At 44.0% G+C, this 288358-nt stretch overlaps 6 protein-coding genes across 19 annotated transcripts in view; 2 read left to right on the forward strand and 4 right to left on the reverse strand.

Annotated features, from left to right (window-relative positions):
- Positions 1–12754: 12754 nt before the first annotated feature.
- On the forward strand, positions 12755–37091 carry LOC132393833 (POU domain, class 5, transcription factor 3-like). 2 transcript variants are annotated; one of them, XM_059969224.1, is made up of 6 exons: positions 12755–13362; positions 21135–21246; positions 23478–23608; positions 27399–27563; positions 30381–30492; positions 36890–37091. In XM_059969224.1, the coding sequence occupies exons 1-6, from the start codon at positions 12820–12822 to the stop codon at positions 36946–36948; spliced, it is 1122 nt and encodes a 373-aa protein (XP_059825207.1). In that variant the 5' UTR covers positions 12755–12819; the 3' UTR covers positions 36949–37091. The 2 variants fall into 2 exon arrangements, with proteins under 2 accessions (XP_059825207.1, XP_059825208.1); XM_059969225.1 differs by lacking the exon at positions 30381–30492.
- Positions 37092–43782: 6691 nt separating this feature from the next.
- tcf19l (transcription factor 19 (SC1), like) lies at positions 43783–55842 on the reverse strand. 2 transcript variants are annotated; one of them, XM_059970976.1, is made up of 4 exons: positions 55701–55718; positions 55026–55448; positions 53342–54116; positions 43783–44221 (listed from the first exon to the last, which is right to left on the reverse strand). In XM_059970976.1, exons 2-4 carry the CDS (start codon positions 55303–55305, stop codon positions 43966–43968), a joined length of 1311 nt encoding a protein of 436 aa, XP_059826959.1. In that variant the 5' UTR covers positions 55306–55448; positions 55701–55718; the 3' UTR covers positions 43783–43965. The 2 variants fall into 2 exon arrangements, with proteins under 2 accessions (XP_059826959.1, XP_059826958.1); XM_059970975.1 differs by having other exon boundaries at positions 55026–55842.
- A 4048-nt stretch (positions 55843–59890) lies between these two features.
- Positions 59891–106427, forward strand: cchcr1 (coiled-coil alpha-helical rod protein 1). 3 transcript variants are annotated; one of them, XM_059970982.1, is made up of 17 exons: positions 59893–60136; positions 62666–62873; positions 64561–64957; positions 69070–69245; positions 71158–71293; positions 75035–75145; positions 82223–82366; positions 86844–86954; positions 88786–88892; positions 93688–93800; positions 95778–95856; positions 97532–97656; positions 98240–98428; positions 100894–100995; positions 102659–102810; positions 103057–103210; positions 105819–106427. In XM_059970982.1, the coding sequence occupies exons 1-17, from the start codon at positions 60079–60081 to the stop codon at positions 105923–105925; spliced, it is 2469 nt and encodes an 822-aa protein (XP_059826965.1). In that variant the 5' UTR covers positions 59893–60078; the 3' UTR covers positions 105926–106427. The 3 variants fall into 3 exon arrangements, with proteins under 3 accessions (XP_059826967.1, XP_059826965.1, XP_059826966.1); XM_059970983.1 differs by having other exon boundaries at positions 62666–62783; XM_059970984.1 differs by lacking the exons at positions 103057–103210; positions 105819–106427 and having other exon boundaries at positions 59891–60136; positions 100894–100991; positions 102659–102795.
- Positions 106428–108051: 1624 nt separating this feature from the next.
- On the reverse strand, positions 108052–202967 carry mdc1 (mediator of DNA damage checkpoint 1). Of its 5 annotated transcripts, none has more exons than XM_059970980.1 (19): positions 202718–202966; positions 192111–192635; positions 188427–188505; positions 182225–182829; positions 179620–179721; positions 174791–174865; positions 172400–172492; positions 161237–161335; positions 148421–148471; positions 138288–139177; positions 137100–137288; positions 134730–134918; positions 131692–131880; positions 129322–129510; positions 126008–126196; positions 122370–122552; positions 120513–120638; positions 117113–117223; positions 108052–109543 (listed from the first exon to the last, which is right to left on the reverse strand). In XM_059970980.1, the coding sequence occupies exons 1-19, from the start codon at positions 202836–202838 to the stop codon at positions 109514–109516; spliced, it is 4035 nt and encodes a 1344-aa protein (XP_059826963.1). In that variant the 5' UTR covers positions 202839–202966; the 3' UTR covers positions 108052–109513. The 5 variants fall into 5 exon arrangements, 4 of the variants coding, with proteins under 4 accessions (XP_059826963.1, XP_059826960.1, XP_059826962.1 ...); XM_059970977.1 differs by lacking the exon at positions 108052–109543 and adding an exon at positions 116304–116723; XM_059970979.1 differs by lacking the exons at positions 108052–109543; positions 202718–202966 and adding exons at positions 116304–116723; positions 202540–202640.
- Positions 202968–208947: 5980 nt separating this feature from the next.
- On the reverse strand, positions 208948–247668 carry LOC132394634 (serine protease FAM111A-like). 5 transcript variants are annotated; one of them, XM_059970985.1, is made up of 6 exons: positions 247599–247640; positions 246477–246575; positions 244124–244206; positions 239723–239786; positions 217979–218028; positions 208948–212328 (listed from the first exon to the last, which is right to left on the reverse strand). In XM_059970985.1, exons 3-6 carry the CDS (start codon positions 244157–244159, stop codon positions 210451–210453), a joined length of 2028 nt encoding a protein of 675 aa, XP_059826968.1. In that variant the 5' UTR covers positions 244160–244206; positions 246477–246575; positions 247599–247640; the 3' UTR covers positions 208948–210450. The 5 variants fall into 5 exon arrangements, with proteins under 5 accessions (XP_059826968.1, XP_059826969.1, XP_059826970.1 ...); XM_059970986.1 differs by lacking the exon at positions 246477–246575 and having other exon boundaries at positions 247599–247668; XM_059970987.1 differs by lacking the exons at positions 246477–246575; positions 247599–247640 and adding an exon at positions 246681–247444.
- Positions 247669–280134: 32466 nt separating this feature from the next.
- LOC132394635 (tubulin beta chain) overlaps positions 280135–288358 on the reverse strand; it is a 16429-nt gene continuing 8205 nt past the window's right edge. For both annotated transcript variants that reach the window (XM_059970990.1, XM_059970991.1), the window contains 3 exons: positions 287804–287912; positions 286771–286881; positions 280135–285372 (listed from right to left, as the gene is read on the reverse strand). In XM_059970990.1, the coding sequence (XP_059826973.1) occupies positions 284312–285372; positions 286771–286881; positions 287804–287912 (1281 nt within the window). In that variant the 3' untranslated portion in view covers positions 280135–284311. The remainder of the gene's footprint in view (positions 285373–286770; positions 286882–287803; positions 287913–288358) is intronic.

Here is a 288358-nt window from a genome sequence, read left to right on the forward strand (position 1 = left end):
TCAGGAGCTGAGCCCCATTGTCTCTTTGAAGGTGTTCATACGCTTATCTGAGCTACAACATCAAGAGCTGCCAATCACTCCTCTGTCACGTATCCTGGGACTTGAAGCCTGCATGACAATGGCGGACTTGCCAAGGGCATTTTCAACTGAGTTTTGAGAAAATCTGCATCCCAAGAGCTTAATTCCAGCATTCCTCCACAACAAAGGCGTCCCCTGAATTCACCGTGGATCCAAAATACCTGTGCACATGCTTGTGTGTATGTGTATGTGTGCAAGTGTGTGAGGGGTCTCAAAGTATGTCTAAATGTATGTGTGTGTTCAAAGTTCAAAGTAAATTTATTATCAAAGTGCATATACTGTATGTCACCATATACAATATTGAGATTCATTTTCTTTGTGGGCATACTCAATAAGTCCAATAACCATAATAGAATCGATGAAAGACACACCAGCTGGTGGACAACCAGTGTGCAAAAGACAACAAACTGTGCAAATATAAACATAAGTCATAATAATAAAATATATTATCTTATATATATTAAGAAATAAATATCAAGAACATGCAGTGTCCATGAAAGTGAGCCCATAGGTTACACAGTCAAATCAAGTTTTATTCACTGATTCAAGAGCCTGCTGTTTGAGGGCTAGTAACTCTTAATGAATGATTTTAACTAAAGAGTGGGAGCTTCCTAAAGTGCAAGCAGTTTTCAGGAAAGGAAGGGGAACAAGAGACATCTTTGCAGATGTGAGATGGATTCCTGAGGAGGCAAAGGAATAGCAGAATGACATCCATATGTGCTTTATTGACTACAGCAAAGCATTCGACTGTCGATCATGAAAAACTATGGATCATATTAAGACATGATTAGACCAGAACATTTGATCGTCTTTATTCACAATTTGGATGTCAATCAAGAAGCAGCAGTTCGAACGGAACAAGGAGAAACAGAATGATTCAGCTTCTGTAAAGGGGTATGACAAGGCTGTATTCTGTCCCCCTGCCTGTTTAATTTGTACACTGAATAAATCTTCAGAGAAGCAGGAGTATATGAGGAGGACGGAGGAGTGAACAGTGGCAGAATCACCAATAACCCTCATTATGCTGATGACACGACGATACTGCTGAAAGTGAAGAAGACCTGAAGCGACTGCAAAACAACTTCAAGGAACATAGCTTCAAGATGGGTCTGCCCCATAACTGAAAAAGACTAAGATTATGGCTAAAGGCAGCACAATCAATTTCAACTTAATGGAGAGGAAATTGAAGTGGTTGACAGTGTCAGCTTACTTGGATCAATGATAAACACCAAAGTGGTAAGCAGTCGAGAAATCCAATGAAGAATCACCCTTGGCAGAGCAGCCATGAAGGATTTAGAGAAGATCCTCAGGAACAGGAATCCATCTCTACATACAAAGATTCAACTTGTACAGATGAAGACATTGGTGTTTCCTTACCTGTCTTTGATGCAGCCAGTCAATATTCTCTCTCACAGCACATCTATAAAAGTTTATCAAAGTTTTAGATGTCATGCCAAATCTTTGCAACTCCTAAGGAAGTAGAGGCATTGCCATGCCTTCTTCATGATTGCACTTAAGTGCTGCACCCAGGACAGGTCCTCTGAAGTGATAACACTGAAGAATTTAAAATTGCTGACACTCTCCAACCCTGATCCTCCAATGAGGACTGGCTCATAGACCTCTGGTTTCCTCCTCCTGAAGTCAGTAATCAGCTCCTTGGTCTTGCTGACATTGAGTGAGTGAGTGAGAGGTTGTTGTTATGACATCACTCAGACAGATTTTCAACCTCCCTCCTGCATCCTGATTTGACACTATCTTTGATTTAGGCTGCAATAGTGATGTCGTCAACAAACTTGAATATGGCATTAGGGCTGTGCTTTGTTTCACAGTCATAGGTGTAAAGTGAATAGAGCAGGGGGCTAAGCACACACCCTTGTACCTGTGCTGATGGTGACTGTGGAGGAGATGTTGTTGCCAATCCATAATAACTGGGGTCTGCAAGTGAGTAAATTGAGGATGCATTACTCAAAACAGGTATTGAGGCCAAGGACTTTAAGCTTGATGATTAGATTTGCCAAATTGTAATTGATAAAAAGCAACTTTGCTGTCCAGATGTTCCAGGGTTGAGTGAAAATCCAATGAGGTGGCATGTGCTATGAACCTGTTGTCACGGTAGGCAAATTGGAGCTAAATAAGTCTCTTCTGAGGCAAGAGATCATATGTTTTGTTACCAACCCCTCAAAACACTTTGTCACAGTGCTTCTGGGCAATATTTATTGAGGCAGGTACCATATTCCTTTTAGGCACTGGTGTAAGTCAAGTCTGCATGAAACTGGTGGGGACCTCAGACTGCTGAAGCCAGAGGTTAAAGATCTCAGTGAACTCTCTGGCCAGTTGATCAGCACAGGTCCAGGTACCCATGCTGGACTGCATGTTTTCCGTGGTTTCACCCTCCTGAAGGATGCTCGGAGACTGAAATCACAGGATCACTGGGGGCTGTGGGAGGTCGTGATGGTTCCTCCATGCTTTTGACTCTGTGTGTGTGTGTGCGTGCATGTGCATGTGTGTGTGTGTGTGTGTATGTGTGTGTGTGTGTGTGTGTGTGTGTGTGTGTGTGTGTGTGTGTGTGTGTGTGTGAAAGATCAATCAAACCCTTCCCTCGCACATAGCCCTCCATGTTTCTATATCCCTAATGTATCTGCCTTTACCACCACGTTTGCTAGGGTGCTCTGTGTTAAAACAAGTCGATGACATCCTCCACACTATGTTTTCCAGCAATCACATTTAAAATTATGACCCCTTACATTAGCCATTGCAGCCAAGGGGAGAAGTTAGTGGCTCTTCGGGTGAGAGGGGGAACAGTTGAAATAGATGTACGAGGTAAGATTTTTACACAGAGAAACTGGTGGGTTGGTAACGAGCTGACGGGGGTGGTGGTGAAAACAGATATGAGAGTGGCTTTTAAGAGGATGTCAGATAGACATATGAATATTGAAAGTCTCAAAGAATATATATTATCATAGAACGTATGAATTATACAGTCTTGAGTTTTGTCTGCTTACAGGCAGCTGCAAAGCAAGAATCCTGAAAGAACCCGATTGAAAAAAAGACCAACACCCAATGCACAGAGAAACAGGAAAAAAGAGACAAATCATTGCAGGGAATGGAAGTGAGCAACAGGATTCTGAACCAAATGGAGTCCTGAGACCCAAATCCCCTGAGCAGCCTGGAGCAACTCAGGCCTCGGTCTCAGTCCATCATGTTAGTGGGGCAAATCGCCGCGAAGCTCCGAGGGAATATGCAGGGAACTGAGGGATATCAATCACTTTCAGACAGAAGAGAGTTGGTTTATTTCAGCATTGTGTTTGGTATAGACATTGTGGGCCGAAGGGCCTCATTTGCTGTTCTTTGATAATTTGAGAGGGAGCCTTTCCTCTGTTGACTCAGCAGTAAGAAGGGGTGGTAACTCATGGGAACAGGCACATCATCTCCGAATTGCTGTCCCTTTGCAGAATATGACTCAGCACCATTCATTCAGGGAGGCAATCTGGACTGGACGGATGGCAATCTCTTTCAGTAGACTTTCATAAGCAAGTTATACCAGAAATTAAATCACAGGAGCCTCTCTGTGCAGCCCGGTATTGTGTCCGGGTGATAACAGTGTTGATAAAACAGGCACAGAGATATATTACAGTCAGATAAATCCCAGTTATCAGACTTGAAGCCAGATATACTGAATGACCCAGTTAATGAGTCAATGATTTTCGGAATAGGCAAGGCAGCAGCTATCTTTCACTAGGAGTTTGAGGAGATTTGGTTTGTCACCTAAAACGCTCGAAGACTTCCTCAGATTTTCCGTCCAGAGCAGCCTGACTGGCTGCCTCACCGTCTGGTAATGGGGTGGGGGGGGGGGCTACAGCACAGGATTGAAGTATATTGCAGAAAATTCTATAAATTAGTGGCTCCATCATGGGCACTAGCCTCCATAGTATCCAAGACATCTTCAAGGAGCGTGTGTCACAGGAAGACACCGTCCAACATTAAGGACCCCTAACACCCATAACACGCCCTCTTCTCACTGTTACCATCAGAAAGGAGGTACAGAAGCTGAAGGCATACACTCAATGATTCAGGAACAGCTTCTTCCCCTCTGCCATCTGATTTCTAAATGGACATTGAACCTGTGAACACTACCTCACTAGTTATTTTAATTTAACTATTGTGTGTGTGTGTGTGTGTGTGTGTGTGTGTGTGTGTGTGTGTGTGTGTGTGTGTACTTACTGTAATTCAATGTCTCAAAATTATGTATTGCATTTTACTGCTGCCGCAAAGTTAACAGATTTCATGACATATGCTGGTGATATTAAACCTGATTCCCATTCTTATTTCCAGAATATCCCTTCATTTTAGACTTAAGAACTGCAGAGAGTAATGGCACATCCTTCTCCACCAAGGGCTCCCTACCTCTTTTAAGCCATGCACCCTTACCATTAACCGAGGGGTCTGTGGACAACAGCTGGAACCCCTGTGAGTCTCCGCCATCAGGACTGTCTACACAATGCGCTGACTCAAGAAGGCAATGTCCATCTCCACAGTCCGGGCCAAGCCATTTTCCCACAGTGCCATCAGGTCAGAAGTGCAGAAGCCTGAAGTCCTACACCACCAGGTTCAAGAATAGCTATTTCCCTTCAACCATTCGGCTCTTGAACCAACCGACACTATCCTAAACAGAATCAGAATTATCGCCACAGACCCATTGTGACGTAAGTTGTTTTGCATCAGCAGTACGATGCGAGACAACAAATTACTATGAGATAAGAAATATAAAGAATAAATAAATAGTGGGGAAAAAAGGAGAGTTTTGCAGTCCGGGACATGCCATCAGGGAGGAGCTACAGGAGCTTGAAGACCCACACTCGATATTTTAGGAACAGCTTCTTCCCCTCTGCCATCAGATTTTTGTCAGTCAATGAACCCGTGAACACTTCCTCGCCGTTTTCACTATTTTGATAGTAATTCTTTTTGTATTGCTCTGTACTGCTGCTGTAAAACAAATGTCACGATATACATCCGTGATAATAAACCTGATTTTGATTCTGATTCCATGAGCACATTGATCACATTGAACAAAAATGATATATATTTTTTTGTTCTATTAGTGTTCTTTCTTGCAAAAAACAGTGTTTAGTTTAGGTTTTCCTTGTGAATGCCTCATACCTGTGGTACTGCTGCAGGTGAGATTTTCCTGCACCTGTTCACACAGGTACCTGTGCATTTGACAGTAAACTTCACCTTGACTTTGACTTTGGAGAAGGTATGGGGCAAGGAGCACGGTGTAGGAGATTATTTGACCATCATTGCCCTCCCTGGTGGGAGTCCTACTGCAGATACCCGAAAGATTATGTTGCAGGTTCAGAGGGTAATAAAGAAAGCAAATGCAATGTTAGCATTCATGTCCAGACGACTAAAATATAAAAGCAAGCATTTAATGCTGAAGTTTTATGAGGCATTGGTCAGATTGGATTTGGAATATTGTGAGCAGTTTCGGGCCACTTATCCAAGAAAAGATGAGCTACCATTGGAGTGGATCCAGAGGAGGTTCACGAGAATGATCCTGGGAGTGAAAGGTTTAAGTGTTAAACCATTAAGCATTGGATGATTCTGGGCCTGTACTCATTGGGGTTTAGAAGAATGAGGGGGATATAACTGAAACCTACCAAATATTGAAATGCCTGGATAGAGTGGATATGGAAAGGATGTTTACAATAGTGAGAGAATCTAGAATCAGGGGGCACAGCCTTAAAATAGGACATCCCTTTAGAACAGAGATGAGGAGAAATTTCTTTAGCCAGAGAGAAGTGAATTTGTGAAATATCTTGTTACGAATTTCTTGTGTAAGCCAAATCATTGGGTATGTTAAAAGCTAAGGGTGATAGGTTCTTGCTTAGAAAGTACATAAAATGTTATGAGAAGAAGGCAAGAGATGGAGTTGACAGGGAGATGAAATCAGCCATGATCAAGCGGTGGAGCAAATGGCCTAATTCTGTTCCTATGTCTTATGGTCTTCCCTCTTCAAGACTCTCTACATCCCACTCTGCAATGAGACCATTCAAAGCTCAGGTTATGGGAAACCTCTTTGCAAAGAAAGACATAACATTAAAGTGTAGTTAATATTTTTTTCTAATGAGTCCAGTAATGATGGAAGGTGGGCAGAGGGGTGGTCAGCCTGAGAAGATGATGCAGGTAGCTTAGTGATAGCTTTCTTTGAGGTATGCGGGGCAGAAATAAGTTGAATGTACATGGTCTTTTTCCCATAAACAATAAGACAAAGGAGCAGAATCAGGCTATCAAGTCTGCTCCACCATTTGATCAAGGCTGATTTATTTTCCCTCTCAACCCCATTCTCCTGCCTTCTCTCTGTAACCTTTATGACGCTAACCTCTGAGCCATTTTCTCTAACTCCTGGAAATCTGTTGTCATGACAGAGCATTGTAAAGAGAGCAAAGAAGCTCACTTGAACTCAGCAAATCACAACAAGGAGTAATGAGCATTTAAATCAGAAACACAAGATTCTGCAGACGTTGGAAATCTTGAGCAAGATGCACATAATGTTGAAAGAACTCAGCTTCGTCCGTTACAAAATGCAGGTGATCCCAGTGTGGCCTCCTCTGCATCGGCGGGACACAACCCAGATTGGAGGACTGCTTTCTCGAGCACCTTTTTTCTATCCATGATGAAATGTCGGATTTCCTGATGGCTACCCATTTCAATTCTGTTAACCAATTCCATTCTGACATGACCGTGCATGATAACTCATGACATCCTCAAACTCAGGATGGAGGACCAACACCTCACACCCTGCCTAGGTAACCTCCAACCTGATGGCATGAATCGATTTTACCTTCCCGTAATTACTCCCACCTTCCCCTTTCTCTCATTTTCCATTCAACATTCCAATTACCCTCTCATCTCTTCTCTTTTCCTCACCTGCCCATCACCTCCCTCTGGTGCCATTCATCCTTCCTTCTCCCATGGTCCACTGTCCTCCCCTATCAGATTCCTTCTACAGCCTTTACCTCTTCTAAGTATTGCCTCTCAGCTTCTCACTTCATCATCCTCTCCCACCCACTCAGCATCCCCTTCACCTGGTCTCACCTTTCACCTGTCAGTTTGGACTTCTTCCCCACCCCCACCTTCTCAGTCTGACTTCTGCCTTTTCCTTTCCAGTCCTGACAAACGGTCTGAGCCTGAAACAGAGACTCTTTATGCGCTTCCATTGATGCTGGCTGACCTGCTGAGTTCCTCCAACACTTTGTGTGTGTTGCTCAAATTTTCTATTATCTCCAGAACTCTTGTGTTTTGATTTTTAGCAATTAGGATAGATACTTTAACAGCTGGATATCTCCAGGGCTGGAACCTTTAGTGCTACATTTTGCTTTTTGTTTGCAAAAATTGACATTTTTAATTATTAAAAAAAACTAGCAAAGCACATCGACTTTCAATCTGTATAACAAATTATGATTAAACTTGTAAGGGTTTTACAAAAGGGAGAGTCAAATCACCGCTTGGGTTTTTGATGTTTGAGGATTTTATTTTCCGTATATACATCAGAATCAGGTTTATTATCACTGACATATTGTGAAATTCGTTGTTTTGTGGCAGCAGTACATTGCATTAAAAATTATAGGTTTCAATAAGAAATACAAACATAAATAAATATTGCAAAAAGAGAGAAAAATAGTGAGGTAGTGTTGGGGGGGTTCATGAACAGTTCAGAAATCTGATGGCGGAGGGGTAGAAGCTGCTCCTAAAACATTGAGTGTGGGTCTTCAGTCTCCTGTACCTCCTCTGATGGTAGTAATGAAAGAGGACATGTTCTGCATGGAGAGAGTCCTTCATGATAGATGCTGCATTTGTTGAGGCATCACCTTTTGAAGTCAAGTCAAGTCACTTTTTATTGTCATTTCGACCATAACTGCTGGTACAGTACACAGTAAAAATGAGACAATGTTTTTCAGGACCATGGTGCTACATGAAAAACAGTACAAAATCTACACTGAACTACGTGAAAGCAACACAGAAAAAGAAGAAACTACACTAGACTACAGACCTACCCAGGACTGCATAAAGTGCACAAAACAATGCAGACATTACAAGGTGTCCTTGATGGTGGGAGGCTAGTGCTCATGATAGAGTTGGTCTGAGTTTACAGCCCTCCAAAGCCTCTTACAGTTCTGTGCATTGGAGCCTCCATACCAGTCCCAGTGCTTGCCAGGGTACATTTGTAGAGAGTCGCCAGACTCTTTGGTGACATGTCAAATCACTTCAAGCACCTAATGAAGTAGAGCCGCAGTCATGCGTTCTTCGTGATAGCATTGATATGCTGGGCAGAGATTTTGACACCCAGGAACTGCTTTCCACTGCTGACTCCTCGATGTGCGTTCCCGCAGCTTCCCCTTACTGAGTGTAGTGTGGTATACTTCACCTCATGCTCACAATGGACGATAATCTATCAACTATATCTGCTTTTTGAAAGGCGTATCCTTAAATCAGGATGTGTGATTGACATTGCATGATATATTACCAAAGTGTCAAACTGTTCAACGTAAGGAGTTTTTAAGATCTTTGGAACTGTATTTTTTTCTGTTCTGTGGTCTAAAACTGATAAATATAAGCTCTAAATATCTAAAACACAAGAGATATTGCAGATGCTGCAAATCCAGTGTCACACTTACAAAATGTTGGAGGAAATCAGCATCTGTGGAAGGCATGAATAGTTGACGTTTCAGGCTGAGACCTTTCATCAGGACTGGCTCTAAATATCTCTCCATTCCAAAGGAAAGGTAAGGAATTTGGGCCTCAGTGTTAATTATTGTATAGGGCAGTTTTCTCTGTTTATGCAGTGATAAAAGGGTAAACAGGCTCCAACACCCTCCTGCTCAAGGCATGGAGTCATCCAACATAGAAACTGGTCCTTTGGCCTACCATGTGTGTGTAGACTATCTGTGCAAATCCTATTTACCAGCACTCAAATTTCATAAAGTTCAAAGTAAATTTATTATCTAAGTACATATATGTGATTATATAGTACCATGAGGTTCATTTTCTTATTCACAGCAAAACAAAGGAATCTAATAGAATTAATGAAAAACTACACACAAGCAAGGATGGAAGAAACAATTAATCTGCAGAAAAGGCAGGGTTCAAAGTTCAGAGTAAATTCATTCTCAAAGTACGTATATGCCAGCATATGCTGCTTTGAGAATTATTTTCTTGCAGGCATTCACAGTAGAACAAAAATACAATAGAATCAAACTGTGCAATCACACACACACACACACACACACACACTATATATATATAAATTTACTTTTAACCTCCTCAACCCTGTACAAATAAATTAAATTAGTTTATCATTGTCACATGGACATCTTATGGACTCACTTTCAAGGACTCTTTTTCAGGGACTCTGGAATCCTTGAAAGTGAGTCCATGAGATGTTCATGTGACAATAATAAACTCATTTAATTTATCTGTGCAGGGCTGAGGAGGTGCCACCCTGTTAATAGTTACAAACAAGAGAAAATCTGCAGATGCTGGAAATCCGAGCAACACAAACAAAATACTGGAGGAACTCAGCAGGTCAGGCAGCATCTATGAAAAAAAAACGTACAGTGCAGTTGACTCGATTTGCTGCTTTTATCTGACATTAAACCATCAGGATCTACTTCATCTGCAACTACACAACCCCCATCCCAATTTAAACAGCACCTTAATCTTCCCATATCCCACAGGAGATTATATTGTCATTGTCACAACACTATGAGTGATTTAATTTTGTGGAACTCAACGGACTCAACATTGAGAATGACTGCAGATGGTGTAAGGTGCTATGTAAATCTACCTTCCTTAATTTGCTAGACAATATGAGAAATGCTCTGTACACACCCACCAATCTGAAATACAAAAGAAGGTTTAAGATAGTCCTGCAGCAAGTAAGACTAGGATTGCAGTGAGCACAAGATTTAAAGGAAAGAGAAATTCTCCTCTCAAAGACCTGTGAATCTTCCGAATTCTCCAGTGAGTTTATGGGGTCTGTGAGGGTCAAGGCAAGGCAATGGAGATGAGGTCAATGATTAAATCAGCCAAGATCTTAGTCATTCACCATGGAAACAGGTCCTTTGGCCCAACTGGTCCATGTTGACAAAAGTTTTTAAACTAGTCCTGTTCCTCAAAGCCTTTCCTATCCATGTACCTATAGAAGAGAATAAATAGTCAATGTTTTGAGCCAAGGCCCTTCATCACTCCTGATGTATGATCTCAACCTGAAATGTTGACTGTTTACCTCTCTCCACAGTCACCTGACCTGCTGATTTCCTCCATTATTTTGTGTGGGTTGCTCAAGATTTCCAGCACCTGCAGAATCTCTTGTGTCTCCATGTACTTGTTGAGTACCCTTTAAATATTAATGTACCTGACTCAACCACTACATCTGCCTTCTCTTTCCACAGACCAGCCACTCTCAGGTGCATAAAAATGCCTCTCTGGTTCCTATCAAACCTATCCCCTCTTACCTTAAATCTAATTATTGATTCCCCAACCCTGAAAATTGAACCTATCAGTGCACCTACCTGTCGTGATTTATATGCCTTTCATTCTCCTGCACTTCAATGAAAGATGTTCCAACCTGCTCAAACTCTCTCGAAAACTCAGTCCCTCAAGTTTTACTGAAGAATCACTGGCTGATACAAGAGGGCATCAGCTAAGGTATTTGAATGACTGTATTCAATTAAACACTTTCAAATTCAGAGATTTAGTAGATTTTAAAATGATACAAATTATGTATAAAGTAAAAAGTGGACAGTTACCACAAAGTATCCAAAGATTATTTAAGAGAGAAAAAGATGAGAGAAAGCCAACATGATTTGAGAGGAACATGTATATTTCTAAAACAAAGGATAAGAACAAATGTAAAAAAATCATTGTATTTCAGTCAGATGGGTGAATCTATGGAACAGCTGTCGTGAGAATTTTAAAATATGCACCACACATAACAAGTTTTAAAAAAAATTAAGAATAGTTTAATGAACAAATATAAAATACATAATTTAAAATGAAAGGGAGTAATGTAAATAAATGATACTTGGAATTGGATTTTCTGTTAAAAGATTATGAAATTTTTTGTTTTATGCTATGATTGACGCCAAATATGTTTTTGTATAAGTAAGTGGGTAGGCGTAATAAGCTGTAGCTTCAGCCTACACCCTTTCGGTCTGTTTTAACGATTTTTATTATTTAATTTTGTTTTATGAAATCAATGTTATGAAATCATCATTGAAAATGATGTTTTTGTTATGTTTGTACTGATTGAAATAAAATTTCGTTTCATTTCATTACAGTATAGAGGAGAGGTAGTATTTTTATACAGTGAGTAGTGGGTGCGGGGTGGTGGTACAGCCAAATACATTACTGACATTTAAGGACAAATAGAGGAAATTTAAGTCTCTTAGATAGGCGCATGGAGGAAAGAAAAATGGAGGGCTTTGTGGGAGGCAATGGTTGGATTGATCTCGGAGTAGGTTAAAGGGTCAGCGCAACATCATGGGTCGATGGGTCTGTGCTGTGCTGTACCGTTCCATGTTCTTAGCCACTCTCCCGCTCTGTAAGTGTCTCCAAGCGCGACATGAACTATTGCACATTTGCCCGATCTCTCAACGGCCCCATCTGATGTTGCTACAAATATGGACAATTCCTCACCCCACCCCACAGATGCTGCTGGATGCACTGAGTTGAAATATGAATTACTTTATCGGAGCAAACAATCCCGGGTTGTTTGAGATCGCATGGTCCTCCACCCAGCTGCACCTGAGGCTCCCATGTTGACTTCATGACGTACATCGAGGAAGTCAGTCACCCTCCACCCTGAGGGATTTTAAGAGTGCCTTCGTGGGAGGAACCATAAGAGAGATGAATTTGCTGCTGCTTTACCTCCAGATAACTAAATCCACAATCTTGTGGGGGTCATTGACTGCCTCCCCTGAAACTGCGGGAGTCCAGGAGGTGAGAAATATTTCTGTTTGTTCAGACGTGAAAAGTGTGAAGAACTTATCGGAAGTTGATCTCCGGGAGCCCATTGGAGCCCAGCCAGAGAGTCTGGCCGAGGGAAGTATTAACATTGTTGACTGATCATTTAGCAAGATAATGGCGCTGGTGGGTCTTTGATACATTGTGGGGAGGTCCTGCTGGAATTCTCTCCTGGTTTCATGGAAGTTAGATGTTAAAGGCTCCGATTTGGAAGGGGGATCGGTGGGTGTGTTAATGGCATTTTCCCGCCTCCACTTTGAATTTAGTTTCTAACGGGACACCAAAGAGTTTGGGTTTTAATTTCGGCAGGTAGGATGAAGAACCCTGCAATAAATCACCTGGAGGTGTAGTGCTGGGGGAGGTAAGATTAGCATCTTTAAGAGGAAAGGGAGCGTATCTGCCTCAGCTACTAACCCGGGGGAGGGACAGAGAGGAGGCTACCTTTCTGATCCCAGATCATCTGATCTGTCTGTTTAATCAAAGGATGGCGTGAATCGACCAAGTTCAGTGATTGGGAGTGAACTCTTGCGACAGTCCAAAAGCTTGGCTATTTGCATAGAGTCGTTTTCCTGTGCAGTCTGGAATTTATTTACTCCCGAAGCTTTCATCCCCACCCCCTCTTTTTCTTTAAGAAATACTATGACCAGCCGCATTCACCATGAAGCCCAGAAGTCTTTTCCCTCGCTCTTCAATGAACCCCGACAGCAGAATCAGGAGATGGGGTCTCCATTCACCCAGGACCGATCCACCACCGTTCCAGAACGACAGTGTGGCCCCGGCTCATTTAAGGTGGATTACCATGGTCACCCGATCCCGGATTGTCGTCTTGGAGAGCAAATCAGGCCAGGGGTTTCACAAAGTCTCTCCAGACCTTGGTACTCCTTCCCAGCTCCGGAAGCTTGGCCTCAGGGGTCGCTTGTGACTCGTCACGCCCACGCCCTGCCGGAGAGCACCCGCGACTCGAGCAGGGAAGAGAGCGGCAGGGGTACTGAGGACAAATACTTGCCGGCCGTGCCACCATTCTACAGCTCCCCCTGGAACTCCTGCTGCCTGCCCCAGCCCTCCTCAGCTCCCAGCCCGCCTGCCGATCGGACTTCGGCCGGACCGGGGCCTGCCACTCTGCCGAACCACCGCCAGAACCTCCCTGGGGAGCACCGGAGTCAACCATCCAGCCCCCAAATCCCGGGGGAAGACCACAGAGCCGGCAGTCCCGGGCAAGAAGACGGAACCAGATGGATACCTCCAGACGGCGGCAATGAAGTGAGTAACCCTTGGGCAGAAGAGGCCGTTCAGCCCATCAAATCTGGTTTATTGTTGGGTAATCGCGTTTATTTCCTTCCCTTAGAAGTATAAAGTGATTGTTTCTAACGAAGGGCTTGATTGTGTTCAGTTCTCACAGATCGTGTTCCGGATCATCCCTTACCCCCGTCACTTTTAACCTCTCCCTCCTGTGACTCATTCAAAAATTTGAAGAGCTTTTCCTAGCTCACTCTCAATGCATTTGTCGCAGAGGTATCGAACCCGGTGGGCTGCTTTTGCAAAGTACACCTGGAGGAGTACCTACTAATTTCCCAATCCACCCACCGCGATCCCTAACTCGTAAGGGACCAGTGTTCTCTCTGCTGGTCTTTCTTTCCCACGGTAACGAGCCTTTGAGAATGAAGATACAAGTAACTGCGGGTGCTGGAATTTGGTGCAGCACACAGTCTGCTGGAGGTCCTGATGAAGCGTCCCGGTCCGAAACATGGACGGTTTACTCTTTCCCACAGATGCTACCTGGCCTGCTGAGTTCCTCCAGCATATTGTTTGTGTGTGTGTGTGTGTGTGTGTGTGTGTGTGTGTGTGTGTGTGTGTGTGTGTGTGTGTGTGTGTGTGTGTGTGTGTGTGTGTGTGTGTCTGTCTGTCTGTCTGTCTGTCTGTCTCTGCTGGAAGAACTCAGCGGGTGGAGCGTAGAGCCAAGATGTCGACCGGTTTTTTTCCTCCCACAGACGCGGCTGGACTTGCCGCGCCGAGTTCCTACATCAGACTGCGTCGTGCTCCGAAATAATAAGTCCTTTACATTTCTTTTCTATAAACTAAGGTCGGTACAGATAGGGGCTTGGAAGCGGCTTCTGAGATTGGCAGGGACTGTTGTATTTGGGGGTTTGTGTTAAACTGGAAATCCGCTTTCCATCTTTACGATATTCCATCGAATCCACGCTGTTCCCGAGCCACGCCACCCGCCTCAGACACCTGATTTGCCCCGATTACTCTCCATCCACCTGAACTGCTAAGGGTTTCGGGGAGGATGTAATTTACAGTTGACCACTGGGACGTGGGAGGAAACCGAGGTACCCAGGGGAAACTCGCGTGGCACAGGAGGGCGTAAAAAACGACGCGGATAGGACCCCAGGGTGAAGATCGAACCTCTGCCTTGCCGCTCTCATTCCAAGTCCCTAGTTATAGCGGTTTAACACTCCCGCAGGCACAAAAGGTGATCAAGTGTCTCGAAATATGTTGGTAGCGCATACATTAGTCAGTCATTGCGTTTGCAAGTGCTACACGGGGAGGTTTAAACTATTGTTGCCGGAGAATGGGAACCAGAACGCCAGAACAGATCGTGGAGTGAGTGAGTGGTTGGGGAGAAAGATGTTGTCACACACAAAGTCAGGAATCAAAAGATCGGGCGTGGTGGGACTAATATTCTAAGCTGTGTATATTTCAATGGAAAGGCGGACGGGTTTATGACATGGATCAACAGGTGGAATTCGGAAATTGTAGCCATTAGTGAGACTTGGTTGCAGGCGGCGCGGGGCTGGCAGCTCAGTGTTCGGGGCTCTGTTGTTTTAGAGGGGACAATATCACCGCAGTGCTCAGTCAGGACAGACTGGAGAGCTGGTCTAGCGAGACTTTCTGCTTAGAAATGAGGAATAAGAAAGGGATGATCACGTTAATGGGCTTTTATTATGGACCATCCAACAGTCTGTGGGATTTGGAGGAGCAAATTTGTAGAGATCGCAGACTGTTGCACAGAACATAAGGTTCTTATAGTACGTATGTGGGAAATTAAATTTACCTATTGACTGGGACTCCCATACTGTAAAAGGGCTGGATGGGAAAGTGTTTATCAAATGTGTTCAGGAAAGTTTCCTTAATCAGTACGTAGAAGTCTCAACTAGAGGGAGCGCAATACTGGATCTGCTATAAGGGAATGAGACAGGGTAGGTGACAGAAGTTTGTGTAGGGGAACACTTTGCACTCAGTGATCATAATGCCATTGGTTTCAAGGTAATTATGGAAAAGGATAGGTCTGGTCCTAGGCTTGGGATCCTAAACTGGAGAAAGGCCAATTTTTATGGTATCAGAAAGGATCTAGCAAACGTGTGTAGGAGCAGGTTGTTTTGTGGCAAAGGTGTACTTTGTAAGTAGGAGGCCTTCAAAAGTGAAATTTTGAGATTACAGAGTTTGTACGTTTCTGTCAGAGTAAAAGACAAGGATACCAGGTTTAGCGAACCTTGGTTGTCGAGAGATTCCAAGATCCTGGATAAGAGAGAGAAGCACGTGCACAGCAGGTAAAGGCAGGCAGGAACGAGTGAGGTTCTTGAGGAGTACCAGAAATGCAAGAGAGCACTTAAAAGGAAATCAGGAGGGCTAAAAGAAGACATGAGGTGCTCTAGCAGACAAGGGGAAGGAGAATCCTGAGGGCATTGACAAGTGTATTAAGAGCAGAAGGATAACAAGGGACAAAATTCATACTCTGGAGGATCAGATCAATCAATGTGTGAAACTGAGAGAGATGGGGAGATGCGTCTATATCCTACTCTAGAGACAGAAACAGAGTCTATAGGTGTGAGGTGATGCAACATGTTACAGACAAGGAAGTGTTTGCTATCTTGAGGGAAATTAAGTGAATAAATCCTCAGGGCCTGACAATTTGTTCCTTCCGACCCTGTGGGAGCCTAATACATAAATTGCTGGGGAATCAGAGATACTTAAAATATTCTGAGCCACGGGTGAGGTGCCGGAGCATTGGAGGATAGCTAATATTATTTCATTTTTTAAGAAAGGCTCTTAAGATAACCCAGACGATTATAGGCTGATGAACTGGACACCAGTAGTGGCAATGTTAATGAAAGGTGTTCTAAGGAACCAGATACAGCATCTATAAAAAGTACTTCATCCTCCTTGGAAGTTTTCATATTTTATTGTTTTCAACATTGAGTCACAGTGGATTTAATTTGGCTTTTTTTGATACTGAACAACAGAAAAAGTCTCCCCTCTTTATTCTAAACTCCAGTGAATACAGACCCAAGGCCATCAAATGTTCCTTACATATTAACCCCTTTCACTCCTGGGATCATTCTTATGAACCTCCTCTAGACTCTCTGCAATGCCAGCACATCTTTTCTTTGATGAGCACCCCAAGTGACTCCAAATGAGATCTAACCTCATAAAGCCTTGGGTCCTTTTCTCTGGTGAATCGATTATCTGTGGATGGGGTGGGCTGGGCTGAAGCAAAGTGAGCATTGTCCTTGGTGCACTGAGTCAGAAAGATTATAAGTTTAGTCAAGTGCGTCATTGTGGAAAATCTTGAGACCAGAGAGGGGGGATGTTATTGACATGCATAAAGTAGAGAGCTCTGCAGAGGGTGACCAAATCCTGTTTGCAGAAAGGGATTTAACAAATAGATTACAATGTACTTTGAGTGAAGGTTTATTTTTTATTGAGATACAGCATAGAATAAGCCCTTTGAGCCACGCTTCCCCTGATTAATCCTAGCCTAATCACAGGACAATTTACAATGACCAACCTTCACAGTCTTTGTGACTGTGAGAGGAAAATGGAGGAAGCCCACATGGTCACAAGGAGAAGGTGTAGACTTCTTACAGGCAGCGGTGGGAATTGAACCTGGGTCACTGACACTGTAAAGCTTTGTGATAGCCACTGCACTACACTGCTGCCCAAGGTCAGAGGAGACTTGATGTATTTTCACCCAGAGTGGAGGTGGTCTGAAACTCACTGCCAAGAAAGTGGCAGAGGCAGAAATCCTGCAAATTTAAACTGCAAATAAAGATGAAGTACTGGCAGCAGGTTGGGCAATATTTGAAATGAGAAGCGACATGTCAGGTCAACAACTTGTCGAACAGGATGTCCAGAAAGGGTTATGAACATAAAATCTACATCTTGCCCTGGTTTCTCCCCCATTTGGCAGGTCGTTCCACACCACCAGCTACTTCCCTTCAACCATTTTGTTCTTGAATCAATCAACACAACCCTAATCACTAACAAGAAGAAATCTGCAGATGCTGGAAATCCAAACAACACATGCAAAATGCTGGAGGACCTCGCCAGGCTAGGCAGTATCTACAGAAAAAAAGTACAGTCGACATTTTAGCCAAGATCTTCAGCAGGGCTGGAGAGAAAAAGCTGAGGAGTAGATTTAAAAGGGGGGGGGGGTGGGAGAGAGAAACACAAGGTGATAGATGAAACTTGGAGGGGGAGGAATGAAGTAAAGAGCTGGGAAGTTGATTGGTAAAAGAGATACAGGGCTGGAGAAGGGGGAGTCTGATAGGAGAGGAAGATGGAAGAAGGAAAAAGAGAGAGGAGCACCAGAGGGAGGCAATAGACAGGCAAGAAGATAAGGGAAAAAGGGGATGGGGAGTGGTGAAGGGGGAACATTACTGGAAGTTCGAGAAATCGACGTTCATGTAATCAATCAGGTTGGAGATTACCCAGATGGTATATAAGGTGTTGTTCCTCCAACCTGAGTGTGGCCTCATCACAACAATAGGGGATGTCATGGATTGACGTATTGGGATGGGAAGGGGAACTAAAATGAGTTGCCACTGGGAGATCCCACTTCTGGCGGGTGGAGCACAGGTGCTTGGCGAAACGGTCTTCAAATCTACGTCAGGTCTCATCGATATACAAGAGGCCACACCGGGAGCACCGGACATAGTATACGATTCTAACGGACTCCAGGGGAAGAGTCTGTTTGGAGACTGTTTGGAGACTGTTTGGAGCCATGGATGGTAGTGAGCACAATGACCACTTAGAACTAGGGCAGACTTATTTTAGTTCTGATTATGTTTTGTTGTCCAGATTGTGTATAGTTTGCTTTTCTTGTGAATATTGTTGTGTATCTGATGGTACCTGCCTGTGATGCTGCTGCAATTAAGTTTTCCCATTGCCACCTGTGCAGACATGTACTTAGAAATACAACAATTAACAATGCTTTGATCTAAATATGTGTGGCCTGACCCGAGGAGCATTTTCGGCACTCCTTTTTTGGTTTGATCTTAAGATGCACCTAGATGAGGAAAGATTATTGTTACATGTACTGAGATATAGCGGAAAACTGTTTTGGATGCCATCCACACTGGTAACTTCATCACATCAGTGTACTGAGTGTCAGTGTACATTGGAAAAGCAATAGAGAATAGGGAATAGTGGTACAGGGAGGGCAGAGTAGGGTACTAGGGCATCACGAGTTAGATTGAGGCCATGTCCAAGGACTGTTCAGTAGTCATAACTACAGGATAGAAGATGCTCAAGTGGTGTGTGTGTTCTCAGGCTTCTACCCTATCGGAGGTGGGAGAAGAGAGAATGTTTGGGGTCGGTTGGGTCTTTGATAATGTTGACTGCTTTACTGAGGTAGCGAGATATGAAGGCAGATTCCATGGAGTTATGTCCACAAGTTTCCTGTGACCTTGACAGGACAGTTGCCATACCAAACTGTGATGCATTTGGATAGGATGCTTTCTTCGGAAGTTGCTGAGGGGCAATAGCGGGCCATGTCAGATTTCTTTAGTCTCCTGAGGAAGTAAAGGCACTGGGCTGCTTTCTTGGCTGTGGAGTCTGTATGGTTTGATCGGGACATGCCTTTGATGATGTTGGCTCCGAGGCTGTTTTAGCTCTAAAATTGTAAAGAATTTGTCACTGAATTGGATCATGAAATGTAAAGTAGGGTTACATTTTTGTAGATGTAGAAAGAAGCTATTTGACCCATAGAATCAATACTAGCTCTTGGATAAATCCCTTTGATTACATACCTGCAACTATTGTCTATTCCCTCATGCCTATCAACTCTTTTCTTTCACTATCTACATTAAGGAATGGTTTACAAGGCCAGTTAACCTACCAGCCTTTGTGTTGTGGTGGGGAAGCAGAGCACCTGGAGAAATGCATACATTGCCGGGAGAACATGAAAACTCCCCATGGTCAGCTCCAAAAATCAGGAACAAACCTGGGTACCTGCAGCCATGAGGCAGCAGCCCAACATTTCCATGTACTGAAAACAAATGGAACAGACTGAGTCAAATTGCCTGCTGTCCTGCAAATTTCTAACATTCTAAGGTGGTTAGAACATAGAGCATAGAACATAGAACAGTACAGCATAGGACAGGCCCTTCGGCCCACAATGTTGTGGGCCCTTTAGCCTACTTTAGATCAATCTAACCCAGATTGATAAATCCAGAGTAACACACACAAAATGCTTTTGGAACTCAGCGGGTCAGGCAGCATCTATGGAGTCAACGTTTCAGGCTGAGACCCTACAAACCAACGCCTGTTTATTCCTCTCCAGAGGTGCTGCCAAACCTGCTAAGTTCCTCCAGCAGTTTGTGTGTTCCTCTGGACCATGGACGATCCCTGTGATTCTTTGAGGCCGTCATGAGTGTAATGCAATCTACCCGGCGATTCCGAAGCTGGAGTGAAGGAACCTCAGGCTCATCCACTGTCATGGAGAGAGAAGGTGAATTTCAAGTATGTTACTTTTCTGAAATGCTGTCCTTGTTGTCTGGCAGAGTGCCTTTCTTTGGAGTTTGATTTGAAAGGAGCTGAATGGAATTGGAATTGGTTCATTATTGACACACATTCTGAGATACAGTGAAAAGCTTTTTTTTGCAAACTGTCAGTTCATTACACACTGCACTGAGTTAGAACCAGAACAATACTGAATAAAGTGTAACAGCTGAATGCGTAATACCTAAGTTATAGGAAAAGGTTGGGATCCTATTTCCTGGCGTGCAGGAGAATGATGGAAGATTTGATAGAGGTATACAAAATGGTTGGTAGTATAGATAGGGTTAATGCCAGCAGCCTTTTTCCATTGAGCTTGAACGAGAATAGAACTAGATGTCACAGACTAAGTGTGAAAGGTGAAGTATTTAAGGAGAGACAGGGAATTCCTTCACTTAGAGGGTGGTGTGAGTATGGAACTGCTAGCAGAAGTGGTGGGTGTAGTTTTGACTGCAAGTTTTAGAGAAGTTGGATAAGTACGTGGATGGGAGGGTTAAGTGCTACCGTCCAGGTGCAGGTCAATAGGGCAAGGCAGAATAATAGTTTGGCACAGACTAGGTGGGTCAAAGGGCCTGTTTCTGTGCTGTGGTGGTCTCTGACTCCAGGACTATGCTGGACAAGAAACCACTATAAGACCATAAGCCATAGGAGCAGAATTAGGCCATTCAGCCCATGGAGTCTGCTCTGCCATTCCATCATGGCTGATCCTACTCAACCCCATACACCTGCCTTCTCACCATATCCTTTGATCAGGAAACAATGAACTTCATCCTTAAATACAACCATGAACTTGGTCTCTACCTCAGTCTGTGGTAGAGGATTCCGCAGATTCACTACTCTCTGGCTAAAAAAATTCCTCCTTACCTCTGTTCTAAAAAGTGGCCCCCCTTTTGAGAAAGTGCAATCTAGTTCTGGATACCCCACCATAGGAAAATTCTCTCCATATCTAGTCCTTTCAACATTCGGCATTCGGTAGGTTTCAATGAGATTCCCGCCCCCCCACCACTTCTAAATTTCAGTGAGTACAGGCTCAAAGCTCCTCATATGTTAACCCCTTCATTCCCAGAATCATCCTCATGAACCTCCTCTGGACTCTCTCCAATGACAACACATCTGCACATCTGCTTTCTTAGATAAGGGGCCCAAAACTGCTCAGAATATTTCAAATGTCTGGCCAACACCATGTAAGCTTTACCTTAGTTGTTGTACTCAAGTTTCTGTAACTAGTGACTTGCTGTTCATTAACCATATAGGATTCTCCCACTTCGGAGGACTTGGAGCAGTTTGCAAAAGAGCTGAAGAAGAAGCGCATCACAATGGGCTTCACACAGGCTGAGGTGGGCTTGGCCCTTGGGGCCTTATATGGTGAGTATGAAGACTTGATCGAGGGAGGGCGATGGCTCTTTTCCTTTCTGAAAAGACAAATCTTGATTACCCCAAGATCATCATCTGTGGTACATCATTATTTGAACTATAGTGTCAATTATGGGCCCACAGGTACTACTTTTGCCTCTCAATGGGAGGAGATTTGATACGTATACAAAATTATGAGTTATGCAGGCTTTTTCCATTGGAGCAAGAACTAGTCACAGGTTTAGGGTGAAAGGTGAAATATTTCAGAGGAACCAGAGTGGGATCTCCTTCACTCAGAGGGTGGCAGGGTAGCATAGTGGTCAGCACTATACTTTACAGTACAGGCGACCTGGGTTCGATTCCCACCACTACCTGTAAGGAGTTTGCATATTCTCCCCTTGACTGCGTGGATATCCTCCGGGTGCTCTCATTTCCTCCCACAGTCCACAGTCCGGTTGGTAGGTTAATAGGTCATTGTAAATTGTGCTGTGATTAGGCCTGGATAAAATTGGGGTTTTTGCTGGGCAATATGGCTCAAAGGAGAGAAAAGGCCTATCCACACTGTATCTCAATAGATAAATAAATATATGAATAAAGGTGGTATGAGCTGCCAGCAGAATTGGTGGATGCAGGTTCACGTGCAAAGTTTATGGGAAGTTAGATAGTACATGGATGGGAGGGCTATGTCCAGCTGTAGGTCAAAGGGACTAGGCAGAATAGTGGTTTGGCATGGACTAGATGGGCTGAAGGATCTGTTACTGTACCATAATGCTCTATGGCTATGACGCTCCACCACACAAAATCAGACTTAGTCTGGAATTGCACTAGGTTCCAAGTGTTGGATGAGATGTTAAACTTGAGGCCTGTTTGTCTCTTCCTTTCTTGTTCTTATTTTGTTCTTTCTATTCGCCATGTTGTTAAGCATGTTTGAGAACTGTGCCAGCTTCTTCTACTTGCATTTCCTTGTTCACAGACACTACTTGATGGAAAACAGTCCATCATTTTTGTGCGGAAGTAGCGTCCATAAACAGAAAAGGGATAACAACCTGTTTTGGAGATATTTGTACAGCAAATCAACATTGGTTAGGACACAAGGGAAAACTCCCACTCCGCTTTCCGCAGAGATTGCTCCCTCTGTGATCCCCTTGTCCATTTGTCCTTGATCTCATTGTTATCTACTGAGTATTGAAAAGCCTAGGTAAGGTGGATGTGGAGAGGATGTTTCTGATAGGGGAGAGTCTAGGCCCAAAGGGCAGAGCCTCGAAGGACAGAGATGATGAGGAATTTCTTTAGCCAGAGGTGGTGAATCTGTGGAATTCATTGCCACAAAAGTTGTGGGTATACCAAGTCAGTGGGTAAATTTAAAGTGGAGATTGATAGGTTCTTGATTAGTCAGAGTATCAAAGGGTGCGGGGAAAAGGCGGAAGAATGGTGATGCGAGGGATAATTAATCTGCCATGATTGTATTGCAGAGCAGAGTCGACGGGCTGAATGGTCTAATTTTGCTCCTATGTCTTATGGTCTTATGTTCTGTTTGTTGTCCCAGTCCCTAGCTGAACCTGACAGGGAAGAGCTCTAGAACATTCCGAGCATGGAAAGAGTTTTTTTTAAAGTTGTGCAAGGAATGGAAACGGTGGAGTGAGTGAGGGGTGGAAGGTGGTAAGAGGATCTGAGGCACAGGAAATATTTAATGCAACGGCGCTGGATAATCAGTGCTGAACTGAGAGTGCAGACATGGGTTTACCAAGACATAGAGCAGTAGAGCTCAGTACAGACCCTTCGGCCCACAATGTTGTGCCAACCCAGTAACTTACACTAAGATGGTCCCCCATTTTTTTGTATCATACATGTGCCAATCTTAAGAGTTTCTTAAATGCCCCAACTGTATCTGCCTCTCCCACCACCCCAGCAGTACAATACGTTCCATGACATCCTCCACTCTCTGTATGGAACTATGCAGAGGAAGAATTCACTGCTGTGCACTTCACATACTCCGGATTTGTCAGATTTAACTTCACATACTGTGTATCTCCAGTTTTGGAGATCTCACTTCAATTTCCAAAGTGGGACCTTCAAGACCAGAAATATACATGAAGCCAGGGCGGGTTACAGAGATGCAGATAGTTGGCGCCCACCCATACAAATGATACATCCTGGTGGCAGTCTGCACCTGCTCTTGGCTTGTCATTGTGCGTAGGCTTGGCTTTGCAAGAAGGAGTTTGTAAACCTCCGTTTCTCTCCAGGGAAGATGTTCAGCCAGACGACCATCTGTCGTTTTGAGGCGCTGCAGCTGAGCTACAAGAACATGTGCAAGCTGAAGCCCCTGCTGCAGCGGTGGCTACAAGAGGCCAAGGACAACGACAACTTCCAGGAGGTTAGTGCAGAGGGAATGATGGTCAGTGATGGTCAGTGGAACAGGGTGAGAGGCAGAGTAATCCGCGCATGCACATCCTCTGGGATATGCACTCCCTCCAGTGCCATTGGTGCTTGCAAAATCTGCCGGAGATATTGTTTGTCTGGGGTGAGAGTGCAGATGCTGTGCTCCTGCAGCTGGTGTTCATGTGGAAGAGGGTCAAAACCCTCCCAAATGTTGCTCCTCTATTTCCCAGGCATTCTCTGGGAAGATGCTGTAAAAAGAATATCCCTGAGCCTGTTTCTTTGTCTGCCTGGAAACAGACTAGGTTGACCGAGCAACGCTTGAAGAGTGTGCTTGCTTTGACAGCCTGGTGTCAGCCAAGCAGATGATATGGCTTGCCCACTGGAGTTGACTGAGCATAGAGTGTTTACGCTGGGGATATTGGCCTGGAATTGGGTGCTGGTGAAAACTTGCATATGCTGCCAGTGCTTTTGGAGGGGTTTGAGGGCATCTTAAAAGTTTCTTCTCCCAGATAGAAAATCTGATTAACAATTCTAGTTAGTCGCCCCCAACTTCTACTATCGCTACATTTAAATATGTAGACTCCCACCCCACTACCTGTTAACCCCATAACTGCACCTCACTGTAAACACTTTCAACCACTTTTTATAATGCTATTTATGCATGTCGGTATTTATGTTTTATACACATTTTATTCCATATCTGTACTTTAATATTTAACTTCATTCTTTATTCTTTAGAACTGTTGAATGTTCTTTCTTTCTGTTGCATTTTGCGCCAGTACACCACAGCAAGTTCCTAACACATGTAAATGTCAATGGGGAATAAATTTGACCCTTGACATGCTGTTGGTGGTGCATATCCTGTGTTTTGAGATGTCCCACTGTAGGTTCTGAAGCTCCCATGCTGTACTCTTCTGTGGTCTGAGGCTCTTTGACCAGCACAGGGCTGAACTCAGTCACACTTTTATCTTTTCTTGTGTGAGCTGCCATTAATGGCAGGTGTTGTCACTAAAGTGTAGTAAAAGGGACAAGTCTTGCCCAAAACATCAAGAAGACAAAAGTCCCTTTCAAACCCACCCTGACCAAATCTCAGTAGCTCCATTACGATCCTGGAAAATGAGGGTCACTTTCCAAATTTTGATGGAGAAAGTGAAGAAAAATTGAAGAACAAAGCCTCCAACCTGGGATGAAGCTGATGTAAGACTCTTCAGAAACCTCCCACGTAGCCTGTTTCTGGACAAAGTTGTGCTGGCATTATACTCTACTCTTCCCTCCTACACAGCCCTCCATTTTCTATCACCCTTGTCCTTATCTAGGAGTTTCTTAGATGTTTCTAATCTATCTGCCTCTACCACCACCCCGGCAGTGCATTCCATGTACCCACCATTAACGGTGTAAACAAAATCTTATCTTTGACACCACCGTATACTTTACCCCAATCACCTTAATTAGATTATGAGGACACTCAGGCCTTGCTTGTTGTCATTTAGTAATGCATGCATTAAGAAATGATACAATGTTCCTCCAGTATGATATCACAGAAACACAAGACAGATCAAGACTAACTGACAAAAACCACATAATTATAACACATAGTTACAACAGTGCAAAGCAATACTGTAATTTGATAAAGAGTAGACCATGGCACGGTAAAAACAAAGTCTCAAAGTCCCGGATAGCCCATCATCACGCAGACGGTAGTAGGAAGAAAAACGCTTCCTGCCATGAACCTCCAGTGCTGCAAATTGCTGATGCAACACTCTGGAAGCACCCAACCACAGCCAACTCTGAGTCCGTCTGAAAACTTCGAGCCTCCGACCAGCCCTCCGACACCGAGCACCATCTCTGCCGAGCGCTTCAACCCTGGCCCCGGCTGCCAAGCAACAGGCAAAGCCGAGGATTCAGGGCCTTCAGAGATTTTTCAATCGCACAGTAGCAGCGGCAGCAAAAGAGGCATTTTGGAAGTTTCACCAGATGTTCCTCCGTGCTTCTCACACCCGTCTCCATCGAATCAGGATTGTACACGGCATCCTACTTAACAGATAACAGATAGTCATTCCAGAGTGGCTGCTGCGCGCTGTGTCACGCTGCCATCTTCTCTTCTCTCTATGCCTTGTATTAGTCATTTCCTCCCTGGGAAAATGTCTCTGGCTGCCCACTCAAACTATGCCTCTTGCACCTGTACATTTCTATCAGGTAACCTCTCATCCTCTTTTGCTCCAAAGCGAAAAGCCCCAGCTTGTTCAACCTATGACATGGTCTCTAATCTAGGTAGCATCATGGTAAATCTCCTCTGCACCATCCTTAAAGCTTCCACATACTTTCTATAAGAGGTGACCAGAACTGAACACAATGGTCCAAGTATGGCTTTTACTGAGCTGCAATAACATTACTTCACAGCTCTTTAACTCAATTCCCAGACTAAGGAAGGGCAAAACCTTCCCCCCACCTTAAACCCCATCAGCTTCCAGTTTACGATGAATCTCAGCGACTTCTGTCTAGTGGCTAATGAAACAAGGAAAACAACTAAATACTTTCTTAATCACACTTTTCCTGGCAAATGATCATTGTAAGCAATAGTCTGTAACTTCCCTTTGAACTCAGAGTCAATTCGATGTGGCGGAACTGAGGCGAGGCAAGGCTATGGGCCTATTGCCGAGAGTGAGGATGAGCTGAGCTTTGATGGTTTTAAGGCCAAATTGAGGCAGCAAGGTCCGGCCATCATAGCGTACTGATTTGACTGAACTTGATGTTTGAACGGAGACTTAAGTGCCATGCCAAATCGAGGTGGCAAGGCCTGGGCACCAGAGCATGTTGTGGTGATTGAACCCGATATTTGGACGGAGACTTAAGCGCAGGGCTGTATCGGAAAGGATGGTTACAGGCTGAAGTGAGGCAGTGAGGTCCAGGCCCCAGCGACTGAACCCGATATTTGTACATCAATTTAGGTGTCGGGCCAGATTGAAAAAGTCAGGTTGTCGGGTCCAAGGGAAGGGATGGGGCAGTTCAGATCACTGCTCCACAACTGGGTTCTGTGCTAAATTATGCTGAACAATGGGACTCTCTTTGTGGACACAGTTCAGAATGCTATTTGCTTACAATTACTGTCTGTATAATGTGCTTCTTTTCTCTCTGCACATTGGGAGTACGACAGTCTTTTTTAAAAATGGTTTCTTCTGGTTTTCTGTTTTGTGCCTGCCTATCAGAAGACAAATCTCAAGGTTGTATAATGTATACATACTTTGATAATAAATGTACTTTGAACTTTAAACGTACAAACTTTGAGGGATCTATGGAGGTTCCTTCACATTGCTAAGAATCCTGTCATTATCCATGTATTCAGCCTTCAAATTTAATCCACGCATTAATCATGCTAACCCTAACCCTAATGCATTGTCCCATTGTAATCTACAACAACCTTCTACACAATGCACAACACCGCCAACCTTTGTGTCAGCTGCTAACTTATGTTCACAAATCATTCAATGCCTACACTAATGCTGACGTAAAGTAAGTCACCCCTAACCCAACACCTCATGTGTGGCTACAGCAGCAACATTGGGAGGTAATAAACCAGAAAGAACATTTTGTGCAACTTCAACCATGGTTTATATTCTTGCAAAACAGAGAAGGGAGGGGCCTGCTTCTCTGATGCCTGCTGTAGTCAAATATGGTTCACCTGTGAACAACTGTCAAGCAGAGATAGCAGGTCAATTATTTTTTGCTTGTGGGAGGGAAGCATTGTACATGAACCTCTGTCACCATTAAGTCAATATTTAAACCAGCTGTGCAGCATCGACCAAACACTGACTCCATCCCGCAAGCGGAAACGGCGTACCAGCATCGATAACAACGTGAAGGAGGCGCTGGAGAATTTCTTCGTCATGTGTCCGAAGCCAACGACTCAAGAGATCTCGAAGATTGCTGATGACCTCAACCTGGAAAAGGATGTAAGTTGTGGGTTGAAATTGAAGGTCTGTAAGGAATAGGGAAATGAAGTTGGAGAAGCCCCTGGAAAGTTTTGATAATTTTTCCTGGGATGGGGACTACAACCTCACAGACGGGAGAGTGTTCTTTGGAGGAGAGAGACAGAGGGGGATAGAAAATAATCTGAATAGAGTGAAACATGGATGGCTGTTTCCTTTTGATAGAGGGATCAAAGACTGGAGCTAATGGGCATAAATTGAAAGGAAAAAGAATTAGACCGTAAGTCCATAAGACCTAGGAGTGGAAATGGGCCATTCAGCCCATCGACACTGCAGCTCCATTCGATTATCAAGTTCAAAGTAAATTTATATCAAAGTACTTATATGTCACCATATACTATCCTGAGATTTATTTTCTTGCCAGCATTCACATAGAACAGAGAAATACGATAGAATCAATGAAAAACTACACACTGTGGCAAACAACCAGTGTGCAAAACAAGACAAACTGTGCAAATAAAAAATAAAATTTAAAAAAATAAATAAATAATGTTGAGAACATGAGTTGTAGAGACATTGAAAGTGAGTCCATAGATTGTGGAATCAGATCAGAGTTGAGGTGAGTGAAGTCAGTGACAGATTCATGATCACTCTCAACCCCGTAACCTTTGACACCCTTACTAAATCAAAAATATATCAACCTCAGCTTTAAATTTACCCAGTAACGTGGCCGCCATGGCTGTATATGGGAATGAATTCCATAGACTCAATATCTTTGATTGTGTTCTGTGGCTGCGCCCCTCGTCCTAGACTCTCCCATTATTGGAAACATGCTCTCCACACCTATTCTATCTTGACTTTTCAATATTCAGTAGGTTTCAACAAGATTCGCTCTCAATTCTTCTAAGCTCCAGTGAGAAGATGCCCAGATCTACCAAATGCTTCTCATACATTCTTTCTTTCCTGGGATCATTCTCGTAAACTTCCTCTAGACCCTCTCCAATGACAGCACATCCTTCCTTAGCTGAAGGGCCCAAATCTGCTCACACTGTAATTTGACCTGTGGGGAAATGCAAGTGATAGGTAGGACAAATGGTTGGAGTCTGGAATCGTACTCGGATGTGTTGGAGGTGAGTTCCAATGTGGATTTCAAAAGGGAAATGGAAAAAAGCAGAGAAAAATTTGGAAAGGCTCTCTAGTAGGTCGGATGATTTGCTTAAGTGAAGAGCTGGTGAACACATGATGGGTCACAAACACGAGGAAATCTGCAGATGCTGGAACTCAAGCAACACACACAAAATGCTGGTGGAACACAGCAGGCCAGGCAGCATCTATAGGGAGAAGCACTGTCGACGTTTCGGGCTGAGACCCTTCATCAGGACTAACTGAAAGGAAAGATAATAAGAGATTTGAAAGTAGGAGGGGGAGGGTGAAATGAAAAAAGATAGGAGAAGACAGAAGGGGGTGGGGTGAAGCTGAAAGCTAGAAAGGTGATTGGCAAAAGAGCTGGAGAAGGGAAAGGATCATGGGACGGGAGGCCTAGGGAAAAAGAAAGGGGGAGGGGAGCACCTGAGGGAGATGGAGGACAGGCAAAGTGATGGGCAGAGAGAGAACAAAAAAGGGGACAGGGAAATAAATAAATCAGGGATGGGGTAAGAGGGGGTAGGAAATCATAAACTTGAGAAATTCTGCAGATGCTGAAAATCCAAATCAACAGATCAGGCAACATCTGCAGAAATGAATAAACAGTCAAATTTCGGGCTCAGACTCTTCTTCAGAGCTGGAAAGGAAGGGGGAAGACGCCAGAATAAAAAAGGTGGGCAAGGGGAAGGAGGATGGCTAGAAGGTGATTAGTGAAGCCAGGTGGGTAGGAAAGGTAAAAGGCTGGAGAAGAAGGAATCTAATGGGAGAGGAGAGAGGGCCATAGGAGAAAGGGAAGAAGGAGAGGACACGGGGGGAGGTGACAGGCGACCGAGAAGAGGTAAGAGGACAGATTGGGATTAGAAAGAGGGAGGGGGAGGGTATGTTTTTTCCAAGAAGAAGAAATTGATATGTCATCAAATTGGTGGCTACCCAGATGGAATATAAGGTGTTGCTCCTCCACCCTGTGGATAGCATCATTGTGGCAAAGGAGGAAGACATGGACTGACATGTCAGAACGGGAGTAGGAATCAAAATTAAAATGTTTAGCCACTGGAAGGTTCTGCTTTTGGCAGATGGGTTAAAGGGCCGTTTTATGTGCTATATTTGCTTAATTAAATTTGAGTTTTCAGAGTACACAAAGCCTTTAAGTTTGCTTCACAGATGTGGGAATCAAATAATAATAGGCATTGGTATAGTGAATAGCTAGTGCAATTTTCCCAGGGCGGAAATGGCTAAAACAAAGGAGCATACTTGTAAGGTGATCGGAGGAATCAGGTGGGATATCAGAGACATTTTTTTTTTTAACACAGAGTGGTGGGTGCATATAATGTGCTGCTAAAGTAGAGGTAGATATATATTGAGGACATTTAAGATACTCTTAGATAGGCGCATGGAGGCAGAAAACTGGATGGCTATGTGAGAGGGAATGGTCTTAGAGTAGATTAAAAGGTTGGCACATCATGGGCCGATGGTCCTGTAGTGTTCTGTGTAACAGAAACATTTGGTGTGTTTCTGCCTGCTGGCCGATGGCAAGGTTCCATATCTGACCCTGACCTGAAAGCTTGTGGTTTTGAGGGTTGGTATCATAAACTTTATAACCATTGACTTTGTTCAATCAAAGTGCAATCGTCAAGGAGTCCATGGCTCTTCCAGCCAAGTGTCTAGCACACTAACTCTGTCTGTGCCTGTCCTCGGCAGGTCGTCCGAGTCTGGTTCTGCAATCGCCGCCAGAAGGGGAAGCGGGCTGCATTCCAGTTTGGGGAAGAGTTTGAGGGGTTACCCGAGTATGGAGTGTCCACGTTCCAGTCAGGTGGGTTCGGTGCACAAGGCTACAACGGGGCAGGCATCTCTGCTGCCACCATCTACATACCCCAGCTCCACCAGGGGGACTCATATCACAACAGTGTGTCAGCACAGGGGCCTCCAGGGCCTAGGACAATGCACTCGAGTTAGGGATGAGTGAACACGAGGAAACCAAGTGTCCCAGATTGGCAGCACTGGATATCCGTGCAGAGTCCAATCTCGATGGATGGCGGAAGGACAACCAATCTGAAGACAGTGCGTGGTCTGGCGTTGATGCAAACTTTGTACTTTCTTGTACCTTTTATTATAATTTTGAACAAGGGGAGGTTGTGATTGGCTAGCAATCATGATCCCCCACCCATTAAGGAAGCACGAGAAACACTCAGCAAAGGGGTCAGGCAGCACCTACAGAAAGAGAAATGGAGTTAATATTTTGGGTTGATAACCCTTTGATCAGAGCTCCATTCACATGTTTTCATTGGCTGCCTTCTTCATACAGACTAATTTGGAAAGTGCTGAGTTCCTCCAGCATTTTATGTGTGTTGCTTGGAAACTTTACGAGCCACTTGTGGAGTCAGCTATTCCTAGCCTGCATCCACCTTTAAGAACTGTCACTTAAATAACTTAAATACAAGGGGTTATGACTCGGTGTCGGCAAGAAGTGTTCTGATGGAGTCGTCCGCCGGAAACTTTAACTTTGTTTCTCTTTCCACAGCTCTTGTCTGATCTGCTGAGTCCATATAACCATATAACAATTACAGCATGGAAACAGGCCATCTCGGCCCTTATAGTCCATGCCGAACGCTTACTCTCCCCATGTCCCACTGACCTGCACTCAGCCCAGAACCCTCCATTCCTTTCCTGTCCATATACCTGTCCAATTTTACTTTAAATGACAACATAGAACCTGCCTCTACCACTTCTACTGGAAACTCGTTCCACACATCTACCACTCTCTGAGTAAAGAAATTCCCTCATGTTACCCCTAAACTTTTGCCCCCTAACTCTCAACTCATGTCCTCTTGTTTGAATCTCCCCTACTCTCAATGAAAAAAGCCTATCCATGTCAACTCTGTCTATCCCCCTCATAATTTTAAATACCTCTATCAAGTCTCCCCTCAACCTTCTACACTCCAAATAATAAAGACCTAACTTGTTCAACCTTTCTCTGTAATTTAGGTGCTGAAACCCAAGTAACATTCTAGTAAATCTTCTCTGTACTTTCTCTATTTTGTTGACATCTTTCCTATAATTCAGTGACCAGAACTGTACACAATACTCCAAATTTGGCCTTACAAATGCCTTGCACAATTTTAACATTACATCCCAACTCCTATACTCAATGCTCTGATTTATAAAGGCCAGCATACCAAAAGCTTTCTTCACCACCATATCCACATGAGATTCCACCTTCAGGGAACTATGCACCATTATTCCTAGAACACTCTGTTCTACTGCATTCTTCAATGCCCTACCATTAGCAGTTTTAATTCTGACTCTAGTATCTGCAATTTTTGATATTTTTTAATATCTAGATTGCTGTTTTATTGATACCAAGCTGAGCCATTGCTCCCTTTCCACTTTAATTTAGCTTTTATTGATTTCCATAATTTTATATAACCATATAACAATCACAGCACGGAAACAGGCCATCTCGGCCCTCCTAGTCCGTGCCAAACTCTTAATCTCACCTAGTCCCACCTACCCGCACTCAGCCCATAACCCTCCACTCCATTCCTGTCCATATACCTATCCAATTTTACCTTAAATGACACAACTGAACTGGCCTCTGCTACTTCTACAGGAAGCTCATTCCACACATCTATCACTCTCTGAGTAAAGAAATACCCCCTCGTGTTTCCCTTAAACTTTTGCCCCCTAACTCTCAAATCATGTCCTCTCGTTTGAATCTCTCCTACTCTCAATGGAAACAGCCTATTCACGTCAACTCTATCTATCCCTCTCAAAATTTTAAATACCTCGATCAAATCCCCCCCTGAACATTCTACGCTCCAATGAATAGAGACCTAACTTGTTCAACCTTTCTCTGAAACTTAAGTGCTGAAACCCAGGTAACATCCTAGTAAATAGTCTCTGCACTCTCTTTAATTTATTGATATCTTTCCTATAATTCGGTGACCAGAACTGTACACAATATTCCAAATTTGGACTTACCAATGCCTTGTACAATTTTAACATTACATCCCAACTTCTGTACTCATTGCTCTGATTTATAAAGGCCAGCGTTCCAAAAGCCTTCTTCACCACCCTATCTACATGAGACTCCACCTTCAGGGAACTATGCACTGCTATTCCTAGATCTCTGTTCCACTGCATTCCTCAATGCCCTACCATTTACCCTGTATGTTCTATTTGGATTATTCCTGCCAAAATGTAGAACCTCACACCTCTCAGCATTAAACTCCATCTGCCAACGTTCAGGCCATTCTTCTAACCAGCATAAATCTCCCTGCAAGCTTTGAAAACCCACCTCATTATCCACAGCACCTCCTACCTTAGTATCATCGGCATACTTACTAATCCAATTTACCACCCCATCATCCAGATCATTTATGTACATTACAAACAACATTGGGCCCAAAACAGATCCCTGAGGCACCCCGCTAGTCACCGGCCTCCATCCCGATAAACAATTATCCACCACTACTCTCTGGCATTTCTCATCTAGCCACTGTTGAATCCATTTTATTACTCCAGCATTAATACCTAACGACTGAACCTTCTTAACTAACCTTCCATGTGGAACTTTGTCAAAGGCCTTGCTGAAGTCCATATAGACTACATCCACTGCCTTACCATCGTCAACATTCCTCGTAACTTCTTCAAAAAATTCAATAAGATTTGTCAAACATGACCTTCCACGCACAAATCCATGCTGGCTACTCCTAATCAGATCCTGTCTGTCCAGATAATTATAAATACTATCTATAAGAATACTTTCCATTAATTTACCCACCACTGATTTCAAACTGACGGGTCTATAATTGCTAGGCTTACTTCTAGAACCCTTTTTAAACAATGGAACCATTTTTTGATGTATTTTGTTCAATGGATATGTCAGATACCCCATGTTTTGTTATTTCTTTGCCTCAAAACCTCCCTCAGACTTTGTAGGTTCATAGTAAAGTTTTTTTCCTACAGTTGGAATCAGAATTATTGCCACTACACACCTAAAAGACAGTTGCCTGTCCTTGTCATAACCCATAGAAAGGATAGGGGAAGAGTGTGTGACGATGCAGCTTGATAACTTGAGAATGTTTTGTGAAATGTTTATGTACTATTGCTCTTTAGGCATTGTTTGTAAAACAAATATATTTAAGCCATCTTCAAAAGCTGTATCCATTCTTATGAGTAATTGATCTTGCATTGTAGAGGAATGAATGGTCATCATTAACTGGGTGTTATGCACCGAAGTGTAGTCAGTGGAATTGGATGAAAGACCAGACCAGCTTTATTGATGGAGACGAATTTATAACCCTCTGGTGGTGCAATATTTGTGACTCATCCTTACTTGCTAAATGTCTATGCTTAATTTACTCGGCTCTGCTGCTGAACAGCTAGAAAACCTCTACTTCAAACCATTTCTTAAGAATTATGTGGCAGCAGCTATTATTCTTGGCCTTGTTGCTTAGGAATGATGTGCAATCACTTGAGTCGACTATGATGTTCTCCCAAGGTGTTATTCCTTTAACAGAGAATGCCTGTGCTTGACTTGGGGAATTTTATGCATAGGTAGCCACCACATGGTTCTTGACGGATTGGGGTCAAGGTCCAGGTGGCATGAATGGGGACTCTTCAATGCTGCAGCCTTCCTGCCACTGTGGTGTGATTATCCTCTGCCTGCTCCACCACTGAGGGCTTGGTTGGATCACTCTTTGTCTGGAACCTCCCCCTTGACCTTACCACCACGGGCGTCCTTACCAAGAGCCAAGCTTCAGACGGTATCAATCACAGGAAGTCACAAGCCTCTCCACCACAACGAGGTGATCCTTAGAGAAAGCTTATAACTGATGCTGTTGGAGCCCTCCGTCCCTTATAAAATCAATTGGATTTTTATATATTTTAGTACAAGCAACAATAAATGCTTCATTGCTGTCTGTAGAATACTTTTGTGTAAAATCTGCAAGTTACATTTAGTAGGTCGCATGTAGCTGCTTTTGGGACGTGCATGTGACAAAATAATGAAGGATATAAAATAATTCCTGGTTGTCAAATAGCCCACCGGTGCTTGAAAGAATGGTGCATCAGACCTTAAGACATATATTAGGCTGGGAGCAGGATTTAAATATCTCCTTATCTGAGGAGAGCTGGGATTCAGTTCTCAAATCGGTTAACTCAACCTCTCTTTGTGCTCGCCACTGCCTTTTACAGTTTAAGATTGTTCATAGAGCCCATATGTCTAAATCTAAACTATCTCAATTCTACCCTAGCGTTAGTCCGCTCTGTGATAAATGCAAGAGGGGCGTGGCCTCTCTCATCCATATGTACTGGTTCTGTCCAAGCTTGGAGAGATTCTGGAAAGATGTCTTCACTATGTTATCGTGTATTCTGAATCAGCACCTAGAACCAAACCCCTTAATTGCTCTGTTCGGTTTTTGGGGCGAGACAGATTTATGTCTGGGTCCGACCAAATGCCGAATATTATCCTTTGCCTCTCTTCTGGCTAGACACTTGATCCTCCTCTGATGGAGAGATGCTGCCCCGCCCACTCATGCTCAATGGCTTAACGACATCATGGCCTGTTTGGACCTCGAAAAAATTCATTATTCAGTTCTCAATTCGGATCTAAAGTTCCATAAGGTCTGGGGACCTTTTATCGAGTACTTTCATAACCTTTTTTTTCTTTTCGGTCCCTTGCTTTCAGCTCCTTTTTTTTTCTGGTAGAAGGCATTATTATCCTCTGTTGCTGAGTGTATCACAGTCTGGGAGCTTGGCTGTCCTGACTTATACTCTCTATATTGTGTTGTTGTTGGTCTGGAGTTGCTGTTGTTTTTTCTTGTGTTGTGGGGCTTGGGGAGGACACTAAGCTTACTTGTCTTTAATTTAGGTGCTTTTTTTTGCTAAATTCTCTTCCTTTGTAACATATTGTTATTGTATGCTTAATTTTGCACTGTTTTAATGTTCCTCATTGGGATTTGGGGTTTTTAATTTGTAAAATGTTTTGAAAAACTAATAAAAAAAATAAAAAAAAAGACATATATTAGGAGCAGAATTAGACCAGTCAGCCCATTGAGTCTGCTCCACTGTTTTCATCAGGACTGATTTACTATTCCTCCCAACCCAATTCTCCTACCTTCTCCTTTTGACACCCCTTACTAATCAAAAACATATCAACTTCTTTAAATATACCAGACCGTTAGACATAGGAGCAGAATTAGGCATTCAGCCCATCGAGTCTGCTCCACCATTCAATCATGGGTGATTTATTATCCCTCTCAACCCCATTCTCCTACCTTCTCTCCATAATATTTGATGCCCTAACCGAGAACCGACCACTCTCTGCTTTGGTAATAAATTCCTTGTTATCAACATAGCCAATGGCTATTTGGAAATTCTACTGGGACATGCATTAATGCTGGTGAGACTTACACTGAAGAGAACTGATTTGTGGGTGATGGTGGTGTGGAAGAATGTCAAACACGTGGAAAGAAATTGTCACCCAGATTGTAATTGTTTTGTAGAAGGTAGACTTGTGTCTAACTTGAAGTATAATAATGGTATCTGAAAGTAGCAATACCTTTGGGAACAGGTTGAAGTTTTTTTTAGAGGGAATGAGTTGGATAATTTGGAAACTGGCATCCAGTCCTTTGCATTTGCTCCATCTATAAGCCTTTAGGCACAATTTAAGGATGATTTTGGAGGTGGTTCAACTGTTCTGTAATGTCAAGACATTAACCCAAAACCCAGTTATGAAATTTTCAGAGTTTAATGACTAACCCTGGACTGTTCTCATTAAATTCTGGAGTGCAAGCAAATGGTGACTGCCATCTGCTGGCAGAAATAATTTACATCCAAGAATTTTTTTTGTAGGGTGGAATTAAGGCTAGGACATGCTCTTTGCTTTTAAAGATGTTCATTCAAATAACCATGCTCTGAGCTTGTCGGTTTTAGGAGCATTTGCAACACTCCTTTAAAATAAGGCTAACCTGCAATCTGGTATTTTAGCAATTGCAGGTGAGTAGCTTAACTTTCATACTTGACACTGCACATCTGCTTTAAAGCAGTGGAACTATAATTTAGAACAAAATCTATCTTCTAAATTTGAGTTTTTGGATTTACTCATAACTCCATCTTTAAAGAGAAAGTTTTATCAAAGTATTTTAATGTATTTACTTTATCCACCCCCTTTGTGCATTCTAATTATGCAATTTTTAATACCCAAGACCCTGGTTTGTTATATGGTCGATTGAAATCGATCTCTGAAGACCCAGTTCGGACTTGAACACATATTACATGGACAAGGCTGGCTTGAGGGTATTGCAGCTCTGCTGAGCTGCCACCTTTAAGATGAACCATCAAGAAACTCACCCTTTTGCTCAAGTGGATGTGAAGCACACCTGAATGACTTTTGCAGAGAGCTATCGATCTGACCAGTGTTTATCAACAGATCAGAAAGCAGTGGATCTAACTGGTTACCTCAGTGTCTTTCAGTTCTTACTGTTATTTTGACAGAAACTCCACTTCAAAATACTTCATGGGAAGTCTAATCGCATTGCAGAGTTTAAAAAAAATAAACTTGTATCACTACTTAAAGAGTCCAGCTTGTTGTTAACTTTATTTTGCCAATATCTGGGAACTGGACAAATGTCAATTGTTAATTAATTAACCTAAAGCATTAAAGTTTAAAATGGAATCTAATGTATCACTTAAGATTTCCTCGTACATCTCAAAGGAGCTGGTTCAACTGTTCTGTAATTTTAAGACATTACTGGCTGGCAGGCAAAATTAATGTGGAGCTGATCAAGTAAGATGGGTTTGGCATTACTGAGAACCAGCAGTATCAATAGGTTCAGGGAACTTCACCTTCGAATGGACCATGATAAATTGCCTGTTACACAGATTTCATTGTAAGCTTCAATGCAAGTTTCATTGTAAGTATATGATTTTGGTAAGATGGACACAGGAGCTAACGTCTGATGTAGTCAAGCCCTTAAGTCCTACTGATTAACAATAACTGATGAATTTGGCAGTCAGCTGAGTAGCATAATTCAAGGTGTACAGGGTCATAGACAAGTTTACTTATGACAAGCTATTCTTGCTAGATGGTTTATTGATTAGCGTGCAAAAAATGTGAAGGCTAAACAAAACTTCAATCAGTATTGGTGTTATGGAACTTGATTGTGGAATCAATTTCAAAAGTAAATCAATAGCATGCTAGGATAATATTTGCTGCATGGAAAACTGCAGAACAGGACCGAAGATTGATTTAGTGAACCAACACACTGACTGACCTCCTATGCTCTTAACAACCGCATGAGTAGTATACATGGGGCAAGCAGATCCAAACTGAGGGAACTACTCTTATGGGCCAATCAAAAAGGAATGAATACATGCTAGATCATTCAGTATGTTTGATTATATCTAAAACTGTGCTATTCACTGATCATCTAGAAAATACACTACAAGTTTTTTACCAGGTTTTAAATCTCTAATTTTGGAATTCCCAAGCCCATTAGCATTGTTAGTATACCTTCATCATAGAAACTACACTGTTCAAATAAGTAACTCATTGCTTCTTTGAGGGTAAAAAACTGTTGGGTATTGAGCAGCCGTGGTCAAAATACCCAAAATGTAATTATGCAAAATAAAAGATCACCATTTTCCAAATATGCCTTTCACTTAATGCATGTGACTAATTGACAGCTTGATATCAGCCACCATTTATTTTAGTCTGCATAAATAAAGTCCAAATTTCTTGGTATTTGGACAGCGAGACATGTCCTTTTCTGAACATGCAAATACAGACTAAGTGACAGAAGTTGCTTAGTCTTTGAATGACAGTGAGACAAAGCCATGATTCTGCACAGGCCTCATTTGTGCCTTTTCAGCAGGGGTCAGAAGAATACATTGCTTCTTTCCAACAAAAGGGGTATTGAAGCCAATCTGCAAAGCAAGATACCTCACTAGTGCCTTGCACTTTTGTAGGGCAGGAAAAAAAATCTGATTACATACATGATCATCAGTACTGCTTCAGATGTGTCATACACAACAAAGACAAAGCTCTTTGCAATTTAATTTATTCAATACTGGCAGTGACATTGGCAAGATTTTTTCCTACAATTAGAGAAACAAGCAATAAGGCAGTTGTAATAAATTGTTTCTTAAATGCAAAAAGTCCATAACCAAATCAATTTGGACAGTACAAATCCAGTGCAAGTTACAGAATGCATGTCTAATAAAATATGCTTTATGCTGATTATTTGATATGTAGCTGATTTTTTTGGTTATATCCTGACTGTGCACAGACATAATTGTACAAACAAAACCACCCAACACACATACCATTGTTCCCTCTCAGACAGATCAAATAGAAAACAATAAAAGCAAGACTCCCTCTAACAGATTTGAGCCCAAAGGGGTCGACATGACCGTGGCATTAAGATTTGCACAAAGCTGATCTGATATTGTAATTGCTGCTCATGACACTGTACAGGGCTTGCATCAGTCCAGATCACACATACATAGTCTAAACCTGGGACTTCTTGTAAAGGTACAAATCTTATCAGGTACTCTGTCCACTGGGTGCTGTTTAATGCACACAAATCCTGGAGCTCAGCAGATCACGCAAATGGATAAAAGTCGACAAAGGGTCTTGGCTCGAAATGTTGACTGTTTAGTCATTTCCACAGACAATGCCTGCCTGACCTGCTGAGTTTGTCCAGCATATTGCCTTGGATTTTCAACATCAGCAGAATCACTCATTTTTATGAGCTACTGGGTCCTGCTGCCAGGCTTTGATCATAATCACCATTCTGCTTCAGCAGAAAAATGGCAAGATTCAGGATTTAACCATTACCCACTTGGAATGTGCGGTAGAAAATTGTGCCAATAGATTAACACCCTTTGCCTGTTAGCTACTACTGGCAAGGTGGTTGATCAGTCAGGGTAGATTGCCATTCCACTTGATCTTTATGGCAACAGGAGTCAGCAGCAAGAAACTCATTAAATGCTGTCATAGCCAGAGTTGCACCTCTTATCACCATTCCAGCTAGAGTAGCCATAAAAGTACAGATGAAGAGTCCAATCAAAGTTCTGGGGAAAGTGCTTATGTTGTAATTTCACTTTGACAAGTGGAAGTGATCTGCATACAGTTGGATGACTTTACACCCAATGTAATCCTGATCAGATTAATCATGTCATGTTCCAATGAAGTATTGCATTTGGGCCTTACTGCAGTACTTTTATAACGCCGAAGAACAGATGAATTGTTTCCCCGTGCCCTCATTAATCATTTTATTATGTCATTTGTAATAAAAGCAAACTCATCAGCTACACGCTGACAGATGAATGTGCAAATCACACAAACAGCAGACTGTAGTGTTCATATGTCCCATATTTGACTTACTATTAATCAGAGTTTAAAAACCTGTGGATTCAACACTGACCCGTGATCCTTTTTTTTTAAAAAAAAAGCACAGACAAATTCAACATTTAGTTCATAAAGTCTTTCCTTCAGTTGGCTTCCTGATTGCAAATAAGCTCAAAGCAGTACCATACAGAAGCGGGACAGCAATGAGAAATCAACCATGCCACAACAGGAGGACAAAAAGGGCAACAAGGTAGATTGACCTACTCTACCTCATGGAAGTCAGCTGCCTACCCACCCTGCAGTCTCTCTAACAAAAGACAGAAAAGTATTAATGCATTCTTAAGATTCTGTACAGTTGCCTCTTTTTTTGAAAAATGTTGGTAGATGAAGGAAAATTTGCATCAATGCAATCTATAATCTAATGTGAATTCTCGTTAGCTTGCTTGCCAATTTGCTGTGATGCAATTCCCCAATCGAAAGTATTTAATACCCGATTAAAAAAAAACAGGGATTGACATCAATATAGAGAAAAAGAAACAAAAACAAATTGATGAATGTGGTAACATTCTGCTAGGTTTCATTAAAATAAATAATTTAACAAGATGTATCATTAAGTGCTTCAGACTTGGACAAGGAATATAGAATGAGAAAGTGATATTTAAACACTGCTAGCTTAAAAACGGTAGATAGCCATTATATAATAGGTGGTTATAATTTATCCCATTTTATCTGCCAGCTCATCAATAGAGCTTCCAATTAGATTGACTGCCCTGGTCTATCCTTACAGCTTTGCATTTTCCTAATTCACGTTAGATAAACATCCAACAGTAAAACACAAAGTGCTGGAGGAACTCAGCAAGTCAGGCAAGCATACATGGAATAAACGGTCAACATTTCAGGCTGAAGACCTTAATTAGGATTAGAAAGGAAGGGGGCTGAAGTCAGTATAAGTTGGGGGGGGGGGAGGGGAAGAAGTGTAAGTCAGTTGGCAAGTGAAGGGGAAAGGTGGGTAGGGAAGGGAAGGGGTTTATCCAATTAGCTTCATAAGATTACAAAGGAATACAAGACCACCACCTTTAGGGTTAACCCTAAACTTTTATCAGTCAGTGCATTTCAGATCACAACAAACCATTAAAAACAAAACACATCTGTTTTGTTTTCTAGTTTACTCAAATCTGTTTCATGTGACTACATTTCTGAAATACCTCATTAACTGTAAGGTGCTTTGAGACAATCAGAGGGCATGGAATTTGATTGAATTGCAATCCAATCTTGCTTGAAATTTTTTCCCCTACATACACTGTCTCCATTTATAAATCCATTGATTTATTTTGGAAATAGGCCAAATTAATGCTTTTCATGCCAAACTAAATCAGAATCTAGTTTAAGTTTGCTCTTACAAATCAGTTATGTTTTAGTAGCTCCCTCCTCTGCCCACTAAGGGCAACTCTATCATTATGATATTAACTTTTCATGGACACAACGATGTCACAAAGTGAAGGAAAATAGATAAGGAGTGGACAGTGGGGCCAACACAAATAAGACAACAGACAAATAAAATTTCCATTTTCTAAACTTTTAGAGATCCATACTAGTTGGGAAGTTGAAATAAAACCAAGAGTAGCTTGAATTCAGTGATTAGGTTACTTTTTCAGCTTTCTTTTGCTTTGATAATATTTACTAAGATTGGAATTATATTTACTGATGTATTAGGAAAAATAACCTGGTTCATGGTAGGCAAGGTCAACAGTATGAAGGAAATGAATCAAAGGTACATGATATATTCATTTGATACAGAGAAAGTGAATCAACTGGAGTCATTCATTTACTTGTAAGAAACTGAAGAAATATATTAATGAACACTCTCTGGTGAAACCTGATCAGTGCCAGAAAAAGGTTCACAGAATAATCATCAGCATGTCAAGATCAAACTTCCACAAACTTGAAATGTTCAGCACTATTTTAAGTAATCCATACACCTATCATAACTATTTTTACGGATTGTATGATTTACATCCAGAAGCAATGGCTTAAGTAGCTGCAAAAATGGTCGTTTCAACCTTAAATTCTAGATCCATCACATGATCACACTCACTTATTTAAACCAGATACAGAACCATTGTAAAGGCTGTACTTACCGTAAATCAAAAACAGACTGGTCAGGAGCTTATTTCTTGTTTAAATGCAGCGCCTAGCTCTGCAACAGATGGGTCTCAAACCCAGCTGCAAAAGGAGGGTTGAGCATGGGTCTAGGGACCTCATCCCATAAAAACCCAGAGCTACAGGAACACCAACAGAAGCTCCAAAGACCTCATTACTGGGAAGAGGAAGGACCAGGATGGCTATACATAGGGACAACTTGAAAGACTGGCCCAAGACAGAGGACTCTGGTGAGCTGCTATCCATAGCTTATGCCCCAGTTGAGGTGATATGGTTAAAAAAAAACAAGAATGCAGTGCTTAGGTCTTAGATGCTGGAGGATCTGCCTCGCAATACTTAATTTTATTGCTGCTGCTGCTATAATAATTTTACTGCCCCAAGCCATTTTGAAATAATGCCTTGCATAAAAATAGCCCATTGGATTCTGATATTGAAAGTCCAAAGGAAGAATGCATTTTTTATTAATTTTTTTTTGAGGTTAGCTAACGTCATCAGCTTCTGCCATAGTCTCCCACCATTCTTTCCAGTACTCAATGCAGATTTCTAATTATTATTCAATCAACCAGAGCAAAGAACTGGTACACACCACATATTCAACTGTCCAAAACGTTACCTTTCTGTAATAAACAAATCAGATGACAGTCAAGTCGAAAATGCGGAATCAGTTGACAGATATAATGAACGCAATTGCTTGGATCAGGGATCAGAAAACACACATAAACACAACTTTCTTTCCTAAGGGGAGGGCGTGGTGGGAAGGAGTACCTGGTCTGCAAGGAGTAACAAGCCTCCACTGAACTGATACATGAAACTAAGCTATTCCTGCTCAATTCAGTGGTGACAACTATCTATTCCTTTACCTCCCTGAGCACACCCTTAATACCCAAGTACAACCAGAAAAATACTTCTTCAATAAGCACCTCTTACAAGACAGACCCAGCAGTTTGATGTTAAACTATCTAATCCTGACTAAAAGATTCACCCAATGGTTGTCAGACCAAGACAGGAACAGTTCCACAAATACAAGGTGTCAAATGCAGCTTCACACAACAACCAGAGTTTACGGGCATTTCTGCACTAGGAATTTCAGCAGTATAGATCCATTTTCACACACACCTACATGATAATTGCCAACATTAAAAGTACTGGACAACAATCAGCAAAAGTAATCCAAATGGATTTTCCCCTGATATCAATGCAGAGACACTGTGCTGCAGTTAGCTAAATTGTCAAGCTGTTTAGAGATTGTTGAAGTCTCCACAGTTCTTCCCTCTATTGATGAAAGCCAAGGATTTCTCTTTCGTGGTCCAAAAACAATAAAAATAAGTCCTGCTCCCTCACTTATTGTGAAGTATTCAGAAGGTTAATCTCAGAGTTTTACAGGTGGTATGAAAATAGAATTTTGCAAAGTGAAAAATGGAAAGTTGAGACGATATAGAAATAACCAGATGTTCAGGTATTTTGCAGAAGTTCATACTGCTGCAACACTGGTTTTGTACATTGAGAAAGAGAAATAATCAGTAATAATATTCCCTTCAGTGAAACTGAAATTATAATGTAATTTTCATTCACCTGATTAGTCCAACTTATTAGTTGCCATACTTCCAGCACTTCACAAATGAAGTAATTTAAAAGGAAGAATATGCAGCCTTTTAAAGTCTGAAGTTCAGTCAAATCTGATAGACAAGTAGCCAGTAGACTCCTCAGATCACAACATCTTCTCTCCAGCTTAGGCAAACCCTAACCGGAAGACTGATTATAAAGTGACAGTTACGTGCAGCCACAATGGAACTCCGCTGATGCTTCTTTCATAGCGATGTAGTTGCACCCAACACAGGCAATGTGATACCATGCATCACAATCATCACACTGCACCCACTCAACAGTATCTTCCTGTGGCAACTGGCACTGCTCAGCTGCACACTGTTCAGCAGCATATAGTGTATGGGTGAAGACCTTGCATGTAACTTTTGAACCAAGTGGAATGCTGCCTAAAGGATGCTTCCGGGGACGCCCTCGCTTCTTTCTGAAAGGCAAAAAGTACAACAGTTTAAAAAAAATCCTACTGCTGTACAATACAACATAGCATGATTTGTTGCATTGTCTCAATCCTTCAATTTTTCACATAAACACAAGAAAATCTGGGAGATCCAGAGACAGACACACAAAATGTGCTGGAGGAACTCAGCAGGTCTGGCAGCATCTGTGGAAAGGCATAAGCAGTTGACACTTTGGGCTGACACCGTTAATCAGGACTGGAAAGGAAGGGGGAAGAAGCCAGAATAAGGTGGTGGGAGGAGAAGGAAGGTGAAGCCAAGTGGGTGGCGAGGAAATAAACAGCAAGGAAATGACAGGTGTAAAAGGAGGAATCTGATAGGAGAGGAGAGTGGACCATAGGAGACAGGGAAGGAGGCGCACCGAGTGAGATGATAGGCAAGTGAGGAAAGAGAAGAGGTGAGAGGGGAGCCAGAGTGTGGGATGGAAGAAGACGAAAGCTGAAGCAGGAAAAGATTACCAGAAGGTTTGAGAGATCAATGCTTATGTCATTTGGTTGGAGGCTACCCAGACAAAATTGCTCCTCCAATCCGAGAGTAACGTCGTCATGGCAGTACAGAAGGCCATGGACCAACATGTTGGAATAGGAACAGAGATTGGAATACCCATTCAAAGCAATGGCGGAACTCAGCAGATAAGGCAGCATCTATGGAAAGGAATAATGAGTCAAAGTTTTGGGGTGAGGAGGAGTAAGTTTTTCCAAGCTCCATTAAAGAGGCTTCATAACAAGCATTTGGGCTTTTCTGAAGACAGGAAAAGGGAATGACAGGGAAATGAGAGCCAGTTTGCTGCAGGAGTGCACTACTGATGCAAGAGTTCCACTGACCAGCATCAGATCAGCTCCAAAAGAACAGAGCTGAAACATTTTCATAGATCATATCCTCTTCACATTTAGGATGAATTGTTTTTTTAAAAAACCTTTTCTGTTTTAATGCCAACTGAATTTCTGCTCTGTGGATCAAAACTGAAGAGTGTTCTGTAGGAGCGAATCCAAGGCAAAGTTGTAGCACAATTCTTGTAGTAATCAGCAGGAACTTACGGCCATTGGGTTCCCCAGTTCATTGTTTTCCTCATACGGGAAATTTCAGAAGGAAGTTAATAATCAGCCTTGTTCATTATGTTGTTTGACTGTATCCAATTATATTATCGTGTAACTGTTTTAATAGGCTAAATGTACAAACGTATTTGAAGCATCACATCATACACCATCTTGACAGATGCTGTCCACCAGGAGAATCATACACAGGAATTAAACATCAAATCTCCACTGCTTTTGGCAATACAGTCCAAAGAACCATTGCCTAGTTTTTCCAAGCCATTCAATTTCATCTCTGAAATTGAAAGGCTCAGACCGGTGACCAATCTGAAGTTGAGGAGGTAATTTCAATCAGGTCCACTGACCAAGCAGAAAAAGGCAGCAGCGTAACTGAGCTCTGAATACCAACCAATCAGCGTTTGGGATTGATTAGCAAGAGCAAACTAAAGGAAGGCAGAGACAAGAACAGCAGCCATTGCCAGAGTGGACAGAGTTAGAGTGTGATCTTGAGGCTTTAGCTCTGAGACTTCAGTCAGAGAAGGCAAATCAAAAACTCAACAAAAAAAAAACACAAAGAAAACCCCTAGTTAAAGTGTCCCCCCCCCCACTTCCATTCTTTATATCTGCTCAGCTAGGACAGTAGAAATGCCTTCAAAAAAGGAAAAATTGAGAGTACAGTCGGCCCTCTGTATCCGCGGATTGAAAATATTTGAAAAAAAATTCCAGGAAGTTCCAAAAAGTAAAACCTGAATTTGCTGCGTGCCGAGCACTATGCTGAATCCACGCAAATTAAGTGATGTGTAGACATACCCTCCTGTAGCCTCCCGCCATCTCACAGATCCTCAGTCTTTCTCCAGCACTCATAGTTTGAGCATTGTTCGTTCGCTACTTGTTGTGAGTGACAGGAAGGAGTTTAAGGCTAGTAAGGGATGGCTAGCTCGCTACGTAAAGTGCTACAGCCTCAAGAACTTAAAGATCACGAGAGAATTGGCATCGGCTGATGCTGGGGCAGCATCAGCGTTCCCAGAAGAGCTACGATGGTTGCGTCTGTACTGAACATGTACAGACTTTTTTTCTTGTCATTATTCCCTGAACAATACAGTATAACAACCATTTACATAGCATTTATATTGTATTAGGTATTATAAGTAATCTAGAGTCGATTTAAAGTGTACGGGAGGATGTGCGTAGGTTATATGCAAATACTACGCCATTTTATATAAGGGACAAGCATCAGCAGATTTTGATACCCGTGAGGGGCCCTGGAACCAGTCCCCCGTGGATACCATGGGACGACTGCACAATGCTTGAATGCGCTTGTCAGAATAAAAGGTAGAGATAACAAGTTTAGTGAACCTTGGTTTTTCAAGAGATATTGAGGCCCTGGCTAAGAGAAAAAAAGGAGGTGCATAGCAGGTATAGGCAAGTAGGAACAAATGAGCTGCTTATGGAGTACAGGAAATGCAAGAGAACACTTAAGGAGAAAATTGGGAGGGCTAAAAGAAGGCATGAAATAGCTCTTGCAGACAAAGTGAAAGAGAATCCTAAGGGATTCTACAGATATGTTAAAAGCGAAATGATTCCAAGGGACAAAATTGGTCCTCTGGAAGATCACAATGGTAATCCATGTGTGGAGCCAAAATATATGGAAGGAGATCTTAGATGAACTTTTTGCATCTGTGTTTACTCAGGAGACAGAGACAGAATCTGTAGAAGTGAGGCAAAGCAGCATCAACTTCATAGACATTGCACAGATTAGAGGATGAGGAGTTTGCCACCCTGAGGCAAGTCAGGCTGGATAAATCCCCAAGGCCCGACAAGGTGCTCCCCCAGACACAATGGGAGACAAGTGCAGACATTACCAGGACCTTAGCAGAGATATTTAAAACATTCTTAATGATAGGAAAGCTACCAGAGAATTGGAGGAGAGCCAATGTCAACCTACTGAGACTAATAAACAAGGAAATTATAGGCCAGTGAGTCTGACACTGGGAAAGTTTTTGGAAGGTATTTTAAGGGAGCAAATATAAGTATTTGGATAGATATGGGCTGATTAAGGATAGTCAGCATGGCTTTGTGTTTAGTAGGTCATGTCTAACCAGAGTTTTTCGAAGTTACCTGGATGAAGACAAAGCAGTGGATGTTGACTACATGGACATTACAAGGCATTTGACTACGTTCCACATGGGAGGCTGGTCAGGAAGGTTCAGTCACTTGGCATTCAGGATGAGGTAGTAAATTGGATTATACTGGCTTTGTGGGAGAAGCCAGAGAGTGAAGATAGAGGGTTGCCTCTCTGACTCAAACTTGCTGATCCAATTTCCCACATTATCATCCATATCATCGATATAGATGACAAACAGCAATGGACCCAGCACTGATCCCTGCAACACACCATCAGGAAAGGGGAGTGTTACCTGAATTCTCTGTTTCAGGAGGTAGTCACACCCATTTGATTAGCTGCCTCAAATTCAGTTTGTGGTCAGGGACAAGATGATGTGACTGCGAGTGAGGTGGGTAGTGGGATCCAAGAGACAGTGTTGGAGGGACCTCAGCCCTTGAGCTTGTCCAACAGGTCTGAGATTCTTGACCCCTATGTGGATGAGAGTGGGGGCTTTAGGAAGGATGGGTAACCTGACTGTGGCACCATAGTACAGAGTCATTCAAGAGGGGGGAAAGAAGAGAAATGTAAAGGGAATTGGGGATAGTATAGTCAGGGAAATAGATAGAGTTCTCTGTCACGAGGATAGAGCACCCCATAGGCTGTCTTACCAGCCTGGTGCCCCGGTCTGGGACATCTTATCTGACCTGCAGAGGAATTTGCAGTGGGAGGGGAAAGATCCAGTTGTCGTGGTCCATGTGGGTACCAACGACATAGCTAGGAGGAGGAAAGAGGTTCTGCTGAGGGAATTTGAGCAGCTACGGACTAAATTAAAAGCAGAACCAAAAAGGTAGTAATCTCTAGATTACTACCTAAACCACATGCAAACTGGCATAAGGTCAAGAAAATTAGAGGGTTAAATGTATGACTCAAGGATTGGTGTGGGAGAAGTGGGTTTGAATTCATGGGAAATTGGCACCGGTATTGGGGAAGGAGGGAGCTGTACAAATGGGACCTGGATCCAACCAAATCGTATAACTAGGGCTGTGGATAGGGCTTTAAACTAAATAGAAGAGGGGTGGATTCAACAGACTGGAAAAGTATGAATAAAGTAAAAGAGAAGCATGTAGATAAAGATAAAGAAAAGCAAAAGAGAAAAAAAGAGAAAAGTAAGACTGGGGTGAAGATAAGTCAACTACAAAAGAATAAAAGATTACAAGATTTTAAAAGCACAATGAGTATAAAGGCACTTTATTTGAATGCCCATAGTATTCAAAACAAGGACAGTGAACTCGTGCCACAAATCTGTACAAAGCGGTATAACTTAATGGCCATTATTGAGACGTGGTTGCAGGGTGGAGAGGATCATGAATTTAATATCCAAGGATATCAGATAATGTGGAAGGATAGGCAGGAAGGGAAGGGAGGTGTGGTAGTGCTCTTAGTTAAAAATAAGATCAGGGTGATAGTGAGAGACAATACAAGATCTAAGGAGCAGAATGTTGAGTCTGTCTGGGTAGAGATTAGGAATAGTAAAGCGAAAAATAAAATCACCTGTGCGAGTTGTCCATCAGCCACTGAATAACAACATTATAGTGGCACAGGCAATAAACAGAAATAACTGAGGCATGTAAGAATGGAGTTATCGTGGGGGATTTTAACTTGCACATAGATTGGGTGAATCAGCAGAGGACTTCATAGAATGTATCCATGATGGCTCTCTTCAACAGCACATCACTGAACCTACAAGGGAAAATGCCATCTTGGATCTGGCCCTGTGCAATGAGACAGGCAAAATTAGCAATCTTGTAGTTAGGGATCCTCTTGGAAAGAGTGATCACAGTATGAATGAGATTCTTATACAAACAGTGGGTGCAATAGTTCGCTCTAAAACTAGTGTAGTATGCATAAACAAAGGAGACTACAATGGGATGAGGGAGAATTTGCCTAGACTGGGAACACAGGCTATATGGTGGGATGGTTGAGGAACAGTGGAAGAGTTTCGAAGAGATTTTTCACAGTGCTCAACAAAAGTATATTCCAGTTAAAAGCAAGGGCAGTAAGGGTGGGGAGAACCAGCTTTGGATAACTAAAAGCTCAAGTGAACAACATTGCCAAGAGTAGTGGGAAACTAAAGATTGGGGAAACTTTAAAAAGCAACAAAGAATCACTAAGTGAGCAATTAAAAAAAAGGGAGGCTAGATTATGAAACTAAACTAGCACAAGACATACATATTTTTATAAGTATATTAAGTGGAAAAGGGTGGCTAAAGTGAACATAAGTCCCTTGGCGGATGAGAAGGAGGAATTAATATTGGGTAATGAGGAAATGGCAGAGGCTTTGAATGACTATTTTGTGTCGATCTTCACGGTGGAGGACACGTCAAACATGCCAAAGAGAGCTATTATGGATGCGATGGGAGGTGAGGACCTCAATATAATAGCTATCACTAAAGAGGTAGTGCTGAGCAAACTTGTGGGCCTGAAGATAGACAAGTCCCCTAGCCCTGATGGAATGCATCCCAGGATACTTAAGGAAATGGCAGAAGTTATCGTGGAGGCTTTGGTGATAATTCTCTGGACTCTGGGCAGGTCCTGGCAGATTGGAAGATGGCTAATGTCATGCCGCTGTTCAAAAAAGGATTTAGGTAAAGAGCAGGTAACTTTAGTCCAGTTAATCTGTAGTTGGGAAAATGCTTGAAGCAATCATTAAAAGAAATAATGAGGCATCTGGAAAAAATTGACCCATCAGGCAGACGCAGCATGGATTTAGCCAAGGGAGGTCCTGTTTGACAAACTTACTGGAGTTCTTAGAGGATAGAACAAGCACAGTGGACAGAGGGGAGTTATTTCCTTGGATTTCCAGAAGGCACTCAATAAGGTGCCATATAAAAGACTTATCCATAAGATATGGATGCATATAGGTGGGGTGATATATTAGCATGGACAGAGGATTGGTTAACTAGTAGAAAGCAGAGAGTTAGGATACACGGATATTACTCTGGTTGAATTGAACGGAATTGACTTTATTACTTACATCCTTCATATACAAGTAAAAAATCTTTACGTTACACCTCCATCTAAAGCAATGTGTAATTTTTTATTAATTTACAATAAATAGCATGTACCAATAATCAGTGGTGAGCGGTGTGCTGCAGGGGTTGGTGCTGGGCCCGTATACACTGTTCACAATATACATTAATGATCGAGAAGAGGGGACCAAGTGAGTGAAAAAGCAAATTGTGCAGAAGATATGGAGGGTCTGCAGAGAGATATAGATAGGTTGATCAAGTGTCCAAGAGTCTGGCAGATGGAGTACAATGTTGGTAAATGGAAGGTAATCACTTTGGAAGGAAAAATGAAAGAGATTATTATTTAAATAGTAAAAAGAATTGCAGCTGGCTGTGGTGCAGAGAAACGTAGGAGTGCTTGTGCATGAATCATAAAAGGTTGGTTTGCAGGTGCAGCAGGCTACCAAGAAGGCAGATGGAATGTTGGCCTGCATTGCTAGAGGGATTGAATTTAAGAACAGGGAGGATATGCTGCAACTGTATGGGGTACTGGTGAGGCCGCACCTGGAGGACTGTGTGCAATTCTGGTCTCCATACTTGAGGAAGGATACACTGGCTTTGGAGGCGATACAGTGGAGGTTCACCAGGTTGATTCCGGAGATGAGGTGGTGAGACCACGTGAAGAGATTGAGTCGCATAGGACTGTATTGCTGGTATTCAGAAGAATGAGAGAAGATCTTATAGAAACATAAAATTATGAAAGGGATAGATAAGATAGAGGCAGGAATGTTGTTTCCAAGGGACATTACCTCAGGATTCGGGGAGTAGATTTAGGATGGAGTTGAGATATATCTGTTTTTCCCCAGTGGGTGATGAATCTGTAGAATTCTCTGCCCAACAAAGCAGTGGAAGCAACTCAGTAAGTATATTTAAGACAAGGTTTGATAGATTTTTGTATAGTCGGGGAATTAAGAGTTATGGGGAAAAGGCAGGGAGGTGGAGATGAACCCATGGCCAGATCAGCCATGATCTTATTGAATGGTGAAACAGGCTCCACAGGTCAGATGGCCTACTCCTGCTCCTATTTCTTCACTTGGAGGGTCACAATAGTGTGGAATGAGCCAATTGTGAGAATGCAAGGTTAATTTCAACATTTAAGAGAAGTTTGGATAGGTGCATGGATGGTAGGAGTATGGAGGGTATGGTCCCGGTACAGGTCAATGGGGGTAGGCAGTTTAACTGGTTTCCACATGGACTACATGTTTCTGTGCTGTACCTTTCCATGACCATAGGCAGGATTTGCTCTGCCAGGACCATGCATTGTGTCGTAGAATTGAGACAGCTAGGGGTACAATGTGGCAACACAGGTAGATAGGGTGATGAGATGATGTTTGGCACACCCACCATCATTCAAGGCACTGACCTCAAGAAAATGAGAAAATCTGTAGAAATCCAAAAGCAACACACACAAAATGCATGAGGAACTCAGCAGGTCAGGTAGCGTTTATGGGAAAGATTGAACAGTTGATGTTTCGGGCTGAGACCCTTCATCGGGACAGAATTGAGCATAAGAATCGGGATCTCATTGCTAAAAATGCACTAGGAGAACCTTGTGCAGTTCTGGATGCCTACCTCCAGGAAGGATGTTATTAATCTGGAAAGGGAGCAGAAAATTACAAGGATATCGCCCAGATGAGAGAGCATGAGTTGTAAGGAGACATTGTGGCTGTTTTCTCTGGAGGCTAGGAGTGATCTTACACAGGTATGTAAAATCATGAAGGGCATAGATAGGGTGAATGGTCTCAGTCTTGTTCTGAAGAGTAAATATAGAGGAGATAGATTTAAAGTTGGAGGGAAAGATTTAACAGGGATCCGAGATATATGTTTTTTGACACAAGCAGCAGTGGGTATGTGGACTGAGCTGCCAAACGAAGTGGTGAAGGCAGAAACCATCACAATATTGGAAAGACATTTAGACAAGTACATGGATGGAAAAAGTCTGAGGGAATATAGGTGGGAGAAATAAAGGGTCGAGGAAGGAATTAAATAGGAGAGCAGTGGACATTGGAAGAAATGGGAAGGGAGCCAGAATAGGGAATGGAAAAAGGAATAGGAAGGAGGAGGGGGAGAAATTACCAGAAGTTGTTAAAATCAATGTGCACGCCATCAGGTTGGAGGCAACCCAGACAGAAAATGAGGTGTTGCTCCTCCAGCTTGAGTTTGGTCGCATTGCAGCAGTAGAGGCCATGGTCAGACAAAATAGAATAACAACGGAATATTGAACTGAAATGGGGAACCACTGGGAGATCCTGCCTTTTGCGGCAGAGTAAAGATGCTCGACAAAGTGGTCATCCCATCTGCATTGGGTCTCAACAATGTACAGGAGGTTGCTGGAGCAGAGACTCACAAGTTAAGTTTCACCTTACCTGGAAGGACATTTTGGGGCCCTGAATGTTGGCGAGGGAGGAGATACAAGGACATTCGTAGCATTTGAGCACTTGTCCTGGTAAGTGCCAGGAGAAAGATAAGTGGAGGGATGGTTGACTCACAAAATGAGTAATCCCTATAGAAAGTGGGTGACTGGGGAGCAGGGAGGAAGATGTGGATAGTGGTGGAATCCCTTTGGCGGTGGATATTATGGGTCTAGCTCAAAGTTAGCACATTTCTAATCTCTTTACCCCTATATATTAAAACAAGCAGCAGGGCCACATTAGTCTAGAACTACAGTGGAGTATGGGAAAGATGAGTTTTGGTTTTGATCTGAACTGCACAGCCCTCAAGGATTTGATTCATACGATTCACTTGACTGGTACATCAAAAAATAAAGCTAATTTTTAATCTTTAATCACTTATTTGTGGCACACTTCCGACTTCAGGGAGCATTAGACAGGTAGGTACAGATTCTCCATCCAAAAAGTGGAAGATGGAAATTTGAGAACTTACCCAGTGGGAGTGATGTGAGTATTCTCCATTGAATTTTGGAGAACAGGAGTGTTGTGCTCCAATTTATGCTTTTTGAAAGTCGGCTTTGGTTCTGGCGACAGTTCCCGAACACCCAGAGTCAACTGTCGGTACAGATCTGGGTCAACGTCAGACTCAGACTTACAGTGCCGACGGCTGTTGGCACTTTGTTGCACCTCTACTGAGAACCGTTGTAATTCCTCCTCGAGCTCCAGATCAGGAAGAACAGTGTGGACGGTCTTCCGCCGTTGCTTGGTTACGGGCCTCTTCTGGGCTGGAGCAGCAACTGCATTGTTACTGGGACGGCAGCCATTCAGAGAGAACTGCTGAAACTTTCCAAGAACTCCCTTCGTATCATTGCACTGGCTTCTACCTCCCCGAACAGTCTGAAATGCAGATAGTTGTGACTTCAGCTTGCTGATACTTCCTATGGAGTTCAGAATCAATGTTGCTCGGGAAGCAGCTGGAGTTTCAGTGAAGCTCCGTATCCTGGCCCCTTGGGGAGAGATGCACTTGTCTGTAGAACAAACAGGTCGGAATCCACATTGCTCCTGAACCTTGGGGATCGTTATGGCATCAAAGTCCGCTGGACGGACGCTGACCTTTTGGAACAGGAAATAGAATTCGGAGTCCTGCTGACTTGCCAAACAACCTTCTGGGATATTCACAGCATCTGGGTGGCCAAAAGTGACAGTATCTCCATCTGCAAGCTCTGTCCTTTGGCCTTTGGGTATGCGAACATCATTCACAAAGGTACCTAGAGAAAAACAACAGAGCCATCAGCATGCCTTCCTTTGATGAAAGACGTTAATCAGCTTGCAAGCATTCACTCTTGCAACTCAGAAACACTCATTAGTGCAAACTTGCTGATGCTGGAGTCTGGTTCTTTTTCTCCCAGTAGTATCTAACAAAATTACAAACACCACTATGTCGTGCCAGTTGAGAGCACATCACAAATGTTATTGAATGTCAAACAGATATTAATGGGCCATCTGTCACAGGAATTATAGGAACAGATCAGGCATCTCAATTTACCATTTTAGCCATTAGCAAACAAAAGAAAATGCCTTGTATTATATTCCATCTGCACTACACAATTAGGACTGTGACAGACAAGACAGTGAGGGTGCAATGATTTTGTTAATGAAACTTCAAATCCACTCTTGCTCCTCTAATTTTTAAACCGTCCCTCGTCCTTGATCACTCCAATAAACCCTTCCCCATTCGAAAAAACGCCCTTAAATTAGCATTCCCAATTTTCCTTTAGTCCTGTACGCCTTACTCTGTTTGGGTCTAAAATCTCCCTATAAACTCCGATTTATGATCATAAATTTGTTGATTTAATCCCTCTCCTTAAACCAACCCCTTTTCCCCTCACACCACCGTAGCAGCCCCCCCCCCCCACACTCTCCACCTCTCTGCTCAAGGCTCCAGCCCATAACCAGACGCCCAGCCCACCCGACGCTGATTAATACGACCCAGTAAACATATAAATCTATAGCACATTATAGGCCCTTCGGCCCACAATGTTGTACACATCCCGTACCCCACTCATACCCCAACCATATCCAGTACACCGCCCTATTTAGTATATATGCCCCACCCCTACTAGTAACGCCCCAACCCCTTCCCAATACCCAAACTCACCCATTGCCCCCATCCTCACCATTAGTGCTCCTGTCCACGATGTGCACCTTCCAGTCGCCCGCCGAGCCCCTCTCGGCCTGCAGCTCGGCGTGCACCCGCGAAATGAGTTCGTCAGCCCGGCCCGAGCTCAGGCGCAGGTCGGTCAAGTCAGCCTGGCGGCCCAGGCGAAAAGTACAGCGCTGACCGGCCGGCAGGAAGGTGTAGAGATCCCGCGGCGCCGCCGGGCCGGATTCGGGGCTCGGCTGAGGAGCAGTGCCGATGCGCAGCAGCTGCAGGCACGGTTGCACCTCCGACAGCATCGTCGCTCTGACCGGCGGGGGATCGGCCCTTGGAGCACCGGGGCTCGCGCTCCGGCACGGGAGCCTTCACGTCATCAAATCTGGGGCGACGGGTTGGGTGGTGGGAGATGATGCTACGTCATCGGGGCCCCGAGCTCCTTCCACTGCATTGACAGCAAAGCGCTCGTCAGGGTGCGGGGTGAGGCACCGATTGTCACGTCATCAAGGGACTCGAACTTCGTCCGCGAGGGGAAAGAGGTGCGCGCGATCGTTATGTCACCCAGGCGGCCGCGAGCCGACAAGGAGGAGAGAGGGAGCGAGGGTCGGGGCTGGTGGGGTCAAGTCGCGCGCTCGATACGCGGGCCGCCACCAATAGGATGAGAGGGTGGAGGGGAAGGGCGCGAGAGCTCGGGTACCGGGTCTGCCGATGGTCCTGTCATCGCGCGGAGTCGGCGGTGACTGCAGAGGCGTCCGTTTGGTGGCCTCGAGGAAAGGGGCAGGTGTGATTGTGGGGGTAAACACCCCCACAATAAGCTGCAATCACCAGCTGCCCTTGGCTTGTTTCTCTTTCTTCTCCTCTGTTTACAGGAAGCGACTTTGAAAATTGGCGCGCTGGAGCAACGGCGGCCAACCCCGCGAGACTTCATCTTAAGGCGGATCCCGCCCCTGCTGCGCGTGCGCATTTGGGGACAACAGACGGGTTGTCGCCATATTTCATACAGGCGGGCGTGATCATTTGGAGAGCGGCGCCAAGCAGATCTGTCAGACCTTTCGCAGATATTTCAGTGAAAAATTCTTCGTGACGTTGAGCTGCAATGAACGGAGTATCAATTGCAGTAACAATGAATGTTGTACGCGTCAAATTCAGTCTACTGGTTTATGATATTAAACACAGTTTAGGAAATAAAAGTATTCTGGCGATTCTGACTCCCGTGTTTGTTCCGCTATTGAATAATTCAGTCACCACTCTCCTGCAATAGTCCCTTATGCATCCATTCCCTTGATAGCTATACATATGTCGCTCTTTTGATTTAACAAACGATGATGGCAATGAATGAAGCCAGGGATTCCACTGTTTACAGAACCATGTGGTTGCTAGATTAATGTGAGCACTGAAACATTAATGGAGTTTCGCTTTAACAGCTATAAGTTTCCACAACATTGTTTTGTTCTTAAATTTCAGTCATTTCCTAATTTAAAGGAACTTGCATCTTAGTGATCGACAATTCCCGCACCTGTCACAGAAAAGGAGATTCCTCCCTTCAAATAATTTTTATCTTAGCCAGAGGGACTATTGTATAATGAAGGATATTTTAATAATTGTTTCGCCATCAGAATTGATCTGTTTAATTTTCATTGGCATTTGAATACGGGCAACAGCCTAACTATATAAAATTATGATTGAAAAGCAAACAGACATGTTGTTACAAACCAGAAGGAGAAAATGCTGGAAATAGACAGCCTACCAGGCAGCATCTTTGGAGGTAAAATATAATTAAACTGTAAATAGACTAAAATGGTTTAGAAGATTGTGCACACAAAGAAACAGAATCAGGTGTCATAACACTGGCATATGTCATAAAATTAGTTGATTGCAGCAACAGTAATCTCTACATAATAATGAAAACTATAAAATACAATAAAGAGTGTATAGAAAAATAAAATTAAATAAATAGTTCAGAGGTGAGAAAAATAGGTCGCGTTCATGGTTCACTGTCCATTCAGAAGTAGGATGGCAGAGCAGAAATAGCTGTTGAGTGTGCGTATTCAGGTTTCTGTACCTCCTTGATGGTAGCAATGAGAACAGGGCATGTCGTGGATAATGGTGGTATTTAATGACAAACCTGACTGTCCAGGTAAGGTGTTTGTCCCTGCCTGATCCAGCTCCACTGAACTCATCTTCTCATACCTTGACTTCATTCCATCCCACTTGATTCAGTCCCTTTCATAGAACCATAGAAAATAGGTGCAGGTGTAGGCCCTTCGGCCCTTCGAGCCTGCACTGCCATTCAGTATGATCATGGCTGATCATCCAACTCAGAACCCTGTACCTGCTTTCTCTCCATACCCTCTGATCCCTTTAGCCACAAGGGCCATATCTAACTTCCTCTTAAATATGGCCAATGAACCGGCCTCAACTGTTTCCTATGGCAGAGAATTCCACAGATTCACCACTCTCTGTGTGAAGAAGTTTTTCCTCATCTCGGTTCTAAAAGGCTTCCCCTTTATCCTTGAACTGTGACCCCTCGTTCTGGACTTCCCCAACATCGGAAACAATCTTCCTGCATCTAGCCTGTCCAATCCCTTTAGAATTTTATACGTTTCAATAAGATCCCCCCTCAATCTTCTAAATTCCAGTGAGTATAAGCCTAGTCGATCCTTTCCACCTACATCCAATACATTTCCGAAGCTCTTGATCTCCTCACTAACTTTCAATTCCATGGTCCTGACCACCTCATTTTCACTATGGATGTCCAGTCCCTATACACTTCTATCCCTCATCAAGAAGGCCTTAAGGTTCCCTGCTTCCTCAATATAGCAGTTGACTATTGTCCCTCCACCCCCATCCTGGCAGAACTGATCCTCATCTCAACAATTTCTCCTTTGGTACCTCCCACTTTCTCCAGACTTACGGGATAGCCATGGGCACCTGCATGTGTCCCTACTATGCCTGGATGTTGGTTGCATAGAACAGTCTATGTTCCAAGCCTTCCCTGGCAACGTGCCCCAACTCTTCCTCCTCTACATTGACGACTGCTATAGTGCTGCTTCATGCACCCATGCTGAGCTTGTCGATTTCATTGACTTTGACTCTAACTTCCATCCTGTCCTTAAAATCACTTGATCCATCACTGACACCTCCCTTCTCTTTCTCAATCTCTCTGTCTTCATCTCTGGAGACAAACTCCCAGGTTGAGGCTTTCCTTCCCAGGACTTAAAAACTGTCCTCCATCTTCACCTGGATTTCCTCCATTTCCCAGATATCTCCATCTTCCCATTGTCTTAACAGTGACAGAATTCCTCCTGTCCTTATCTACCCCCCTATGAGTGTCTGCATCCAACACATCATTCTCCACAACTTCCGCCATCTCCAATGGGATCCAACCTTGAAACACATCTTTACCCCTTCCCTTTTTCTGAAGGGATCGTTCCCTCCATGATACCCTGTCCATTTGTCTCTCCCCACTAATCTTCCTGGCAAGTGGCCAGAGTGCTACACCTGCCCATTCACCTCTTCCCCCACTTCCATTCAAGGACCCAAACAATCCTTCCATATGAAGCAACGCTTCACTTGTAAATCTGCTGGGCTTGTCTATTGTATCTGATGCCCCAAGTGCACCCTGTCTGCATTGGTGAGGCCCGTCATAAATTGAGGGACTAGTTCATTGAGCACCTTTGCTCCCGTGCCAAAAGCGGAACTTACCTGTGGCCCAAAATTTTAATTCTGAGTCTCATTCACAGTCTCACATGTTGGTCCATGGGCTCCTCTTGTGCCAGGATGGAATCCCCCTCAATGAGGAGGAGCAACACCTTATATTCCACCTGGGCAGCCTCCAACTTGATAGCACAAATATCAATTTTTTCTTCCGGTAAAAAACCCCTCCCCTTCCACTCTTCTTCTATTACCCTACTCTGGCCTGTTACATCTTCTCACCTGCCTATCACCTCCCCTTGGTGCCCCTCTGCCTTCCACTTTGCTCTCCTTTTAGATTCCTTTATCTTTCCCATCCACCTGGTTTCACCCATCACTTTCTTGGTCTCCTCCTTCACCGCCAACCTTTTTATTCTGTTGTCTCCCCCCTTCCTTTCCAGTCCTGAGCAAGGGTCTCGGTCCGAAACGTCATCTCTTGGTTCTATTCCATAGATGGTGTCCTGACCTGCTGAGTTGCCCCAGCACTTTGTGTATGTTGCTTCGGATTTCCATCATCTGCAGCGTTTGTGACCTTAATGATGGATGCCCTCTTTTGACACATAAAAGAAATTAATTTAGTCCTACATTTTATACACAATTAAAATTGGTTTTAAAAAAGATGCGTGAGGAACTAAACGGGGTCACGCCGCATCTGTGGGGGGGGGGGGGGGGAATGGACAGTCAACTTTCGCGTCAAAATCTTTCGCCAGGACTGATTAAGTTTATCGGGATCGTAAAGATAAAAGGGGAAGCTCAGTTGTCAAATATATAGATGCGCGCAGTCGGGGAGGCCGTCATTGTCGTGGTTACGTGAAATGACCAGGAGACGCAAACAAACAGGTGTTCTGTAAGTGCCATAATATGCAGCTAAGAGAGTACAAAGTATCTAATGAAAACAACACATAACAAAATGTGTCTAGTAAAATAATACATACTAATATTCAGTACCTAGAAGTGATTACATAGTATAGTAAATAGCTAATACATAGTGATTATATTTCAGGTATATATAGTGGTTATGTCAGATATATTTCTCAATATCATTCCGAGGACTGACAGCGCTCAGAGCGGGAATTGTACCAGCACACGATGTTCGGGGGGACTGATAGATCGTGGCAGGCGTTCTCCAGCCGGACGGTAAAAAATGTAACAGCCGGGCGGAGTGTTTGTGGCGGTGGATGCGTGGGGTTGGCGGTTCTGCGAGCGGGAGGGACAGAGGGAGGGAACGATGATAGTGAACGGAGGGGAGAAGCAAACCAAGTAATTTGCTCCACGCTCCACCTCAATAGGTGGCGGTACTGCACCGCTTGCCAACCGTCATTAAACATCACTGGAAGAAGAGCAACAACAAACCAAGTAACGGCAGCAGGACCAGGAGAGTGATGTCGGAGAGGCCGGGCAGAGGGCTGGAGCCACCGGCGGCTTTCGGGGGCAAAATCGGTACAAAATATAGAGGAAAAGATATCAAGAGAGTGGTGATGTGACTGGGATGGGGAGAGCCGATGTGGGGAATGACCTGCATGTAGCTGAGATTCCTGAACTAGTGTGGATGGGCAGGAGGATGGTACCAAGTGGGACTCTGGTACAGCGAGTGACATGCTGATGTCAGTATATCCTTGGTACGGAGTAATCAGTGTATCTTCGGTGCGAAGTGACCGGTGTGGAGTTATCAGTGTATTCTTAGTGTAGAGTGATCAGAATCTCCCTGGTGCAGAGGGATTTGTATGGAGAGACACGATCAGGTGTGGTTGGTTCAGAATTAGTGGATGTCAAAGTTAGGAGACAAAACTATAGGTTATTTTTATAGGAGACAAGTCCAGTTGGTGTGGGGAAAATACTGTGAAATCATTAGTATAAGGACACAGATTCTATTGATGTTAGAAGCAGTTGAAGCAAGACTTGGTGATGTAGTCGAGAAAGCTTTAGACCTCTGATGTACAACCATAAGACATAGGAGCAGAATTAAGCCATCAAATCTTCTCTGCCATTCGATCATGACAGATTTATTTTCCCTCTCAACACCATTCTGTCTTCTCCCCGTAACATTTGATGCTTTGACTATTCCAGAAGCTATCAACCTCCGCTTTGAATTACCCGATGACTTGGTCTCCACAGGCTTCTGTGAGTCACCACCCTCTGGCTAAAGAAATTACTCCACATCTCTGTTCTAAAGGGATGCTCTTGTATTCTGATATGCCTCCTGGTCCTGGATTCATCCAATATTGGAAATATCCTGTCCATGTCCACATTTGATTACTAATTTAATTGCTTCAGCACAAAGTTGTGGACTGAATGGTCTGCTTCTGTGCTGTACTGTTCTGTGTTCTAATACAGGAAACAGAGAGATGTTTTGACAAAGGGGCAAACTTCTAGCTCTGTAAAGAATTTCTGCAGTGTACATAGAGGTTTGCAACTTAGTGCAGGTTTATGATGTGCAGTAATACTGAGGAAATGTTGAGCTGTATGAGATTTGGGTTATCCCTATCGATAGCTATGGGCATAAAGATTTTTGAAATAGATATGCATTAATAACTAAGAGATTGCTTTGTGAGCTAGAAGTCGAAAGTATTTGTCTATACAAATGGGTGACACAAATTAGAGGGCATTGTATGTGGTTTTACACATAGCAAACTGGATATGGAAAAGAGCAACACACACAAAATTCAGGAGCAACTCAGCAGACCAGGCAGTATCTGTGGAAGAAAATACAGTCAATGATTTGGGCTGAGATCCTTTGGCAGGACTGCCGAAGGCTCTTGGCCTGAAATGTCGACTATACTCTTTTTCCATAGATGTGATCATGATGCTTTCTGCCAAACAGTCTGAGATCCTCCAGCATTTTGTGTCTGTTGCTTGGATTTCCAACATCTGCAGATTTTCTCTTGCTTGTGAATGGAACAGAGCAGGGCAAGATGGTGGCATGTTTGATTGCAGCGACTTCTATGGGGTCAACCATGTGGATGTTAAGAACTTAAGATACTGCAGGTCTATACCATCGGCGACTTGCTTGTTGGCAGAGAAACTAAAGGTGCTGGGCCCGGGGCCGATTTTGCTGCTGCCTGCGTCAGAGAGGCATCGGAGTAGTCGGTGTGCAGTCTGACACCAGTGAGCAGTGTGATCTTGTGATCACAAAACCCTGTTGAACACTGTTCAGGTGGAATGTTGTAAGTCGGATTCACTGATTTATGGATGGATGGCGGGGGAGCTGCAGGATGTTGGTCGTCATAAGGAAAGGGCCTCAAGCTGCAGTGTTGCCTGTTTACAGCTGCCCAGGAGAGAGGCGTTGGAGTTGGTGGTGTGGTGCGGCATTGAAGCTGGAGTCGGTGCTGCTCCATAGGGATTGTTTGGCAGAAGACAGGCTGTACTGTCAACTGAACACTGCTGCAACATTCTTGAACGAAATATTTTTGTGTGTGACTATATTTCACTGATATCTTGTATGTGCTTTGTGCTGTGTGTGTGAATGTTGTGTTTTGCACCTTGGTCCCAGAGTAATGCTGTTTTGTTTGGTTGCATTCGTGGTTATTCATATATGGTTGAATGACAATTAAACCTGAACTTGCTGGTAGTGATAATCAGCAGTGAACCTTTTCAACATCAGTTGTACGATATGCATTACACAGTCAATACAACAGAATGGAAACAAGGTAAGGTCTAAGTAAAGCCATGGTAGTGTTAGGAGCTATGATCATGTTGTTCTACAGTTTGTAGGGAATTCAAGTATATAGAGAAAGGCATGAAAGATTAAGTCCATTGCTGAAATGCAAATTTAGGAATAGTCTAACAGAAGAGTTAACAGCATTGTGTTTCAAGGAAGATCATTATAATGAAACTCCAGTTTAGAAGGAGAAAAACAATAAATAGCTGATTATAGATGAATTATGTGAAGGCTCAAAGAAGGTTAAAGAGATTCTGCTCCACTGGTGATATGTCGCAGAGTGTCTTAAGTAAACCTGTTCTCGTCAACAGGGCCAGAGGATCTGATTCCACCATCACACTTCAGCAGTCGAACCCATGCCCCACCGCCAGTGGACACAAACCCCTGGGCTGCCCTGGCCAAGGCTACCAAAGACATCCTGGAACTGAGGCAAGAGAATGAATGTCTGAGGAGGGGGCAGAGGTCGCCAAACAGGGGCTGTTGCAAATTTGAAAAGGAAAGGGTTTGCAATAGAGACAGGTACGTTGATGTACTAAGGAAGCTTGACAACCTCCAAGACGAAGCAAATCGCTTAAGTGTCCCTCTGTCTACCATTCTAAACATTCAGTCTACCACTGGATACAGTGTGTGCTGTTACAAACTGCTTCCAGTTACTCACCAAAGCTCAGTACAGTGGATTCCAGTTAATTGGGACACATCGGGACCAATACATTTTGGCCCAATTAAGAGCTGCCCCAATTAGCTGAAATGTCATGGCAATAGTTAAAAAGGTATAAAAAAGACAAACTACCATTAAACTGAGTAACAAATTATTTATTTAAATGAAATACAGAACAATTTAAAGCACCACTAATACTACTGTATTTCTATAAAACTGTATGTTAGTTCCATTACAGTTATTGTCACTGGAGAAATTTATCCAGTGTAAATTGCAGTATAGGGTAAATTCGAGTATTTTCAGTTTTTTTCGTGGCATCTTGGCAAGGGTCTGAAATTTTTAAAAGTCAAAATTAAAAACAAATGGATTAAAAAAATCACGTTTTTTTGAATTGGTGTCTGTCATCTGAAATGGATAATGTAACGCAATGCTCTTTTAAAAACTGTTTGCTCTAAACACGGTATAATGTCTAAAGGCCACATAAGCGCACACAGTTGATGCTAGTTAGAACTGTTCAGCAACATTCTCCTGTCCCAATAGTGTCCAAAATAAATGAAGGGAGTCCTGGCTATTTTCTCCAGTAGTGTTTGTTGTTTTAAGTGTTGACCCAGATAAGCAGCTGCCCTGGTTAACCGATGGCCCATTGCACTGGAATCTACTGTATTTCCAAACCCATGGGATCAAAGACACCATGTGCTGAAGTCCTTTCTGTCCCTGGTGTTGCAAAGTATGAGTTTAACCCATTGCCACACAATGTCCCAGTCTGCTGGATAGTGCCACACTACCTGTCCTCCGTTGAAAAGTTCTTCCAGATAATCGCCTTTGACCAGAAGTCCAAAAGGTAGTGGTCAGTACAGAAAGTCTTGCAGAAGGACTTGATGGACACAGTGTGATGGTTCCTTGAACAGAAAGCATCAGCATCGGATCTCAACAACAGGCGCTAAGACCTTGCCTGGCTGGCAGTGAGAGGGGCCCTCCCAGTCTGGTCAGTGCTGCCTGCCCAGAGCATCACCCCACTCTGTGCTGCCCCGAGGTGACGAGTGGGGACGAGATGGTCACTCACCTCTTTGTGGACTGTGGGTTTGCTAAGTGAGTGTGGAGAAAGGTGTGAGGGCCTGTGTCACGTTTCAACCCAAGCATCTGCGTGACAGAGGACACTCTGATCTACAGGCTGTTCGCAGGAACGCATAGAAAGACGGGCGTCGTGTTGTTGGGAGGTGACCAACTCAGTGAAACACGCCCTTTAGTCTGCCAAAACTCGTTGGTTCTCCAGCACATTGAGATGTCCATGGAGGATTGCTGCTGACCGGCTGCAGGGCTATGCTGAGGGACGCACTGAAGCTCAGTGCAGTGAGGTCAGTGGGGGAAGGCGTCTGGGTTTCTTCTGCTACTGGACAGGGAGGGTCCAGGTTGAGTGAAGAAGTCCCTCAATTATTGTAGTAGTGAATCACCACAAGGGACCACGTGAGTGGCACTGTTTAGTCCTTAAATTTTTTATTATGAATAAAGCTTATTTTGGTTAATTCTGTTGTCTACCAACCGGCATAGGTTGTCAGAACAGGAGAGATCACCCCCGAGCCACGAGCTGGCCAGACGGGCGGAGGAGAGGCGGGAGGCATCCCAGCTGGAGGCGGGGCTGCTGAGGGACAGGCTGGCGCAGCAGGTGGCCACCGTAGCTGAGAAGGACCATCTGCTTGCCTGCCTGGGTGAGCAGCTGGGAGAGCTGAGGGCCGAGCTGCAGAGGCTGGGCGCAGCCCCACGGCAGCATCGCCGCTGGGATGAGATGGAGGACCAGCGGCGTGAGTCTCAAGCAGTGCAGGAACAGGACCACTCTCCCCTGGAGGCCGGGAAGCAGCAGGGAGAGCCGACGGAGCTGAGGAGGAGGGCACAACGAGGTGGCTCGACCTGGCTGAGAGAAGACACAAGCAGGGACAACCACTTGCAGGTCAGCAGGATGGTAGATGCTTGGCACCAACTCCCGGCAGTGCTATTGCTTCAAATTTCCTTTATCTTGATGGCTGAGATGAGTGGGTGAAGATTTAAATGCACCCGAAGGGGCAACTTCTTCACATGAGTGTGGTTCATGTACGGTATCTATAAATGGTATTCACCCCCCACCGCCCCGGAAGTTTTCATGTTTTGTTGCTTCACAACATTCAATCACAGTGGATTTTGGCTTTTTTCACACTGATCAACAGAAAAAAGACTTTTTTGTCAAAGTGAAAACAAATCTGAACAAAGTCATCTAATTTAATTACAAATATAAAACACAAACTAATTGATTACATAAATATCCACCCCCTTCAAGTCAGTATTTAGTAGATGTACCTTTGGCAGCAATTACAGCCTTGAGTCTGTGTGGATAGGTCTCCATTACCTTGCACATCTGGATACTGTAAATTTTCCCCATTCTTCTGTACAAAACTACTCAAGCTCTGTCAGATTGCATCAGATTCATGAATGAACAGCCATTTCAAGTTCAACCACAAATTCTCAGTTGAATTCTCTAGACTCTGACTTGCCCACTCCAGGACATTAACTTTTTTGTTTTTTTAAGACACTCTGGTGTAGGTTTGGCTTCGTGCTTGGGGTCATTGCCTCGCTGGAAAGCAAATCTTCTCCCAAGTCACAGTTCTCTTGCAGACTGTATCAGGCCTTCCTCAGGGTTTCCCTGTATTTGCCCTCTACGTTCCAAGTCTATCAGGGCCTGCTGCGGTGAAGCATCCCCACAGCATGATGCAGCCAACCACCATGCTTCACAGTGGGGATGGTGTGTTTTTAGATTACATCAAACATAGTTTGATGGCCAAAAAACCCAATTTTGGTTTCATCTGCCATAGAACCTCCTTCCAGCTGACTTCAGAGTCTCCCACATGCCTTCTGGCAAACTCTAGCCGAGATTTTATGTGAGTTTTTTTCAATGGTGGCTTTCTCTTTGCCACTCTCCCTTAAAGCTGCGACTTGAGAAGCACCTGGGCAAAGTCTCTCTTCATTTTAGCCACTGAAGCTTGTAACTCCTCCAGTTGTAATAGGTCTCTTGGTAGCCTCCCTCACTAGTCCCCTTCTTGCACGGTCAGTTTTTGAGGACGGCCTGCTCTAGGCAAATTTATTCTTTACAATTCTTGATGATTGCTTTAACTGTACTCCAAGGGATATTCAGTGACTTGGAAATTTTCTTGTATTCATTCCCTGGCTTCTGCTTTTCAATAACATTTTCGCAGAGTTGCTTGGAGTGTTCTTTTGATGACGTAGTTTTTGCCAGGATACTGACTCACCAACAGTCGGACCTTCCAGATACAGGTGTATTTTTACTACAATCAATTGAAACACTTGACTGCCCACAGGTCTCCAAAAACAGATTTCCACTTAACTAATTATGTGACTTCTAAAACCATTTGGCAGCTCCAGTGATGATTTGGTGTGTCGTATTAAAGGAGAGTGATGTTGAATGCTTGGCCAATCAATTATTTTGTGTTTTATATTTGTAATTAATATAGATCACTTTGTAGAATCTGTTTTCACTTTGACAGGAAAGCGTCTTTTGTATTCAGTGTCAAAAAAGTCAAATTAAATCCTCTGTGATTCAATGTTGTAAAAAAAACATGAAAATATCCGGGGGGGGGTGAATATTTTTTATTTGATAATGGAAATAATTTTTAAATTCGTCTCTTCTCTTCCAATTCAGCAAGAGGTTTCTCCAAACAAGGAAGGCCCTGGGCACATGTTCAAAATTGGAGGAAATTAGTTCATTAGAGTAATAGAAAGGATAAAATAAAATAAGAAAGAAAGAAAAATAGTTAATGAGGTCGTAAAGTAAACAAATTAAACCTAAAGAACCAAATACTGAGCAACTCACTGCCGGAGGGAAGCACAAATGTATCTGTCTCTCTCTTTCTCCCCATCTCTCTCCATCTCTATCACTATCTCTCTATATATTGCGCCCTATATATACAGTATATTTCTCATATATCTCCCTAACTCTCTCTCTGTATCTCTCACCTCTCATCTCTAAGCACCAGTCGCAACCCGGTTTAAGAGAAGCTTTCTCCTCACACAAGGAAATTGCCCCATTTTTATACCGTACCTACCCTTTATCCTCGCACTTTCCATGGTGTAGAACCTGGTGGTATCTGCACCTGCACAATCGCCTTGCCTATCTCGGCAAGAGTGTTTTTCAATATTACCTACTTAAAGGGCTGTAAACCAGTTCTCAAAGCATTCACGGTGGAATGGTTCCCTTTTACTTTGAACATTCCCACTGTCCAGACCTACACCATTTTGTCTTATAAAACTCAATTTTCTATTATGCATTTCAGCACATGCCAAGAGGCAATTGAATTTAACTCCTTCCTTACATATTTTGAGCTGCCAGAGGAAATGCTTGAGGCAGGTACAATAACATTTAAAAGACATATTGACAGGGACATGGATAGGAAAGGTTTACGGGGATATGGGCCTGTGAATGAGAGTGGCTTAGATGAGCATCTTGGCTGGCATGAACATGACTGACTAAAGGGTCTGTTTCCACTCTCTCAATCACTGATCTCAAACCTCCCACACCTACAGAGTCAGAGGGGTAAGGCTTGGCGCAGTGGTTAAACTGCTGGACTAGCCGGCAGAGCTGGATTGGATTGCAGTGTTTAAAATACTTTTGGCTAGGAAAGGGTTTACAGGATATGGGCAAATCGGATTAGTGTAGGTAGGCTTCTTGGTCAGCATGGATAAGTGGGCTGAAGGACCTCTTTCCATGCTGTATAACACTGAAGTGATCCAAGGAATGAAGTTCAATCAAAACATGAATAAAGAATTTAAATCCAATTCATAAACCAGAAAACATGGTTAGTATAGATGGATACTGTGTGCTCCTGTGATGGGTTTCTGTTTCTTATGACGCTTAACATCTAAGGCCATAAAAACTATCAGATTGTCACTAACGTCCTTCAGGTGGAAATCTACCATCTTTACCTGCTCGGAGCCCACAATATAGCCAACTGAAATAGCCCAGCAAGTCACTGGTGACCCGTACCTTATGAGGTGTGCTAGTCCACAGTATGACTTTCTGTAAGCTGTACATGCAGTGAGGCACGGTAACCTGGTGGTTCACGTAAAGCTTTACACTGCCAGTGACCTGGGTTAAATTTCCCCCCATCTGTAAGGAGTTTGTATGTTCTCCACGTGATTGCTGAATTTCCTGTAGGTGCCCCAGTTTCCTCCCACATTCCAAAGTCGTACATGTTAGGATTAGTGAATTGTGGGTATGCTGTGCTGACGGCAGAAGCATGGCAATATTATCAGGCTGCCCCCAGCACATCCTCGGACTGTGTCGGTCATTGACACAAACGATGCATTTCATTGTATGTTTGAATGTACACTTGACAAATAAAGACCTTGATCTTTTATCAGAATCAGGTTTATTATCACTGACAGTGCAATACATAAAAATACATTAAAAAATTACTGTGTTTCAATAAAATATATAAAAATGTAATTAGTACAAAAAGAGAGTGGAATGGTGAGGTAGTGTTCAGGCTTCGTGGACTGTTCAGAAATCTGAATACAGAAGGGAGGAAGCTGTTCCTAAAACATTGAGTGTGAATCTTCACCCTCCTGTACCTCCCCTCTAATGAGAAGAGGGCACGTCCCAAATGGTGAGGGTCCTTAATCAGCAATGCCACCTCCATGAGGCGCTGATTGTTGAAGATGGCCTCAGTGGTGGTGGCTAGAACCCATGATGGAGATGCCTCCCTGATGTATCAAGAAATGCGACTTGAAAAAGCAAATGCGTGTATTCATTTATTTATCTTTTTTATATAAATTCAATGGCAGTAAATTTCTTCCATATCTCAATTTTTGGTGAATTTTCCAGGGGCGTATTTCCTTTTCCAAATGTCTGCAATGCAGTAGGGAGAGGTTTCGTCTGAACCAGTTCAGGGGTCATTAGTTGATAATGCTGAATCCCAAAAATATGAATGAATGGATTTCCACCCCTGCCACAAACTAGTGTAGCTGCAGATTCCAGCATCTGTGGGTATAAGCCTTTCTTTCCGGTTCCAACAGCTGGCAACTGTGCCTAAGTCACTGGACGGGGACCTGGAGGCTCTGCGGCGAAGGGTGACAGAGTTGGAGGAAGAGCTGCAGCAGAGTCAAGAGAAAAGCCGGGGCGAGGCAGCACGCTTGAGGGCAACTCTTGAGACCACAGCTCAGGAGCGGGATGCCCTGCAGGAAGAACTGAGGTAGGTGAAACTCTGGGTCTGTCTTGTTGTCCCTGAGTTCCTCCCTCTGCCTCGTAAGGCTTTAGGTTCTGTGCTGGACTCTCAGCTGTCAACCCGGGATTTCCCACATGCAGTACAGAAAAGGGACCCTTCACTGCTGATCCTGATGCTTGTATGCTAGTTGCATTTTCCCACTTCATGCCTTTACCTTTCCTATGCGAGAACCTGCCCAAATGCCTTTTAACTGTGGCAATGTTATTTGACAACGCTACTTCCTCTGGTCACTCACTCCAGATATTCACCACCTTCTGTGTGAGGAAAACATTCCGTTCACCTCTTCATTAAACTTCTTCCTTCTCATCTCCAATGTTTTCCCTCAAGTTCCAAACTCCCCTGCCCTAGAGAAAAGATTCTATGTTTGTTCCTTGTACTAGTTTATTTTAAGGTAACTGGTAGTGATTTTTAAATGTCTTTGCAATGTGCTGTTGGCTTAACAAGTTTTACAACATATGTAAGTGATGATAAACCTGATTTTGTGTCTGATCCAATCTATGCTCCTTGTAATTTTATAATCCTGTGTGTTCACCCTTTACCCTGACATGCTTTGATGTCTGTCAGATCTCTGGTTGTAACTACAGCCCTGGATTTTCAGACAACCTCCTGGCACATATTGGGGCCCATGGTATCTAGGGTTGGTGAACCTTTTTGAGAGTGTGAGCCCAAATTGATGATTATTTTTATGCCATGGACCAATACCATGAAGCAAGGGGGTCCATGGACCCCAGGTTGGGGTCTGCCTGGAGAAGAGGATGTGTACACAACTCTCCACAAACTGGCTGCATTAGAGTTAGTAAGTTGTGGACATGCTATGGCGCTGGAAGCACAGCAGCTCTTGTAGGCCACCCTCAGCACAGCTCATTGTGGACGCAAACAATCCATTTCACGGTCAGTTTTGAAGTATATATGACAATAAAGATCATCTTAAACTTTATGCAAGAATTATCATTGACTAATGAGCTAGTAAAATTAATTAAAACATTTTAAGGAACAAGGATGATTCCTGTTGCTTATTAATTGATTTACAATGAATAAAAGTACTGATTGAAATAAATGAGGCTTTTAAAACAAATCTGTTCAAAATTTATTAAATTTATATTTTAAAAAGACTATTCGTTTCTAAATGGTATTGTCACCACAGTTTACTCTCCAAATACTGATGTGTACACCAGTTTAAAGATGTATCATCAGTGTAACATAGTCTCACAACCATGTAGCTGGTGTTGAGCCGGTGTGAGACGTTTCCTGTGAAGATATCTCATTGCTCTCGGGTTGTAAAATATCATTTGCTGCTTCACCTGGCAGTAAAGATAATTGTTGTGTATCTTTATATTATGGGTGGAATTTAAAGAAATGAGCAGCAGCCCTACATGTTGCCTGCCAGCAAAATTATTGTGCGTGCCTTCTTGGGCGCGGTTGGCATAGCACTGGTGTGTTCCCGCAACTTTGCTTTCCTAAAGTTCACACTCAATAACACAGCAGCGTTGCAGTTAGTGCAATGCTTTATAGTACCGGCTGTGAGATCAGGGTTCAGTTCCCGTTGCTGTCTGTAAGAAATTTCAACGGTCTCCCCATAACTGCACGGTTTTCCTACAGGTGCTCTGGCTTCCTCCCACATTCCAAAGAAGCACAGTTACAGTTAGTGAGTTGTCAGCATGCTATGTTGGAGCTGGAAGCATCGCAAGATTTGTAGGCTGCCCCCAACGGAGGTCTTACTGATTTAATTTGAGACAAAGCGATACAGTTCACTGTACGCTTCAAAGCACAGTACATGTGGCAAATAAAGCTAATGCTTATCTTATGTGATGATCAGACATGTCTGGGCTTCCTGAGGTGCGATTAAATAAAGCATTCTTCTTCCTTTTTACTATTGCAGTAAAGCCAGAGGTACATTGGAATCCCAGGGCTCCTTGATCCGACAACTTCGCACCTACATCGGACAACTGGTGCCGGATGAGAAGCAGCTCGAGGAGGCCCGGCAGGAGAAGGAGTGGTTGAGCAGCAGGGTGCAGGTAGGCTTGACAATTGGCAGTGGTCACAAACAGCACACAGCACAGTTTCCAACAATGGTAAACAAGGGGGAAATTGCTGAGATGGGAAAGTGTAGCCAGTTTGGGAAGAAGCTGCCTGCACATCCCTGTCTCATCCCTAATCAGTCTACACATATCCAAATGCTCATTTAACCAATCCCTTAGAATACCTTTCCATACCTTTCTAATAACTGATGTTAGACTCACCAGCTCATAAATTCTTGGTTTCTGTTTAGAGCCTTTTTAAACAACAGAACAACATTAACTATCCTCCAATCCTCTGGCACCTCCCCTGTCACCAAGGATGATTTGAATATCTCTGTTAGGGCCCTGGCAATTTCTGCACTTAACTCCAGTAGGGTCCAGGTGTACACCTTGTTAGGCCCTAGGGAATTATCCATCTCGATTTGCCTCAGGGTAGCAAACACCTATGTAATCTGTACAAGGTCCATGAAGTTGATGCCACTTTGCCTCACCTCTATAAACTCTTGTCATATTATCGATGCAAATAATTCATTTAAGATCGCCTCGTTTTGGGTTGATGGTGCTGGGTCCTCCCCAGACTGTCGGAGTTGAATGATCGCCCCTCACTGCGTCTGTTATCGGGTTTCACTGCTGATTGGCTCCACATCTGCTATCAATTTCAAGCAGCTGCCTGTTCCACAGGAACTATGATGCGGGGGGGGGGGGGGGGGGTGGGGGGGGGTGGGGAGGTAGTTTTATACGTTGTTATTAATTTTGTGCGTGAAACAATTAGATTCAATTTTCAGTTCACTGATTGATTTTTGCTAAGTTTATGATCAGCATACCTTTAAGCAGCATTTGTACACTCTGACGCTGATGAATCCACTCTTTCAATACATGACCGAGATCTGCATTTTTGGTTTTATGCGTTGTTTTCCATTAACCTCTGTTGTGTGGTCACTTCTCACTGTCTGTGCTGCACAGAGACCTGTGCATTGCTTGGGAACCTTCCCAGCACTGCGGAGTTTTCCATTTTTCCATTTGTGACTTCACATCAGTGCTCAGAATAAAAATTTGGATTCAGAATTTTGGATAAGGGGTACTCAGCCTGCATTGATAATTGGTTTATTATTGTCACGTGTATCAGGGACAGTGAAAAGCTTGTCTTGCATACTCTTCATACAGATCAAATTATTGCCATTCAGCTAGAATAAGGTAAAACAATAGAGACTGAGAAGGTGGCAACACAGCTGGGAAGGGAATATGGAAGAAGGTTCGTATGATAACAGTGGGGCAGAAGCTGTTCATCAGCTTTTTCATTCAGGCTTTAAAGCTCCTCAGAATCAGAATCAGGGTTAATATCATTGGCATATGTAGTGAAATTTGTTGTTTTGTGGCAGCAGTACATACAGTTGTATAATATATAATTTACAATAAGAAATATATTTTAAAAATTAACCTAAATAAGTAGCGCAAAGAGAGAGCAAAAATATCGGGTGAGTGATTATGGGATAGTTTATTATCCAATCAGAATTCTGATGGTGGAGGGGAAGAAGCTATTCATAAAATTGAGTATGTCTTCAGGCTCTTGTACCTCCTTCCTAATGGGAGCAGTGAGAAGAGGGCATGTCCTGGGTAATGGATGTCACCTTTTACAGACAATTTTTGAAGATGTCCTCAATGCTGGGGAGGCTAGTGCCTCTATGTTCTGGAAGATGGAGAAGGGACAAAGGAATGACACACTGAGGATGGGTTGAATGGAAGGATGCAACAAGGTTAGGCAGCGTTTAATACAGCTTCAGTTGTTCCAGGGCAGAGCAGTTGCCATGTCAGGTTGAGATTCAACTGGTCAGGATACTTAACATAGTTCTATGGAAGTTCAAGAGAATCCTCGTGGGCAATCCGTATCTCATTATAGGAAGGGTGTGGAAGCTTTAGAGAAGGTGTAGAGGAGATTTTTCAAGATGCTGCCTGGATTATAGAGCATGACTTATGACTTATGAGAAAGGTTAAGGAAGTGGGGCTTTTCTTTTTAGAGCCAAGAAGGATGAGAGGTAACTTGGTAGAGGTCTATAAGATGCTAAGAGGCATAGATAGTTTTTTCCAGGACAGCGATGTCCAAAAGCAGAGGACATTCTTCTAAGGTGAATGAAGGAAAGTCTGGGAAATGTCAGAGCTAAATTTTTTACTCAGAGTGATGAGTGCCTGGAACACACTGCTGGGCTGGTGGTAGAGACAGATATGTTGAGGAAATTACAAGCAGGGTAGACAAAGGAGATGCAGTAGATGTGGTGGGCTTGGATTTTCAGAAGGCCTTTGACATGGTGCCGCACAGGATGCTGCTTAGCGAGATAAGAACCCATGGAATTACAGGGAAGTTACTAGTGAGGGTGGAGTATTGGCTGGTCGGCAGTAAACAGATAGTGGGAATAAAGGGATCCTATTCTGGCTAGCTGCCAGTTACCAGTGGAGTTACACAGGGGTCAGTGTCGGGACCATTGCTTTTTACAATGTATATTAATGATTTGAACTATGGCATTAATGGATTGTGACTAAATTAGCTGATGATACAAAGATAGTGGAGGAGTGGGTAGTTTTGAGGAAACAGAGAGCCTGCAGGAGAGACTTAGGTAGTTTAGGGGAACGGGCAAAGAAGTAGCAAATGAAGTACAATGTTGGAAAGTGTATGGTCATGCAGCTTGGTGGAAGAAATAAACAGGCAGACTATTTTTAGATGGAGAGAGAATTCAAAATGCAGAGATGCAAAGGGACTTGGGAGTCCTTGTGCAGGATGCTCTAAAAATTAACCTCCAGGTTGAGTCTCTGATGCAGAAGACGAATGCAATGTTGGCATTCATTTCTAGAGATATAGAATATAAGAGCCAGGGTGTGATGTTGAGACTCGATAAGGCACTCGTGAAACCACACTTGGAATATTGTGTGCAGTTTTGGGTTCCTTATTGTAGAAAGGATATTCTGACATTGGAGAGGTTTCAGAGAAGATTCATAAGAATTATTCCAGGAATGAAAGGGTTACCATTTGAGGAACGTCTGGCAGCTCTTGGGTTGTATTCCTTGGAGTTCAGGAGAATGAAAGGGGATCTCATAGAAACATTCCGAATGTTAAAAGGCCTGAACAGATTAGATATGGCCAAGTTATTTCCCATAGTAGGAGAGTCTAGGACAAGAGGGCACGACTTCAGGATTGAAAGACGTCCATTTAGAACAGAAATGTGGAGAAATTACTTTAGTCGGAGGGTGGTAAATCTGTGGAATTTGTTGCCACGAGCAGCTGTGGAGACCAAGTTATTGGGTGCATTTAAGGCAGAGATGTATAGGTTCTTGATTATCCAGGGCATCAAAGGATATGGGGTGAAAGCAGGGGAGTGGGGATGACTGGAAGAATTGGATCAGCCATGGTTGAATGGTGAAGTAGACTCAATGGGCCGAATGGCCTACTTCTGCTTCTGTATCTTATGGACATTTAAGAGACTCTTGGATAGGCACATGGATGTAAGAGAAATGGAGGACTATGTGGGAGGGAAGGATTTTATTGACCTTGGAATATGTTAAAAGGTTGACACACCATCATAGGCCAAAGGGCCTTTTCTGTGCTGTCGTTCTGTGTTCTCAAGTACAGACACTAATGGTCTTTGTTGATCACTCTGGTCACTCTGCTGCCAGTCCTTGATACACGTTTTTCCTTGAATTGGATCAGGTGTCGCCACTGGTCACTGTTGTGCCCTTTTGTTTTGCCAGCATCTGGAGAAGGAGAGGGAGACACTAAGAGCCACATCGGAGCTTCTCAACGTGCGCCTGACGTCACTGATGGACATTGTCACCATCCAGGAGAGCGACCGCTGCGGGAAGGTACCCGGCAACACTCTGAGCTGAAGTGAGGGGAGAGAAAGCTGGAAATACTCAGCAAGTCAGTCAGCATCTGTACAGAGTGTTTATATTACAGGCTGATGAGCTTTCATTGGTTCGGAAGGATTAGCGCTCTCTCCTCCTAACAGTGCTGTCTGACATGTGGCACTTTAGATTTCAGTTTCAGATTTCAAGCATCTATGGGTGCTGTGGTTCTGTCCATGCCAATGATATGCAGGTTGGTAGGTTTAGCGGCAGCTGAGTGTAGGTGGGTGGGTTTGATGGGATGTGATGATGGGTTATAGGGGTAACAGTGGGGGAATGGGATTGCCTTGTGAGCTGGCATGGGCTCAATGGGCCAAACAACTAAAAGAAATAGGAGCACGATTAGGCTATTCAGCCTGCCGAGTCTTTGCCATTCAATTATGGCTGAGTTTTTATCAACTGTTCTCCCACTCTCTCCCCATTAACCTTAATCGCCACTGTAGCATAGTGGTTAGTGTGACGCTATAACAGCTTAGACATCGGAGTTCAGAGCTCAATTCCGGTGTCATCTGTATGGGTCTCTGTAGGCCATCACCGTAGAATGTGTGGGTTTTCCGCATGTGCTCCGGTTCCTCCCACAGTCCGAAGATGTATCAGGTAGGTTAATTGGTCATTGTAAATTGTCCTGTGATTAGGTTAGGGTTAAAGCGGGGTTGTCGGAGGTTTCAGGGCAGTGCAGCTCGAAGGGCCTGAAGGCCTACTCCACATATAACTCTGAGTAAAATGAAATAAATCATCCCCTTACCAATTAACAGCCTGTCAACTTCTGCAGATCTCTGTGGTAATGAATTCCACAGATTCACCACCATCTGCTTGAAGAAATTCCTTCACATTTCTATTCTGCTCTCTTCCCTCAGATCCCATATTCTCCTACTGATGGAAATATCGTCTCCATTTTCACTCTATCCAAACCTTTCAGTATCTGGTAGAGATGATATTCTCACTCCTCACCCCCCCACCCCATCGTTCTGAACTCCATCGAGTACAGCACCAGAGACATCAGATGCATCTCATACATTGGTGAAGATGTTATATTTGAATGCACACGGTATACGGAATTTGTAGCATCAATGCAGATTGGCAGGTATGATGTAGTAGGCATCACAGAATCATGGCTGAAAGAAGATTATAGCTGGGAGCTATAAGCATAAAAGCTATCCATTGTGTCAAAAGGACAGACAAGAAGGCAGAGGGGGTGGTGTTGCTCTGCTGGTAAAAATGAAATCAAATCATTAGAAAGAGGTGGCATAGGGATGGAAGGTGGTGAATCTTTGTGAAAAGAACTAAGAAGCTGTAAGGGTAAAGGTCCCTGACGAGGGTTGTATACAAACCCCCAAACAATGGTAAGAATTTGGCCTACAGATTATAACAAGAAATAGAACATACATGTCAGAATGGCACTATTACAATTGTAATGGGGGGATTTCAATATGCAGGAATATTGGGAAAATCAGATTGGTGCTGGATTCCAGAAAGGGGAGTTTCTATAGTGCTTACAAGATGGCTTTTTAAGAGCAGCTCATGGTCGAACCCACTAGGGGATCAGCTATTCTGGATTGGGTATTGTGCAGTGAACCAGAATTGATTAGAGACCCTTCGGGGTCAATGATCATAATACAATAGAATTTATTCTGAAATTTGAGAAAAGGAAGGCAAAGTCAGATGTGTCAGTATTGCAGTGGAGTAAAAGAATTACAGAGGCATGAGAGATGAGTTGGCCAGAATTGATTGGATAAGAACACTGGCAGGGATGACAGCAGAGCCAGAATTTCCGGATGCAATTCGGAAGGCACAGGATATATATATCCTAAAGAGGAAGAAGTATTCTAAATGAAAGTTGACATAACCGTGGCTGACATGACAAGTCCAAGCCAACAAAACCAGTTCTGAAAGAGGTGGCTGAAGAGATTGTGGGGGCATTATCAAGAATCTCTAGATTCTGGAATGGTTCCAGAAGACTGAAAAACTGCAAACATCATATCACTCTTCAAGAATGGAGAGAGGCTGAAGAAAGGAAACTGTAGGCCAGTTAGTCTGAGCTCAGTGGTTGGTAAAATGTTTGAGTCGATTATCAGGGTGAGGTTTCAGGGCACCTGGAAGCAGATGATAAAATAGGCCACAGTCAGGATGGTTTCCTCAAGGGAAAATCTTACCTGACAAATCTGTGAAATTCTTTGAAGAAATGACAAGCAGGATAGAGAAAGGAGAATCAGTTGATGTCGTGTGCTTGGATTTTCAGAAGGCCTTTGTCAAGGTACCACACCTGAGGCTGCTTAAGTATTACTGGAAAGATTCTAGCATGGACAAAGCAGTGGTTACTTAGCAGGAGGCAAAGAGTGGGAATAAAAGGAGCCTTTTCTGGCTGGCTGTCAGTGACTAGTTGTGTTCCACAGGGGTCTGCATTGGGACCAATTCTTCTAACATTATATATCAATGATTTGAATGATGGAATTGATGGCTTTGTTACAAAGTTTGCAGAGGTATGAAGATAGGTGGAGGGGGAGGTAGTTTTGAGGAAGTAGAGGGGCTACAGTAGGACTTAGACAGATTTGGAGAATGGGCAAAGAAATGGCAGATGGAATACAGTGTCAGGAAGTGTAAGCCATACATTTTGGTAGAAGAAATGAAAGGGTTAATTGTTTTCTAAATGGAAAGAGAATGCAAAAAACTGAGTTGCGAAGGGACTTGGGAGTCCTTGTGCAGGATTCCCTAAAGGTTAATTTGCAGGTTGAGTCTGTGATAAGGAAGGCAAATGCAATGTTAGTATTCATTTCAAGAGAACAAGAATATAAAAGTGAGGGTATAATGTTGAGACTTTATAAAGCACTGGCGAGGCCTCACTTGGAGTATTGTAAGCAGTTTTGGGCCCCTTATCTTAGAAAACGTGTTGAGACTGTAGAGGGTTCAAAGGAGGTTCATGAAAATGATTCCAGGGTTGAATGGCTTGTTACATGAAGAGCGTTTGATGGGTATTCACTAGAATTCAGAAGAATGAGGAGTGACCTCATTGAAACCTATTGATTGGTGACAGGCCTTGATTGAGTGGATGTGGAGAGGATGTCTCCTATGGTAGTAGAGTCTAAGACAAGAGCACACAGCCTTGGAATTGAAGGGCATCCTTTTTGTACAGAGATGAGGGGGAATTTCTTTAGCAAGAAAGTGGTGAATAAATGGAATTCTTTACCACGAGCAGCTGTGGAGACCGAGTCTTTATGTATATTTAAGGCAATGGTTGATAGATTCTTGATTGGTCATGGAATGAAGGGATGTGGGGAAAAGGTGGGATATTGGGGCTGAGAGGAAAATTGGATCAGCCATGATGAAATGGCAGAACAGACTCAATGTGCCAAATGGCCTAACTCTGCTCCTATATCTTATGGTCCTTTCATTCTTCAGATAATTCTTTTGAACCTACTGTTGACCCTTTCCAGAGCCCACATATGTATGTATGATGCCCTCTGACAAGGAGATGGGGTAGGTGGGACAGGACGTTTTCTGGAAATGAGTCCATGTCTTTCTGACTGGAGCCAGATAGCTGCTAATTCCAAAGCAAATATAACCTGGAAGTATGCATATTCAGCAGGTCAGGCAGCATCTATGGGGAGAAAAACTATCATTAATATATCTGGTCAAAAGGGAAAATGTAGGAATTGGAACATGTATAAGTTGCAGAGGAGATGGACAGTGAGTGGAGAGACAGTAAAGGTGATCATGGTAGGTTGGAGACTAGGACAGACTGAAGGGCAGGAGGAGCTACTGTCCTCAGTAGAAACTCAGCTGGTCAAGCAGCATCTGTAAGGAGGAAAGGAAACGACCGACGTTTCAGATGGAAACCCTGTGGAGGGCAGAATGTGTTGAAGGTCTGGTGGAAGATGTAGGAAGACATTGGGAAGGCCACATTTGGACTGTTGTGTTCAGTTTTGGTCACCTTGCTCTAGGAAAGATGCCAATTGAAGCTTCTGCCAGGTCTCAAGCAACTGAGTTCTCGAGAATAGTTAGCAGGCTAGGACTTTATTCATTGCATAGAAGAATTGAGGGATGAACTTATGGAAGTGTACAGTACTGTGCAAAAGTCTTAGGCACATGTAAAAAATCTGTAAAACAAGAGATTTTCAAAAGCTATGAAAAGTTTCCAAATGTCAAATAGATTATATTGCAACAAACAGTAAAAAACTACATCAAATCAATGCTTGGTGTGAGCACCCTTTGCCTTTAATTTCTCTTATGTAGGCTGTCATGCTGCTTTATAAGGAAATTTGCTAGTACGTTGGTCCAAGCATCTTGGAGAACTTACCACAGTTCTTCTGCATACTTCGGCTATTTCGTTTGCTTCTGTTTCTCCAGGTAAAGCCAGATGGCCTCATTATTGTTGAGATCAGGGCTCTGTGGAGGCCATACCATCTGAAACCATTAAAAAAAAGTCTAGGGTGCCTAAGACTTTAGCACAGTACTGTACAGTATCATGAGAGCATCAATACGCTGAATGCACGCAGTCTTTTTGCAGAGTTGGGGCCAATGTTCCCTCTAAGGTGTGCGTGCTTACACATCTTTTGCTACCAGTGCACAAAGGAGTTTAAACTGCACACATAAAGTTGTCGTCCTCTGCCTCGTTAGTATATTGAGTATATTTCATGATTGTACACAATCACATTTTGTTTTCCGGTTTGTCATGCAGATAGTGTTGACAACATAGAGCTTGTGATGATTTGTCTGCAGATTTTGGAACAGGCTTATTTTTTTTTTGTGATGTTTTTTTATTGAAGTTCATCATCAAACAAACATTTCCTTATTTATACTGTCTTTATTGAAGAAATTATTAGTGTGCACATGTTGTCGTGGGCATAAAATTGCACAGCAGAAGATTTTTGCGCACACTTGTCATTCCAAATTAGAGGCAACATTGGTTGGGGGAGTCAAAACTGAGGCGTAGGTTTAAGGTGAGAGAGAAGAGATTTAATAGGGGCATAAGTGCCAAATTTTTCACCTAGTTGGTGATCTGTATATGGACAAACTTCCAGAGGAAGTGGTCGAGGCAGGTACATTAACAGCATTTAAAAGGTACTTAGATGGGTACGTGATAAGAAAGGTTTAGAGAGATGTAAGCAGATGAGACCTACATAGATGGGAATTTTGGTTGGATGGCCGAAGGGCTGTTTCCTTGCTGTACGACTTTATGATTGTGGGATGAATGAAATCTGAAATGCCAGAAAAGCAGAACAAAAAAAAAAGCTGAAAATAGAGTCGACAGCACAGAAATAGGCTTTTAGGCCCATCTAGTCTGTGCAGACTTATTTTTCTACATTGTCCCATACACCTCCACTTGGACCATAAGCCTCTGAATCATGTGCCTGTCCAAACATCTTTTGCAGTTGAACCCACATCCACCAGTTCTTTTGCCAGCTTGTTTCACACTTGCTTCACCCTCTGAGTGGAGAGGTCCTCTGAAAATCCCCCTTAAAAATGTAACCTATTAACCCAAACTTATAACCTCTAGTTCTAGTCTCACCCAACCTCAGTGGAAAATAGCCTGCTTGCATTTACTCTATCTCTCAGCATCATCTTTTTATTGCCGTGTCTTATGGCATTGGCGATCATCGTCTGCGACCATGATTGTTTTTGGCAAATTTTTCTACAGATGTGGTTTGCCATTGCCTTCTTCTGGGCAGTTTGTTTACAAGACAGGTGGCCCCAGTCGTTATCATTACGCTTCAGAGATTGTCTGCCTGGTGTCAGTGGTCACATAACCAGGACTTGTGATATGCACCAGCTGCTCATACGACCATCCACCACCTGACCCATGGCTTGACGTGACCCTGATCGGGAGGCTAAGCAAGTGCTGCAGCTTGCCCAAGGCTGACCTGCAGACTAGCAGAGGGAAGGAGAGCTGTACACCTCCTTGTAGAGATTTATCTCCACCCTGCCACCCAACCCTCTCTATTCCATCAAATCTCCTCTCATTCTTCTTCACTTGGGGAATATGAAGTCCTAATCTATTCAACCTTTCCTTATAACTCAGGTCCTCAAGTCCTGGCAACATCCATGTAAATCTTCTCAATACTCTTTCAATCTGATTGATACATTTCCTGAAGGTAGATGAATAGAACTCTGCACACACTATTTCAAATTAGGCCTCACCAATGTCTTATGCAACTTCAACATTTATGTGAGATACAGAACTGATTAAGTAAAATAGTTGAATTAAATTTTGAGTCCATGAAACCAGGAGGTGAAATACTTTCCCTTGAGGTTCATGGGAACAGAGTGGGAGGCTGAGGATGGGGATTGTACTGACAGTTCACTAGTAGTTTGGTACACATTCTGGGGCACTAAGAAGCGTGGACCTTTGTCAGAATTAGAATCAAGTTTAGTATCACCAGTGTCTGTCATGAACCTGTTGATCCTATTTAACTATAAATAAATAGTTAAATAGCACAAAAAACTGGGAATAAAAAAGTAGTGAGGTAATGTTCATGGGTTTAATGTCCATTCAGAAATCGGATGACGGGAAGAAGCTGTTCTTGAATCATTGAGCTTGTGCCTTCAGGCTTCAGTATCACCTTCCTGATGGTAGCATTGAGAAGAGGACATGTCCTGGCTAATGGGGGTCGTTAATAATAGATGCTGACTTCACTCCTTGAAGATATCCTGGATACTAAAGAGGCTAGTGCCCGTGATGGAGCTGACTAACTTTACAACTCTCTGCAGCTTACTTCAATCCTGTGCAGCAACCCTCTCCCTCCCCCACATACCAGATAGTGGTGCAGCCAGTTGGAATGTGCTCCATGATGCAACTGTAGAAGTTTGCTTTCAGTGTTTTCAATGACAAATGAGATCTCCTCAAACTCCCAATGAAGTACAGCCACAGTCTTGCCACCTTTATGGTGCATTGATATATTGAGACCAGGTTAGGTCCTCGGGGATATTGACACCCTGGAACTTGAAATTGCTCACTCTATCCACTTCTGAAGTCTGAATTTTGTAGAAGGGAAGAGAAAGCAAGTGGTTATTGCGATTTCTTCTTCCTTGTGTTTCCAGCCTACATTGGATGTCCAGAGCGGGGACAATAGGAGGAAAGCTTCAATGGTAACACGTTGGAGAGAGAAGGTGTTTGCTCTGATGGTGCAGCTGAAGTCGCAGGAGATCAGTCACACCAATGATATCAATCGTCTCCAGGTCAAGGTGGGTATCTTGCTTAGTAACTGCATTCTGGCTTCAATATATTTTTTCAAGCAGCTCTTCATAACTTATAAGATATTCTGCTGATGCTGGAAATCTAGAACAACACACTCTAAATGCACAGGCAGAAAGGATTCAAGATTCAAGTTTATTTATCATGTATACATTGAAACATACAGTAAAATGCATCTCATGTCTAAACCCTAACCTGACCCCTAACTCCCTTCTCTGTCCCCAAAACCATCTCCACAAACCAAAAGAAACACTAGATCTGAGCCATGACTCCACAGAAGTTTCTGCCCAGAACCATCTTGGAGCAAGGACCCTTGGTGTGACTGGATTTCAAAGTTCAAAGGAAATTTTTTATCAGAGTATGTAAGGTATAGGAGCAGAATTAGGCCTTTTGGTCCATCGAGTCTGTTGTGCCATTTCATCATGGCTGATCCCAATCTCCTGCCTTCTCTCTGTAACCCTTTGTGCCCTGACTATTCAAGAATCTATCGACTTTTGCTTTAAATGTACATAAAGACTAGGCTCCACAGTCACTAGTGCATTGAATTCCAAGATTCACCACTGTCTGACTGAAGAAATTCCTCCTTATCTCTGTTCCAAAAGGATGCCCCTCTATTCTGAGGCTGTATCCTTTGGTCCCAGAATCTCCACATCCACTCTATCAAAGCCTTTCAACATTCGATAGGTTTCAATGAGGTAACCCCACATTCTTCAGAATTCTATCAAATACAGGCCCAAAACCACCAAACACTCTTCATATGACAAGCTGTCCTGTCCATAGAATTAGTTTCTTGAACATCCTCTGAACTTTCTCCAGGGTCAGCACATCTTTTGTAGTGTAAGGGGCTCAAAACTGTTAATAATACTCCAGTTGAGACCTCACCAGTGCTTTATAAAGTCTCAACATCACATCCTTGCTTTTATGTTCTAGTTCTCTTGAAATGAATGCCAACATTGCATTTGCTTTCCTCACCACAGACTCAACCTGCAAATTAATCTTTAGGGAATCCTGCTCAAGATTTTGAATTGATTTTTGATTTTTCTCTCCATTTAGAAAATAGTCTACCCTGTTATTTTTCCTACCGAATTCATGGCTATACACTTCATGACACTGTATTCCATCTGCCATTTCTTTGTCCATTCTCCGAATCTGTCTAAGTCCTCTGTAGTCTCTATGATTTCTCAAAACTACCTATCTTCCTATTTTTGTGTTGTCCGCAAACTTTGCAACAAAGTCATCAATTCCATCATCATAAAAAGAAGACCCCTGTGGAACACCACTGGTCACCACAGCCAATCAGAAATTTATTCCAATTCTTTGCCTCCTGCCAATCACCCACTGCTTTACCATGCTAGAAACTTTCCTGTAATATGATGGGCTCTTAATTTGTTAAGTAGCCTCATGTATGGCACCTTGTCAAAAGCCTGAAAATCCAAGTCCTTTGTCTATCCTGCTTGTTACTTCTTCAAAGAATTCCAACAGCTTTGTCAGGCAAGCCATTCCCCTTGAGAAAACCATGCTGACTACAGCCTATTTTATCATGTGCCTCTAAGTACCCTGAGAATTCATTCTTAATAATCAATTCCAATATCCTTCCAACCACTGAGGTCAGTCTAACTGGTCTATAATTTCCTTTCTTCTTGAAGAGCGGAGTGACATTTTCAAGTTTACAACCTCAGAATCAGGTTTATTATCACTGACGTGTCATGAAATTTGTTAACTTATCAGCAACAGTTCAATGCAATACATAATATTGAAGAAAAAATAAATTAATAACAAATAAATAAGTAAATCAATTACAATACATGTATGTTCAATAGATTAAAAATCATACAAAAAACAGAAATAATATATATTTTAAAAAGTGAGGTTGTGTGCAAACTGCTCTCCATGCTACATCTATAGAGGTTTTTGAGTGTATTTGTTGACATAACAAATCTCTTCAAACTCCTAATGAAGAAGAGCTGCTATCTTGTCTTTACAATTGCATTGATATGTTGGGACCAGGTTAGATCCTCAGCTATCTTAACACCCAGGAGTTTGAAACTGCTCAATCTCTCCACTTCTGATCCCTCCTTGAGGAATGGTATGTGTTCCTTTGTCTTAACCTTCCTGAGTCCACAATCAGCTCTTTCGTCTTACTGACGTTGAGCGCCAGGTTGTTGCTGCGACACCACTCCACTAGTTGGCATATCTCTCTCCTGTAAACCCTCTTATCTCCATCTGAGATTCTACCAACAATGGTGGAACTATTACAAAACCTAGTGATTCTCGAAAGAACATTACTAATGTCTCCACAATCTCTTCAGCCACCTCTTTCAGAACACTTGGGTGTACACAATCTGATCCAGGTGACTTATCTACATTCAGACTTTGCAGTATCCCAACAAACTTCTCCCTAGTAGTGGTAACTACACACTTCTGACTTCTGACTCTCTGGAACTTCCACCCTACTGCTAGTGTCTTCCATAGTGAAGACTGATGCAAAGTACTTTTTCAGTTCATCCACCACTTTCTTGCCCCCCCCCCCCCCCCATTACCTCCTCTCCATCGTCATTTTCCAGTGGTCCAATATCTACTCTTGCCTCTCTTTAACACTTTATGTATCTGAAGAAACTTCTGGTATCCTCATTTAACTAATACACATGTATAACTGTATAATGTATATAGAAAACACAAAGTATACTGCATATGCTATGGTCCTGACGAAGGGTCTCGGCCCGAAACGCTGCTTTCAACGGATGCTGCCCAACCTGCTGAGTTCATCCAGCTTGTTTGTACGTGTTAATGTATACAGAAACAAGACAATGTTTCCTCGAACCAGGATGTAAAGCACACTAGTACAGATAACACAGATAATACATGATAACATATGAAGATAAGTATAAAGTCTAAGGATAGATCACACAGTGCATCAATATTAAATATTGTAAGGTACGGAATATATTAACCAGTGAGACTTCAAATATGATATGTCTGGGAGTTCTGAAGCCCAATGACCTGGGTGAAGAAACTGTTCCTCATCCTGACCATTCTTGCTTTTATGCATCGTAGTCTCCTGCCTGATGGTAGAATGTCAAAGAGGATGTTGGATTGATGGGTGGGATCCTTAATAATACGAAGGGCTCTACATTTACAGCACCCCTGATGAATGGTAGGGACTGCTCTCTTTCCGGATAGAGATGCAATTTGTCAGGATGCTGTCAGTGGTGCTTTTATAAAATACAGTTAAGATGTGGGATTGCTTGCCTCAATCTCTTTAGGAAGTGGAGGCGCTGCTGTGCCTTCTTGTTCAGGGAGGTCATGTTAAGGGACCAGGTGAGGTCATCCAGGATATGAACTCCCAGGAACTTGGTGCACTTAACTCTCTACAGAGGAGCCATGTATTCACAGAGAGGTAGCTTGTCTGCACCTTCCTGAAGTCCACAATGATTTCCTTTGTCTTCTGCACATTCAGGCTTAGGTTGTTCTTCTCACACCAATCCACCAGTCACTCCACTTTTGCTGTATTGCAAACAGAGGCAATGTGTAGTGTCTCACTGCATACTGCCTCTGTGTGTCACCATATCACCTTGAGATTCACTTTCTTGCAGGCATTCAGACAAGAGAAATGCAATAGAATCGGTGAAAAGCTGTGCACAAAGAGTGACGAGCAACCGATGTGCAATCAATCAGTTGACAAATCAATCAATCAATAAGTAAATAATATTGAGAACATGAGTTGTAGAGTCATACTAAGTGAGTCCATAGGTTGTGGAATTAGATCAGAGTGAGGTGAGTGAAGTTATCTACACCAGTTCAGGATCCTGATGGTTGATGAGTAATAACTTCACGAACATGATGGTGTGAGATCTAAGGCTCCTGTACAACCTTACTGATGCAGCAGTGAGAAGAGAGCATGGCCTGGATGGTGGGGGAACTTGATGATAGATGCTGCTTTCTTGATGGGGAGGGCTTTGCCTGTGTTGGACTGAGCTGTGTCCACAACTTTTTGTATGTTTTTTCATTCCAGGATATTGGTGTTTCCGTACCAGACCATGATGCAACCATTTGGGATAATTTCCACTGTGTAGCTATAAAAGTTTTAAGTGACATGCCAAAACTGTACGGATGTCTAAGATAGTAGAGGTAGTGCTGTGCCAGCTCTGTGTTGGCACGTACATGCTGGTCCCAGGACAGATCCTCTGATTTGATAGCACCAAGGAATTTTAAGTTACCAAACCACTCCACCTCCAATCCTTTAATGAGAATTGGCTCATGGATCTCCGGTTTCTTCCTCCTGTAGCTGATAATCAGCTCATTGGTTTTGCTGACGTTGAGTGAGAGGTTGTTGTTGTGGCACTATTCAGCCGGATTTTCAATCTCCCTCCTATATACTCCGTCTCTTGCTGATCCTTCCTGATGCCGTTAGCTCAACAGGACATTTATTATGAAGCTTGTGCAGCTCAAATTCTTGTACCAATGCAGGTTGCACACCTGGAGGAGGATCTTGCAATGAAAGGTCAAGAACATGCCGTGCTGGTCCACAGCTTACAGGACAGGACTGCAGAGGTGGGGGTGGAGCGAGTGAAAAACCAGGTGAGTGATCATCAGAGAGAGTGTGAGCCCACCCGTGTACTTCACAGGAAGATCACAATAGTACAAAAGTAAATACTTCAGAGGGTATCTGAGAAAATATTTCATCGGGGTGCTTTCAGCTACATTTTGCTTTGAATATAATCATTACCGGAAGGCTTAACCATCTGCCAAGACTATATCTCTCTCTCTGTCCCCCTCCCTCCTTCCTCCTCCCCCCATACCTCTCTTCTTCCTGTTCCCTCCTGCTCCCTCCCTCTCCCTCTTGCTGCTGTGACAAATGCCTCATCTGCTAACATCTGCAAAGATCTTCCACTATCCATAAGGCACAAGTCAGGAGTGCAATGAGATTCCGTCTACCTGCCTGGCTCAGGGCAATTCCAACAAAGCAAGAAATTCCATACTATCCAGGATAAAATGGGCACCTTGAGGAAGACACAATACACTTATAAGGCATATGGATAAGTACATGGATAGGAAGAGTTTAGAGGGATATGGGTCTAACATGGGCAAATGGGACCAGCTCAGAGCTTCGGTCAGAACTGTACAGCACAGGATTAGACCCCTTGGCTCACAATGTTGTGTTGAACCAATTAAATTAGTAATCAAATGGCCGACTAAACTAATCCCCTCTGCCTACACAATGTCCATATCTTCTATTTTCCTCATTTTCATGTGCCTATCTGAATGTCTCTTAAAAGTCCCTAATGAATCTGCTTCTACCCCCACCCCAAGGAGCACATTCCAGCACCTGTGTTAAAAAACAAAAACTTGCCCTCATGTCTCCTTTGAAATTACTCACTCTTACCTTAACTGCATGCCGCCTGGTATTAGGCATTTCAACCAACCCTTGGAAAAAGATACTGTTTGCCTACTCTAGTCTTTCATAGTCTTATTAATCTCTCAGATCTCCCCTCAGTGTCTGCTTCTCCAGAGAAAACAACCCAAGTTTGTCCAACCTTTCGGTATAGTGCATGCTGTCTAATCCAGGCAGCATCCTGGTATACCTCTTCTGCATCCTCTACAAAGCCTCAACATCCTTTCTATAATAGAACTGTATGCAATACTCCAGATGCAGCCTAACTGGAGTTTTATAAAGTTGCAACATAACTTCTTGACTTTTGAACTCGGTGCCTCGACTAGCATGCCATATATTTTGCTAACCACCCTATCATCCTGTGTAGTCACTTTCAAGGAGCTATGAATTTAGACCCAAGATCCCTCTGGTAATCAATACTGTTAAGGGTCCTGACTTTAACAGTGTGCTGTCTCTTTTCATTTGACCTACCAAGGTGCAGCACTTCACATTTGGTCAGGTAAACTCCATACCTCAGCCCATATCTCCAACTGATCTATATCCACTGTATTCTTTCCCCATTGTCTACACTATCCCAACACCACCAATCTCGTGTCATCTGCAAAGTTACTAAGCCACCCATCTACATTTACACCCAGGTCACTCATATACGTGATAAACAGCAGAAGTCCCAGCACAGATCTCTTTACACGTTCCCAATACACAACTAATCGCAGATCTCCAGCTAGAATAAGTCCCTTGAACCACTACATTGTGTCTTCTATAGGCAAGCCAGTTCTGAATCCAAAAGGCCAATTCACCATGGATCCCATGCATCTTAATCTTCTGAATGAGCCCACCATGAGGCACCTTGTCATCGTCTTACTAAGATCCATGTAGACAACATTCACAGCTGTATCAGCACCCTTGGCGTAATCATCCTTGGTTGGCATGGATGAGTTGGGCCGTAGGGCCTATATCCATGCTGAATTACCCAATGATGCCCTAAAGTAGGTTTTCATCTGTTTTTCCTTGCAGTCCCTCAGAGATGAGCTGGCCGATGCTCAGAATAATGTGGTTCGGTTTCAGGAGATGGCAAACCGAGCTGATGGTGCTCTACACAACATTCAAGACCAAATGAGTAGGTAAGTGGAGTGACAAATTAGATTAGATTGAGCAGCATCCTGTCAGATTGATAGGCTAAGGTTTTGCTGTTTGCAGGATTTGATATGTTCACTGCCAACACATCTGGCAAATGCCATTGAAATACATGTGAGGTGTTGCACTTTGGCAAGTGAAACCAAACAGGAGAGGACTTTAACATTGAATAGCAGGACCCTGGGGAGTGTTGTAGAGGTACAAGTCCATAGTTCCCTGGAAGTGGCATCACAAGTACATAGGGAAGGATTTTGCACACAGGCCATTATCAGTCAGGGCACTGAATTCAGGAATTGGGACGTTATATTGCAGAAGACGTTGGTGAGGCTGTACTTGGAGAATTGTATATAGGTTTGGTCGCCCTTTTATAGGAAAAACTTCATGAAGTTGAAAGGAGTGCAGAGAAGATTTATGAGGATATTGCCAGGACTCATGGGCTTGAGTTACAGGGAGAAGTTGGGCAGACTAGGACTTTAAACGAAAGAGCTTTGACCAGCAGCCAATCTGGACATTGGAAATTTGGAGACTCCAATCAAGTCCACTGCCTGAGGATAAAAGGTAGCAGTTGGCTGCGGCAGCGAAAAAGAGCTTTGACCAGTTGGCATTTGAGATTGATTAGCAAGAGCAAATTAAAGGAAGGCAGCGGCTATTGTCTGAGTGGACATAGTCAGAGTGACAATCTTGAGGCTTTAGCTCTTTGGGGCTTCAGTCAGAGAAAGCAAAGGAAAGAAAAGCTCAAGATTTGTTCCTTCTCTTCTTTATATCTGCTCAGCTAGGACAGTAGAGATGCCAGGCAGTGTAGTGGAATGTTCCTCTTGCGGGATGTGGGAAGGCAGGAAGACCTCCTGTGTGCCTGACAACTACAACTGCAAAGTGCATCCAGCTGCAGCTTCTAACAAACTGCATTAGGGAGTTGAAGCTGGAACTGGATGAACTCCAGATCATTGGGAAGCTGAAGGGGCGATAGGTAGGACATATAGAGAGATAGTTACACCCAAGGTTGACAGAAAGGGATTAAGGAGCCAGTGCAGAGTACCCTTGTGGCCATCCCCCTCAACAACAATGGCTACTGTCGGGGGGCAGGGGGAAAGACCTGGCAGAGGAAAGTTACTGCAGTCAGGTCTCTGGCACTCAGTCTGGTTCTGTGACTCAGAAGTAAAGGGGAAGAAGAGGCATGCTGTGATGATCGGGGATTTGTTAGGGGAATGAACAGGAAGTTCTGTGGGAAAGAATGAGATTCCTGGATGGTATTTTGCATCCTGGGTGCCAGGATCTGGGATATCTCAAATCGAGACCTCAGCATTCTTAAGTGGGAGGGTGAACAGCTAGAAGTTGTGGTCCAAATAGGTACCAATAACATGGGTAGGGCGAGTGACAGGTTCTGATCAAGGAGTTCAGGGAGTTAGGTGCTAAGTTAAAGGGCAGGAACTCTAGAGTTGTGATCTCAGGGTTGCTACCCATTCCACTTACTAGTGAGGCCAGAACTAGGAAGATTATACAGTTTAATGTGTGGCTAAGGAGTTGGTTTAGGAGAGAAGGCACAAGATTTTTGGATCATTGGGCTCTCTTCCAGGGGAGGTGGGACCTGAACCAAAGGAACTGTTTGCACCTGAACTGGAAGGGGACTCATATGCTTGTGGAAAAGTTTGTTAATGCTGCATGGTGGGGTTTAAACTAGAGTTGTAATTGAGATGGGAACCAGAGTGCCAGAACAGCCATAGGAGAGGTTGTGGAGGCGGATGTTGCCAAGACCTCAGAAAAGTTAGGAGTCAAAAGGTTGACTAGCGTTCTGAGCTGCATATACTTCAATGCAAGGAATATCATAGGAAACTATAGGCCAGTTACTCTGGCTTCAGTGCTTTGGAAGATGGAGTTGATTATTAAGGATGAGGTCTCAGGGTACTTGGAAGCACATGATAAAATAGGCCGTAGTCAGCATAGTTTCCTCAAGGGAAAATCTTGCCCGGCAAATCTGGTGGAACTCTTTGAAGAAATAACAAGCAGGATTGACAATGGAGAATTGGTTGATGTTGTGTACTTGGATTTGCAGAAGGCCTTAGACAAGGTGCTAAGCATGAGGCTGTTCAACAAGATATGAGCCCATAGTATTACAGGAAAGATTCGAGCATGGAAAAAGCATTGGCTGATTGGCAGGAAGCAAAGAGTGGGAATAAAGGGAGCCTTTTCTGTCTGGCTGCTGGTGAACAGTGGTGTTGGCACTGATTATTTTTACATTGATGATGGAATTATTGGCTTTGTTGTAATGTTTGTGGACGATATGAAGATAGGTGAAGGGGCAGGTAGTTTTGAGGAAGTAGAGAGGCTACAGAAGGACTTAGATGAGGAGAATGGGCAAAAAAATGACAGATGGAATACAGTGTTGGGACGTGTACGGTCATGCACTTTGGTGGAAGAAATGAAAGAGTTGACTATTTTCTAAATGGATACAAAATACAAAACACTGAGATGCAAAGGGACTTGAGAGTCCTTGCACAAACAAGAGAAAATCTACAGATGCTGGAAATCCAAGCAACACACACTAAATGTTGGAGGAACTCAGCAGGCCAGGCAGCAGTTATGGAAGAAGAGTACAGTCAACATTTTGGGCTGAGACCCTTCATCATTTTGTGTGTGTTGCTTGGGAGTCCTTGTGCAGGATTCCCTAAAGGTTAATTTGCAGGTTGAATGTGGGGCGAGGAAGACAAATGTAATGTTAACTTTCATTTCAAGGGGACTAGAATATAAAAGCAAGGATATAATGTTGAAACTTTATAAAGCAGTGGTGGGGCCTCACTAGGAGTATTGTGAGCAAGTTTGGGCCCCTTAGAAAGGATGTGCTGAAACTGGAGTAGGTTCAAAGGAGGTTCATGAAAATGATTCCAGAATTGAAAGGTTGTCATATGAAGAGCATTTAATGGCTCTGGGTTTGTACTCAATAGGATCCAGAAGAATGAGGGATGACCTCATTGAAGGCTATGGAATGGTGAAAGGACTTGATAGACTGGATGTGGAGAGGATGGTAGGAGTGTCTGACTGGAGTTCAGAGCCTCAGATAAGAGGGACATCCTTTTAGAACAGAGATGACGAGGGATTTCTCTAGCCAGAGTGTAATGATTCTGTAGAGGAGGAAATCTCTGATTTTAAGCCTCCGCTGCCTTGCGGCCATACCCACCCATGGGAAAGGCTTTGGGCATAAACCCCAAGGAAGGAATCCGGAGTCAGGGTCCCTGAGGCAGTTTGATGTTATTTACAACTTCACTCTGGCAACCTCTGCTATGACGCTGATACTAAACTGCATCAGCGCTTGCCCTTCCCTTGGATTACATCATTGATGTGAAGAGGGGGAACCCACTGGTTCTTCAAATGGGCAACAGCCAGTTCTTCAAATCTTCCCACCCAGGCTTGCATTCTGGAGAGGACACAGTCCACCAGAGGCGCAAACCCATGATCCCCTGGGATTGATGGCCGTCTACTACTAGTGACTCTGTGGAATTCATTGCCACAGAAAGCAATGGAGGCTGTCTTTATGTATATTTAAGGCAGAGGTTGATAAATTTTTGATTGATCAGAGCACGAAGGGATATGGGGAGAAGGCAGGAGATTGGGGCTGAGAGGAAAGTTGGATCAGCCATGATGGAATGACAGAGGAGACTCAATGGGCCAAATGGCCTAAACCTGCTCCTATGTCTTATGGTCTTTATTCTTTGGAGTGTAAGACACTGAGGGGGTATAAAATCATCAGGAGCATAGCTAGGGTGAATGATGCAATCTTTTTTCTTCACGGAAAGTAATAAAAAGAAAGCTAGAGGACACACGTTTAAGTTAAGAGCGGAACATCTCTGCCCAGGGGGTGGTACTTGTTTGGAATGAGCTGCCAGAGGAAGTAGTTGAAGCAGGCACAATAACAACATATGCTGGAAGAGTTATAAGGATATGGGCCAACTGAGAGTAAATGGGGCTTTGGTGGGCATCTCATATGGCATGGACAAGTTGTCCGAAGGGTCTGTTTCCATGCTAGAGGGACTAAGACATTTGCTTCCCCCTCCTTCCCCTCTCCCTGCACAGTACAGTATGTAAGTGATAATAAAGCTGGTTCTAATTCTGATTGATTGGCAGTCGAACAGTCAAATGGCACTTCCAACTCACTGCTTACTTCCCTGCACGAATATTACATCCCAGCAGAGGGCGCCCAAATGCACCTACAGTATCCTATTCTCATTCATCCACACCAAGTGCTGCAAGGATTCAGTCTGGGCATCACTGGGAACTCTATCACTTGTCCAGCAACTTTGAGAGATCAATGGACGTGGACCCCAACATTTTTCAGTTCTCTCTGTTCCCTCTGCTGTGCAGAAAATGATAGGGTTGCTAAGATGGTTAGAAGAGATTACGATATGTAGAGACCAGAATCCAACTTCTCAAAATGTATTGCTTATTTATTTATTATTATTATTATTATTATTTCTTTCTCTTTGTTTTTGCACAGTTTGTTGTCTGCTGCACTCTGGAAGAATACCCAAGCTGAGTGGTCTTTCATGTTTATTATTCTATATTTTTGTTGAGTATGCCCAGAGGGAAATGAGTGTCAGGGTTGTATATGCCAACATATACTGTACGTATTTAGATAACAAACTTATTTTGAATTGAGAGACATTGAACATGAACATTGATCTGCTGCAGGATAAGAACTGGGCAGCAGAGTTTGGAATGGCCTCAAAGTTGCTGCAAATAAACTGGCAGCATTAACTAACTTTTTACCCTTACCACCCCACTGTTCTTTAGTTTCTACCAGAGGTTCCTGGAGCAGGAGGCGTTGCTGAAGACGGCCTTGTGTCAGCTGGTGAACCTGAGTCAGAGGGTGACCTTCGCCAACAAGCGGATCGACACCATTCATGGTGAGCAAACTCCAGCGGATCCTCTCAGATTCCGGTAGGGTTTTCTCAGGAAGTGCGGGCAGGATTGCTGGGACACCAGCGTAAACCTCCAACATTCTTGTGAGGGCACGTCTCAGTGGGGATTGCTGGGTGCACAAGAGGGCAGAAGCTGACCATTGCGTACGTTTACAAGGAGCGCTGACAGAAGAAAGCGGCATCCATCATCTCAGACCCCCACCATCCAAGCCATGCTCTCTTCTTGCTACTACTATTGGGCAGGAGGTACAGGAGCCTCAAGTCCCACATCACCACATTCAGGAACATTTGATACCCTGCAAACATCAATCTCCTGAATCAGCATGTATAGGTTCACTCACCACAATTCTGAACTGATTCCACAATCTACTGACTCGTTCAAGGACTCTGCATTTCGTGTTCTCGGTATTATTTAATATGTTATTTTCATAGCTTGTCCTTTTTTTTTGCACATTGGTGGTTTAACTGTCTTTAGAGCATGGGTAACTTCTCACCACTACTCTGAACTGACCCTGTGAACTACAGACTCACTTTCAAGGACTGTTTTTACAACTTATGCTAGCATCAGAGAGCACAATGACTCTGAAACAGGCCATTTGGCCCATTTAGTCCATGCCAAACTGTTATTCTGTCTAGTCCCATCGATTTGTACCTGGACCATAGCCCTCTATACCCCTCCCATCCATGTACTGATCCAAACTTGTCTTAAACGCTGCAATCAAACCTGCAACCTCCACTTCCACTGGCACCGTCCTCTGAGTGAAGAGGTTCCCCCTCAGGTTCCCTTCAATATTTCACCTTTCACTCTAAACCTATGACCTCTGGTTCTAGTTTCATTCTCAGTATTTTTATTTACAGGGCAGTTTGTCAGTCTTTGTTTATATATAGATTTTTGTAAACTATTGTATTTCGGTTTCCCTGTAAATACATATGTAACCCCCTGGGTCACCTCAGGCTCGCTCAGCTCGTTCTCGTCTAGGGGGAGCAGCCTTCGGCCCCGCCAAACTGGGTAATCAGCTGGTGTGGATGCTGTGTGATGTCCCTGCCTCGCCCAAAAACAGACAGTACACCATATGCGATTAAATGAGTACAATTTAAAAAGGTTACTATAACTAAGTGATTAATAACGATACAGTATATATGAAGAAAAAAATAAAGAAAAGGCACCAAACTTATCAAAGTCCAAACCACTTCGTGCACAACCATTGGAGCTCAATTACTGAAGTCTTCTGGCCACCATTCGATCCCCTCCGAACTCCTCGACTCGCAGCTTAGGACCATCCGAAGTGGTCAACCAAGCACATCTAGCTTCATCTCCTCTCCTCGGAGTACCTCCTGGCCTCGGACCCCCGCTTGGGGTCCATTCCTCGCCCAGCTTACAGCATCACGCCTTCTCTCTCTCTCACCCCCTCGCGCCGATCTCCCCAAAAGCCCGCCAACAATAGCTTACAGACTCAGAAGAAAGAACAACATTAATCCCAATTGGTTTACAAAGGAATACAATTCTCGTTATCAGTAAATTTTAACCCAAACAAGTTTCCAGCACTCTGTCACAACAAAGAAGCATTCCTGCTTTTAACAAAACAAAGAAGCCATTTTGATTACATACACAATAACAAAGAAAAAAGAAGAAACCCCCTTTACACATGTAAGCAGGTGAATCTCAAGGTAGCGTATGATAGATTTACCTTGAACTTTTAACCTCCTCTTACCTCAGCTGCTACCAACCCACTGAGACTGTTGCAAGGCTTGGAGAGGGGTGATAGATGATCTTGCCTGTACTCTCAGCTCCCTGCAGCCCTTTGTTCGACACCCAAACTTGAGCCCCAGCAAGAAACAGGAGTTCATGGGGCTGAGAGGATGGGGTACAAGGGGGGAAGCAGTAGCATCCGTGCCGGAGTGAGGGTGGAGGCTTTTGGTTTTGTGACACCACTTGTGACAATCCTGCTTTGCTCTGACCAGGGTTGTGCGCCCGGAAGGAGGCACTCGCTCGACTTCAGCTACAGGAGAGAGACAGGGAGACAGGCGGAGATGTGGGCAGGTTGGTACCGAGTCAGATGTAGAGAAGGTGAGATGGCACTGCCTTCTCGTGGAGTCCTCAGCCCACTGTGGACTTGCTGACCCTCAAGCTCCCATCTGCACGAATCCCATTCTGCTCTTCATGTGCATGTCAGGCCCATCAACCCAAACAGAGGGGGGGACAGATCATAAGATTTTGGAGCATAATTAGGCCATTTGACCCTTCGGGTATCCCTGCCAGTTCATAATAGCCGTTCCCTGCCATTTTCCCAAAATCCCTTCATGCCCTGACCAGTCAAGAACCTATCAACCTCTGCCTTGAATATACCTGGACTTGGCCTCCATAGCTGCCTGTGGCAACAAATTCCACAGATTCACCACTCTCTGGCTAACAAAATTCCTTCTAAAAGGACGCCCCTCTGTTTGGAGGCTGTGTTTTCTGGTCTTGGACTACCCCCACCATAGGAAACATTCTGACAATATCCACTCTATCGAGGACTTTCAACGTTGAATAGACTTCACCCCTCATTCTTCTCAACCCAGTGAGTACAGCCCCAGAGTTATCAAACGCTCTTCAAATGACCAGCCATTCAATCCTGGAATCATTTTTGTAAATCTCCAATGTTAGCACATCCTTTCTTAGATAGGGGCCCAAAACTGTTCACAATACTCCAAGTGAGACCTCACCTGTGCTTTATAAAGGCTCAACATTACACCCTTGCTTTTACAACGTGGAAACCACCCTTCAGCCAGCAATCAGTCTAATCCGATGTTAGTCCCATTTTATTCTTCCCACATTCCCATAAACTCCCCCACCCTTATTCAACCACTCAGATACACACTAGGGACGGTTTACAGTTGACAGTTAACTTGTTCATACAGATCAATTCATTACGCAGCCCACTGAGGTATTACACAGAAGGAAAATGCATTCATTTCCAGAGGATTGGAATACAAGAGTAAGGATTTAATGTTGAAGCTTTACAAGACATTAGTCGGACCGTACAGTATTGTGAGCAGTTTTGGACCCAATATCTAAGAAAGGATGTGCTGGCACTGGAGAGGGTCCAGAGGAGGATCACAAGAATGATTCCAGGAATAAAAGGGTTTACGTATAGTTTGATGCTCTGGGCCTACAATTGCTGGAGTTTAGAAGAAGGGGGGGATCTCTATGAAGCTTATCAGATATTGAAAGGCCTGGTTAGAATGGACATGGAGAGGATGTTTCCAGTACTGGAGGATCTAAGACCAGAGGACGCAGCATCAAAATAGAATAGACAGTTGAAGAATTACATAATTTCTAAATACTATTGTTATTGTAACTGTTTCCAATGTAAATTCTGTGGACCCCAGGTCTGTGAGGATTTCAAAATGTATCATCCAGTGTCATGTGTTCTTGCAACTGTCCAGCTGGCACCATGCTGGTATGAGATGTTTCACATGAAAACATCTCACTGCTCTTGGGCTGTAAAAATCGCTGTCTGCTTCATCTGGCAGGAAAGATGATCATTATGCATCTTTCTATAATGGTTGGGATTTGAAGGATTGAGGGGCGGCACTGCATGCCACATGCCAACAAAATTTTTGTGCATGCCATCTTGGGCACACATGCCATAGGTTTGCCAGCCCTGCACTAGAACCTGGCAAGGTTCGCAGACCTCTCACAGCCCTCAATACATTTTCCTGTTCTCCCACAGGCGCCCCTATGAGGATCTGGAGAAGGAGCTGGAGTTGCTGAATGGGGAGCGGGACCAGCTGGCAGCTGAACTGAAGCGGAACTCCCAGCTGATTGAGAGGAAGGTTACAGAGGCGCGGCTGAAGTGTGAGTATGCTGCGGCACTCTCCCCTCTGGGAGCCACCCCATCAGTCTGCTCCAGGCACACATCTGGTCTGTAGATACTGAAAATCTTGAGGAACACACAAAAAATGATGGAGGAACCTAATGGGTCAGGCAGCATTTTTGGTGAGGAATAAACAGCCGATGTTCCTTCATCAGGACTGGAAAGGCAGGGGGCAGAGGCCAGAATTAGAAGGTGGGGGGAGAGGAGGGGAGTACAAGTGGGCAGGTGAGGGGGAGGGGGTATTTGAAGTGAGAAGCTGGGAGGGGATGGATTGAAGAGGTAAATTTCTGAAGATGAAGGAATCTGTGAGGGAAGGATGGTGGGCCATGGAATGTGTCCACAAATCTCTGCACTTTCTTGCAGTCACAGGCAGAACAGTTGCCATACAATGCATCCAGATGGGTGCTTCAATAAAAGCTGGTAAGTTCGTCAGTGATTATAATATCTCTTGGAGAGGTGTTGGGTTTTGATTGAACCATGCTAAACTGGCATTTAAAACCACACCTCTGTAATCTGAAAGCTCTTTGGAGAGACCTTCATTTTCCCTTCGACCTCTTATTTTAGTTGAGGCGGACCTGAAGGAGGAGCTGGCGGTGAGGGGGCGGCTGGAGGAAGCCTTGGCGGAGGAGACTCGACAGCAGCAGCGGCTGACCGAGCGGCTGAGCGAGGCTCAGCAGGAGCTGAAGGAGGCCCGGGAGGATGCTGAGCGTCTAAAGGCAGACCTGTGCCGGCAGCAGGCGCAGTACGAAGAAGGTGAGGCTGGAGCGCGGTGCAGAGGGAATCCACAGCCAAGATGTGAAGCTAAAGTGAAGAATGTACATCGTCCGTCCATTTCCATTCGTTCTCGTGCCTGATGAGCCCATATAACCATATAACAATTACAGCACGGAAACAGGCCCTTCTTCATCCAGGCTCATTCACCCTCCAGGCAGGTGTTCATAGCCCAGCCTGAGCAACACCGGAGGAGGAGGTGGTGAGGCACCTTCCTGAAGCACTGCAGTCCACGTGCTGGCCTCTGCACTGTGCAAAGATTCACTGATTAACTCCATCTTGAGCAATGGAGCAGGAAAGGGTGTCAAAGGTTACAGGGACAAGGGAGGAGAATGGGATTGGGAGGGAAAATAAATCAGTCATAATTGAATGGCAGAGCAGACACAATGGGTCAAATGGTCTAATTCTGCTACTACGTTATAATATATATATATACCAAACCAGCAGAAATGGAATGATACGTTGGAGTCCGGTGGTACTGCCCTAAAGGTGTTTATTAGTAAACTAAGTAATACAGTATCAAAAATGCAAATATACAAAGTGTACATATAAAACAGGTTAGCGATGATAAATACAGAAGTGTAGGAATAAGAATCAAAACCAAGCTGTCGTAGTCTAGGGGTAAATGATTAATCTTAAGATAATGCAGAGTTCACTTCAGTTCAGTTTAAGTTGAGGTAGTTGCTGTTGTGACGTCGGAGAGAGAGAGAGAGAGCGAGCAAGAGATGAGCAGCTGCATCTGGCAAACCTTCCGTTGTCTTCTTGTTCCGTTGTACCGTTGGGGTCACCGATTATGACCCCTCAGTTCCAGGCCAGACCGTTCTTCAGTGGTGGGCTCGTCAGCCAGGCGTGGGTGGACACACACACAAGCCCCCACCGGCCTGGTTTCACACACTGTGAGCCTCTGACCGATTCCCCTGTATCGATCCTCCAAGCCCCCACCTTCCTGTGGGTGCACAACAGTGTCCCGTGGGGTGTCTGCTTGTGTCTCAGCAGACTCGTCTTTTATCTCCCCAGCCGTGGTACCAGCTATCCATCAACTCCATGTCCATTAAACTGGCCACTCCCTGCTGTCTCAGCAAGCACCTGGCACCACTATGCTGCATCAGCAGGGATCCACGCAAACAGGCCAAATGTCCTTGGCGTTAAAGTCAACAATTAACGAAGAAGCCATAGTACTAAATCATCCATTTTAATCCTTGTCTCTGTCTCTCCCATCTGCAACAGGATGCCTCCCCCCCCACCCCCATCTCTCTCTCGTTAGCAGCATAGTTCACGGGGGGGGGGGTCAACTCTGTTATATATTTTTTTTTTAATATGTGTGTGTGTGTGTGTGTGTATGTATATATATATATATATATATAGTGTGTAGGCCTCCGTTAGTCTCGATACACCATGGATTTGCACCTTGGAAAGTTTCCAGGGCGCAAGCCTGGCCAAGGTTTTTTTTTAATGGAAGATCGGCAGTTGCCCAAGCTGCAAGTCTTCCCTCTCCATGCCACGAATGTTGTCCAAGGGAATGACATTAGGACCCATACAGCTTGGCACCGGTGTCGTCACAGAGCAATGTGTGGTTAGTACCTTGCTCAAGGACACACACGCAGCCTCAGTCAAGGCTCGAACTAGCAACCTTCAGATAACAAGTGGTTTATTGACCATAACTGAATGTTACTCTGGTGCTTCCCACTCCCTCCCTGTTCCCTCCCCCTTTTCCAAACCATGATTCCCCTCTCCCTGTCCCTTTCCCACTCTCAGTCCACAATAGAGACCCATATCAGTTGTTCTTTGTGGCATAAGTACAGTTCATTCATAAAATTATGACAGTACTATGCAGCAGTCTTAGACAGCCCAGCTATAAGTGTAAGAGTTTTGCACAGTATTGTATGTCTTATGAAATGGCCCAGCCATTTAACATCCAGCACACGAACCGGCCCTTCGGCTCACAATGTCTCTGCTAAACACAAAACCAAATCAAACTAAGTTAAAAGCTAAACATGATCTGTATCTCTCGCCTCCACATATTCATGCAACCTACATAAAAGCCTAAACACCACTGTCATATTTGCTTCTATCAGTTTCCAGGCACCCACCATTCTCTATGTAATATAGATATCTCCTTTAAACATTCCCTCAGCTTAAATTCATGTCCTGCAGTATTTGACATTTCTACTCTGGGGGAAAAAAGGATCTTGTCTACACTGTCTATGCCTCTCATACATTATTAGCAATCCAGAAAAAACAAACCAATTTTGTCCAACCTCTCCTCGTAACTCATACCCTCTCATCCAGGCATCATCCTGACGAACCTCGTTTCCACATCTTTCCTGTAATGGAATGATTAGAATGGCCAAATTCTGCTCCTGTGTCTTACGCTCAGAATCCTCTCAGTGCATCTAACAAGCCAGCAACGGTTGCAATCGCTCACCAGCCTGCATTTGTCTCTGCAGCCCTGCGTGAGAAGATGGCGGACGTGGAGAAGCATGCAGCCGAGCAGCTGCGTGAAATGGAGAAGCGACTCAACGAGGCACGCAGGGAGCATACCAAGGCAGGTGTGTGGGGCAGCGGGGGGCAGGTGAGGCAAGGGCAGAAAGGGTCTCCCCGTGGTATAATCTTCTGGCACAACACACAGTCTGCTGTGGGAGGAAAGGAAGTGCTGACGTTTTGGACAGCATGGTGGCATAGGTTTAATTCCCACCGCTGTCTGTAAGGAGTTTCTATGTTCTGTAACCACATGGATTTCCTCCGGGTGCTTTGGTTTCCTGCCACATTCCAAAGCCATATGGTTAGGGTTGGTAAGTTGTGGGCACGCTGTGTTTGTACCAGTAACTTCCCTGTTGCAGTTGAGCTTTTGAACTTAACGTTTTTGCGGTGGGAGCTGAAGTCTGGAGGTGCGGAGTGGCATGTACGGGCTGAATTGAGGCAGCGGTGTCCAGGCCGGAGAGCAGGAAATGAGCCAATGTATGGCCATTGCTGGAGTGCACTTGGAGGCAATTTGATGCAGCAGAACTGAGGCAAGGCGAGTGGAGATGAGGCAGAGTCGAGATGGATCCCGGGCCCAAGAGTAAAGAAACATCTGAGGTTTGATCAACTTAAACAGCAAGCCAAATTAAAAAGGTCTGGTACGGACTGAATCGAGGTGACAGGGCTCAGTCCTGAGAGTGAGGAACGACCCAAGGTTTGGACAATTTAAACAGCAGGCCAGATTGGAAAGGTCAGGGTGTGGAGGCAAGAGAGACAGGCCTTACAGCTCACTGCTGCATGAGGATTACTTGCTCTGGTGAACTGAGGCTGTGGCCTGCAAGTAACATGCTTCTGATCAGCTACAGTGATGTCTGGCTTCATGTCACTGAACTTCAGTTCTGAATGCTATTTGCTTACCTTTATTGTTTGCACAATTTTTTTTTCTGCACTTTGGGTGTTCAACAGTTTTCTTTAATGGGTGCTATTGGGTTTCTTTGTTTTGTGGCATCCTGTAAGGGGATGAATTTAAGGTTGTGTAAGGTTTACATACTTCGATAATAAATTAACTTTAAGAAGCATCCCTGATTCAGTGGGTTAGGGTTAGGGTCCCAAGAGTTCTTCAGCTTAACTCTTTTGTCCCCCTAAAACTAATCCGACGGTCTCTCTAACCAGGTGGCTTGTGAATCTGCATCAAGTGTGATTGGATTGCTCTTCTGTCAGTCAGGGTAGTTGTTGGTCCAGCAGTCTTGCTCAAGTGGGTGGTGACTGGGTTCGATGGAGGGTCAGACTTCGCCATCTGAGCCTCAAAGCAAACAGAGAGCAGAATACTGAGTGTTCATGGGTTCAGAAATCTGATGGTGAAGTGGAAGAAACTGTTCCTAAAACATTGAGTGTGTGTCTTCAAGCTCCTGAACCTTCTCCCAGATGCTAGTAATGAGAAGAGGGGTGATGAGGGTTTTTAATGATGAACGCTGCCTTTTTGAGGCATCACCTTTTGAAAATATCTTTGATGGTGAAGAGAGCTCTCATAATGGAGCTGGCTGGGTTTACAAACCTCTGCAGCTTTTTACAACGCTGTGCTGTGCACCCGTCCATACCAAACGGTGATGCAGTCAGTTAGAATGTTATCCACGATACAACTGTAGAAATATGCTAGTCTTTGCTGACCTAGCAAATCTCAAATGGGCAAAAACAGTTGCTTGTCACGTTAGAAGCTGTTTGACGCGTTTTCTCGGTCTCTCGCAAACACAGTGGTGACCCTGCGCCAAACCGACCGCCAGGCGGTGCGGGACAAGGAGCGGCTGGAGTCCTGTGCAAAGTTACAGGAAGAGCAACACCAGCGGGAGACCCAGCAGCTGAGCGAGCAGCTGAGGGAGCTGCAACGGGACAAGAACCTGCTTGTGGTAAGTACTGTCCTGCTGGGGGGAGAGGAGGTGAGAATTGTGCAGAACCATATTATCAGGCAGGTTGGGGTGAGGGGAGAAAACAGAGCTGGGGATCTCCTCAGCAGTATCCATGAGGGGGAATATGGGGGGGCTGGGATTCATGTCACTGAGCTACGATTAGAACTGGGAACTCTTGGACTGGAAGGCCTGTTACCGTGCTGTGTCTCAAAAATGTGACGAGTGAATGTTTTTTTTTAATGACAGGCAACTCTGAGACAGGAAGGGCTGCTCAGTCAGTTCAGGAAGAGCCGAGCTGTGGCTGTCCACATGCCTACTGCCCTCTCTGACCAGTCGAAGCCAACCAGAGCCCCAGCGCAGTCGCCAGCCTCGAGGGCCAGAGGCAGTGACCTCACGAAAGGTACCTGTGAGCATTTTGCAGTTTCCCATCATGATGACTGAAACAGGAGGGCGCTGCGACCAGTCACTTAGCGAAGGAAGATGAGAGGTGACTTGATAGAGGTGTATGAGATGATGAGAGATGTAGACAAACAGGAGAGCCAGCGCCTTTCTCGCAGGGTGGAAATGGCTAATACGACAGGGTGATTGGTGGAACAGTACATAAAACAGTGCAGCATTATACAGACCCTTCAGCCCACAGTGTTGTGCCAACCTTTCAACCTGTGACAAAATCAATTTACCCCTTCTCCATGCCTTCCCCGTCACCCACATAGGCCTCCATTTTTCTTTCGTCCATGTACCTGTCTCAGAGTCTCTTAAATGTCCCTAATGTGTCTGCATCTACCAAGTCCAGCACTGCAAATTAGAACAGAAAACTCTCAACTGGATTCCACTCACATTCAGATTAATTTACTTATCACATCGAAGCATACAGTGAAATGCGTCACTTGTGTAAACAGCCAACAGAAACCTAAGGATGTTCTGGAGGCAGCCCGCAAGTGTTGCCAGAGCTTCTGGTGCCAGCGTCGCTTGCTCACCACGTTCAGCAGGGCAACAGCAAAACAAGCCCCTTTCCCACTCACGCACATGGACAGGCCACCATGCTCAGGACAAGTTGCTTCCAGACCTTGGCCCCAGATTTTCAGACTCATAGACTTCAGGCCTCCAACCTTGCCCAGAACTGCAGGCTGCTGAACATGCCGATCCAGAAGCTTTGGCCTTCAAGCTTTGAAATCCAGGCTTGTTCACATCAATCTTTGACCTTGGGATTTTGATTATCTGATCCCCAGACTTAGCTGACCTCTTTTGCTCTCCGTCTCCCCATTGTATTTCATCTAATGTTACCACCTTATAAACAACTCTTCCTATATCATCGACTTTTCATCCACTGTCACCCGCAGTTTCCACCAGAGGGCATGCATTTAAGGTGAAAGATGGTAACTTCAAAGGAGATGTGAGGGGCAAGTTTTTTCACACAGAGACTGAAACGTGCTGCCTGGGGTGGTGGCAGAGGCAGAAACATTATTGACTTTTCAGAGATGTCTAGATAAGAATATGAGTATGAGGGAAGTAGAAGGATATGGACATTATGTAGGCAATTATTTTAGTTGGCCATAATTTATTTGGTTTGGGAAAGTGTGGGGCAAAGGGCCTGTGGTGTCCCATTCTGTGTTCTTATCCTTATCCCTCACTCTCATCTGTTTTTCCCTTCCTTCATCCCACTAAGCAGGGAAGCAGCTAAGTCTTTTGGAAGGGATGTTGAATGAAGCTTGTTTTTGCCTTCTGGGGGGTGGGGGGGAGTGCAGTGGCAGAGAAATGGCCTTCTGAGGGAGAGCAGGAAGTTCTGTGTACCCAAAGTTCAAGTTTTCAATGAAATTGTCATTCAACCATACATGAAGACCCATGAATAAAGCTGAATGAAACTGCATTCCTCAGGGACCAAGGTGTAGAACCCAGTACCAACACAAGACACATATAGCACATATAAGGTAGCAAACACGTAAAAGGTGGCAAGTATAAGCTAGCAGTAAAATTCAGTCACAAAACAAAGTAGTTCCAGTCTGAGTCCATGAAAGTTGCAGCGGTGTGCAATGGAACACAATTCAGCTTGACATCTGCCAAGTGAACACTGGGGGGGCAGCACAGACTCTAGCATGGACGCCACACCACATTGCACCCAACTCCAACACCTCCCGCTGAGTAGCTGCAAACAGGCAACACCACGGCTTGAGGCCTAGTCCTGACACAACTGAGTGGCCTCAGCTCCCTGCTGTCTGGCCCTGGCATTTGCCAATAAACCAGTGCAGTGGACTTCCAGCATTCCACACCACCAACAGGGTCCTGCGAACACAAGAAAAGTGACTAAGATGATCCACTCACTACTAACCTACGCTCCTGCTTCATGCACTGACACTGGTATCATCATGGTCCGCACCATCCAGCTCTGTCAGTTTCTCTGCTGATGAGCAACTCACTGATGGTGTAGGCCTGCAGTACTTTAAGTTTTTAATGTCCAGCAGGGTCTGTGATCGTAAAAAAGGCAATGACATCTTTGGTTGACGCCGTAGAGCCATTGCATCTGAGCGCGTTGCCATCTTACAGGAAGAACACACCCCATTGACAAAAACCATCCATCAATCCTAATTTAATATTCCCACATTCCCATTCATCTTCCTTCCCCATGTTCTACCATTTTCCCACACACTGGGTGTAATCTACAATGGCCAGATATCCTACCAGCTCCACTTCTTTGGGATGTGGGACAAAATGAAGGAAACCCACGGAGGATGTGAAAACTCCACACAGATAGCACTGGAGGTCGGGATTGAACCCTTTCTCTGGCGCTATGAGGAGGCAGCTTTAACTCTCTGTGCTACTTGGCCTGACTTTAGCGACATCATTGAGAAATACAATCAGATGATCATCGCATTGACATTTGTAAGAGCTTACTCACAGTGTCAGCCAATTCTGCTACTACACTTTAAAGCTGCGTCTGTTAGTCATCATAGATCACTTTAATACGCTCAGGTTAGGAAAGGCCATTGTAATAGTTTTTTCCCCGATTCCAGATTCCCTTGCAGAGGTTCTCGAGGAACTGCAGGTATTGAGTGCAGCAGTGACTACAGATGAAGAGGAGAGAGAGATAACAGAGGAGGAAGAGGAAGAAATTCAGTAGGAGGGAAGGAAGTTTCAAGCCAACTTTTCCTTGAAGATTGCCAGCTGATTAATGCTCCTGGGTGATCACAGGCTTCCACAGATATGATCAGTTGATGATGAATGTCAGAGAATATGAGTTGCAGCTCATTTCTACTTCAGCAGCCCTTCATCACACTAGTTTGGTGCACAGTCAGATGTCCTGCGGCTCATGATGCTTGCCACTGAGAGGTTTCGTTCCTAGTCCGAAGCTGCAAAATCCAAAACGGTAAACCAAGTTCCCAACTGCTTAAACAAAAAGGTTACACACTGGGATACATGCCTTTCCTGACACAGCAGAGGGGAGTGATCACAAGCTAACTTATAACCCCATTATCAACTGCGGACGTAATGCTGTGGAGGTTTAAACTCTCTGACAGCTGGTTTTGTTGTACCCCATAAAATGGTTTAATCACAAGGTTTCACTAACCAGCTTTCTGCTTTTGTACTGTTTCTGACAGGTTGTCCTTTATTCCTAATTTTTACATCAAAAATTGAAGAGTTTATATTGTGAATAATATTTTTTTAACAATAAACCTTATCTATTTTAATCCAGTCTGCTGTTCTGACGATTACCAAAGCTCAATTTTAAGACCAAGAAAGAGCAGAGCAAAATTAGGCCTTTCAGCTCATTGAGTCTGCTCACCATTTGATCATGGTTGATTTATTTTCCTCTCCACTCCATTCACCCAGTAGCCTTTGACGCCCTCACTAATCGAGAATCTATCTACCTCAGCTTTAAATATATCCAATGGCTTGGAGTCCACAACTGTCAGTGGTAATAAATTCCACAGATTCACCACCCTCTGAATAAAGAAATTCTTCATCATCTCCATGTCCTTCTGTTCTGAGGTTGTGCCCTCTGGTCCTGGACTCTCCCACAATTTGAAACATCCTCTCCATGTCCACTCTTTCAGTATTCAGTTTTTATCCAATAAGATCCCCCCTTATTCTTCTAAACTCCAGCAAGTACAGGCCCAATCCATCAAACATTATTCATACATTAACCCTTTCATTTTCAAGATATTCTCATGAACCTTCTCCAGTGCCAGCACATCCTTTCTTGAATATGGGGCTCAAAACTGCTCACAATATTCCCATGTGCAGTCTGATTAAATTAAATTAATTGGAAAATTAACTGTGGTGCCTGTGCAATGTAAAATGAATTCCAGAGATTACTGGAATGATAGAGGTGACTGGGAATCACAGACCAATGACTTAGTAACACCAGAGTCGCACTTAAATGGCCCAGGATAGATATATGCACCTAAGATTTTGTTGTGGAAAAGGTATTAGTCAGACATGAAGGGAGATCGCTTTTGAAAGTCTTTATTATGACATGATAATGGAGAGCTCAACCTCTTAAAGCAGAGTTCTTGAGACTCTCCCCGAGTACACAGACTTTTCTCATTATATAGACATAGTGTATGTTATCAAAAGCTTCCAAGCATGTTTGTGAAATACAGTATGCAAGCAGATAATTCCTCTGCTCAATAATCATGTCTTAGCACTGCACAAAATTATATAATCAGGTTACTGTTTTCTTTATCTATTCAAAGCTACTTCTGTCTACAACCTTGAAGCCAGAACAATTACACAGAAAAGAACATCAATTAAAAGAAGAACATCACGTGATTATGCTTTGATTATTCCCTCTCAAGCTAGTTAGCCCTTTACAGCAGTCCTGCAGAAGCAGTTTAAGGCTGCTGTGGAAAAAAAACTCTTTAACCCCTTAGTATCTAGCTAGTAACAAAATTTCTTCCACAGACCTGCACACTACTATTTGTCAACATGGAGCAGAGAAAGCATTTGCAAATCTAGTGAGATCAAAGGATGTTGGGAATGGTGAGGGTGGAGTGTCGTGGGAGGGGTGTGGGACAAGTGGTAGAGGTGGAGTGCCAGGAGCATGGGGTGGTGTGAGTACAGACACACCCAGCCTGAAACACTAGGCAGGGTCATTTGATTCCAAACAATTGATTTATTGATCATTACAGAAGATCTCTCTGGTGCTTCTCACTCCCTTGCCTCTTCCTTTTCCCAAACATGATTCCCCTCTCCCTTCCCCTTCCCACTCAGTCCTCAACAGAGACCATTATCAAAGTCAGGTTTATCATCACTCACACGTGTCATGAAATTCGATATTCTTTTTGCGGCAGCAGTACAATACAGTACATAAAATTACTACAGTACTGTGCAAAAGTCTTAGGAACCCTAGATATACAATATAGCTAGGTTTCCTAAGCCTTCTGCACAGAACTGTAGGACAGTGAAACGCTCCTCTTGTGGTATGTGGGAAGAGGCAGGGAGATCTCCAGACTATCGAGCTGCAGCTTCTTCCAGACTGCATTAAGGAATTAGAGCTGGAACTGCATGAACTCCAAATCATTCAGGAGACTGAGGAGTTGATCGACAGAATAAACGGAGGCATTTACACCCAAGTTAGAGGACACGGGTAACCAGGTGACCGTCAGAAGGGGAAAAGGGGATAGGTAGCCAGTGCAGAGTACCCCTGTGGCTGTTCCCTTCAACAACAAGTATATTTCTTTGGACACTGTTGGTGGGGTGGGATGACCTAACAGGAAAGCCACAATGGTCAGGTGGAAAAGGAGTGCAGTAGTGATGGGGGATTTCATAATTAGGAGCAGACAGGCAATTCTGTGGACGTGATAGAGACTCTCAGATGATACATTGCATTCCAAATACCAGGGTCGGGGATGTCTCGGATCAGGTCCACGGCATTATAAAGGGGGAGAGTGAGCAGCCGGATGCCATGGTACATTGTGGTAAACAGCATTAATAGGAAAAGGGAGGAGGTCCTAAGGAGACAATAAAGGGAGTTGGGTAGAAAGCTGAAAAGCTGGACCTCCAGGGTAGTAATCTCTGGTTTGCTGCCTGTGCCACACACAGTGAGGGTATGAAAAGGATGATGTGGCAGATGAATGCATGGCTGAAGCAGGGCTTTAGATTTCTGGATCATTGAAATCTCTTCTGGCGAAGATATAAACTGTACAAAGGGACAGATTATATTTGAACCCAAGGGAACCAATATCCTTGTGGGCAGGTTTGCTACAGCTGTTGGGGAGGGTTTAAACTAGTTTAGTGGAGGGAAAGGAACCAGAATGAATGGCTGAGGATGGGGACGTTGGTTTACAAATCGATGCAGTGTGTGAGGAAGGACAGGCAAATGACTGGGTGACATCGCAGTCAGAGGGATGAGTTGAAGTGTAACCCAAGAAAACAAAACTGTCAAACAACCAACATGCAGAGAAACCAAACAACAAAGGTAAGCAAACTGCATTCAGAACAGAAATGAATCCACAGACGTTAAACCCAGAGCAGGCCACAGCCTCAGTTCAGCACAGTGCCTGACATTCACTTCTGGTCCTGATACCCCGCCTTTTCAACCTGGCCTGGTGCTTAAGTCATCTGAACAACGGGTCGTTCCTCGCTCCAGGGATCGAGCTCTGTTATTCCATACACTCTGGGCCTAGACCCCACTGCCATGTTTCAGCCCGGGCACAAACTTTCCAAATTCACCTGGCGCTTGGATCGATCGAAACTCGCTCTCAGTTTAGGTGGACGGGCCTTGACTCTTCCTCACCTTGAATGAGAGGGAGAAGCTGAAGTGAAATATATCAGTTTAACAGTGGAGTAAACAGAATTACAGAGGCATGAGAAACGAGCTGGCTAAAGTTGATTAGAAGGGGATGCTAGCAGGGATGAAAGCAGGACAGCAACGGCTGGAGTTTCTGGAGGAGGAGTTCCAACCTTTTTTATGCCATTAATCCCTACCATTGACTGGACTCCAGTTTGGGAGCCCATGTTCTGGAAGAGTTCAGAAGGTACGGGATAGATATATCCCGAAGATGAAGAAGAATTCTAAAAGGAGGATGGCACATCTGTGGCTGATAAGGGAAGACAAAGATAGCGTAAAGCAAAAGAGAGAATATATTATAAAACTTAGTGGGAGGTTAGAGTATTCGGGAGCTTTTACATCCAACAGAAGACAAGTAAAAAAAAAGCCATAGGGAGAGAAAAGATGACATATGAAGGTAAGCTGGCCAGTAATTTAAAGAGAATACCAAAAGTTTAATTTATTTATATAAATATAAAAATATTTATTATATAAATAAATATATATATTTGCTTGAATTTCCAGCATCTGTAGATTTCCTTGTGTTTGCGTTTCTAATTAGTTTATTGAGCTTGTTGGCATCACCTGTGTTGATGCCATTGGCCCAGAACACCACTGCATAGAAGATTGCCCTGGGAACAACAGACTGGTAGTTCTTATATTAGAACATGTGAAGGAGAGGTCTGCATATTCCAAAGAACCCCAGTCTCCTCAGAAAATAAAGGCGACTCTGGCCCTTCTTGTACACAGCCTCTGTGTTGGTGCTCCACTCAAGTCTGTCATTCAGGTGCACCCCCAGGAGGTACTTGTCCAAAAACCTGAATGGTGTAAGGGAACGCGGCTGACTGGCACATTCCAAGCTGCAGGAGGGCGTGCAGGGGGACACACGGAAGTTTGGTAAAGTCATTGCATGGGCTTGAAGGGGAAGGACCACAGTAGTCCATCCACTACTGTGCAGGGAGGGATTATGTTGGGGGAGGAAGCCCCTCAATGATTGTAGTGATACACCCCAGGGGCCTGTATGGGGTGTTCTGCACAACACATATTGCAAGGAGACATTGGATTGTCTGTAATTAGGTTTAAGCTGAGTGGTTATTCTGGGAGCAGCCACTGTGTGAGTGGGTCAGTGTTAGAGTGGGGAGTTGAGGATTTGGCTGAACTCCTGTTCCCATTCTGTCATATCGGTCCATGTCCTCTTCTTATGCCACAATGACACCACCCTCAGGATAGAGGAGCAACATCTTATATTCAGTCTGGGTCGCCTCCAACCTGATGACATGAATATCAATTTCTCCTACCAATTAAAAAAAATTCCCTCCCCCTCCCCTTGTCTTCTATTCCCACTCAGACCTCTTACCTTTTCTCACCTGCCCAACACCTTCCCCTGGGCCCCCTCCTCCTTCCCTTTATCCCGTGGTCTTCCTGGAGCAGCATTTTAGAGTAAATAGCAGGTCTGGAAACACCCAGCTGGCCTGAGATGTCTGTATAGGCATAAATACGACTCAGAGACAACGGTAATGAACATTCATATTGGGTGTGTTGGTGGGAAGACCAAAGCATTACAACAATAGAGATTGCCCTGTTACCTTTGTTCTTTAACATGTAAAAATGTGCTGTAATAATGGGTCGAGGATCCCTTCTCTCTTGAGTGACTCCAAAGACTGCCAGCTTCCGTCTGTCCCAAATAAAGACTTTTGTATCTACCGGCTGGGTCTCCCTGGTGGCTTCATTCATGGTCACGACAGACGGTTTCACACTGAGTCTGTTCATCAGGACTGACAATGAAGGGGGAAGATGCCAGCATGGAAAGATTGGGGGAGCAGGAGGACTAGCTATGGGGTGACAGGTGAAGCCAGGTTGGCTGAGACTTGAACTAGTGGTCATGGGTTAAGGGTGAAACACAAAATGCTTAAGGGGAACATGAGGAGAGTGTGGACTGAGCTGCCAGCAGTTGTGGATACAGGTTTGATTTCAACATTTAAGAGAAGTTTGGATATGTACCTGGATAGGAGGTGTATGAAGGGCTGCGGTCAGGGTGCTTGTCAATGTTACTAGTCAGATCATTGGTTTGACATGGACCAGATGGGCTGAAGAGACTGTTTCTCTGCTGTAGTGTTTTATGTCTCTGATTCCAATTGCAGCTTCTAACACGTTAAAGAGTTGGAGCTGGAACTGGATGAACTCCAGATCATTTGGGAGGCTGAAGGGTTGATCAATGGGAGGTACATGGAGGTAGTTACACCTGAGCTGCAAGACACAGGTGACCGTCTAGAAGGGAAAGGGAACAGACAGCCAGTGCAGAATACACCCATGTCCATTCCCCTCAACTACAGGTGTACTGCTGGTCTGGGGGAACAACTTAGCAGAGGAAAGCCAAAGTGATCAGATCTCTGGCAGTGAGTTTGGCTCTGTAGATCAAAAGGGAAAGGGGGGTGGGGGGTAGGGAGAAGAGGTAAACTCCAGTGATAGGGGATTCAATGGCTAGAGGAACAGATTAGGAGGTTCTGTTGATGAGAGTGAATTCCCAGAGGATGTTACCTCCTGGGTGACAGGGGCAGGGACATCCCGGATTGAATCCACAGCACTTGTAAGTAGGAGGGCGAGCAGCTTGAGGTCATGGTCCATGGTGGTATCAATGATATAGAGCGGAAGTGTGATGAGGTCTTGTGAAGTGAGTTCAGGGAGTTGGGTGCTCAATTAAAGGACAAGACCTGAAGGATTGTGATTTCAGGATTGCTCCTGTGCCACGTTCTAGTGAGGCCAAAAATAGGAAGATTATACAGTTCAGCACGTGACTAAGGAGATAATGAAGGAGGGAGGGCTTCAGAGGTTTGGATCATAGGGCTCTCTTTCAGAGAAGCTGGGACCTGTACAGAAGTGACTGCACCTGAACTTGAGGGGGACTAATATTCTTGCAGGAAGGTTTGCAAGTGCTGCACAGGAGAGTTTAACAGAGTTGCAGGGGGATGGGAACCAGAGCACCAGAACAGATAGTGGAGAAGTTGTGGGGAAATATGTTGTTAAGCTTACAAACGTGGACAGGAATCAAAAGGTTGAGCATGGTGGGACTAAGATATAGGAACGATGCATGAGTTTAGGACATGGATCAGCGCATGGAATTGTGCTGTTGTAGTCATTAGTGAGACTTGGTTGCAGCTCAATATTCTGGGTTTCCATTGTTTAATACGTGATAGAGCGGGAACTATTAAAGGAGGAATGGGTGGGATTACAAGTCAGGGAAGATGTCATGGATTTGCACAGACAAGACAGACTGGAGAGCTTGCCTCCTGAGCTTTGATGTCCAAGCTGTAACAGCTTTGTGCGCCATAGTGCCCACAATTGATTAGGGAGATTCAGCATAGCTTTGTGCATGGTAGCTTATGTCTAATCAATCTTATAGAGTTTTTCAAGAAAATTACCAAGTTGATGAAAGCAGGGCAGTGTATGTTGTCTACATGGACTTTAACAAGGCCTTTGATGAGGTCCCACATGGGAGATTGGTCATGACTGTTCAGTCACTCAGCATTCAGCATGAGGTAGTAAATTGGATTAGACATTGACTTTATGGGAGAAGCCAGAGAGTGGTAGTAGATGGTTGCCTCTTCGACTGGAGGCCTGTGACTAGTGTTGGATCCTTTGTTGTTTGTCATCTATTTCAATGATTTGGGAAATACAGTACTAAACTAGATCAGCAAATATGCAGATTACTCCAAGATTGGGTGTGTAGTGGACAGTGATGAAGACTATCGAAGCTTTCAGCGAGATCTGAAACAGCTGGAAAAATGGGTTGAAAATGGCCAATGGGATTTAATGTGAGATGTTACACTTTGGGAGGACAAACCAGGGTAGGTCTTACGTAGTGAATGACAGGGCACTAAAGAGTGCTGTAAAAGAGGGTTCTGGGAATACAGATTCATAATTGTATGAAAGTTGTGTCCAAAGAAGATAGGGTTGTAAAGAGAGCTTTTGGCACATTGACCAAAGTGTTGAGTACAGTAGTTAGGATGTTATGTTGAAGTTGATGATGGTGGTAAGATGATGATGAGGCCAAATTTGGTGAATTGTGTGCAGTTTTACCTACCTATCTACAAGAAAGATTCTCAATTTGAGAAAATTTACAAGGGTGTTGCCAGGACTTGAGGTATAGGGAAGGAGCGTAGGGGAATGAGGGGGAGATTTGATAGAGGTATACAAATTAAGGGAGTTATATACGGGGTAAATACAAGCAGACTTTTCCTACTGAGGTTGGGTGAGACCTTAAATAGAGGTCAGGGGTTAAGGGTGAAAAGTGAGATATTTAAGGGGAACATGAAGGGAAATTTCGTCATTGGGGGTGGAATGAGTTGCCACCATAAGCAGAGGATTCAGGTTCAATTCAAACCTTTAAGAGGAATTTGGACAGGCACGTGGACTGGATGAGTATGGAGGGCTACGGTTCAGGTGCAGGTCAACTGGACTGGACAATCAATGGTTTGACACAGACTAGATAGATTGACAGGCCTGTTTCTGTGCTGCAGTGTTGTATGACTCTTAACGATGTAATCGAACACTATTTAAAACATTTTCTACAAATATAAGGAGTTTGTCCGCATGGGTTTCCTCTGGGTGCTCTGGTTTCCCCTCCATTCTAAAGACTTATGGGTTATGGTTGGTAAATCGTGGACATGCTATGTTGGCAGCTCGAAGCATGCCCCAGCACATCCCTGAACTGTGTTGATTGCTCACGCAAAATAACACGTTTCACTGAATGTTTCCATGTATATGTGACAAATAAAGCTGATCTTTAAAAAATCTAACTCCTGCACCAAACCCTGCAATTGGGCCGAAAGATCCTGTTTGCATTCACATCTCTAATTAAAAAAGTAAATAACTAGTACCGACACTCAGAAATAAGAAACCTCCCCCTCCCCCAGTCTGAGAGTCAGAGGACAAAGAGAGCCACAAGCCCGAGACTGATCACCTGGAATATTGTACAAGTTGAGTCTGTGTAACACCCTGGGGAAGGTTTCACTGCTGCTGCAATGGCCTTTCTGTAGAAGCAGTGTTTGGGTTATGGTTAGAGAGAATGGGTGCTTTGGAATGTGAGCTGTCCAATGACGGGAGGGTGTTTTCGTGCCCCGTGCCTGACACCAGGCTGATCAGGGTTTTCCGTTCTGCGGGAGATGAAGAGAGAAGATGCCAGAGTGGAGCCATGACCCGACGAAGGCCGGGATATCGAAGGAGGATCGGCGAAGGGGAAACTGTGAGCTCCAACTTGTGCACATTACACTGTTCCATTAAAATGGGCCATTTTCTTTATCTTCACTAACCCTGTAGTCAAATTAAGAATTATAAAGCTAAATCATTTAATTGCATGCGGTGTACTGTCTGTTATTTCGTGGGTACTGATTGTAACAGGGTAACACATCACGTACAAACGGGAGGTTTCAGGGTAGGCTCACATCTCACCTCATCTGTTTGACAGCGCCAGAGATTTGCCCGCAATTATGCCTTTAAACAAAGTGAAAGAAACATTTTACCAGCTGTCAGTAGGGTGAATGTAATATTAGTGTGAATTCTCAACTAAATTTACTGCCATCTTTCCTCATGTGGCAGCCGATGGGAGGTTCCAGGATTTCAAAGATCATAAGCTGCTGAACACCACAGACTTCACTGGCCTTGGGATTGTCCAAGACAGTGTACAAATGCAAGTCTGGGAAAACCTGTAGAAAAAAAAAACTTATAGGTAGAAATGGAAACTTACCTGCCACAAGAAAGTAGCATTCATCATCAAAAACTCCCACTATCCGGCCACACTCTCTTCTCACTACCACCATCAGGCAGGAGTTGCAGAAGCCTCAAGTCATACCTACTTTTGAATGGTGTGGGTCACTCACAACTGACTCTACAACCTACTTTCAAGGATTCTTTCCAATCCATGTTCTCAGGATATATTTTATTTGCCTTATTTTTACACACTGGTAGTTTTACTGGTCTTCATAGTTATTCATAACAAGCATTTGGAGGATTTTGTACAGTTTTGGTCACCTACCTATAGGAAAGAAAATTAAAAATTAAAAAGTACATTTTAATTTGATAAGGTTGAAGAGTGCAGAGAAAATTTACAAGGATGTTGCTGGGTCTGTTGGATCTGAATTAAATGGAAAGATTGAATAGGTTAGGAACTTATTGCTTGGAACGTAGATGACTGAGAGGAGATTGGATAGAGGTACACAAAAGGACAGGGTAAACGCAAACAGGATTTTTCCAGAGGTTGGGTGGGAATACAACGAGAGGTTATGGTTAAAGGACAAAAGGTGAAACATTTAAGGGGAACATGAGGGGAAACTTCTTCACTCAGGGTTGTGAGAATGTGGAGTACGTTACCAACACAAGTGGTGCATGCGAGCACAATTTCAACACTGGATAGGTACATGAATAGTAGGGGATATAGAGGTCAATGGGAGTAAGCAGCTTAAATGATTTCGACACAGATTAGATTGGTCAAAAAGCCTGTTTCTATGCTGTGCTTTTCTAAGGCTCTATGACTCCAAATTTTCTATTCTTCCTGTAAATGCCTACAAGAAAATGAACCTCAAGGTACTCTGATAATAAATGTACTTTTTAATTTTTGAAATGAACACTGGTCCACCTTCAATACACCCAGGAAGCAGCTTTTCCCTGCTGTGGATTCTGCATAAAGAGATTGTCATTTGACTAAAATTTTTTGTACAGACAGTTGAAAATAAGAACACCTACATATTGCATTTCATTAATTTTTATTGGAAAAGTACATCAAACTTCGTCTTTTTTTAAATTATATAGTGGATTTACAGTGTTATTGAAAGTCTTGCACCTGGTTTTAAAACAGTCACCGCTTCTTTCTCTTCTTAGCTGCAGCTGGTTGTGCTGGTGCTGCCGTGGTAGGACCCGGTTTGCTCCCTCTCTCCTCCGGCTTGCTGTCGACGGTAGAACTGCGTTTCCTGCCTCTCTCCTCCGGCATGCTGTCAACGGCATCACCCTCATCCAGACGATACTTCGCCAGGTCCACTGTGTGCTGGAGAATCCCCATCAAGATGAACTCTGCATTGACTATGGGGATCCCAGCATCTCGGGCAGCTCTGCACTTGGGGAGGTCGGCGGGGCACGAAATCACCAGCATTTTCTCCTGTTCCGATTGTTGATTCAAGGAACAGATAAAGGGGTTAGAATCTCAGCTTTATTGTTATTGAGAAACCCCAGGAACACTCACTCCCTAAGGGACAGGTCACTGCAAAGTGCAGGACATCAGAAAATCAGGCACAGGTAAGGTGGATGGCCACAGTCATTTCCCCCAGGGTAAGGAAGTCTAAAACCATTTTATTTTATATTTTGAGATACTGCACAGTAACAGGCCCTTCTTCCCGAATGAGCTCACATCACCCATTACACCTGCGACCACCTAACCTACTACCCCGTACGTCTTTGGAATATGGGATGAAACGGGAGCAAACACACACAGTCACAGGGAGGACCTATTCTGCAGAGGCTTCCCTCGCAGTGACCACCCAGGCTCACCTTATACGCTCTCGGCATCTTGGGCAGCACGGTCGCACCGCTGCACTGCAGAATGGCCGCCATCTGGCTGGGGTTGGGCTGCACCCCCGCTGTCACGTGGATCTGGTATTCCTGATGGGATCAGGAGAGAGACAACATCAGTTTAACCCTCAGCAGCTTCCCATCTCGGTATCCAATGGAAGTGCCAACACAACCACCATCAGGTACATCACTACCATCGGCAAGGAGGCACATACACCACTGAAAAGTACAAGCCCTTTGGCCAATGATGTTGTGCTGGCCCTTTACCCTAGTCCCAGACCAATCTAACCCTTCCATCCCACATAACCCTCCATTTCTCCTTCACCCTGTGTACTTATTTAGAGATACAACACGTAACAGGGCCTTCTGACACTGCCCAACAACCCACCTCTTTCACCCCTAGTTTAATCACAGGACCAGTTAACCTACTAACTTGTATGGCTGTGGAATGTGTAAGTAAATCCATGTGCTCATGGAAAGGACGTACAAACTTCTTACAGACAGTGTTGAAATTGAACTCTGAACTCCGACCCCCCCCCCCCCCCCCCCGAGCTGTAATAGGGTCACACTGACTGCCATGCTATCATGGCACTAAAACTCTTTATGTATCTGCTCCTACCACCACTGGCACAGCCTGTCCCAACATGCACACACCACTCCCTGTGTAAAAACCTATCTCTGACACCCCACCACCCCTACTTTCCTATAAACACCTTAAAGTTACGCCCCATTACATGACACTTCCACCCTGAGAAAAAGGTCTCTGCCTGTCCATTCAATCTGTGCCTCTTGCACACCCCTGTCAGGTCACTTCTCATCCTCCTTCACCCCAAAGAGGTTTTTATTCCCACACAGAGAATGGTGAGTGCGTGGAACGTGCTACCACAAACAGATACATTAGGGAGATTGAAGGGGCTCTCAAGTAGGCAGGTGGATGAGGCAGGTGGAAAGGGGATGAGGGCGGTGCAGGAGGGAAGCATTAAATTGATTTTGAAGTATATTAAAGAGTTGGAATAACATTGTGGGCTGAAGAACCTATACTGTTTTATGTGTTTTTGACACTGTAAGGCCATAGTTGTAAACGGTTCTGTCTGCTATAAGAAGGATGTCATCGAATGGAAAAGTGTGCAAAAACAATTTATGAAGATGTTACCAGACTGGCAGGCTTGAGTGACAAGGTGAGGCTCTGTAGAAGAGGACATTTCCCTGGTGCAAAGAAGGCCAAGGAGTATCTTTATGAGGTTCATAAATATGAGGAACAGAGATAAGGTGAAGAGCCACAGTCCTTTCCCCAGGGTAGGGAGTTTAAAACCAGAAAGCATGGGTTTGAAGTGAGACAGGAAAGATTTAAAAGGGACATGAAGGGCAAATACCTCACACAGAAGGTGGTGGGTATACGGAAGTGGTAGAGGTGGGTACAAGTAAGACAAACATTTAGTTAAGATTCCGGGAATGGAGCGTAGGCGACCTGGAGTAAAGAGAGTACAGCTACAGAGAAAGTGTGGTGCAAGTAGACAATAAGGATCAAGATCATAAAGAGATTGCAAGGTCAAAAGTCCATCTTATCATACTGGTGAACCATTTGGTAGTTATAACAGCAGGGTATATATGGTCTTTGAGCTTGGTGACATTTGCTTTCCGACTTCTTTATATCTTCTGCCTGATGTAAGGGGAAGAAGAGAGAATGCCCAATGCTACAGAGTTGAGTCAAGCTGAGACTGTCAAGGGATAAGAGTTTTTAAATCAACTTGTTCATTTAAGGACCTTCAGATTTCACATTAGTTCATTGCCACATACTAAGAAATATTTTCCCTCTTCCTGCTAACAACCATTGGGATACAGAAGCATGAAGACCTACTCTCGATGATTCAAGAGCAACTTCTTCAGATTTCTGAATGGTCCGCAAACTCGTGAACACTACCTTGTTCCTTCTTTAACACTAGATTTATTTTATTTTGAAATTTATAGTAGTTTTATGTCTTTGCACTGTAATGCTGACACAAAACAACAAATTTCATGTCATAAGACAGTGATAATAAATCTGATTCTGGCAAAAAAAGATTCCAGGATTGAAGGGGTTAACCTATGAGGTGCATTTGGCAGCTTTGGGCCAGAGCGCACTGGAATTCAGAAAAATGCGGGTGTGGTGGTGGGGGGAGGGGAGGAAATCACATTGAAGCCTACCAAATGTTGAAAGGACTAGATAAGGTGGATGTGGAGAGGATGTTTCCAATGGTGGGATAATCCAGAACTCGAGGGAATGGCCTCAAAATTGAAGGAGGGCCTTTTAGAACAGAGGTAAGGAGGATTATTTTTTTTTGCCAGGAATGCTCTGCCACAGACTGCAGTGGAGGCCAAGTCCAAGCATATACTAAGGCAGAAGTTGATCGCTTCCTGATTGGCCAGGGCAAGAGGACCGGTCGTATGGGGTTTAGTGGGATCTGGGATCAGCCAGGATGGACTGAATGGCCTAATTCTGCTCCTATGTCTTATGGTCTTACATGGGTAGCAAGGGTTTTGAGGGATACGGGTAGGCACGAGGGACTAACTCATGAGGTAACTTGGTCAGCACGAGTTGGGGTGAAGGATATTGTTCCACACTGGAAAACCTTCGTGCCACTCTATGACTTCGTGAGACGTTAGCGCACAGTCCAGGTCCTCACTTCGGATTCAATTCACTTTACTTTCCGTGAGGAACTTTGTTTGTGTAGTGGCAAGGACATCATCACAGGGCTTGAGATACAGAACACCACACTACATACAGTTAAACACAATAGAAAGTACTCACAATAGATAACAAATACTAAAAAAATGCATGCAATTTAAAATAGAAATACTGTACACATAATAAAACTGAGTGTTTTTACTGTCTACAGTGCTATGCATACCAAGATTGGGTATTGAGGTGAACAGAGGAAGGGTCAAAACTGGATAAGGCTCTTCTGGTGCTGATGGGAGGGACCTGTAGCAGCGTCCAGAGGGCATGAGAGTGTAGTATGTGTGAAGTGTATGTGTAATGTCCTCTACTATTTGTTGAGCTTCTTTATTGTCCATCTCTGATGGATGCTGCTGAGTGATTCTTGTACCTGGCCAATGATTTTACTACTTATTCAGACAATTCTGGATTCAATTCCTCCGCTGTCTGTACGGAGTCTGTGTGTTCTCCCCATGACAATGTCAGTTTCCTCTGGGAGGTCCAAGTTTCCTACCCACATTCCAAAAAATGTAACAGTTGGTAGATAAATTTGTCACATGGGGACATTTGGGTGGCACCGGCTTGTTTGTGACCAGAAGGCTCGTTTTCCATGCTGTATCTCTAAACAAACAAATGAAAGCTCCCGGCCCTGCTCTCGAACCAGCAGGGGGTGCTGACGCTAACCTGCAGCAGCGGCTGCTCCTTGGCTTTCTGAAGGGAGTCCTTGAGCTTGAAGTTGAAGTTCTGCTCCTGGTCACGGTCCTCCAGCAGGAAGCTGCGAGGCGACAGGAAGTAGCTGTTCATCCCACTCTGCTCCAATGTCATGGGCCCGCGGGTCAGTTTGGGAAAGAACAGGGGCCCGGCAGAAAATGAGAATACAGAATTTAATTTTAAAAGCTCACAAGCCATGCAAAAGGAGGTAATCAAAGATTCAAAGAAAATTTATTATCAAAGTACATATGGTAATGTGTTTTGGAGTAACTGTCACCGTCCTGTCAATGTGAACCAGTCTGATCCACTCTCCTCAGACCTCTCTCATCAACAAGGCGCTTTTACCCATAGAACACTGCTGTTCACTGAAATAAAGCTATTCCCATAACCGTTAATCTTAAAGGCCTCTTTACAAGTGATTTTCTCAGTATTAATTACATTTGTACAGTTTGCATCCTGTAAATCTCCTCTGCACCCTCTCTAAAGCTTCCATACCCTTCCTGTGAGGTGACCAGAACTGAACACAAAACTCCCAAGTGTTACAATTCTTGAACTGAATCCCCCAACTAATGACAGCCAATACAAAATATAGCTTAACAACCAAATCAACTTGCGTGGCAACTTTGAGTGATCTATGCATGTGGATCCCCAGGATCCCTCTGTTCCTCCAAACTGCAAAGAATCCTGCCACTGATCATCTTCTCTGCTTTCAAATTCAACCTTTAAAATTGAATCACTTCACACTTCTCTGTGTTGAACTCCATCTGCCACTTCTCTGCTTCCAGTCAATGTCTCATTGTAACCCACTATAACCTTCTACACTATCCCCAACTTCACTAACCTTCGTGTCAACAGCAAACTTACTAACCCATCCTTCCACTTCCACATCTGTCATTTATAAAAAATCACAAAGAGCAGGAGTCCCAGAACAGATCCCTCCAGAACATCACCGGTCACTGATCTCTAGGCAAAGTACAATCAATCTACTACCACCCTGACTTCTGTGGGGCAAGCCAGTCCCAAACAGGACACAGAGGCAACACATCTTGAGGAGGAATAAGGCGAAATTGGTGACTGACTTGGAACTAACCTAAACCCGGGAAGTTAACTTGCAGGTTGTATTGGAAGGCAAGTGCAATGTCAGCATTCATTTCGAGAGGACTAGCATACAAAAGCAAGGATGTGATGTTGAGGGTTTGTAAGACATTGATCAGACCACACCTGGAGTATTCTGAGCAGTTTTAGGTCTCTCATTAAGAAAGGATGTGCTGACATTGGTGAGGGTCCAGGGTATGCCCACAAGAACGATCCCCGGAATGAAAGTACGAGGAGCGCTCAATGGCTCTGGACCTGCAGGGAAATCTCACTGAAGCCTATTATATACTGAAAGGCCTACACTGAATGGACATAGAGGATGATTTCTTTTGTGGGGATGTCTAGAACTGGAGGGCACAGATTCAGAACAGAAGCAGGTCCCATTAGAACAGAGATGAGGAAGAATTTCTTTAGCCCGAGCATGGTGAATCTGTGGAATTCATTGCTACAAATGGCTGTGGAGACCAAGTCATTGGGAATATTAAAAGTTCTTGGTCAGTAAGGACATCGAAGGCTATGGGGAAAAGGCAGGAGAATGGGGTTGAGATAGATGATAAAGCATCAATGATCTAAAGGTAGAGCAGACGGGAAGGGCCGAATGGCCTGATTCTGTTTCCTTATGGACTAACCTTGGGGGTCATTTATTTCCCAGCTCGTTAATCAAGACAGAATGGTAGTGGAAGCAGCGCAAGTACGACATCAGCAGCAGCCACAATAGTGAAGGAAACGACTCACCTTCTTCAGCCAGTCTGGCGTGACCACAGGGATGCCCCTGGCAACAGCACACATGAATTTAACCGTGCGGCGGATCCGGTCTGTGACCAGGTGAGTACTACTGTGGACGCACTCCACAACCTCGCCCCCGAGCCGCGTGATCACCTTCATCCCGTCCTCATCCACCAGTCCGGTGAACATGACCTGGCCAAGGAGAGATGAGAAGTCAACAGGAGTGGGGCAGGGGGAACCAGTGTTAAAAAGGAGTGTTAAAAAGAAGGCTCAAACTAGAAAATGTACAGTGGGCTAACGGATGGGGGTTGGCTGGTCCAGGAGCCACTGCTCCTAGTTCTAATTCAGTTCCTATGTTCTTTTGCTCACAGACATGGCCAAAAATGAGTAGGTAATATTGTGCACTGAGTTATGCACGTGGTTAACAGGCAGCAGGGTTTGATCCTGTACTGTGTGTGTGGAACTTGCATGTTCTCCCTGTGACTGCATGAGCCACCAACACTAACAGTACCCCTCTACCCCCAGCTCCTCCCACCTCCCAGAACCGCAGGTCGCTTGGTTAACTGGCTGATGGAGATTGCCCTCGTGACTGGTCAAATCTGCTGGGGGGGGAGGGGTACAGGGAATGTGGTGGAAATGCACCGGCGAGAATAAGGTGTGATTGCAGTAAATGGGTGCTTGCTTGTCAGTGGGCTTTCTGGACTCGAGTACGGATAACCAGCTACATCACTTTACAAAAGGTGGGAAGATGTTGAAGGTGTGTTTATTGTGTTGAATGATGTTTAAGATGTTGAATATTGTGCTCAGTTCTGGTCACCTCATTATAGGAAGGATGTGGGGCTATGGAGAGGGTGCAGAGATTTACCAGGATGTTGCCTGGATTGGAAAACAAGTCTTATGAGGCAAGGTTAGCAGAGCTGGGACTTTTCTCTTTGTAGCATAGAAGGATGAGAGGGGACTTGATAGAGGTCTACAAGATTATGAGAGGCATAGATAGGTTGGATAGTCAATACCTGTTTCCCAGGCTCAAATAGCAAAACACCAGAGGGCATATGTACAAAATTAAGGGAGGGAAGTTTAGGGGAGACATCAGGGGTAAGTTTTTTTTTTACACAGAGGGTTGCAAGTGCCTGGAATGACTTGCCAGGGATGGTGGTGGAGGCTAAAACATTAGGGGTATTTAAGAGCCTCTTGGACAGGCACATGGATGAAAGAAAAATGGAGGGTTATGGGGTAGTGTGGGTTTAGTACTTTTTTAAAGGATTATATGGGTAGGCACAACTTCGAGTGCTGAAAGGCCTGTACTGTGCCGTAGTGTTCTAATGATCTAAAGCCTTGCAATATACAAAGGAGCAAGAAACAGCCTGCGGGAAGGCTTCAGTAAAAAAAACACACAATGCTGGAGGAACTCAGCAGGCCAGGTAACATCTTTGGAGGGGAATAAACAGTGGACGTATTGGTATTGGGCTGAGAACTTCCATCAGGACTTAGTCAGAAGGTATTGTGCGTTGCTATCGATAGTATTTGTGTGTGGAATGCTCTGGGTGGATTGCACACAAACCTTTTCACCGTATTCGATACATGTGACCTTAACATAAGGGAGCAGAATGAGGCCATTTGGCCCATCGAGTCTGCTCAGCCATTTTATCATGGTTGATCCAATTTGCCCCTCAGCCCCAATCTTCTGCCTTCTCCCTATATCCCTCCATGCCCTGACCAATCAAAAATTTAGCAACCTCTGCCTTAAATATCAGAATCAGAATCAGACTTTAATTGCCAAGTACCTGTACACATACAAGGAATTTACTTCCGGCAGATGTTGTCTCTCTGCTCATAACAATAATAATGATAAATATAAATGAAAATATAGATTATACATACAAGTAGTGCAATCCAAGTAATAGTTAGCCGACAGTTAACCGGCAGTTAACTGTTCAGCAAAGTGACCGCAGTAGGGAAAAAACTTCTCCAGTGCCTATTAGTCTTAGTCTGGAGGGATCTGAAGCACCTACCAGACGGAAACAGTTCAAACAGTCCGTGCGCAGGATGGAAGGAGTCCTTTATGATGTTCCCCGCCCTCTTCTTCAACCTGGAAGAATACAGGTCCAGAATAGAGGGCAGGGAGGCTCCAATGATGTGCTCGGCAGTCACATAAAGACTTGGCCTCGGTAGCTGCCTGTGGCAACAGATTCTCCACTCTCTGGCAAAAGAAATTCCTCCTCATCTCCATTCTAAAAGGACGTCTTTCTGTTCTGAGGCTGTATCCTCTGATCCTAGACTCAGCCACCACAGGAAACATCCTCTCCACAACCACTCTATCAAGGCTTTTCACCATTCAATAGGTTTCAATTAAATCAATCCTCATTCTTCTGAATTCTTGTGAATACAGGTTCAGAGCCATCAAACACCCTGCATATGACAAGCCGTTCAATCCCGCAATCATTTTTGTGAACCTCCTTTGAATCCTCTCCGGTGTCAGTATATCCTTTCTACTGTTTACAATTCTCCAAAGAGGCCTCACCAGTGCTTTATGAAGCCTCAACATTACATCCTTCCTTTTATATTCTAGTCTACTTGAAATTAATACTAACATCACATTTGCCTTCCTCACCACCGACTCAACCTGCAAACTAACCTTTAGGGAATCCTGCACAAGGACTCTAAAGTCCCTTTACTGCTCAGATTTCCGAATTTTATCCACATTTAGAAAAGTCTACCCTTTAAAAAACAAACCAATTATTTCCAATAGTTCCGTATCCACTCCATTCCCAGAAATAGGATGGAATCTCCTGACCAGAGGTACGAGTCCTATTAAAGGGTATCAGCCCAAACTGTTGAATTTTTACTCCTCTCCGTACATGCTGCCTGACCAGTTGAATTCCTGGATTTCCAGCATCTACAGAAACTCCTTTGTCCATTTTGCTGGTCAGGCAGAAAGTGCAGGAAGAAAGGAACCAGGAAAGCAATCAGGACGTGTTCCTCCCGATTCCAACTTCTTGAGCCCGCAAGGTACAGAGGAGAATGTGGGGTCAACAGCCGATTATAACTAACAATAACTGACTGTCCAACAACGTAACGATTAAACCCCCATCCTGAAGCTCACTTCCCTGACCTGGTGGTGACACCGCTCCGTACTTACAGTTACATCACACACAGACGAAACCCGCTATCTCTACTGTTTAGGAAGAGGCTCCACTGCACAGGATTGAAAAAAGCTGCAGAGGCTGTACACTCAGACAGCCCCACCACGGGTGCTAGCCTCCCCACCATCGAGGACATCTGCAGTAGGCGATGCCTCAGTAAGGCAGAATCCATTATCACGGACCCTCGTCACATTACTATCATCACGAAGGAGGAACAGGACCCCAAAAATACACATTCAATGTTTTAGAAACAGCTTCTTCCCCTCACCTGTCAGATTTCTGAACGGACTGTAAACACTCCCTCACTATTTTGCATTTCTTATTTATCCTTTATATTTCTTATTGTAATTTACTGTACATTTGGGGTGCTGCTCCAAAGAACAAATTTCATGACATTTGTCAGTGACAATAAACCTGATTCTGAGGCTTGGAGGTTTTTTCAGGGATTTTGACCACATTAATTTTAATGGCTGCAAGGAGCAACTTCCCTCAGTCGATACTTACCTTGGGCAGAGCGACATTCTCCGTAACGGAGGCCACCGACGCTGAAGGGGAGAGCTGGGACGTCTGCCGACGGGTTTTGATCTGCGGCGGTGTGCTGGTTTCTTTCTCGCTGTCGATTTGATTCGCCACCCTTGAGCGCCGCAAACGGCCTAAGGGCAACTCTGTCTGCTGTGAAGAGGGCTGCGTACTCTGTCAAAACACAAAGGACACAACTACTTTTACCGGTCTGAAAGCTGGTGTACTCTTGCAGTTGAGGTAGCTTTCTCAGCACCAGGGAGGCATCCTCTATCTTGTACAATTTATGTTTGATTTATTTAATCTGATGTCAAGACAGATGACAAAGATTCAGGCATCGAGGCCGAGGGTGGAGAATGAACCAGTGTTCTGACACTACTCAGTGTCAGTGAGGACTCCCCCCGCTGAGCCCTGCCCATCTATCTGTGTCTGGCTCGCCTCCCTCTCCTCTCATTACTACCATCAGGTGTGAGGTGCACGAGTCTTCACCAGCTGCACTTGCCTCGGCGGCTGTGGTTTCACTTTCGGGGAAGCTGCCCTCAGGCCTGTGTATGATTTGTTCACTTTTTTGTTGTTTGCAGGGATCTTTCTTGAATGACTCTATCTCATTATCTCACATTCTTGTTGCTGACTGCGATCTATTTATATTTGCATTTGCGCAGTTTGTCTTCTGCACTCTGCCTGATCGTTCATTGATCCGATTACAGTTACTAGTCTCTAGTTTTGCTGAGTATGCCATTAGCAAAATGAGAGGCTTTGATGATCATGTGGATAGTCAGAGGCCTTTTCCCAGGGCTGAAATGGTTGCCACAGGAGGACACAGATTTAAGGTGCTGGGCAGTAGGTACAGAGGAGATGTCAGGGGTAAGTTTTTTACTCAGAGAGTGGTGAGTGCCTGAAATGCGCTGCTGGCAACGGTGATAGAGGAGGATACGATAGGGTCTTTTAAGATAAGTACATGGAGCTTTGAAAAATGGAGGGCTATAGGTAAGCCTAGTAATTTCTAAGGTAGGGACATGTTCAGCACAACTTTGTGGGCTGAAGAGCCTATATTGTGCTGTAGGATTTCTATGTTTCTATGTTAAAATTAATCTGAAGGGACTTATTCGGACTGGAGGTCTGTAAGCAGTGGAGTTCTGCTGTTTATGATTTATATCAGTGTCCTGGATGAAAATGTAGATGGGTGGGTTAGTAAATTTGCGGATGATACCTAGATTGGTGGAGTTGGGGATAGTGTTGAATACAGCACGATATTGACCAGTTGCAGACATGAACTGAGAAAAGGCAGATGGAGTTAAACGCAGGTAAATGCGAGGTGTTTCCTCGGTAGAGCAACTGCAAGGAGACAGTACACTGTTGAGGGCAGATATGAGCAGGGAGATTTTGGGATCCAAGTTCATGTTCCTTGGAAGTGGCTACACAGGTCGATAAGGTGGTTAAGAGGTTTATGGAATGTTTGCTTTTCTTAATTGAAGTACTGAGATTAAAAGTCAAGAGGTTAAGTAGCAACATTCTGAAACTTTGGCTAGGCGGCATCTGAACTATTGCATACAGTTGAGGTTGCTCCACAGTAGAAGGATGTTGAGGCTTTGCAGAGGTTGCAGAAGAGGTTTACCAGGACGCTGCATGGTTTAGAGAGCACGTGCTATCACAAGAGGTTGGCAGAACTTGGGGTGTATTCTCTGGTGCATCGGAGGCTGAGGGGAGATCTGATAGAGGTTTACAAGATTAGGAGAGGCAATGAAAGAGGGGACAGGGAGTATCTGTTTTCCAGGGTTGAAATGTCTAATACCAGAGGCCGTGCATTGAAGATGGGGGGAGGTAGTTTCAAGAGGGATTTGAGGGGTAAGTATTTTACTCAGAGGGTCTTGGATGCCTGGAATGCACTGGAGGCAAATACATAGAGGGGTTACAGAGACGTTGGAATGATGTGAGGAAGATGGAGGGATACATGGTGTAGGTAGGTGGGATTGGTGTTTGGGTGATTTTCGTTAAATTTTTAGCTGGCCTGTACTCTAGTGTAAATGGGTGCTTGTTGGACCCGAGTATACGATAACTAGCGACATCACATTACAAAAGGTGGGAACAGTAACACAGACACAAAACATCTTCAGTAACTCACAAAATGCTGGAGGGACACGGCAGGTCAGAAAGTATCTATGAAAGTGTATGAACAGTCGACGTGTTGGGTCCAGATCCTTCAACAGGACTAATTCAGAAGGTAATCTGCACTGGTATTGGTTTTCCTTTTGAACCACCTCGGTGTATTTATGAATGGAATGATCTGTTTGGCCTGCAGGCACACAAAGGTTTTTCACTGTTTTCAGTACACGTGACAATAACAAACTGATTATTCCCAACAGTTCCGTATCCACCATGTTCCGGGACTCCATTCCCAGAAAGAGGATGGAACCTCCTGACCAGAGGGACGAGTCCTGTGAAAGGGTCTCGGGCCAAATGTTGAACTTTTACTCCTCTCCATACATGCTGCCCAACTGGCTGAGTTCCTCCAGCATTGTGTGTGTGTGTTGTTCTGGATTTCCAGCATCTGCAGAATCTCCTTTGTCCATTTTGCTGGTCAGGCAGAAAGTGCAGGAAGAAAGGAACCAGGAAAGCAATCAGGACGTGTTCCTCCCGATTCCAGCTTCTTGAGCCCGCAAGGTACAGAGGAGAATGCCGGGTCAACAGCCGATTATAACTAACAATAACTAACTGTCCAACAACATAACGATTACACCCCCATTCTGAAGCTCACTTCCCTGACCTGGTGGTGACACCGCTCCGTACTTACAGTTACATCACACACGGACGAAACCCGCTATCTCTACTGTTTAGGAAGAGGCTCCACTGCACAGGATTGAAAAAAGCTGCAGAGGCTGTACACTCAGATAGCCCCACCACGGGCGCTAGCCTCCCCACCATCGAGGACATCTTCAGTAGGCGATGCCTCAGTAAGGCAGAATCCATTATCACGGACCCTCGTCACATTACTATCATCACGAAGGAGGAACAGGACCCCGAAAATACACATTCAATGTTTTAGAAACAGCTTCTTCCCCTCACCAGTCAGATTTCTGAACGGACTGTAAACACTCCCTCACTATTTTGCATTACTTATTTATCCTTTATATTTCTTATTGTAATTTACTGTACATTTGGGGTGCAGCTCCAAAGAACAAATTTCATGACATTTGTCAGTGACAATAAACCTGATTCTGAGGCTTGGAGGTTTTTTCAGGGATTTTGACCACATTAATTTTAATGGCTGCAAGGAGCAACTTCCCTCAGTCGATACTTACCTTGGGCAGAGCGACATTCTCCGTAACGGAGGCCACCGACGCTGAAGGGGAGAGCTGGGACGTCTGCCGACGGGTTTTGGTCTGCTGCGGTGTGTCAGTTTCTTTCTCGCTGTTGATTTGATTCTCCGCCCTCGAGCGCCGCAAATGGCCTGAGGGCAACTCTGTCTGCTGTGAAGAGGGCTGCGTACTCTGTCAAAACACAACTGTAAGCTGTAAAGGGCTGTAAACTGGTGTACTGCTGAAGCTGAGGTAGCTTGGCTTTGAGATATCTCCCCCGTTCCCCGACGGTGTTAACGCACTTCACTCTCAGCACCGGGGAGGCATCCACTATCTTGTACATTTTATGGTTGATTTGTTTAATCTGATATCAGGCCTGATTACAAAGATTCAGGCATCGAGGCCGAGGGTGGAGGATAAACCTTTCCCAAGCTGATCCAAATCTTCCAGCCATCCCCACTCCCCTGCCTTCTCCCTTTGATGCCCTGGCTAATCAAGAACCTATCTATCTCTGCCTTAAATGCACCCAATAACTTGCTGCTCATGGAAACAATTTCCACAGATTTAACACCTTCTGACTATAGTAATTTCTCTGCATCTCTGCTCCAACTGGACGTCCTTCAATACTGAAGTCGTGCCCTCTTGCCCTAGACTCCCCTATCATAGGAAATAACTTTGCCATTTCTAATCTGTTCAGGCCTTTTAAAATTTGGAATGTTTCTATGAGATCCCCCCTCATTCTCCTGAACTCCAGGGAATACAGCCCAAGAGCTGCCAGACATTCCTCATACAATCATTCTCGTGATTCCAGGAGATACAGAAGTCAGAAGGCACTCACTTAGCGATTCTCAAACAGCTTCTTGCCCTCTGCCATCCAATTGCTAAATGGAATTTGAAGCTTTGGACAATACTTCAAATTTTTTAATATACGATATTTCTGTTTTTACACATTTTAAAAATAATCTATTCAATATACATATTTGATTTACTTGTTTATTATGTTTTATTTTATTTAATTTATTTTCTCTCTCTCTCTGCTAGATGATGTATTGCATTGAACAGCAGCTGCTAAGTTAACAAATTTCACATTACCTGCCGGTGATATTAAACATGATTCTGAATCTTCTATGAACCCTCTCCAATGTCAGTATATCCTCTCTAAAATAAGGTGCCCAAAACTGCACACAATACTCCAAGTGTGATCTCACAAGCTCCTTAAATAGCCTCAACATCACATCCCAGCTCTTATATTCTATAGCCCTAGAAATGAATGTCAACATTGCATTTGCCTTCTTCACCACTGACTCAACCTGGAGGTTAACTTATAGGGTATCCTGCTCAAGGACTCCAAAGTCCCTTTGTTTCTCAGATTTCTGAATTTTATCTCCATTTAGAAAATAGTCTACCCTTTAATAACAAACCAATTATACCCAATAGTTTCGTATCCACCATGTTCCGGGACTCCATTCCCAGAAAGAGGATGGAACCTCCTGACCAGAGGGACGAGTCCTGTGAAAGGGTCTCGGGCCGAATGTTGAACTTTTACTCCTCTCCATACATGCTGCCCAACTGGCTGAGTTCCTCCAGCATTGTGTGTGTGTGTTGTTCTGGATTTCCAGCATCTGCAGAATCTCCTTTGTCCATTTTGCTGGTCAGGCAGAAAGTGCAGGAAGAAAGGAACCAGGAAAGCAATCAGGACGTGTTCCTCCCGATTCCAGCTTCTTGAGCCCGCAAGGTACAGAGGAGAATGCCGGGTCAACAGCCGATTATAACTAACAATAACTAACTGTCCAACAACATAACAATTACACCCCCATTCTGAAGCTCACTTCCCTGACCTGGTGGTGACACCGCTCCGTACTTACAGTTACATCACACACAGACGAAACCCGCTATCTCTACTGTTTAGGAAGAGGCTCCACTGCACAGGATTGAAAAAAGCTGCAGAGGCTGTACACTCAGACAGCCCCACCACGGGTGCTAGCCTCCCCACCATCGAGGACATCTGCAGTAGGCGATGCCTCAGTAAGGCAGAATCCATTATCACGGACCCTCGTCACATTACTATCATCACGAAGGAGGAACAGGACCCCGAAAATACACATTCAATGTTTTAGAAACAGCTTCTTCCCCTCACCAGTCAGATTTCTGAACGGACTGTAAACACTCCCTCACTATTTTGCATTACTTATTTATCCTTTATATTTCTTATTGTAATTTACTGTACATTTGGGGTGCAGCTCCAAAGAACAAATTTCATGACATTTGTCAGTGACAATAAACCTGATTCTGAGGCTTGGAGGTTTTTTCAGGGATTTTGACCACATTAATTTTAATGGCTGCAAGGAGCAACTTCCCTCAGTCGATACTTACCTTGGGCAGAGCGACATTCTCCGTAACGGAGGCCACCGACGCTGAAGGGGAGAGCTGGGACGTGTGCCGACGGGTTTTGGTCTGCGGCGGTGTGTCAGTTTCTTTCTCGCTGTTGATTTGATTCGCCGCCCTCGACCGCCGCAAACGGCCTGAGGGCAACTCTGTCTGCTGTGAAGAGGGCTGCGTACTCTGTCAAAACACAACTGTAAGCTGTAAGGGGCTGTAAACTGGTGTACTGCTGAAGCTGAGGTAGCTTGTCTTTGAGATATTTCCCCCGTTCCCCGACAGTGTTAACACACTTCACTCTCAGCACCGGGGAGGCATCCACTATCTTGTACATGTTATGGTTGATTTGTTTAATCTGATGTCAAGCCTGATTACAAAGATTCAGGCATCGAGGCCGAGGGTGGAGGATGAACCAGTGTTCTGACACTCAGTGTCAGTGAGGATTCCCCAAGCTGATCCAATTCTTCCAGTCATCCCCACTCCCCTGCCTTCTCCCCATATCCTTTGATGCCCTGGCTGAACCAGAACCTATCTATCGCTGCTTTAAATGCACCCAATGACTTGGCCTCCACAGCTGCTCATAACAACAAATTCCACAGATTTACCACCCATTGATTAAAGTAATTTCTCCACATCTCTGTTCTAACTGGACTCCTTCAATACTGAAGTCATGCCCTCTTGTCCTAGACTCCCCTACCACGGGAAATAACTTGGCCATATCTAATCTGTTCAGGCCTTTTAATATTTGAAATGTTTCTATGAGATTCCCCCTCATTCTCCTGAACTCCAGGGAATACAGCCGAAGAGCTGCCAGAAGATCCTCATACAGTAACCCCTTCCTTCCTGGATTCATTCTCATGAATCTTCTCTGAACCCTCTCCAATGTCAGTATATCCTTTCTAAAATAAAGAGCCCAAAACTGCACACGATATTCCAAGTGTGGTCTCATGAGTGCCTTACAGAGACACAACATCACATCTCTGCTCTTATATTCTACACCTCTAGAAATGAATGCCAACATTGCATTTGCCTTCTTCAGCACCGACTCAACCTGGAGGTTAACCTTCAGTGTATCCTGCACAAGAACTCCCAAGTCCCGTTGCATCTCAGAACTTTGAATTCTCTGTCCATCTAAATAATAGTCTGCCTGTTTATTCCTTCCACCGAAGTGCATGACCATACACTTTCCAACACTGTATTTCATTTGCCACTTCTTTGCCCATTCCCTTAAAGTGTCTAAGTCTCTCTGCAGGCTCTCTGTTTCCTTAGTGCGGCACGTGGCTAAGACATCGATCTAATGATCTGAAGGTCGCTAGTTCAAGCCTTAGCTGAGGCAGTATGGTTGTGTCCTTGAGCAAGGCACTTAACCACACATCTCTGTGACGACACCGATGCCAAGCTGTATGGGCCTTAATGTCATTCCCTTGGACAACATTCGTGGTGTGGAGAGGGGAGACTTGCAGCTTGGGCAACTGCCGGTCTTCCATACAAACTTGCTTAGGCCTCAGTCAACATCGAAAATCGATGGGCAGCCGAAGAAGTTTCCTCAACACTACCTGCTCCTCCACTTATCTTTGTATCATTGGAAAAGTTAGCCACAAATCCATTAATCCCATAGTCCAAATCATTGACATACATTGCAAAAAGCAGTGGTCCCAATACCAACCCCTGGGGATCTCCACTGGTAACTGGCAGCCAGCCAGAAAAGGATCATTTCTATTAGATCACTACTCCTTCTTGTGAATACAGACCCAGGGCCAACAAACGCTCTTCATAAGACAAGCTGTTCAATCCTGGAATCATTTCTTTGAATCCTCTCCAAGATAAGGGGCCCAAAACTGGTCACAATAATAAACTGAGAGCTCACCAGTGCTTTATGAAGCCTCAACATTACATCCTTCCTTTTATATTCTAGTCTACTTGAAATGAATACTAACATCACATTTGCCTTCCTCACCACCGACTCAACCTGCAAATTAACCTCTAGGGAATCCTGCACAAGGACTCCGAAGTCCCTTTACTGCTCAGAATTCTGGATTTTATCCACATTTAGAAAACAGTCCACCCTTTGACAACAAACCAACTATTCCCAATAGTTCTGTATCCATCATGTTCCGGGATTCCATTCCCGGAAGTAGGATGGAACCTCCTGACCAGAGGGACGAGTCCTGTGAAAGGGTCTCGGGCCGAATGTTGAACTTTTACTCCTCTCCATACATGCTGCCCAACTGGCTGAGTTCCTCCAGCATTGTGTGTGTGTGTTGTTCTGGATTTCCAGCATCTACAGAAACTCCTTTGTCGATTTTGCTGGTCAGGCAGAAAGTGCAGGAAGAAAGGAACCAGGAAAGCAATCAGGACGTGTTCCTCCCGATTCCAGCTTCTTGAGCCCGCAAGGTACAGAGGAGAATGCCGGGTCAACAGCCGATTATAACTAACAATAACTAACTGTCCAACAACATAACGATTACACCCCCATTCTGAAGCTCACTTCCCTGACCTGGTGGTGACACCGCTCCGTACTTACAGTTACATCACACACGTATGAAACCCGCTATCTCTACTGTTTAGGAAGAGGCTCCACTGCACAGGATTGAAAAAAGCTGCAGAGGCTGTACACTCAGACAGCCCCACCACGGGCGCTAGCCTCCCCATCATCGAGGACATCTTCAGTAGGCGATGCCTCAGTAAGGCAGAATCCATTATCACGGACCCTCGTCACATTACTATCATCACGAAGGAGGAACAGGACCCCGAAAATACACATTCAATGTTTTAGAAACAGCTTCTTCCCCTCACCAGTCAGATTTCTGAACAGACTGTAAACACTCCCTCACTATTTTGCATTACTTATTTATCCTTTATATTTCTTATTGTAATTTACTGTACATTTGGGGTGCAGCTCCAAAGAACAAATTTCATGACATTTGTCAGTGACAATAAACCTGATTCTGAGGCTTGGAGGTTTTTTCAGGGATTTTGACCACATTAATTTTAATGGCTGCAAGGAGCAACTTCCCTCAGTCGATACTTACCTTGGGCAGAGCGACATTCTCCGTAACGGAGGCCACCGACGCTGAAGGGGAGAGCTGGGACGTCTGCCGACGGGTTTTGGTCTGCGGCGGTGTGTCAGTTTCTTTCTCGCTGTTGATTTGATTCTCCGCCCTCGAGCGCCGCAAACGGCCTGAGGGCAACTCTGTCTGCTGTGAAGAGGGCTGCGTACTCTGTCAAAACACAACTGTAAGCTGTAAAGGGCTGTAAACTGGTGTACTGCTGAAGCTGAGGTAGCTTGGCTTTGAGATATCTCCCCCGTTCCCCGACGGTGTTAACGCACTTCACTCTCAGCACCGGGGAGGCATCCACTATCTTGTACATTTTATGGTTGATTTGTTTAATCTGATATCAGGCCTGATTACAAAGATTCAGGCATCGAGGCCGAGGGTGGAGGATAAACCTTTCCCAAGCTGATCCAAATCTTCCAGCCATCCCCACTCCCCTGCCTTCTCCCTTTGATGCCCTGGCTAATCAAGAACCTATCTATCTCTGCCTTAAATGCACCCAATAACTTGCTGCTCATGGAAACAATTTCCACAGATTTAACACCTTCTGACTATAGTAATTTCTCTGCATCTCTGCTCCAACTGGACGTCCTTCAATACTGAAGTCGTGCCCTCTTGCCCTAGACTCCCCTATCATAGGAAATAACTTTGCCATTTCTAATCTGTTCAGGCCTTTTAAAATTTGGAATGTTTCTATGAGATCCCCCCTCATTCTCCTGAACTCCAGGGAATACAGCCCAAGAGCTGCCAGACATTCCTCATACAATCATTCTCGTGATTCCAGGAGATACAGAAGTCAGAAGGCACTCACTCAGCGATTCTCAAATAGCTTCTTGCCCTCTGCCATCCAATTGCTAAATGGAATTTGAAGCTTTGGACAATACTTCAAATTTTTTAATATACGATATTTCTGTTTTTACACATTTTAAAAATAATCTATTCAATATACATATTTGATTTACTTGTTTGTTATGTTTTATTTTATTTTATTTATTTTCTCTCTCTCTCTGCTAGATGATGTATTGCATTGAACAGCAGCTGCTAAGTTAACAAATTTCACATTACCTGCCGGTGATATCAAACATGATTCTGAATCTTCTATGAACCCTCTCCAATGTCAGTATATCCTCTCTAAAATAAGGAGCCCAAAACTGCACACAATACTCCAAGTGTGATCTCACAAGCTCCTTAAATAGCCTCAACATCACATCCCAGCTCTTATATTCTATAGCCCTAGAAATGAATGTCAACATTGCATTCGCCTTCTTCACCACTGACTCAACCTGGAGGTTAACTTATAGGGTATCCTGCTCAAGGACTCCCAAGTCCCTTTGTTTCTCAGATTTCTGAATTTTATCTCCATTTAGAAAATAGTCTACCCTTTAATAACAAACCAATTATACCCAATAGTTTCGTATCCACCATGTTCCGGGACTCCATTCCCAGAAAGAGGATGGAACCTCCTGACCAGAGGGACGAGTCCTGTGAAAGGGTCTCGGGCCAAATGTTGAACTTTTACTCCTCTCCATACATGCTGCCCAACTGGCTGAGTTCCTCCAGCATTGTGTGTGTGTGTTGTTCTGGATTTCCAGCATCTGCAGAATCTCCTTTGTCCATTTTGCTGGTCAGGCAGAAAGTGCAGGAAGAAAGGAACCAGGAAAGCAATCAGGACGTGTTCCTCCCGATTCCAGCTTCTTGAGCCCGCAAGGTACAGAGGAGAATGCCGGGTCAACAGCCGATTATAACTAACAATAACTGACTGTCCAACAACGTAACGATTACACCCCCATTCTGAAGCTCACTTCCCTGACCTGGTGGTGACACCGCTCCGTACTTACAGTTACATCACACACGGACGAAACCCGCTATCTCTACTGTTTAGGAAGAGGCTCCACTGCACAGGATTGAAAAAAGCTGCAGAGGCTGTACACTCAGATAGCCCCACCACGGGCGCTAGCCTCCCCACCATCGAGGACATCTTCAGTAGGCGATGCCTCAGTAAGGCAGAATCCATTATCACGGACCCTCGTCACATTACTATCATCACGAAGGAGGAACAGGACCCCAAAAATACACATTCAATGTTTTAGAAACAGCTTCTTCCCCTCACCTGTCAGATTTCTGAACGGACTGTAAACACTCCCTCACTATTTTGCATTTCTTATTTATCCTTTATATTTCTTATTGTAATTTACTGTACATTTGGGGTGCTGCTCCAAAGAACAAATTTCATGACATTTGTCAGTGACAATAAACCTGATTCTGAGGCTTGGAGGTTTTTTCAGGGATTTTGACCACATTAATTTTAATGGCTGCAAGGACCAACTTCCCTCAGTCGATACTTACCTTGGGCAGAGCGACATTCTCCGTAACGGAGGCCACCGACGCTGAAGGGGAGAGCTGGGACGTCTGCCGACGGGTTTTGGTCTGCGGCGGTGTGTCAGTTTCTTTCTCGTTGTTGATTTGATTCGCCACCCTCGAGCGCCGCAAACGGCCTGAGGGCAACTCTGTCTGCTGTGAAGAGGGCTGCGTACTCTGTCAAAATACAAAGGATGCAACTACTTTTACCGGTCTGAAAGCTGGTATACCTTTGCAGTTGAGGTAGCGTTCTCAGCACCATGGAGACATCCTCTATCTTGTACAATTTATGTTTGATTTATTTAATCTGATGTCAAGACAGATGACAAAGATTCAGGCATCGAGGCCGAGGGTGGAGAATGAACCAGTGTTCTGACACTACTCAGTGTCAGTGAGGACTCCCCCCGCTGAGCCCTGCCCATCTGTCTGTGTCTGGCTCGCCTCCCTCTCCTCTCGTTACTACCATCGGGTGTGAGGTGCACGAGTCTTCACCAGCTGCACTTGCCTCGGCGGCTGTGGTTTCACTTTCGGGGAAGCTGCCCTCAGGCCTGTGTATGATTTGTTCACTTTTTTGTTGTTTGCAGGGATCTTTTTTGAATGACTCTATCTCATTATTTCACGTTCTCGTTAGTGACTGCGATCTATTTATATTTGCATTTGCGCAGTTTGTCTTCCGCACTCTGCCTGATCGTTCATTGATCCTGTTACAGTTACTAGTCTCTAGCTTTGCTAAGTATGCCCGTACTTACTTGGACTTCTGCAGGTGACAATAACAAGAACCATAAGATATAGGAGCAGAATAGGGCCATTTGGCCCCACTCACCATTTGATCATGGCTCATTTGTTTTTACTTAAACCCTATTCTCTGCTTTCTAATCAAGCACCTACCAACCTCCATTTTAAATATACCTGACAACTTGGAGCCATCAACTGTCTGTGGCAATGAATTCCACAGATTCACCACCTTCCGGATCTAGAAATTCTTCCTCAGCTCCACTCTACAGGGAAGTCGATCTGTTCTGAAGGGACGTCCTGGTATTCTCAGGCTGTGCCCCTGTAGTTTTCCCCACTATAGGAAACATCCCCTCCATGTCTATCCAGCCCTTTCAGTATTCGATGGAATAAACTTGTCTTTGATGGCACGTGATAACAGTAAGGCAGTAGGAAACCACTCACCCGTGTCCTCTTGCCTCTGGCGGTGTGCCGCAGCTCTGGTGGGCTCTCAGTCTGCTGGGTGACCTCCCGCGGGGCAGCCACTGACCTCCGCCTGCCTTTACGCTGTGGGGGACTGCAGGGGCTCCCATTTGCAGGGCAAAGCTGCTGGTCTGTGGTGGATTGGGAGGAGGCCTTCTGCCTGCCCCTGCCCCTCCTCGGCCTGGCCGTCGTCGCTTCGGCCCGTGGCGTTGCAGCCGCCTCCTCAGTGCTTGGCTGTGGGCCGTTCTCCATGGCTTCCTGGCTCGCTTCCCTGTTGTTCTCTGAGCTCTGTTCACTGGGGATGGGCTGCTCCTTCCGGTGCCAGCCACTGACCTTGCAGTCTGTGGCTCTCGGCTTCGCCCTGCTGCGTCTCCCGCTTACCTGGCCTGCCGCTGGTGTGGCCTGGCTGCTTTCCTCAGATTTCCCACCGGCTGCTTCCCCCTGGCCCCCGTGCTCTGGCGAGATCTGGGGCTCCCCCTCCTCTCGCCTGCTGTGCTCTGCCTTCCCGCTACCCGCAGGCTCTGCTGCCAGTGGCTCTAGGCTCTCCTCCGCCCCGGTCCTTGGTGGGCTATCTGCTGGCCCGAGGGTTGGGCGATCCCCAGTACACAAGGTGGAAAGTCCCTCCGCCAGCGGTGTGAGGGTTTCTTCCGGCTCCTCCACTTGCTCCTTCTCCTCTTCGACAGCTCTCTCATGGGTGAGGAACTGCTGGGTCTCCTCACTGGCCCAGCACTCCTCCTCCTTGGGTCCCCCTCGCTCTTGCTCCTGGGGACACTCCTGCAACGATGCACCAGCATCAGCGGCCTTGGTCACCAGCAGCACCGTGTCACTCTCCTCCTGCACTTGCTCACTGCCGCTCGCTGCTCCTCGGCCACCTGTGACAGAAGACACAAGCGAGTGCAGACACTGGAAACCCAGAGCAACAAAACTTCCACAGGTGCACAGCAGCAAGTATCCCAGCTGGCTGCATTATGGCCCAGTACTGCAATTCCGACAATTCGCAGGAATGCAGAAAGCCCAGTCCATCTGGGGCACAACAACGCTCTGCACCCCTAGCACCATTTGCAGGGAGACACCGCATTATCAAAGATCCCCACCATCTGAGTCAAGCCCTGTTCTTACTGCCACCATCACATTAGAGCTACAGAAGCCTGAAGTTCCACACCGCCAGGTTCAGTTTCTTCCTTCATCCCACCTCCCCCCTCATCTGGTTTCACCTATCACCTGCCAGCTTGTGCTCCTTTCCTCCCCCACCTTCTTATTCTGGCTTCTGCTCCCTTCAGTTTGGCTTGAAATGTTGCCTTTATTCCCCGCCACAGGCAATGCCTGGTGTCCTGAGTTCCTCCGGCATTTTGTGTGTGCTACTCTCCTGCAGACATCAGGTTTCCTACTGACCTGCACGAGCCTCAACCCACCTCAGCAATGCACCACCTTCAGCACTACCGCAGACTTGTCGCTGATTGTGTTCTGCAGTCACAGTCACAGCACAGAAACAAGTCCTCTGGCTTGTTCAGTCCGTGATGAACCATTAACCTACACCCGGACTATAGTTCTATAGCTCTGTACTCCGTCCATCCACAGACCTACCCAAATGTTTCTTAAATGTTGAAATCGACCGTGCATCCAACACTTGCACTGGCAGCTCGTTCTACATTCTCACCATCCTGAGTGCAGACAGTCCCCATCATATTCCTCTTAAATAATTCACCTTTCACCTTTAACCCATGATCTCTAGTTCCAGTGGAAAAAGCCTTCTTGCATTTACCCCTCATAATTTTGTATACTTCTATCAAATTTCCCATCAACATTCTACATTCTAGTGAATAAAATTCTAACCTATCCAACCTTTTCCTATAACTTAGGTCCTCAAGTCCCAGAAACGTCCTCGAAAATTTTCTCTGCACACTTTCAATCTTATTTACACATTTCCTGTAGTTAGGTGACAAACACTGTACACAATACTCCAAATTAGGTCTCACCAACACCTCATAAAATTTCATCATAACATCCCACCTCCCGTACTCAGTACATTGATTTAAGGCAGCCAATGTGCCAAAAGCTCTCATTACAAGCCTTTCTACCTCTGCCACGGCTGTCAAGGAATTATGGATCTGTACTCCCAGCTGTCTCTGTTCTATTGCATTCCTCAGTGCCCTATCACTCATCGTGTCAGACCAACCCTGTTTGCCTCCAAAGTGCAGTACTTCACATTTGTCTGCCATTTTTCAGACCATTTCATCAGGTCGTCCCACAGATCCCGCAGCAAGCTTTAATACTATTCCTCACTGTCCACTACCCCCAACCCCACCCTCCCAATCTTGGTGTCATCCCCAAATTTGTTGATCCAGTTTACCACATTATCACCCAGATCATTGATACAGATGATGAATATCAAGGGGCAGCACTGACCCCTGTGGCACACCATTATTCACAGGCCTCCAGTCAGAGAGGTAACCATCTACTACCACCCTCTGGCTTCTCCTGCAAATCCAATTGACTACCTCATCTTGAATGCAGAGCAACTGAACCTTTTTGACCAATGCCTTGCTAAAGTCCATGTGGACAACACTCACCGCCTTGCTTTCATTAACTTTTCTGGTAACTTCCCCAAAAAACTCTAAGACTGGTTAGACACGACTTACCATGCACAAAGCCACATTGACTATACCTAATCAGTCCCTGTCTATCTGATCCCTTAGAATACATTCCAATAACTTTCCCACCACTGATGTCAGACCCACCAGCCTATAATTTCCTGGTTTTTCCTTAGAGCCTTTCTTAAACAGCAGAACAACATCAGCTATCCTCTAATCCTCCAGCACCTCACCCATGGCCAAGAACTTTTTAAATACCTCTGCTATGGCCGCTGCATTTTCTGTGATAGCCTCCCACAGGCTTTGAGGGAACCATCTGCCTTAATTTGCCTCAAGACAGCAAACAGCTCCTCCTGTAACCTGTCCAGGGTTCATGACTTGCTGCTACATTGCCTCACATCTACAGACTCTGATCCCATCTCCTAAGTAAAATACAGATGCAAAAAAATCCACTTACGATTTCCCCCATCTCTTTGGCTCCACGCGTAGTTACCATTCTGATCTTCCAGAGGACCAATTGCTATCCTTTTGCTCTTAATACATCTGCAGAAGCCCCTAGGATTCTCCTTCACGTTCTCTGCTAGGGCAACCTCATGTCTCCCTTTAGCCATCCCGATTTCCTTCTCACTGTTCTTTTGCATTTCATATGCTCATTTGTTCCTGCTTGCCTTTACGTGCTATGCACCTCATTCTTTTCCTTAACCAGGGCCTCAATGTTTCCCTAAAACTGTTATCTTTATGTTTTATTCCGACATCATGTACAAACCCTGTACTCTCAAATTTTCACTTTTGAAGGCACATACACCTTACCAAGTACTTTTGCTAGAAAAAAAGCCTGTCCCAATCCAGACTTGCCACATCCTTTCTGATACCATCAAAATAACCTTTCTCCAATTTAGATTCTCAGCTTGAGGCCCGATCTTTTCCATAAATATGTTGAAACTAATAGCATTATGATCACTAGATGCAGAGTTTTCTCCGACACAAACTTCTGTCACCTGCCAGTCTCATTCCCTAATAGGAGATCTGCTAATGCACTATCTCTAGTTGGGACTTCTACATACTGTTTGAGGGAACTTTTCCACCCTGCTCTTTTACAGAGTGGGAGTCCTAGTCAATACGTGGAAAGTTAAAATCACCTACTATAACAACCTTTTTTCTTGAAACAGTCCGTAATCTCTCTGCAATTTGCTCCTTTAAACTCCCACAGACAGGTCGGTGGATAACAATATAAGTATTGTCGTACCGTTCTAATTTCTTGGTTTCACCCATAACACCTTACCAGATGAGTTCTCCAGTCTATCCAGACAGAGCAATGCCGTGACATTTTCCCTGTCTAGTAACACCACACCCCACCCTTTGATCTCTCGTGTTCTATCACATCTAAAACGACAGAAGCCCAGAACCCTAACCCTCCTGCAACTAAGTCTCACTAATAGCTATAATGTCATAATTCCACATGTTGATCCAAGCCCTCTCCAAATACTCCTTGCACTAAAATATATGCAGCTTAGAACATTAGTCCCACCACGCTTTACCTTTTGATTCCTGACTTTGTATGTAGGCTTAACAACATCTTTCTCCACAACCTCACCATTATCTGCCCTGGTACTCTGGTTCCCATCCCGTCCTATAACACAAAATGCTGGTGGAACACAGCAAGCCAGGCAGCATCAATAGGAAGAAGCACTGTCGACGGTTCGGGCCGAGACCCTTTGTCAGGACTAACTGAAAGGAAAGATAGTAAGAGATTTGAAAGTGGGAGGGGGAGGGGGAAATACAAAATTTTAGGAGAAGACCAGAGGGGGTGAGGTGAAGCTGAGAGCCGGAAAGGTGATTGGCAAAAGGGATACAGAGCTGGAGAAAGGAAAGGATCATGGGACGGGAGGCCTAGGGAGAAAGGGGGAGGGGAGCACCAGAGGGAGATGGAGAAGAGGCAGATTGATGGTCAGAGAGAGAGAAAAAAACAAACAACTAAATATGTCAGGGATGGGGTAAGAAGGGGAGGAGGGGCATTAACGGAAGTTAGAGAAGTCAATGTTCATGCCATCAGGTTCAAGGCTACCCAGACGGTATATAAGGTGTTGTTCCTCCAACCTGAGTGTGGCTTCATCTTGACTGTAGAGGAGGCCATGGATTGACATATCAGAATGGGAATGGGACATGGAATTAAAAATGTGTGGCCACTGGGAGATCCTGCTTTCTCTGGTGGACAGAGAGTAGGTGTTCAGTGAAAAACTTGCATCATGGCTGATTTATTATCTCTCTCAATCTCATTCTCCTGCCTTCTGCCCATAACCATTGACATCCTGAATACTCAAGAACCTGTCAATCTCCTCTTTAATTATTCTCAATGTCTTGGCCTCCACAGCTGTCTGTGGCAATGAATTCCACAGATTAACCACCCACTGGATAAAGAAAAACCTCCTCATCTCTTTTGTAAATGGACATCACTCTATTCAGAGGCAGACTCACCCACCATAGGAAACATCCTCCCCACATCCATGCTATCCAGACCTTTCAATATTCAATAGGTTTCAATGAGATCCACCCTTCATTCCTCTAAATTCCAGGGAGTACAGGCCCAGAGCCACCAAACATTCCTCATAGAATCATTCTTATCCAATCCAAGAATCGTTCTCATAACCCTCCTCAGGATTCTCCCCAATGCCAACAACATGTTTTCTTAGTTAAGGGGCCCAGAAATGCTCACAGTACTCCCAGTGTGGTCTGACCAATGCCTTATAAAGGCTCAGAATCACACCTTCTATCTTATATTCTAATCCTCTCAAAATGAATGCCAACATTACATTTACCTTCCTTACCACCGACTCAAACTACAACTTTATGAAATCCTGCATGACGACTCCCAAGTCCCTTACACCTCTGATTTTTGAATTTTCTCCCCATTTAGAAAATAGTCTATGCCATTATTCCTTCTACCAAAGTGCATCACCACAACTTCCCTACACTATATTCCATTGGCCACTTCTTTGCCCATTTTCTCAATCTATCTAAGTCCTTCCAGACTCCCTGCTTCCTCAAAACTACCTGACTCTCCACCTACCTTCGTATCATCTGCAAACCTGGCCACAAACAGTCAATTCCATCATTCAAATTATTAACATACAGCACGAAAAGCAGCAGCCCCAGCATGACCACTGCAAAGTAGCACGAGTCACTGGTGGCCAACCAGCAAAGGCCCCCTCTCGTTCTACTGCCAGTCATCAAACTTCATTTTTATTAACTTATTTAGAGATCCAGTGCTGGAAAAGACATTTGGGCCCTTCAAGCCACCCCACCTCACAACCCCGAATTAACCCTAACAAACAGACATACTTTATTGATCCCTAGGGAAACTGGGTTTTGTTACAGTCGCACCAACCAAGAATAGTATAGAAATATAGCAAAATAAAACCACAAATAATTAAATAATAATAACTTAATTATGCCAATGGAAATAAATCCAGGACCAGCCTATTGGCTCAGGGTGTCTGACACACCGAGGGAGGAGTTGTAAAGTTTGATGGCCACAGGTAGGAATGACTTCCTATGACGCTCAGTGTTACATCTCGGTGGAATGAGTCTCTGGCTGAATGTACTCCTGTGTCTAACCAGTACATTATGGAGTAGATAGGAGTCATTGTCCAAGATGGCATGCAACTTGGACAGCATCCTCTTTTCAGACACCACCGTCAGAGAGTCCAGTTCCACCCCCACAACATCAATGTCCTTATGAATGAGTTTGTTGATTCTGTTGGTGTCTGCTACCCTCAGCCTGCTGCCCCAGCACACAACAGCAAACATGATAGCACTGGCCACCACAGACTCATAGAACATCCTCAGCATCGTTTGGCAGATGTTAAAGGACCTCAGTCTCCTCAGGAGATAGAGACAGCTCTGAGCCTTCTTGTATACAGTCTCAGTGTTCTTTGACCAGTCCAGTTTATTGTCAATTCGTATCCTCAGGTACTTGTAATCCTCCACCATGTCTATACTGACCCCTTGGATGGAAACAGGGGTCACCGGTGCCTTAGCCCTCCTCAGGTCCACCACCAGCTCCTTAGCCTTTTTCATATTAAGCCGCAGATGATTCTGCTCGCACCACGTGACAAAGTTTCCCAACGTAGCCCTGTAATCCGTCTCACCTCCGTTGCTGATGCATCCAACTATGGCACAGTCATCAGAAAACTTCTGAAGATGGCAAGACTCTGTGCAGTAGTTGAAGTCCGAGGTGTAGATGGTGAAGAGAAAGGGAGACAGGACAGTCCCCTGTGGAGCCCCAGTGCTGCTGACCACTCTGTCTGACACACGGTGTTGCAAGCGCACGTACTGGGGTCTGCCAGTCAGGTAATCAATAATCCATGACACCAGGGAAGCATCCACCTGCATCACTGTCAGCTTCTCACCCAGCAGAGCAGGGCGGATGGTGTTGAACGCACTGGAGAAGGCGAAAAAACATGAGTGCTCACCGGCTTGTCCAGGTGGGCGTAGACACAGTTCAGCAGGTAGACAATTACCAGCAGGTAACCTAATCGGGGACAATTTACAATGACCCATTACATCTTTGGAATGCAGGAGGAAACTGAAGCACCTCCCACAGTCCAAAGACGAAGAGGTTGGGGTAACCTCCAATATGGAGTCCCTGTACATTCTTCCTGTGAAATTTGTGGGTTTTCCCGTGCATTTCACAGGAAGGACATACGAGACTCCTTACAGAGGATGCCAGAATTGATCTCTGCTGCCCCGAGTTGTCATATTGTCTTGCTAACTGCTATGTTACTGTGACACCCAGTGAAGATGCATGGATCTTCTAACCGTGCTAATATCTTTCCTGTAACACCATGGGTTCTTATCTTGTTATGAGCCTCACGTACATCACCTTGTCAAGGGCCTTCTGAAAATCCAAGTACACTATATCCACCAACTCTCCTTCGTCTACTTTGCCCGCTGTTTCCTCAAAGGATTCCGATGTTTGTCAGGCAAGGTTTTCCCTCAAGGAAACCATGCTGACTATTGAATCGGGTGTCTCCAAGTGCCCCGAAACTTCATCCTTAATAACGGACTTCAACATCTTCCCAGCCATTGAAGTCAGGCTAACTGGCAAATAATTTCTTTTCTTCTGCCTTCCTCCCCTCTGAAAGAGTTGAATGATATTTGCCATTTTCCACTCCTCTGGGAGCATTCCCGATCCAGTGATTATTGACAGATTAGAATGAATGCCTCTGCAATCTCTTCAGTTACCTCTTCAGGAGGTGACTACACTTCAGCGCTGTAGGTCCATCTGGTACACATGATTTAACTACCTTCAAAACGTTTTTCAGATTCCCAAGCAACTTCTCCTTTGGAATAGCAACTACACTTACTTCTTCCCCTGACACTCTCAAATTTCTGGCATACTGCTTGTGATTTCCACAGTAAATACCAACCCAAAGTAATTATTAAGTTCCACTGCTTTTGCTCCCCATTACTATTTCTCCAGTGCTATTTTCCAGCAGTCCAACATACACTCTTGCCTCTCTTTAATTCCTCCCATATTTGGAAAAATACTTTTGGTACCCTCTTCTCTCTTTGTGGCTTCTTTTTTGTTGCCTTCTGTTGGTTTTTAAAATCCTCTAACTTCCCACTATTTTTTTCCTATATTATATATGCCCTCTCGTTTGCTTTTATGCTGCCTTCAACTTCCCCGTCAGCCACAGCTGCTTCATCCTCTCTTTAGAATACTTCTTCGTTTTTAATACATACCTATCCTGCATCCTCTAAATTGCTCCGATTGCTGTTCTACCATCATCCCTGCTAATCTCCTCTTCAAACCAGCTTTGGCCAGCTCTCTCATGCCTTTGTAATTCCCTTTACTCCACTGTAATACTGATACATCTGACTTTAGTTCCTCCCTCTCAAACTGCAGGGTGAAACCTATCATATCATGGTCATTGTCTCTTAATGGTTCCTTTACCTTCAGCTCCTTATCAAATCTGGTTCATCACACAGCAACCAATCTAGAATTGCCTTTCCCCTAGTAAGCTCAACCATAAGCTACTCCTGATGGCATTCTATAAATTCCCTCTCTTGGAATCCAAAACCAACATGATTTCCCCAATCTGTCTGCATATTCAGATTGTCACTACTGTAACTTTGTCCTGTTCTACACGTCTTTTCTATCCCACAGTGTAATTTGTATCCCTGGCTACTGTTCGGAGGGCTGTATATAACTCACATCAGGATCTTTTTACACTTGCAGTTTCTTAACTCTACCCATAAGGATTCGACATCTTCCGATCCAGTCACCTCTTTCTAAGGAGTTGACATCAGTTGTTACCCTGTCCTCTCCATCTACCTGCCTGCCCTTTCGATACAATGCACATCCTTGGATGCTAAGCTCCCAATTACGATTTTTCAGCCATGACTCAGTGATGCCCAATACACTATATCTGCCAATCTCTACTTACGTTACAAGATGATCTACCTTATTCCATATACTGCGTGCATTCAACAATAACACCTTCAGACCGGTATTCATCACCCTTTTCGATTTTGTTCCCATGTTACACTTCAACTATCTCACCGACTGCAATTCTGCCCTATCATCTGCCTGTCCTTCCTCATAGTCTCACTACACACAGCAACTGCTTGTATACCAATTGCTCCATCCACAGCCCTAACATTCCTGTTCCATCCCCAAGGTAAATTAGTTTATACCCTGCCCAACAGCTCTAGCAAACCTGCCCACAAGGCTATTGGTCACCTTCGTTTCAGGTGTAACCTGTCCTTTTTGTGCAGGTCATACCTTTCCCAGAAAAGATCTCAACAATCCAGAAATCAGGTGAGGTGCCAACTTTTATCACCATAACCAGTTACACTTGAAACTGGTCAGTGGCAACTGCATTCTATGGGATCCTGCTGTGCTCCAAGGGATCCAACATCTACAAGATCAGCACAAGAACAGGCCATTCGGCCCATCCTGTCTGTGCAAATCATGACATTGATCTGAATCATCTTCAGATGGGGGGGGGGGGGGGTTGCCTCAAAAAGGCAGCATCCACTAATAAGGATCCTCACCACCCAGGACCCGCTCTCTTCTCATCAGGGAGTAGGTACAGGAGCCTGAAGACTCACCAAGTTTTTAAAACAACCTCTTCCCCTCTGCTTTCAGATTCCTGAACAGTCCACCTTTTTTGTACTTTTTATACTCTATAAACTTATAGAACCTTTTTATTTATTGTAGTATACTGCTGGCATGAAGCAACAATTTCACGTCCATTACAATAAACCTGGCTCTGATTCATGCCCTGCTCGTTCAAGTGCAAATACAAACTGACTCTATCCTATTCATGCTCCTTAACATCATATACTTCATCATGTTTAATTTTATATGCAGTCCGATCTCTCCTCGGCATCCAATGCTCCACAGAAAAGAGTCCAGGTTTGTCCATCCTCTCCTGACCTAGCAGCTAATACTCTCCAATATAGGCCACCACCCCTCCACTATGTTACTGTCCAGTCCCTTGCACCTCTCTAACTTACCTTCCTCCTGACTGAGTTCCTTCCCATGATCGGAAGCAGTAGTAATGGAGCCTGGAGAAAAAGTAACAAACACCATGACCATTAAATAAAGTAAAAAAAAAAATCAGCCTTTATAGACACTGACCTGACAAACTTTACTGATTAGACATGCATGCATTAAAAGTAAACAGGAAAGAATGTGGTATTTCCCATCTTAGCCGCTGATTACTGGTCACCTTTAAACAAAGCTGTGCCTGTTGCCTTGGTGTTGCCAAAACACAAAAGATTCTGCAGATGCCGAGAATCTTAAGCAACATCACAAAATGCTTGAGGGTACTGTCTGACTTGCTGAGTTCCTCAATGCCTCCTCCACTCCTGCCCACCACACCTTCCTTCCCAGCGCTGATGAAAGATCTCTGTCTTAAAACGACAACTCTTTATTCCCATTCACAGACGTTGCCTGGCTTGCTGGGTTCCTCCAGCTTTTTTTGTATGTTTTGCCCACATAGAAGGATCTCTTGTTCCATTGCCTTTCCAGCACAAAGACCTCATGAAAAATGGATAGGAAAGGTACAGATCACTCGCGTGACTGTATTAATTATACTTCAGCTGAATGGTGTGCATTTTACAGCAAAGCTAAAGGAAAATCTCAGCCACGTTTAAAAAAGAAACTGAGGTGCAGCTGAAAAAGGATCTAGTGCTTTCCCAGCGAGTATGATGAATAAACTCTTCTTGGGATTCCAGCTGGGTACACGTATCAACTTTAATTGACATTTCAATGACAAACTCCGCCGTGTTCATCAGGGGTGATGCCTAGGCGGGTGGTATTTATACCCCTTCATCCATCCCTCCTGATTGGTAAGTCCTCATCAGATGGGACAGCAGAAATCTAATTGGATGAGGAATATCACTTGATTCGAGCATGGTCCTGGCTACTGCAAAACTGCAAATGTTTCTCCACTCTTTAGAAAGGGAAGAAGGCAAAGAAATGAAATTATAGACTAACCTCAGTGGCTGGGAAGATACGAATAATAAAATAAGTCAAAGTCAGCATGGTTTCTGCGAAACATAGAAAATAGATGCAGGAGTAGGCCACTCGGTCCTTTGAGCCTGCACCGCCATTCAGTATGATCATGGTTGATCATCCAACTCGGAACCCTGTACCTGCTTTCTCTCCATACCCTCTGATCCCTTTAGCCACAAGGGCCATATCTAACTTCCTCTTAAATATAGCCAATGAACCGGCCTCAACTGTTTTCTGTGGCAGAGAATTCTACAGATTCACCACACTCTGTGTGAAGAAGTTTTTCCTCATCTCGGTCCTTTCCCCTTTATCCTTAAACTGTGACCCCTCGTTCTGGACTTCCCCAACATCGGAAACAATCTTTCTGCATCTAGCCTGTCCAATCCCTTTAGAATTTTATACGTTTCAATAAGATCCCCCCTCAATCTTCTAAATTCCAGTGAGTATAAGCCTAGTCGATCCAGTCTTTCTTCATATTAAAGTCCTGCCATCCCAGGAATCAACCTGGTGAACCTTCTCTGTACTCCCTCTATGGCAAGATTGTCTTTCCTCAGATTAGGGGACCAAAACTCCACACAATACTCTAGGTGCAGTCTCACCAAGACCTCGTACAACTGCAGAAGAACCTCTCTGCTCTTGTATTCAAATCCTTTTGCTATGAATATCAACATAACATTTGCTTTTTTCACCGCCTGCTGTACCTGCATGCCCACCTTCAATGACTGGTGTATAATGACATCCAGGTCTCGTTGCATCTCCCCTTTTCCTAATCGGCCACCATTCAGATAATAATCTGTTTTCCTGTTCTTGCAACCAAAGTGGATAACCTCACATTTACCCACATTAAATTGCATCTGCTATGAATTTGCCCACTCACCTAACATATCCAAGTCACCCTGCATCCTCTTAGCATCCTCCTCACAGCTAACACCGCCACCCAGCTTTGTGTCATCCGCAAACTTGGAGATGCTGCATTTAATTCCCTCATCTAAATCATTAATATATACTGTAAGCAACTGGGGTCCCAGCACTGAGCCTTGCGGTACCCCACTAGTCACTGCCTGCCATTCTGAAAAGGTCCCGTTTACTCCCACTTTTTGCTTCCTGTCTGCCAACCAATTCTCTATCCACATCAATACCATACCCCCAATACTGTGTGCTTTAAATTTGCACACTGATCTCCTGTGTGGGACCTTGTCAAAAGCCTTTTGAAAATCTAAATATACCACATCTACTGTCTCTCCTCATCCACTCTACTAGTTAAATCTTCAAAAAATTCTATAAAATTCGTCAAACATGATTTTCCTTTCACAAATCCATGCTGACTTTGTCCGATGATTTCACCTCTTTCCAAATGTGCTGTTATCACATCTTTGATAACGACTCTAGCATTTTCCGCACCACCGATGTCAGACTAACTGGTCTATAATTCCCCGGTTTTTCTCTCCCTCCTTTTTTAAAAAAGTGGGGTTACATTAGCCACCCTCCAATCCTCAGGAACTAATCCAGAATCTAAGGAGTTTTGAAAAATTATCACTAATGCATCCACTATTTCTTGGGCTACTTCCTTAAGCACTCTGGGATGCAGACCATCTGGCCCTGGGGATTTATCTGCCTTTAATCCCTTCAATTTACCTAACACCACTTCCCTACTAACATGTATTTCCCTCAGTTCCTCCATCCCACTAGACCCTCAGTCCCTTATTATTTCTGGAAGATTATTTATGTCCTCCCTAGTGAAGACAGAACCAAACTAGTTTTTCAATTGGTCTGCCATGTCTTTGTTCCCTTTGATTAATTCACCTGTTTCTGACTGTAAAGGACCTACATTTGTCTTGACCAATCTTTTTTCTTTTCACATATCTATAAAAGCTTTTACAGTCAGTTTTTATGTTCCCTGCCAGCTTTCTCTCATAATCTTTAGGGAAATCTTTCCTGACAAATCTGTTACAGTTCTTTGAGGAAGTAACAAGCAGGGTGGACAAAGAAGAGGTAGTGGATGTCAATTACTTGGATTTTCAGAAGGCATTGGATAAGGTGCCACACATAAGGCTGCTTAACAAGATAAAATCCTCTGGAGTTATAGGAAAGAGGAATGAGGAATGGCTGACAGGCAGAAGGCAGCAAGTGGGAATAAAAGGAGTCTTTTCTGGTTGACTGCCCGTGACTAGTGGTGTTCGTCAGGGGTCAGTATTGGGACTGCTACTTTTCATATTCTTTGCCAATGATTTAGATAATGGAATTGACGGTTTTGTGGCAAAGTTTGGGTATGATACCAAGATAGGTAGAAGGGTAGGTTGAGGAAGCAATGAAATTGCAGCTGGACTTAAACAAATTGGAAAAATTGGGCAAAAAAGTGGCAGATGGAATACTGTGTTGGGAAATGTAGGACACTGCATTTTGGTAGAAAGAACAATAGTGTGGACTATCATCTAAATAGGGAGAAAATTCAAATATCAGAGGTGCAGAGGGACTTGGGAGTCCTGGTGGAAGACTCCCAGAAGGTTAACTTACAGGTCGAGTCTGTGGTAAAGAAGGCAAATGCAATGTTACCATTTATTTCAAGGGGAATAGAATATAAAAGCAAGGAGGTAATATAATAGGCTTGTGAGACCGGAGTTTTGCGCCTTGGAAGGTTTCCAGGGCGCAGGCCTGGGCAGGGTTGTATGGGAGACCAGCAGTTAAGGAGGTAATGGTGAAGTTTTATAATTAAGACACTAGTCAGGCTGCACTTGGAGTATTGCCACCAGTTTTGGACACCGTATCTCAGAAAGGATGTGTTGTTATTGGAGAGAGTCCAGAGGAGAGTCACAAGGATGGTTCTGGGAATGAAGGGGTTACCATCTGAGATGTGTTTGGCTGCTTTGGGCCTGTACCCAATGGAATTTAGAAGAATGCAGGGGGATCTCATTGAAACTTACCAAATGTTGAAAGGACTGGATAAATTGGATATGGACAGGATGTTTCCTATGGTGGAGGTATCCAGAATTAGAGGGCACAGCTCCAAAATTGAGGGACAACCTTTTAGAATAGATGTAAGGAGGATTTTTTTCTTTAGCCGAATAGCAATGAATCTGTGGAATGCTCTGCAATAGACTGGTGGAGACCAAGTTCATTGCAATTTTTAAAGCTGAAGTTGATAGTGTCCTGACTGGTCAGGGCATCAATGGAAGTGGCGAGAAGGCAAGTGTATGGGGTTGAGTGGGATCCGGGATCAACCATGATGGAATGGTGGAGAAGCCTTGATGGGCTGAATGGTCTAACTCTGCTCCGATGTCTTAGGATTTTATCTGTATTAAACCACACCATGTCATCCTTTTATTATGTTACAGATAATAAATACAACACCAGAACCTCCAACGCCTGTCCGCATGGTTCATGAACCATATTGGATTGATTGGAAGGATGCGGCAAGTGTGGATGCGGTTGATTGATCACCTGGTAAATCATTGGGCCTCCTACGCGTGGGGCTCACTCTCTCCGTGTGGGCTTTCAAGTGCACACGTTTTGGTCTCGGTGGGCCCGGTTCATTTTTCCAGCACTACAGCTTTCAAAGTTCCAAGTACATTTATTATTCCAATATGTATACTGTGTACAACTTGAGATTTGTCTCCTTACAAGCACCACAAAACAAAGAAACCCAAAGAATCCACTAAAAAACAGACAACTAATGTACAGGAAAAAAAGACAAATTGTGTAAACAATAAAAGTAAACAGACTTTCAGAACTGAAGTTCCCAAAAGTGAGTTCACAGCCACGAAGCCAGTCATCGCTGCAGCCGATCGAGGAGCCCGTTAGTTCAGACCACAGTCTCAGTTCATCACAGAGACGGGTAAACCTCGTGGAGCAGGGAGCTGAGCATCATCCCGGCCCTCGCCTCTAACCCTGATACCCCGACCTTTTCAATCTGGCCCAGTGCTTAAATCTGTCAAACCTTGGGTCATTCTTCGCTCTCGGACCCCAGCCCTGCCACTTTGATACAGTCTCAGGCCGCACTCTCGCCACCTCAATTTGGACAATACCCAACCTTTCCAATTCAGGACTGTGCTTAAATCGGTCAACCATCAGACCAGCCGATTTAAGTGTATAATCTGTCCCAGTATGTACAGTGGCTAACATGACTTGGTAAAAATATTTAATCCTACTACTCCACTGCCATTCTTACTCGTAATAAGTAATAAGTAATAAGTAGCAGTACCGGAGCAGAATTAGGCCATTCAGCCCATCGAGTCTGCTCCACCATTTTCTCACGGCTGATCCCAGATCCCATTTAAACCCACACACCTGTCCTCTCACCGTATCCCTTGATGCCCCAACCAGTCAGGAATTTATCAACTTCCACTTTGAATATACCCGTGGACTTGGCCTCCACCATAGTCTGTGGCAGAGCATTCCAGATGCACCACTCACTGGCTAAAACAGTTCCTCCTTACCTCTGTTCTCAAAACTGAGCCCCTCAATTTTGAGGCTGTGTCCTCCAGTTCTGGATACCCCAGCAGAGAAAACATCCTATCTATACCCACCTTATCTAGTGCTTTCAATATTCTATAAATTCCGATGTGCTCGTCCTGCATTCCTCTAAATTCCAGTGAGTACAGGCCCAAAGCTGCCAAACACTCCTCATATGTTAACCTTTCATTCCTGGAATCATCCTCATGAACTTCCTCTGGGGACCCTCCAATGACAATACATCCTTTCTGAGATATGCGGCCCTAAACTGTGGACAAGTGGACTCTTTCCCAACAACTGAGGTTAGGATAACTGGCCTATAACCTCTTCTCTTTCATCTTCCTTCCTTCTTAAAGAGTGGAATGACATTTCCAATTTTCCATTCCTCCGGGACCATGCCAGAATCAAGTGATTCTTGCATCCGTTATCTCTTCAACAACCGCTTTCAGGACTTTAGGATGTAGCCCACCTGTTCCAGGTGACTAATCCACCTTGAGATTTTTCAGTTTGCCGAGCATTTCTTCAATAGCAATGGCACTCACTCTGCTCTCTGACATTCACGGATCTCTAGCATACAGCCAGTGTCTTCCACTGTAAAAAGTGAACAAAGTCTTCAACTAACTTTGCCATTTCTTTGTCCCCCATTACTACCTCACCAGCATCATTTCCCAGTGGTCCAATATCAACTTCTTCTGTGGGACATATATATCTTACACCTTGTGAACTATTCCCAGAAACTTCAGTCATCTCTGCTCTGCCATCATCCCCACCAGTATCCTCCTCCAATCCACCTGGGCAAGCTCCTCTCTCATGCCTCTGTAATTCCCTTTATTCCATTGTGATACTGATACATCTGACATGCTTCTCTCCCTCAAATTGCAGCATGAATTCAATCATATTATGAGCACTCCTCCTAAGGGTTCATTTATGTTAAGCTAACTAATACAATCCGGGTTATTACACAACACCCAATCTAAGATAGCCATTTCCCTAATAGGCTTGAGCACAAGCTGCTATAAAAAAGCCATCTTGTAGGCATTCAACAAATTCCCCCTCTTGCAATCCTACACCAATCTGATATTCCCAATCCCCTTTCATACTGAAGTCCCCATTACAGTTATCACATTACCCTTAATACATGCCCTTTCCAGCCCTCTTTGCAACCTCAACCCCACATCTTGGCTACTATTTGGAGGCCTATATATATGACTTCCATAATGGTTTTTTTACCCCTCCAGTTTCTTAACCCCACCCACAAAGATTCAACATTCTCTGACCCTATGTCACCTCTTTCTAAAGATTTAATTCCATCTCTTACTAACAGAGCCACACCGACACCTTCCTGCCTGCCCTTTCAATACAAAGTATTTCCTTTGATGTTAAGCTCCCAACTATGGCCACGACTCAGTGATGCCCGTAACGTCACACTGACCAATCTCTAATTGCACCACGAGTTCATCGAACTTATTCCCAATGCTACACGCATTTAAACACAACACCTTCAGTCTTCGCCCTTATGATTTTTTGCCTCTGGGGTTAAAGTCTCAATCTAAGGAAAATGGAGAAGAGCAAAGAGCAGGGAATAGGTTGAAGGGTCAAAAGGAATTACTCACCTAGCACTTCACCCCAGCCTCCACTCCTTCCCCCATTACCTGGGTTGCAGCAACATAAGCACAAGCCATCTTCTGCCTTTTAGTATTCATGCACCAGTCCATATGCTGCCTGCCAGCAGACTGTGTAGTTACAATCACGCCCACATGCCTTCCTCATGCAGCATCTGTTGTCTCTGCAGTGAGCGATCACCACGTAATGCTCAGAAGCTACATCCCTCGGCCAAACCCTCACCCGAAGCAGCCTCAGCAGGCCAAAACCCGCAGGCAAGCTCTCTGTCGTGTCGGGGTGGAGGAAGCTCGCTGGCTCAGCCTAGCCTTGCTTCTGGAGACTGCAGCTTTTCTGGTTTTAATGCAGCCAAGCTGTCATACTGGCCACTGCGTTTCAAGAATCAACAGTGGTAACGATTCGGTCCCCGTGAGCTTCAATCCTTCCTGCCTTGCAAGCCAAGTAGCATGAATATTCAGACTAAGAAGAACATTTCGGCCTTTATAGACAATCGGCCAAACAAGCTTTACTGATTCTGCGTGGACATATTAACTTCAGGCAGGGAGGAATGTGGCATTCTCCAACCTAGGAATCTGTCCAGGAACAGAAAAGGCAACAGAAAGTGGACACAGCCCAGTCCACTTGTAATATTCCCAACTCCAGTATCTAGGCCATGCTCTCTATTCTCTGCAAAAATCAGGCAGGAGGTACTGGAGCTTTGGGTGTCACACCGCGCAAAAAATAAATAAATAAATAAATAAATAAATTGATAATGTTGTTCACCTCAACTCTGAAGTGATTCTACAACCTACTTTCAAGGACTCTTTACAACTCATGTTTTTAGGAATAGCTTTTATCTGATCAGTTTGTTTTATTTTGCACATTGGGTTTGTGTCAGTTTTTTGTCTCTATACAGTATAGTTCTCTTCCTTTTCCACGCCCCCATCTTCAGCCAATGTTTTTGTTGTTTATAATTAACTCTCCACCATAGTCAGCTGTGATCAATCTCTATCTCACCACATAGATACTCAACCACACAGACTTTCGAAAGCAAGCAGCCTTTTAAAAACAGAATCAAAAACTGGTGGGCAAGGGAGAAAGGGAAGGATTTAAGAGACCTGAGGGAAACTTCTTCATATAGATTCGGTCGTGTAGATAGGACCATAAGATATAGGAACATAATTTGTACCATCAAGTCTGCTTCACCATTCAATCATGGCTAATTCTTCCAGTCCTTCCTCAGCCCTACTCACTGTAACCTTTGATGCCATGTCCAGTCAAGAAACTATCACTCTCTGCCTTAAATACACCCAGCAACCTGGCCTCCTCAGCCACCTGCGGAAACAAATTCCAACTGACCACCCTCCGGCTAAAGAACTTTCTCCGCATCTGTTTTAAATGTACACTATCCTGACGTTGTGCCCTCTTGCCCTAGACTCCTCCACCATGGGAAACATCATTTCTACATCTACTCTGTCTAGGCCTTTCAATATTTGAAAGGTTTCAATGAGAATCACCCCCCCCCCCCCCCCAATCCTTCTAAATTCCAGACCAGAGCGTTTTACAATAACCCTTTCATTCCCGGAATCATCCTTGTGAACCTCCTCTGAAACCTCTCCGATGCCAGCACATCTTTTCTTATACAAGGAGCCCAGAACTGATCACAATACTCAAGGTGAGGCCTCACCAGTGTGAAGTGTGAGTGTGAAGCCTCAGCATCACATCTCTGCTCTTGTATTCAAGACCTTTTGAAATGAATTCTAACATTGCGTTTGCTTTCTTCACCATCAACTCTACTTGCAAGTTAACCTTCAGGTGTTCTGCACAAGGACTTCCAAGTCCCTTTACTTCTCAGATCTTTGGATTTTCTCCCCGTTTAGAAAATAGTCCACACATTTATTTTGACTATCGACATGCATGACTATGTATTTTCCAACATTATATTTCATTTGCCACTTTCCTGCCCATTCTCCTAAATTGTCTAAGTCCTTCTGCATCCAATCCATTTCCTCAACATTACCTGCCCCTCCACCAAACTTTGTATCATTAGCAAACTTGCCAACAAAGCCATTTATTCCATCATCTAAATTATTGCTATACAGCTGTAATGTGTTGTATTATTTCATGCTAATGTAATGGTTTCTCTCTAGTACAGTGTCTGGCTTATGACTAGAGATAATGGGGACTTTGGAATGTGGGCTGGCTAATGAGATGTTTTTTTTTATACACCCAAGCGAAGGTTTTGCAGTCTTTTATTCGGCGGTAGATGGAGACAGCACATGCCCAACGCTAATGGGGAAGTCGAAGTCTGCAGGACAGAGCGGACTTGGAATGGGGCCGGGAGTTGATGCTGAGGGGAAAATCGATGAACTAACAGACAGGAAAACAGTGAGCTCCAACATTATGCATTAGACTGCTTCATGAGAATTCTTTTTTTCCTTTACTAACCTATAGTCAGATTAAGAATTATAAAGCTCAATCGTTTATTGCATATTGTGTACTGTTCGTTATTTCGGGGTACTGATTTGTAACAGAGAACACATCACACAGCATCCACCCAGATTTCTCAAGTTTGGCTGGGCTGGAGGCGGCTTTCCCCTAGATTAAGCCGCTAGCTGAACCGGAGGGTTGCACAGCATAAAAAGAAGCGGTCCCTACACCGACCCCTGAGGAACACCACTAGTCACCGGCAGCCATCCAGAAAAGGATCCTTTTATTCCCACTCGCTGTCCTCCTATCAATCAGACAATGCTCCAACCATGGCAGTAACTTTCCTGTAATAGCATTGAGTACAACTACATGAAACACTACCATAGCAAAACTGCATCCATCATCGAAGTTCCACACTACCCAGGCTATGCTCTTTTCTTGCTGCTGGCGTAAGAGCCTCAGGACTTGCTTGAGAACAGTTACTACCCCTCAACCATCAGGCTCTTGAACAAAAGAGGATATCTACATTCATTCTAATTCCGGTGTTGCCATAACCAATGATTCCACAGATTTGCTAAGTATGCCTGCAGACAGATAAAGAACCTCTATGCGGAGACATGTATGTACTCTGATAATACGTTCTACTTTGAGCTTCAAAGAGTTTGTTTCGTGCTGTGTTACTGAAGGACTATGTCTTTGAGGATGGCAAGAGACTGCAGAGGGTTCTAGACTCAGCCATCTCCACTCCAGGCACTACCTCCCCACCACTGAGGACATTTTCAAAGGGCCGTACCTCAAGAAGTCATCATCCATCACCAAAGGCTGTTAACATACAGACATGCTCTCTTCTTGTTACCACCTTCAGGGAGGAGGTACAGGAGCCTGAAGACCCAGAATGATTTAGAAACAGCTTCTTGCCCTCTGTCATCAGATTTCTGAACGGCCCATGAACACTACCTAATTTTCTTTTTGCACTGTTTCTGTTTGAAATTTAGAGTAATTTTAATATCCTTGCACTCCACTGCTGCTGCAAAACAACTAATCTCACGTCATACAATTCGGTGATAATAAATCCAATTGTCCTCAAAATTTTTAAAAAGACAATTCCTTTCCCTGACATGTGGTGGAGCTGTTCAGTAACCTTTTTGATCAAAGCTGTGATCAAACTCCATTCAGTCGCAGTGTGAAGTACAAGAACTGATGCATTGCCCCTTTAAGGTACTGATTTGTCCTCCCCCATGCAAGAGCTGTTAAAAATGATTCATCAAAATCTTGGCTGGGTGGTCAGCTATACAAATGAGAGGCCAGATTGCCAGGGCAACAGAAAGAAAATGCAACCTCTCATTTCAGCTCTGGGGAACAACAAAGACACCTTGTTAGAAAACAGCCCCATCTTTTTCAGGTTGAAACATCTCAACAGCAGACTAAATGCATCTGGGAATCATAAGCGGCAGGTTTAATTGCTGATCACACAAGCTATCTGCAGTGAGGGGTGGGGGTGGTGGTGTTATTTAAGAGAAACAGGCCCTTCCAGCCTATCACGCCTACGCCACCCAATTACACCCAAACATTAACCTACCAAACTGCACGTCTTGGAATACGGGAGGAAACTCGAGCACCTGGAGGAAACCCATGTGTTCACAGGAAAAGCATATATAGACAGTAGTAGGAATTGAACCGGGACAACTAGCTCTGAAATAGTGTTACGCTAAAATTTCCCACGGCTCAACTAAGGTACCCCATGCAAGGCTTATTGAGAAAGTAAGGAGGAATGGGATCCAAGGAAAGATGGTAGACTGAAAGGCCTGTATTGTGCTATAGGTTTTCTATGTTTCTGTTGCTTTGTGGATCCAGAACTTGCCCACAGAAGGCAGAGTGGTTGTAGACGGGTCATATTCTGCATGGAAGTCGGTCACCAGTGGAGTGCCTCAGGGATCTGCTCTGGGACCCTTACTCTTCATGATTTTTATAAATGATCTAGATGAGGAAGTGGAGGGATGGGTTAGTAAATTTGCTGATCACACAAAGGTTGGAGGTGTTGTGGATAGTGTGGAGGGCTATCAGAGGTTACTGCAAAATATTGATGGGATGCAAAACTGAGCTGAGAAGTGACAGATGGAGTTTAACCCAGATAAGTGTGAGGTGGTTCATTTTGGTAGGTCAAATATGATGACAGAATATAGTATTAATGGTAAGACTCTTGGCAGTGTGGAGGACCAAAGGGATCTTGGGGTCCGAGTCCATAGGACACTCAAAGCTGCTGCGCAGGTTGACTCTGTGATTAAGGCGGCATATGGTGCCTTCATCAATCGTGGAATTGAATTTAGGAGCCGAGAGGTAATGTTGCAGCTATATAGGACCCTGGTCAGACCCCACTTGGAGTAGTGTGCTCAGTTCTGGTCGCCTCACTACAGGAAGGATGTGGAAACCATAGAAAGAGTGCAGATGAGATTTACAAGGATGTTGCCTGGATTGAGGAACATGCCTTACGAGAATAGGCTGAGTGAACTCGGCCTTTTCTCCTTTGAGCACTGGCAGATGAAGGGTAACCTGATACAGTAGAGGTATATAAGATGATGAGAGGCATTGATCGTTTGTATAGTCAGAAGCTTTTTCCTAGGGCTGAAATGGCTAGCACGAGAGTTTTCAGGTGCTTGGAATTAGGTACAGAGGAGATGTCAGGGGCAAGTTTTTTTTCTTTTTTTACTCAGAGAGTGGTGAATGCATGGAATGGGCTGCCGGCAACGGTGGTGGAGGTGGATACGATAGGGCAGGTCAATGGAGCTTAGAAAAATAGAGGGCTGGGTGACCCCAGGTAATTTCTAAGGTAGGGACATGTTCGGCACAGCTTTGTGGGCCAAAGGGCCTGTTTTCTATGTCTCTATTTGGGTGGCAAGGCAGAAGTGGCAGCAAACGACTCTGGGGTTATGATTGTTAACTTGCTGAGGTTGAGATTGTGGTGAAGCTGGCACTGTGCCACCGAAACAGGATACAAACACAGGCAGAGGTGGCAATACTGTGCGGGGCAGAGCAATGAAACTCCCGTGATATCAACTTTCACTGGAACTTGAAATTCCCAAGGACAACATGCACTATTAGCCAACCAGCGGCACAGCCCTGAGTTCGATCCAGAGCTTGGGTGCTGCTTGTTGAGTTTATAGTAATAAGCTATATTTTGTCCTACCAAAGGATCCCTTCCTTTCATCAGCCAAACATTTGGTTTGAAGGAGTAATAAGATAGACTTGTTAGTTCAAGACTTGGTCCATGGCCAAGTCTGGCCCCGAAAGCACCTGAAAGGCAGGAAATATGCAGTGGGCAAATGTTCGAATCTTACTTTGCAAAGGCTCTTCGCTGAAAACTGGAGGCTGGAGGTTGAATGGAGGCGAGTGGAGAGATGAATCTTCCTCCAGGTTCTGCACTGCCACAGGGTCACCTGTGGGAAACATTAGTGGGTGTACAAAATCACGAATTGACTGAACGCAGTATATATCAAAATGTACTTCCAATTAAAAAGGTAGATGTTTTTTGAAAGCTGGGCTGCTAAGTACAAGAACAACACTAATCTGATTCAAGCAACACACACAAAACATTGGAGGAACTCAGCAGACGAGGCAGCTTCTATGGAAAAAAAGTTGCCAGTTGACATTTCATGCCAAGACTCTTCAGCAGGACTGGAGAAAAATATGAGGAGTCGGAATAAAAAGATGATCCAGTGCAAACAGTATTTGTCCCACTGTATCTGGCATAGGGAAGTTCCAACATACATGGGATAAATACCCCTGGAAATGCACAGCTGGAGATATACATGGGACAAATACTCCCGAAAATACACAGCTGGAGATATACATGGGACAAATACTCCCGAAAATACACAGCTGGAGAAGGTGTTGGGTCACCACCAGCATTTAAGAAGTATCAGGATGAACACTTGAATCACTCAGACATAGAAGGCCAAGTGCTCTGACACAGGATTAACATGGAAAGATGTCTCCTGGTCATCCTGTCCTGACAAACTCTTGGCCCAAAACATTGACTGTTTATTCCTCTCAATAGATGATGCCTGACGTGCTGAGTTCCTCCGGCATTTTGTGTGTGTTACATGAGCTTTCCGGCACCTGCAGAATCTGTTCTGGGCGTACGCATGCGTGAGTGTATCCATCAGTTGCATTCTGTGAAAGAGACAGAGGGAAAGCGAGTGAGTATGTAGGTGTGAGAGCGAGAAAGCGAAAGAGCAAGAGAGTGAGAAACAGTTTGTCTGTCTCCGAGTATGATTTGAGCCAGATGGCATGCTCCCATACTGTATGACTATGACTCCCGTGCACTGAACATGAATGAGAGCTCTGATGTAATCGAGACTGAACGTGGTCATTGCAGCTTTACTGATACAGTTACTGTATCAGGAATCTGGCACAAACCCAGCAAAGAATCACCTCGGGACTCTAGTGTGGACAGACTGCCCACGAGGACTGCAGCTGGACAGACTAGGGGTGTGGGTCTGAGTACCCAGGCTGGTACAGTAAGCACAGTCGATGCTGGGGACCTGCAGCAACTGCAGGTCCTGGTTGTGGGAGCAGGGAGGAGGGATAAGGGAGAGAGACTCCCATTCTCGCTCTTCCCCCTCTCCTTCCTCCTCCTCTCACTCACCCCCCCCCCCCCCCACCCTTCACTTTGTTTGGCTTTATAGCTCTCCCCAACCCAGAGACTTACAGAGTCATCCAGCACTTCTGCACAGGACCAGGCTATTCAGCCCATCTAGTCTGAACCAACCTGATTCTCTGCTTGGTCCCATCGACCTGCACCTAGACCATAACCCACCACAGCTCGTTCATCCCTGTACCTATCCTTGTCTTCAATGTTGTAACTGAACCCACAGCCACTGGTAGTTCATCCCACACTTACATCAGCCTCTGAGGTGGAGAAGTTCTCCTTCAGGTTCCCATTCAATATTTCACCTTTCATCCTTAACCTATGACCTCTAGATCAGGCCTCACCTGACCTGAGCAAGGAAGTCCTGCATGCATTCACTCTATCGATACACCACATTATTTGGTACACCTCACTGTCCTGTGCTTCAGGGAATAAAGTCCAAACCTGTTCAACCTTTCCCAGTAGCTCAAGACCTCGAGGCCGGTGAATCTTTGTAAATTTTCTCTCCATTCCCCACAGGTAGCATGGTATCTGAACCCTTAACAGCGACAGCTGTAAGACTGTGGTTCACTTTCCACTGTCTGTACGCTCCCCCCTTGACCAAATAGGTTTCCTGCAGTGCAGCCATCTGTTTCCTCATGCATTCCAAACACGTGCGGGTTAGGGTTAGGGTGCTGTGGGCTTGCTACACTGGTGCAGGAAGCATGGTGACGATTACGTGCTGTCCCCCCAGCGCAACTGTCGAACTGCGCTGGTTGCTGATGCAAACAACACATTTCACCGTTAGGTTTGATGTACATGTGCTGGATAAAGCTAATCCTTCAGGTCCCTCAGCAACGTGCAAAGGCCAGTGTCAACCGACAGAGGACAGCGACTAGCACCAGGCTCATGGTGCAGCCAAATGGATGTCTTTTGTACAGTAGGGCCGGGGTGGCGAGGGATGCATTAATGAGCATTTGGACTGGAGGATCAAGAGCTTGAGAAAGAAGGGTAGCTCAATGCTTAGTACAAGTGAGGCAACAGGTTTACACCTTTGTTCCTTTATTGCTATTTTGAAATATGGGTTGGAAGAGCAGTGTTTATTGTCCGTTCCTAAGTCTAGAGCAGGACCTGCCTTCATGAACAGCTGCAGTCCTTCTAGACCAGGCATGGGCAAACTACCGGGGGCCATATGCTTTTTAAGCTTTTTAATCCGGCCCGCAGAACTTGATGAAATTATATTAATAAACCTTGTTAACGTTTTTTCCCCGCAATTCTGGCGTTTTCCCAATAGATGACGCACTCCATATACATTTGTGGCGACCCATTTCCTGGCACATCCGAACCGGCTCACAATTAGCCAGCGTTCCGGCTAAGGGAGATAGCCTGCGGGGATTTGCGAGCACAGAGCTTTGGAGCCTCTGCGCCACGGGGGACAGGTTGAGGGAGGTTTAAAAGTGAGGCTGGGGATTTCGAATAAAGTTTTTTTATTCGACTGCAGTTACTGGCTCTGTGTCGTAATTTTAGCGCTGCATGAGGCACACCGCTACACATTGACCTTTGTTGAGGTGTAGCGTATTACTCCACATTTGCGCTTTACTCTTTGTTCGGCTCGACCTATTTGTGTGAACAGGCGTTCAGCGTCATGAACATCAACAAAGCCAGCCACAGATCCAAGTTAACTGACCAACACCTCAGATCCATCCTGAGAATCGCCACAACAAATCCAGACTTTGATGCGCTGGCTAAAAAGGGAGACCAACAACACTGTTCCCACTGAAATTAAAAATAAGTTTCTTCGTTGTGTTATGTAAAAAATGCATTTGAAAATATTTTTTTCAATAAGCTTTACATGTTACATGTCATTTCTGTTAAGTGATGGACATGAGTAGTGCGCAGGTGCATGTACGTTCTCAAAATAAAAAATGCACTCCAGATCAAATAACGCGCTCCGCATACTGGCTCCGCACACTGTTCTGTCCTTGTGCTGGTTGTTGTTGAGTTTTGGCACAGGGGACAATTGAATAAGAAGGAGTAGGACAAGTAGACCTGCATCTCCTACCGTTTTTGAAATAAAGACAGGCAGGAGGAGAGTGATGATGATAATATCTTGAAGAATAACAGAATTTTCAGTGCTTTAAAATAATAACTGTTACTATTAAAAAAGCTGTATTTTATTCATTTAATTTTCAGTGTTTTAAAAGTCATTTCAATAAATAGCTAAATACCATGGGACTTCAAAGACAGACAGTTTGTAATGCATTTGTTCATTTTCAATTGAAATTAAAGCACATGTTTCTACATATCCCATGATATTTTATTTTCTCTTATGAGGTGTATTACCAAAACACTCCGTCCATCTGCTCCTGGTCCGGACCCCCTGTCAAATTTTAGAACCCTTTGTGGCCCACAAGTCAAAAAGTTTGCCCACCCCTGTTCTAGACTGTGTATCATTGGGCACGAGTTACACAAAGCAGGCACAGTGACACTGAAAGAAGTAATATAAAGGTCGGCTGAGACCAGAACTGGAGGTCATAGGTTAAGGATGAAAGGTGAAAGGCATCAGGGAAAACTTTCTCCTCAGGTCAGCAGTTCAAAGGCTCAGATCCCACCAGAGACTTCAGCATTAAGGCTCACAACACTTAAGTAAGGCTTCTGACAAGAGGCTCATCTAAACAGTCATGGCCCATGAAGTCAGGGATGAATTGGTAAATTGGATTCAAAACTGGTCTGGCCACAGAAACACAGGGTGATAATAAAGGTTTGCTAAGGTGATTGGATGGCTATGAACAGTGGTGTCCCAAAGGTACTAGGAACCTTGCCGCTTTTAATATTAGTGATTAATATTGATGTGTATGTAGGAGGCAAGTCTAGAAAGCCATGAACACAAGAGATTCTGCAGATGCAGGAAATCCAGAGAACCACACACAAAATGCTGGAGAAACTCAGCATCTTGGACAACATCTATGGAAACAAATAAAGATTTGACATTTTCGGGTCAAGACCCTTGTTCAGTTCTGCAAAGAAGAGGGAAGACCCCCAAATAAGAAAGTGGGGTGAGGGGAAGGAGGATAGCTAGAAGGTGATAGGTGAAGCCAGTTGGGTAGGAAAGATAAAGGGCTAGAGAGGAAGGAATCTGAAAGGAGAGGAGAGTGGACCACAGGAGAAAGGGAAGGAGGGGACCCGGGGGAGGGTGATAAGACACTAGAGTGGGGTCAGTAATTGTGCTGATGACGAAGATTGTTGCAGTTGTTTGCAGTCATAGAGCACCACAGCACAGAAAAGGCCCTTCAGCCCATCTTGTTCATGCAGTACTTTTATTGTGCCTAGTCCCATTGCCCTCCATGAACACGAGACATCCTGACGCACCTACTCAGCACTTTCCATAGTGTGCTGAGGAAAACTGTACATAGTAATCTGGCCTCCTTAACACTGTTTTCAGCATGGCTATTTAGGAGCATCTTCAGCCCAGCGAGTCCATGCCGCAACACACCAAATCATCACAAGACATAGGAGCAGAATTAGACCATTCAGTTTGACCAGTCCGCTCCGCCAATTGATCATGGCTGATCCATTACCCTCACAACACCAATCCTCTGCCTTCTCCCCGTAACTTTTCACACCCTGACTTATCTATAATTTATCAGCCTTTGCCTTAAATCCTGGCCTTCAAGCCACTTGTGGCAATGAATTCCACAGATTTACCACTCTCTTGCTAAAGAAATTCCTCTTCATCTCTGTTCTAAATGAACATCGCTCTATTCTGAGGTTTTGCCTCTGATCCTGGACTCCCCCTCTGTAGGGAACATCTTCTCCACATTCACTCTATCAAGGCCTCTAAATAGGTTTCAAAGAGATCCCCCCTCATTCATGTGCGAGTACAGGCCCAGAGCAATCAAACACCCCTTATATGATAGGCCTTTCAAGCCCTGTATCATTTTCATGAAGCCCCTTTCAACACTCATCAATGTCAGCAATACCTTTTTTAGATAAGGGACAAAAGCTGCTCACAATACTCTAAGTGAGACCTCAATAGTGCTTTATAAAACTTCAACATTACATCCTTGCTTCTGTATTCTAGTCCTCTCAAGATCAATGCAAACATCGCATTTGCCTTCCTCAACACCAACTCTACCTGCAAATTAGCCTCTGGGGAATCCTGCATGAGGACTCCCAAGTCCCTCTGCAGCTTTTCAATGTTCTCCCCATGTAGAAAATAGTCTATGCTTTTATTCCTCCAGCAGAGTGCATGACTGTACACTTCCCGGCATTGTATTCCATCTGCCACTTCTTTACTCATTCTAATCTGTCTAAATCCTTCCAGACTCCCTGCTGCTCCACCTATCTTCACATCATCTGCAAACTCGGCCACAGCCATCAATTCCATCAACCAAATCACTGACGTAAAATGTGAAAAGAATCAGTCCCAAACTCGGACTGCAGTGGTCACTAGCAGCCAATCAGAAAAGGCTCTTTCTATTCCCACCCTTTACCTTCCACCAATCAGCCAATGATCTATCCATGCCTCTATCTTTCCTGTAATACCATGATCTTGTAATGCAGTTAGAGACTGGCAGCTATGACATGGTGGGCATCACTGAGTTGTGGCAGAAAGGTGGTTATAATTGGGAGCTTAATGTCCAAGGATACATGGTACAGGCAGGTGGGCAAAGAGGGAGGCCTGGCCCTGCTGGTAAAAAAAGGAAATCAAATCCTGTCGCAAAAACAAACAAAAAAGTTTTGTGACATATGTGGGTGATGATAAACTGATTCTGATATGGGTCTCAATTGTGTGCTGAGGGTGGGAAGGGGGCAGGGAGAGGGGAGGGAGCGGGAAGCACCAGAGACACATTCATTAATGATTAATAAACCAATTGTTTGGAATCAAATTACCTTACCTGGTGTCTCAGGGCTGGGTGTGTCTGCACCCACGCAGGCACTCCTTCTTTGCCACCAGTCCCACACCCCTCCTGCGGCACTCCATGCTCACCATTTCCTGCAGCCTCTGCTCCCACTGATTTAAAAACTCGCTTGTTGACAATTACAGTCTTAAGCACACTCGCTATATAAGTGTGCCTAAGGCTTTCACACAGTACTATAGCTCCTATTTATCACCTCCTCAGTTTCCCATATGAGCACTTGGGATTAACTTAGATGGAAACTTTGGATGGCATGGAGCAAATGGGTTTGTTTTTGTAGTTCCTTCGTAACCTCAAAAGCTCCTGGAGTATGGAGTCCATTCAGCCATCGGCTCTGATCTGCCATTCCATGATAGTTGACTTATTATCCCTCTCAGCTCCATTATCCTGCCTTCTTCCTGTTATTTTTGACACCCTGACTAATTCAGAACCTACCCCCTCTTAAATATACTCAAGGACTTGGCTTCCACAGCCATCTGATATAATAACGTCCACAGATTCAGCACTCTCGAACTAAAGAAGTTCCTCCTCTGTCCTAAATGGACAAGCCAGTGAGGAAAACTATCAAACATTATGGAAATGTGTGTTATAGCAGAACTACCTGTATTTCCCTACAAGGTTCAAAAGTTCAAAGTACAATTTATTATCAGGGTACAAACATGTCAGCACATACAACCCGAAGATTCTTTCACCTGCGGGCACGCTCAGCAAGTCTATAGAACGGTAACCGTAAATGGGATCAATGAAAGAGCAGAGCATAGCAGACAACAAACTGGTGAAATGTAAATATAAATAAATAGCAATATATAATGAGAGCATGAAATGACAAGATTACGGAGTCCTTGAAGTGAGATCATTTGTTGTGGGAACATCTCAATAGAATGAGTGGAGTTCTCCTGTCTTTGTTCAAGAGCCTGATGGTTGAAGGGTAGTAATTGTTCTTGACCCTATACTGGTGGTTAAGAGTACTGAAGCTCTTGTACCTTCTACCTGATGGCAACAGTGAGAAAAGAACATGGCCTGGGTGGAGATAATGGATAATTGATAATGGATGCTGCTTTTCTACAGCAACGTTTCGTGTAGATGTGCTCAATGGTTGGGAGGGTTTTACCCCTGATGTACTGAGCCAAATCCACTGCCTTTTGTAGGATTTTCCATTAAAAGGCCTCCCTTACAACTCAGTGGGACCTTCACCTTGAGTCCATGGTGGCTCTCAGTAAAGTCCCTTCAGCCCATTGAGTCCATGGTGGCTCTCAGTAAAGTCCCTTCAGCCCACTGAGCCCATGGTGGCTCTCAGTAAAGTCCCTTCAACCCATTGAGTCCATGGTGGCTCTCAGTAAAGTCCCTTCAGCCCATTGAGTCCATGGTGGTTCTCAGTAAAGTCCCTTCAGCCCATTCCTTTGCCAATACACACCAACTCCTCCCTGTCTTTTCAATCCTATACTGTAGAAATTTACAGAATCCAACTAGGCCAAAAAACAAGCGTAGCTTTAGGATATGGGAGGAAATCGAGCATCCAGAGGAAACCCACTCAGTCACAGTGAGAACAGACAGGCTCCACATACATAGCATCCGAAGTTGTGATTGAATGTAGCTTGCTGGAATGTAACTGCCACCCATTCAGATGAGGGCAGGAGTGTTCATCCCTTGTCTAGTTGAGTCGATTATCCCATCATTCTCTCTCATTGAGCCCATGGGGTCTGCTGTGTGTGAGTTGCCTTCCAGAAACTTCACGTTACAATCATGTGGAGGCCAAGTCCTTGACTATTTTTAAGCAGAGGTTGATAGGATTTTAATTAGTCAGGGTGTCAAAAATAAAGGAAGGCGTCAGGATAATAGGGTTGAGAGGGATTAAAAAAGAAAATCAGCCATTGTGGAATGGCAGATCAGACCCAATGGGCTGAATGGCTTAATTCTGCTCCCATGTCTCATTGTCTATACCACTAATAATTTTATATTTCTTAATCATGTTCCCTCTTAAACCCCTATTGACATACCTGCCAAATACCTTTTAAGTGTTGTTAATGTACCTGTCTCAACCACGAACCATATGGACCAAAGGTTGTGCCCTATTAAATCTCTTCCCTCTCACCTTCCCAGCGTGCCCTCTTGTTCTTGACTCCCCAACCATGGGAAAAGACTGTATGAATTCATTCCATCAATACCTATCGAAATTTTATATACTTCTAGTAGTTCACACTCCCATGAAGAAAGTCCCAATATACTTAACTTTTATCCACAAGTCAGTCCCTCAAGGCTGGGACATTCTTGTAAACTTCCTCTGGATGCTTCCTTGTACAGGACATGAAGTTCATGGAGAATGGATATGATACGAGTTAAAAGATTGGTAAAGAAGCCAACAAGAGATTATAAGCTTGAACATCTGTAGGGCTATTTCTGTCTGACCTGCATCTATCTTACTAAGTGTATTTTTTGAACATCAATGCCCTTGAACAGAAAAAAAAACAACAAAATGTAGTAGATACAGCCAAATCCATCACAGGTAAAGCCTTCCCCACTACTGAGCACATCTACTTTGAGCGCTGTCCCAGGAAAGCAGCATCCATCATCAAGCACCCCAACCATCCAGGCCATGCTCTCTTTTCACTGTTGCCATCAGGAAGGTCCCACAGCACCAGGTTCAGGAGCAGTTATTGGGATCAGGCTCTTGAACCAAAGGGGATAACTTAGTTCAACTTCACTTAACTTATCACTGAACTGTTCTCACAACCCATCATGGGCTCACTTTCACTTCATCTCACATTCTCAATAATTTATTGCTTATTTATTATTATTACTATTTTCAATACATTGTCTTTCATGTACAAGAAAATAAATCTCAGGACTGTATTTAGTAACATAAATGATAATAAATTTACTTTGAACACTCAAAGTTCCAAATATACTTGATCCAGTCTCCAAAACTCAGTCTCTGCAGTCCTGAAATATCCTTGTAAATTTCAATCCTGTAGAATAGTAGGGTTATTTCTGTCTGAGCTGTATTTACAGAGCCTATAAAAAGTATTCACCACCACCATCCCCGGAAGTCTTCATGTTTTATTGGTTTACAACATTGAATCACAGTGGATTAATTTGGCTTTGTTGACACTGATCAACAGAAAAGACTCTTTTGTTTCAAAGTGAAATCAAATTTCTACAAATTAGTCTAGATTTATTACAAATATAAAACAAAAAATAATGGATTGCATAATCACTCACCCCCTTCAAGTCAGTATTTAGTAGATGTACCTTTGGCAGCAATTACAACCTTGAGTCTGTGTAGATAGGTCTTTATTGGCTTAGCACATCTGGACACTGCAATTTTTCCCCATTCTTCTTTACAAAACTGTTCAATCTCTGTCAGATTGTATGGGCTTCATGAATGAACAGCCCTTTTCAAGTTTAGCCACAAATTCTCAATGGATTGAAAATTATGCCAAACATAACATTTAGTCTGATGGCCAAAAAGCTCAATTTTGGTTTCATCACACCATAGAACTTTCTTCCTGTTTACTTCAGAGTCTCCCATAATGCCTTCGGGGAACTCTAGCCCAGATTTCATGTGAGTTTTTATTTTCCCAACAGTGGCTTTCTCTTTGCCACTCTCTCATAAAGCTGTGACTGGTGAAGCACCCGGGCAGCAGGGGTATGCAGATTCTCCCATCTCAGCCACTGAAGCTTGTAACCCTCCAGAGCTGTCATAGGTCTCCTGGTGGCTTCCCTTCTCGCACGGTCACTCAGGTTCTGAGGACTGCCTGCTCTTGGCAGATTTACAACTTTGCCATATACTTTCCATTTCTTGATGATTGACTGAACAAGTGGATACTCAGTGACAGGAAATTTTCTTGTATCCAACTCCTGGCATGCGCTTTTCAACAACATTTTCACGGAGTTGCCTGGATTCCTTTGTATTCATGGTGCAGTTTTTACCCGGATACTGACTCACCAGCAGTTGGACATTCCAGACACACGTGTATTTTTACTACAATCAGTGGAAACACCTTGACTGCACATAGGTCTCCAAAAACAGATTTCCATTTAACTAATTATGTGACTTCCAAAACCAATTGGTGGCTCCAGTGATGATTTGGTGGGAATACTTAAGCAATTATTTTGTGTTTTATATTTGTAATTAATTTAGATCACTTTGTAGAGATCTGTTTTTACTGTTATCAGCGTCAAAAAAAGCCAAATTAAATCCACTGTGATTCAATGTTGTAAAAAATATAAAACGTGAAAACGTCCAGTGGGGGGAAGGGGATGAATATTTTTTATAGGCACTGCATTTTATCAAGTATGATAATTGCTTTTGAATCCTGTGGGAGTTCTAGGACATGACCTCTTCTCATCAATATCATCAGGGAGAAAGTACCGGAGACTGAAGACCCACACTCAATGTTTTAGGAACAGGTTATTTCCCCTCCACTCTCAGATTTCTGAACCCTTGAACACTACCTCGCAAATTTGCTCTTTTTGTACTTATTTGTTCTACTATCCATCAATACCTGTATTATTGTAGTGTTATTGGTGACTGATTATCCAAATAAAGAATTTAAGCAAGTACAAGGTTAACAACTGGTCAACATCTGTAACCAGCTGGTCCATTTCTGTATAAAAATGACAAGCTGTGGAACAGTTTGACAACAAGGGCTACGCTGTTGTTCTTGTGCACAACTAAATAAAGAGCGATTGAGGAACGAGTGCAAGTTTTCAGATTCCAGTTAATCACTGACAATGAATGTCAGTGATGATAAACTTGTTTCTGAGTTGTTACCCAGTGAAAAACTAAATTTTGCTCCAACACCATTTCATGCCATTCCTACACACATCATTGTCCACAGATAGTGCATTCACACCTAGATCAGTATCCACATGTGGCCTAATCAAAGTTCTGGATCTCTCTGCTCATTGCCACAAAATCCACTTTTGGGTGTATTTACCCCAGAACTTACTTCTGGCGTGGTCTTTGCTGAAAGTCGGAGACTGGAAGGTAAATACCTGCGTGCCCTCTTCCTCTGTGTTGTCTGCCGCTGTCGCAGGGTTATCTGTGGAAGAACAAAGGAAGCTCTGCATCAAGACTCGGCCCACGTGTGTCAAATCAGCTCCTTCTGATAGGTGGGGGCTGGAAAGGCAATGCCTCAGAATGGCAGCATCTATCATTAAGGACCCCCATCACCCAGGACGTGCCCTCTTCTTATTACTGCCACCAGACAGGAGGTACAGGAGCCTGAAGACACACACTCTATGATTCAGGAACAGCTTCTTGCCCTCTGCCATCAGATTTCTGAATGGACAATGAACCCATTAACACTACCTCAGTAATTTCCCCTCTCTTTTTAAACTACATTTTTTTTTGTTTTTATATACACACCTCTAATTGAAATTTATAGACTTTATTATGTATTTCACTCTACTGCTGCCCCAAAACAACAAATTTCACAACACATGCTGGTGATATTAAACCTGATTCTGTTATCACTTCCACTACTGGATGTATTTACAGATCAGTACCTTTCACTGTAGCTCAAGACACAATAATTGGTCTTGGTTTTGGTTTATATTAATCATATTTTCCAAGATCCTGAAAAGCAAAACAGATCTGCTCATACAGATCAATGCATTCAGCTAGGATAAGGTAAAACAATATCAAGGCAGAATACTTTTTGTGCTCATTTTCTACAAATTATTTAATATTAATTGTTGTACAGATTTTGTAAAAATATCTTTTGTACTGCTGCCACAAATCAACTGATTTCACGACATTTATCATTGATACAAAATCGGTTCTGATTCAGAATCTGGACCGACACATAATCTGCTGCAGGAAGTCAGTGATTCGAGCAGCATCTGCAGGGGAGAGGAATTGTCGACATTTCGGGATTGGTGCAGGGATTTGACTGGAAATGTTAACAGTTCCTTCCCCTACTCCATCACCCACAGATGCTGCTTGACCTGCCGAAATCCCGCCAGCAGATTGTGTGCTGGTCCTTTTAAATGGCATGCTCTTTTTAAATCTCCTGTTACAGTTCAGTTGCTGAAGACTAGGCTCAGTTCCAACAGCGCTGAGTACTTGCCTCAGAAAGTAGATGGAAAGTATTGAATGTGTTAAGAACAAGCACGGTGGCAGAGCTGGGGACAGAGCAGCGCTTCAACAGATGGTTCAGCCTCTCAGGGGATGAGCTGGGAACTACAGCAGATACTGGATGTGGTGGTAGTTACAATTTTGTGAGAGGATCAGCCTTGCCAATATTTATTTAATGAAACTCGAAGATGGTCCATGAGTTGAATGCATGATTTACAAGAGCTACGTATCAAGAGCATCCAGTGAGAACACGAGCAAGTGCCTGTGGATAGGGATGCTTAAACAGAAAAGCAATTAAAAGGAATAAGTAGGCAGAGACCGGTCAGGGTTTGGATCAGGCCCACAGGAGCAGAATTAGGTCACTTGGACGATTGAGTCTGCTCTGCCATTTGATCAAGGCTGATTTATTATCCATGTAAACCCCTTCTCTCCCTTCTCCCTGTAACCACTGGTACTAATCAAGAACCCATCAACTTTTGCTTTAAATACTTCCAATGACTTGGCCTCCATGGCTTTCTGTGGCAATGAATTCCACAGGTTTCCCACCCTTTGACAAGAGTCATTCTTCCTCATCCCTTTTCTAAAGGGATGTCCTTTTATCTTGATGCTGTGCCCTCTGGCCCTAGACTCTTCATATTCACCATAGCTAGGCCTTTCAATATTCAATGGGTTTCAATGAGAACCCCTCACAAGCCCAGGGCCATCGAACGCTCCTCATACTTTAACCCTTTCATTCCTGAATTATTCTTGTAAACCTCCTTCGGACCTTCTCCAATGCCAGCACGTCCTTTCTTAGACATGGGACCCAAAACTGCGCCCAGTGTTCCATTCCTTTTCAAATCTTTTTATTATTATTATCATCCAAAATAAAGAGTACGTTGAAGTAAGTAACACTTACAATGTCTCAAAAGAGGAAAAAAAATATTAAGAATTGAAAAATATGGTGACACAAAAAAAAGAAAAAAACCTTACTAAAGCAAGAAAAAAGTGAGAAAAGAACCAAATACCATCTGACCAATGCCTCACAAAGCCTCAGCATTAAAGCCTTGCTCGTATATTCTAGTCCTCTTAGAATGAATGCTGAAGCTGCATTTGCCCTCCACACTATCGATTCAACCTACAAGTCAACCTCCAGGGAACCCTGCCCGAGATCTCCCAAATAAATGGACTCTTCCTGTGCAATAGTAAACCCATGACTGAACGACTGGTGCAGGTCACTGAGAGACTTTGGACAGTAAAGGCGTTGCACTGCATCACTTACCACTTTGAGGCTCTTGGTTGAAGCTGGGGCAGTCACAGGTGTAGACCTGGGTGGCCTCTTCCTCCGTGTTGGCACCTATGGGAAGGAGAAAGAATTCTGAGCATTACTGATCATCCAGCAGAGCAGCTGCAGCCGGGACAGTGAGGAACTTTGCAGAGCCTGGGGTGATGATCAATCTGCCCAAGACCACAGGAGCTGTCTATCTTGGAAACCAACCTCCTCCTGCTAACTCCATCTGCACCACCAGCTGCCTCGGGAACACAGACAGCACCACCAAACACTCTTCCCACCCCTTATCCACACTTCCATTGGGCAGAAGAATGCACCACCAGGCACTGGAACAGCTCCATATTTTAAATTACTCTTCAATGGGCCTTTTGACCAATAAAGAGCCACTGATCAGTCAGTCCATATCGTCATGGCTTTTGCACCTTATAGGACGACCTGCACTGTCGCTGTAACTGAAACAATACTTTAGTCTATTGCTTCTCCTCTTGTACTACCTTCATGTAGTTACACATGGAACGACCTGGCTGAATGGTTCACAAAGCTTCTCACTGGTACATGGTACATGTGACAATATTAAACCAATTGTCAGATGAGAGAGCCCTCGAGTTTTCAATATCAAACTCATCATCATTATGTGCCGTATGATATGGTATAAGTGATCATGGTCTCAAGACCACGATTGTGCTTGACAAATTTTTCTACAGAAATGGTTTGCCATTGCTTTCTTCTAGGCAGAGTCTTTACACGACGGGTGACCCCAGTCATTATCAATACTCTTCAGAGGTTGTCTGCCCGGCGTCAGTGGTCACATAACCGGGACTCTGATATGCACCACCTGCTCTCATAGCTTTATGTGACCCTAATCGGAGGAGGTGGGGGAGGGGGGGTAATGGTAAGCAGGTGCTTGCCCAAGAGTGACCTGCAGGCTAGCAGAGCGAAGGAGCACCTTACACCTTCTTTGGTCGAGACTCATCTCCACCCTACCACTCATCAAGATCATAATAATCAACAGTTACTCAACTATCCCACTATTTGTTCTCCATATACATGTATTATACATGTATTAAAGTGCAATATGCAACAAAAAACTTTCAACAATTATCAATAAAGATTTATATTAAAATAAAGTTAGAAGTACAGATGTGGAATAAACATGGAATACACAAATACCAGCATATATTTACAATATAAACAGTATTATAAAGAGTGGCAGTGACATTCAGTATGATCATAGATCCACTTATGATCATAACTCCAGTTCTGGTCGCCTCACTACAGGAAGGATGTGGAAGCATTGGAAAGGGTACAGAGGAGATTTACCAGGATGCTGCCTGGTTTAGAACATATGTATTGTTATCAGAGACTAAGGGAGCTAGGGCTTTACTCTTTGGAGAGAAGGAGGATGAGAGGAGACATGATAGAGGTGTACAAGATATTAAGAGGAATAGACACAGTGGACAGCCAGCGCCTCTTCCCCAGGGCACCAATGCTCAGTACAAGAGGGCATGGCTTTAAGGTAAGGGGTGGGAAGTTCAAGGGGGATATTAGAGGAAGGTTTTTCACTCAGAGAGTGGTTGGTGCGTGGAATGCACTGCCTGAGTCAGTGGTGGAGGCAGATGCACTAGTGAAGTTTAAGAGACTACTAGACAGGTATATGAAGAAATTTAAGGTGGGGGTTTATATAAGAGCCAGGGTTTGAAGGTCGGCACAACATTGTGGGCTGAAGGGCCTGTAATGTGCTGTACTATTCTATGTACTATGTTCTTACCAGATTCCCAACCCACCATAAGCCCCAGGTAATAAAGTTCTCAAGTTTTAAAATTAATTACTAACAAAGCACTCTAATACGGTTTGCAAAGGAGAGCCATCAACCCTGCATCGGTGAGAGTTTAATCAGAGTATGTGGATATCACATTACCACTGGATCGGTAAGACAACCTCCAGACACTTCCCGACAAGTTGAAATAGATTCACATTAGCATTAAGTTTGTCCTTCTAGGCATTATTTTCTGTAAGGAGGTCTTAGTAAGTCCAGCTAGGCCCAGACTTGCCCACATCAGTTAACACTTCCACAGCGAAGTGATTAGGATGGAAAACATCAGGAGGTTATCTAACCAGAGGCTGCATGCCTAACTGAGGTAAAAAATTTGAAGCAAAAGCCTTGTTAATGGTTCTTCATCCCATCCAATAAAACCTCAAGACACAGAAGAATTAACCCATAAAGATTTGCCTTCCTTCTCAACCCCACACTCCTGCCTTGTCCCCAGACCCTTTGTCCCCAGAACCTATCAACCTTTACTTTAAATTTACCCAGTTACTTACCTTACACAGCTTTTATGGCAATGAACTCCAGGTATACCACCCTCTGGTTGAAGAAATTCCTCATATCTGTTCTAAAGGGACGTTCTTCTACTCTTGTTTAGACTCAACCAATATTGGAATCATGATTTCCATGTCTGCACTATTTAGATCGTTCATTATTTGATAGGTTTCATTGAGATTCCATTCCATCCCCCCCATTCTTCTAAACCAAAGAAAGTACAGGCCCAGAGCCATCAAATCTTAACCCTTTCATTCCTGGGATAATTCTTGTGAACCTCCTCTGGACCCTCTCCAATGCCAGCACATCTTTTCTTGGATAAGGGGACTAAAATTGCTCACAATATTCCTAAGTTTGGTCTGAACAATGTCTTATAATGACTCAGAATCACATCCTTGCTCATATTCTAGTTCTCCCAAAATGAATGCTAACATCACATTTGCCTTCCTTACCTCTAACTCAACTTACAAGTTAATCTTTAGAGAATCCTATACAAGAACTCCCAAGTTCCTTTGCACCTCGGATTTCTGAATTTCCTCCCAGTCAGAAATTGTCTACACCTTCACTCCTTCTACCAAAGTGTATGACCATACACTTCCCTAAACCATATTTGACCTACCACATCTTTGCCCATTTTCCCAATCTATCAAGACCTCTGCAGACCCCCTGCTTCCTGAACACTACCTGCTCCTCAACCTATCTTCGTATCATCTGCACACTTAGCCATGAAGCCATCAAGTCTGTCATCTAAATCACTGACAAAAAAAGATGTGAGTAGGAGTGGTTCCAACACCGACCCCAGTGGAATACCACTAATCACCGGCAATGTGGTCAGACCAAGCTGCAGCATTGTATACTTGCATTTATATTCCAGTCCTCTGGAAATGAATGCTCTGGCAAAAGCAGCTTCTCCTCATTAACTACCATGGGATGAATTCCGGGAGCCTTTGTTCTGCTGAAAATGACTAATTCGACGATGGCTAGGAATTACCTCTGATTCAAGCAGCTTAGTTACACATTGACAGCGTGCTCATCAATGGGCCAGACTGGAGGCCGACTGGCAAGTGACAGTTCTGAGAGAATGCCACAATTGCCGGGATGAGATCTGAAACGGGGGTCTCTGGAGTGGATACAGAACATTTCCGGATGCATGACTTTGAATGGCAAGGTAGGAAAGCAGTTGACTTTCAGCTGGGGTTTCCAGGAGTGGTGTGCAGAAATGTCTTCGAACACAGCATAGCCATGGGTGCTATGGTGGCACAGAAGTGTGTCCGCACTCACAGCCTGCCCCCAGCTTCAGGCGCTCCGTTGGTTGGGGTCAACCAAGGATATTGCGTTCCAGCTGTCTACCTGATACGCAAGCCTGGACAGAACGATATGGAGAGCAGGCTGCAGCCCAAGGAGCAGGTTCCCCTTTACATGCAGCAGATGAATCCAAAGAAATGGCAGAGACGGATAAACTTTGGCACCAGTGGTGTCACAGGAGTTGCCAGTCAGCATTGAACCTAATGCTGGACTGTCTTAGGGATTCCAGTTCCGAATTTTTCCCTTGCGGTTTACTCACAAAGCCTTCCCCATGAGTGGGTATCACAGCAAGGCAGCGGAGGTTTGAGATCAGAGTTTTCCTTCTCATAAATGAGCTGCCAATGACAACTGACGAGCTCCATCTACCCAGAGCGACTGGTTTTTAGGTTCCAGTAGCCCATTTTTTCCCCATTCAGTAGAAACAGTTCCACGTGTGAAGGACAGGAGCTGGACTTGATTGTCAGAAGCTATTTGAAGTGCACGCCGTTGGGAACATTTAATAGGTAGTGGGAGCTTGTCTCCACATTGCTCCGGCAATGACAACCTTAAGGAACCACCAGCACCATCCTCGGATTGTGTTAGTCATCGATGCAAATGTTTTGATATTTTATACAACACTACAGCACAGTACAGGCTCTTCGGTCTTCAATGCTGTGCCACCCTTCTAATGTACTCTAAACTCAGTCTAACCCACCCCTGCCACATATTCCTCCATTCTTCTTATCATCCATATGCCTGTCTAAGAGTCTCTAAAATGTGTCTGCCTCTGTCACCCTTGGCAGGGTAATTCCAGGAAACCAGAATGCTGTGTGTTAAAAACTGACTTCTGACTTCCCTCTACACTTTCCTCAATCACCTCACAATTATGCTCCCCTTTTACTGGCCAGTTCCACCTCGGGAAATAGTCTCTGGCTGTCCACTCGATCTATGCTACTTATCATCTTGTACACCTCTCCCAGGTCACCTCTCAGCCTCTGACGTTTTGAAGTACACGTGACTAATAAAGTAAATCTCATCTAGGAGATTCAAGGAATATCCTTGAATAGCTCACCAGTTCTAGGCTTTTCCCTGGCCCTCCGCTTTCTCTCTATAAACATCTGCCTCCAAGGGCAATTGCAGTGTGAGGGTCTTTTTGCGCTCCAGAGTTGCACAAACACAGATTAAATGGAAAACAGAATGACGAGAAAGAACTAACCATCAGTTACAGGGTTCTCTTTTTCCGGTGTTTCATCCTGTGTGCTCGGAACCGTCAGGACAAAGCACTGAGTTGGTTGCAGAGCATAGAACTCACTCGAATCTGGAGAAAGATATAAAGTATCTCTCATGAAAATAAGAACATAACAAACAGGAGCGGGAGTAGACTATTTGGCCCGCTCTTCACCTAAGTCACAATAATAAACAGGCACAATCTGCCTAACCCACAAACAATTGTACTTCTTCTTGTTAATAGTGAGCACACCATTTAAACAATCACAGCCTAGGTTCGAAAAAGTAAATGAAGCTATGGAATAATGTCTTCTACAAAAGCAATTTGGAATCAGGTGTTCCAATCAATGAGATGAATGTGGGTTGTCGAGGTGCCCTGCCCTATAAAAAAAAGACAAGTCAGGTTACTGACAGTGACTGCTCTTCTTGAGAAAGATCTGTTTATGTGCACCATGCCCCAATCTAAACAGCTTTCAGAGGACCTTAGAAGAACTGTAGAGATGCATGAAGCTGGAAAAGGCTGCAAAGCATTTGTAAAGAGCTGAGTGTTCATCAGTCCCCAGTAAGAGTAACTGTCTACAAATGCAGGAAATGTAGTACTATTGCTACTCTCCCTGTGACTGGGCATCCTGCAAAGATCACACCAAGAGCACAATGTGCAATGCCGAAGGAGGTGAAAAAGAACCCAAGAGTAACAGCAAAAGACCTGCAGAAATCTCTAGAATTTGCTAAAGTCTCTGTTTATGTGTCATCTGTAAGAAAAACACTGAACAAGAATGACGTTCATGAAGGTCACCACTGATCTTCAAAAACAAAAATTACTGCATGTCTGAAGTTTGCAAAAGACCACCTGGGGGCTGTTCCACAACAGTTCTGGGACAGTGTCCTGTGAACAGATGAGACAAAGGTTGAACATTTTCTCAGAATGTACACAGCTATGTTTGGCAGAAAAGGGGCACTGCACACCAATAACAACACCTCATCCCAATTGTGAAGCATAGTGGAAGGAGTGCCATGGTTTGGGGCTGCATTGCTGCCTCAGGGTCTGGACAGCTTGCAATCTTTAAGGGAACAATAACTTCACAATTGTATCAGACGCTTTATGGGAGAATGTCAGGGTAGCAGACCAGCACTTGAAGATTCAGAGAAGTTCGATGATGCAACAAGACAATGATCTGAAACACAACAGCAAGTCAACAACAGAATGGTTTAAAAAGAAGAAACATTGTGCTTTGGAATGGCTGTCATAATTCAGCCCTTGACCCAACTGAGATCCTGAGGCCTGACCTGAAGAGGGCTGTTCATGCAAGGTGTCCAGAAATATTGATTTTGTATGGAGGGATAATTTGAAATTCCTCCTCGCTGTTGTGCAAGTCTAATCAGCCGCTACAGAAAACATTTGGTGGAGGTTATTGCTGCTAAAGGAGTTATTAAATTCTATGGTTCATATACTTTTTCCAGCACGGACTATGAATGATTAAACAGCAAGTTCAATAAAGACATGAAAAATACAATTGTTGGTGTGTTATTAGCTTAGGCAGATTGTGTTTGTCTGTTATAGTGACTTGATGAAGATCAGACCATATTTTATGACTAATTAAAGCATAAAACCAAGTAACTGCAAACGATTCATAAACTTTTTCTTGCAACCGTTATGTAGTTTGATAATAAATTTACTTTGAACCATACTACCTGCCTTTTTCCCATAGCCCTAATGGGAAGCAGATTTAGGGTTAAGATGAGGATGAACTGCTTTTCGCACAGTGAAATGCAAAAAATTTGCGCAGGGAAGCAGTAGAGGCTACCTCGTTAAATATATTCAAGACATATTTAGATAAATATATTTAACAGGCTATACAAAAATCTAAGTAGTCAGCCTTTACCGCTTCCCTGAATTCCACAAATTCCCTATTTTTCACTGTGAGAAAAGCAGTTTATCCGCATGTCCATCCGAAATCTTTTCCTGTTAATCTTGAGGCCATATCCCCAGTTCCAGTGGAATCCAGCAACCCATTTCACTGTATGCTTTGACGTTCGTGTGACAAAAATATCTGAACCTGAATCTAAGAAAAAGTAATCAAAATCAGAAATCCTACTCTCAAGAATGATCCCAGGAATTAAAGGCTTGACGTAAGGAGAGCATTTGATGTCTCTAGGCCTATATTCAGCAGAATTCAGGAGGATGAGTGTTTATTAAGAGACATGGATAGTGTGGACGAGGAGAGGATATTTCCATTAACAGAACAATCTGAGATCGGAGGGCACAGCTCAGAATAACGGGATTTCAAATGGAGATCAGGAGGAATTTCTTCAGCCAGAGGCTGGTGAATCTGTGGAATTTGTTGCCTCAGGGAGCTGTGGAGGCCAGGTCATTAAGGGAAAGACTGGGTAAGGCAGGGGAACAGGACTGAAATAAAAACGTAATAGAATGGCAGGCCAGATTCGACTGGCTGATTGGCCTAATTCCACTTATATATCTTACAGTCGGTCAAAGGTAAAATCCAGTTATCAATTCAGAGAACAACACATTCTGTACAGAGGAAAATGTTATTGTCACATCCTGCAGCAGTGATTGAAACCCTCTTCATACTCACCATCATCAACATCTGCTTCCACACCATCCACCACCTCCACGTTAGCCAGCGTCTCTTTGGTTTCTTCCTGTGCACGTGGGCTATTGCTTGCACTGTCATCAGCTTCATGCCTGTCCACCTGCTCCTCTGGTGCGATGGAGGTGTTGGCGACCTCTCGGGTGTCAGGACCGTTGAGAAGGCTGGAGTCCATTTTGGTGGACCCTCTGGAGAAGATATCGTCCGCTACAATGTCCTCCTTCAGATCCTCCTTGCCGGGTTTCAAACAAGGTTGGATGTCTGCAGAGGGGGAGGTGATGAGGCCCTGGGGAGAGACCACCCCCGCATCTCGGTCAACTGCTTTGCCCGGCTTATTCCCGGCCATGTCATCAGTGGCACTTAAATTATTGAGCATGGCATCACTGGTCACTGGCACTGAGTCCTGCCCTGCCACAGATTGTGGGCTGATCTCATTAGCCGGCTGCTTGGAGCTGTGCTCTGCCCGTTCTTCACCAGATCGCTGATCATCGTCCAAGTCCGTGTCACTGTCATAATGCAGCTGCGACGGCTGAACGTTGGAATGCGATGGCTGAACGTTGGAATGCGGCGTGTTTTCTGCTTCATCGTCGCTGGAAGAAAGTTATCATTTGAAACTGTTCTCAATGATAACGCAGCAAATTTTACTGATTGGAAAGGTACCTCGGAAAGTTCTGAATAACTTAACTCCGCCCATATTACACAGCAAAGTGCAATCACTTTACAGCGGCAACGATCACTGTTTGAGGGTTCAATTCCCACCACTGTCCTGTAAGGAGTTTGTACATTCTCATCAAAACTGTGCGGGTTTCCTCTGGGTGCTCCGGTTTCCTCCCACACTCACATTAGGGTTCTTAGATCGTGGGCATGCTATGTTGGTGCTGGAAGGGCGGCAACACTTACAGGCTGCCCCCAGCACATGGCAAACGATGACGCAAAATTATTCATTTCACTCTATGTTTCGATACACATGTGACAAGTAAAGCTAATCTTTAAAACCTTTTGGGTGAATGGGTCACCTATTGGGACAGTTCTTTTCACCAGCAAAAATAAACTGCAGGGGGATCTCAGTAGGTCAGGCTGCATCTGTCAAAGGAAATGGGATAGTCAACACTTCGGTCTGGATGAAAGGTCTTGACTGCATTTCTCTCCACAGATACTGGCAGAGAAGATGACCTGATAAGAGGTAGATAAGATCATGAGGGGCATCATCAAGGAGACAGAACACTGCCTTTCTCCCAGGAAAGGACAACTAAAAGCAAGACGACATACAGTACTGTGTAAAAGTATTAAGCCGACACATATATGTAGCTAGGGTGCCAAAGACTTTTGCACAGTATTATATTTGTCAATGCAGAGAGCGAGTTGGTGAATCTGGTGGAAACAAAGGACAGAGGGTGGAGTGCCACAAGAGGGATGTGAGACAGGTGGCAGAGGAGGAGTGCCAGTGGCAGGTGGTGTGGGTGCAGACACCAGCCAGCCCAGAGCCACCAGGCACGGTCATTTGATTCCAAACAACTGGTTTACCGATCATTACAGAATGTCACTCTGGTGCTTCCCGCTCCTTCCCCTCTTCCTTCTCCTAACCATGCTTCCCCTCTCACTGCCCCCTTCCCTCTCTTAGTCCACAACAGAGACCTGTATCAGAATCAGGCTTATCGTCTCTCAGGTTATGAAATTTGCTTTTTTTTGTGGCCTAAGTACAATGCAATACATAAAATTACTGCAGTACTGTGGAAAGTCTTAGGCAACTCGCTAAATATATGTGAAACACAGAACGATAGAAAACCTACAGCACAATACAGACCTTACCTTAGAAATTACCTAGGGTTACCCAGCCCTCTATTTTTCTGAGCTCTACGTACCTGTCCAGGAGTCTCTTAGTAGACCCTATCGTAACCGCCTCTACCACCATCACTGGCAGCCCATTCCACACACTCACCACTCTCTGTGTAAAATCTTACCCCTGACATCTCCTCTGTACCTACTTCCAAGCACTTTAAAACTGTGCCCTCTCGTGCAAGCCATTTCAGCCCTGGGAAAAAAACCTCTGACTATCCACACGATCAGTACCTCTTCATCATCTTATACACCTCTGTCAGGTCACCTCTCACCCTCCATTGCTCCAAGGAGAAAAAGCCGAGATCACTCTACCTGTCCTCATAAGAGATGCTCCCCAGTCCAGGCAACATCCTTGTAAATCTCCTCTGCATCCTTCCACATCCTTCCTGTAGTAAGGCGACCAGAACTGAGCACAGTACCCCAAGTGGGGTCTGACCAGGGTCCTAGATAGCTGCAACATTACCTCTTGGCTCCTAAACTCAATCCCATGATTGATGAAGGCCAATGCACCGTATGCCTTCTTAACCACAGAGTCAACCTGCGCAGCAGCTTTGAGTGTCCAATGGACTCAGACCCCAAGATCCCTCTGATCCTCCACACACCCAAGAGTCTTACCACTAATACTATATATTCTGCCATCATATTTGACCTACCAAAATGAACCACCTCACACTTATGTGGATTGAACGCCGTCTGCACTTCTCAGCCCAGTTTTGCATCCTATTATTGTTCCGTGGTAATCTCTGATAGCCCTCCACACTATCCACAACACTTCATGTCATCAGCAAATTTACTAACCCATTCCTCCACTTCTTCATCCAGGTCATTTGGAAAAATCACAAAGAGTAAGGGTCCCAGAACAGATCCCTGAGGGACATCACCGGTCACTGACCTCCATGCAGAATATAACCCATCTACAACCACTCTTTACCTTCTGTGGGCAAGTCAGTTCTGGATCCACAATGCAATGTCCCCTTGTATCTTATGACTCCTTACTTTCAATAGACAATAGACAGTAGCAGCAGGAGTAGGCCATTCGGCCCTTCTAGCCAGCGCCGCCATTCACTGTCATCATGGCTGATTATACACAATCAGTACCCAGTTCCTGCCCTCTCCCCATATCCCTTGACCCCGCTATCTATAAGAGCTCTATCTAACTCTCTCGTGAAAGCATCCAGAGACTTGGCCTCCACTACCTTCTGGGGCAGAGCATTCCACATATCCACCACTCTCTGGGTGAAAAAGTTTTTCCACATTTCTGTTCTAAATGGCCTACCCCTTATTCTTAAACTGTGGCCTCTAATTATGGACTCACCCATCAGCAGGAACATGCTTCCTGCCTCCTGCGTATCCAATCCCTTAATAATCTTATATGTTTCAATCAAATCCCCTCTCATCCTTCGAAATTCCAGTGTATACAAGCCCAGTCACTCTAATCTTTTAACCTATGACAGTCCCGCCATTCCAGGAATTAACCTTGTGAACCTACGCTGCACTCACTCAATATCAAGAATGTCCTTCCTCAAATTTGGAGACCAAAACTGCACACAATACTGCAGGTGGGGTCTCACCAGGGCCCTGTACAGCTGCAGAAGGACCTCTTTACTCCTATACTCAATTCCTCTTGTTATTTAAGGCCAGCATGCCATTAGCTTTCTTCACTGCCTGCTGTACCTGCATGCTTGCTTTCATTGACTGATGTCCAAGAACCCCTAGATCTCGTTGTACTTCCCCTTTTCCTAACTTGACTCCATTTAGATAGTAATCTGCCTTCCTGTTCTTGCCACCAAAGTGGATAACCTCACATTTATCCACATTAAACTGCATCTGCCATACATTCACCCACTCACCCAACCTGTCCAAGTCACCCTGCATTCTCATAACATCCTCCTGACATTTCACACTGCCACCCAGCTTTGTGTCATTGGCAAATTTGCTAATGTTACTTTTAATCCCTTCATTTAATCATTAATGTATACTGTAAACAGCTGTGGTCCCAGCACCGAACCTTGCGCTACCCCACTGGTCACAGCCTGCCATTCCGAAAGGGACCCGTTAATTGCTACTCTTTGTTTCCTGTCAGCCAGCCAATTTTCAATCCATGTCAGTACTCTGCCCCCAATACCACGTGCCCTAATTTTGCCCACTAATCTCCTATGTGGGACTTCATCAAAAGCTTTCTGAAAGTCCAGGTACACTACATCCACTGGCTCTCCCTTGTCCATTTTCATAGTTACATCCTCAAAAAAACTCCAGATGATTAGTCAAGCATGATTTTCCCTTTGTAAATCCATGCTGACTCGGACTGATCCTTCTACTGCTATCCAAATGTGTTGTAATTTCCTCTTTTATAATTGACTCCAGCATCTTTCCCACTACTGACATCAGGCTAACTGGTCTATAATTCCCTGTTTTCTCTCTCCTTCCTTTCTTGAAAAGTGGGACAACATTAGCCACCCTTCAATCCGCAAGAACTAATCCTGAATCTATAGAACATTGGAAAATGATTACCAATGCGTCCACGTTTTCTAGAGCCACCTTTCGCAATAAGCCTTGCATAAGGTACCTCATCAAATGCCTAAGACTTTTGGACAGTACTGAATTTAATCAACTACAATTACATATGACTGCTGAATTTAGTCTCACAACCCTTTCAGGCATTTATTCCTGATCACAAGAGTTCCTGGCACTACAATTCTTCCTTTCCCCAGACAGAAGAGTCTAACACCAGAGGGCACGGCCTCAGAAGAGAACAGAGATAAGGAGGAATTTCCACCAGAGGGTGGTGAATCTGTTGAACTAATTGCCACAGAAAGTGTGGAAGCCAAGTCATTGAGCATATTTAATGCAGAGGTTGATGGTTTCTTAATTAGTTCAGGTGTGAAAGGGTACATGGAGAAGGTGGGCGAGTGGGATTGAAAGGGGCAATATACCAGCCATGATGGAATGGCAGAGCAGACCTGATGGGCCGAATGGCCTAATTCTGCTCCTGCACCTGTCACTGACCATCAGCCATTGGAAAGGCTCCTTCCAGAACACTCAATCCTGGTGCATCTGCTAGAATTGATGCTTCAAAGCCTCAAAACAACCCAAATTCAGACATGATCACCAGTGACTCTGCACATTCTCCCTGTGCTCGGTTTCCTCCTACTCTATTGAGACATGCAGGCTGGTAGGTTAAATGGCCACTGTACACGAATCATTCAGGGGATGTTAGGAGAATAAAATGGAATTAGTATAAATGTGTGTTTGATGGTCAGCAGGGATTTGCTAGTGAAGCGCCCATTTCCACGTTGTGATTCCCCTCTGCTGCCCTTCACCTCTTCAAATTATCCACATTTCTGTACAAGAACATAACAGCTGGGTACGCCCATTGAACCAGCTCCATTCAATAAGGTCACAGCTGTGGACTCAGCTCCACCTACCAGCCTTTCCCCCCATAACCCTTATCCCCTGCTATACAAAGACCTTTCTAAACTGTGTCTTAAATACATTTAATGAGGAGCCTCTACTGCCTCCCTGGGCAAAGAATTTCACAGATTTGCTGCAACTTCTCTTCATCTCTGTACTAAATCTATTTTCCCAAATACTGAATCTATGTCCCCTAATTCTGGACTAACCTACCAGTGGAAACACTGTTTCTATCTTATCTATCCTATTCTTAACTTTGTTTCTATAAAATCCCTGGCAACTCAATCTCTCCTCCTATGCTAATCCCCCACCTTCAGAACCTTCAGAACCTGTTGAACCTAGTCTGCAGTGCCTCCAAAACCAGTCTATCTTTCCTCAAGTAAGGAATCAAAGCTACACACAATACTCTAGGTGTGGCCTAACCTGTGCCCTGTACAATTGCAGCAAAACATCCCTGCTCTTAAATTTAATCTGCCTAGCAATGAAGGGCAACATTCAATTTGGCTTCCTGATAACCTGTTGCACTTCCAAATCAATATTTTGCAATTCATGCACAAACATTCCCAAGTCTCTATGCACAACAGCAGGCTGCAAGCTTTCACATTTAAACAATAACTTGATTTTCTATTTATCCTTCCCAAGTGGATGAGCTCACATTTACCAACGTTGTGCTCCACCTGCCAGACCTTTGCCCACTGGCTGAATATCCATATCCCATATCCATATCCCTCTGCATCCTCTGCATAAGCACTCAGCAAATAGTGTTATCTGCACTTGCTCCACTCTTCTAAATTGTACCTCTAAAAGTACCTTCTAAAGGTACCTCATGAACACAATGCATTTCCTCCTCATGTACTAATTCCATACAAATTTGTAATGCTTCCTTTTTCATTCCCACTCCTCAGAATATCCCATCCACAAAATTATTGAAACGTACCTTTCGGGGACAACATGAGACGAAGGAGTCTGATGTACAGAAATGTTTGGATCTTGGGACATTCTGGAAGAGATTGATCCTAGAAATAACGAAAGGAAGCCAATTCTCATTAGCTTGTTTGAACAGCAGGTGAACAAGTACTGAAGCAGCCATAACAAAAGTACACAAATCCCTTTATATTTAAGGTTACAGTCAGATTCTAGATATAAAGGAATCAATTAAAAATTTTATCAACACCGTCTGCTGAGAAAGGAGATAAGTGTAACAATGGCTGGCCAATCCAATCTGTAATAATGCCCAGTGAAGAAAAACCATCGGTAGGAAGATCTTTGAGCAACAGTGACTACATGGGACCTTTCACACCCAACTGAGCGGGAAGACAGAACATTAGGACATAGAACAGTACAGCACATGAACAGGACCTTCACCTCTCGATCTATAAATTCACTGATAACACAACCGTTGTTCTCAGATGGTGATGAGCAGGCTTATGGGAATGAAACTTAGATGGCTGTTTTAGTTGTGTCATATTAATAACCTTGCACTCAACGCCAGTAACACCAAGAAATTAATTGTGGACAAATACGAGGAAATCTGCAGATGCTGGATGTGGAAGAAAAATACTAAGATATTGAGAAAGACGTTAAGGGGTTAATGATTTTTTAAAAAAATAAAGAGTGTGAATTCAGAGCTGCAGCCAATTATCTGTGGTTTAGGTACACTGCGTGATTGAAATGTGCCTGTAGATGGGATGTGGGAATAGTTATGTCCGCGCTTCTTTGTTCTGTGATTATCACATGTCTGCAATTGAGCAAGCCTGATATACTTGTCTGGAACTGACACTTAAGCAAATGTGTAACTATAACTGTTCAAGGACATACTGTGTAACTTCATTATTCTGTAGAACTATAGTCTAAGTTTCTCCCAATGGCTAGGTGCTTCTCGTCACATACACTTGGGGTATAAATAAGAGTGTACTTTATTGTTAAGCGGAGTTCCAAGATCCCGCTTTTAGGTGCTTGGGATCCCCATGGTATCATGTGAGAAATAAAGGATTTTTCTACGGCACTCTCCCTCTGAGTCCAAGTATTTTTTTCCGCAACACTGGAAATTCAAGCAACACACACAAAATGCTGGTGGAATGCAGCAGGCAGACCTGGCCTGCTGCATTCCACCAGCATTTTGTGTGAATTAATTGTGGACTTCAGGCAGGGTAAGTCAGGAGAACATACACTATCCCTCATCAAGGGGTCAGCTGTGAAAAGGGTGAGTAAATTTCAGTTCCTGGTGCCAACATCGCTGAAGATCGATCCTGGGCCCAACATATTGATGACATTACAAAGGCATACCATTGGCCATATTTTATTTGGAGTGTAAGGAGATTTCATCTGTCCCCAAAGACTCTAGCAAATCTGTCCAGATGTATCATTCTGACTGGTTGCATCACCATCAGGTTTGCAGGGGCCAACTCAGCCAGCACCATCAGGGGTTTTAGCTTCCCCATCATCGAGGCCATCTTCAATATGGGGCCTAAAGAAGATGGCCTCCATCACTAAGAAACTTCACCATCCAGGACAAGCCCTCTTCTCAACACTACCATCAGGGAGGAGGTACCAGAGCTTGAGGACACACACTCAATGTTTTAGGAACTGAACAGTCCATGAACACTTACCTCACCAATTTGCTCTCTTTTTGCATTACTATTTTTTCTTACGTAACTTAGAGTAATTTTTTAATGTATTGCACACTATGGCTACCGCCAAACAACAAACTTCACGACAAACATCATGATAATAAACCTGACTCTGATTCAAATCCCTTCTGCCTGCACATGATCCATATCCTCCTATTCCCTGCATGCAACACTGGCTTAATATCTTCAAAGGGCAGCAGTGCCAATGTGCTGGCTCTCCCGCAGTACCACACAGGTGCTGAACTTGGGTCTAGGAGAGGAATGTGAATTTTTAACTCATAGAGGTTAGAGGCTGGAACTACCACTCAAAAAGCCTGTCTTAATAATGGTCTAAAAACACTCAAAACCTAAAGGTGCTTCTTCAACGAGAAGTGCAGTTCTCCATGATAGCCTGGCAATATTCGTCTTTCATATAACAACGTGAAAAAGATAATCCAGCTATTTGTCCCTTTCCTCTTAATGTGAACAGATCTTTGTCCACACAACACACCACTCGATTTCAATTGGTACTTTGTTAGTTGCAACACGGTTTGGAAGTCTCTGGGGATGGTACAGACACCATGCATATGAAACTATTAGCCTCTTTAAGAAAGATGACAGGAAGGAACAGATGTGCCTCTTTTTTGGTTCTAGTTGATGTCTATCTTGTGAAAAGTGAGCATTGTTTATGTTTTTCTTGTGAATATTGCTTATCAGTAAAACTCTGGTTAGGCCACATCTGGAGCATTATGTACAGTTCTGTTGGCCATGATGGATTTGAAATATAGAAGAAAATGTCAAACTTGAATGGGTCAAGGACAGTGGAGGCAAACAGATCAATTGTCTGTTACTGCCATGTGCTTGGAGATGGAAGCTGCCATTTTGTGGAACTGTTTTATGTCCTCCATTTTGTAAGATAAAGTTGCTTCGCTTTCAGTGTTTTAAAGACACAATAATGCTTCAGGTAATCTGGGGACTAGAGATCATTTCCAAATATGAAGTTATTTGTGAGATGTGTTTTGGTTGGATATAACATATAACATGTTGGATATAACTGCTGGAGTCAGTATCTGTTTTCATGAATCAAACTCGCTGTTGATTGAGAACAAAGAGCCATGATTTTCCGATTGTCACTTGCTGGGAAGAAGGCTTTAATGGATGCTGGCCTGGAGCAGAGCCAATAAAAATGTGTTAAAGGTCAGACATATGACCTGCACCCAATGACAGTGGAATGTTAAATTTGAATTGATAATAAATGGATATAAATGAGGTCACTTTGATTGTGCTATCAGCAATAACTCTGGAGAATCACCATCACGAGAAAGAACCCCCATGCCACAAGCTGGAAGAAGGAAGGATCAATCGTCTGGCCAACGGAGATCCCCCTATTTAAAGTTGGACAAGTTATCTGAGTGAATATCGGTACAGCGGGAACAGTAGAATTCATGATTTAAGTTGTTGGCCCGGGGTCAACATAGTTCCATTGTTGTTTGTGCAGAGACAATAAAATGTGAGCAAGTTGCATAGTGAATTTCCTGATCTGGTTCCAGAAGGGTCAACAGTTCTGGCCACCCTACGATATGAAGGATGTTTTGGTATTGGAGAGGGCGCAGAAGGGGTTTACCAGGATACTGCCAGGTTTAGTAAAAATGGCCTGTTCCAGCACTGTATTCTACGTACATACCTGGGATGTCGCTGCAAGTTGGTTCTTTGCTGCACCTGTGCACACATTATTTGTGCAGATGACAATAAACCCAACTTTCAGAAATTAAAAGACATTTAGACATGCACATACTGTAGACAGGAAAGATCTGGAGAGATATGGGTCTAACAAGCAAACGTGACTGACTCAGATGCACATCTTGTCGGCAAGGACCAGATGGGCTGAAGAGCTTTATGGCTAAGTGCTGACTACAAGGGTGGTTCAAGCTGACCTCTCACAGAGCCACTGAGACGAATTATTTCCGAATTACTGAAGGAAGTGACGGAAACAGAATAACAAGTCAACTTACGAGCCTCCTTCCACGGGGTGTCGTCATCCTCAGACTCCTTCACGTAGACGTCAGACTGTACCACCTGCATCGCCAACTTGTGCCCGTACGGCTGGGTGGGTGACAGCACGAGCGAATCGTCTGCCGATTCCAAACTGCTACTGGCTGCCTCAGGGGCGGGGTCACTGTCTGTCAGCTCTTCCCACCCGTCAGTTCCCGCACACGGCCTCATCTGGGGCAGCATGGATTCCGAGTCCGTCTCGGAGTCCGAGTCTAGAAGTTGGGCAGCAGGAGGCAGCATAACGTACTGGCAGGCGACATCCCCGAACAGGAAGAGGTCCCCGTCGCAGATCTGGTAGCGGATGAAGGGTTTCAGAATGGCGTTCTTACGCCGGGTGCTGTTCAGGCTTTTGCAGTCATGAATCAGGTGGTTATCCCCTTCAATCTCAATCACGGCGTGCTTCTTGGAAACTGACTGCACTGGGATGCAGATGTGGCAGCTTTCATGTCGGCCGATCACATTCATACCTGAGTAAACCATAAATTCTGGAAAAGCAAAAAGAGAACAAATTGAAACAGTCACCAACAATCTGTTGTAGGAACTGAATGTGCCGAGTACTGCTTATTTGAAGAAAGCAAATCTAGAGTCGATATCCTGCATCAGTTCTGATTACAACAATTCCTTTCCTCCCACAAATGCTGGTCCACCTGGACTACCTCCAGCAGAAACTTTATTGCCAAAGATTACAGTATCGGCAGTCTCTGGTGTTTTAACTGAAGTAATGGTTTATTTTTGTGCACATACACAACACCTTATTGATCACAACAAACATCAACAATCTCTCCTGCCCCTAACATAGAAAACATACAGCACAATAAAGGCCCTTCAGCCCACAAAGCTGTGCCGAACATGTCCCTATCTTAGAACTACCTAGGCTTTACCCATAATCGCTACTTTGCTAATTACTTGTCCCACTTCTATTCTTTCCTCCATCCTGGAATCAGTTTGAAGAACAGCTATTTCAAATCACATCAAACCAAGTTCAATCATCATTCAAGCACATACCAACACTGCCAAACAAAACAGTGGTCTTCTAGGGCCAAGTTGCAAAACACACACAGCACATTCAAAATAGTGACCAAAAACACAAAAAAACACTTATATAACCCAATACCCTGACTGACACGTCCCGCAAATCAATGGTCAACCCGTCAACCCAAACTATTATTCCACCGACCGAACACCGAGGGCAACATTGACGAGAGAGGTCAGTCTGCGGTGTCTCTTCTCCCAGACTGCAGCAGCAGGCAAGCCTGTGGCTTGAGGCCTAGTTGTCCCTACAGCTGAGGTTATGCAGCTCCCACCAAGCAAGGGAAACAGTACTGCCGCATCTTACATTATCAGTGTCCAATCATTTGGATCGTGAACCAACTAGCACAAGCATAATCATCAGAACGTAGAAATACTATGGCCATTTTGGATGCATGGCATGGCAGTGTAGTGTCTAGCGTAACATATTACAGCTTTAAGATCAGAGTTCAATTCCCGCCACTGTCTGTAAGGAATCTGTACATTCTCCCTGCGACTGGCATCCAATAGGATTGTCACATGTAGTACATCAAAACACACAGTGAGATGTATTGCTTGTGTAAAATCAGCAAGGATTATGCTGGGGATGGGCTGCAAGTGTTGTCAGCATAGCATGCCCATCCCTCACTAACCCTAACCGTACATCTCTGAAATGTGGCAGGGCCCCAGTCGGTGCTGGCTGGATTAACTGCTACACTACCATGCCTGACCCAGTCCCGATGTTCCACACATGAGGAAGCACTTAAAGATCCGGAATCAAAATATATGGGTTTTTTGCTATTTTAAAGTGATAGGGCTGCTGGCCAGTTTGCCAAGTTTCCCCCTCCCTTACCTTGGCCAATCAGCTCAATCAGTTTTATTGCCTGTTTAATAACACCTCCCCGCAATTATGCAAGACTCAACTGCTATAAAATTGCTACAATCATTCTAGTTCTCAAGAAAGACAAGATCACCAGGCTTAATGATTATAGGCCAGTTGTTCTGACTTTAGTAGTTATGAAAACCTTAGAACGTTTGATGTTAGCCTACCTTACTGATCCTCTTCTTAACCTGCTACAGTTTGCTCAGTTGAGGGTTCAGTTAACTACATTCTTCAACATCTGGACTCCCCAGATCCTATGTGAGGATCTAGTTTGTGGATTTTAGCTCCATCTTCAACATTATTGTTCAGGAGTTCCTGCACAGCAAGCTAACCCGGCTAGCTGTACCCTACAGTATCTTTCAGTGGATTAAGAACTTCCTGACTGGAAGGAAGCAGTACGTAAGGCTGGGCTCCTACTTGTCTGATCTACTTGTCTATAAGCACAGGCTCTCCCCAGGGCTGTGTTCCTTCACTCCCCCAGTTTTCACTTTATATAAATGACTGCACCGTCACAGAAAAATCCTAAATTTCTAAAGTTTGCAGATGACATGATGGCAGGTGGTCTCATCTCTAATAATGATGTGACCTGCTATCAAATAGGTAGACTGTCTTGCATCAAGGTGAACGCATAATAACTTGGAGCTTAATGCAACTCGGAAATGAGGACTGACTTTCGCTGACAATCCCCTACCACTTGGAAATTAATGGTCTGGATGTGTCTGTGGTCGAGTCATTCAACTCCTGGGTACCACCATTACAAATGCCTTAAAGTGGGACAAGCATGTTCCACTCATCACTACAAAAGCCCAGCAGAGATTGTTCTTCCTACGCCAGCCAAGTAAACTTAAGGTCTCAGGAGGTGTTCTGATGAATTTTTGCTCAACCATCGCGAGTGTTCTGACCACTTCTATCACCGTTTGGTTTCCTGCTGCTCCTTCCTCTCCAAGTCCAGATTGCAGTGAGCGGTTCACTCAGTGGAGAATATCACTGGCCGTCAGCTACGGACAATAAAAGACCAGTTCATCGCCAGAGCGAAGAAAAGAGCTGGAAGAAGTACCACTTGACTGCACCTACCCTATCAGTCACCGATTCACCAAACCGTCATCTGGGAGATGCTGCAGGTCCATCATCACCAGGACTACACGTCATCTCCAAGGCTTCTTTCCTGTAGCTATCCAGCTTCTCAACAAAACTCCCTCAGGTGTAAAACCCAACAGTCCCTGCCCATCTTCCATTAAATAGACTTTCCAGCTTTCCTTGATAGGTTGAACTTTGAGTCTGATCATATGTTCACATTTATTCAAGTTTGATTATTGATGTTTAAACATATGACCATCCTGCTGTTTACTGATTGCTCATGGCTGCTCGCAATATTGTCTTGTAAATTGTTGGTTGCTGTTGTGATGCCTGTTAAGGCTGATTTATATTTGTGTGTCGCATCACCGTTGTAGGTAACACGGTAACCCTACGCCATAGGGTGACATGCACCTCTCCAGAAAAGTTACTCACACGTTGTGGTGACGCAGACCACAACAACTGTGATTGATCCGCTTGGCAGCATCACATTTCCGGTTGCTTCTTCTCCACCATGTCTGTAGGCTGTGTGCACACCAATGCGAAACAGATGAACCAAATCGTCAAATCTACCTGCCGACATGCGAAAATGTTTGAAATGCATTTCCTCATCCACGTCTCTCATGAAGAAACTCAACACAGTGGCAAAGAAACCCCACCGCCAACTACCGTTTTGGCGCACACCAACACATGCTCGCTACGGCAAACAGCAACGCAGAAGTGAAAATCAGGGTTACGGCGTAGGCTGCAGCGCAGCCTGTATGCACAAGTATAAATCAGCCTTTATGGTATTGTCCTGGGTTTTACGCTTGGCACCAAACCACAATTAATTCTGGTATGTTTCACACACTGTGGCATTAAGGTGATTCTGATTCTGAATTTCAGCTTGCTGCAAGGGGCCAGCTGGGGTGGGGTAGAAAATTAAATCATACCACTAAAGCAAAAAGAGTCCGTCAGCAATATAGCAGCCCCACCATCATTTTTCTCTCAGTATGACTGACCTTAGAATAAACTTGGCAGATTCCTTCAAGCAGATCTGTCCCACCTGTCCCAGCAGCTGGGTGAAGCTAAAAATATTTGCTCTCTGACAGCTTGATGGTATTTCATGCGAACCCCAAATCCTAACAGCCAAGCGTCAGCACCACAGAACTCTAACATAGTGTATGACTTCAGGCCCACTAATCTACATAAATAGCTCCATGCATACCAGTGACAGATTAAATCCAATTAGCTTTATCTGTCACTGATGGACTGAAACACACTGTGTCGTTTCCATCAATGACCATCACAGAGGATATGCTGGGGACAACTCTTAGCACCAATGCAGCACCCCCACAACTTACAAACTCTAACTGGGAGGAAACCGGACGACCTGGCGGAATCCCACACGGCTATGGTGAGAATGTACAAACTCCTTACAGACAGCGGTGGGAACTGAACCCGGTCGCTGGTGCTGTAATCGTGTTACACTCAGCACTGCACTATTGTGCGTATACATAGTCAATGGTGAAAGGACAGTCTCAAAATGAATAATGAGATAATTTGCTCCTAGAAAAATAGAGTAAATTAAAATGCAGATGGTGGAAATCTGAAGTACAAGGTGAATACCGGAATTGCTAAGGCATAGAAGGCTAGTGGGTTAATGTGGAGAAATGAGATTAGTGGAAGTCGATACAATGGGCAGCACAGATATGATGGGCCAAAGGGCCCGTTTCTGTGTCGTTTGACTTTGTGGCTTAGCTGATGACAAAAAAAATTTCCAGCATTTTCTGCGTTTTTATTTATTTTATTTAGAGATAGAGCACAGTCATGGGCCCTTCTGGTCCAACAAACCCACTCCACCGAATTACAGAGTGACTGGTTAACCGACTAACCTATACGCCTTTGGAATGTGGGAAAAAACCATACTACTCTGGCCTACTTTATCATGTGTCCCCAAGTACCCCAGAACATCATCCTTCAACCACTGAAGTTAGGCTAACTGGCCTATAATTTCCTTTCCTCTGCCTCCCTCCTTTCTTAAAGCACGGAGTGACATTTTCAATTTTCCATTACTAATGATTTCACAATCTCTTCAGTTATTTCTTTCAGAACCCTGAGGTGTATCTATCTGGTGCAGGTGACTTATCCACTTTCGGACCTTTCAGTGGTCAGACTTTTCCTTAGTGATAGCACATGCACTCACTCCTGCCCCCCGACACATGAAATTCTGGCATATGGCTAATGTCTTCCACCGTGAAGACTGGTGCATCTGCAGACTTACTTGTGTTGATCCACCGTTTCTTCTCCCCCATTCCTACCTCACTAGTGTCATTTTCCAACTGTCCACTCTCACCTCTTTTACCCTTTAGAGAGGTGAAAATAAAATTTTGATATCCTATTTTAAATCACTGGCTAGCATACCTTCATATTTCATCTTTTCTCTCTTTATGGCTGTTTTTTTGTTTCAGTTTATTTATAGACTCAGAGCACAATAGGCCCTTTCAGTCACGCCACACAGCAACCCCCAGCAAGCCCGATTTAACCCTAACCTAATCACACTTCTACCTGGTACATCTTTGGCAGCTACAGTGGGGGGAAACTGGACCACTCAGAGAAGACTCACATTCCACAGGGTAATGAACAGACTCCTTACCGAGGACAATGGGATTGAACAACAAACTCCGACACTCTGAGCTAAACTAACCGTATTAGTAGCCTTGGCATGAACATTGACTTAATGCCCTTCCGTTAATGCTCCTCCTCCCCTTCTTAACCCATCCCTGACATATTTAGTTTCTTTCCCCCCTCCTTTTTTTCTCTCTCTGTGCCTGTTCTCCACCTCCCTCTGGTGCTCCCCCCCCCGCCAACTTACTTTCTCCCGAGGCCTCCCGTCCCATGATCCTTTCCCTTCTCCAGCTCTGTAACCCTTTTGCCAATCACCTTTCCGGCTCTCAACTTCACCTGACCCTCTCCAGACTTCTCCTATCATTTCGCGTTTCCCTCCCCCTGCTACTTTCAAATCTCCAACTTTCACCCTGCCCTCAAATTTACCTGGTCCATTTCCAACACCTCCCTCCCCTTTCTTGATCTTTCTGTCTCCATCTCTGGAGACAGCTTATCTACTGATATCTACTATAAGCCTACAGACTCTCACACATTCCACATCCCACTTCCATTCTGATATGTCTATCCATGGCCTCCTCTACTGTCAAGATGAAGCCACACTCAGGTTAGAGGAACAACACCTTATATACCGGCTGGGTAGCCTCCAACCTGATGGCATGAACATTGACTTCTCTAACTTCTGTTAATGCCCCTCCTCCCCTTCTTAACCCATCTCTGACATATTTAGTTGTTTGTTTTATTTCTCTCTCTCTGCCCATCACTCTGCCTGTTCTCCATCTCCCTCTGGTGCTCCCCCCTCCCTTTCTTTCTCCCGAGGCCTCCCGTCCCATGATCCTTTCCTTTCTCCAGCTCTGTATCACTTTCGCCAATCACCTTTCCAGCTCTCAGCTTCACCCCACCCACTCCGGTCTTCTCCTATCATTTCGCGTTTCCCTCTCCCCCCACTACTTTCAAATCTCTTACTATCTTTCCTTTCGGTTAGTCCTGACAAAGGGTCTCGGCCCGAAATGTCGACAGTGCTTCTCCTATAGTTGCTGCCTGACCTGCTGCGTTCCACCAGCATTTTGTATGTGTTGCTTGAATTTCCAGCATCTGCAGATTTCCTCATATTAGTTGCCTTCTGTTGGTTTTTAAAAGCTTCTCAATTCTCTAACTTCCCATTAATTTTTGCTATATTAAATGCCCTCTCTTTGGCTTTTATGCTGTCTTTGACTTCCCATCAGCAACAGTTGCCTGATCCTCCCTTCATCTTTGGGATAGAAACATAGAAAATAGGTGCAGGAGTAGGCCATTTGGCCCTTCTGAATGTCATCTTTTCCTTTACCTTCAGAAATAGCCTCTGATAATCAAGGTATTGCTGTTCTGCCATCATCCCTGATAGCGTCCCTTTGGCCAGCTCCTTTCTCACTGCCTCGGTAATTCCTTTCACTCCACTGTCATAGTCATAAACATGACCTCTCAAATTGCAGGGTAAATTCTATCATCCCTGTCTTCCAAGGGTTCCTTTACCTCCAGGTCCCTAATCAAATCTGGTTCACTCAACAATGTACAATTCAGCCTTTCCCCGAATGGGTTAAACCTCTACAAAGCCATCTGATAGACATTCCACAAATCCACTCTTTGAGGATCTAACACCGACCTGATTTTCCCAATCTACCTGCATACTGAAATCCCCCATGACTATCGTAACATTGTCCTTGTTACATGCTTTTTCGATCTCATGTTGTAAATTATATCCCACATCTACTTAGAGGCCTATTGAAAAAGCACATCATGGTCCTTTTACCCAAACAGTCTTTTAACTCTACCCTCAAGGATTCTACATCTTCCAATCCTATATCAACTCTTTCCAAGGAGTTGATTGCATGTTTTTACCCATATTGCCACCCACCCCCTCTGCCTACCAGCCTGTCCTTTCAATACAATGTGTATAATGCATAACCCTACCTCACACCCTATCTCCTGTAAAAAGGATATTCCCCTTTCTCAGTTGCTTCATCTCCACAGCATCTGTTCCCAGTATGCCTCTTTCCTTTCCAGAATATCAGAGGTATCCTCCTTCTTTAAAGAATGGAGTTTCCCTTCCTCTATCATTGATGGTGCCCACACCCACACCTCCTCCATTTCCAAATCATCGGCACTCATCCCATCTTCCCGCCACGTTGAGTGATAGAGCTCCTCTTGACCTTACCTACCACTCCATGAGCCTCTGTATCCGACACAACATCCTCCACAACTTCCACCATCTCCAAAAGGATCCTACCACCAATCATCTTTACCATCCCCCCTCACTCCACTTTCTGCAAAGATCATCGCACTCTGAAATTCCTTTGTCCATTTATCACTGCCCACTAATCTCCCTCCCAGCACTTATCCTTGTAAATGGCCAAAGTGCTTCACCTCCTCCCTCACCTTTATTCAGGACCTTCCAGGTGATGCAACTCTTCACCTAAAATCTGCTGCGGTTGTTTATTACATCTGGTGGTCCAGCTGCAGCCTCCACTACCTTGCTGAGACCTGTCGCTTCTTCAAACACCTCACTCAACCTGCAAAAAGCAGAACTTCCTGATGGCCATCATTTTCATTCCCATTCCGACATGTCAGTCCGTGGCCTCCTCTTGTGCCAAGATAAGGTCATACTCAAAAGTGGAGGAACAGCACCTTGTATTCCGTCTGGGTAGTCTCCAACTTGATGGCATAAATATTGATTTCTTCTTCCAATAAAATAAAAATCCCTTCCTCTCCGCTCTTCTACCCCCCACTCCTCCTTCCCTTTCTCCGATGGTCCATTCTCCTCTCCTATCAAATTTATTCCTCTCCAGCCCTTTTTCTTTCCTACCATACTGGCTTCACTTATCACCTTCTAGCTATCTTCTTCTCCCTCTGCCTTCCTTTTCAGGACTGTTGAAGGGACTCTGTCCAAAATATAAACTGTGCTGCCTGACCTGCTGAGTTCCTCCAGCATTTTGTGTGTTACTGCTTTGGACTTCCAGCATCTTCAGACTTTCTCATGTGAATCCTTGGATATTAAGCTCCAAGTCAGGGTTTCACAATCTTCTATATGTCATGGACCCCTACCATTCACTGAGAGGTCTGCCGACCCCAGGTTTGGAACCTCTACTCCAAATAATATTCTTTCAGCTACGACTCAGTGATGCCCATAACATCATACCTGTGCATCTCTAACTGCACTACAAAATCATCTACCTTATGCCATATATTGTGTACATTCAGATATAACATCTTCAATCCTGTATTCATCATCTTTTATAATTTTGTCCCTATGTTACACCTCAACTAATCCCACTGTCTACAATTTTACCTTATCATCTGCTTGTCCATCCTTGACTTGTATACCATCTGTCACATCCTCAGCCCTGTCAATCTGGTTCCCATTCCAATGCTAAATTAGTTTAAACCCTTCCCAACAGTTCTAGCATAAAGGATGTTGGTCCCCCTCGTGTTCAGGTATAACCCATCCCGTTTCTATAGGCTATACCTTCCCCAGAAGAGATCCCAATTTTCCGTTTTTGATTTCAGATTTCCAGACTTGCATTATTTTGCTCTTGCACAGTGCCCACTTTATAAGGTACAACTGTTCATTAACGCAAATACAGAATCACCAATCACATGGCAGTAAGCTGATGCATAAAAGCACGCAGACATGGTTAAGAGGTTCAGTTGTTGGTCAGACCAAACATCAGAATGGGGAAGAAATGTGATCAAAGAGGCTTTGACTGTGGAATGACTGTCAGTGTCAGATGGGGTGACTGGAGTATCTCAGAAACTGGTGATCTCCTAGGATTTTCACACACAGGTCCCTAGCAAGAATGGTGAAAAAACAAACAAAAAAAAATCCCAGTGGGTGAGAATACCTAATTAATGAAAGCAGTCATCGGAGATTGGCCACACTGGTTCAAGCTGACAAGGTGGCAGTAACTCACATTACAACAGTGTTATAGTTTGAGGTGTGTCACAGAGACGTACAGCAGAGAAATAGGCCCTTCAGCCCATCTAGTCCATGTCAAAACCATTTACACTGCCTACACCCAATTACCTGCACCTGGACAATAGCCCTCCATACCCGTACGATATATGTACCTATCCAAACTTCTCTTGAACAGTGAAATTGAGATCGCATGCACCATCTGTGCTGCCCACTCATTCCACACTCTCATGACTCTCCGAGTGAAGAAGATTCTGCTTATGTTCCCCTTAAACTTTTCACCTTTCACCCTTAACCCATGATCACTGGCTGGGAGGTGATGAGTGGAAGAGGTTGAGGGCTGAAAAAGGAGCAATTTGACAGGAAAGTTCAGTGAACCATAGAATAACAGAAGGAGGGGCACCAGAGTGAGGTAATGGTCAGGTGAAAAGAGAAGGGGTGAGAGTGGAAAACTAGAATGGGAAATGGAAAAAAGTGAAAGGGGCGAATAGCGGAAGTTAAAGAAATCAATGTTCATAGAATCAGAATGGAGGCTACTCAAACGGAATACGAGTTGTTTCTCCTCCAACATGGTTTTGGCCTAATTGTGGCAGCAGAGAAACCAGTGGGCAGACACGTCAGAACGGGAATGTAAGTCGAATTGAAATAACTGGATCCTGGGAAATACTGCCGTTTGCGACGGACAAGGCGGTCCCCTTGGAATCGAGTCTCAGTGACGAAGAGGACGCAGAATGGGGAACACTGGATATAATAGATGACTCCAACACACTCGCAGGTCAAGTGTCCCTTCACCTGGAAGGATTGTTTAGGGCCTTGAATCTTAAAAACACAATCACAACTTGGCCTTGAATGCTGACTCCCACAGACTCACCACCCTAGGGGTTGCAGAAATTCCTCATTAGTTAAAGGGAGGTCCCTTCTGAGGCTGTGCCCTCGCCTAATAATGGACGCATCCTCCACTTTATCCAGGCCGTCATTCCTTCCTCCCTCTGTGATCTTGGGCACAGCGTGGCACACCCATCCCAGGTGGCTCCATCGCCTTCACTCACCAGTCTCAGCTCGCTGGCTGCCTGCAAATATCCTGAGCCGGCCCCGGGGCTCACGATCGGAGCCTCCCTGCTCTTCATCTTGCTCGTCCGGCTCCCAGATCAATTGCTGTGTGGCGTCCATGGTCTTTCGGAACCAAACATCAGAGATTTCCTCGTGAACGACCCAAGTGACAAACGTTATTCTTTAAAAGTTTTTCTCCCCACCGTTCCCAAACATCTTTTCTCCGCGCAACCGTAGGACGATCAACGCTTACGAATGGTCAACTTACATGTCCATCTAACCGGCGCTTCTGTCCGATTGGCCAGCATTTTAATAGTTTCACTCTGATTCCGCCTTCTCATCTTCTTCCCAGCAAACATACGCACGGCCCGTCTCTCCTGTCAATACGAAATACTGATTGGACACGAAATCCGTCCATCAAAGTGTCGCGCCAGTTCCAGAAACTGATGTAAAAGATTCGGCGGGCCACGCAGTCGATTGTTAAGTGTGTTGCCATTGGACAATTCAAACAGGCAACGTATACATCTTCGTTTCTTCATTTGGGGTTCCCCCCCCCACCCATCCCCAACACCAACACCAACACCACACTGTTTCACCGCACTTCAGTTACGTCTTGATTTCTTGTTTCCTGCTCTCAAGGCAAGCCGTAGTTGTTCCCACGACCAACTGTTAATTGCGACTTTCCCGCGCATACGACTGGAAGCCAGTCATATGATCAAATCACGTGCTTCCACCAAAGTAGGAGAAACGGAGGATGATGTCTCAGCATCTTGCGCGAACACCTCGCTGTCACGAAGTAGCTACCTTGCAATAACCATCCCTCAATGGAATTATTCACACACAGGGAATCCTTAGCGCTTGAAAACTGGAGTGGATGCAAATTATCTAATTATAATTCCCTATTATGATTAGATCCTGCTATATTATAATTGCTCGAGTTCAGCCTCCCTGCAATTATTTCAGTAAGTGCAAATATTAAAACCCTTCATCCATTATGGCTTTTGGCTTATAAGAATGTCTACCAATTAGTTAACAGATTTCACGTCACATGCCGGTGGTAATTCTGATTCTGAATTCTGAATGATCAGGTGGTAAACCTGATTCTGAAATTAAATTTTAGTTCAGGCTGATGTTCTCCATTGCTTTTTGTGAGACTTTGGGCCAAAGCCTCCCTCTTCCTTTAGTGATAAGTGGAGGCAATATTCAACAGTGCAGACCCTTGGAGAGGTTCTCTCATTAATTCAATTATAGGTCCTCTTCTCCATTCCATGGGACTATAAGACATAGGAGCAGAATTATGCCATTGAGTCTACACCACCATTCAATCATGGCTGATTTCTCATCTCAGCCCCATTCTCTTCCCTTCTTGAAGCATTTTACTGTACAGCATTTTGCACCTTTTATTCTGAGTTTGTGACCTCAGCTCTAATCTTTCCCTTTGAAACATCTTATCTACATCCACTCTATCCAGGCCTTTCAATATTCAATGACATCCCCTGCATCTTTGTAATCTGCCAGTAAGTGCATGCCCAGAACCATCAAATAGTAGAAATAGGAGGATATTTCAGATGAATACTTGGCTTGAAAAATGGTGCAAGGGGGAGGGATTCAAATTTTTGGGGCATTGGAACCAGTTCTGGGGGAGGTGGGACTGGTAGAAACAGGACGGTCTGCACCTGGGCTGGACTGGAACCAATGTCCTGGGGAAGCGTTTACTACTGCTGTTCAGGAGGATTTAAACTAATGTGGCAGGGGGATGGGAACAAGTGCAGAGAGAGGGGTGTAAAATGAGGGTAGAAGCCAAAAGTAGTAAGGTGAAAAGTAAAAGTGGCAGATAGGCAAATCCAGAGCAAAAATCAAAAAGGCCACTTTTCAACATAATTGTATAAGGGCTAAGAGTGTTGTAAAAACAAGCCTGAAGGCTTTGTGTGTCAATGTGAGGAGCATTCGTAACAAGGTGGATGAATTGAATGTGCAGATAGTTATTAATGAATATGATATAGTTGGAATCACAGAGACATGGATCCAAGGTGACCAAGGATGGGAGCTCAACATCCAGGGATATTCAATATTCAGGAGGGATAGACTGGAAAGAAAAGGAGGTGGGGTAGCATTGCTGGTTAGAGAGAAGATTAACACAATAGAAAGGAAGGACGTTAGCCTGGAAGATGTGGAATTGATATAGGTAGAGCTGCATAACACTAAGGGGCAGAAAACTCTGGTGGAAGTTGTGTACAGGGCATCTAACAGCAGTAGTGAGGTTGGGGACGGCATTAAACAGGAAATTAGAAATGCGTGCAATAAAGGAACAGCAGTTATAATGGGTGACTTCAATCAACATATAGATTTGGTGAACCAAATTGGTAAGGGTGCTGAGGAAGAGAACTTCTTGGAATGTATGCGGGATGGTTTTCTGAACGAACATGTCGAGGAACCAACTAGAGGACAGGCCATTCTAGATTGGGTATTGAGCAATGAGGAAGGGTTACTTAGCAATCTTGTTGTGCGAGGCCCCTTGGGTAAGAGTGACCATAATATAGTGGAATTCTTCATTGAGATGGAGAGTGACATAGTTAATTCAGAAACAAAGGTTCTGAACTTATAGAAGGGTAACTTTGAAGGTATGAAACATGAATTAGCTAAGATAGACTGGCAAATGACACTTAAAGGGTTGATGGTAGATATGCAATGACAAGCATTTAAATATCGCATGGATGAATTACAACAATTGTTCATCCCGATTTGGCAAAAGAATAAACCAGGGAAGGTAGTACACCCGTGGCTGACAAGGGAAATTAGGGATAGTATCAAGTCCAAAGAAGAAATATATAAATTAGCCAGAAAAAGCGGCACACCTGAGGACTGGGAGAAATTCACAGTCCAGCATAGGAGGACAAAGGGCTTAATTAGGAAAGGGGAAAAAAGATTATGAGAGAAAGTTGGCAGGGAACATTAAAAACTGACTGTAAAAGCTTTTATAGATATATGAAAAGAAAAAGATTGGTCAAGACAAATGTAGGTCCCTTATAGTCAGAGACAGGTGAATTGATCATAGGGAACAAGGACATGGCAGACCAATTGAATAACTACTTTGGTTCTGTCTTCACTAAGGAGGACATAAATAATCTTCTGGAAGTAGTAGGGGACCGAGGTTCTAGTGAGATGGAGGAACATGTTTGGAGGGAAGTGGTGTTAGGTAAATTGATGGGATTAAAGGCAGATAGATCCCCAGAGCCAGATGGTCTGCATCCTAGAGTGCTTAAGGAAGTAGCCCAAGAAATAGTGGATGCATTAGTGATAACTTTTCAAAACTCTTTAGATTCTGGATTAGTTCCTGAGAATTGGAGGGTGGCTAATGTAACCCCACTTTTTAAAAAAAGGAGGGAGATAAAAACTGGGGAATTATAGACCCGTTAGTCTGACATTGGTGGTGGGGAAAATGCTAGTCAGTTATCAAAGATGTGATAACAGCACATTTGGAAAGCAGTGAAATCATCGGTCAAAGTCAGCACAGATTTGTGAAAGGAAAATCATGTCTGACGAATCTTATAAAAATTTTTGAAGATGTAGCTAGTAGAGTGGATAGGGGAGAGCCAGTGGATGTGGTATATTTAGATTTTCAGAAGGCTTTTGACAAGGTCCCACACAGGAGATCAGTGTGCAAACTTAAAGCACACGTATTGGGGGTATGGTATTGATGTGGTTAGAGAATTGGTTGGCAGACAGGAAGCAAAGAGTGGGAATAAACAGGACCTTTTCAGAATGGCAGGCAGTGACTAGTGGGGTACTGCAAGGCTCAGTGCTGGGACACCAGTTGTTTACAATATATATTAATGATTTAGACGAGGGAATTAAATGCAGCATCTCCAAGTTTGCGGATGACACGAAGCTGGGCGGTGGTGTTAGCTGTGAGGAGGATGCAGGGTGACTTGGATAGATTAGGTGAGTGGGCAAATTCATGACCGATGCAATTTAATGTGGATAAATGTGAAGTTATCCACTTTGGTTTCAAGAACAGGAAAACAGATAGTGGCCGATTAGAAAAAGGGAAGGTGCAACGAATGGCGGTGCAGGCTCGAAGGGCTGAATGGCCTACTCCTCCACCTATTTTCTGTTTCTAAATGCTCCTCATATATTCTCCCATAGAATCATTCTCTTAAATCTCTGTCAGCACATCCTACTTTCACTATTTCCACTTAATCCTCATACCTTTGGTGTCATTAATGTATAAAAAAAATCAAGTTCAGCCTCGAATATGCTCATTGTCTGAGTGGGTACAGCTGTGATAGAACATTTTGAAAAACATTTTCTCCTGCACTCAGTCCTACACAACCAATTTTTAATTTGTGACTATGAGTCTTGTAAACTAAAGTGAATAGCTTCTTGACATTTGTCCTTGAAAAACGATGTGGGCCAATACTCAAGTACTCATTGGATAAGCTACTGTCCATTTCTAAATTTATACACACAAATACTTTTCAAAGCTTTAAAAAACTTTGCATTTTTATTTGACTGACAATATTTTATTTTAAAGATAAAACCAAGTTAACTAGGATCTTTTATTAAATTTGAAACTAACATGGAGACAATTTTGAAACAATTTCAATGCTAATGCTAAAATAAATCCCAATACAAAAATGTAACATGAACAATTCATTATCCAAGTGTTAGTTATTTTTCTTTGTTTTAGAAAGAAAATACATACTTTTGTCATGACTAAATTTTCATCTGAATACTTTCTTAAAAACTTCGCCCATCTGGCTCAGAAATTAATACTTGATTCTTGGAAGTTCCAGACTAGTTTCATTAACACACCTGTTAAATTGCAATCAGGCAAAATTATACCATTGGTCACAGCACTCCTGGATTTCAGCAACCAGATTTCATGCATCTCATTACATTACATGCAACATTAGTAAGTTTTATTTTCCTTATTCAATTCCTCTTATGGCCTATGCTCTGTGGTTCCACCGTGTTGATCACTACTTACACTATCTGCTGCTGTTTGCTGTGGAGAATGTTTTGTTACGTCTAATGAAAATATTTGCTAGCTTGCTACATAAAAGAACCTTTTTTGCCAGAACAGAACAGTAAAAGTTGCGGAAAAGTTTCAAAAGAGAGCAGGGAAATTATGTAAATACGTATTTTTCATTTGATCCGAGGATGAATTGTTGGAACAAAGTCCAGAAAAAGTGGGCAGGAAAGACCAAAACAAATTTGTAAAGCATTATATCTTACTATTTTTAATAAAAATATCAATAAGCAGCTATTTTGGAGGAATAAGAAGGATATTAAACAATCCTATTATAATGTGTAGAATTTTATGTTCTATGAATTACTAACATTGTATTACAATGAACGCACGTGTGTACCTTGGATGTGTTCAGTTCCTTACATATGGGAAAATTAGAAAGGAAATAATTCTAAATAAGGCCAGGAGCACCCATTAAAAAAAAGGGAAGCCACAGGTTAAATGAGATAAATTTGATGTAAGTGGTGGCTCAGTGACAAATGATCAGTGACTTGATCAATCTGTTTCTACTGAACAGAAAGCCTGTCTGAATAACTTCACACTTCATTCAATGAAAGCTTTGTATTCATAATTATTACTTGAACAGTTCCAACCACCCAGCTACAAAGCTACCAAAAACATGCAGTCTCGTGGAAGCCAATACAGTACAGGGCTGGGCCTTCAGTTAACTTTGGAAGCACCATCAAATCTTTCACTCACAGGTGATGGGCAAGAAAGAGCAAGAAAGATGAGCAAGTGGAGTTACAGTGATTAATTTGTCCTCTGGTGCTTGGCATCTCGCATGCAAGTTTTCCAGTTTTGGGAAATAACTTGATGATCCTACTATGAACAAGTGATCCTCAAGAATTAAACACAGATAAAACCTACCAGTTGATCATCAGGCCTGTGGCTTAATGGCTTGCACAAGTTCAGTGAATTGACTTGAGTTAAAATCTAGGATAAGTGCTATGTGGCGGGGGCTGGTGGAGAAAGATCAGAAGTTTTGGTCCCCACCCTAAACAGTTTTCCCATCAACCATCAGCGACAGTTGAATAGCAACAACACTCAGTAACAATAGCCTGGAATTTAGGACCTTGAGGTGGAGCCATTTCTTTCAATTAAAAAAAAGTGCTTATTTAGTGATAACAGAAACATTTGGGGTGATGAAATGAAAGAAAGAACAAAGCATTGGACATGAAATTGCAAAGGCCACATTAATAAAAAGTGAAAATAACTTTATTCAACATTTGCTCATTGTAGAATTGCCAAACAGTGCATGAAAGAATATTCTCAAGCCTAAAAAGACAAAAGAGATGACCATCTCCCCTTTAAATAGCTTTTCAGGACTTTATCCTAACACTTAAAAGTGAAACACAAATTAATGTAGTCAGTGTACTAATGGCATAAAGCTAACTTTATTTCTTAAGACATACTAGTGTCATTGTAAAGTACATCAAATGCAACACAAACATACAACACCCCCCATAAATGAAGGCATTTGAAAGAGAAACAAGACCTTGTAACAACTTTCACAAGACAGAGGAATAAATGTACATTCCTGGACCTTTAGGCACACTACAGCAGCATTTGAAAACCTGCCAAACTTGATCCAATTTCTAAATTAGCTAGATCTGCATCCAATTGTTTGTTCTTGTACATTTTAAGATGCTCTTGATTCCTGAAATCTTTGAGATTGGGATGAGGGCATGTAGTTGTGGAATGCCAAATGTTTAATGAATTATTCAAACTGCTTTGTTCTACTCAAACTTATTAAACGAAATTTCATCTGAACTTAAAAGAAAAAAAATTTACAAATTATATGCAAACAGGTCAATTTAGTGTTTTCAAACTGGGCAAACACTTTGACCAATTAATGCAGAGATAATATAGTGCCACAAAATCTAGTCCAAGACTGATCAAACACCAACAGTAACTTTGTTTAGATGTAAACCAGAGGCCACAGACAAATCCCTGGCGCTGATCCTATTCCACCTGCTTCATGGGCTCTGGCGGTTATGGCTCAAACCCCTTGGCCTTGGAGAAGGGAAGAATGAGCACAACAATAGCTGGGCTGGGTAGGGAAGTAACAGTACCAATATCCTTGTCCTATCAAGCAATGTAAAATGTATAAAGGCTGACAATGGGCTCAACCCGAGACATGCACCTTCCTGAACTTGGCTTACAAACAGGCATTTGTCTGAAAGAACTTGGGAGAGGGTAAACGGGAGGAGGCAGGAGCGTGAGGGAGTGGATACAGAAGAAAAGGTGAACTAAAAAAATAACTTCAGAGAATAATTCAATTTATTTCATCTAAATTATGACAGATACAGGTAGGATGTGGTCCTAAAGATTCTTTTTTAACCATATCCCCTTCTATAGCCTACACTTAGGAACAGTGAAGGTTTCTTTATTTTCTCATTTTCTTTATTTCCCAAGCATAGAGCTGTGTAGACAATATAAATGTACTTTGTACACCACACAAAAAGATCCCCAATATATTTCCCCAGTGGCTGGGATATTTAAAACACATGCAAGGTAAAGGACATTGGCATAATCACTATTCAAGTATAATACAGGGGTCTGTGTTCTTCAATCGATAGATTCATTTTTCAGGTGGAAACCTTCAAAACAAACTTTAGATCACACCTTTTCCAAACACATAACTTCCATATCTGGATTACAGTCCTCCTGTACAATGTCACACCTCTGGGTACACCCATTTCACTTTAAAGAACTTTGTAATGCCGCAATGATTTGCTTTGATTTTTCGGTTGTGACAGTGTCACTTTTGCTAACTATATTCTGGATGATGAGCATGATGGACCTCCCAAATTCAATGTAGAACTTCTCGGGGTCTTTGTTCCTCTTGTGGGTCTCACCCCCGCAGTGTAATCCAACCACACATCCCTCTGAGTCCAATATTGCAGAGCCTGAGGCACCATGGTGGTAATCCGCTCGGAAGGGAGTGGCGTTGGGGTGTCTCACTCTGCTGAAACCATGGCTTGCGACCAACACCATATCGGGGAGATAACATTCAGCAGCTTCGCCAGGGATCACCGACCGCAGGTTCTCCAGGTATTGTGTGGAGTCACCGGCTCCCTGCTGTTCACCACTCATGACTGAGCAAGGACAGACCTTCTTCACCTCTCCATCTGGGTGGCCGACGATGTAAAGGTTGCCGGCCTGGGCTGGGGTGACTGAAGACTCCAGCAGCCCTGGAACACCAGCTGGGGTCGCCAACTCCAGCACAGCGTAGTCGAGGGCCTGATCGTAGAGCTCCAGCCAGCCAGTCAACTTCAGTGGCGGGCACCCCTGCCCATCCTCCTCAAAGCCAAAGGTAACGTATGCATAGTCTTGGATTGCAGTGGGCCAGCAGCCCGGTTCCATGCCCTGTGCCAGCATCTCCACTGCATGGTAGCTGGTCAGCACGTAGGAGTCCTTCAGGAGGAAGCAGGTGCCGGTGCCCTGGGCGTTGAGCGATCTCCAGGCCAGGCAGCCCACAGCAGAGAGGCGTTCACCAACACGGCGGATGGTCCGGGCAGGGATGGGCGACCGGGCCTCCTGGTAGAGCCGGTTCAGGCACTGCCTCTCTGACATGTTTGCCAGCTCCGCGCTCCGGCTGATGGCCTGCTTGAACCGCAGCAGGGCTGCACGCCGTGCCTCCACATGCCACCTAGGCAGGGGGTAACGGCTGTTCTCCGACACCCTGCCATCTGCCTCCCGCTTGGGCAGCATCTGCATCGGCGGTGTCTCAGCAGACCGGCTACCCTTGGGCCTGGCGCTCTTGTCGTCGGAGGAAGCGGCAGTGGAGGAGCAGGAAGAGGGGGGTGGCTTCTTCTTGGCGACGCTCAGCTCCACTTGGAAGCTGCGGCTGTGCAACGCATCCACGGGGTGATTGAACTGGATTTTGCACGGCGGCTCCACCTTCTCCAGCAGCTTGTGTGTGTCATCCTCCAGACGTACGTCGAAGCGTCCGTCTTTAGCCAGCGCCTCCCGGATGGTCTCGCCCACAAAGCCCAGCACACAGAGCTTGGTCTGGCCCTGTGCGATGCGGTCGGACACCACAATCCGCTGGGTGGTGTTTCCTACTGTCCGGCCGCTGGGCTCGATGTAAAAGAGGACGTGGCACCGGTTGGTGGACTGCACCGGCGGCATCTGCGTTGGCTGATCACCGGCGCCACCCTCCCGGCCAGCAGAACGCAGGAACACCAGGCGGAAGTGGGTGTGCTGCGGCAGATAGCGGCACAGGATGTTGAAGTTTACCAGTCCTTTCAGAGGCCCTTCCCCGTAGGCCAGGATGGTGCTGTCACTCCTCACCTTCTCCTCAAAGTCGCAGGAGGAATTCAGCGCAGACAGCAGGGTGTCGCCTGGGTCACCAGCGAAGGCATAATGGATGTTATCAGGGTCTCCACACACACTAAAGGTGAACTCCTTCTTCAGGGAGATCGGTGCACCCCAGTCACCTGCCTCAAAGTGGTCATTGTTCTTCAGAATCTTCCCGTTCTTCGGAACAAACTCCTCCGCATACCTGCTGGTCTGCAGCTTCCGCTTATCCCTTGGGATGACGTCACTCGTCATTTTGCTCCTGGTGATTCTGAGCTGGAGAGGGACAGAGAGAGAGACAGACAGACAGAGACGGCACTTTTGTCAGTATTGAAATGAACTGCCATTTTTCTTTCCTTCCTGAACCTGCGCTCCCCTCCTCCACCCAATTCTACACTGGTGCCTGGTAATCACCCCTAATTCAAGAGGTGATAATGTAGGTGGGGTAGAAATATTCAGCAAATGACTGCTCAACTCTTGCATAAACTCTTCTCACTTTCCACTGGTTATTAACTGAGTGAGTTCTACCCCTACCGCATAATCTTACCCCCATCTTTCCTCCCACCCCCACAACCTTGCCCCCATCACTAGAGTCAAAAGCTTTTCTTGCTCCTCAGGCACAGATTAAGTGACTGAATATTTCTTCTGAAGTGCTTAGCTTTGCAAATGTGTGGCACGCTCCTAAATTGCAACCCATTCTGACTCACCACTACTCACTCACTCACCACCATTAGTGTCCAACACTAATCCCTTTGCTGCCAACCTTCCTCATGACCCAGTCAAGATGGAGCTTGCACACAACGCTCGATGGCTGACATCTTCTGGATACACCACAAAACTACTTCTTTCACTTCTTTTATCTCTTTTGTGTCTTTTTTTTTGTCTTGAATATATTTCTGGAATTGTTGAAGCCTGTGAATTGCAGTTTGGAGATCATTTGGGGGAATCCAGTGCTTTGCTGTCTCTGGGAGGCAGCGAGTTCAAGCCTCCTGGCGAGGAGACTGTGGGATGGGGTACGAGCCAATGGCAACTCCAAGTTGCCAACTAAAGCGACAAGAGTGATTGCAACATTGAGGCAAGTACAGAAGGTGAGTGCCGGCTGCCTGCCTTCTGATCGCTAATGGGATTGCTGACAGCGGAGCCTGTGTGGCCTGCTGCTGTTCCCAGAGGATGTTAGAGGTTTTCTGTGTTTTAGATATGGATTTGAACTATGGACTTTTTTTTCCCTCTGCAGATTTATGGTTCTGTTATGTTCTGAGTTTTTGCCCGTCCTTTCTCATTTTTTTGTGCAGGGGAGGGGGATGGGGGGGGTCAATATTTTTGCTAAAATTCATTTTTTTCTTGGTTTCATGGCTATCTGGAGAAGAATAATCTCAGTCATGTACTTTGACAATAAATTAACCTTTAAATTAACCTGCTTTCTAACAACTTTCAGTCCATGCCAACATCTTATTCCCCAACAACACTGCCTCCAACGTTGATCGCGTCATAGAGCACCGTGGCACAGAAATAGGCCCCATTTCCCATCTATTCCATTCTGGGCTCAATCTGCCTAGTCTCATCAACCTGACCATGGTCCTCCATACCCCTCCCATCCATCTACATCCAAATTTCTTTAAATGTTAAAAATCAAACCCATATTGATCTCACTCCAAGGCAGGCTGAAATGTAGAGGGATGAGGCCCCTCTACTCAGCATCTTGTTAGCAAATGAGTAGTGACTGGAGAACAAAATTGAGAATCTGAGGGCAAGATTGCTGTATCAAAGGGAAATTAAAAATAGATCTTTCCTGTGTTTTACCAAGATGCGGCTTACTCAGAGCATGCCAGATACAGCAATCAGTTCCAAAGGCTCCTCGATACACAGGATGGACCAAACTACCAATTCAGAGAAGACAAAAGGTGGACATGTGCATCTCATGATGAACTCTTTGCAGTGCTCCACAGCGTTGGTCTTGTCATACTCACATTCTCCTGACCTTAAATGCCTAACGATCAAACCCAATTGTTCTATTAACAAGTGATTACTCCCTTATCATCCTGACCACAGTTTGAATACCATCACAGCCATTAAGCACCTGAGATAGAAACATAGAAAACCCTACAGCACAATACAGGCCCTTCAGCCCACAATGCTGTGCTGAACATGTATTTACTTTAGAAATTACCTTGGGTTACCCATAGCCCTCTATTTTTAAGCTCCATGTACTTACCCAGGAGTCTCTGAAAAGACCCTACTGTATCCCCTTCCACCACTGTCGCCAGCAGCCAATTCCATGCACTCACCACTCTCTATATAAAAAACTTACCCCTGACATCTCCTCTGTACCCATTTCCAAGCACCTTAAAACTGTGTCCACTCATGTTAGTCATTTCAGCACTGGAAAAAAGCTTCTGACTATCCACACAATTAATACCTCTCATCACCTTATACACCTCTGTAACAGGTCACCTCTCATCTTCCATCAATCCAAGGAGCAAAGGCCAAGTTCATTCAACCTACTCTCATTAGGCATGCTCGCCAATCCAGGCAACATCTTTGTACATTAACTCTGCACCTTTCTATATTTTCCACATCCTTCCTGTAGTGAGGTAACCAAAACTGAGCACAGTACCTCAAGTGGGGTCTGACCAGGCTCCTATCTAACTGTGACATGGTGCATGATCCTGTCAGCACAAAAGAAATGCCCACCCAGATGTATTTCATATCACAGCCGGGGATTTCAATCAGGCTTGTTTGAAGAAGTCTCTGCTCAATTAGAAACAGCATATAACCTGTAGTACCAGAGGTCCCAACACTGCTATAGTAAGCCAAGGAATGCCTACAATTCCATGCCCACGTGACAATTCAGGAAATCTGATCACTAGGCTGTCCTTCTCGTACCTGCACATGGCTGAAGCTGAAGAAAAAGGCTCCACAGATTAGACCACCTCTTTGTTAGAAGAGAGGCTATGAGATTGCTTTGGGTTAATGGACTGTTCAGTGTTCAAAAACTCATCTGTGGATCTGAATGAATACACTACAATGGTCACTGACTTCACAAAAACAGTTATGGACCAAGGTATCCCCACAAGATAATTCAGATTCTTCCCCAACCAGAAGCTCTGGATGAATCATCAAATTTGCAATCTGCTGAGAGCCAGAACAAAGGCATTCAAGTCTGGCAACCAAGAAAATTACAAGAAAGCCATCTCTTGGGCGAAGTAGCAATTCTGGCCTAAACTTGAATCAAAGAAGGATGCTTGATAGGTGTGGCTGGGTTTGAAAGCTATCACATCTTACAAAGTGAAATCAAGTAACATAGGAGACAACAGGGCTTCACTTCCAGATGAGCTCAATGACCATCAAAGCATGGAGGAACCATTCCAAACTCCCTCAGCTCCCAATGATAATGTGACTTTAGTCTCCGAGGCTGACGTGAGAGCATCCTTTAGGAGGGTGAACCCACATGAAAGCAACCAGCCCAGATGAGGTCCCTTAAGACCTGTGCTGATTAACTGGCTGGAGCTTTCATCGAGATCATTAATCTCTCATTTCAGCAGTGTGAGGTACCCATCTGTTTTAAGTAGGCTTCAATTATACTGGAAGAACATAGCGTCCAGTTGCACTTACATCCACAGTGATGAAGTGTTTTGAGAGATTGGTGATGAATTACAGAAGTGACTTGGATCTGCTCCAGTTTGTCTGCCAGCTCAACAGATCCACAGCAGATGCCATTGCACTGGCTTTTCACTCAACCTTGGAACATCTGGACAGCAAAGATGCATACATCAAGATGCTCTTTATTGACAACAGTTCGACATTCAACGCCATCATTCCCTCAAAACTAATCAATAAGCTTCAAGACCTTGGCCTCAATACCTCCTTGTGCAATTGGATCCATGATTTTTACACTTGCAGACGCCAATCAGTTCAGATTGGCAACATTTCCTCCACAATTTCCATCAGCACAGGTACACAAGGCTGTACGCTTAACCTCCAGCTTTAGTCACTTTACACCCATTAACTGTGGGGGTCAAGCACAGCTCCAATGCCATGTTAAAATTAGATGACAAAACAACTATTGTTGAACAAATCAAAGGTGGTGACGAATCAACATACCAGAGGGAGATTAAAAATCTGGCTGAGTGGTACCCCAACAACCACCTCTCACTTAATGCCAGCAAGACCAAGGAGCTGATTATTAACTTCAGAGGGAGAAAATCAGAGGTCCATGTGCTAGTCCTCATAGGGGTGGAGGTACAGTGAGTCAGCAACTTTAAATTCCTCAGTGTTATCATTTCAGAAGACCTGTCCTGGGCCCAGCACGCAAGTGCAATTATGAAGAAAGCACAGCAGCACCACTACTTCCATAAAAGTTTGTGAAGAACCACCATGACATCTATATATATGATAAACTTCTACAGATGGTAGTGGAAGAGTATGTTGACTAGCTGCATCACAGACTGGCATGGAAACACCAATACCCTTAAACAGAAAATCCTTCCAGTAGTGGACATGGCCTAATCCATCATGGGTAAAGCACTCCCCACAACTGAGCACATCTACAATGGAGTGTAGTTGCAGGAAAGCAGCATGCATTATCAGGGACGCCACCACTCAGGTCATGCTCTCTTCTCATTGCTGCCATCAGGAAAGTCGCGTCAGGGCTCACACCACCAGATTCAGGAATAGCTATTATTCCTCAACTATCAGGCTCCTGAACAGTGGGATAATTTCACTTGTCCCATTACTGAATTATTCGCACAACCTTTGGACTCACTTTCAAGGATATTCATCTCACGTTCTTAATATTTTTGCCTATTTATTAATATTTCTCTTTTTTCTTTCTTTTTGTATTTACAGTTTGTTTGTCTTTTGCATTGATTCTACTGGGTTTATTGAGTATGCCTATAAGAAAATAAGTCAGGTTTATATATGGTGACATACATGTACTTTATTAAACTAACATCTGCCAATCAACACTGACGCTCAGGTGTGTGCGCTTATCCTACTGCTCTACTCTCTCTACACCCATGACTGTGTGGATAGGCACAACTCGAATGCCAACTATAAATTTGCTGATGACAAAACCATTCTCAGTAGAAACTCGGACGGTGATGAGAGGGCATACAGGAATGAGATATACCAGCTAGTTGAATGGTGTCACAGCAACAACCTTTCACTCAATGTCAATAAGACCAAAGAGCTGATTGTGGACTTCAGAAAGGGTAAGACAAGGAGCAATCTCAAATTCCTGTGTTTGAGAACCTAACCTGGTCCCAACAAATTGAAGCAGCTACAAGGCAAGACGGCAGCTATATTTCATTAGGAGTTTGAGGAGATTTGGAATATCACCTGAAAATATTTAAAAATCTCTACAGATGTAACATGGAGAGTATTCTGATGGGCTGCATCACTGTGGGAAGCTACTGCATAGGATCGAAGTAGGCTGTGGAGAGTTGTAAAATAAATCAGCCCCATCATGAGTACTAGCTTCTGTAGTATCCAAAACATCTTCAAGGAGCAGTGCTTCAAAAAGGCAGTATCTATCATGAAGGACCCCCACCACCCAGTACTGCCCTCTTCTCACTGTTACCATCAGGAAGGAGGCACAGAAGTCTGAAGGCCCACTCTCAGCGATTCAGAAACAGCTTCTTTTCCTTTGCCATCCAATTTCTGAACGAACATTGAAACACAAACACTACCTCACAACTTTTTATATCTGTTTTTGCACTACTTATTTAAACACACTCACTCTATATTATGTACCGCATTGTACTGCTGCTGGAAAGTTAACAAATTTCACGGCAAATGCTAGTGAAATTAAACTTGATTCTGATTTGGAATTTACTTTGAACTTTACTGCATGGGATTTTCAGTGCAATCCCTGATAATTTGATGCGAGAACACCAATTTTCTACAACAGACACACAATCAGCTATACCTGAGAATCCTGGTAATGTTCTTCAGCAGTTTGGATTAGGCAATTGGAATCTGAAAGAAAAATATAACATATTTAAAACTAAATTGAAATGATGGAAATAACCAAAAATATGAATGATCTGTGGGAAAGTGAATAGAATTTTTTTTCACTGAGACACTTAAGTTGAGTAATCTGTTCTAACAGTTAAACACAATTATCTGTTAATGAGACCAAAATAGTTTATGTGACTTCAAGAAACTAAATGACAGGATGCAGGATGCAGGATGCCCTGTTGATTCTCTGCTGGCATTTGAAAATATTTAAACTGCTAGTGTTACTTCAGTAAGACAACTGAAGTGATCAGTATGCAAGACATACTGTCTCCATCCTTGTTGCTATTTGATGTTCACACTTTTCAGCAGAAGACAGTAAAAATCTTAAAGCTTTCTCTTTCCGAAACATGTACAGAATTTTTCTCTCTTCTCAGTTTCTTCTGTCAGAGTTATGGTCAAAGTAAAATTTATTATCAAAGTTCATATGTTACCTTATGTTTACCTTGAAATTCATTTGCTTCTGGTATTTACAGTAAGAAATACAATTTACAAAAAACTATGCATAAACCAATACTAATAAATAACCAATATGCAGAAGATGACAAACTGTGCATATAAAATAATAAAGAGAACATTAGTTGTAAAGGCCTTGAAAGTGAGTCTGTAGAGAATCAGTTCGGAGTAGTGCTGAGTGAAGGAGCCAGATAGTTGTAGGGTAATAACTGTTCCTAAACCTGGCAATGTGGGACCCAAGGCTTCTGTACATCCTGTGACAGTATGGTGATGGCCTGTATGGTGATTGTCTTTGATGATAGGTGCTTCCTTGTAGATGTGCTCAATGATGGGGAGGACTTTGCCTGTGATGGATTTATCCACCACTATTTTTTTTCGAAAAAGACTTGGCATTGGTGTTTCTGTTCCAGGATGTGGTGTAACCAGTTCATAAGACATAGGAGCAGAATGAGGCCATTCAGCCAATCAAGACTGCTCTGCCATTCCATCAAGGCCGATCCCGGATTCCATTCAATCTCATACACCTGCTTTCTCGCATATCCTTTGATGCGCTGGCCAATCAGAAAAAGATCAACTTCCACCTTAAATAAGCCCATGGACTCGGCCCCCACCGCAGTCTGTGGCAGAACATTCCACAGATTTACTACTCTCTGTTTAAAAAAAAAATCCTCATTACCTCCGTTTTAAAAGGTTACCCCTCAATTTTGAGGTTGTGCCCTTTGGTTCTGGTACCCCCACCACAGGAAACATTCTAACTAATCCTTTCAACATTCAGTAAGTTTCAATGAGATCCCCCCCACATTCTACTAAATTCCAGTAAGTAGTGGCCCAAAGCTGCCAAACTCTCATGTTAACCCTTTCATTTCCAGAACCATCCTCCTGAACTTTCGTTGGACTCTCTCCAATAACACATTCTTTCAGAGATAGGGGGCCCAAAATTGTTGTCAATACTCCAAGTGTGGCCTACCTTGGAGTAGGCCAAGGTACTCCAAGTGTAGGATACCCTCCACTGCGTATGGAATACAGCACTAACCTCTGGCCCAATGCAGAAGTACTGTCAATGGGGACAGGTATGGGCTAGATACCATCTCTGACAGAAATTATTTTCTTTGCCCCTCATCAGAGCTTTATGACTCCCCACTGAAGTGTAAATCTACACAGATCGAGACTGAGTGCACGCAGCTATGATCCACTGTCCAACATTCAGTCATTCAAAAGAGTGCCTAAATCAAATCTAGGCCCTGCCTCGGACAAAATTTCATACATGTGCATTTCCAGCAAGGTCAATAACATGGGTAAAGTTTGAATTCCCACCAGCACTCTGCCCCCAGCCCCACAGACATAACACCCAAACCATAACAGAAATGCACTGAGGCCAATTACAGAATTTAAGAGACAGCAAGATAAAAAACAAATACTGTAAATGAGATACTGGAATGGCTGGTTATCTGTTGATATCACCATAGAGTGTAAAAGGCTATGACTTGCCAGTGTTTTACGAGGATATAAAATTGTTATTTTTATTGTAGCTTCATTGTTCCTATCCTTGCTTGCATTTTTATATAATCATCTATATACACACAATTGTTCAGTGATTTTTCCAGCAATTGCACAGCTGATTTTGTAGTTTTCTAGATAGTTCTTAATTTTTCTGTAGCAAGTGCCATGCCACTTGAATCTGGTCATTTTTATCAGCTAATTATTATCATTTTAGTGTGAGCTGTTTTTTTCTGTATGAGACGAACATTGCTTCTCTGTTCTTGCTCTTGTAACCCTTAATACAACAGCTATAAGCAACAAATGTTATGCCTCATTCCAGAATTCCAAACCCCTGGATCACAAAAGCATTAGGATTCAACAGCTGGGAAGAGAAGGTGCTATTCTCCCATTTATTTGCAGTGTTACAAAGTATGAACAACTCTGATGGGCAGAAGGGTACAAAATCGCCAATGCCCCCCCCCCCCCCGAGTCGCAAATCGCTACTATTCCGATGCTGTTATCAAGGAAGTGAGAGAGACACAGGACAGCTGCCAGGGCAGTTGTTATTGATTACAGCTCATGAAAGTTAATGACAGAGAGATAGCTCAGAGATGCACAAAGTGGAATGTCTCCTACTAACAAAAGTGGAACGGAACCATTCATTTACTGCTATTGTCTTTTGGAGAAGGATTGTTTACTTGGTACTGTTCTATTCATTGAAACCCCTCAGGGAGCAACCAGAGTGGACTGGTTTGATGGGTTACATCACCTTATCCTGACTGACATCTGAGACCCCATGAGTGGGGATAAAAGTGAGGTCTGAGGTAACACCGCTCAGACGCACCAGGAGAAACGCTAGTGAGCATCAGAACCCCCACAAGACAGGGTGGGAGACCGGAGACCGGAGACCGAACGAAGGGTTGGTAAATTTTAACTCAGTGTTTTGTAGCGAGACCGGTGGGGCTCGTGTGTGTGTCCACCCTTGCCTCGGTGACGAGTCCACCACGGAAGAACGGTCTAGCAGAAGGACGGAGGGGTCATATGTGAATGGCCACAACAACAACGCATCGATGGATCACAAATCGGAAAGGAAAGTTGGCAAGTCAATAGCAGTTATCTCCCCCTCTCTCTCCCTCGCTCTCCAACAATTGAAACACCGTGACCCACAACTACCGCAGCCTGCAGGAACTGAACTGAACTTTATATTTCCATCTGACAATTCATTATCCCCTAGACAATGATAGAGCTTATTTCTTATTGATTATTATTATACCCACACTTTTTGGTTTAGCATTGATGACGTATATTATCTGTATATTTGCATTGATATTATTTTTGTGTATTTTTACTAATAAATACTGTTGAAAATAGCATTACCAGACTCCAACGGACACTTCTATCTTTGCTGGTAAGACACCCAGTTACGGAGTTCATAACAAACTGGGGCCTTGTCTCGAGATTTGATACCAAATTGGAGGGCCAGTGAATCGGGCTTAAGTCCAGACTTTGATCTGGTTGCGTGGGTAACCAGACAGGAAACCAGCAAAGATGGACGTAGACGAATTTACACAAACCCCGACTTTGAAGGTGCTAGAGGATGCCACAAAGACGGACATGGTAAATATTGCGAAAGGATTAGATCTCGCAGAGGTGAAGTCGTCAATGAAAAAGTGGGAGTTGCGGAGGGCCATAACTCAGTATTATATTGAGCAGGATGTGTTTTCGGCTGAGGCATTGGAACATATCCCTGAAAAGGTACCAGCTATTGGGACGGCTCAGGTAGAGTTGGAAAAATTGAGGCTGGACGCGGAACAGAAGAAAAGGGAGTATGAGCTCCAGCTGAAGGAGTTAGAGGCGAAGAGGGAGCATGAATTTAGGTTAAAACAGCTGGAAGCAGAGGAAAAGGAGAAGGAAAGAGCTGAAAAGGAGAAACAGAGGTAGCATGAGCTGGACATGGAGAAGTTAAAGCAATAGGGAAGAGTTCCAGGGGCAGACTGAGAGGAGAGGTTTAATGTTAGTAGGGAGTTTAGGTTAGTACCTCCATTCGAGGAGAGAGATGTTGATAGTTATTTCTTGCATTTTGAAAAGGTGGCAGTGAATCAGAAGTGGTCCAGAGATCAGTGGGTGGCGTTGTTACAAAGTGTGTTAAAAGGGAAGGCACAACGGACATATGCAGCGTTGTCTGTGGAGGAGCATGAGAATTACGAGGAAGTAAAACAGGCTATCCTTCGGACCTACGAGTTGGTACCTGAGGCATATAGACAGAAGTTCAGAGATTTAAAGAAAGTGTGGAATCAGACGTATGCAGAGTTTGCCTATGAGAAGGGTGTGCGGCAGAAAGGGTGGAAGAGGATTTCCGGTGTTTCAAAGAGTTAATTCTGATTGAGGAATTTAAAGGTTGTGTCCCGGATGATATCCGGACGTATTTGAACGAGAAGCCGAATAAGTCTATACCAGAATTTGCCAGGTTCGCAGATGAATATGCCCTAACCCACAAAACAAAGTTTTCCTCGAATAAGAGTTACCAGAAAGTCTGTAGGAACGGTAGAGAAAGCCCGTTGGCTGAGGTAGAAATTAAGCCGGGAGCTAGTGGTAAAAGTAAGGAGGAAGAAAGGCAGGCTGGCAGGAGGGTTCCTGGCTTGACCTGTTTTAATTGTGGAAAGGTTGGTCATATTGCATCTAAGTGCTTTGCTCCAAGGAAGGAGACAGGAAAAGAGAACGCAGCAGTCCCTACAGGGTGTATTGTGTCGATCAGCAAATCGACGAGAAAGGCCCAGGTAGATAAAATACGAGAGAGGCGTGAGAAATTTATTTCAGAAGGGACTGTGTCTGTGAAAGAGGGAGAAACACCAGTTCCAGTGCGGATCTGGAGAGATACTGGAGCTGAGCAGTCATTGATTCTCAGTAAGGTACCAGATTTTGGTCCTGAGGCTGGAGAGGCATAGGAAAAGGGACAGAAGCTGTACCTTTGCATGGGATCATTATAAATTGTGATCTGGTATCTGGACCAGTTGAAATAGGGGTACGGTCAGAATTACCGAGAGATGGCGTGGACGTCCTTCTTGGTAATGACTTAACAGGGGGGTGAGGTGTGTTCAGCCGTGAAGCTGACAAGCAAGCCTGTGAATGCTGAGGACCCGCCCCTAGATTCCAAGATCTATCCCGCATGCGCAACCACTCGCAGCATGTTGAGAAAGGCGGCTGAGAAAGAGACCAGTTTAAATCAGTCCAGTGTCGATTTAGCTGAGACGTTTTTACCGACCCTGTACCAAGAGGGGTTAGGGGATGGTAAAACAGAGAATAGGGAGGTGAAAGAGAGTAAAGGAGAGGAGATAGACCTACCCTTAGCCAAGAGGGAATTTATAGAGGCACAGAGTAAAAATGGGAAACAGACAAGGCAGCTAGAAGGTCCAGGGTTGGACATAGATGATCTGTCTGGCTTGACGGAACTGTTTGAAGAAGTTGAAAAATTGAAATGTGTTCCCGATAATGATAGAAGGGCAGTCCTAGATGAAAAGGATGCCGTTACCTTGAAGACGTCTGCTGGGTTAGCAGATGAAATTGTTTTAACCCGCAGGGTTGAGTTTACTCTGGAAGTTGCCCAGAGAGTAACTGGGAGGATCAGGGGAATTTAGAATTTGAAACGGGGACGGGTATTGAAAGCCTGGAAGAGGCAGATGTCCCGTTTGAGTGTGTTCAAGATGTGGATCCACATGGTACTGAATCTAGTAATGAAACTCAGGAAGAGTCTGAGGTATCTGATTTAGTTGAAAAGGAATGCAGTCCTTTTGGGTCAGATAGACTTGGTTCAATGAAGAAAGGGTTAACCTTGGTACCAGTGGGAAGTGAGAATTCTCAGTTGTTTGTGTTAGAAGGTGTATTAAAAGTTAGTGAGGAGATGGAAGCTGGTGATGTGAATATCATTATTGAAGGAGAAGGGAAAAGTGTAGTTCCTAAATTGAATAAAGAAAATTTAAAGTCTGGATTGGTTTCAGAAGCAGTAACCAGGCTGAAGGAACAATGGCTTGTTAACAAGGTGCCTGTGAATCAATTACAGTTTGTTTTGGAATTTAAAAGTAAACAACTTGCAGATGTTAAACCGAAAACTAATAGAATGAAAGGTCCTGAAGATAAAACTAATGACTTGCTTAAAAATAAAGAGTTGTGTGGAGGTTCAGAAGATGGGCTAAATTTGGAAAACATTGTTGATAAAATGCGAAAGCCTATTCCACACTGGTGAGCAAGCTAACCACGTGAGAGTTAAACGGAAAAGAGGCAAAGGTTGACAAAATGCCACTTTAAATAACAGAATCTGGTTTTGAGGGATTTCGACAAAGCATGTAAATAATAAAGACAACACCATGGAAGATTGACTGTTAGTTTAAAAGTAAAATAAAGATTAGTATTTGCATTAACTTTTGTAATGTACTACAGAATAATCACACATGTATTGGTTCACATTTTGTAATATACATGTACAATGTCCTGTGTATGTTACTCAAAATGGGTTTTTTTGGTTTGTTAAGAGTAGGAATGCTTCTTTGTTTGATAAGTGTCTCTCTCACAGTTGTTTTGCTGTATATTTTTGATATGGTAATTGTATTCATTTGTTAACCAATGGGGAATGTTATTTTGTCTTGTGAGGCTGGGAACTTGGGGGAGGGGATTTTTCGCAGGGTTTTGGGGAGAGAGCAGGAGGAAGACGTCGAGGAAGGAGGACGTGCGCTGCACTGCTCAGAAGACCAGCGGCGTGGTCCTAAGTGCGAAGACAGGGAGACGCCGAGGAAGACGTCGAGGAAGGTGGACGTGCGCTGCACTGCTTGGAAGACCAGTGGCGTGGTCCTAAGTGCGAAGACAGGGAGACGCCGAGGAAGACGTCAAGGAAGGTGGACGTTTGCTGGACTGCTCGTAAGACCACCGGGGTGGTCCCAGGTGCGACGGCGTGGCGGTCGGATGGGTCGATTGGTTCGTTGATTGAGCTCCAACGAGTGCACTGAACAGACTAAACTTTGATAAGTTGGCGCCTTTTGTTTTTTTTATTTATATATATATATATATATATATAGTATTGTATTGCCTATTACTCTTTTAATTTTAGTAAACTCTTTAATGTGTATTTCATAACGGTATTTGTTGTGGGTTTGATACTGTTGGCGGGCGCGAGGCATAAACTCGATTCTCACAGCACCTGCATGTACGGGAGGTGAGTTGGTGAGTTGCTGGAACTCCATTTTCCCTAGACATATACCAGCCTTTTGGGTAAGTGTTACATACAATTAAGCTAAGATCACAACTCTTTAGTTTTGTTTTGCTGAAGAAAAGGAATAAAAATAGGTGGTTATTAAATTGGAGTCTGATGCTACAGGAATTTATTAAGATACAACATATTAAAGGAAGTGATAATGTACTCGCTGACTGCTTATCTAGATGCTAAGTTGAATGTATATCTGTATTACACTGTAGTTAAAAATCTCTTTTGTATTGTGTTAGATTCGGTAATTCTGTAAGACTCTGTATTAGTTAATTTTGGTGAAAATTCTTAGAAGGATGGGGGTGTTACGAAGTATGAACAACTCTGATGGGCAGAAGGGTACAAAATCGCCAATGCCCCCCCCCCTTTGGAGAATCGCAAATCGCTACTATTCCGATGCTGTTATCAAGGAAGTGAGAGAGACACAGGACAGCTGCCAGGGCAGTTGTTATTGATTACAGCTCATGAAAGTTAATGACAGAGAGACAGCTCAGAGATACACAAAGTGGAATGTCTCCTACTAACAAAAGTGGAACGGAACCATTCATTTACTGCTATTGTCTTTTGGAGAAGGATTGTGTACTTGGTATTGTTCTATTCATTGAAACCCCTCAGGGGGCAACCAGAGTGGGCTGGTTTGATGGGTTACATCACCTTAACCTGATTGACACCTGAGACCCCGTGAGTGGGGATAAACGTAAGGTCTGAGGTAACACCCCTCAGACACACCAGGAGAAACGCTAGTGAGCATCACAACCCCCACAAGATAGGGTGGGAGACCGGAGACTGAACGAAGGGTCGGTAAGCTTTAACTCAGTGTTTTGTAGCGAGACTGGTGAGGCTTGTGTGTGTGTGTGTGTGTGTGTCCACCCTTGCCTGGGTGATGAGTCCACCACAGAAGAACAGTCTAGATAAAGGACAGAGGGGTCATACGTGAATGGCCACAACAACGACACATCAACGGATCAAAAATCAGAAAGGAAAGTTGGCAAGTCAATAGCTGTTACAGTTCTCTCTCTCTCCAACAATTGAAACACCGTGACCCATAACTACCGCAGCCTGCAGGAACTGAACGAAACTTTATATTTCCATCTGACAATTCATTATCCCCTAGACAATGATAGAGCTTATTTCTTATTGATTATTAATATACCCGCACTTTTAGGTTTAGTATCGATGACGTATATTATCTGTATATTTGCATTGATATTTTTGTGTATTTTTACTAATAAATACTGTTGAAAATAGTATCACCAGACTCCAACGGACACATCTATCTTTGCTGGTAAGACACCCAGTTACGGGGTTTGTAACACAAGCTTCACTGGAACACTCATCGTCAGCACTGTGGGTCACGTCATATGATGGTCTTCCATCAGTCTTTAATCTGAGAAGTTCTAATAAGGCTCTTCCGGTTTTTGCCTGTCCATCCCTTGACGTAACTCATGAATGTCATGCACTGTCAACTGTGACTTCTTCCATCAATCTTTCCCGTCACTGCAAAATGTTTGAGCTTCTTTCCTCAATACATGTCCCAGAAATTCCAACTGCCATTTCCTGATTGATGATGTAACTCTCTTCTTATTCCACCTTCATTTGTTACTCTGTCCTTCATTGTTCTTCTCAAAAATGACATTTCTGCAGCTTCAAGTCTTCCCTCATTTTGCTTTGATAGTGTCTGACATTTGCTTCCATGTCTTAGTGTGAAATGAATGTAGCACAAGACTGCGTTTTGTATCCATAGAAATTGTGTTATTCTTTAGTGTCTTGTTTAAATGCTCCAATGTGCATTTAGCAATGTCAATCCCCCTCCTCATTTCAACATCAGGTCTGATGTTATCATGCTCCCTAAGTAATTGATTTCCCCTGTTCAATTGTTTCGTTGCCCACCTTCAGTTCACATTTCTGTACTTCCTGGAACACGACAGGAAGCTAAACACATAGCTCTGAGGGAATGGTATCTCATCTATCCGTACAACACAAAAGACAGTCTTTTGCCTCATCAAATCCATGGCAGCTCTCAGAGCCAAGCCATCAATCAAATTCCCCCACATTTCCCTGTAATCTATGGAGCAACACACACAAAATACTGGAAGAACTCAGTAGGTCAGGTAGCATTGATAAGGGCAATAAACAGACCCTTCATTGGGGCTTGACCTATTCTGCCTCACATGCCCATGAACTCCCCCATGGTTCCCCTACCATCCATCTGCCCCAGGGGCAATTTACAGTCCTTAATTGACCACCAAACAGTATATCTTTGGAAGGTGGGAGTGAGAGAGACTGGCGCATTGCAAATACAGTTGCACTGTACTAAATAAGTTAATCACTGCTTCATTGTGTTCAGTTCTGACTGCCTCATTATAGGAAGAATGTAGAAGTTTTAGATTGGGTGCAGAGCAGATTTAACAGATGCTGCCTGGATTAGAGAGCATGTCTTATGAGGAAAGGCTGAGTGAGCTTGGTCTTTCCTCTTTGAAACGAAGGAGAACAAGAAGTGACTTGATAGAGGTATACAAGATGTATAATCTGGTGGACAACCAGAGACTTTTTCTCATGACAGAAACAGGGAATACAAGAGGGCATAATTTAAAAGTGACTGAAAGAAAGAATGGGGCAGGGGGAATATTGCAGGTAGTTTTTTTTTTCCTTTTACACAGAGAGGGGTAGGTGCATGGAACATAGAGGAATATACATTAGGGACATTTAAGAGACCCTTAGATAGGCACAGGAAAGAAAGAAAAATGGAGGGCTATTGTGGTGAACTATGTGCCTGTCGGGACACGCCCCTGCTGACTGCTCCTGTGGCTCCTCCCACAGGCCCCTGTATAAAGGAGACCTGCGGCCTGACGCTCGGCCTCAGTCTCCAAGACCTTGTATGATAGACACTCACTCCTGGTTCCTTCTTCCAGTCAATAAAAGCCGATATCTCGCCTACGTCTCAGTGTGAGTTATTGATGGTGCATCAGCTATGTAGGAAGAAAGCATTAGATTGATCTTGAAGTAGGTTAGAAGGTTGGTACAACATCATGGGCCAAAGGGCCTGTACTGTGCTGAATGTTTTAAGTAAACCTGGAAAGAATATTTTGAACACCAATTGAGGAAGGTAGAAGGTTAAAGGTAATTTAATCTTATTCGACACAAGAATAATTTCTGCCTGCCATCCATTTTAACTCTTCCTCTCTGTGGTCTACCCTGGCTTGCTGGATATATCCCAAAACGAGACAATAATATCAGCAACGAAGTACACAGACACAGCGGCTTAGCTTAGTGCCACCTGTAACTAATCCTCACTCTGTCGGAAAAATTCCCTTAGCTACACCAATTTGCTGTTAACTGGACTAACTTGCTTCATTCTTTCACATGTCTGACAAAGGCTCCTTCAGCTATAAAACTAACCCTTTCTCCAATCCTGCTTAGCCTTTCCAGCATTTACCATTTCCTATGTTAAATCACGTGGACTCAGTTTTTCTTTTCTTGTTGTCCTCATGACGTCTAGACTGCAGGCAGGCTCTTCCAGTCTACTAGTAACCACATACACTACACTATATATACCTAGGAGCTTAATGCACTGATATTTTGCCATCAAGCTATTTCAAATCATCTTCAAGGCAGTAAAATCTAGATCTAAGATCCCTACCGTGTGCTTAATGCCACCTTCTCGCAGCTCCCATTAGGCTAGAGGTAAAGAAGTCTGAAGTCCCATATCACTAGGATCAAGAACAGCTATTTCCCTTCAACCATTTGTGTTTTTTTTTTCCTTTTAAGAGATATGACATGTTAACAAGCCCTTTTGACCCAACATGTCCAAGTTGTCCAATTAACACATGCAGTACGTCCTTGAAATGCAGGAGGAAACTCACACAGTTAAGTGGAAAATGCACACCCCCTTTACAGGTAGTGTCATAAATGAAGCTAGGTTGTTGTCGCTGTAATAGTGTTATGCTGAGTGCTACTCTACCATAATGCCCACGAGCAGGTTGTTGCCTCACCACTCCCATGATCTGTATTTGCTCCAAACTACTGGTGTTACCTGTGTGCAGCTTGCACATTCTCCTTCAGACTGCACAGGCTTCCTTAGAACTCTGGTTTCTTAAAACAACACTCAGTAGAACAACACTATGAACACTTTACCCTACAATGGGCCCTTTTGGTTCTAATTGTGTACTTTTAATGTACAACTTGTGTTCTTTTCTGTGCAGGTTGTACTGCAAACAGTTTTTCGCAGATTTCACAGCGTATCTCAGTGATAATAAACTAGATTCCGATTCACTGCACTCATGTAGAGATGCACTTGTGCCTATGACAAAAAACACAACTTTAACTATCAAATTAGTTCTATACATAATCCTTACCCCACCTTCTCTCCTTGTGAAGGATAGTTTGCATCTCTCTTTCCCACACCTAACAAAGGTTCAGACTGAAATATTGACTGTTCCTCCACAAATGCTGCCTGATCTGCTGAGTTCTTCTACCATTTCGTTCAAAGGGACAAGTTTAATTGATGTGTCATTAAATTACACAATCGCATCTCAAATTTCCATAATAATCCAGCAACTTAATATTCTAGACTAGATCATGTTAAACAAGCTCAGGACTTGGGTAAAAAGAGTCAGAGTATGGGTAAGATTGCTGGGTGCCAAGATATGAGGATCTAACCTGGTCCCAGTATAGCGACATAGTTATAAAGAAGGCAAGACAGCAGCTATACTTCATTAGGAGCTTGAAGAGATTTGGTATGTCAACAAATACACTCAAAATTTTCTATAGCTGAACCCTGAAGAGCATTCTGACAGGCTGCATCACTGTCTGGTATAGAGGGGCTACTGCACAGGACCAAAAGCTGCAGCAGAAGGTTGTAAATCTAGTCAGCACCATCTTGGGCACTAGCCTACAAAGTACCCAGATCATCTTTAGGGAGCGGTGTCTCACTGTTACCATCAGGTAGGAGGTACAGAAGCCTGAAGACACACACTCAGCAATTCAGGACCTGCTCCTGCCGTCTGCCATCCAATTCCTAAACAGACATTGTATCTTTGGACAGTACCTCACTTTTTAAAGAATATACAGTATTTCTGTTTTTGCATGTTTTTAATGTATTCAGTATACTCAATTTTTACTTGTTTATTTATTATTATTTTATTTTATTTTTTTCTCTGCTAAATTATGTATTGCATTGAACTGCTGCTGCTAAGTTGACGAATTTCACATCACATGCCGGTGATAATAAACCTGATTCTGATTCTAAAGTCCATAAAAAATGGTGCTTGCTGCCGCTTACATGCGGGAGGGAGGGAAGCTGGGGAGGGGTGTACTTTGTGGTTCTAACATTTAACTCTGTTTTCATGGATGGTTGGGAAGAAAAAGCATATCAGGATGTATATTATATACATTTCTCTGACATTAAGTATACCTTTGAAACCTCTGAGACAGCTGTGGAGGCCAAGTCATTGGTATATCTGAAACAGAGGTTAATAGGTTCTTCATTAGCAAGAACATCAGAGGTTACAGGGAGAAGGCAGGAGATTAGGGTTGAGTGGGAAAATAAATCAGCTGTGATAGAACAATGGTAAACCCGATGGGCTGAATGACCTAATTCTGCTCTATGCCTTTTGGTCTTACGGTCAACGCAGTAGATTCAAGACTCACCTGGATATGGCTTACAGATTCCATTCCTATGAACTGCCTGTCATCCAAACAGTTTGCAGGTCAGAAATGCAGCCAGGAACAGAGTTCACACTCAGCACGAGATGCCTGCAGCCCTGAGGAGCTGGCAAATCCATCCAACTGATCTTGGAAATGCTCGATAGTATGAATGGGCCATACAAGTCAGACGTTTGTGATCTGGGGAGGACCTGTACAGTTTCCATGTGTCCATCTTCACTGTTCTTTTAGATTAGATTAGATTCAACTTTATTGTCATTGTGCTGAGTACAGATACAAAGCCAATGAAATGCGATTAGCATCTAACTAGAAGTGCAAAAGAATAGTGTTATTTACAAAATAACTGAACAAAAAGTGCTACAGCATACAAATACAAAAGTACTGAGACAGTACAATATAGGTGCAATACTGTTTAGCACTGTGATGTTAGGTTCAGCAGGGTCACAGCCTCAGGGAAGAAGTTCTTCCTGAGCCTGCTGGTGTGGGAGCGAATAGTTACACTGTTGCACCTTTTAGGCACTGAGTCCTGGACTCCCAGCATTCACTGAGTGAACTTTATTTTAAACTACCCTACCGTAGTCTTTTTCCTAGGGAAGGTTACAACAAAACAAAAGGGCATATATTTAAGATCAGTGGCCTGAAGTAAGGCTGCAGACTAGCAAGGGCTGGAGGCACTCCCAGCAGGTTCCAGAATCACGTTTCTGTGGAGGCAGGGGGCACGAGATGTAGGGGTGTGTGCGCGTGTGTCTGTGTGACGGCTTGCTTTGCTTTCACTGTTGTTGCTTGTATGTTCTGCAAGTTATCATGGGTACACTATGTTGATGCTGGAACGTGTGGTGATACATGCGGGCAGCACACCCTTGGGTTGTGTTGCCTGTTAACACAAACAACACATTTCAATGTACATGTGATAAGTAAATGAATCTGTATGTGAGACGAGAGATTTAAAAGGGAAATTAGGGGCTGCTTCTTTAAGCAGAGGGTGGTGTGTATTTGGAATGAGCTGTGAATGAGTGAACACGAGGAAATCTGCAGTAGCTGGAAATTTAAACAACACACACAAAATGCTGGTGGAACACAGCAGGCCAGGCAGCATCTATAGGGAGAAGCGCTGTCGACGTTTCGAGCCGAGACCCTTCGTCAGGACTAACTGAAAGCAAAGGAAGTAAGAGATTTGAAAGTAGTTCGGTGGGGGGGGGGGGAATGCGAAAGGATAGGAAAAGACCGAAGGGGGTTGGAAACCAACTACCACTACCAAGCACATTTTTCCCTCCCCCTCTCTTTCTGCTTTCCGCAGGGATCGCTCCCTTGTCGACTCCCTTGTCCACTCGTCCCCCCCATCCCTTCCCACTGATCTCCTTCCTGGCACTTATCCTTGTAAACGGAACAAGAGCTACACCTGCCCTTACACTTCCTCCCTCACCACCATTCAGGGCCCCAGACAGTCCTTCCAGGTGAGGCAACACTTCACCTGTGAGTCAGCTGGTGTGGTATACTGTGTCCAGTGCTCCCGGTGTGGCCTTTTATATATTGGTGAGACCCGACAGACTGGGAGACAGTTTCGCTGAACACCTACGCTCGGTCCACCAGAAAAAGCAGGATCACCCCAGTGGCCACACACTTTAATTCCACGTCCCATTCCCATTCTGATATGTCTATCCATGGTCTCCTCTACTGTCAAAATGAATCCAAACTCAGGATGGAGGAACAACACCTTATATACCGGCTGGGTAACCTCCAACCTGATGGCATGAACATTGACTTCTCGAACTTCTGTTAATGCCCCTCCTCCCCTTCTTACCCCATCCCTGACATATTTAGTTGTTTGCCTGTTCTCCAGCTCCCTCTGGTGCTCCCCCTCCCCTTTCTTTCTCCTGAGGCCTCCCGTCCCATGATCCTTTCCCTTCTCCACCTCTGTATCACTTTCGCCAATCACCTTTCCAGCTCTTAGCTTCACCCCACCCCCTCCAGTCTTCTCCTATCATTTCTTATTTCCCCCTCCCCCCACTACTTTCAAATCTCTTACTATCTTTCCTTTTGGTTAGTCCTGACGAAGGGTCTCGGCCCGAAACGTCGACAGCGCTTCTCCCTATAGATGCTGCCTGGCCTGCTGTGTTCCACCAGCATTTTGTGGGTGTTGTTGCCAGAAGTAGTGGTTGAGTCGGGTGTGTTAGCAAGTACATGGGTAGAAAAAGTTTACAGGGCTCTGGGACAAGCATGGACAAATGGAACCAGCTCACTGGGCAATAGTGTCGACATGGAAAAGTTCAGCCCAAAGGGCCTAGTTCCATGCTGTATGACTCGATAACTGTCAATGAACTTTAGCTGATAGTCTGATTAACTGGTGATGCCAGTCAGATAAATTGGTCCTTTCCTTACCCAAACTGTGAGCAAAAACTTAAAATACAAAGATCTCATTTGTGAAAATGGGAAGTACAGTTTCACCTCTGCGATATGCAAAACAGACAGAACACAATTGTTAAAATAAAGCTGTAAAAGATTGTGAAGGGATCTCATTGAAGCTTACAGAACTCTTAACAGTGATAGACAAGGAAGAGAACAAAGCAGAGTAAATACTGGAAGTTAGCAAAATCATTCCCCTCTGTTCCCACCCCCACCTTCTTAGTGTTTCTCCATTCTGTGGCCCTCACCCACCACCCCATCATTGCCTCTTGTTTCCCCCCGTCCCTACCTTACTTCTACGGTCCACTATCAGATTCTTCCTCACGTTTTTCCCTCTTACACCTCTCATTATCCCCTCCTCGACCTACATCTCTCCTCACTGGTCTCACCTATCACCCCTCCCCATTCTAGCTTCTCCCCCTTTCCTTTATAGCCCTGATAAAAGGCCTCAGCCTGAAACATTGACTATTTATTTCCCTCCATAGATGCTGCCTGACCTGCTGAGTTCCTCCAGCATTTTGTGCATTTCATTCTGTTGGTCTTTTAAATACAAATTCATGGCAGAAAATGCAAACACGAGGAAATCTGCAGATGCTGGAAATTCAAGCAACACACACAAAATGCTGGTGGAACGCAGCAGGTCAGGCAGTAACTATAGGGAGGAGCGCTGTCGACGGCAAGGGTCTCGGCCCGAAACGTCGACAGTGCTTCTCCCTATAGATGCTGCCTGACCTGCTGTGTTCCACCAGCATTTTGTGTGTCATGGCAGAAAATGCACATTTTGGGAAGTTAAGTTCTATGTGGAGAATAGCGTACAATAAGGGGTTTACAAGCAAACACAACAGCACTCAGAACGCAGTCCAGTGTGGTAATCACTATACGTATTGGTGAGATATGGTCTCGAGTAGGAGCAGCCTTTCAGAATACTCAGGATTACTCAGCGCACCCTAATGCCTTCTTTCTCATTGTGGAAAACTTCAACCAGTCTAACTTAAAGAAGTCTCTGAAGAACTACGGCCAACATGCCTCCCATGGAACCAGAGGAGCCAACACACATAACTATTGTCACAGCACTATGAAGAATGCTTGCCATAGCATCCCATGCACACATATGGTGAAGTCCAATCACCTGGCTGTACTTCTTCCGGCATATAGGCAGAGACTAAAGACAGCAGCACCAGTGATGAGGACTAAGAAGGGAGTCAGAGGAGCACTTACAGGACTGCTTTGAGGTGGTAGACTGGATAATATTCATCTTAGAATCTGAATGAATATGGCACAGTTCTCACTGACTTTATCAAGAATTGTGTGGATGACAGATTGCCTTCAATCACATACCAGACATACCCAAACTAAAAGCAATGGATGAATCAGGAGATTTGTACTCTGCTGAGAGCTAGATACATGGCATTCAAGACCAGTGATCCAGAATTACACAAGACCAGGTATGACCTGCAGGAGGCTATTTTAAAGAGCAAATGAACAATTCTGATTGAAGTTAAAGACGTAATCAGATGTATGTCAACTCTGACAGTGTGTTGGAGTCCATTCCTACAAAGCAAAACCTATTATCATAAATGGCTGTGATGCTTCACTTTTATGCAGTTTGAAAGGGAGAATAAAAGTGTGCGCACGCACGCACCTGTAACTCTCGGTAGAGTCGCCAGGGCACCATCATGTCAAGCTTTTCGCACTGATCTTTTCGGTGATTGCTCATCGTACGGCATGTCCTGAGCATTTGAAACCTGGCAGAGCCCATCCATCTCCAGGTGTTTTTTTTTAAAAAACGAGGTCAAGTTGCTAGCTCGACACTCAACCCAGGCACGGATGGAGAGCGTGCAAGGGAGCCGGCCGGATTCGAACTCGGGACCTCTCACCGAAGTCCAGCGCTGATGCCACTAAACTACCAGCCAGCTAGAATAGAAGTACACCTATGCAAATCCCTGCAGCATCTGGTAACCCTATGATCTCTGTCTCAGACGCTAATGTCTCAAACATCTTTCAAGAGAGTGAATCCTCACAAGGTGTCAGGCCCTGATGGTGTACTGAAAACCTGTGCCAATCAACTGGAGGGAATGTTCAAAAACATCTTCAAACTCTCACTGGTGCATTCAGAGATTCCCACATCCTTCCAAGGGGCAACAAGGAGGGCAGGGTAAGTTGCCTCAACAACTATCTGCTGTGATGAAGTGCTTTAGGAGGTTAATCAAAGCCTAGAATCAACTTTTGCCGAAGCAAGTATATGGAACCATTGCAATTTGTTTATTGCCATGCTAGATCTACAGTGAATGCAATTTCACTGGCTCTCCACTTGGTCTTGAATCACCTGGACAATTGCATCCCCTACATCAGACTGCTGTTTACTGATTACAGCTGAGTGCTCAACACCATCATACCTTCAGTTCTAATCAACAAGTGCCAAAAACCTGGGTCTTTGCACCTCTGTCTGAAACTGGATCCTTGAATTCCTCACTGGAAGACCACAGTCAGCATAAAGGACAGCTTCAGAAGGTAGTGCTTCAAAAGGGTAAAGACCATCATTAAAGACACTCATCACCCAAGACATGCCCTCTGCTCATTGCTACCATCAGGGAGGAGGTACAGAAGAATGAGGACACACACACATTTCAAATACAGCTTCTTCCCCTCCACCATTAGATTTCTGAACGAACAATTAACCCATGTATACTATATTGTTTGTTTGGGTTTTTTTTTGCACTATTTTTACTATTTCTTATTGTAATTCATAGTTTATTATTATTACGTATTGCAATATACTGTTGCTGCAAAACAATATATTTCATGACATATGCCAGTGATATTAAACCTGATTCTGAGATACAAATATTCAAAGAACAGAAACAATGCTGTTGTCACTGAATATGTTAAAGATTGTATCTCGGTTGGCAACTTTATCAGCATGGATGAGCGTGACCAAATAATCCGTTTCTATAAGACATAGAAGCAGAATTAGGCATTTCAGCCCATCAACTCTTCTCTCCCATTCAATCACTGCTGAATAATTTTCCCTATCAAACCGATTCTTCTGCCATCTCTTTGCCACCTTTACTAACCAAGAACCTATCCAACCCTCCGATGACTTGATCGCCACAGCTGTCTGTGACAACTGATTCAAGATTCACCACTGTCTGTCTAAAGAAATTTCTCTTTACCTCTGTGGGTGGAGGTTAGGAACAGGAAGGGTCAATAACTTTACTGGGTTTTTTTAAAAAAAATAGGCCGCCCAATAGTAACAGGGATATTAATTCTGGAAAGGTGTAATAGTAAGAGTTGTCGATTGGCATCTCCCTAGAGCAAGGGGTTTAGATGGGGTAGAGTTTGTTAGGTGTGTTCAGGAAGGTTTCTTGACACAATATGTAGAAAGCCTACAAGAGGAGAGACTGTACTTGATTTGGTATTGGGAAATGAACCTAGTCAGGCATCAGATCTCTCAGTGGGAGAGCATTTTGAAGATGGTGATCATAATTCTATCTCCTTTACAATAGCATTGGAGATAGATAGGATCAGACAAGTTAGAAAAGCGTTTAATTGGAGTAAGGGGAATTATGAGGTTACCAGGAAGGAAATTGGAAGCTTAAATTGTAAACAAATGTTCTCAGGGAAAAGTATGTAAGAAATGTGGCAAATGTTCAGGGTATACACCCTATCCTCATTATATAAGTTTTCAGACTATGCAGATTCACAGTTATGTGAGGAACCTATTTCTACCAATGTCTCCTTATATGCATCCAAAACTCAGAGTTATGCGAGAAGTGCTTTCCTACCAATACAAGTCAGGTGCGTGCGCCTCACAATCTCACTCCCGCCAGTCTTGCATTGGTTTTGGCAAGGTGTGGATGTGCGATCTTGCACTCTTACAACTTTTGTTGGTTTTACCTATGGTGCAGTGATTTTGTGCTTGAAATATTTAACTATGACTCCTAAGTGTCCAATGTCATGTCTTGAGCCATCAGCCCAGTGGCAGAGAACTGCTTTAACACTTGGAAAAAAAAGTTGGAGATTATAAACAGCGCGGCATCAGCTGAAGGTAACCCAGCTCTGGGACGCTACTACCAGGAACAAAATCCTGCCTTTAAAGTTCTTTTGTTCTTTGACAATGAGCCAGCCCATCCTAAACACTTGGACAGCATTCCTCCTAACATAACACTGTGTTTCCTGCCACCTAACACAACGTCGCTGATTCAGCCACTCAACCAAGATGTTATCCACATTCAAGGCGTATTTTTTTAAAAAACGGTGAACCCTCTCTCAGATGCTGCAACCAACCGAGGATTTTGAAAATCCCAGGAGTTTACCAACGGTGAGAAAATGGTGGAAGTCAGAACACTTGGCACAAATGGCAATGGACATAGACCCAAGTTTAGAATGGAGTCAGCATTTCAGTCCTTCCCTGCCGTCAACACTTCTTCCCTACAAGCAAATTTATGCTGAAAAACAAATTGCTGCCAAGCAGACAACCCTCACCACTTTCTTCAAACCGGTGTCCGCAGTTCTAAGAGTTCTGTGAGTCTTCCTTCACCCCTTGCTGTGCTTGATATGATCCCGACACCACAACAACCACTCATCTCCAGGAGCAAACACACCTGCCACTGTTGGTGAGTACTGTACACCCTAGTATGTTAACTTTCAACTTATGCTGAATATTACCTTAAATTGATGAATTATAATACGAATGTTGCCTTGTGGTACTGCTTTTGTGTCGTATTGGTATGAAAATGTGAATAAATTATAGATAAAACATATTTAGGAAGCCCTCTGGAATGCATTCCTATTTTCTCCATTTAAATAATTACTCACATTATGTGTCAACTGCAAGGCACATATCCCTCACATATAATGAGGATAGGATGTATTTGTGTGGAGTTCTGCATAGATACATTCCAATGAGACAGGGAAGTTATGGTAGGTTACAGGAACCGTAGTGTACAAAGGCTGTAATAAGTCTAGTCAAGAAGAAAAGCTTACAAAAGGTTCAGAGAGCTAGGTAATGTTAGAGATCTAGAACATTATAAGGCTAACAAGAGGGAGCTTAAGAAGAAATTAGGAGAGGCAGAAGGGGCCATGAGAAGGCCTTGACAGGCAGAATTAAGGAAAATCCCAAGACATTCTACAAGTATGTGAAGAGCAAGAGGATAAGACATGAAAGAATAGGACCTATCAAGTGTGACAGTGGGAAACTGTGTATGGAACCGGAGGAAATAGCAGAGATGCTAAATGAATACTTTACTTCAGTATTTACTATGGAAAAGGATCTTGGTGATTGTAGTGAAAAGCTTGAGCATGCAGATATTAAGACAGATGATGCGCTGGAGCTTTTGGAAAGCATCAAGTTGGATAAGTTGCCAGGATCGGATGAGATGTACCCCAGGCTAGTGTAGGAGGTGAGGGAGGAGATTGCTGAGCCTCTGGCGATGATCTTTGCATCATCAATGGGGATGGGAGAGATTCCACAGGATTGGAGGGCTGCAAATGTTGTTCCTTCCTTTATTCATGAAAGGGAGTAGAGATAGCCCAGGAAATTATAGACCAGCAAGTCTTACTTCAGTGGTTGGCAAGTTGATGGAGAAGATCCTGACAGGCAGGATTTATGAACATTTGGCAAGGTATAATATGATTAGGAATAGTCAGCATGGCTTTATCAAGGGCAGGTCATGACTTATGAGCCTGATTGAATTTTGAGGATGTGACTAAACACATTGATGAAGAACAGCAGATATAGTGTAAAGTGCAGTTGATTTCAGCAAGGCATTTGATAAGGAGCCCCTTGTGAGGCTTATTGAGAAAGTAAGAAGACACTGGATTCAAGGGGACATTGCTTTGTGGATCCAGAACTAGCTTGCCCACAGAAGGCAAAGAGTGGTTGTAGACGGGTCATATTCTGCATGGAGGTCGGTGACCAGTGGAGTGCCTCAGGGATCTGTTCTGGGACCCTTACTCTTGGTGATTTTTATAAGTGACTTGGATGAGGAAATGGAGGGATGGGTTAATATGTTTGCTGATGACACAAAGGTTGGAGGTGTTGTGGATAGTGTGGAGGACTGTCAGAGGTTACAGCGGGACATTGATAGGATGCAAAACTGGGCAGAGAACTGGCAGATGCAGTTCAACCCAGATAAGTGTCAAGTGGCTCATTTTGGTAGATCAAATATGATGGCAGAAGGGCTTGTATTGTGCTGTACGTTTTCCATGTTTCTAATTTAAGATATCATTGCCAAAGCTCCACAAATTCCTAAGGAAGTAGAGGCCTGCTGTGCTTCCTTTGTAATTTCACTTATGAGCTGTGATCAATAGGGGCCGGGTAATGTTGTTCAGCCCATTATTCAAGTCATCAATATCCCTGCCATGATACCCTTCCCAATTCCCATCACAAAAATATCTTACCTTCTTTAGCACCACTTTGTGGAGGCCTCCCATCATTTCTGAGGCAACTTGCATCACCTTGAGGCTGTACAAGACAAGAGATCAGTTTACCTGCAGCATTGCTCTTTTGAATTTAAACCAGCTTAGGTGCAAACTCAGTGACTTTACATGTGTACTCACTGACTAAGGCAAGTTTGTCAAATGTCTTCTTAACCACCGTCTACAGGTGTCTCCATTTTCAGGGAACTATTGTCCTGGGTGGTGGGGGTCCCAGATAATGGATGCTGTTTTCCTGTGACAGCATTTAGATCTTTCTGTTCCATTTTATTTTCACCACCACCTCATATGTGTACCTCCCACCATCCTCCACCAAGCCCCCTTAACACATGGCCATATCTCTTATTCATGATACAATCAACAGAAGGGTCTGAGCAGCAAGCCTGAATAGAGTGGACATGGAGAGGATGTTTTCCCTAGTAGGAGACTCTAGGATCAGAAGGCACAGCCGCAGAATACAAGGATGTCTTTTTGAACAGAGATGAGAAAGAATTTCTTTAGCCAAAAGGTGGAGAATGTGAGGAACATTGCCATGGATGGCGGCAGAGGCCATGTCACTGGTACATTTCAAGCTGAGGTTGATAGGTTCTTGATTAGTATGGGAGGTAAAAGGTTACTAGGAAAAGGCAAACTGGAGTTGAGAAGGAATAATAAATCAGCCATGATCGAACATAGGTGCAGACTCAATGCGAAGAATGACCTATTTTGGCTCCTATATCTTCAGCTTTTAAAAGGATCAAGTAAACACTGAAGGAAATCTGCAGGTGCTGGAAATACGAGCAACACACACAAAATACTGGAGGAACTCAGTAGGTCAGACAGCATCTATGGAAAAAACACACATTCACCATTTCAGGCCGAAACCCTTCTGCAGAACCGGAGGAAAAAAGGCTGAGGTGGGGGGAGGGGAGAGAGAAACACCAGGCAATAAGTGAAACTTGAAGGGGAAGGGATGAAGTAAAGAATTGGGAAGTTGATTGGTGAGAGAGACAGAAGGCCATTGAAGAAAGAAAAAAAAGTGGGGTTTAGGAGCACCAGAGGGAGGCGATGGGCAGGCCAAGAGATAACATATGAGAGGGAAAAGGGGTTGGGAAATGGTGAAGGGGGGTGGGGGAGGCATAACTGGAAGTTTGAGAAACCGATGTTCATGCCATCAGGTTGGAGGCTACCCTAACAGAATACAAGGTGTTGTTCCTCCAAACTAAGTGGCCTTATCCAGACAGGCCATAGATGGACATGCTTAAGATTGCATTCCAGTTCTTACTTAGAGCATAATCTTTGTCTCTGCTGAAATTCTCATTCTCCAGTCTTACTTAAAGAAGGTGGGACAGCGGACTAACCAATCAGGAGGGATGAACAATGGGTGTGTGTGTATATATGTATATATCTATCTATCTCCAGGCTAGACATCATCGCTGATGAAGATGCGAAGTTTGTTATTGAACCGTCAATTAAAATTGACACCTGGACCTGGATAGAAGCCCAAGAAAAAATAATGTCATATACCCTGGGAAACCACTAGATCCTTTTAACAAATAAAGCAATTTTACAGATAAAATGATCACATTAAATTATCCTGAGTTTAGGAGATTCTGGGGAGTTGTGGGGAATTGGAAATAACTCGGAAAATGTGTAGCTCAGGAAGATGATGGTTGGGTTGAGTTGTTCTCCAATCTAAGCAATCCATTTGCAAAGGTTTCGTGACCATACGAGGAGGCTCTTCACTTGTGATATGGGGAGGGGGTGTCATTGCTGATTGATTGTGTGGCAAACTCAGAATCAGGTTTATTATCACCAGCATTGGATGTGAAATTTGTTAACTTAGCAACAGCAGTTCAATGCAATACATAATATAGAAGAAAGAAAAAACTAAAATATTAATAAATAAAAAAAGTCAATTACATACATTGAATATTTTTTAAAAACATGCAAAAACAAATACTGTATATTAAAAAAAAAGTGAGGTAGTGTCCAAAGATTCAAAGTCCATTTAGGAATCGGATTGCAGAGGGGAAGAAGCTGTTCCTGAATCTCCGAGTGTGTGCCTTCAGGCTTCTGTACTTCCTACCTGATGGTAACTGTGAGAAACGGCCATGCCCTGGTGCTGGAGGTCCTTAATAATGGATGCTGCCTTTCTGAGACACTGCTCCCTAAAGACGTCCTGGGTACTTTGTAGGCTAGTGCCCAAGATGGAACTGACAAGGTTTACAACCTTCTGCAGATTCTTTCGGTCCTGTGCAGTAGCCCCTCCATGCCAGACAGTGATGCAGCCTGTCAGAATGCTCTCCATGGTACAACTATAGAAGTTTTTGAGTGTATTTGTTGACATGCCAAATCTCTTCAAACTCCTAATAAAGTATAGCCACTGTTGCCTTCTTTATAATTACATCCATATGTTGGGACCAGGTTAGATCCTCAGAGATCTTGACATCAAGGAACTTGAAGCTGCTCACTCTCTCCACTTCTGACCCCTCTGTGAGGATTGGTATGTGTTCCTTCATCTTACCCTTCCTGAAGTCCACAATCAGCTCTTTCGTTAGTAATTACTGACGTTGAGTGCCAGGTTGTTGCTGCGGCACCACTCCACTTGTTGGCATATCTCACTCCTGTACGTCCTCGCATCACCACCTGAGATTCTACCAACAATGGTTGTATTGTCAGCAAATGTATAGATGGTATTTGAGCTATGCCTAGCCACACAGTCATGTGTATAAAGAGTAGAGCAGTGGGCTAAGCACACACCCGAGGTGCGCCAGAGTTGATCGTCAGCGAGGAGGATACGTTATCACCAATCCACAAAGATTGAGGTTTTCCAGTTAGGAAGTCAAGGATCCATTTGCAGAGGGAGGTACAGAGGCCCAGGTTTAAATTCTCAATCAGGATTGTGGGAATGATGATATTAAAGGCTGAGCAATAGTCAACGAACAGCATCATGACATAGGTGTTTGTGTAGTCCGGGTGATCTAAAGCCGTATGAAGAGCTATTGAAATTGCGTCAGCCGTTCACCGATTGTGGCGATAGGCAAAATGCAATGGGTCCAGATCCTTGCTGAAGCAGGAGTTCAGTTTAGTCATGACCAACCTCTCAAAGCATTTCATCACTGTCAATGTGAGTGCTACCGGGCAATAGTCATTTAAGGCAGCCCACATTATTTTTCTTAGGCACTGGTATAATTGTTGCCTTTTTGAAGAAAGTGGGAACTTCCACCCGTAGCAGTGAGAGGTTGAAAATGTGCTAGAATACTCCCGTCAGTTGATTTTCAGAGCCTTACCAGGTACTCCATCTGGACCTCCCACCTTACGAGAGAATTTTGCCCGCAATGGCTTATAAATGCAATCGAGGTCCATTTGTCTGTTTATAGAATTATTTGTGGAAAAACATTCTTCCAGAAATTCTCTTGACCGCCGCATGTTTGCTTGTAGCGAATGTGTGGTGGAAATAAGATTGCTAACTGAGCCAGCAGAGAAGATGACAATTTGGTCCATCAAGCCCACATTGTAAAAGAATATGAAAAATACAAGAACACCTCTGCTCAACTCTCAGACTTCTCTACCATCTTCACTAATCATTGCTAAAACTCCATTACCTTCATGAGACATAGCCACAACAATATAAAACCTTGGTGAGACCACACATTATCCTCAGTTTGGGTCACCTCATTATAGAAAAGGTGTGGAAGCTTTACAGAGGATGCAGAGGAGATTTACCAGGATGCTGCCTGAACTATAGGCATATCTTATGAAGATAGATCGAGCAAGCTAGGCTTTTGCCTTTGGAGCGAATAAGGATAGGAGCAGACTTGATGGTGGTGTACAAGATGATAAGAGGTTATCAAGTAAACTGCCAGAGACTTTTACCCCATGTCAGAAGTGGTTAATAGAAGGGAGCATAATTTTAAGATGATTAGAGGAAAGGATAGGGAGAAGTGTCAGAGGGAGTGGTAGGTACCTGCAAGAGATGGTGGTAGACGCAGACAAATTAGGGAGATTTAATAAACTTTTAGATAGGATGATAGGAAAAAGGATGGTAATGTAAGAGGAAATTGATTTTACAATAGGTTAAAAGTTCAGCACAACATCATGGGCTGAAGGGCCTTTAAGATGCTGCAACATTCTCTGTTCTATGTCAGTGCTGGTGGGCCTGCTGGGATCCGCTTGTGACATTTACTTCGAGGAGGATCAAATATAGGAAAGTGGGAAAGAGGAGTGCAGATAATCAAGGAATGAATTAACCTCAAGTGCTTTGTGTGAAGAGATTAGTGGAGGGCCACTCACTGAGAATCATGAACTGTATCAGGTCAGGGTCTCAGCTAACATAGCAAGGGGCCCACCAGCAAATTCCTAACAAAAAATAAGATCAGTTACCGTCGGTGTCCTGCTGCCTTCATCACTCGAGTTCATGCTGCAGCTTTTGGCACTCAGCACTGGAGGGGTGGTTCAGGAAGGGTCTGGGAGAGGGTGGTGGAGAGAAGTAGGAACATTACATTAGAGCAGTCATCAAACAACTCCTCAGTGTAGAAATACACCAGAGGACATACTTTTAAGGTTAGAGGGGAAGATTTGAAAGGTGATGTGAGGGATGATTTTTTAAAATTATTATGCAGAGTGTGGTAGATACCTTGGATAGCAGTGGCAGTAGATAGTTTGACAGGTGAATTTATAAACATTTAAGTCATTTGGACAGGTACACAAATAGGAAAGATTGAAGAATATGAGCCAAATGCAAATTGGATTAGCTCAGGAAGCCGTGTGGTTGGCAAGGAGGGACCAAGTCAAAGTTCTGCTTTCCATGCTTTATAACTGAAGCCTAATAGGTTGCCACTGTAGTCCAGTGGCTTCCAAACTGAGTTTGGTTTTCCAGTCTGCTCTGAGGGTGAAGAGGGTGCAGACCCACTAGACTTTCATATTATTGCAGCTACTTAGAATATTCACCACAAAGATCAGAATTTTACTTGTCTCAGCAATAAGGCTGCTTAGCCTCTGCTTGTGATACCATCAGGTGCATATGGGCAGGAGGAGACAGGAATACAATGGATATTTCACCAGAGGAGTTTCATTCAAAAACATCTGCTAACTACTGATTCAGAGTTTGCTGAATTTTCCTTTCCCTGAATAGCACTGACTTCTTAGCTTTCCTCTGAAGGAAAATATGTGAAGGTGGAGTTAAGCAGGTGCTATCTCTTGCCCAAGAGTGACCTGCAGGCTAGTGGAGGAAAGGAGCACTTTACACCTCCTTTGGTAGGGACACATTTCCACCCTGCCACCCTGACCTCCTGAGAAAACAAGCTTGTCAAACCTCTCCCTAGAGCAAATACCCTCTCATCTAGTCAGCATCCTGGTAAACCTCTTCTTCATCACCCTCTCCAAACCCTTCATATCCTTCTGTAAAAGACTTGAACTTGGAGTAAAGGAGAATAAGAGGGAACTTGATAAAGATGTACAAATATGAGCAACATAGATAGAGTGGTTGTTATAGGCAAGGGTAGTAATGAGGACAAGCTCCTACTACCCATTAAATACTCCCAATGGCATGTCCTGCAAATAGCCTCTGACAACCAATTCCAGCTCCTGGCTTTCACATGTGGCTCAGCTACTAAGCCTGGCAGAACCGTGTCTACTGACAGAAGGGGCAAAGGTGGGTTACTGGCATCTTAAAACTCATCACTTTGGGCAGGTGGGGCTCATCAGACATGGTTGACAGCTCACCTGGAAGAAAAACTCTGATCTCAAACCTCCAATGCAGCTATACCACTCATGGGGAAGGCGTCTGGTGTAAACCTGTGGGGACATTCCAGAGATGGGGGTCCCTAAGGTCGTCCTACATCGAGTTCAACACAGACTGGCAACTCCTACAACGCTGCTGTTACCATACTGTACAGGTCTCTGCCACTCCTTGGGTTCATCTAATGCATGGAGAGAGGGAGCCTACCACATGGGCAACAACTTGCGCCCATATCGTACTGTCCTTGCTTGCATACCTACACAGCTAGGACACAACATCCATGGTTGACCACAACTGATGGAGGCCTCACTTACTCAGCTAGAGTGGACAGCCAGAACCCTTGCACCCAGGGCCACAATGGCCAAAACCAGAAGACATCCGTAAAAGTTTAGGAAGATGTCAGAGGTAGGTTGTACTTTTCTTCTGAACACACAGTGGCAAGCACCTGGAAGGTACTGCCAGGGATGGTGGCAACAGATGATGCAATAGTGATAATTTAAGAGCATCTTAGATAGGCACAAAGATGCAATAAGAGGGTTAGGGTCTGTTTAGGGAAAAGTTAGATTGATTCTGGATATGTTTACATAGGGTATTTATATAGCAACAATGTGGGTCAAAAGGGCCCATACTGTTCTATAATGGTGCAACCAAAACTGATGCAGCCTAACCTGACAACCTTACTCCAGAGCAACACATGCAAAATGCAGAGGAACTCAACATATCAGGCAGAGGAATAAAGAGCCAATGTTTCGTGCCAAGACCCTTCATCAGGGGTTTATGAAATCCTATGAGTCCTGGTGAAGGGTCTCAGCTAGCATGCAGATCAGCCCCCCCCCCCACCCCAATCGAGGTCACGTGAAGCCATAGGAGTAATAGGAGTAGATGGTGGATGGTCATAAGAGCAGCTGGTGTATATCACAAGTCCTGGTTATGTGAGCACTGACACCAGGCAAAGAATTCAACAGTTATATTTTCTGAAGAGAATCAGATTCCTACCTACATGGGTGAGAGGGCACTAGGAGAAAGAGAGCTCGGGCAGTGAGCAGGTACCAACGTGATGCTAATTGACTGAGATTCCAATAGTGGCATCACAAACTAAAGAATATGTAAAAACAAAATTCCATGAATAGATAATTGCAGTGAAAACTGGAAAGCAGTCCTGATAATACTATGGATGCTCAATCCGACATTGTATCCCACCTGTATATTTTCTCTGTAGCTGAATGCATTTCCCCCAGTAGTTCTGTTTTCTCCCACATCAAAGACTGCGCAGGTTGACTGACTACCATAAATTCCCTTGGCAGGGGTATGTTAGAAGATTCAGGTGAGGAGAGTGATTTGCCAAAAGCCTGACCTCCTGTGTCACAATTGCCTGATCTAACAAAAAAATTGTCTACTCTTCTTTAAATATATCCAGTGATATAATGTACATCAGCCTACAGGGTTGAGATGTCCTTAAATGAGTCCACAGTTCCAGTTCATTCCAGAATTTCAACTGCCTATGTGTCTCGAATAGGGCCAAATCCACGAGCACACAGCACTTCGTACACTGGCTAGAAGAATGGGAGATCCAGCCAGCAAATGCAAACCAGATGGTAAGGTCAATGCCAGCCAATCTCCCGAAATAAAATGAGAATGAGAGATCCCAGCCACCCTTTTCCCACTCTCCTGCACTCTTTCCTGCCCCAAACAAGAGGAAACATCTCCCAGACCAAACTCAGAAATGTCCCCACACAGCCCAAGGATGGAATACTGTCAGCCCCACATCCCGAAGGGGAAGCGGGTTGGGGATGGAGCATGGGCGGGGAAAGGGCCCGAGTGTAAGGGGCGGGGAAATAACAACCAGGAGGAAAAGGAGGCGGGGAGTGTGTGCACTGAGCCGATGAACTTTGTTCCTCATCTACCAGAGACCGCCCCGGGAGCCTTCGGTCCCAGCTTCCCGCGCCCCCCTCCCCTCCACCGTCGGGCCCTGCGACCACACCACCTCCCCACTACCCGAAGCACCTTCTCCCGGCTCCCAGCGCTGACAGCCACCCCCACTCCCAAAATCCCTCTGCCGGAGTCGCGGACCACACTCCAGCCACCGCAGCCGGACTCACTCCTCCAAATCCCTCTCACCTCCTGTAACTCCGGCAACCGAGGGAGCAAGGCCCGGGAAGTGACGTCACGCGAGCCCAGAACGCCTCTGATTGGCTGAGAGCGATCGGCGGTCAAATTCGCCCAACTCCATCATCTCCTGAGTTTTATCACCGCCGCATTCTCCTGAGCAAATCAGCACAGACTAAATAACTCAAATTGATCCTCCCTACGGGTAACCCAAAGGAAATGGCTCACCTCCCGCCCCAAACAATACAATGTGCCCCATTTGCCTGGATGAGTGTGGCGCCTTTTAAGCTCACGAAATTCGATGGCAAAGCGGTCCTCTTGGTAGCCCACCTTCCTCCTGTCCCATCCACAGTGGCTGGAGCGTGTGTCATCTACAAAACGCACGACAGTTAGTTATTTCTAAAACTTTCATAGTTGCACAGTGGGGAATATGGTTACACCAAGGCCTGGTATGGAATCAGCAATGCTCAGGAATGGAAAAGTTTACAAAAAGATTAAGGAATTCAGAGCCCAGACCATCACAGGCAGAGCTCTCAGTGCCATTGAGCAACTCTACAAGGAATGCTGCCACAAGAAAGCAGCATAGAAAAGTACAGCACAGAAATGGGCCCTTCGGCCGATCTAGACCATGCGGAACCATTTAAGCAGCCTACTCCCATTGACCTGTACTGGGACCATAGCCCTTACTATCCATGTACCTATCCAAACTTCTCTTAGACTTTGAGATCAAGCTTGCATGCATCACTTGTGCTGGCAGTTTGTTCCACATTCTCTCTGACTGAACAAGTTTCCCACTCATGTTCCACTTAAAATTTTCACCTTTCACCCTTAACCCATGATCTCTAATTGTAGTCCCACCCAACCTTAGTGGAAAAAGCCTGCTTGCATTTACACTATCTATACTTATCAAAAATTTGTATACCACTATCAAATATCCCCTCAACCTTTTATTTTCCAAGGAATAAAGTTCAATCAATGATCAAAAACCCCATACCGGCCATGTTCTCTTCTCATTGCTGTCTTAGGTTCCATGCCACCAGTTTCCGGAACTATTATTACCCTTCAACCAAAAGACTCGTAACCCAATCACAAACAAGAGAAAATCTGCAGATGCTTGAAATCCAAACTGCTGGAGGAAATCAACAGGCCAGGCAGCATCTAATCAGTGTCGGTAACTTCACTCACTTTCAAGGACTCTATAACAGCGTTAATTTTTATTCATTTATGATCGCACAAGTTCTCCTCTTTCACATCGGATGTTTGTCAGTTTTTGTTTGGTATAGAGATAAATTCTACCATATTTCTTTATTTTCTTTTAAATGTCCACAAGAAAATGAATCTCAAATTAGTATATGGTGATATGTACATACTTTGATAATAAATTTGCTTTGTAGTTTGATAGCACCTCCCATTTTACAGAAGGATAGCCAAGAGAACATCACTGCCTGTGGGTTACCTCTACATGGTGCACACCAACTCACTTTGAAATTATATCTTCATTTCTTCATCATTCCAGAGTCTAAATTGTGCATCTTTCTGCCCCTCAGCATTACAGGAGGACCTCTGAAGGGCTTCAGAGTTTAAAGAATGTGGCACACCATTGTCTACACAAAAGGGATAATCAGTCAGAATCAGGTTTAATATCACTGACATATGTCATGAAACTTGTTGTTTTTCAACAACAACAGTACATTTTAATACATAAAAACATACGAACTGGAATGAAATATATATAATTTAATTAAATAAGAAAAGTGCAAAAAGAGAACAAAATAAAAGAAAAATTAGTGAAGTTAGGGGTTTATTGTCTATTCAGAAATTTAGAAGCTGTTCCTAAAACTTTGAGTGTGTCTTCAGGCTCCTGTACCTCCTCCCTGATGGTAGCAATGAGAAGAGGGCTTTTCCTGGGTGATGGGGGTCCTTAATGATTGATGCCATATTTTTGAGTCATCGACTTTTGAAGATGTCCTCAGTACTGGGGAGGCTGGTGCCCATGATGGAGCTGGCTGTGCTTGCAACTTTCCACAGAGTTCCGTCTCCTGTGCAGAGGCCCCTCCATACCAGATGGTGATGCAACCAGTTAAATTCTAGCCTTGTGGATAACACCTGGATCATGAAAAATGAATGATCAAAAACATGTGTCAACCACAGCCACATCTATGTGGTCCCAGATATTGTTACAGAAGTATCCAGGAAAAGGCCTAGGCAGGAAAGGGTAGAGGTCCTATGCAGTAAGTTCAGGGAGTTAGAAAGGAGGCTTAAGAGCAGGACCTTCAAGGTGGTAATCTCCAGATTACTCCCAGTGCCAAGAGCTAGTGAAGGTCAGAACAGGAAGATAGTGCATATGACTCAGTGGCTGAGGAGATGGTGCAGGGGGCAGGGTTTCAAGTTCTTGAATCATTGGAACCTTTTCTGGGGAAGTGGTGACCTGTATTTGCACCTGAACTGAAGGGGAACCAATATCCTGGGAGGGTGGTTTGCTAATGCTATTGGGGAGGGTTTAAATGAGATTTGCAGTGCAGTGGGAACCAAAGTGAAGAGGCAGAGGTTGGCGCACAAGTAGTGACAGCTTGTAGGGAGTTTATGAGGAAGGATAGGCAGATGATAGAGCAGAAAAGCACTCTGCCAGATGGTTTGAGGTGTGTCTATTTTAATACTCCTTAATGATACTCAATGATACTCCTTGCATCATAAGGAAGGCAGATAGAGCATGGATCAATACGTGGAACTATGCTGTTGTAATGGTCATTACAGAGACTTGGATAACTCAGGGGCAGGAATGACTGCTGAGTGTGCCCAGATGCTTCAAAATGGACAGGGAGGGAGGCAAAAGAGGTGGGTGAGTAGCTCTGCTAATCAGGGATAGAATCAAGGCTGCAGAAAAGGAGGAAGTCATGGAGGGATTGTCTACTGACTCATTGTGGGTGCAAGTCAGAAACAGGAAAGGGGCAATAACTCTACTGGGTGTTTCTAATAGTTCCCCCCCCCCCAATAGTATCAGAGACTTCGAGGAGCAGATAGGGAGGCAGATTCTGGAATGGTGCAATAATCATAGGGTTGTTGTGATGGGTGATTTTAACTTTACTAGTATTGACTGGCATCTCATCAGAGGAAGGGGCTTAAATGGGGTGGAGTTTGTTGAGTGTGTTCAGGAAGGTTTCCTGACACAATATGAAGATAAACCAGCTAGAGGAGAGGCTGTAGTTGATCTGGTATTGGGAAGTGAAACTGGTCAGGTGTCAGATCTCTCAGTGAGAGAGTATTTTTGAGGAAGTGAATGTAACCCTTATCTCCTTTACCATAGTGCTGGAGACAATTTGGGAAAACATTTAATTTGGGTAGGAGGAAATATGATGCTATTAGGCAGGAACTTGGGAGCAGATGTTCTCAGGGAAATGAAATGTGGCCAATGTTCAGGGAACACTTGCATGGAGTTCTGCATAGGTATGTTCCACTGTGGCAGGGAAACGATGGTAGAGTATGTAGAAAATCTAGTTAAGAAGAAAAGAAAAGCTTATGAAAGGTTCAAGAAACTAGGTACTACTAGAGCTCTAGAAACTTACAAGGGTACCAGGAAGGAGCTCAGGAATGAAATTAGGAGAGGTAGAAGGGGCCACAAGGCCTTGGCAAGCAGGGCTAAGGAAAACCCCAAGGCATCCTACAAGTATGTGAAGAGCAAGAGGATGAGCCGTGTGAGAACAGGACCAGTCAGGAGTGAGAGTGGAAACACGTGCATGAAGCCAGAGGAGGTAGCGGAGGTACTTAATGAATACTTTGCTTCAGTATTCACCAGAGATGAATATCAGGGAATCAGGGACGACTTACAGTGGACTGAAATGCTTAAGTGTATAGACATTAAAAAAAGAGGATGTCCTGGAGCTTTTGAAAAGTGTTAAGTTAGTTAAGTTGCTGGCACCATATTAGATATACCCCAGGCTACTGTGGAAATCGAGGAAGGAGATTGCTAGGCCTCTGGCAATAATATTTGTATCATCTATAAGGATTGGAGAAGTACCAGAGGAATGGAAGGTTGAAAATGTTGTTCCCTTGTTCAAGGAAGGGAGTAGAGATAACTCAGGAAATTATAAACCAGTGAGTCTTACTTCAGAGGTACTTAAGTTGTTGGAGAAGATCCTGAGAGGCAAGATTTATGAGCATTTGGAGAGACATAATCTGATCAGGGATAGTAAGCATGGCTTTATCAAGGGCAGGTCATGCATTATGAACCTGATTGAATTCTTTGAGGATGTAACAAAACACTGATGAGGGAAAAGCAGTGGATGTAGTGTATATGGATTTCAGCAAGGCATTTGATAAGGGTGCTGTGGATGGTTTGGAGGGTTGTCAGAGGTTACAGCGGGACATTGATAGGATGAAGAACTGGGCTGAGAAGTGTGAAAAGGTTTATTTCAGTAGGTTAAATTTGAAGACAGAATATAATATCAATTGTAAGACTCTTAGCAGTGTGGTGTATCAGCAAGATCTTAGGGCCCATGTCCATAGGCTGCTCAAAGCTGCTGTGCAGGTTGACAGTGTTGTTAAGAAGGCATATGGTGTATTGGCCTTTACAATACCAGTGACCTGGTTTCAATTCTTACCAATGACTGTAAGGAGTTTCTCTGTTCTAGCCATGACCACGTGGGTTTCCTCCAGGTGCTCTGGTTTCTTCCCACAGTACAAAGGAATAGTAACTGGTCAGTTCATTGGTGATTGTAATTGTCCAATGATTCGGCGAGCGTTAAGTTATGGATTGCTGGGTTACATGGCTCAAGGGGCTGGAAGGGCCTCCTCTGCTTTGGGTTTCAATAAGTAATTTAAAAAACACAGAGCTGAGGGGGAATTTCTTTAGCCTGATGGTGATGAATCTGTGGAATTCATTGTCACAAATGGCAGTAGATACCAGATCATTTGGTTAAGTAGAGGTTGATATCAGCATCAGTGACCAACTACATCAGCAAGTGCATTGATAATGTTACTCTGTCCAAGACCATCACAATACACGCTAACCAGAAGCCATGGATGACCGCAGAGGTGCGTGCGCTGCTGAGGTCCTGGGACTCCGCCTTCAAAGCACATGACAAGGCAGCCCTAACAACAGCAAGGGCCAAACTGTCCCAAGCCATCAGAGGGGCAAAACATGCACATGCCCAGCTAATCCACAGTTACTTCCAGGACAGCAGTGACACACGGCGCATGTGGAAGGGCATCCAGTACAGCACCAGTTACAGGACAACATCACCTGACTGTGCAGGTGATGCCTCCCTCCCAGATGCGCTGAATAACTTCCACGCCCAGTTTGTGGCGGAAAATGACGTGGCGGCGAGGAAGTCCACCCCACCTACAAATGACTAGGTGCTGTGTCTCTCCGTGGCCGACGTGAGAAGAACCCTGTGCAGGGTCAACCCATGGAAGGCTGCCGGACCAGACAACATCCCTGGTAGAGTGCTCAGAGGATGGGCAGACCAGCTAGCAGATGTTCTCACTGACATCTTCAACATCTCCCTGAGCAGCGCCACCATTCCAATGTGCTTCAAGGCTGTCACCATCGTCCCCATGCCGGAGAAGTCTTCAGTGTCCTGCCTAAATGACTACTGTCCCGTTGCACTTACATCCATCATCATGAAGTGTTTTGAGAGGCTCGTCATGAGGCATATCAAGACCCTGCTGCCCTCCTCACTGGATCCCCTGCAGTTTGCGTACCGACCCAACCGCTCAACAGATGACGCCATTGCCACCACTCTCCAACTGGCCCTAACCCACCTGGACAAAAAAGACACGTTCGGATGCTGTTCATAGATTTCATTTCAGCATTTAACACAATCATCCCTCAGAAACTGATTGGAAAGCTGAGCCTACTGGGCCTGAACACCTCCTTCTGCAACTGGATCCTAGACTTCCTGACTGGGAGACCTCAGTCAGTCCAGATCGGGAGCAGCATCTCCAACACCATCACACTGAGCACGGGGGCCACCCAGGGCTGTGTGCTCAGTCCACTGCTGTTCACTCTGCTGACCCACGACTGTGCTGCAACTCACAGCTTGAACTATATCATCAAGTTCACCGATGACACGACCGTGGTGGGTCTCATCAGCAAGAACGACGTGTCAGTATTCAGAGAGGAGGTGCAGTGGCTAACAGACTGGTGCAGAGCCAACAACCTGTCTCTTAATGTGAACAAAACAAAAGAGATGGTTGTTGACTTCAGGAGGGCATGGAGCGACCACTCCCCGCTGAACATCGACGGCTCCTCGGTAGAGATCGTAAAGAGCACCAAATTTCTTGGTGTTCACCTGACAGAGAATCTCACCTGGTCCCTCAACACCAGCTTCATAGCAAAGAAAACCCAGCAGCGTCTCTACTTTCTGCGAAGGCTGAGGAAAGTTCATCTCCCACCCACCCATCCTCATCACATTCTACAGAGGTTGTATTGAGAGCATCCTGAGCAGCTGCATCACTGCCTGGTTCGGAAATTGCACCATCTCAGATCGCAAGACCCTGCAGCAGATAGTGAGGTCAGCTGAAAAGATCATCAGGGTCTCTCCTCCTGCCATCACGGACATTTACACTACACGCTGCATCCAGAAAGGAAACAGCGTTATGAAGGACCCCATGCACCTCTCATACAATCTCTTTTCCCTCCTGCTTTCTGGGAAAAGGCTCCAAATTCATTCAGGCTCTCACGACCAGACTATGTAACAGTTTCTTCCCCCAAGCTATCAGACTCCTCAATACCCGAAGCCTGGACTGACCTTGCCCTATTGTCCTGTTTATTATTTATTGTAATGCCTGCACTGTTTTTGTGTGCTTTTTGCAGTCCTGTGTAGGTCTGTAGTCGAGTGTAGCTTTCTCTGTGTTTTTTTTTTACGTAGTTCAGTCTAGTTTTTGTACTGTGTCATGTAACACCATGGTCCTGGAAAACGTTGTCTCATTTTTACTATGTACTGTACCACCAGTTATGGTCGAAATGACAGTAAAAGTTGACTTGACTTGACTTGATAGGTTCTTGATTAATACAGGAGTCAGAGGTTATGAGGAGAAGGCAGGAGAATGGGATGGGAGGAAAAATAAATTAGCTATGATTAAATGACTGAGAAAACTTAATGGGCCGAATGGCCTAATTCTGCTCCTATGTCTTATGGTCTATTGTGGTAGAAAGTGATGCTGTTAAACTGAGATGGGGTAAGACTCACGGTGGCTTGTGTGGGAAGTAGGCACTAGCATGGATCTGGTGAGACTAGTGGATAGTGTGTACTGTGATTCAATGCCAAGTTCCCACCAATTGCTCTGCCTTTGTGCTTCTTTTATGTGAATGAGGAAATGCTGACTAAGGCTCTGCTATTGTTTGTCACCCAACAGATCTGAAGTCCCGTTCTACCCATTTGTAGGCCCCCAGGATTCCCGGCTGGGAATAGAGGACCAGCAGCAAAAACTGAAATATCTTACAGATCAAAGGATTATTTGGATCTTCTCTTAATGTAGTTTTTCTTGAACAAGTTCAATACTCCACCAACGTAGTGTTTCCCGTCTGTCATCTGAACAAAAACAAAGTGTGTGAGCAGTCTCTGCTGACTGGGAGGTAGGGCACAAAAACAGGACACTGAGCCCCCCAAGACTCTTCCTCCATTCAGTGGGATCACCACCAACCTGAATTAAACTCCTCACTTCCTCACACCTCCATAGGTCCAATTAATAGCTCTGCATTCAATTTTTGTTCCCTCATTACATGAGTGGAAGCTTTAGAGAAGGGCCAGAGGAGATTTGCCAGGATGCTGCCTGGATTCGAGAGCATGTCTTACGAGGAAAGGAGGAGCAAATTGGGGATTTTCTCTTCATAGTGATGAAGCATGAGGTGATTTGACAGAGGTGTACAAGATGATAAGAGACATAGACGGAATGGACAGCCAACACCCTTTCTCCAGGGCATCAATGGCTAACACCAGAGGACATCCTTTTAAGCTGAGTAGAGGAAAGTTTACAGGCAATATCAGAGGTAGGTATTTTACACAGAGAGTGTGGAATGTACTGCCAGGGGAGATGGTGGAGGTTGTTATAACAACAACATTTAAGAGGCTTTCCAAAGGCATATGGATGTAAGGAAAATGGAAAGCCAAACAGTTGGCTTAGATTGATTGTGGTGTAGATTTATATTGGTCAATAGAACATTGTTAATCAGAGGCTCTACAATGTGCAGAACTGTTCAATGCTCAGTGTTCTAATTATTGAGAAATAGCTTCAAGTTTATTGCTGGCATAGGCGTATGTACAGTACTGTGCAAAAGTTTGTGAAAGCCTGTCAGCATTCCCTTAATGTTCAGCAGAAGAATAACAGCAGCAAAACAATCCCCTTTCCTTCTTCATATCCACCCACCCACCCACACACACAGACAGTCTGCCAAACAAAGGCCTTCGGCCCCCATTGGATTTGCAATTAATTTACAGACCCCTGGCCTCCATATCTGGATTTCCAATCGATTTTGGGTATCGACACCAGAATTCGGCGATAAATGGATCCTCATCCCCAGGCCTCGAACTTCAGACTCACCGATGCTTGGACTCCATAATCTGTGGTACTTATCACTCCTGTGTAACAATTTCAAATCAGGTATGATCTATAATATAAGCAATATTCAAAATGTAGGGTCATAGAAAAATACAACACAAAATCAGGCCCTTTGGCCCATCTAGTCCATGCTGAAACCATCGACCTGCACTGGGACCAGAGCCCTGCATACCCCTACCATCTATGTACCTATCCCAACTTTGCTTAAACGTTGAAATTAAGCTTGCATGTACCACTGCATTGGCACCTCATTCCACACTCTCACGACCCTCTGATTGAAGAAGTTTCCCCTCATCTTCCCCTTAAGTTTTTCACCTTGCATCTTTAATCCATCACCTCTGGTTGTAATTCCAGCCAACCTCAGTGGAAAACGCTTGCTTGCATTAACCCTGTCTGTACCCCTCAGAATTTGGTATACCTCTATCAAGTCTTCTCTCAATCTTCGACGTTCCAAGGAATAAAGTCCTAACTTATTCAATCTCTCCTTATAACTCAGGTCCTCAAGACTTGACAACATGCTAGTAATTTTCTCTGTACTCTTTCAATCTTATTTACAGTTATAAAGATGGCAAGACAATGTCTATAATTAGGAATTTGAAGAAATTTGGTATGTCAATTATTAAGGATGAGGTCTTAGGGTACTTGGAGGCAAATGATAAAATAGACTGTAGTCAGCATGGTTTCCTCAAGGGAAAATTTTACCAGACAAATCTGTTGGAATTCTTTGAAGAACCAACAAGCAGGATAGACAAGAGAGAATTGATTGACATTGTGTACTTGGATTTACAGAAGGTCTTTGACAGGGTGCCACACATGATGCTGCTTAATAAGCTTCGAGCCCATGGTGTTACAGGAAAGATTCTAGCATGGCTAAAGCAGTGGCTGATTGGCAGATGGCAAAGAGTGGGAATAAAGGCAGCCTTCTCTGGTTGGCTGTCAGTGACCAGTTGTGTTCCACAGGAGTCTGTATTGGGACCAATTCTTTTTACATTATATATCAATGATTTGGATGATGGAATTGATGGCTTTGTTGCAAAATCTGGAGATGATATGAAGATAGGTGGAGGGGCAGGTAGTGTTGAGGAAGTAGAGTGGCTACAGAAGGACGCAGACAGATTAGGAGAATGGGCAAAGAAATGGCTGATGGAATGCAGTGTCAGGAAGTGTACGGTCATGCGCTTTGTTAGAAGAAATGAAAGGGTTGATCATTTTCCAAGTGGAGAGAAAATACAAAAAGATGAGTCACAATGGACTTGGGAGTCTTCGTGCAGGATTCCATAAAGTTTAATTTGCAGGTTGAGCGTGTGGTGAGGAAGGCAAATGCAACGTTAGCATTCATTTCAAGGGGACTAGAATATAAAAGCAAGGATGTAATGTTGAGACTTTATAAAGCACAGGCAAGGCCTCACTTGGAGGATTGTGAGCAGTTTTGGTTTAGTTTATTATCAGAGATTTAATGAATTATACAACCTGAAATAGCTGTCTTCACAGACATCCACGAAAACAGAGGAACCCCAAAAGAATGAATGACAGAAAATCTTTTAAAACCACAAAGCCCCCTGCCCCCCTCCCCTGGAAGCATCAAAGCATCAATATCCCACCTCTCCCACCCCTTATAGGATGTGCTTAAGCTGGAGAGGGTTCAAAGAAGGTTTGCAGAAATAATCCAGGATTGAATGGCATGTCATTTGAAGTGTGTTTGATGGCTCAGGGCCTGTATTCACTGGAATTGAGAAGAATGAGGGGTGACTTCATTGAAACCTATCAATTAGTGAAAGGCCTCAATAGAGTGGCTGTGGAGAGGATGTTTCCTATGGTGGGAGAGCCTTAGACCAGAGGACACAGCCTCTGAATAGATGGGTGTCCTTTTAGAATGGAGATTAGTCAGAGAACGATGAATCTGTGGAATTCTTTGCCACAGGCTGCTGTGGGGGCCAAGCCTTTGTGTATATTTAAGGCAGAGGACAATAGATTCTTAATTGGCCAGGGCATGAAGGGACACGGGGATAAGGCAGGAAATTGGGGCCGAGAGGATAATTGATTCACTCAAGATGAAATGGCCAAGCAGACTTGATGGGCCAAATGGCCTAATTCTGCTCATATATCTTATTGTCTTATGGTTTCTACAACTCGTATTATCAGTATTATTTATCTACCTATTTATTTATCTATTTATTTGTTTGTTTGTTTGTTTGTTTATTTATTTATCTCAGCTCAGCTCAGGCTGGTAAAACCTGAGGTACAGGCATAGCCAAGCACACTCATTTTCAATTGCTAGGAACTTACAAACTATTCTAGTGTTACGTACTCGTGACACATGACAGTGGTGCCCTTGTCACGTGACTGGGGTTGAAGCTATACTGGACTTGAGGTAATGGTCTTGTGATGGTGGAATTACGTCATTTTCCCGCCAGTAGAGATCATGTGACGGGTTTTTTTTTACAGGTTATAAAAGGTAGACCCCACCCTGTGAGGAGGGGCAGTTCGTGGCTGGATTTGCCAAGTTGACTTCATGCCACTGCGTGTTTTAAGTGATGACGCAGTTTAGTTGAAGGATGAAGTTTTTATCTAATGCCTAAAGTTTAAAAGGTCATTGCCAGCAGGTTCTTTACGATTCTGTTAGTTCGAGGAAATTAGTGGAGAGTGAAGATCGAAGTTTGGAAGTTAAAGATCGAGGAGAATTGCTTTCTATGGTGAAACGGGGGCGACCTTTGTTTGATCCTTATTTGGAAGGATTTCGTTGACTATCTTCGTGTTAATCCCCAGGTTTAACTAGAAAGGATTGAAGGTAGTGGAGAAGGAAAGGTCAGTGCCTTTAAGCCGTTCTGTTTCGTGAATTCTTCGTGGGAAGTTCGACGTCGGGGATCGAAGCAAGCGACGTGAAAGAGATTTTAAATCGTCTTATAAAGTCTCTCCTTTTAAATGGACCGTGAGCATATCGAACTTTTTGCAATATCGCTTTAAAGAACTGTTTTTGCAATATCGCTTTAAGAACTGTTTGGGCTGCCGCACCGCAGCTGTTTCCGGTTACGTTAGTGTTTGTTTACTTTTGGGAGGTTTGTTTTTTGTGTTTAATAAACGTGTTGTTTGTTATAAAAAAAACCCTTGCCGAACTCATATATTTATTGTTGCCTGAATACGTAACACTAGTGATGTTTAGTTCTGTCACTTTTTGAAGATTTACATACTGTAAATATTGCTGGGTAGCTCTAGTTGTTTAATGCTATTGTCCACTGATGATACAAGCTGTTGATATTACTCTTGGAACAGTGTATACTCTTTTCATGTTCCATGATTTTTCTATTTCCTCATTTAATTCAGCGTATTTCCAGTGTTTTTCACTTATTGATATCCATATGGTTTTGGAATGGGTACTTTGTTTGTCCTGTATTAATCTTTTCAAACAGTTCTCATAGATAGTTCTATCTGTAATAATGGATCGGTCGTAATATAATTTCTGGGACTCTCAAACTGGATCAGGCTTGTAGTTAGAGTTAGGTATGAATTCTTTTATGAATTCGTGTTTTAAAGCAAGATTTTGGTGAATGATGTTTGCCTGTGTAAGTAATCAGATTGAGCTAAACTGCTGCAGGATCCTGTAAGGTGTTGGATTGTCTCTGTTTTCTGCATTTATCATCTTAAATTAGTTGGTCTTTTATTATTATTATAATTATTATTTGTTTTTTCTGTATTTGCACAGTTTGAGTTAATTTGTGAATTAGTTGTTTGTCAGTCTCTGTCTGTCGTCGTCGTGGCTATCCCTCGAGGTTGAGGATGATGGTCTTTGTTCCATTGATCCGTGTGGCCACAGAGAGAAGACACCTGTGTTTGTGTACTTGATGTTGCACTCCAAGAAGCACACGATACTTCTCAAATCACCAACTGATTCCAATGGCATGGAAACCATGATGATCGGAGCTGACGGATTTGTTGTAGCCTTCATCTGCCTTCACAGCCATTGAGTTTGAAGAAACTTCGTCCGCCTGTTCCACCGTTGAGGTCTTGGTTTGAGTGTTCTTTGTCAGAGACCTCACCCTGGACCTTACCGCCATGGGTGACCCAACCAGGAGCAAAGCTCCAGACGTCATCGCTCTTGGGATCTCAGGACCACACAAGCTTCTCCACCACAACAAGGTGACAATCCACAGAGAAGTCTCTGTCTGTAGTTTTTCATTGATTCTATCATACTTCTTTGTTCTACTGTGAATACCAGCAAGAGGATGAATCTCAGGGTAGCTAATGGTGACATATATGTACTTTGACAATAAATTTCCTTTGAACTTTGAACTATCAACCTACACATCATTGGCTGAGATGGCAGCACCCCTGCTGTCCACCTTTTATGCAACAAAGCAACATAATTTTTAAATAGTTTATAAAATGACTGTGGGAGATGAGCACATTTTGATTGACCCATGGGGAAAGGGGGGTGTGAGGTTGTAATCTGGAATTTACTTCTGAAAGGTTGCTGGTGGAGGGAGTCATTGGTTTCATAGTTAAGCAGTGCTCTGACAGTCCTGGATAGCCAGAGACCTGTGTTCAATGCTGACCTCTGGTGCTGCTGGTGAATCAAATTTGTACATTCTTCCTGTGCTCCAGTTTCCTCTCAAATCACAAAGAAATGTGGGTTGGCAGGTTAATTGGTTGCTGTAAATTGCAAGCAGATGAATGGCTAAATCTGGAGGGAGTTGTTAGGGTAAAAGAGAAAGTTAGTAGAGAAACAGGATTGCTTTGTGGTGTAGCGCAGAACAGAAATGGCTTCCCTCTATGTCATAGGGAAATTGTTACGTGCCCCATAACTGGGTGTCTAACCAGCAGAGAAAGAAGAATCTGTTGGAGTCTGGTGATACCAAACTAAAGGAGTTTATTAATAAAAATAAGCAAAACCATATCAATAATGCAAATATACATATAAAACAAGTTAACAGTAATAAACCTAAAAGTGTAGGAATAATAATAATCAATAACAAACAGGCTCTATCGATGTCTAGGGGTAAATGAATTGTCATAGAATATAAAGTTCAGTTCAGTTCATGAGTGCTGCTGTAGTTATGGTTGTTCTATTGTAATCGTTGGAGAGAGAGAGAGAGAAAGAACGAGCGAGCGAGATGTAACAGCTCCTGCAGCCAAACCTTCCTTTGCTTTCTTAATCTGTCGTATCTTTGTTATGGTGGTCATTCAGTTATGACCCCTCTGTCCTTCTACTAGACCATTCTTCTGTGGTGGACTCATCACTCTGGCATGAGTGGACACACACACAAGTCCCCACCGGCCCTGCTTTTACACTGATAGCCTTACTGACCAACCTCCTGGTTCGGTCTTTGAAGCCCCCACCTTTCCTGTGGGTTCCAACACTCAGTCAGTGTCCACTGGTGGGTCTGGAGGGTGTCTCTCCAGACCTGTCTTTTTATCCCTACTCACGGGGGACTCAGCTATCCATCACTCCTGAATGACCGTGTCCATTAAATCAGGCCACTCCTTCAGTCCACTGAGGAATGTTGATGAGCGAACTATTGTCCTTGCAGCGAAACAGTAAATAATTCCAAAAAAAAGGAGTCACAATACAGTTAATCAGCAATTTCCCCCTATCTCTTATCTATCGCAGATGATCTTGCCTGTTTTTTCGTCTCTCTTTCTCATGGTCAACATAACAACAGTAATAGCTTGTGGTTCTCGGGGGGGTGGATGGTTAACTCTGTACCCCATTGTCCATCAGGTCTGTTCATCACTCATAACACCCCCATCCTTCTGGGAATTTTCACCAGGGGGAAAATTAACTAATAAAGCACATGACTGAATTACAGAGTTTAACAAAATACAGAAGTTGTCTTAGCTACAAGAATAATACAGGTACATGTTCAAATTACATCTAGATAAACAATCAGCAATAACATTATCACTCCCCTTTACATGTTGTATTTTAATATCAAATTCCTGTAACTACAGACTCCAATTTAATAACCACCTACTTTTTTTAATGTTAGCAAAAAAAATAATAAAGGGGTTATGTTCTTAGCTTAGGTGTCTATTACAAAGTGTGAACCAATACATGTATGATTATACTGTGGTACATTATAAAAGTTTGTGCAAATACTGATCTCTATTTTACTTTTAAACTTAACATTCAAACAATCTATATTTCATGGTGTTTTTTATCTTTCACATGCTTTGTCAAATTCCCTCAAAACCAGATCCTGTTATTCAAAGTGGCATTTGGTCAACCTTTGTCCCTTTTCCACTTAACTCTCACGTGGGTAGCTTGCTCACCAGTATGGAATAGGCCTTCACAGACTCCTTTCACAGGAGCTATCTTATCACCAATGTTTTCCAAACTAAGCCCATTTGCTGAACTTCCACACAATTCGTTAATTTTAAGCAAGTCATTAAGACACCTTGTTAACAAGCCATTGTTCAGTTAACAGTCCCTTCCCTTTTGTCAATCCTTCTGAAACCAATTCAGACTTTAAATTTTCTTTATTCAATTTAGGAACAACACCTTTCCCTTCTCCTTCAATAATATTCACATCACCAGCTTTCATCTCATCATTAACTTTTAACACACCTTCTAACTCAAACAACTGAGAATTCTCACTTTCCACTGGTACCAAGGTTAACCCTTTCTTCACTGAACCAAGTCCATCTGAGCCAAAAGGACTGCATTCCTTTTCAACTAAATCAGATACCGACCCTGAATTCCTTTTCCTGAGTTTCAATACTAGGTTCAGTATCCTGTGCATCCACACCCTTCACACCCTGAACACACTCAAATGGGACATCTACCTCTTCCAGGCTTTCAATACCGGTCCCCTTTTCAAATTCTAAGTTCCCCTGATCCTCCCAGTTACTCTCTGGGCAACTCCCCTTCGGAGTAAACTCAACCTTGCGGGTTAAAAAAATTTCGTCTGCTAACCCAGCAGACTCCCTCAAGGTAGTGCATCTTTTTCATCTAGGACAGCCCTTTCATCATTATCGGGAACACATTTAAATTCTTCAACTGCAAACTGATCTATCAAGCCAGACAGGTCATCCGTGTCCAACCCTGGACCTTCTATCTGCCTTATCTGTTTCTCATCTTTACTCTGTGCCTCCATAAAGTCCCTCCTTGCTAATGGTAGATCCACCTCCTCTCCTTTACTCTCTTTCACCACACTATCCTCCATTTTACCACCCTCTAACCCCTCTTGGTACAGGGTCGGTAAAAAAGTCTCCGCTAAATCAACACTGAACTCATTTAAACTGGCTCCTTTCTCAGCCACCTTTCTCGACATGCTGCAAGTGATTGCGCATGCAGGATAAATAGAATCTACGGGCGGGTCCTCAGCACTCACAGGCTTACTTGTTAATTTCACTGTTGAACACACATCACCACCAGCCAGATTGTTACCAAGTAGGCGTCCACACCATCCATCGGTAATTCTGGCCGCACCCCTATTTCGACTGGTCCAGATACCAGGTCACATTTCAGAAATATCCTGTGCAAATATACGACCTCAGTCCCTTCTCTGATACCTCTTAACATAGCCTCCCCAGTCTGGGTCTCAGAACCAAAATCTAATACCTTCCTTAAAATCAATGACTGACCAGCCCCAATATCTCTCCAGATCCGCACTGGAACTGGAGTTTCTCCTTCCTTCACAGACACCGTCCCTTCTGAGATAAAATTCTCAGGCCCGTCTTGTGCTTTCCTTCTTGCCTTCCTCATTGATCTACTGACCGACTCAATGCAACCTGTCAGGTTTGCTGTTTTCCCTTTTCCCGTCTCCTTCTTTGGAGCAAAGCACTTAGATGCGATATGACCAGCTTTCCCACAATTATAACAGGTAAAGCTAGGAACCTTCCTTCCAGCCTGATTTTCCTCCTCCTCACCTTTTCTGCTAGCTCCCAGCTTATTCTCTGCCTTAGCCGGTGGACTTTCTCTACCGTCCCTACTGCCTCTCTGGTAACTCTTATTTGAGGAAAACTTTGACTTGTGGGTTAAAGCATACACATCTGCTAATTTGGCAGTCGCAGACAGAGTCTCTGTCTCCTTCTCATCCAAGTACGTCATACTCTCAGGGATACAACTTTTGAACTGCTCTATCAGTATTAACTGTAACAGGTTATCATAATCTTCATCAACCCCTTTTGAGGTGCACCAATGCTCACAATATATTTGCATCTCACAGGCAAACTCTAAATACATGTGGTTCCACGGCTTTCTCAAGTTCCGGAATTCTTGCCGGTATGCCTCGGGCATCAACTCGTAACTCAATAGACAATAGACAATAGGTGCAGAAGTAGACCATTCGGCCATTCGAGCCTGCACCGCCATTCTGAGATCATGGCTGATCATCTACTATCAATACCCAGTTCCTGCCTTGTCCCCATATCCCTTGATTCCCCTATCCATAAGATACCTATCTAGCTCCTTCTTGAAAGCATCCAGAGAATTGGCCTCCACTGCCTTCCGAGGCAGTGCATTCCAGACCCTCACAACTCTCTGGGAGAAGAAGTTTTTCCTTAACTCTGTCCTAAATGACCTACCCCTTATTCTCAAACCATGCCCTCTGGTACTGGACTCTCCCAGCATCTGGAACATATTTCCTGCCTCTATCTTGTCCAATCCCTTAATAATCTTATATGTTGCAATCAGATCCCCTCTCAATCTCCTTAGTTCCAGTGTGTTCAAGCCCAGTCTCTCTAACCTCTCTGCGTAAGACAGTCCGGACATCCCAGGAATTAACCTCATGAATCTACGCTGCACTTCCTCTATAGCCAGGATGTCCTTCCTTAACCCTGGAGACCAAAACTGTACAGAATACTCCAGGTGTGGTCTCACCAGGGCCCTGTACAAATGCAAAAGGATTTCCTTGCTCTTGTACTCAATTCCCTTTGTAATAAATGCCAACATTCCATTAGCCTTCTTCACTACCTGCTGCACTTGCTCATTCACCTTCAGTGACTGATGAACACGTACTCCTAGATCTCTTTGTATTTCTCCCTATTTCTATACCGTTCAGATAATAATCTGCCTTCCTGTTCTTATTGCCAAAGTGGATAACCTCACACTTATTCACATTAAATGTCATCTGCCAAGTATCTGCCCACTCACTCAGCCTATCCAAGTCACCCTGAATTCTCCTAGCATCCTCATCACATGTCACACTGCCACCCAGCTTAGTATCATCAGCAAACTTGTTGATGTTATTCTCAATGCCTTCATCTAAATCATTGATGTAAATCGTAAACACCTGTGGTCCTAATACCGAGCCCTGTGGCACCCCACTAGTCACCACCTGCCATTCCGAGAAACACCCATTTACCGTTACTGTAGTGTTCTCGCTCGGGTGTAACAGAACGTCAAGCTAAACAACGAGTTAAAACTTTGTCAATAACGACAGGATCACAGTAAGATTAACTGTTTACTGTTCACTCTTCCACATTGACGTACGTTGAAAACTGTTGATAAAACAATACAAGATTTGTACAGCATTCGTTTCCTTCTTGATATTACAATTACATCGTAAATACTCGCAAAAGGAAAGCTACAACAACTACATTACATTAAAGTGCAGCATACAGTCAGAGTCTACCTACACCATTGACTGCTTTATATACACTTCAATGCAAACTATCCGCAACTCTTTAACTAACGAAAACATAAACATTATCGACCGTCGTTACTTTTAACAGGATCGGCGTTAACATTTTAATTCAACATATTGATTATCTCATAACTCACTGCGTTGCTTTCACGATGTTTCTGGTGCATAGAGAGAAAACTTTGCTGCTGCTCGCGCTCGCACATGTCTCGACCCCCACCTTCCCGTTTCTCCAAACCGGTATTTTCCCACAGGACGCGGCGAAACCGGATGTGATGTCATCGCATGCCGCGATCTCTCACAGACAACTTTAAAGAATCCTAACTTTAACTAGAATGCTAACAAATGAATTACTAAGCGAAAATATTATAAACTAAGTAACTGCCATAAAGGCAGCACAGTTACCCTTTGCTTTCTATCTGCCAACCAGTTTTCTATCCATGTCAATATCTTCCCCTCAATGCCTTGAGCTCTGATTTTGCCCACCAATCTCCTATGTGGGACCCTATCAAGTGCTTTCTGAAAATCGAGGTACACTACATCCACTGGATCTCCCTTGTCTAACTTCCTGGTTACATCCTCGAAAAACTCCAATAGATTAGTCAAGCATGATTTGCCCTTGGTAAATCCATGCTGGCTCGGCCCAATCCTATCACTGCTATCTAGATATGCCACTATTTCATCTTTAATAATGGACTCCAGCATCTTCCCCACTACTGATGTTAGGCTGACAGGATGATAGTTCTCTGTTTTCTCCCTCCCTGCTTTCTTAAAAAGTGGGATAACATTAGCCATTCTCCAATCCTCAGGAACTGATCCTGAATCTAAGGAACATTGGAAAATGATTACCAATGCATCCGCAATTTCCAGGGGCACCTCCTTTATTACCCTAGGATGCAGACCATCTGGACCTGGGGATTTGTCAGCCTTCAGTCCCATCAGTCTACTCATCACCGTTTTCTTCCTAATGTCAATCCGTTTCATTTCCTCTGTTGCCCTATGTCCTTGGTCCATCCATACATCTGGGAGATTGCTTGTGTCTTCCCTAGTGAAGACAGATCTAAAGTACATTAAATTCTTCTGCCATTTCTCTGTTTCCCATAACAATTTCACCCAATTCATTCTTCAAGGGCCCAACATTGTTCTTAACTATCTTCTTTTTCTTCACATACTTAAAAAAGCTTTTGCTATCCTCCTTAATATTCCTGGCCAGCTTGCGTTCGTACCTCATTTTTCTCCCTGTATTGCCTTTTTAGTTAAGTTCTGTTGTTCCTTAAAAATTTCCCAATCATCTGTCCTCCCACTCACCTTAGCTCTGTCGTACTTCCTTTTTTTAATGCTATGCAATCTCTGACTTCCTTTGTCAACCACTGAGGCCCCTTTCCCCCCTTTGAATCCTTCCTTCTCCGGGGGATGAACTGATTTTGCACCTTGTGCATTATTCCCAAGAATACCTGCCATTGCTGTTCCACTGTCTTTTCTGCTAGGATATCTGTCCAGTTAACTTTGGCCAGCTCCTCCCTCATGGCTCCATAGTCTCCTTTGTTCAACTATAACACTGACACCTCTGAGCTGCCCTTATCCTTCTCAAATTGCAGATAAAAACTTATCATATTATGGTCACTACCTCCTAATGGCTCCTTTACTTCAAGATCGCTTATCAAATCCTGTTCATTACACAAGACTAAATCCAGAATAGCCTTGTCCCTGGTCGGCTCTCGTACAAGCTGTTCCAAGAATGCATCCCATAGGGACTCTACAAACACCCTATCCTGGGGTCCAGCACCAACCTGATTCTCCCAATTCACCTGCATGTTGAAATCCCCCATAACTACTGTGACATTACCTTTGCCACATGCCAATGTTAACTCCCTATTCAACTTGCACCCAATATCCATGCTACTGTTTGGTGGCCTGTAGACAACACCCATTAGGGTCTTTTTGTCCTTACTGTTCCTCAGTTCTATCCACACAGATTCTACTTCTCCTGATCCTATGTCCCCCTTGCAAAGGACTGAATCTCATTCCTCACCAACAGGGCCACCCCACCCCCTCTGCTCACATTTCTGTCCCTACAATAGCACGTATACCCTTGTACATTCATTCCCCAGGTCTGATCTCCCTGCAGCCATGTCTCCATTATCCCAACAACATCATAGTTACCCATTTGCACCTGAGCTTCAAGCTCATCCGCCTTATTTCTGACACTTCTCATTACAGCCCTTTCTACTTCCTCATAATCCTTAGACTCATCCATAGACAATGCCGAATACGCTTGCTGAGCCTTCCCCCTGAGTACGGTCTGTACCAGAACAGCCCATTTTCTCTCAGGCCAGGTCTGATTCACAGCCACTTTCTCAAAATGGAGGAAGAACTTATCAACATCCATCTCCTTGAATGGCGGTACCAACTGGATCTCCCGACCAATCTTGGTCTGCCGTCCGGTCTCTTCCTTGCTGTACCTTAACTTCTTTAATTTACCTTTAATTTCCAGCACATGCTGCTTCTCTTTCTCCCTTTCCTCCATCTGCCTTTCAGCTTCCTCTTTTCTCCTTTCAGCATCCTCTCTTCACCCTGCAGCTTCTCTCTCTGCTTCCAGTTGCCTTATCTGAAGTTCATGCTGCCTCTTCTTCTTCTTCTCAACCAACCTTAATTTTTCTATCTCTAACTGAACTTCCCCCCTCGGCTGGTTTCCTCTCAGGGAACAGGTCCAATACATCTGGTGTGAACACGCCCTTGGATACATAATGCATAACTATTTCTCTCTATATATCCACCTTTCTCATCGACGATTTCACCTCTGGGAGATCTAATTGTTTTGCAACATTCACCAATTCAGCCTTCCCGGCAACCTCTAATGCCCCTGCAGTCGGGTCTTTTAAAAATTTGACAATGTCCATCTCTGCTGATATCCCATCTGGTTAATCTCACAACCAGATCAGATAAGGGACTTTTATCCCGATTCACTGCCCCCCCCCCTAATGTGGTAATCAAATCCCGGACGAGCCCCCAATTTGTTACGTACCCCGTAACTGGGTGTCTAACCAGCAGAGAAAGAAGAATCTGTTGGAGTCTGGTGGTAACAAACTAAAAGTGGTTATTAATAAAAATAAGCAAAACCATATCAATAATGCAAATATACATATAAAACAAGTTAGCAGTAACAAACCTAAAAGTGTAGGAATAATAATAATCAATAATAAACAAGCTCTATCGATGTCTAGGGGTAAATGAATTGTCATAGAATATAAAGTTCAGTTCAGTTCATGAGTGCTGATGTAGTTATGGTTGTTGTGTTGTAATCGTTGGAGAGAGAGAGCGAGAGAAAGAGCGAGTGAGCGAGATGTAACAGCTACTGCAGCCAAACCTTCCTTTGCTTTCTTAATCTGTCGTATCTTTGTTATGGTGGTCATTCAGTTATGACCCCTCTGTCCTTCTACTAGACCATTCTTCTGTGGTGGACTTTTCACTCTGGCAAGAGTGGACACACACACAAGTCCCCACCGGCCCTGCTTTTACACTGATAGCCTTACTGACTGACCTCCTGGTTCGGTCTTCGAAGCCCCCACCTTTCTTGTGGGTTCCAACACTCAATCAGTGTCCACTGGCGTGTCTGGAGGGTGTCTCTCCAGACCTGTCTTTTTATCCCTACTCATGGGGACTCAGCTATCCATCACTCCTGAATGACTGTGTCCATCAAATAAGGCCACTCCTTCAGTCCACTGAGGAATGTTTATGAGCAAACTATTGTCCTTGCATTGAAACAGTAAATAATTCAAAAAAAAGGAGTCACAATACAGTTAATCAGCCATTTCCCCCTATCTCTTATCTGTCTCAGATGTTCTTGCATGTTTTTTTGTCTCTCTTTCTCATGGTCAACATAAGAATAGTTTGTGGTTCTCAGGGGGGGGATTGTTAACTCTGTACCTCATTGTCCATCAGGTCTGTTCATCACTCATAACAAAATATTGAAATTTGCAAGCTGCAAGGACGTTGATATTATTAACGTGGCCTTATTTGATGGACACAGTCATTCAGGAGTGATGGATAGCTTTTATCCTGTTAGTAGGGATAAAAAGACAGGTCTGGAGAGATACCCTCCGGACACGCCAATTCCTTTCCCCCCACAGTATTCTTGGCCCACTGAGTTTTAAATATATTGCATTTCTCTTTCAGATTCCAATGTCTAATCTGATTTGCAGAGGAACATTAAAGTTACACTCCCATCCAGTAAAGTTCAAAATAAATTTATTATCAAAGTTGATATATGTCACCATATAGATCCCCAAGATTCATATTCCTTTGGGCATATTCAATACATCCATAATAGAATAATAACCACAACAGAATCAATGAAAGACCACAATGAACAATGAAGTTCCTTCAGTAATTTGTGTTTTGTTCCAGATTCCAGCATCTTCAGACAGTTGTGTCCCTATAGACCGAGAGTGCTAAAATGGGATTAGGTCAGAGAATGCTTTTCAATTAGGCCAGACACAATGAACAAGTAAGAGAAAAGATTATTGCATTACGTGTGCTGAATCTGGATAATAAGCTCTGGAGGCAGGAGTCTCGGTCTAAACCACGTGTTCATGTCTCTGTATTGGGATTAAAAGCTGAAACCCTTTGCCTCAGAAGCGAGGGTTCCACCCACTGAGTCACAGGCAGCACTGAGGTGCATAGCTCAAGTATAAAAATAAGAAGGGAATGTGACCTTTTTAAAGCAGGGACAATGTTATCTCAGTATGTCTGAATCGTCGTGTAATTTTAATAGAAATTGTGTTAATGAAGCAACCATAAAATGGCTGATACAGACACAACTGTGAGAAAGTGGAAGTTGCTTAAATTAGAACCACAGGCAGACATTTCAAAGCCGGTTGCCAAGGCAACAAGGATGTGGAATTCCTGGCAGCCAACCAGATGGAACGCAGTGAGAAATGGGAAGAAATGTCTGCCGTGGTCTGCATTCAGAGTGACGGGAAAGAACAGAAGAGATCCTAATCTTACAGAAGGGTTGCTCATAACTCTGGCTGCAAAACTGTAAAGAAGAATATCATAAAAGAGGGATCATGAGAGAAAAAAATGTGGGAAGCTGGAGGAAAGGATCTTACATCTTTTGAGAAATCCAGAACTTGGTTTTAATGTCAGGATAATGAATTGATAATTTAAGCAGCTTATAATGAGAGATTGCTTCTCTTGGGGAGCAGAGCACTATATCTTTAATTCCAATCAAGAGAGGCAGAGAGGTTAAAAGGCCCAAACCAAGAGAGGCAGATTTTGAACATGAGATCTGCTCTGGTGTAAAATTAAAGCCACAGTCAGTCTGAATCTGGTTTGAAATTTGCCAATCCAAACCCAGCCCAAGCAGGCCAACCCCAACTGGGCCTGACCTCTGCCAATCCAAACCTGGTCCAACTACATCAAAACTACACCCAGCAAATCTTCAGTCAATCAAAACCTGTGGGAGAGTCTGGGATCGGAGGGCACAGCCTCTGAATAAAGAGATGTCCCTTTAGAACTATGAAGTGATGTTCCCATTAGTGGGAGAGTCTGGGATCTGAAAGCATGGCCTCAGAATAAAGAGATGTTCCTTTAAAATTCAGATGAGTTCTCAATTGAACTCATTGAATTGAAACTCAGTTCTAAACGAATTCTGAGAGTCTGAGTTCTAACACCTTCTGTGAGGAGCTTGCACGCTCCACGCCCCCCCCCCCAAGACTGCGTGACTTTCCTCTGGCCACTCTGCTTTCCTCCAACATTCCAAAGAGGAACTGTTACTAGGCTAATTGGTCATTGTATATTGTGCCGTGATTAGAGTAGGGTTAAATAGCTGGGTTGCAGGGTGGTATGGCTCATTGGGTCAGAAGGACCTGTTTCACACTTTAGCTCTAAATAAAATAAAAATGAATAAACAGTGTCCGATTGGGACCCAGATGTATCTGCAGCATCAGAGACTGGCTAGATATCAGAAGCATTATGCCCTTGGACTTGCAGTATGTTTTGGATTGATGCTTGGGCAGAGTAGTATACCTCAAGAACATAATATATAAGAAGAGAATTAGGCTATTTTCCTCAATGAGTGTGCTCCACCATTCAGTTATGGTTGATTCTTTTTCAACTCCATTCTCCCTGTATCCCCTAACTAATCGTGAACCAATCAAACCCTGTCTTGCATACACCCAGTGCCTTGGGCCTCCGCAGCCCTCTGTGGCAATGAATTTCACAGATCTACCACCCTGTCTGTATATACCTTGCTCATCAAAGATATTAAAAATTAAAGTATGCAAGTAAGGTAAAATTTTAGCAGGCTCCTCTTTGCTTTTGACGTGAATCCCACCAAAATATCGCAATGTGACCAATTCTCTTTTGATTGCTTCAATATCAGTTACTCCACAGGGAACATATCAATTCCTTAGTGAGTTGCTGCTCTCTGTCAAAGGCCTCATTAACCATTTGGATTGTATCTCTTAATAATTATGCCACTTCCAAGACCATCTTGGTTAACTTGCAGGTTGAATCAGTGGTGAGTAAGACAAATGTTAGCAATCATTTCATGAGGTCTAGAATACAGGAGCAGGGATGTGATGCTGAAGTTTTATAGGCCACTGGTGAGGCCTCAGCTTGAGTATTGTGAAGAGTTTTGGGCTCCTCATCTTAGAAAAGATGGGCTGGCATTGGAGAGGGTCTAGAGGAGGGTCACAAGGGTGATTCCAGGAATGAAAGGGTCATCATACAAGGAATGATGGCTCTGGGTCTGTACTCGCTGGAATTCAGAAAGATGAGGGGGGGATTCTCACTGAAACCTTTGGAATATTGAAAGGCCTAGTCAGAGTAGATGTGGAAAGGATGTTTCCCATGATGGGAGAGTCTAGAACAAGAGGGCACAGTCTCAGGATAGAGGTTTCAAAACAGAGATGCGGAGAAATTTCTTTAGCCAAAGGATGGTGAATTTGTGGAACTTATATTGGTTACTTCACTTCACTTGCAACCAGTCATAACTGTGCACAAGTACTGACATCTCCACATCTGCATAGTATGTCCAACAATGTAAGGCAATCTTCAGTTTTCAAGGACGTCAAGGCTGTCTCAGGAGTTCTCAATGTCAGTTGTGGCCAGATGATTGGAATGTAGATTTCTTTAAAGAATGCAAAACTACGGACATCGGGGACACAATGCTTAAGAGAAAGTGATCCTTAACGCTCTCCTGGTTTTAACTCTGATTGAAACGTAGAACATTACAGAGTAAATGAGTGAGTAAAATTTATGATCAAAGTGCATATACGTCATTATATACATAAGCCAAACTGACCCACAACCAACGCACAAACTGAGATAAATTGTGCAAATAAAAAATTACTGAACACATCCTTCAACGTTAGCGTGTAGGTTGCAGAGTCAGTTTAGAGGTGGGGTAGTGGTGATGAAGTCATCCCATAAGTTCAGGAGCCGGATGATTGAGGGGTAATAACTGTTCCTGAACCAGGTGCTGTGAGACAACTCCTGTATCTCCTTCCCAATAGCAGCAGCAAGAAAGCATAGCCTGGGTGGTGGGGATCCTTGATGTTCAATGCTGCTTTCTTATGGCAGTGTGCTCCTTATGGATGTGCACAATGCTGGAGGTCTTTGCCTATGATGGACTAGGCAGTATCCATCACTTTTTGTAAGCTTTTCCATTCCTGGGCATTGATGTGTCCATACCGGACTGTGATGTAATCAGTCAGGATACTCTCCACAGTACATCATTGAGGGGTATTACCTGATCCTGAACCTACTGGTGTGCGACCCAAGGTTCCTGTACCACCTCCTCAATGGCAGCAGTGAGAAGAGGGTTTGGCCTGGATTATAGAGGTCACAATTTTTTTATTATTGAGATACAGCACAGAATAGGCTATCCCAGTGCTTCAAGCCACACCTCACAGCAACCACCCCCCCCCCACCCCAATTTACAGTAACCAGAGCCTAATCACGGGATAATTTACATGGCCATGGAAGGAAACTCATACAGTCACAGGGGGAATGTACAGGAAGTGGTGATAATTTAACCCAGGTCTCTGGTACTGTAAAGCATCGTGCTAACTACTACACTACCATGCCAGCTTAAACTGAAATAAGAACAGAATACTGAAATACGCAGTTCATTTGAAACCTCATCATTGTGAAATATCAGCTCTATTTCAGATTCTACAGATGCTGCCCAACCTGCTGAGTATAAACTTTTTTTCCCATGTTAACTCTTATCTGTCATGAAGAGTAATCTAATCCAGTCCAAGATATCCACATGCTGCCATATCCTCCTGTTATTCAGCAACATTTCAAAATCTTTACTGTCCCCTTCCATATTTCCATTACACCTTTAAAGCATGTTGATGCTTGGTCTGAGTTATTTATTGGTATTAGACCACAAGAGCAGGTCTAGGCCATCTGGCCTGTTGAGATTGAGCTGCCATTCCATCATGGCTGACTTGTTATCCTTCTCAACCCCATACTCCTGTCTTCTCCCTTATTTATTGAGATACAGCGTGGAAGAGGCCCTTTTGCTCACCCCCCACCAAGCCAGACTGACATATTCCAAATAAGGTGTCAGGGAAGTTATGTTTGAGCGGTGAAAATTATGACTGAGCTTAATGGTCTGGGGGTAGATAAATCTCTTGGACCTGATGGAATGCACCCTTGGGTTCTGAAGGAAGTAGCTGGAGAGATTGTGGAGGTATTAACGATGACCTTTCAAGAATTGATAGATTCTGGCATTGTACCGGATGACTGGAAAATTGCAAATGTTACTCTGCTATTTAAGAAGGGTGAGAGGCAGCAGAAAGGAAACTATAGACCTGTTAGTCTGACATCAGTGGTTGGGAAATCATTGAAATAAGATTGTTCAGAATGAGATCACAGAGTGCCTGAAGGCACGTGACATGATAGCTCAAAGCCAGCATGGTTTCCTGAAAGAAAAATCCTATTTGACAAACCCACTGCAATTCTTTGAAGAAATAACAAGCAGGGTAGACAAAGGAGATGCAGTAGACATGGTGTACCTGGATTTTCAGAAGGCCTTTGATAAGGTGCCACACATGATGCTGCTTAGCAAGATAAGATTCCATGAAATTACAGGGAAGTTACTAGCGTGAGTGGAACATTGACTATTTCCCATGGAAGGAGATTCTAGGACAAGAGGGCATGAATTCAGGGTTGAAGGATGTTCTTTTAGAACTGAGATGCAGAGAAATTAGTCAGAGGGTAGAACAGAGAGAGGGAATAAAGGGATCCTATTCTGGCTGGCTGCTGGTTACCAGTGGAGTTCCACAGGGGTCCCTATTGGGACTGCTGCTCTTTATACTGTATGTCAATTACTTGGACTACGGTATTAATGGATTTGAGGCTAAATTTGCCAATGATACAAAGATAGGTGGAGGAGCAGGCAGTGTTGAGGAAACAGAGAGCCTGCAGAGAGACTTAGATAGTTTAGGGGAATGGGCAAGGTAGCAGCAAATGAAATACAATGTTGGAAAATGTATGGTCATGCAGCTTGTGAAAAAATAAATGGGCAGACTTTAGTGGGGAGAGAATTCAAAATGCAGAGATGCAAAGGGACTTAGGAGTCCTTGTGCAAGATACCTTAAAGGTTAACCTCCAAGCTGAGTCAGTGGTGAAGAAGGTGAATGTAATGTTGCATTCATTTCTAGAGGTATAGAATACAAGAGCAGGGATGTGATGTTGAGGCCATATAAAGCACTCGTGAGACCACATTTGCAGTATTGTGTGCAGTTTTGGGCTCCTTATTTTAGAAAGGATATACTGACATTGGAGAGGGTTCAGAGAAGATTCATGAGAATGATTCCGGGAATGAAAGTTTACTGTATGAGGCTCTTGTATTCCCTGGAGTCCAGGAGAATTGGGGGGGGGGGGGGGTGGAATTTCATAGAAACATTCCAAATGCTAAAAGTCCTGAACAGATTAGATATGGCAAAATTATTTCCCATGGTAGGAGATTCTAGGACAAGAGGGCATGAATTCAGGGTTGAAGGATGTTCATTTAGAACCGAGATGCAGATAAATTGGTCAGAGAGTGGTAAATCTGTGGAATTTGTTGCCATGAGCAGCTGTGGATGCCAAGTCATTGGATGTATTTAAGACAGAGATAGATGGGTTCTTGATTAGCCAGGGCATCAAAGGGTATGGGGTGAAGGCAGGGGAGTGGGGATGACTGGAACAATTGAATCAGTCCATGATTGAATGACAGAGCAGACTCACTGAGCCGAATGGCCTACTTCTCCTATATCTTATGGTCTAACCTATGCTGCCCAGCAAACCCCCAATTTAATCCCAACCTAACCACAGGACATTACAACAACCAATTAACCTGCTAACCGGTAGGTCTTTGCACTGTGGGAGGCTCCTGGTGGAGGAAACCCACATGGTCCTGGGAAGAATGTACAAACTCCTTACAGGTGGTGGCGGGAATTAAACCCGGGCTGCTGGAACCGTAAAGCATTCTGCTAACCACTTTGTTACTGTGTTGCCCCCATATTGGAATCAGATTAAATACCAGCATAAATTGTGAAATCTGTCAAGTGCAATACATAGTAATGAAAACTATCACTTACAATAAGTATACACAAAAATGTAAAATAAGGAGTGCATTGGGATTGTCATGTGTAGCAAGATAGTGAAATGCTTGAACTAAAATAACAATACATATAAAGAACCTATTCTGTCCCAGAGATACCCAAGTAGTCTGCCTTTTACAAGAAAATCTGCAGATACTGGAAATCCGAGCAACACACACAAAATGCTGCAGGAACTCAGCAGGCCAGGCAGCATCCATGGGAAAAAAGTACAGTCGACATTTCGGGTCACAACCCTCTGCGGGACTGGAGAAAAAAAAATGCTGAGGAGCAGATTTGAAAGGTGGAGGGAGGGGAGATGAAGTAAGGAGCTGGGAAGTTGATTGGTGAGAGGCCATGGAAGAAAGAAAAGGGTGGGTGGGGTGGAGAGAGGAGCACCAAAGGGAGGTGATGGGTGGACAAGGTGAACATGAGAGGGACAACAGGATGAGAAATGGTGAAGTGGAAAGGGTGGTGGGAAGGCATTACCTGAAATTTGAGTTCCACCAGCATTTTGTGTGTTGCCTTCATCATTGCACCCACTGTGAGATGGCTCCAACTTGATTCCCAAGGGACCTTTGATGTCCACAGACTAGTCTTTGGTTCAATGTTTTGTTTGAAGGACAATGCAGATCTCTTTCTACCCCACATTAAATGTTTGCTTGGAGCTTTGTGCTCTAGACTCTAGAGTGACTGAGGTTAGAAACTTTCAGTCTTAGAGGCAGAACAGCCCACTGAGTCATGAGAAGGATTAGAAATTCACCAAGCGTGAGAGAGAAAATTATATCAGACAACTGTAAAAGGCAGTGAAATAACAGGTGGCTGCATTTTCTGGTTAAGACATAGCTTTGGAGCATTTCCAGTTTTCTCCACCACATACTGGAATCATATCACCTTCCAGCACTAGTATGATCAGGCTCCTCAGTGTGAATCATGATTTGATCTGAGACTAGCTATGCACTGATGGTTTCAGGAAGTGTGGGGGAGGGGAATGTCCTTGAGCTCTTTTAGACAATATACATTGTTAGATATGAACATTGCTATAAGGTCCCCAATCCTAATTTATTTTATTTTCCTGTAAAAATTAACAGAATATCAATGATAAATTTTGCATTATTTGTCCAGCCAGAAATACTGGCAAATGATTTAGGACAGGCAATACGAGGGAAACATTGGTTGATGCTGTGGGCCTGCTCCAGCTTTGTGTCAATGGACTCACATTTGGTCTGAGTATTGTTGTTTACACTCTACCCCCCCCCCCCCCCCCGTTTTTGCATTTTGGGTGGAAATGGTGATCAGGCTTACTGTTCGAGGAAAGCTGTTTGTGTTTAGTGGTCCTGCTGTGGGTGGTGCATAGCTTCCTCTGATGGGACTGGAACTAACAGTCCATAAGCAGGGTGGGTGGGCTGCTTCATATTACTGGCCTTTTTCCAGCACCCTTCTGGATGCATGCCCTGGATGGTGAGTAGGTTGCTGATAATGCGCTGGGCTGCGTTAGCTGCATGGTGTAGAGCTCCTGGGTGGTCAAAATTGCCCAACTCATCACCAGCACCAACTGTGTTAGGCTGCTCATTTAGCAAGCAACTGGAAAAGATGTGGAGGTGGGAGGGATGGTAACATAGTATGAGCTGGTAGAGGATTCAATGGGCCAAATGGCCTCCACCTGCAGCATGACATACTGGCCTTGGCAGTGCTGCATGGAAATAGTTACTTGCACTGAGTTTGGTGGAACAAACACATTGATATAAATTTTAACCAGAAATTAACCTCTCCATTGTACATACATTTTAAACAGCAAGTTTACACAACCATATCCCCATTAAAAACGTGTAGAAAAACTACAAAATTTCACAATGAAGCAATGGCTATTCACTCATGCCAGTTATACTGATCATTATTGATATTTTAAAAGGTTTAAAATGTGTTGTTTGCATTAATAGCCAGCAGTCCATGGCTGTGCTGTGAGGCAGCCCACAAGTATCAACACCCTTCAGGGGCCAACACAGCATGCCCTTAACTCACTGAGTGAGTATTTAAAATGGGTAAGATTTGGTGGTTTTACAGGGTGCCAGTACAGAGGTTTCGGTCCTGGTATGGAGTTTAACATGATGATGCAAAGCAGTTTCCAAGAATGGTTTTCACAGAATTAAATGAGACGAGTGAGTGGAGGTCAGTAATTTTCTGTCAAGTATCACTGTACCTTCAGCGCAGTCACTCATTTCTTGGTAAACAAAGTAGGTGCTGCAGGTGCTGCGGTCAAAACACTTACAAACAAGCTGGAGGAACTCGGCAGGTCGGGCAGCGTCCGTGGAAACGAGCAGTCAACATTCCGGGCCAAGACCCTCCGCTAGGACTCCCTTTGACTGCTCGTTTCCACGGAAGCTGCCCGACCTGCCGAGTTCCTCCAGCTTGCTTGCACGTGTTGATTCACTCATTTCTCTTGCTGCTGCCATCAGTACAGGTGCACAGGACCCACACCATCTAAATCCCAATGAAGGGTTTCAGCCCAAAACATCGTCACCACCTCCTCCCATAGATGCTGTCTGGCTTGCTTGGTTCTGCCAGCATTTTGTTTTTATCTAGTTCAGGAAGTTACTTCCCCTCAACCACCTTGAACCAGGATAACTTCACTTGCCCTCACCACTGAACTCTTCTCACACCCTGAGCTGACTTTCAAGAACTCATTCTCAGTATTTATTGCTTACTAATTAAACTGCTTGTTTATTTTACTCTTTTGTACTTACTATGAATGCCTTAAGAAAATGAACTTGGGTTGTATATAGCGACATGTACTTCCGTTATTTACTTTTAACGTTGAATTATGATTTATGAGAAATATTAAGTGTAGGAGAGGCAGCATTCATGGACCATTCAGGAATCTGATGTCAGAAGCCCTGATGACATCTTGAGGCATCACCTGTTGAAGATATCCTCAATGATGGGGAGGCTAGTGCCCAAGTTTACAAGCCTCCACACCCTTTCAACTGAGACCCGTTGCATCGCTGAACTGTGCACAATGGTCTACATCTTGCATCTGTAGAAATTTGCTCAGCTTTAGAAGCTATCCATGTTAGATGCTAAAGAAACTGCCAAGGATGATAATACTGCATCACTGACACTTCTGCACTTTCATGGGTCTGATCAGACCAAGCCCAACCACTTATTGACACATGAACCTACTACTCCTCCCCCCACCCTTTGTCCCATATTTCCACTGTCAAAATAATTAACTTTCTTCCTTCCCCTGCAGTTAAGGTAAAAGCTCTGCAGCAACATTTCACCTGGATGCTCAGTCAGTGAGCATGACAGTGTTAAACTCCGACACCCTTTAGCAACACTTGACAAGACTCAAGAAAAGCTCAGCCTATTAATGGTGAAACTATACTATTTTATTAATAGCTAGCTATCTTCCCTGCCAGCATCACTTCTTGCAACTTTTAAAGTTTAAACCACTTCATTAACTGCAATAAGTAGGGAACTGTGCAGTTCGATTAACCTCGGTATAAATTCCATATCCCTTTGTTCCACTGTCAAGTCAAAGGCATTCCAACCCCTGTGTATTCTAACTGATGCTACCAGATTCCAGATGTTAAAACTTTGGAAGCATGACAAGGATAATCAGCCAAATTTTTTTGCACCCCCAGCTTCCAATCAAAATTTCTCTGCAAGTCGTAACTTATCCAGCAACTAGTTGAAAGCCTGGTGACTACAAGGTGTAAAGCACATTAATAGAGCTTCATCACCACGCCCCCTCCCCATTATGTCCTTTCAAATCTCAACAAAATCCAGGAAAAAAAACAGGCCACATTTAAATCGCAAAAAAAGTTTATTTGTCAGTTAAGAAACAGGCTAGCTCCACACTTTTCAATATGAAAAAACAAAGAAAAAAACTCAAATAAAAGATTAAAAAGTGGTGAAAAACATGGAGAAAAATCCACAAGACAAAGATTGAAAAGTGCTCAGCAAGCAGTATGGAAACAAGCTCGAGAGCTTCCAGGTCGACATTTTTAAGCAGTACAGTTTTGGCTCAACAGCAAAGGAAAACGCAGCTGCCATTTACAAAATGGTTGCAACTGATTGGCCACTGGGTGTCAGGTGACCTGCAAACAAATCAAATCCATTTATCTCCCCCAGACAAAAACTGTGCTCAGTTTCCTTTTGCATGGTTCTTCAGTCAAATCTGTTGCCACCCATCTTCACCTCAGCCCACAAACAAACCAAAACATGGGAGGTTAAAAAAAGTTGTATCAAGTAACTCTACTTCAACCACAGGCAGTTGAAGTTCAGCGTATGAAAGTGAAGAACAGGATAAAGACCAGAACACAAGTCCTGCAGGGTTGGAGGTTGTTTGGCAAACTCACTGGCACTGGAATCACAAGCATCCCTTCCGTGAGAAGCAGCAAGTGGGCAAGACAAATTTTACTTCAAACCACTGCCATATAGTGGCCTGGGTTTATAGGTACTTGCTCTTGGGATTTGGAGATGGTCCCGTGCCCCAGATTAACCAACATTTGGCACGATTATGGAGGGAATCATCAGTGATACGTATGGTGATGAAAGTGCGACAGGTTAGGACTCTTGGTGACTCAATGTGCCCCCCCCCCAAAAAAAGGGGAAAAACAGGCAAATATGGAAAGATTAAAGCTTTGCCATGATGATACCGACCAAAGTTGGCTTAGCATCACTCCAGCCCAAAAGTGTACGAGATGCTGGCACATGCCTCAATCCATCAGATCTCACCAACATTCATAACCACAACTTCCCACACACTTTCAAATCATCTTTCCAGGGCAATTCTAACAGTGGGGCTAAAATGGATTCAACATAACCTCATATGGAGAAAATGTCTCAAAGCCCAAATGCAAGGCTCGAGATGCTGTCTGCCTTAAAGGGACACAGTTTCACAAGTATAGTGAACAGTTCACTCAAAATGGCAAATCAAACTGTCCCCAGATCATGAATGTGGAATTTGTTTCATTCAACATACTGTTGCACCCTCAAATTCCATCAATTTAGCAACTTGATTTTAAGCCTTTTGCAAAACATTACTTAAACACACTGGAAAACCTCGCATCAACACAGATAAGAGTCAGAAAAGGGTGACTCAGTATACCACACCAGCCAACTCACAGGTGAAGTGTTGCCTCACCTGGAAGGACTGTCTGGGGCCCTGAATGGTGGTTAGGGAGGAGGTGTAAGGGCAGGTGTAGCACTTGTTCCGCATACAGGGATAAGATCAGTGATCGGTGATAAGAGAGATCGGTGAGAAGGGGTGGGGGGGGGGGAGACGAGTGGACAAAGGAGTCACGTAGGGAGCAACCCCTGCAGAAAACAGAGGGAGGGAAAGATGTGCTTGGTAGTGTGATCCAGTTGGAGGTGGTGGAAGTTACAGAGAATTCCATGTTGGACCTGGAGGCTGGTAGGTAAGGACAAGGGGAACCCTATCCCGAGTGGGGTGGCGGGTGGATGGGGTGAGGGCAGATGTGCAGGAAATGGGAGAGATGCGTTTGAGAGCAGAGTTGATGGTGGACGAAGGGAAGCCCCTTTGCTTAAAGGAGGAAGACATCTCCTTCGTCCTGGAAAGAAAAGCCTCATCCTGAGAGCAGATGCGGCGGAGACGGAGGAATTGTGAGAAGGGGATAGCCTTTTTGCAAGAGACAGGGGGGGGAAGAGGAATAGTCCAGGGAGCTGTGAGCAGTGACTGGTTTGAGGCAAAGTCCAACATCATGACTCCTGTCATCGATGCCAAGCATGCAGCTCTCAGTACAAGCGCTCACCATCCGACCAAACACTCCAGGCACTTAGAGCTGCTAGAAGCAAAGTGCAACAGACTGCAAGGCAGTGTGCAAATGAGTACTGGCTCCAGCTCAGTGAGGACGTTCAGACAGCAGCTGCGACAGGCAACATCAGATCGATGTATGATGGTATCAAAGCGGCCCTTGGCCCATCGCAGAGCAAAATAGCACCCCTGACGTCATCCAGCGGAGAAATACTCACCAATAAAAGCAAGCAGATGGAACACTGGGTAGAACACTACTGAGCTCTACTCAAGGGAAAATGTTGTCAGCTCAGCCATTGATTGTCTACCAGCCATGGATGAACCCGTCTCCGAACCAACCACTGAGGACCTCAGCAAGGCAATTGACAGTCTGACCCCAGGGAAAGCTCCTGGCAATGATCAAACACTGCAAGAGTTTATAACAGGTCCATCAGTTCTGGAAGGAAGGAGCCGTACCACAGGATAAGCGCGACTCCAAAATCGTCACTTTGTACAAGAACAAGGGTGATAGGAATGACTGCAACGACAGGGGTATCTCACTCCTGAGTATTGTCAGCAAAGTCTTAGCTCATGTAGCTCGTATAGACTGCTGTGTACAATGCATGCGTTATCAGCACCCTCCTGTATAGTAGTGAGACTTGGACCATCTACTCCAAACAGGAGAGGAAAGTCAGTAGTTTTCACCTGCACAGCCTTACCTGCATCCTCAGCATCACCTGGATAGACAAATTCCCAAACTGAGGTCCTCTCCCATGCTGGGCTTCCCACAATGTTCATGCTTTTAAGGCAACGCAGACTGGGCCACGTCTGTCGTATGAAGGATGATAGACTGCCAAAGGACATCCTCTAAAGAACTAGCAACAGGCAAGAGGAATGTTGGTAGACCCCAGCTTCGCTTCAAGGACCTCTGCACGAAATGAAACCCTTAAAAAAAAAGTGCTGGGAGGATACAGCAGATGACTGCAACAAATGGCGAGGTATCTTCAGCAACACCGAGAGCGAGGTGAAAGTGATCCTGAGAGATGGCGGAGCAGAGCGCTAAACGGAGAGTAAGGTGGACGGTGACTGTGGCAGAGCCTGCCATTCTGGGATTGGCCTCAATAGTCAATGCTGCTCGACAAACCAGTGACTAGAGGCGCTGCACCCATGGTGGACCACGACTGACAGAGGCCACACACACACACGCATGCACTCACTCAAGCCAGTATTGAGGCAGAAGTCTCAGCAAAAGGTGATTGGAAATAGTCTGTACTTCAGTGTTTCTCCCCCATATTTAGATTGCAGCTAAAGATTCTTTTCCCTACATTGGAATCTTGTTTAAGGGAATTTGCTTCAGGTCTGGGTGCTAACCAGGTAACATTACTTGTTCAGGAACAGGACAGGCATTTCCATTAATCCCAATAATTATGATTTTCCCTGCACTCATGCACGAGTGCTCATTAGGAATATCTGCATCCCTAATGCTTGCCAGTGCCAATGGAAAGTACTGCCAAACTCATTTACAGCTGGCTGTAATAAACAGGAGCCATCCAATATCCTGAAACAGAAAACACGAGACCACAAGACATCAGAGCAGAATCAGGATTTTCAACCGATTGAATCTACTCCACCATTTGATCATGGCTCATAATTTCCTTCCATAACCCCATTCTCCTGTCTTCTCTTCATAACCTTAGACCATAAAATGGCTCAGAAACAGTCAAAACAAAAGATTTACAGTGGAATACCGCAGCACAGGGCTCGAGTTCGGAGTTTAGAGGGCCACAGTCCAGACTTGTACTGAAAATGGACATCAGATTGCCAGGAGCACAGACAGAACATTCAGCTTCTATGCTGGCTGGGTTCACTCAATTTTCCAGTTATTTCACCACCCACCCCAGAATTCAGTTCTGCAACATTCAAGGGTTTTTGGACACCCTCCCTGGTCTTCATTTACACTTAATGAGCCACTCACAAACCCCCAAAAATGCACAGCAAACATGGCTGATTTCAATTTGGACACCCACTGGGACTTGGGGTAATAACTTGCTCGGATTTGGGTTGGTGATTCGAGCTTTACATTACAGCACCTCATTGGCCAGTGTTTGTCATGTGCAAGATTTTAAACTCGAGCCCTGCAAAGCCTGTAAAAGCCCACAAATCTTACTCATTTACACAATTTAAAAAGAATGCATTATGTACAGAAAAAAGAAAAGGGTTTTTTGTTTAAGCTTCATCTTGCTCAATCTCCTCTTCAAATTCTCCTTCCTCCTCTGCTGTGGCATCCTGGTACTGTTGGTACTCTGACACGAGGTCATTCATGTTGCTCTCGGCCTCCGTGAACTCCATCTCATCCATCCCCTCGCCCGTATACCAGTGGAGGAAGGCCTTGCGACGGAACATGGCGGTGAACTGCTCGGAGATGCGCTTGAAGAGCTCCTGGATGGCGGTGCTGTTGCCGATGAAGGTGACTGCCATCTTGAGGCCGCGGGGTGGGATGTCGCAGACGGCTGTCTTCACGTTGTTGGGGATCCACTCCACGAAGTAGCTGCTATTCTTGTTCTGCACGTTCAGCATCTGCTCATCCACCTCCTTCATGGACATACGGCCGCGGAAGACGGCCGCCACAGTGAGGTAGCGCCCGTGGCGTGGGTCACAGGCTGCCATCATGTTCTTGGCATCGAACACCTGCTGGGTGAGCTCAGGCACCGTTAGGGCGCGGTACTGCTGGCTACCCCGGCTGGTGAGAGGGGCAAAGCCCGGCATGAAAAAGTGGAGGCGAGGGAAGGGGACCATGTTGACCGCCAGCTTGCGCAGGTCAGCGTTGAGCTGGCCCGGGAAGCGGAGGCAGGTGGTGACACCGCTCATGGTGGCCGAGACCAGGTGGTTGAGGTCCCCGTAGGTGGGGGTGGTGAGCTTCAGGGTGCGGAAGCAGATGTCATAGAGGGCCTCGTTGTCGATGCAGTAGGTCTCATCTGTGTTCTCCACCAGCTGGTGGACGGAGAGGGTGGCGTTGTAGGGCTCCACCACAGTGTCTGACACCTTGGGCGAGGGCACCACGCTGAAGGTATTCATGATGCGGTCGGGGTACTCCTCCCGGATCTTGCTGATGAGTAGGGTGCCCATGCCCGAGCCAGTGCCCCCACCCAAGGAGTGGGTCAGCTGGAAGCCCTGCAGGCAGTCACAGCTCTCTGCCTCCTTCCGCACCACATCCAGGACAGAGTCCACCAGCTCTGCGCCCTCTGTGTAGTGACCCTTGGCCCAGTTGTTCCCAGCACCACTCTGCCCTGTAAAGCAAGCAAGAATTGGTGTCAATGGGACAAATAAAGCCACCGTCTCCCCTAGGTACACAATGATACTAGATTTTTTGTCTGGTCACACTCCACTGCCAAACAAGACCAACAAGATATGAGAATTAGTCCATTTGGCCCTTCAAAAGTCTTCTTTGCCATCCAAAACCATGGCTGATTTCTCCACACCACCCCAACCCCATTCGACTAACCTTCACTGAGAACCTAATCTCTGCCTGAATATACTGAATGACAGCTACTACAGCCCTCCATTGTGCCAGATTCACCACCCCTAACTGAAGAAAATCATCCTTGCCTCAGCTTTATGGGAACACTCTCAATTCTGATGTCTCACACTTGGTGTGGGGATGCATATCACAATATGGTTCAATCTAGGAACGCAACCACCCTCACTGTCTCAGAAATGACTGGGGGTGTGAGGGGGAATTCAAGCAATACACACAAAATGCTGGTGGAACACAGCAGGCCAGGCAGCATCTATAAGGAGAAGCACTGTCGACGTTTCAGGCCGAGACCCTTCATCAAGGCTAGATCTTGCACATTCCTAGAGCTTGAAGCACAATTCCAACAGACTGTACTCCACCATTAACTGTAGCCTGGGAAACTACTCAAGACAACTGTCAGTGCACCCATCACATTAATCTGAAGACATAGAAACATTGGCACTTGCAAGTTGACTAGGGCAAGAGAGGCCACTACTCTGAATTGCAGACACAAGTTTCAGTTTAATATCCCTGTGAGGCTTCTCAAAAGCAGTGCATTGCAACTGTATTGAATACAATGGAACAAAGCTCACACAACTTGGCACATGAAGGGAAAGGGGTTGTCCAGGATACAAGCTGTACTCACACTTCCCTCAATTCAACATGCAGCACTGTCAAAAGATACTGAAGAGACACAGAACTAGAACAATGGTGCCACAATGTTGTGCTGAGCTTCTGACCAACTCCTAGCTCAATCTAAGCTTTCCCTCCTGAAAAGGCCTCCTCTTTCCTTTCATCCATGTGAATATCCAAGTCTCTCATGTACCAGCCTCTACCACTAACAGCAGTGTGTTTCATGGACTTGGCACTCTGTCTGCCCTTTCACATTAACCATGTCCACCCTACAACAATCTCCGGCTCTTATCCTGTACATTTCAATCAAGTCACCCCTCATCCTCCTTCACGCTGAGGAGGAAAGCCCAAGCTTGCACAACCCATCCTCAAAACCTGCCTGCTAAATGAGGCAGCATCCTGGTAAACCTCCTCTGCGCCACTTCCACACCCTTCCTAGAAATGAACACAATACTCCATGTGCAGTCTTCAGGGTTTAGAGCTGCAATACATCCTCAACCCCCACAAAGTTAACTCAAGTCAACAAGCTTGCACTCACCAAACACAAAGTTATCTGGTCTGAAGATCTGCCCGAATGGACCAGAACGAACAGAGTCCATGGTGCCAGGCTCCAGGTCAACCAGAATTGACCGAGGAACATATTTTCCTCCTGAAAGAAAAGACCACATTTTATTTTTTTTTAAATGAAGTATTTCATTAAGATTCTCTACATAGAACAGCCCACCATTAATCCCTAACCTTAAACTTAACCTTATCACCTCCCCTCCCTGTAGCAAGCATTGCAGAGTCCACTATTTACCCTGTCATGCAATTTCCTCAGCCAAAGGGTCCAACAGAATGTTCCTAATATAACTAACATTAGATACATGACCATGGGTATCTCAATGACCAATACCATGTCATAAACAGGATATAGACATGGAGAGCACACACACTTATACTTTCTAATCTCAGACACTGTTGGGTTAGGGTGCAGAAATGTTATTTTTCTAGTACTTGCCTATACATGTGTCTGTATTTTCAAATTTCTTAGTTTTTCTACAGCAGGGGTCACACCACTTAAATCTGGTATTTCAAAGGTTAATTGTGATCACTGGTATATTATCCAAGAGACAAACAACCTCATTTATTTGCCCAATTTTTGTAGTACGTCATAAAATCACAAGTTGTATTCTTGACTTCATAAGTTATGGATCAGATCCAGTATTATTCATTCCTCGAGTTCCTGGCCACCTTCAGATACCAATAAAGCACTTAAGCCAGGAACATCCAGCTAGCCTTGGATCAAAGTTAGAGTTGGTATTTATTTATGGGAACCAAGATGGCTCCTTCTGTGTTACATACACAAAACATAGAGGAACTCGGGCAACATCTATGGAGAGGAATAAAGTCAGCAGGTTCTCAGCCTGAAACATCAACTCTCTATCCGTCTGACATATTGAGTTGGTCCAGCATTTGTTACTCTAGACTTCAAGTATCTTCAGCATTTCTTATGGTCATGATCAGCTCCTGCAATGCCCCACTCCAGCTTCCCCAAGTACAATCCCACCCCACCTCCTAGAACCCTGTACCTGTTGCCTCATTGTAGTAGACATTGATGCGGTCCAGCTGGAGGTCACTGTCTCCATGGTAGGTGCCAGTGGGGTCAATGCCATGTTCGTCACTGATCACTTCCCAGAACTGTAGAGGAGACAAGAGGGCAAGTTATAATGAGCCACAGATACAAACAACAAGCTATTAACTATATCCTTATACCAGTTCCAATCCACTACAGGTTGAACTGTACTGGTTAAGAATATTTTCCAACATTTTCTTCAAGATATCACATCAGTGCTGACAGCACCTCCTTGTGCTGTTAGTGGAGGCCAGGGGAGAGCATCTCCAGATCAAGAATGGCAGCATGCTAGCACAACACCTTGTAATAGCAGCCAGTATTGATCACATTTCAACTTGCAACCGGTACACTCCCCAACTCTGAGCAACACAGGCAAGCTGCCCACCAGGACAATCGTCAGGCTGTTGGTTGTAGACTTGAGACACACTTCTCTTTCAATGTCCACTGGACAAATACAGCTGATCAATAACCAATTTAATCAATTAACTGGAGAGTGGGGAGGTCCCATGGA

Source organism: Hypanus sabinus, chromosome 5, assembly GCF_030144855.1.
Source record: "Hypanus sabinus isolate sHypSab1 chromosome 5, sHypSab1.hap1, whole genome shotgun sequence".
Lineage (NCBI taxonomy): Eukaryota > Metazoa > Chordata > Chondrichthyes > Myliobatiformes > Dasyatidae > Hypanus > Hypanus sabinus.

Coding starts and splice junctions, on each gene's coding strand:
- LOC132393833 (XM_059969224.1), top strand. CDS start 12,820: ATGGGGTCTCCATTCACCCAGGACCGATCCACCACCGTTCCAGAACGA. Junction 13,363..21,134: donor CTCCAGACGGCGGCAATGAA/GTGAGTAACCCT, acceptor TTAACCATATAG/GATTCTCCCACTTCGGAGGA. Junction 27,564..30,380: donor ACCTCAACCTGGAAAAGGAT/GTAAGTTGTGGG, acceptor TGTCCTCGGCAG/GTCGTCCGAGTCTGGTTCTG.
- tcf19l (XM_059970975.1), bottom strand. CDS start 55,305: ATGCTGTCGGAGGTGCAACCGTGCCTGCAGCTGCTGCGCATCGGCACT. Junction 54,117..55,025: donor CGTGGACAGGAGCACTAATG/GTGAGGATGGGG, acceptor GTTTTTCTCTAG/GTACCTTTGTGAATGATGTT. Junction 44,222..53,341: donor ACTCACATCACTCCCACTGG/GTAAGTTCTCAA, acceptor TTTGCCTTTCAG/AAAGAAGCGAGGGCGTCCCC.
- mdc1 (XM_059970977.1), bottom strand. CDS start 202,838: ATGGACGCCACACAGCAATTGATCTGGGAGCCGGACGAGCAAGATGAA. Junction 148,472..161,236: donor CAGCGAAGAGCCTTTGCAAA/GTAAGATTCGAA, acceptor CTTTTTCTCCAG/GCTCCATTACTACTGCTTCC. Junction 134,919..137,099: donor AGAATGTCGCTCTGCCCAAG/GTAAGTATCGAC, acceptor GTGTTTTGACAG/AGTACGCAGCCCTCTTCACA.
- LOC132394634 (XM_059970986.1), bottom strand. CDS start 244,159: ATGAACTCGAGTGATGAAGGCAGCAGGACACCGACG. Junction 239,787..244,123: donor AAGGCAGCAGGACACCGACG/GTAACTGATCTT, acceptor TGTCTTGTACAG/CCTCAAGGTGATGCAAGTTG. Junction 212,329..217,978: donor AACATTACCAGGATTCTCAG/GTATAGCTGATT, acceptor GTCCCTCTCCAG/CTCAGAATCACCAGGAGCAA.
- cchcr1 (XM_059970982.1), top strand. CDS start 60,079: ATGTCGGAGAGGCCGGGCAGAGGGCTGGAGCCACCGGCGGCTTTCGGG. Junction 97,657..98,239: donor TACAGAGGCGCGGCTGAAGT/GTGAGTATGCTG, acceptor CTCTTATTTTAG/TTGAGGCGGACCTGAAGGAG. Junction 100,996..102,658: donor CAGGGAGCATACCAAGGCAG/GTGTGTGGGGCA, acceptor TCGCAAACACAG/TGGTGACCCTGCGCCAAACC.